We start from the raw sequence: 288,358 nt of genomic DNA on the forward strand, positions 1-288,358 counted from the left end.
TGTAATACTGCTGCGAATTTTCCTCACAATTGCTGTACATGTTGCTAGTTGTGAGAGGAGTTTTTCTAAATTAAAATTGATTAAGAATTACCTACATTACTATGAAATAGACTTCGCCAATGTCAGCGACGATTTTGCTAGCAAAAAAGCAAGAAAAATAACATTTTAGAATGTAGGAATTAAAGTTTTACTTCAAAAATAAACATAGTGTCTTAATTTATTTCCCTATGCGTCCTTTTGCCTTTTTTTTGTAGGACTTTTGGTGTGTATTGAGAAGGGTGGCAAACTCAGGGAGCGAAACTGGTTGCAAAAGCTTTAGCTATGCCACTGATTACACCTAACAATGTATGTTATTATTGAAGTAGTGTGAGGTCGATTTCTTTGAGTTTTCTGGTTAAATAACCCAGTTTCTCGGAGGAAAATCTCACTCGATTATGCTAATGATAACTCGGAATCAGGAGGAAAAGGGCCTAGACCAAGTTACTCTAGTCGACGACTAAAAGCAAACTTTTATGGGTCTTTTTTTTTTTTTTTTGACACAATGTAACACTTTCCAGAGGGCTCCACAGGCATATCTCTGGAGGAGGTAAAAAATATTTAAGCAGGATATCCAGAAAAGAATTATTAAACGGATAAAAGTGATAAATCAATGAAATAATTTGAAAGCACCAATAATATGAAATAAAATATTACATGATATAATATTATATCTTATATAAATATATATACTAGGGGGATCTTCCCCCCTGGCGCCCAAGCCCCTGAGTTCCGGGCTGGTAAGCCGGTTCTCCATTATTTTGAAACGTCCAACAAATTTTTGTCTCATGAAGGCAAACACATTGTTGGATGTGAAACGTTTCAAATTTCGACTTATCTTTTTATATATATAGAGTCGATATAAAAATCTGCTAACGCCTTTGTTTTAGCCCTATAAAACAATTGAACTGCAGGGCAGTTCAATCTCCACATGAGGCTAATTAGAGATAGCTAGCCCAACATTATCACTAACAGCATCTTTCATCCAGTGAAGAGAGGCGGCTAGCAAATGCCAGCATCTTGTGGCTTTAATTCTAACATTATACCCTATATTTATTGTCTGAGATCGTGTGAGTTCGACGGCTCATATTCTTGAGTTTGCGCCAAGAAAAACACGAGATTCCGAGGGAACAACTGCTGGCCCGTGCCAGAGATCGACTAAAGCAAGAACTGGTCGAAAGTCTTAGAAAATGTTGATTTAGTCGGCGACCAAATTCGAAACCATGTCTTTCTTCGTGCGGCCAAACACATTAAAGTACAAACGCCACTTCCACTGAGCTACACAGGCTACTACTATATTATTATTATTATTATTATTATTATTATTATTATTATAATATGCGGTCAACAACGAGCGAAGAACAAAGGACGTCGCTACTACAAATACACCACAGTTGCTCAAAGGAAAAAAGGTGAGTCATGCATCAAATGCCTGGAGGATTTATCGTCCGGCGGAAATCAAATAACCTGTACGAAATGCAGTAGGATTCTACATTTAAAATGTGCCGGCTTTTCAGAATCAACCTTGCAAAGTAAATTCGATGCAACAAGCGAAGGATGGATGGAAGTGCGTAATCTTCAGGAGGAACAAAGAAACGCACCTATGACGCAGCAGATTATACCTGAGGCAAAATCAAACGACGAACTGAGCGGACAAAAAAATACAGGTGAGTCCTATAATTTCAACTCTTTAAATATACCTAGAGACTATAAAAGCCAGTTTAGTAGATCTTGTGCAAGAACTCTTTGACAAACGTACAAATAACAAATAAATCTAACGAATATGAAGATTTGGTCAAACATAATAATTTAGCATTGATAGAAGTGTTGCAAACGGTAAAAGACATTAAAATCAGCATTAATGCACTAACTGACAGGCAACACAGTTTGATGAAAGAGACATCCGAACTCCGTCAAGAACTTGATTCTCTAAAACTACAATACGAACGTTTAAATCAGCAACAACATAAAGAAACGGTCATAACGGCCTTCCTGAAACTGCACCTACAGAAAACCTCAGAGATGTATTAAAATTAGGCCATCCGATTGATATCCCTCTACAGGTTAACGACATTCAGACCGTAAATCGGATTCCTAGGAAGAGCAAAACACAAGGCTTGCCACGACCTGCACCAGTCATAGTTCGCCTTACAAGCAAGTCCATAAGAGACAATCTCATAAAGCCAGCAGAAAGAAAAAACCAGTTGCCAAGGTCTTGAATATATTGCAAGACAATACACCAAACTTCCTATCCGAATATTTAACATCATTCAACCAGAATCTGTTATACCAAGCAAGAAAAGAAAAAACAGAAAAAAATTACCAATTTTTGTGGATCAGAGATGCCAAGATATTCTTGAGGAAGTTACACACCTCAAAGCTGATACTAATTAAAAACTCAGAAGACATAGAAAGGCTGTCACAGTGAAAAAAAAAGTATCCTAATTAGCCCAGAAAGAAGACCACAATAAAAATGAATGTGAACCATCAAGAAAGATGCAACAACACCAGAATATATCGGCAATTTCACTTTGATCAGACCTTTCGAATCATTCATTTCACCCTCAAACATCAGCATAATTCCAACACAGCAATCAAACTGATAAAAAAATATCTAACCGGTGTCATCCTCAGATAAGTTTATTACAAAGCTTCGAGGATATATCAACCGAGATCAACAGAAAGAAATATACATATATATATTACATGAAGTGCTGTAGTTACAGCGCTTAAATACACTAAAAGCAAAAAATTGTAAAAAAAAAACAAAAAAAAAAACACTAGAACGATATGTTTTGTAAATTAAAAAAAAAAGATACTATTATATATATATATATATATATATATATATTTGTGTAATTTTTAGAATTTTTAAATTTAGTAATTCCTATAATTTTATAATGTAATTGTTATATGTATGCAAGACATAATCATTAATATAATATTACTATTTAACATGAAAAAATAATGTAATAAATTATTCTTATCATTAAAAAATTATGTAAGTATTGAGTTTACATTCTATGTTTGTGAGAATTAGGAAATATAATATTTTAATTGCATATGTGTAAATACTGTGTATAATCACACTTTCTCAGACTTTGAAAAAAAAAAAAAAGTAAACTACAACATGTAATATTATTTAACTTGTGTAACTCTGAACTATATAATTGTAAATCATTACTGTGATTATTATTTTAAAAAAAGCAAAAAAGACTATGTTATCATCATTATTATTGAAATCTCATCATTGTGAAAAATATATGTAGCACTTAGTGCTGAACTTTGTAAAATAATATAATGAATGTTACTCAAGATGATAATTATATATATATATATATATATATAAATATTTGAGAGATCAATAAAAAAATATAAAAAAATTATTATTATTATTATTATTATTATTAGCAGCAGCAGCAGCTACTCCATGGCCCTTAGATTAACCGAGGGAGGCCCTAAAAATCACTCCAACATTCGTTTAGTATATACCATGCTTTGCTTTGATTTCGTTCATGGTCACGATAGTTTCTGGCAGCCTATTCCACTCATTCACCACTCTTCAAGCAAAAAATCTAGTTCTGACACCACTGCTAACTACACTCATGCTCATTTTCCACGGAAGGTCCCTAATACTGCCGCCACCAGACCTGTTCTTTCCTCTGTATTAATCTTGTAAAAACTTTTCATTAATTTGTGTCTCAATCATATCATCCCTTTTTCGCCTACTCATAAGGTCATTCCATAGACCTAATACTATCTTAGTTACTCGTCTCTAGATCATCTCCTCCTCCTTGTCATCCCCATGAAATCCATGTGACCAGGTCTACAAGCAGTGGTAGTCAGGATGGCGGGGGGGGGGTCTTACCAAGGCGCTATAATGAGGTATGATAATGTGCTTGTCAGGGTATTCGTCACTAACAACAAAATCCAAGGAACTGCTTTAGCCACTTTTGCAATATACCCTCTAAACCTTAACTCCATATCCATTAACACCTCCAAATCTATGGCTACATCAATTTCCTGGATTACAATTCCATCGATGTGATGCACAATACCTTACATTTTGCCACATTAAACGGATATCCATTACACTTTACCCAGACTGCCAGTCTATCCAAATGATCCCGTAAATTTTTAACATCATCTGTATTAACCATTGCTCTAACCAGTTTTGCATCAATGGCAAACAACTGTATAATTCCTCTCAGATCCCTTCCTTTATCGTTAATGTAAAAATTAAACGGCAATCGCCCAAGAACAAAGTCCTGCGCATGCCACTAGTCACAGGCGTTCTTCTGGAATACTCTACCCCAGAATAAACTATTCTCTGATATCTCTCCATCAACCACACTCTAATCCACCTCACCAACCATCCCCATGTGCTGGAATTTACATTAGAATTCCATGCAGTATCCTGTCAAAAGTTTTTGCAAAAATCAGGAGTATCACTGTAAACCCATTACCTTTATTCAATTCAGCTGGCACTGTATTATAAAATGTGAACACGTTACTAAGGCACGACCTCAGTAGCTTGCGTCCTATATAGTACTCAATTTCTGTCTATCCAATCCTGTATTTTGCTCATGACCAACTTCTCTCTCTCTCTCTCTCTCTCTCTCTCTCTCTATCTATCTATCTATCTATTTCTCGTTACTAAGTGAACATCTTCATTAACATTCTATCTTTTGCAGGCGTAAACTTCTGTGGCTAATTGGTTCAAAAGACATATTTCCGTGATTACACCACATTTTTTTATTATTCAGTTCTATAAAACACTGAAATAATAGTTCCCGACAAGTTTCGTAAATCGTAGGATTTACGAAAACTTGTCGGGAACTATTATTACGATTTACGTAGGTAAATAGTATAACTTAAAGTTTAAACAAGAGAATTAATAAATACAAATCATAGCCGTCTGGCTATTCATAAAACTCAAATAACAGAATGCAGATATTTACCCCCTGAAGATGTAAATCCTACGATTTACGAAACTTGTCGGGAACTATTATTTCAGTGTTTTATAGAACTGAATAATAAAAAAATGTGGTGTAATCACGGAAATATGTCTTTTGAACCAATTAGCCACAGAAGTTTACGCCTGCAAAAGATAGAATGTTAATGAACATGTTCACTTAGTAACGAGAAATAGATAGATAGATAGATAGATAGAGAGAGAGAGAGAGAGAGAGAGAGAAGTTGGTCATGAGCAAAATACAGGATTGGATAGACAGAAATTGAGTACTATATAGGACGCAAGCTACTGAGGTCGTGCCTTAGTAACGTGTTCACATTTTATAATACAGTGCCAGCTGAATTGAATAAAGGTAATGGGTTTACAGTGATACTCCTGATTTTTGCAAAAACTTTTGACAGGATACTGCATGGAATTCTAATGTAAATTCCAGCACATGGGGATGGTTGGTGAGGTGGATTAGAGTGTGGTTGATGGAGAGATATCAGAGAATAGTTTATTCTGGGGTAGAGTATTCCAGAAGAACGCCTGTGACTAGTGGCATGCGCAGGACTTTGTTCTTGGGCGATTGCCGTTTAATTTTTACATTAACGATAAAGGAAGGGATCTGAGAGGAATTATACAGTTGTTTGCCATTGATGCAAAACTGGTTAGAGCAATGGTTAATACAGATGTGGTTAAAAATTTACTATGATTTGTATTTATTAATTCTCTTGTTTAAACTTTAAGTTATACTATTTACCCCCTGAAGATGTAAATCCTACGATTTACGAAACTTGTCGGGAACTATTATTTCAGTGTTTTATAGAACTGAATAATAAAAAAATGTGGTGTAATCACGGAAATATGTCTTTTGAAACAATTAGCCACAGAAGTTTACGCCTGCAAAAGATAGAATGTTAATGAAGATGTTCACTTAGTAACGAGAAACAAGTTTCGTAAATCGTAGGATTTACATTTTCAGGGGGTAAATAGTATAACTTAAAGTTTAAACAAGAGAATTAATAAATACAAATCATAGCCGTCTGGCTATTCATAAAACTCAAATAACAGAATGCAGATATATAACGTTATTCACGTTGAACAATACTGGATGATGTCACGTGTGCTTGTTCTCGTTCATACAGTCCGAGCTCAGATTGAGGTAGATTTTTTATTAGAGCTGACCACACTTGATGGAGAATTAAACCTTGATTTTTATTGCATTGGGTTGGGTTTTTTAGCATATTAGTAGCTTCTTTAAATTTTCTTATATAACTGTTGTTTTCTATGTATGGCATCATCATTTTTTGCCAGAGTACATCGTGTCCAGTGGAAGTGGTATGGAAAGCAAGTTTTTTGTTCTCTTTTGTATTGTACGTCTTTTTGGTGTTCAGCCATTCGTATTTCTCCAGATCTTCCTGTCTGTCCTACGTAGCAAATCCCGCAAGAGCAATGGATTTTGTAGACTCCTGGTTTTTTAAGAGGATGATGAGGTGGTTTCGGTGGATGTAGGAATCTTGAGATTTTATCCATAGGAAGAAAGGCTACTTTTATGTTGTGTTTGTTCATTAATTTGGCTAACCACCTCATCATCCTCTTAAAAAACCAGGAGTCTACAAAATCCATTGCTCTTGCGGGATTTGCTACGTAGGATAGACAGGAAGATCTGGAGAAATACGAATGGCTGAATACCAAAAAGACGTACAATACAAAAGAGAACAAAAAACTTGCTTTCCATACCACTTCCACTGGACACGATGTACTCTGGCAAAAAATGATGATGTCATACATAGAAAACAACAGTTAAAGAAGAAAATTTAAAGAAGCTACTAATATGCTAAAAAACCCAACCCAATGCAATAAAAATCAAGGTTTAATTCTCCATCAAGTGTAGTCAGCTCTAATAAAAAATCTACCTCAATCTGAGCTCGGACTGTATGAACGAGAACAAGCACACGTGACATCATCCAGTATTGTTCAACGTGAATAACGTTATATATCTGCATTCTGTTATTTGAGAGAACAAAAAACGGGTCTTGCTTTCCATACCACTTCCACTGGACACGATGTACTCTGGCAAAAAACGATGATGTCATATATAGAAAACAACAGTTATATAAGAAAATTTAAAGAGGTTATTAATATGCTAAAAAACCCAACCCAATGCAATAAAAATCAAGGTTTAATTCTCCATCAAGTGTGGTCAGCTCTAATAAAAAATCTACCTCAATCTGAGCTCGGACTGTATGAACGAAAACAAGCAACGTGACATCATCCAGTATTGTTCAACGTGAATAACGTTATATATCTGCATTCTGTTATTTCAGTTTTATGAATAGCCAGACGGTTATGATTTGTATTTATTAATTCTCTTGTTTAAACTTTAAGTTATACTATTTACCCCCTGAAGATGTAAATCCTACGATTTACGAAACTTGTCGGGAACTATTATTTCAGTGTTTTATAGATAGAATGAAGAATGGTGAAATCACCGAAATATGTCTTTTGATTCTATCTTTTATTTGCAATATACCAAATATCTCTTTGGGGATTGTCTGCACTGCTAATTTCCTTTCATACTCTGCTTCTGCCTTTCTTACCGCACTGGTTACCTTTTTGGGCTGTGCTGCCTGCTGTCGTCTTTCTCCTTGAATTCCCTCCACAATTTTTTCCCTTTTTTGTGTGTAGTTCCTGCTTAATGATGGTATTCATCCATTTAACCTCCCCTTTATTGGAGCACTCAGGATTTAATCTTGTAGGGCGCCGAGCGCTCAGGATTTAACTTTTTTATGGGAGAGGGGGCTATTGAATAGACAATTTGCGAATACACACTACGCATCGCATACAACCTATGACTGAGCATCTGCAGTGATCGCTAATTCATAAGTAGTATAGAAATAGAAGACACGACACAACATAAATAAAAAAATGAATTTTAATTAGAAAAAATTTTTGGAAAATTTTTTAGTGTTTTTTCCTTTTCTTTGGGGGTGCCCGGCCCATTTCCCCCCTCTGTGTGCGCCGCTACTCCCCTTGATTTATTCTACTGACTCTAGACATGCTGTCTGCCTGCTATTACTTCCCTGAAGCACTTTCTATTCACTATCAACAATCTGCCCTTGCAGTTTCACACGGCATGGCACAGATCCATGCAATCTCCTGAGCTTGTCATATTTACTGGCCTTCTAAAAACGTTTTGTTCTCTAAAATGTTCCTCAGTATATTTTTTTTCGACTTACAACATTCGAAAGAAAATAATTTGGAGTGTCTTACAATCAAAATACTCAACACATGAACGAAGACATAATTTGTTGGTGTTCTTTTTTGTTGACCATGTTTCTAAACCATAGTTAATATTCGTATCAGATAGCTGAAGTAAAGTTTTGATTTGGATTTTCTTGATAATATGCTAGACTTCAGGTGTAAAATTCCAAAATGTCCACGTTTGGTCTTTTCATGTCTATCCTCTAATTCTTGCTATATATCACTGTAGCTGTTAATGCTGACTCCTAGAAATTAAAATTATCCACTTGTTCGGAGATTTGATTATCAACAACCAAGTTGGATTGGTCTTTGTGTCTTTTCCTAGTTTATGACAAGACACATCGGTTTACTTGCCTTGATTAAATTAGACTTAGTTTGTATAACGTCCTCACGAGTCTCTAATGAAACGTATACATCAACATAAGCCAATTAGACGTCGTTTCCATTCCCCTGTTTGTTTAGTATCTAACGACATTTTCCAATACTAGACGTGACAGAGTTGATAGGAGAGCATCTCCTTGGTGAAGTCCAGATTTTATTTCAAAACTTGATCAATGTTGCTGGAGGAAATGTACCTTGCAGAGAGTGTACGATTGCAAACTCGTATCATATTTAAATACTTCCATAGTATTTTAAAAAGTTTAATTATATCCCACAGTGGGTTTCGATGTATACTGTCATATGCGTGTTTATAGTCCACAAATATATGAGATGAAACTCTTTATCAAATTCAAAACATTTTGTTATCAATTGGCAGAGTCTGAAAATATGTTCACTTTTCTACTTTCCGCTGCAGAATTCATACCAATACCATGATGTTTGAAGCATACATAATAATTCTTTCCAGATTAGTGTATACAGTATTTTGTCACAAGTGTCCGAGAGAGAGAGAAATCTTGTAGTTACCGGTTATCATAGGGTATCCTTTCACAAAAAATCGGATTAAGTATGGCTGTCGTCCAATCAATTAGGATTTCTTCTTTTGTCATTTCTTCATTTTTTGTAAATTTATTTTCGCTGGCTGCCTTACTACATTTTAATGCTTTAATAACTTCGTTAAGAGATGACTTTTCAATTGTGGGAAATTTTCTTCTAAACTCTGTATTTCTAGTTTTCATATGGTGGTGATGATGGTGGTGATGTATTATTTAGTAGAACCTGAAAGTATTTTCTGAATTACGCAACGATTTTTTTCCTTCGATAATTTGTATATTTTGTATATAGTCAGTGTTCCAGTTTGTGGTTTATATTCTTTCTTATTTGTCCTACTTCATCTGCAGAACCATTTTGAATTATTTATATTATTTTCAATTACTTCAATTAATTTCTTTTCTCTCGAGCAATATTTCACTCGTTAAATTTCTGCAGGTTCTATAATTCTTAGGATTTTCTCAGTTATTTCTGATGGATTATGTTGCATTTTTAATCTCGATGGGCACTTTACATACATTATTGAGTTATTTGTTTTTCTCTCTGCTGTTTGTGAATGAAGAATTTCTTCTGCACAATTAATAATATTTTTGTATTTGAGTCAATTTATTATTTTTCGTATATTTCTCTTGAGTATAAGAGGGTTTGAATATTATATTTCCCGCTTTTTCTTTTCTTCATATTATCTTCTTATGTTTACATCCTCATTTTTATTATATTATATCAATTATTATTTATGTTTCTGTTAGCATTTTTGCATTGGTCATAAAGCTTTAGCCTGGTATGTGTTACTCCCATGTAATTATCAGTATTTGCATTAGCTAACTCTGTAACTGTTCAATCTGCAAAGACAGGTTTGTTCATGGATATTTCTTCTGGGATGTTTAATGCTATGAACTGTAAGCCCTGTGAAGGCAAAATTAATAATTCTAATGCCATTATTATGACTAATGCCATGCAGCCTATCTGGGCCAATTGTTGGTCTATATCTTCTTCTTTTCTATTATTATTATTATTACTATTATTACGGGCAACTCCAGGGAGTCATTAGACTCATCGAGGGAGGCCCCAAATCATATTCATCACAACTATCTGACATTCATACAGTATCTATCATACCTCGCCTTAAACTCATTCACTGTCACAGCATCCACTACAGACTCAGGGAGCGCATTCCACTCATTCACTACTCTAAAAGTAAAGAACCCAGCTCTAACACCTTTACTAACCACACTTTTGCCCAGTTTCCATGGATGTCCCCTAGTCCTCCCACAACCTTAGGGTTAAAGTCATCCTTAATTAACTTTATACAATGACCCAATATAGAGTCATGTATCTTTTCTAGTTCCTCATATAATTTTATCCGTGTTGGTCTGATGTTGATTTCAACATCAAACAAATGATCCAGAAATATATATATATATAACAGCGTTGATCATCTACATGTGTGAAAGTTTTTACACACACGGGAAAATGTTATCATGCACCATAGAGCTATTCTATAGAATTCTATAGAATTATCATGTTTGTAATTATTTGTTCCACCATAGAATACTATTCTATTATTTGTCTTAGGATTCCCCCGGCTATTTCGTTTCTTGTATAAGTACTATCTGAATATTCTAATTTACCATTGTGTCAATAGCGCACTGAAGAGATTCGGGTTTAAACAAAGTTTTTATATTCCATGAGCTAACTGAAAGTCTGTTGGTCATAAACTGTCATTGCCATTGTGGACAATCATGTTTAAAAAGTTAGTGCCTGGTTTCGTAACTCGTGTTTTTTTTTATTTTTATTTATTTATTAGGTAGTCAGCCTGTCGTAACAAACCCAAACTCGGTTATTATTATCAATGTCCATATACATGTAATTTTATTGAAAGAAAATACATTAGTAATTACAACATTATTACCAAAGACCTCCGTGGAGTCAAGGATTCATCTTAGGCGGCCATTCATCACCCATACCTGCTATCTTACCTTCTCTAAAACCCACTCACTAGATGCACTTACCACTTTTACAAGCAAAATATTCTACCTGCTCGTTAATTTGTCAGAGAAAAATGTAGCTTTTACTATTTTCTTAACTGAACAAAAATTCAACTTACACCGATTCCCCTTGACTTCACATCTTCCATACAGCAAAAATTTCCATCAACCGTTATCCTATAACACCTTTTCAAAAGTTTATAGGTTTCTCTCTCCTGTCAACTAGTGTCATCCACATACTTGTATTCACAATCTGTCCTCGTAATCTACGTCGCACAATCCTATTTTCTTCTTCGTAACACTTCTTTGCAGCATTTCCACAGCTTCTTTATCCTCGTAGAACCGACAAGACCAAACCTCTATAGTACTGAGAGTAGTCCAGGTGCGGTTTTATTAAAACCTTGAAAGAGGAAAAGAGATTTCTTTATCTTTACAACTCACTATTCTTTTTACCATCGTTATAAATGTCCTGTAAGTTTTACTATTTACAATTTTTGTTCTGTGACCTTAGAAATTCACATTTTGTGCAGGCAGGCTGTTATGAAGATTCTATAAAATATTTGTTGATTTATTTAGTGTTTCATTAGATTAATTGGTGTATCATTAGGATCGGTGGAATGAACCTGAAGCATTTGGAGAGGTCAGGGGGAGCTCTCCCCCAGAACAATCAAGGACCTCCTTACATGCCCACAGGAACGGTGGTCCAAACTTCCCATAGATCGCTATCGTAAGCTTGTGGAAAGTATGCCCTGTAGGACTGCTGCAGTCATCGCAGCGAAAGAAGGACCTGTATCTTATTAACATTAGTGTCATGTCTGTTTCTTCCTCACACTATCGTGTCTGTTGACTTTTTTGCAAGCAGTATATTTGATCATGGCATCAAAAAGAGTCTCAGTTAAGAATACAATTATTTTATCATCAGTTGGTGAGAGTGATCATATCTGACGCCTATCCCCTGAGTAGCTAATTATATAATTGTTCCCATTAGGAGAAGTTAGATGTTGAACTACAAAGCTGAAAATTATGACCAACTCAGGAAAATACCATTTTTGTCCATGGTGTTAGTTACTGAATGGGAAAGAGTTACTGAATGGGAATGTATGGAAATCTTTAAAAAAGTGAATGATGCAGACAGAACTATTGGGAGGATTATAATATATATAAAGCACAGGCGCCAGAATAGTAATGAGCATTATGCCTAAAATCTAAAATTATACGAGTAGAGGGGCAAAAAATGTGAAACCTAAATCGGTATTTAGACGCCTGTGTAGCTGAGTGGAAGTAATGTTTGCATCCTCTGTACTAGGTCGCCAGAAAATAGACTTAAGTTCATGTATAGTCAGCTACTGGAGGATCTTTTTCAAAACCATTCCTGGACCGATTCTCGAGTGAATCGATTTCTGGTAAGGGCAATCATGTGTTTTCTCCGGGAAACTAAGATTTTTGGTCCCATAAATTAAAAAAAAAAAAAAAAATCCACCGTAGAATACGCAGTATATCAGACAATAACATAACCTGCTAAGGTTAGGTACCAAGCGATAGCAGCATATGTTCACTAGTCTCTTCATCCGTTGCCACTTATAATTAGTGATAATCTTGGGCCAGCCATCTCTGATTGGTTACCTGTGGAGATTGAACTGACTACTCGGTCTCCAAAAGCTAGATAGAGTTAAAAGGCCTCACTTATTCTCTATAAAGGAATAAAAGGTTAGCTGATATTTTAAAATCGGCGTTTGAAAAGAAGTTGGTTATGCAGGATTAACGAAATATAAAAGAATTTTATCGTTATGCCACAAGTAAAACAAAGAATCAATGTAAGAGTTTGTTTACTGGATGAAGATGGTACTCTGGTGTCAGAAGCTAGTGAGATCATTGAATTAATAAATGCTTACGGCTACTTTGGTAAGATATATCAACCAGGTGTATGTAATATGGTTCCCACTGCTGCTGCTACTACTACTACATTCAATAAAGAAATAGAGGTGTATGAAAATAAGGATGAAGAGCTGGTGCATAATCTATATGAATTCAGCAATATTCACAGATAGGATATCGTCAGGTGTGCTAAAGGAGTGTTCAGGTGAATTCGCTAGGTGACATATTTGTGTGATTTCAATCTCAGCTCAGGAATGATATGACAGGGGAATGGAAAGAATGTAAGATACTTCCTAGTACAAGGGTGTTGTAAAAATGATGTGTCTAACGACTAACCTATCAGTATCTCTGGTGTGGCAGTGAAGATTTAAGAATTCGCATACAGAAATGAATCGACAGGCAAGCAATGCTATGGAAAGAACAGCATGGGTTTGCTATAGGTAAGTCATGTTTCGGCAAATTTACTCATGTGTTTTGGCAGAGTTGAAGGAAGGGAATGGATGTACCATGATACTGTTGGATTTGACTAAGGCATATAATAGAATACCACATGAAAGGCTTTTCATAAACTGGAGAATATGGGTTTGGAATATAATCTCTTGACTTGGATAAGTGGTTGGTTGGGAGAGAGAGGTATCAAAAAGTAGAATTTAGTGGGTGTGAATCTGTCAGATTTAAGGTGACAGTCATCTATCTCAGGGAGCAGTTCTTGGAATATTGTTGCATAATCTATACATTATGATATTGGGAAGAATCCGACAGGAGATGGTCCATTGTTTGCTGATGATGCCATGATAGACAGAACAATCAGGGAGGGATGCTACTGATATCCATAACTTACAGAAGATTTGAATATGCTGGAAAGTTGAACAAATGATAATGTCTTTCAGTTCAGTAATAGTAAGTGTAAAGTTATGAACCTCGGCGTGACGAGATTTCCAATCGCTGATAATCTGTTCTTTCCAAAGTTTATTTCTTCACTTAATTACTTACCCTGAATTAATAGCCATTATCATTTGCCCAAATTTCTGTTAAATTATTCTGTAAGTAGTGTATATCAGCAACTATCCCTGATTTTCCGGTTCTTCTTTGTATCATTTGCAAAAGAAATCTGAAAATCCAATATCACTAATACATAGATTGAACAATAATGGTGCAAGTATTTATCCCTAAGATAAACCGTTGGCAGTTTTAAATCAGGAAAATTCCCTTCTCTCATTCAGGTACCACTTTATGATACTTGTTCCTCATTTACCAACTTTTCCAAATTAATACTTTATATTCCGTTCCCATATTCTCCAATTTACAGATCAGCCTTCCACTGTTCAAAGAATATAAAGCGCTTGGTTTCGAATAATATTCTAGACTCTCTTCTTTTCATAACTTGTCGTGCTTCGAGTTAATCATTTATTCTTTTTATTTGTTCTAAATTTAAAGTAGAATTTCCCTAAATTTAATCTAGCATGACATGCGCTCTGATATGAATAATTAACAATATTTTCAGACATTTTAATTATTTGAATATTCAGATCTTTCTTTCAAGTGTTTAAAATTATTATTGTGTTATAGAGGGCGATCATTGTAGTATTCTTTACAATGTAATTTTGTATCTTGATGTGTTTTGTTAAGAAGTAAGTGCGTTCTGTTATGTGAAGATGTCTTCTCGTGGTAGTAGGAGAGTTGTTCAAGCTGATGATCTGTCAAATGTCGAATTTGAAACTAGTGAAGATGTCGAAGTTATTCCTACTTTCGATGCAATGGGCCTCAGGGAAGATCTTCTTCGTGGAATATATGCATTTGGTAAGTGCTTGTCGTCTTATCGAATCATGAATACTACCATTGTGTTTATGAAGATGTATTAAGCATAAATATTATGTATGCTTTTTAAATAGCTGAACCACTGCAATATCTTACTTTTGAAACGTAATTAGGGAACATTCCCTGCCATAATTTGAGATTCATTGGTATATTTTTTTTTGAATATCTATTTTTATAATAAAACAAAAACACATAATAATACACATTATTACATCTTATGTGTATGCCAGTATTTATTTCTGTTTGGTTTATAGATATAATACATGATTTCCCCTCAGTTAACTAGTTGCATTGGATATTGATATTTCCACCCTGCTGATTAATAGAATTCATAGTGTTTGGTTATTTTTGGATCAAATATTTGAGTTCTTATTTCCAGGTTTTCATGGAATTACAAGATACATTGCGGAAGGTAAAGCTTTTTACAGATCAAAGTATATGGCATATTTGAACATAGCTTCATTACTTACTTATCCAGAGTAGAATATGTTAATAAGCATGTGATAAAATACTCTGAGAATTACCATTAATTTTCTGTATATTATTAATATATTATTGATATTATTACTGTACAGTTCTGGAATTGAAGACTTGTCATGGAGAAGTTTCTGCATCCTATATTGCAGTAAATATTACTATATTAAATATGAATAAAGAGTCTTATCATGGAAATACCCTGCTTGCACTTAAGCAAAAATTATACAGAATTTATTCAAAACTTCAATATATTTTATCTAATGTTATGTGGACATTGCTAAGAAGATAGATCATTAACTACATTCAGATGAATCAGAATAATGAGTCATAAATCATATGTTTAGTTTGTGTCTCGGTTGCCACTGAAGTATACATTACACTATTAGTTCAAAGGAACAATTGTAGTAAGTTGCATAGATTAAAAAAACAAAGAAGTAACAATTATTAATGAATTAACAAAAAAAAAACAAAAAAACTTATGAACAATTAATAGTGATCACTTCCAAACTCTTGGATATTGGCATACAGTCTAATCGGTTCTTAGCATTTCATGTTTCAAGGAAATGACAATTGAATTTGAACTTGCTGGAGTGAAGAAGTTTTGTCTGGTTCCAGGCAACTCTGTGCCTAGTGTCAATAGCATGAGAAGCAAGGCCTGACTTCTCAGATTCCAAATATATAATATAGTCTTGATGTTCTTCAATTCTAATCAAGGCAGAATGGCTAGTCTCTTTAAAATAGGAAAGATGACATGAGAAGGGTACTTAATAGATACCTGATAAGGGGAAAAAATGTGATAATGTATCCTTTGTTGATGCTAGAAAGGAAGACAGTTTCCAAGCTGGTTTGAAGGAAGCATACAGGTTGAATTTACAAAGAATCATTGCTGCTTGTTCCAAGGTTCCTTTAAGGTAGAATATTGACATTCTTTTCGCATTGGTGTTGCAGTCTGGTAGAAGGATGCGAAATATAAATACTTTTTTTGAATGATAGTTTTGTTGTATCCGTTACATATTAGATTGCTTTTAATTTTATTCAGTTTATCTAACAAAAGGGGATCAGAAGAGTAGATCGTAAGAGCTCTGTTTGCAAACTTTTGGTAATATCCATATTTTGTGATGAAAGATGGGAGGATATCTGCCAGTAAAAGTTGGCCTCAGATAAACTGAAAATTCACATGACCTGTGGGATTACAATTTTCACTGTATCCGAAAAGGGTAGTTGGTTATTGGATTCATGTTCAGTAGTATTATTATATGAGCACTTCCATGCAGTCCAAAGATTCATTGCTGGAGACCCAATCGATCCATGCAATCTATCATCATTGACATCTCTCCAAGAAAAAAAATATACTCATATCCCTACTAACCATACCTTTTTAGAGAAAGATATTGGAAGTTTTTTCCACTTGGTTAGACTGTAATAAATTTAGTTTAATCCTTTATCCAAGTGTAAAGAAACAAAGTTTGTGCCTGAAGTATCTTCAGGACTGAGGCAACTCGGGGTAAAGGTGGACCAAGCTCTCATCACTCCTTGCCTTAGTATCTCCCATAATGCAAAGCGCATCTCCTTGCAGACATGTATAATGCTATGCATTATACAATGCATAGCATTATACATGTCTGCAAGGAGATGTGGTTTGCATTATGGGAGATACTAAGACAAGGAGTGATGAGCTTGGTCCACCTTTACCACGAGTTGCTTCAGTCCTGAAGGTACGTCAGGCATAAACTTTGTTTACTTACACTTGGATAAAGGATTAAACTAAATTTATTATAACCACACCTTTTATTCAACTTACAGGGGATGATCCCTTGTTCTATTCCCTCTGGCCAAGTGTTGAAACATTTTCCCTCCATCAGTCCTATAAAACTCTTTAAGCAACTTCAATGTTTTTATCATATCCCCTCTTTTTCTCCTGTCAACCAACTTCTGCAATCCACACCCCTCGATCTGTCCTCATAGGGAACATTCCACAGGCTATTCACTGTGTTAGTCACTTGCTTCTGAATCCTCTCCACCACTTCCTCATCCCAAAAATCCTAGGGGACCAGACTTGAACACAATAATCCAGATGTAGGCATATCAAGGATTTTATAAAGAGGAATAACAACTTATCTCTACATGTTAATGTGTTCTTCAATAGCCAAGTAACTTTATGGGCTACCTTAGCAACCTTATTAATATGTCCTCTATACTTTAACTCTGTCTACCACCACCCCTAATTCTCTAGCTTCTATTTCCTTTAGTACAATGCCATCAATGTGATAGTCTATTTATCCCAAAATGCATAACTTTACATTTCTTCACATTAGACTGACATCCATTATATTATGTCCATACTGACAGCCTATTTAAATTGTCTTGAAAGCTCTCCACATCATCTTGATTAATTATTACTCTACCTAATTTCTCATCAGTAGCAAACAGTTGAATATTTCCTTTCAGGTTATTTCCTATATCATTTATGTACAAATTAAACAGCAATGGTCCCAGCACTGAACCTTGAAGCACACCACTAGTTACCTGTTTTTATCTCAGTTCTGTGACTTAAATTGAAGAGCCTAGTCACAGACAATTGCCAGTTCCCTTGCACATTCTTGTAAAATCCTAGCTGATATCCCATCTAATCCCACAGCTGTATTTACTTATACCTCCATATACCACTTTTAGATATCTGTCCAGCAGCCACCCTCTTCCACTTAACCAGTGTCATGTCCATCCCCATTTGTTCTAATTTGCATAACAGTTCCATGCTGTATTCTGTCAAATGCCTTTGTGCAATCCAGTGAAATCATCATGTAGCCATTTCCTTTATCCAACTCAGCTGCTACTCTATTATAAAAAGTTAGTAAATTACTAATGCATGACTGACCCTTCACAAAGCCATGTTGACCCTCATATAGTATCATATTTTTTCAACCCATTCTTGAATTCTATTTTTGACCAATTTTTCTAGTACTTTTATCACCAAGCCTGAGATACTGATTGGTCTATAATTTGCTACTGTAGTCTTAGAACCTCTCTTATGCAAAGGAATAATTTTGCCCTCCTTCCACTCCCTTGGAAATCTACCAGAGCTGAGTCTTAAACAACTTAATCAAAGGCATTTCCAGTTCCCTTGCACATTCTCGCAAAGCCCTGGCCGATATCCTGTCTAATCCCACAGCAGTAGTTACATTGAAATTCTGCAATGCTATGCTAATACAATGTAATGTAAATATAATGCTAATACAATTCTATGTATTGTATTATATACAATGCATAGCATTATACATGTCTGCAAGGAGATGTGGTTTGCATTATGGGAGATACTAAGACAAGGAGTGATGAGCTTGGTCCACCTTTACCCCCTAAGAACCTCCAGTTCATCCACCTCTCTTCCACACATCAGTGTCTGTCACATATGTTAAAGCAGTAAGCTCACTAGGATGATATCCTTGCAGAGTGGTCACTCACTAACTATTTTATCTGCTTCTGTCTCCTTTTGACCATCATCACTCATTAAGGTTAATCTTCCATAGTTATTCTTCCTCTTACTTGCCACAAAATTAAAATAACGCTTTGGGATTTCCTTTGTCCTGCTTGGCTAGATTCTTCTCATAATCTGATTTTGCCTTCCTTGCTGTGCTAGTCACCTTTCTTGTTTGAGCCATGTACTGTTCTTGTGTTTGCTGGTAACTTTTCTCTTTATACTTCCACAGCATTTTCTTCTGCAGTTTGTGCTTAGTGATATTACTCATCCATCTAATTCCTACCTGATTTATCCTCCAGACCATGATATACAGTGTGATATTGTTCATTCAAGTATCCCTTGACTATCTCCCCCATGCACTGTGAACATCCTTCCCTTGCAGATCTTTATGCCATGGTACTTCTACAGCGATATCACTCATTCACCTAACTCCATCTGATTAACCCTACTTAACTTAGGTATACAATTTAATATTGCTTCCTCTAGATGACTTAACTATATCCCATGTACTACTAACATCTTTACCCTGCAGTGTTTATGCCATGGTGCAGAGTTAAGCTGCTTCCTAATCTTGTCATAATCACCTGCCTTGTAGTTCCACATATACCTCTTCTTGACAGAATATTCCTTGTTATACAATCCCCAAGTCAGGACCATATGGTCACTTTCACCAATCGGAGGCAATGTGGTCACCTTGTTTATGGATAGCTCTTCTGATCCTATAACTAGGTCCAATGGTCTACCATCCTCTTAGTCCCCTCCATCACAAGTTGCCTTGTGTAGGTGTATAAATTCTGTTTCCTTCTTGCCATGTGATCTTTCTTCCTTCCAGTCCATATCTCCATAGTTGAAGTCCCCTATAATAATCACTCGACCTGTATTTATTGTACTAATTTGGCAATGCATGTCGTCCAGATTATCTGTGGAACTCCCTGGCCTATAGCAACAACCAACTCTATATTTTGTCTTATTGGTTGTAATCTCATATTAGACTGCTTCAAATGGACAGCCACCCATCAGTTCATCTGCTATCATCAGTAGTACTCCTCCCCCATCTTATTTTCTCTATATTCCCTGAAACTACTAAACCCCTCATGTTTGATCCCCGAAACTTCATCTGCTGTTAGCCAAGTCTCACTAATGCCTATAACTTTTGGTGAGGTTGGACTAACCAATGCCAAAAAAACTGCTCCCTCTTGTTCCTGATATTTCTGGCATTAGTGTATAGCACCTGCAGCATCCCTTTAGGCCACTGTCCACCTTTACTTCTTGAATTGACTACCTTATTAAAATTTTTGCTTGAGAGATTAGATTCCTCACTTGTTCATTCTTACACTCACTAGCTTCCACCCTAATTGCTTATGTTTCCCTGAATTTGCGCTTCAGCATGCTCGGTGAACAAAGTTCTCTCTAGACGTCCTAACACCAAAAACATTTAGATGCAGTCCATCTGCATTATACAAATCCTTCCTGTCAAACACAGACCACAGATCCACAAATCCTACATCATTCCTTCTGCACAATCTATGTATATACTTGTTGGCTATCAACACCCTCCTCTTCCTCAGTTTGCCTCTATCATAGTGCGGTAGGAGACATCTTTACCTTCACTCTTCAGTTTTGCCTCTTCTGACAACTCCTTTACATCTTCCCTCATAGAATACTTCTTGCCTCTCAAATCCTTTTTACCAACCAAGTCAATTATTTCCTTCAGCTTACCTTTTTGCATCCAGATGGTGTGGCTGATATAGTGAATTTTTGCATTTGGGAAAATACAATTTTGTCACACTTTCATTAAGTGTGACAAAAAAGGTAAGCCGAAGGAAATAATTGACTTGGTTGGTAAAAAGGATTTGAGAGGCAAGAAGTATTCTATGAGGGAAGATGTAAAGGAGTTGTCAGAAGAGGCAAAACTGAAGAGTGAAGGTGAAGATGTCTCCTACCACACTATGATAGAGGCAAACTGAGGAAGAGGAGGGTGTTGATAGCCAACAACCTTTTTGCATCTGGGAAAATACAATTTTGTCACACTTTCATTAAGTATGAAAGTGTGACAAAATCCCTTAATCGTTCAGTTTCTGTACATAATTTTCACATTAATTTGTTTGTTTGGTGTCTTTATTATTCCTTCAAACCACCTGCTTCTTTCTGTTTTCAGCTCTCTCTAATCTCTTGCCGCTTTTGCAATTTTCAATTTCGTGTTTTTCCTATGAGGATGCCATGACACTCACTTTTGAAACACTTGATACGCTTTCTCTCCAATTTTAATTTTCTTCCATATATCCTTTAATTTTCTCAAAAAATAGTGATCTGCTCTGAACCAAATAAAATTAAAAGCAATATGATATATAATGGATATAACAAAACTATCATTAAAAAAATTTTTGATAATTATCATCCTTCTACCAGACTACAATCTGATGCGAAAAGAATTTCAATATCTTACCTTAAAGAAACCTCAGAACACATACAAGGATTCTTTCTAAATTCAATCTATAATGTTTCCTGAAAACCAGCTTAGAAACTATCTTCCTTCTTACCATCAACAAAGGATACATTACCACTTTTTTCCTATTTTGAACAGACTGGACATTCTGCTTTGATTAGAATTGAAGAACCTCAGGACTATATTATTTTTGGAATCTGACAAGTCTGACCTTGCTTCTCATGCAATTGACTCTAGGCACAGAGTTCTTTGGAACTATACAACTTCTTTATTGAATTGAATTAAATTGAATTTGAACTTGCACTCCAAGTTCAAATTCAATTTTCTTTTTCTTGAAACATGTGAAGCACTAAGAATTCATCCAGACCTGAACCAATCAGACTGTATGCCAACATCCAAGTTTTGGGAAGTGATCACTATGAATTATTCATGAGTTGTTTTTTTATTATTATTATTATTATTATTAATAATTACTTATTTTTTAATCTATATACTTATTACAATTGTTCCTTTGAACTCTAATAGTGTAATATCATACACTTCAGCTGCAACTGAGACATGAGCTAACATATGTATGATTTATGAATCATTTTGATTCTTCTTTTGTATGTAGTTAATGGTCTATCTCTCTGATGATGTCCACATAACAAATTAATGAAATATTCAGAGTTTTTGAATAAATTCTGTATAATTTTTGTTACATATGTAAACTGTGAAACTTGCTTTAATATGTCTAGTGCACATATCCCATTAAAACTATTAAACCTGCAGCACATTAGTACTGTGAATGGAGCAGGGAATTACCAGTAATCCTTCTGTTTATGAAACAGTACTTTTTGGAATTTTTAGACCTCTCAGTAAGCAGTGATATCATGCTCCATGATTAAAATCATATACCTCAACATATTGGCTGTAACAGCATTAAAGATTTATTTGTTTATATATATATATATGCTGCATCATAACATGTTGCAAAATAAATATTTTTTGATGTATGTGTTTAAATTTTTAACTTCTCTGACCTAAAATTCCTTTTGTCATTAGAAATACATTCATCTTTCTACTGACATTATAGAATTTTCAGTTCAACTTTCAAATTATATTTTAAAAAAATTATGTATGCTAATAACAAAGTATAATGAATGAATGATTTAGCCATTAATTTGGTTAGTAAAAATGTTAATTACTTTTATCACAGGTTTTGAGAAGCCATCTGCCATTCAACAGAGATCTATAAAGCCAGTAATTAAAGGGCGAGATGTAATTGCACAGTAAGTTTAGACCTCTTTGTTTTTATTGGATACAGTTTAGAAAAATAAGCTTGAAATGGTATTTTTAAAAACCACATTCTCAATCTGTACTGTAAGAACTATGTTTTCTCTAGCTATACAGTATGCATAGAACTGGATGTCTTTATCAAGCTTAGCATTGTGATTACTGAAATATGAATCTTCAAATTTCAATAATTTAATCTTGATTAAATTACTGAAATTCAAAAATATTATATGATATTAATATTAAATAAATTGTGCTATCAATTTATTAACCATGTTAATTTGAAAAGCATTGTATTAGAAACCATGTAAAGTTTGGGAATCCTGTGTATGGTATCTGATGTTAGTTATGTACATGTTTGTTTGATGCATTTTAACTTTCATTCACTGATATTGCTCTCACTGTTACTTATAATAAACCATTCTACTTAGTATTTACCAGGAGAAAAATGTGATCCTCATACACTTGTTAACTGCAGCTACTGAGATGAAAATCTGTTATCTTATAAAATCCCTTCACCAACTTATAGCTTGGTTATAACTTTTATTTTCTGCTTATGTATACCCACCTTTGCATTAGCTACATCCTTTTTATTTTGCTACTTTCTCATCATCCTGAAAACCTGGAAACCAAACATGAGCACATTGTAATCAAGTTATCCTCGTATTACTTGCTTATAAAAAAGGAACAATAACTTCCTCCTCCTTACTTGCTTGTCTTCCTCAATATTGTAGTTATGTTCTGTACATTTTGACTTCTCCTGAACTCCAACTCATTTCCAATCCAGATGTTCCTCATCTCTTCAATTTCCACCTTAAGTGGTGATTGGAAAGATAAATCTTATTAATATAATACAAAGCCTACAGTCTCCTTGAACTGGCAACAATCCATTTTCAATTTCTTGCAGAAAAGTATAGTCACAGTCACTTCTATAGCAAATTTGTTTGTTACAGTGAATTTCCTTCAGAATATCAATGTGTCTATTGGGGGTTTGGTTAGAACTTCTCAAAAGTTCTAACCAAAGCTATATATACCACATGGTATATATATCAGATATATACCACATAATTGTAGACCATCCTTTCTTTACATCATCATCAAACAAAACAGCCTGTATATCACTAATCAAATAATCCACGATAGCACTCATGTCCAAACTAATCAGTAACTCTAAAGCTTTTATTATTATTTATTTTTTATATAGCTGCCTCAATGTTATCTTGGTATTCCTGGGTCTTTTTCCCCCCCATGATTTTTACCTTAAACACTTGTTTTACTAATGATTCATCTCCATTCTGTTTACATTGTTCTGTCATTGATGCCATTTTTCCCATACAGAACTATCTTTAGTCTTTAATCCACTATTCTATTTCTATCCCAACTCAAATTTAACCTGTAAGTTAATTTTTTTTGAATGCTTGCCTACTACTTCCTGAATATATTGGCTGAATTTTCTAATTCCATATAAATTTATTCAACTGGCTTTCTATCATACTAGCCTTATTGAATGTAATATTGGATTCTTTCAGATAACAGATTAATTTGGAAGAAAATTGTTGATGGGAATTTAGCAATGATTTAAAGTTTTCATGTGGTGCTATTCTAACATCTTGTACACTCCCTGAAGGTATATGAGGGGAGGGGTCTGGAAAGTTCTGATAAATACCTAGAACAAAAACGATATCAAAGCAACTGATATGACTACAAGAAAGAACATATATGTTCTTTCTACTACTTTCTTCTACTAAAGAACATATATGTTCTTTCTTGTGGTTATATCGGTTGCTTTGATATTTTTGTTCTAGGTGTTTATCAGAACTTTCTAGACCTTCCCTCTCTCTCTCTCTCTCTCTGTATGTGTGTGTTTGTGTGTGTTGTCTGTTATCTATAGAGAGAAATGTCTATATAAGAATTAAACCATGTGTTACTCCTTGTGTATTGATACATTTTTGGAATATATTGGGGTATAGCTTCATAATGTAAATAACACAATACAAACTTTTTAAATGATTTTAGTAGAATGCCTAATTTTTATTTTGGAAGCAGTCATTCCAATTATGCCAAGATATATATACAATATCTTGCAGTGAAAAGCAATTTTTTATTTTTATTTTCAAGCAGTTTATTAGTAATAATTGAATTGACGGTTTTATTGATTGATTGCAAATGGGTGAAGATTTCAATCTGGAAAATATTAGCAGAGAAAATAATTTTTTTTTTTTTCATTATTTTGTAAAAACATCTGCCCAGTTCTCTCATTTATTAGTTATTTATGGAAATTTCATTTTTCACTCCATAAACTACTTTTCATTATAGTAGCAGTTTCCAGGTTTTTTTTTAACTTCTGGCATAGAGGGACCACGCAACAGTGTAATTCACTTGTCACATAAATTGTATGATGATAAGTTGGGCTTTATTTTGCTTTAGAATAGGTTGCAAGTCTGTGGCTTAATTATTCCATATACTTTGTACCTTTAGAGGTTTCATATTCTGATATGCTTAGAAATAACTTCAAATACCTACACCCATTGTGAATTGCTATCTAATTCGAATTGATAAATTAAAATCTTTTAATATTAATAGATTGTAACAAAGCTATGAATATGTTGAGCTTTAATTAGCAAGGCTCTTGGAATGGTCAGCTTGATTAGTACTTGAGAAAGACTGGAATATTTTTTTGACTGGAGAAGGTGTAATAGCAGAGATTTGATCACCTTGACCAAGAAATTTGAATATGGAGAAGATGAATTCTTTATAGAAAAGATCTAATAGTGCACATTAGGGCTGGCCATTCTGAGAACCTAATCTTTTGTTTAAAAGATTAGGTTCTCAGAATGTAAAACCCAGAAATTAAGCTTATATTGTTGAATATACTAATTCATTCAAGGCTGATTAAGTAATTTGGTTGATATTAAAAAAAAGATTAGTTTACAAGATATTTCTTTAATTTCATAATAATTTCTAAAAATAATAATAATTTAAGGCTGATTTATTTCAGAGCTCAATCAGGAACTGGAAAAACAGCAACCTTTTCAATTGGAGTGTTACAAACAATAGATACACAGATTAGAGAGACCCAGGTTTTAATTCTTTCCCCTACAAGAGAATTAGCTGTGCAGATACAAAAGGTAAGGCAAGAATGACAGAATTTTTTCCCCCCTCGCAAGCTGTATATTTATTGCATTTTTCCTTTGCATTCTTACCTGGAGAAGATTGTACACACTGCTAATTTTTTGGCTAAAACATGAAATGAAAAAATATGGATATAAGAATCACAAGAAGTAAACCAGGTGTTTACTTCTTTCTGAGTATCATTTGATCACTTGGCAGTTAGATAAGTTTTGAAATGATAATTATTCATTGGGAAATGTTCGTCACTGAGCTAATGCAATTCAATAATGTACATTACTATAGTTTGTCATTTCTAAAATAACTGGAACAGTTTATAGATTTCCTACCATCTATTTACAGTGATCTGCTTGTGTTTGCTCGTCTTTTGACAGAAACTCGCCACTTGCCCTTGATATGTAAGGCATTTAGAAACTTGAAACTTTAATTTATGAAAAAATAGTTTGACATAAAGGCTTCTTAAATAAGCTGTCAAAATTCTGCCAATCATGAAGTTTTTGTAATTTTAATTGTTCATTTCTGTATTATTAGTTTATTTCCTTTAGAATGTTTCAAATTTGCTATATCTTGTTTTCGAAAATCACTTGCATAAACTGAGGACTTATTGTCTGTTCATTTAAAAATGAAACCTTTCTTGCTATTTCAGGTCATTTTGGCTCTAGGTGATTATATGAATGTCCAATGTCATGCATGTATTGGAGGAACCAATTTGGGTGAAGATATCAGAAAATTAGATTATGGTCAGCATGTTGTATCAGGAACTCCAGGAAGAGTGTTTGGTGAGTATGCTATGTGAGATGCATATTATGCACACATACACAAACTGATGAAGTTATAAAGTTTGTTTTATTGTGTTCTGAATATCACTGATAAACAGTTATTTTAATATATATATATATAATATATATAATGCTCAAGTGAAATACTGTTGAAACTTTAATTTATGAAAAAAAAAATCTGTTGACAATTTAAATTTGGTTTCTAACAAACAGTGATAAGCTGCTATTCTTGCAAAACTACTTTCCATGATGTCTTTTACCATCTAATAAGTTCACCTGGCTATGTACTAATTTTGTTGACTCTTTTGCATCATGTGTTTATATGCCTTTGGTTTCATTTTGCCCTGCTTAGTAAAAAGTTTAAAGACAGATACAATAAGAATCAGAATCAAAATTTTTGGTTTAGTTTAAGAATCATTCGAATTGTGAACAGTTAAAGAAAAGTTAAAGATCTTGAGGCTAGACTGAAAATTTTGCTTGTTATAAATATTTCTTTTGAATATAAACGACTTTGTTTAGCATATGCCATCTGTTTGAGTTTCCATTTCATAATATTGTAAATTTTTGCAGACTAAGTATGTGAATCTACTCTTTCTGTTCTTGTAATTGACAATGATTCAACAGCCCCTTATTCAAGTCAGCTTTTAAATAATAGTTAAATTTTACATACCTGAATATGAAAATATTTACTTTTTAAATCTTAAGAAATAAATTTCTGCTTCTGTTAAAATTATGGAAAAATTAACATACTTAGCAAAATGAATAATATTCGTTCAAGTGGGCAACAGTACTAGTCCACAGGTTTACCATAAGGTAGGTGATCCTTATCATGGCATGTGCAATAAGGCTTAAATGTTTAATATGTTATACTATAAGTGTAACAAATTCCTACGTGGGATTGGCAAAAACCCAAACTTGAAGTAGCACTGTCTAGTAATGGGACCTAAAACTGCATTAATAAAAGATGATTATATGGCAAAGATCTTGTCTTTTAAGTGATGTGATATGGAATTGAGACAATTTTCTGAAGACTATAAACGATTGACTACTCATTTTTATTGCTGTTCATCATGTTTTTGCTTTACACTTTTGCATTTTGAAGAATAATACTGGACATTTTTTTTTTAATATATATATATATATATATATATATATAAATCTCAGTCCAGAAAGGTTGCATACTTTTAGTACAATAGTGTTGTGGATTAATAATCCAGAAACCTGGTCCTAGTATTAGATCAGAAACATTCCCAAAATATTCAGGTCTTTGATAAGTAGAATGATGATCTCATTGGATATTGAATTTCATGTTACTTAAATACATTCACAAACATTCATACCCATAATGGGATTTAGAACATATATCCTGTTGATTAGACAGGTTGAGACCCTATCCACCTGAAGAAAGATTTTTTTTTCTTCCCCACTTTGATCTCTTATGTTTGATCACTAAGATCACATTATATTGTCATGATATTTGTGTAATTTCTCTGGTAATTTTACCTGATATCCATTATTTTTTTTCTTCATTTTGATTCTCATGCTGAAAAGAACACCACCTCATATTTGTGTGCTTGTCTCATTGGGCATGTACTCGATCTCCTGTAACATGTAGTTTAGTTAGCTAAATCCTAAATTGTTAACTCACCCATCCAAGTCAAAACGTAATTTACCAACCTGGTGGTGATGTCATAAGCTGTGGTTTCAAATTTCACAGTGGTATGAATGTTTGTGAAAGTGTTAAGCCATAAGTGATTTTTGTTGCTTAGTGTGAGACTGCTACACCACTTATTTCAAGTCTTTAACTGGCTTGAAAAAATACCATGTAAGATTTCGAGAGAATGGCTTCTGAATTATTTAACTCTTAGTCCATCCAGAGTACTAATGCATTGTGTGAGATATATATTAAAAAAAAAAGAAATGAGATGTGCCATAGAATTGTATATTTGATCAGAATTACGATTTAGTTCTGCTCATTCCTTACAAGCTATGTGAGGGCTGCCTGTTAGTTGCATTTGACTTGCTATAGCAAACAAGTATGGACTATAAACATAGTTTGTTATTGTGAATAGTTGGCTATAGCAGAATACAGCCTGAAATTTTCTTTAGCTTATGCTAATTGGACTTTTTTGGTCAGGACTTTTTGGTAGTGTATTATAGATAATGAGTGACTTTGTTATTAGTGTTTGCTATATTGAATTGACAGTATGCAGCTTCTCACTTTAAAGTGACCTCTTCACTAAAGTACTATATATTTTTACCTTACATTATGATCATTTTCCAAAACTTTAATCCTATGGATTAAAGTTTTTGTAACAATTGTTTACATTAGAAAACAAGTTTATACTGTTTGCAGATACAACCAGTCTCAACCTGTGATGTTTATTAAAAAAGTATCGATTGATACTTGAGGTAGAAAAAGCCATCAAAAATTTGAAATGTGGAAATGCAGCTGGAGTGGATGATATTCAGCCAGAAATGCTTAAATGGAGGTTTAAAAATTTTGCACTAGCTACACTGCATAATTCCGGATGATTGGAGTAAAGCTTTATGATGAAGGGAATAAAGCTAAATGTGAGAATTACAGATGAATTTCTCTTAGCCTCAAAAAGAGGCTAAGAAAAATGCAGAAGAGAAACTGAGAAAGGTACAAGATAGGTTCAGGCCAAATAGAGGTTATCCTCCTTTGATCACATTTTCACTTTATAAGAAATAGTTGAGAAATCATAGGAATATTACATGTATCTCTACTTAAATTTTCTAGATCTGGAAAAGGCATATAACAAGGTGCTCGGAGAAAGCCTTTCAGAACACTCCAGTTATATGGGATTAAATGGAACATTATACAGAGCAAATGCATAGTCTGTATTTAAATTGTATGTTAGCTGTTAGAACTGACTACAGGAAGATAATCTGATGTAAAATTAGGTGTATATTGTCTCCACTCTTATTCATCATCTATATCAGTGTTTCCCAAACTTATTTTGCTTACCACCCCCTTTTCGGAAAAAAAAAAAAAAATTATTCAGCACCCCCTTTCCTGAAAACTACTTTCTGAGATCTGACCAGCTCTACCTGATACATATAAGAGAAAAATCAGATCAGCAATTCTTGAATTTTAACTGAACAAAGAGATAGATGCATAATAAACAGCAAATTTGCTTCTGTATCTAATTCAGATTTTAGTAGTTTGGAAATACGACACCTTGGGACTGAAATTTTAAAACTATTTTAAAATTATCGAAATCAACAAAAGAAACATGAATTGTACATAAGCATAGGATAAGTTGGAGCTGAAAATTTAATAACACTATTAAAATTAAGAAAACAAACATAAATTGCATATATGTAAAAATCACACATAAAATACTAAATAACAATCAGTAATGTTAAAAACCTAATGAGAAGTATGATCCTAGTGTGCTGCTACCAATTTATTGGTATTTGGCTCTATATTTGTCAGCAGCATTCTTAAATCACCGCAGTCAGCTGTTTGCAGTTGGTTTCTTTTTTTCAGTTAAAAGATTTGTTATTATACTGAACCCACATTAAATATGATGATGGAAATACAATTAAAAACTTTTTTACTACAGCCCACTATCCAGGATAAAGTATTCATTTTAGAAATTATGGACTACAAACTGTGTTATAAATAACTATTTTAATTTCCCAACATTTCGACCTTCATATTAAGATCATCATCTGGAGTATATACAAATATAAGGACAAGCTGAGTTCATTTCACACAGTAAGCTAAAGAAACAATGATTTGATCACCAGTTATTCTACTGGCATGACCTCTAGTGAAAAAATAAAGAAAGAAAATCTCAAATCTACTTTTCATAGACTAAAAGATCGACAAAACCAACGGACATATTTGAATTTCTTCACAGTGAACGCTAACCAACCAGAAGCAAGAAAGAACAGGAGCCACCATTCGCCTGCGGGTAACAGTAATGTAGTTAACCTATCCAACCACACCTTAAACAAAGATGAACTCTTGCTACTCGGCAAAGGTCTAAATTTTGCCATAGCACCCAGATCGATGAACAAATTGGATTTTATGTGTAACATTGAAAGAGGCTTAAGATTCACCTCAAATAACATAGCAGATAAAATACGCTTAGAAACCACCAACATTTTAAATATAAATCATAAGAAAAAAACAATAACAAGCAACTTAACGAAAAAAGAATTAACAGCGGTGAAATCATTAAAATCAAATCCGAACATCTTAATAACTAGAGCTGATAAAGGAAGTGCCACCGTTATTCTAAACCAAACCGCTTATTTAGAAAAAATGAATCTGCTAGTCTTGGACAATAGTACATACCAACCTTGTTCACTATGACCCAACCAATAGAATAAAAAAAAGAAAACAGAGAAACTGCTTAAATCAATTACTACATGGCCCGAAGAAAGAGTCAAAAAATTACTTCCACCATCCTTCTTTTACAGAACAAATTCCCTTTAGATATACCAGCACTCTTTGTGCATGTATTACATTCTAGTTATTTTGTATGGCAAAATGCTTTCTACCTACAAAAAGAAGGCACAGCCATGGGCTCGCCATTACCCCCCCCCCCCCCATTGCTAACTTTTATATGGAACATTTTGAGCAACATGCTCTAGATTCCTCTCCTTCAAAACCCAAAGTTTGGCTTTGATACGTTGACAATGTTTTCGCGATCTGACCCCATGGCCGCTAGACACTTTCCTTAGCCACCTAAACAAACAACACGAATGCATACAGTTCACAATTGAGATTGAAAAACAGAACACACTTCCGTTTCTAGATATACACTTGTCACGTCTTCCTTCTGGCCGTCTTTCCTTCACTGTTTACCGGAAACCGACACATACTGGCCAATATATACAAATAAACTCCTACCACCACCACCCAACACAAAAACTAGGTGTTATTAATACTCTAGAAAACAGGGCTTTGAAGATCTGCTCCAATGAACAAGTACTGAAAGATGAATTTAAAGTTATCAGTAATACTTTTTTAAAAAATGGTTACAACCAAAACACTATTAACAAAAGTCTCTACAAGATCTGAATAAAAAACAAAGATAAACCAGACTACAATGAAACTATAACCATTCCTTACATTAAAGGGACATCAGATAAAATAAACAGAATACTACAGATATACAACCTCAAAGCCGCCTTTAAACTTCCTGCAAAATTAAAAAGCTTACTCAACTCATCCAAAGACCCACTGGCCCACCCTGGAGTATACCGTACTTATTGCACCTGTAATCTACCATATATAGGGGAAACAGGAGGCACGATTCCTATCAGACAAAAGGAACATAAACAACACATTAAATATAATAACTATGGTGAAGCTGGCCTTTCTGATCATGCCCTGAACACTTTACATAGAGTTGACTGGAAAAGCACCAGTTGTTTACATCACACCAAAACATGGGTATGAACGCAAATTTAAGGAAGCCTGTGAGATTCTTATCAACCACCCCAATCTGAACAATGATGGCCTAAAAATTCCAAGCATATGGAAGGCACATATTCTACCCACAGAACCTTTATCACGTAGAGTTAACTATAAACAGGACTATAGATAATCCAGAATCCTAAATCTAATGTAACAATTGTAATGTTAAAAATAAGACATCATTGTCACTTTAAGAAAACTGTCTATAAGAAGAAATGTTTCTCTCATGTTATCCTTAAATAGAATTTAGCTTTGATGTTGTTTCTAAATAATTAATTAATTTTTTTCTAGAGGTCATGCCAGTAGAATAACCAGCGATCAAATCATTGTTTCTTTAGCTTACTTTGTGAAATGTAACTCAGTTTGTCCTTGTATATTTGTATATACACCAGATGATCTTAATATGAAGGTCGAAACGTCGGGAAATTAAAATAGTTATTTATAACATGGCTGTAAAGTCCATAATTTCTAAAATGAATGGTGATCACCATGCAACACTAAAAGAAAGGACAGGATAAAGTATGGGTATCTGCTTTTGCAACCAGAACTGCTGGTACCCGTTTTTGAATTTTAATTTCAATTCCTCATTTGTTGTTACTTCTAACAGTTCTTCTTGTAATTGTAAAGATTTATCATCATCAAATTCCTGATATATACCCTGTATGGGATAGTACTACATGAAAAATTACATCATTACTAACTTCCTATCTACAATTTTCCTCCAAATCAGTCTGTTATCTGTTAAGACTCTGACATTATTAGATCTTATATTTCTATCTTCTAAGACATTTTTTACTGTATCAATCCACCTATATCTTCATCTTCCTCTGGATCTTTTTCCTGCCAACTGGTCAGAGAACAATTGTTTTGCTAATCTTTCCTCTCCCATTCTGTTTAGGTGACCATACCACCTGAGATTAGCTCTGCTAACGCACTCCTGGATGCTGACAATGTAAAGTTCTTTTATTATATCCTCATTTTTAATATGATACTGCCATTGATGCCATCTGTTCATGCCTCTAATCTTTCTCAGGACTCATATCTACAGTCTCTAGTCTTTGGTCAAGTGTTTTACTTCTGATCCAGCTCTCAGATCCATTAGCTAAAATTGGCTTGAATATTGTCTTGTAACAGCTAATTTAGTGTTTTTTGCTAATTTCTCTCTTATTCCATATAAATTTATTCAGTTGACTTCCAACCATACCAGCTTTGTTGATTCTGTTGTCTATTTCTATATTTAATTTATTTACCATCTTCACTAAAAATGTTTTATTTGTTCTATAGGTTCTCCATTCACAATGCAGTTGATATTTTCTGCCTATTTTCATTGTCTTTGTCTTTTTAATGTTGATCTTCATACCATATCTATTACAGCAGCTTTTCACTTTAGTCAGGGAATCTTACAGACTTGTAGTATATTTATTTAGAAGTATAACATCATCTGCATAAAGCAAAGAGCTGATATTAACATCTCCAATTTTGATATCAGGTTTAATACCACTTTCCTTCATAATGTGATCCATATAGATATTGAATAACAGAGGTGATAATGTACATCCTGCCTGATACCAGATTTAACATTAAACTATCTTTCTGTACTTCCTTCAATTCTAAATGCTTACAACTTAATGATTAAGTATTGCTTGATATAATGCCCCATTGACACCATATAACCGTAGCTTTTTGAATAGCTTTTTTCTTGGCACTTTATCATATGCCTTTTCCAGATCTGCAAAACTTAAATACAGATCTTTGTTATATTCCGATGATTTTTCAATTATCTTCAAAAAGTGAAAATCTGATCCTGACAGCCTCTACTTAGCCTGAATCCAGCTTGTTCTTCACCAAGCCTCTTTTCCACAATCCTTGTCAACTGTTTCTCAAGTATACTTGCATATATCTTACCAGGAATTATATCTTACTTAGTAGGGAAATATCTCTGTAATTCTCACATTCAGTTTTATTTCCCTTTTTATATATGTATACTATGAGAGCTCTACTCCAATCATCTGGAATTTATCCCTCTGTCCAGGCCTTCTGAACTGTAAGACTTATACCTCCATATTTGAGAATTTCTGGTCGAATATCATCTATTCCTGCTGTGTTTCCATATTTCAGGCTTTTGATGGCTTTTTTCACTCCAAGTATCGATATGTATACCTAACTGCATGTCGGGTCAGTGTTTTTTACCACTGTGCTGTCATCACTGCTTGTTTCATTTAGCAATTTTTCGAAGTAATTACTCCATACTTCAAGTATATTTTTTTCTCCTGTTTTTATGTAACCTTTATCATCTCTAATTCTTTTTACAGCACTCTTTCCTCCATTCCTAAGCTTCTTCAACAACCTCCAGAATATTTTGCCACCTTCTTGATATTTATTTTCTATATTCTTGCCAAAGTCCTCCCATTACTTTTGTTTAGCTAGTTTTACACACTGTTTAGCTTTCTTACATTTGTCTCTGTATTCTGTAAGAGTAAAAGCTGACTTATTTGCCAGGAACTTTTGATATGCTTTCTTCTTTTCCTTCACTGCCTCTTTAACTTCCTCTGTCCACCATGGAGTTCTGATTTTTATATCCTTACAGACAACCTCACCACATGCCTCTCTGGCTGAATCAATCTTTTTTCTTCAGGGGTTGCCACTGAATCTCCAAGGTTTGGTTGCTGTTCTGAAACTCTTTCATTTTTTCTTCAATAATCTTTGTGTATTTTAGTCTACAGTTCACATCTGAGAGCTGCTCAACTTTTATTCTTTTCAATATTAAGTTCAATTTTATCTTACTCAAGACTAAATGGTGATCACTTCCAATTTCAGATCCTCTGTAGACTCTGGTGTCCTGCACCAGGGAGAAAACATCACTATTAACAAAAACATACTCAATGAGACTTTTCTTATTTCTTGCCTCTTCTCTCCATGTGAATTTGTGCACATTTCTATGTTGGAACATTGTGTTAGAATAACCAGTCCATGTCCTGAGCAGAAATCCAACAGATATTTGCCATTATTATTAGCTTTGCTCTTTACTCCAAATTTTCCCAAATTATATTTGTATGTCTCACAATCATTTCCTATTCTGCTATTTAGATCCTCAACAAGGACCAACTTTTCCTTTTTCATTGTGTCAGTTGCTTTTTCTAAAGCCTCAAAAAATTCCTTAACTTCTACATTAGTAGAACCTTCTTTGGGATCATAGGCACAAATAAGTCTCATTGTCCAGTTCCCCATTCTCATATTTGTCCACATCACTACTTGAGACTGCCTGCCATTCAATAAGATTAGCCTCGTATTTAGTGTTGATTACTATGGCTACCACTTTTTTTCCTTGATTGTCATTGCCTAAATATAATATTTTGCATTTATTGCTCGTAAAGATCCTACCAGTTTTTGCCTTTTTCAGTCACCCCCCATTATTATTTCACACCCCTATCGATGTGGTACTTTATCCAATTCCTTGGCTAGCTCCATTTCTTTGCCATTCAGACTTCTTATGTTGATAGTACCGATCTAGAACTCTGGTGATGTTGGGTTGAGGTGGATTTTGGGATTTTTTTCTAGTAGCTGGCTTTTCGCTGTTTACCTTGGTTTCCTGGCGAAAACAACAAGGGCTTTGTTTAACTAGGCGTGCCCCAGCCGTAATGAAATTCTGTCGTTGTACCTTCATTTTTTTATTTTGGTTTAAGCCAATAAGAATACAATTTGGTTTGTTAAATCCAGAAATGCCAATCCATCCTTGTTCGTTCAGTATTCAAGTAGATACCTAACGGGGTGCACCACAAGAAGGTTCGGATTAGACCTTAGATCAGAAGCTGTGATTTGTTCTCCACATTCTGTTAAAGGCTATGTGGAGGTCTCCTCTCAGTTATGTAGCTTTGACCCTTAAGCACTCTTTGTAAAGATTCTTCTATGCTTATACTTGAAAAAGAGTTCAAAACTCAATTGGGTATTTCATTTCAAGAATATCTTTAAATCATTGGAGAACCTCCAAGCTGACAATAGCTGAGCACATTTTCATCACATTTTTCCACTGTTGATAAATTTGTAAACTGGCTGAATTCTCCTCATCCTAAGTTTCGTTTGTACAGGACAAGTTTTTGACATAAACGCAGAAATAACAACAACTTTTGTTTTTATTAAATTCAGCTGATCTCCTTGGAGCTGTAGATTTGTTTCATTAAATTTATTAAACAAGTTGGTAGAATAAGCTATGTCACTTTTGAAATTAATCAGGTTGGCTCGTAAAGAATCATCTCTGTTTTCTAAAAACTGTAGCTTGAGTCAAAAAGTTTATAAAATTGATTCAAACAGGCACCCTTTGATAGTCAGTGAATTTCTGTATGTAGCAGCATGCGATTGAATTCTTCATTGTTTTCAATACAAAGTTGTCCAAACAATCTGTCATTCAGTGAATGACTTGATTTTGTTGACTGCTGTAATTGCATAATATAATGACCTGTTGGTGATCACTCAGGTATTTGGCAACTAAATGTTAACTGTGAATCACACAGTGTACAGTGAATACATTTGGCACTGCCTCTGAAATATGCAATAAAACCTGATTAGTACCCATGCCATCACTGGAACACCATCAGACTTGATTTTGTTGACTGCTGTAATTACATAATGTAATGACCTGTAGGTGATCACTCAGGTATTTGGCAACTAAATGTTAACTGTGAATCACACAGTGTGCAGTGAATACATTTGGCACCACCTCTGAAATATGCAATAAAACCATGATTAGTGCCCATCCCATCACTGGAGCACTATCAGTGTAGCAACTGACAAGATATTTTCAGAGGGATTTCTTTTTCTTTAAAAAAACTCTTCTAATGCATGGAATATTCATTCTCCTTTAGTGTCAGTTAGCAAATAATAATTCTTGCAAATTTTTTTCTTTTATGTATTGTACATATGCCAAAAGTAAGGCTTCATTTCCTGTAAAGTAGACTCATCATGTTGTATAGAGAGCTGGGTTGTTTTTAAATACTCGCATAATGAGCCTTCAACATCCTGGGCCATTTCATCAATTCTTCGTTGCACTGTATTATTGCTCAAAGGAATTTTTCTTGATAATATCAGAGGTTGGCTTGTGCAATACAGTGTGTAAGACCTCACTAACAGCTGGTGGGATTAGTTCTTCACCAATGTTATGTGGTTTTCCTGATTTTCCTGATGAGCAATCAGTAAGGAAATGTAAGATGCATACAACCCATTATCATCTAGTTTGTTGAAAACATACCTGCCAATGTTGGTTGTTTCAAAAATTTTTCTTTAAGTGCTTGAAAATACGAGAAATCCTTATATTTTTTATCAGCATGAGCTTTTGTCAAATGTTCTTCTAGTCTTGAAGACTTCATAGATTAATTTGAAAAAACATTTTGCAAATCAGGCACATTGGTAATGTTTTGTTTGTAGCGACTAAATAAAGCTGTATTTCAAATATTCAATATCACATTATCTACAGTTCTTCTTAGGTTCAGCCATGATATTATCTGTAAAAAAAAAAAAAAAAAAAAAGTTAAATTTACAAAATTGCTAGAATGCAATTTCTCACGTACCTAAACCAAATTATTTTTACAAGAAAAGGTATAAAAATACTCACATGAAACTTGCTGTTTTATTGGAACAACAATTTGTTTTGTGTGTGTAATCCATGTAAGTAAGGTACTAACTATGTATCGAAATGCACTAAAATTTTATATACTACATCAAATTGCTAACAGCTTGTCGCACAATTCAGAAACAATCTAAAACTGATTTCGTACATCTCACGTATTTATAGTATTATGCAGTGAACAAGTCATAACATGCACATGTTCCTGCTGATGTGTACCGGACTTGTAAAATCCCGATCACTTGAAAGTGTGCATCTTTCAACACTTTGCTTGTTAAGACCTGTCATCGGACTTTAATGTCGATCGGCTGTAACTTGCATTTTGTACGTTTCCTTGGAAAATAAAGCAACCATTACGACCTTTACTTATGTTATATCATCAAAATTTTTTATGATAAATTTTTTTCAGCACCTAATTTTTTGTCCTTTATATTTTTACTGCCCCTTTCCTTCAGTTCAGTGCCCAATGCCCCCTTTTGCCCATGAGGCCACTACTTGGATCATTCCAGCACCCTCAAGGGGATGGTACCACCCACTTTGGGAACCACTGATCTATATGGATCACATTATGAAAGAAAGTGGCATCAAACTTGATATTAGAATTGGAGATATCGAACTTTGCTTTATGCAGATGATGTACTTACTCCTAAATACATCCAGTGTGAGTCTCCAGATTTCTCTAACCAAATTTAATAATGGCTGTAATAAATTTGGCATGAAAATCAGCAATAAAAAGTACAAAACTATGAAAATAGACTGGAACATAGAAAACCTCAGCTGTATTCTTAATTGAGAACCCATAGAACAATTAAAATATTTCATCTATTTAGGCACAGTTATTAGTGAAGATAGCAAATTAAATTTGGAAATAGGCAACAGAATAGGCACAGCTGGTATGGTGTGGAGCCAGTTGAATACATTTATATGAAATATAAGAGAAATTAGCCAAAACACCAAAACTAGCAGTATACAAGACAACGTTCAAACCAGTTTTAAAAGTTATAGATCGTGCGTTGGGTTAGAAATAAAGCACTTGATCAAAGACTAGAGACACAGACATGAGGGTTCTTAGAAAATTATGGGAGTGAACCGATGGCATCAATGGCAGAATCATATTAAAAATAAAGATATTAAGAAGGAATTTAACATTGCTAGCATTCAAGAACGTGTAAGTAGAGCTAATTAATCTAAAGGTGGTATGGATTTCCTCTCCCATATCTAAACAGAAATGGGAGAGGAAAGGTTAGGAAAACATGCCTTATGCTGATAGCAAAAAAGAGACCTAGAGGAAGATCAAGGTCTAGGTGGATTGATTCATTAGAAGTGCCTTTCAAAGAAGAAAATATAGATGTTATAAATGTTAGATACAACAATATCGGAGTGCTGACAAGTAATAGACTAATTTTTAGGAAAATTGTTGATAAGAAATTAATAATGTAAACTTAATCATCTAATGCTCTTAATAGTTTTAACACCCCTTGAGGGTACATATCAGGAAATTGATGATGATGATGACGACTTAATCATAGGTTTTGTAACAGTTGTTTACGTTAGAAAACAAAGTTTATACTGTTTACAGGCACAATTTCAAACCTGTGATAATGTTCTTTTTAAAAAAGTATGGTTTGATGTGAGTGCACAAAGACTCTGAATTCATTTTGTCATCTTCAAATTACCTTCCACAGCAGTATTCCTCTACTAATGAAATCTACAGCTTTAATTAAATGTTTTGATCCAGGTGTGCAAACTTAATTTGCATGGTTGCAATGTGATATGAAAGATTCTCTATTTATGTTTGATTAAATGCTTGACAAGTTTGTGCATAAGTAGACATTCTTTTGTGAAATTTTCCTAACAATTATTTACATTTTTGCAATGACTCAATTCGAATTAAATCTAATATGCATGCCACTTTTGTGTGAGGGATTTTTTGAAGGTTAACTTTTTTGTATGGATTCCAACCACAAAAGATTGATTGGCATTATCCCTGTGAGCTAAGGATTTAAAAATTCAGGAACCATGCTCTAGAGAACAAACATGAAGCTCTTTCAAGCCATTTCAATTGTTCAATAAGCAGGGCAGGGTCCCATGCTGGTTGGTTATAATTCACCTACCTGAAAATTATCACAAACATCAATGCTTGCATTGTGATTTGAAGCCTGTCAGTTTGAGAGTGAGTATACTACACCACTCAGCCAACCAGGCTGAGTGGATATATTCATTCACTAGCAGTCTGTTCAAATAGCCAAAATTTCTCTTATAGTCTCACTGCAAAGATTGCAGTTTTCTGTTTCTCTGCCCCTCCCTTTTTTGCCAATTTCTGTACCACATAACTGTAGTTATTTCACTCTTGAAGACTTCTAAGCAGACCATGTGATTGGCATGGAGCAAAGAAGCTAGGCTTATTAACTACCACACTTCCAACTAAATTCTGAATAACAGTGCACATATCATACGCTGCTGTGTTAACCTAACTTAATATTACACTTTCTGTTCATCTTCCTTCAGGTTTAATTGTTAATTTGCAATTTAAATATCAGCTGTATCTCTATGTAGGGTTCCATTTGCACAATATAATTTTTAATGTTATGAAATCTATATGTTTTTTTTTTTAGATCAACAAATGCTTACAATAGAGTTCACTTTATTCCCATGATTTCCTAAAGTAAAACTCTGACCTTGGCAATTCCTATCAGCCTAAATTATGCTTGCTCTTCACTATTTTATAGTGCAATGTGCTCTATTTTCAAGAATGCATACACGGATCTGAATTGAGAAACTTAATAGGAAAATTCTTCTGTAATTCTCGCATTGTTTTATTTCCATTTATATAAATTGTTGCAATGTGCTCTTGTAGTCCTGAAATTCATCCTTCTGATCATGTTTTGTATTATGCAGTATAGCTACAATAACTTTTATATCTCCATATTTGGCCATTTCAGGTCATATATTCAACTACTATAACTGCCTTTCCACATTTCCTATTTCTAATAACTTTTTTTATAGCTCTGGTTGAAATGCACTCATGCTTATATTCCTCCTGGATATTTTTGTGTTACAATTATATATTACTGGCTGCATTAATTAATAGTAAAGTAATTACTCTGGGTGTCCAGAAATCTTTAACATTAGTATCTATATTACCTTTTTAATCTTTTTCTTTTATAGTAATCTCTCCTTCATTTTTGAGTTTTCCTGTTACCTTCCAAAACATTTTACTTATATGCTATTTACTTTAGATGTTGTCCATTCCAGTATCTTCATCCAAGGTTTTTAGCTGCTTTTGCATATTGCTGAACTTTTCTTGCATTCCTGTCTATGTTTCTTGGCCTTTTGCACATTTTGCTGCCTTGGATGCCTTCTATATGATTGCTTCTTTTCATTGGTTGCTTCTTACTTCCTGTGTCTTTTAGAGTTCCTAGTTTTAATCCTTACAGACAGTTTCACTTCATGCTTCCTTATATTTTATTTTTTTTCTAAGAATAATTCTCCTCTTTGAGTACTGCTCACACTTGAACATGTGAATTCTTTTCAAAAGTTTTGTGTGTTTTTCTTTTCAAGTATGCATTTTTATCATCAGTTTTCCTGATATTGTGCTCTCAAGGTGACGTTACCACATCATTAATTTTCCATTGTTATTAATTTTCTGTCAACAATTTTCTTCCAAATAAGTCTCACTTGTCAGCCCTCCAATATTATCAGTTCTTATATTTCTGTCTTCTAGGGTACTTCTAACAGCATAAATCCTATGTCTTGGTCTTCCTCTAGGTCTTTTCCTTGCCCATTCTGTTCTCTCTCTCTGTGAAGTATCTGTTCCTGTTGGAGGGGACTTCCCAGTGAAGGTGCTGGCCTTTTTTCATTCTTCCTTTATTTCTATGCTTTTCTTGCTGTATTCTTTTCTCTAATTGTCTTGAGTTATTTTATCCTATCTCCCAGAGTACCATCACTGGGATCCAAAGCCTTGCCATGTAGTGTAATTCATGGATATCTGGAGGAGGTGTGTGTGTGTGTGTGGGGAGGAATCTCAGTACCCTTGCATTACTTCTGCCTCCACTTCGGCAAGATGGCAATCCTGAGGATGGCCCAGCTAGGATCAGTCAGTTATGGGCTTGCCTGCAAGAGTCAACAGTGTTGTAGTAAGTTCCCTTCCCCATAGGCAAGGCTTTCTGTGCTGCCGGTCTGTAATTTATTAGTAATTTATTATTCCAAAATGCTTCTTTTGCCTTACTTGTTCTTGATTTTATTTCCATAACTGTTGATCCATCTTCTTAAATCATTATTCCTAAATAATTTTAAGCTTTTACATTTTGAATGAATCCTGTTGATACTCGTAAATTCGTATTTTATTGTTGTATATACTAAGCCATAATTCTGACTCGTTTTGATTAGTACTTCAACTATATTTTGTAATTATTTTTCATTTCTTAATGAACACCAAATCATTAGCAAATCTAATATTATTAAAATTCTATTGCCATTTCAATTTCTTTTTATTCTTTCATTATTATTTCACTGTATATATTGAAAAGTATATTATAAATTTCATTTATAATTTGTGTCTTCTGATTCCAATATAATTCTGTCATTCCGAGGTGTTTTGTATCCATTTGAATATCTTTTAATATTTCTATTAACTTTTTTATGGCTTACTGTGTCAAATGCATTTTTGAAAGTCTATAATGCATAGATATATGTATTTATTTCTGTTGATCTTTCAGTAACAGTGTAGTTCATATATCGCATTGTACTTTTTCATGGCATGAATCCTTTTTGTTGTTCATTTATATGGCATTTCATTATATTTTTTATTATTTTCAATAGTATTTTTGAAGCATGGGATATGATGCTAATTGTTCTGAAATCTTTATATTCTGCTGCATTATTTTTTTTTTTGGTATTGGAACAGTGTTATATGCCTGCATCTTATATATTCTGTATTGTTTCTATTAAAAATCCATTTCTTTTTTTTTCCCCTATCTCTTTAAACTGATAATTATAAACAAAAATTCAAATTGGCACAATCTAATTAAATGCTGTAGCACGTCTATACATCTTATTCTTCCAGCATGATTATTCTTTAAGTAGGTGTGTGCAATTGTAATATATTATTGTCCTAAGCTATTTTCACAGCTCACAACAAAGAATTAGCTTAGTTAAATGCTTGAAAATTTTACATACCAAATCCTTTTTAATAATACAATTATCTTTCAAAGACTGGATCATGTGACTGAGTGATGGTGAAAAGTGAGTCTGGCGTCACATTAAGTGCTACTTAATTTGTTTTTATGAATTTTATTATTTGTCTTTGATATTAAATTGTTTATGGATAATTTATATAAATTCACCCTTCATTATGAAACAAATAAAACACAAACTGAGTTGCAATGAGCTGTGTTGTAATTGGACATTTTAAACATACACTAAAGGAAAAGCATATTTCTATATAATAATTACATATGATGTATAGTGAGAATTAGAGAATGTATGGTATGGTATACTTTGTTTTGTCATCATATATATATATATATATATATATATTTTTTTTTTTTTTTTCTTTCTTTAAATAAAAAACATCACCTTTGACAATATTTATAAAGTAGATTTTTGTCAAGTAAAATTTTTTCTGACTAGTTGTATTTCTAGAATCCTGTTATAATGTTCCAGTCTTTGATCTTTTACATTACACAACTTTAATAATTAACACTTTCTCTGGGCTATCATTAAAAAAAAAAAAAAAAAAAAAAAAAAAATCAAACTACTAAAATAAATAAAAACTTGTTATGTGTAAAATTTCTTTCTTTAAGGACTTATCACAGTATCATAAATAATTTATTTTAAATTGGGTGTAATGTATATACTTTTTTTTTTCTCTGCAGACATGATTCGAAGAAGAAATCTTCGAACTCGTGCTATCAAAATGTTGGTGTTGGATGAGGCCGATGAAATGCTAAATAAAGGTTACATTTTTTTGAAATTATAATTAATGTGTTAAAACCTATTGTGTTCTGTTGTTTAACAGAACAATATGAATTTATGTTGAAATATAGTTTACATTTTTAAATGCCCCCTGTGTTTAATATTAACTTTATTTTGCTAGTTTTCGTTATTAATGGGTTAATAAATTTGTTCAGGTTTATAAATGTTACAATATATATATATATATATATATATATATATATATATATATATTGCAATAAATTTTATTTATTTATTTATTGCTGTGAAGTGATAGTTCATATTTTTTCTGTAATTTTTTAAATTTAAAATAGTGACATTATTTTGTATGCTAAATATTGCATCTATTTTTATTTGCAAACTTATACCTGTACTGAACCTGTACCTGTAACAAACTTATACCTGTACTTGTACTGAAACTGACACTCAATGGGAAAAATATTGATCAAGTGTCAAGATATAAATATCTTGATTGCTGGCTTAATGAACGGTGGGATCCAGAAATAGATATAAAGACAAGGATTGAAGTTGCACGGCAGTCCTTCATGAAAATGAGAACACTATTCTGCAATAAAGACCTAAACATGGAAGTCAGATGCCGAATGCTGAAATGCTACGTGTGGTCTATTCTGCTCTATGGAGTTGAAACATGGACATTGAAGGCGACAACCATCAAGAAAATCGAAGCCTTTGAGATGTGGCTATACAGAAGAATGCTAAAGATATCATGGACAGAAAAAATTACCAATGAAGAGGTCTTAAAATCCATTGGCAAAGCTAAACATCTTGTACAAATAATCAAGAAACGAAAAACATCATATCTTGGCCACATCATGAGAAACAGCAAATACCAACTTCTACAAACTATTTTGATAGGAAGAATTGGTGGCAAAGGAACTAGAGGAAGAAAAAGAATATCATGGTTTGACAACATCAAGACGTGGACAGGAAAGAGCAGTGCACAACTGCTCAGATTAGCACAAGAACGCAGTTTGTTCGCCAAGATGGTCGCTGACCTTCGATAGAAGATAGCACAATAATAAGAAGATACCTGTACTTTTCTGCAGGAAAGAAAATTTTTGAACATGTGTAAAAAAAGATTAGTATGCACTTTGTTTTCAGCAATCTTTCATCGTTCAAACATATATAGTTTCAAACTGCAGGTGCTTTTGTTCATATAATATACAGCAAAATTTTTGTATGTGAATAATGGTTAACACTTGAAAAAAAAGTATAGATTTATTGCTTGCAATATTTTATCCTTGCTACAAGACATCACCAGGGAGAAAACAGAAGACATTTGAATAACATTCAAAACTTTCATATAACATGTATTTATCAGTCAGGTTGCACTATATGATCCATGAGAACATACTATTAGTTTTCATAAGTGGTAGTGAGCAATAACTTCACATAGGCACTTCGACTGATTATTGTTCCATGTTTTTGTTTAGATAACTAGAGCACTAGTTACCTGAGTACCCAACAGTTCTATTCTTATTCATTTCTTTGTACAGGATACCTACACACACTAGTAGGTATATCCATCATCTTTTGCATCATCATCATCCATCCCAGCATGGTGGTGTTATTTTTTAGCTTTAGCTAATAAATCTACAACCGTCTGTTTGGACCATACTTGTCTCTATTGAACTCTGTCACATTTATGATAATTTTTAAGCTACTGGTTCCCCCCCCCCCCAGAAAATCAACAGAACTACATTCTTTCAAATTAAATCCTCAAAACTCATATTACAAAAAATCCATTGCCATTCCTTATATTCAGGATCCCTCAGAAAAAATCTCATACATTATTAAAATATATAATGTTCAGATTTCCTTTAATCCTTACCAAAAATTAGCTACCCTAATCTGTTTACCAAAAGATCCTTTCCATCTTCTAGATCATACTTTCCCATGCATGATAATAATGTATTATAAATTGACCACCAACTTATGGGTGCAACATATTAATAAAAAAAGAATTACCCTGTCATTTGGTATTCCTTCCTCTTGCAACGGCATATTTTGGTTGTACTGAAAGCCAGTATTGGTAAATGCAAATCTGAGAAACTCCAGAATCTGTCACACTCTATAATATTTGCTTTCCTCACTCTACCGAAAATCTGGGGGCAGCTGTCATTCATATAACTTTGAGCTGAACGATAATCCTTTCACCATGCTAATTGGGGGATACTAGTTAGGACATTAGGATTATGTCATATTGAATCTAGTGTGTTGCCTTTCTCCAGTTGTGCCTGTGAAAATATCTTGGTGACCGAGGTGAAATATCAGTATTAATGCAATATATACACACACAGTAGAATCTGCTTATTGTGATTACAGATAATATTATCAATCAGCTATTGTTATTAAAAAATCAGTCAGTCCTAAAACACGCCATTTAAAATGAATTGTAAATAATCATCTATTGTAATCATCAAAGTTCCAGTTATTATTATCAGAATCCTCGAATGTTTAGCCTTTTTTGCATCTCAGAATTAAGAACTTTAAGAATTAATCAGGAGAACATGGAGAACATTTGTCAAAATCTGACTTTTGTGTTAATCTTATTCTTCTGTAAATTTTAAATCTTCCAGGTAAATGTAATTGGGTATAAATACAGTCTAATTGTGATTTTTTTTGAATTTATTTTCAAGCTCTTTTACTAAAAAATGATTAATTACTAAAAGGTGTAAATATGTGAATCATTACAGGTAAGTGAATGATTAATAATTTAAATTTGTGATGTTTGTGTATCTTATAAGTTGCTGGTAAAGCAAGTTCCTGCAGGCAGTGTCAGCACGTTTGGATACTACCTGGTGTCAATATGTTAAAAATAATCTTGCCATTTGTCTTCACTAGATGTTTACCAAACAAAACTTTTAACCAATATTATTACTGGCAGATATGTTTACAGTGATTCTTTGGATAATTCCAAATGATTACAATGAAGTAGAGTCAATATGAATTGGAAAATCATAATTTCTAATTGTTTCTTGAAAGGAATTAGAAAACATTTTCTAATTGAAAAACAATTTTTTTTCTTTTAAAATGATTTAAATTCTATAGTTCCAAATAATGTTATAAATTTGGTGTAGCATACACATTCCTTCATTTTTAATATCCACACAATTATAACCGGGGTGCTTAAGGGTCAAAGCTGTATAACTGAGAGGAGACCTCCACATAGCCTTTAAAGGAATGCGGAGAACCGACCAATGCTTCTGACCTAATGTCCAATCCTCACCTTCTCGTCGTGCACCCTGTTGGGTATCTACTTTGATACTGAACGAATGAGGATGGGCTGGCAATTTGGGATTTAGCCGACCAAATTGTATTCTTATTGGTTGTACCATCATTTTTTATTTTGTTTTAACACGACAAAATTTCATGCCGGCTGGGGCATCGCCCGGTTAAACAAGGCCCCCGTTGTTTTCGCCAGGGAACCAGGGCGAACAGCGAAAAGTCAGCTACTGGAACAAATCTGAAAACAAATGATTAATTTGTTTTCAGATTAATCATTTGTTTAATGATTAATTAACTCAACATCACCAGAGTTAAAGATCGGTACTATCAACGTAAGAAGCCTGAATGGCAAAGAAATGGAGCTAGCTGAGGAATTAGATAAGTACCAGATCGACATAATAGGGGTGACTGAAACAAAAAAGACCAAAACTGGTGAGATCTTTCTGAGCAATAAATACAAAATGTTATATTCAGGCAATAACAATCAAGGAAAAGAAGGAGTAGCCATAGTATTAAACACAAAATAAGAGGCTAATCTTCTTGAATGGCAGGCAGTCTCAAGTAGAGTAATGTGGGCAAATATGAGAATGGGGAACTGGACAATGAGACTTATTTGTGCCTATGGTCCCACAGAAGGTTCTACTAAGGTAGAAGTGGAGGAATTTTTTGAGGCTTTAGAAAAAGCAACTGACACAATGAAAAAGGAAAAGTTGGTCCTTGTTGGGGATCTAAATAGTAGAGTAGGAAACTGATTGTGAGACATACAAAAATATTTTGGGAAAATTTGGAGAAAAGAGCAAAGCTAATAATAATGCAAATATCTGTTGGATTTCTGCTCAGGACATGGACTGGTTATTACTAACACCATGTTCCAACATAAAAATGTGCACAAATTCACATGGAGAGAAGAGGCTAGGAATAAGAAAAGTCTCATTGACTATGTTATTGTTGATAGTGATGTTTTCTCCCTGGTGCAGGACACCAGAGTGTACAGAGGATTTGAAATTGGAAGTGATCACTATTTAGTCTTGAGCAGGATAAAATTGAATTTCATATTGAAAAGAATAACATGTAAGAAAGTTTTAAAGTGAATAAAAGTTGAGCACTCTCAGATGTGAAACTGTAGACTAAAATATACAAAGATTATTGAAAAGAAAATGAAAGAGTTTGAGAACAGGAATCAAACCTTGGAGATTCAGTGGCAAACTCTGAAGGAAACATTGATTGATTCTGCCAGAGAGGCATGTGGTGAGGTTGTGTGCAAAGATAAAAAAATCAGAACTCCCTGGTGGACACAGGAAGTTAAAGAGGCAGTGAAGGAAAAGAAGAAAGCATATCAAAAGTTCCTGGCAAATAAGTCAGCTTTTACTCTTACAGAATACAGAGACAAATGTAAGAAAGCTAAACAGTGTGTAAAACTAGCTAAACAAAAGTAATGGGAGGACTTTGGCAAGAATATAGAAAATAAATATCAAGAAGGTGGCAAAATATTCTGGAGGTTGTTGAAGAAGCTTAGGAATGGAGGAAAGAGTGCTGTAAAAGGAATTAGAGATGATAAACGTGAAATGAAAACAGGAGAAAAAGATATCCTTGAAGTATGGAGTAATTACTTTGAAAAACTGCTAAATGAAACAAGTAGTGATGACAGCACAGTGATAAAAAACACTGACCAGGCATGCAGTCAGGAATACATATCCATACTTGAAGTAGAAAAAGCCATCAAAGGCTGAAATGTGGAAAGGCAGCAGGAGTAGATGATATTCGACCAGAAATGCTGAAGTATGGTGGTATAAGAGTCTTACAGTGGCTGCACTGCATAGTTCAGAAAGCCTGGACAGAGGGACGAATTCCCGATGATTGGAGTAGAGCTCTCATAGTACCCATATATTAAAAGGGAAATAAAACTGAATGTGAGAATTACAGACGTATTTCCCTACTGAGTGTTCCTGGCAAGATCTATGCAAGTATACTTGAGAAACGGTTGAGAAGAATTGTGGAAGAAAAGCTTGGTGAAGAACAAGCTGGATTCAGGCCAAATAGAGGCTGTCAGGATCAGATCTTCACTTTACGACAAATAGTCGAGAAAGCATGGGAATATAACAAAGATCTGTATTTAAGTTTTTTGTCGATTTGGAAAAGGCATATGACAAGGTGCCAAGAGAGAAGCTATTCAATACGCTGCAGTTATATGGTGTCAATGGGGCATTATATCAAGCAATACTTAGTCTTTATTTGAGTTGTGAGTCAGCAGTTAGAATTGAAGGAAGTACAGGAAGGTGGTTTAATGTTAAATCTGGTGTGAGACAAGGATGTACATTATCCCCTCTGTTATTCATTATCTATATGGATCACATTATGAAGGAATGTGGTATTTAACCTGATATCAAAATTGGAGATGTTAATGTCAGCTCTTTGCTTTATGCGGATGATGTTATACTTCTAAATAAATCTGCTACAAGTCTGCAAGATTCTCTGACTAAATTGAATAGCTGTTGTAATAGATATGGTATGAAGGTTCAGCAATAAAAAGACAAAGACAATGAAAATAGGCAGAATCATTGAAAATGTCAACTGTGTTGTGAATGGAGAACCGGTGGAACAAGTAAAACATTTCAGCTACTTAGGCACAATTTTTACTGAAGATGGTAAACTAAATATAGAAATAGACAACAGAATCAGCAAAGCTGGTATCGTGGGAAGTCAATTGAATAAATTTATATGGAATAAGAAAGAAATTAGTCGGAACACTAAATTAGCTGTATACAAGACTGTGTTCAAACCAATTTTAACTTATGCATCTGAGAGCTGGGTCAGAAGTAAAACACTTGACCAAAGACTAGAGACCGCAGATATGAGAGTCCTGAGAAAGATTAGAGGTGTGAACAGATGGCATCAATGGCAATATCATATTAAAAATGAGGATATTAGGAAAGAACTTGACATTGTCAGCATCCAGGAATGCGTTAGCAGAGCTAATCTCAGATGGTATGGTCACTTAAATAGAATGGGAGAGGAAAGATTAGCAAAACAAGTGTTCTCTGCCAGGTTGGCAGGAAAACGACCCAGAGGAAGACCAAGATATAGGTGGATTGATACGGTACAAAGTGCCTTAGACGATAGAAATATAAGATCTGATAATGTTGGAGTCTTGACAAGTAACAGACTGATTTGGAGGAAAATTGTAGATAGGAAGTTAGTGATGATGTAATTTTTTCATGTAGTACTGTCATATCCTGTACACCCCTTGAGGGTACATGGCAGGAATTTGATGATGATGATGATGATAATGTTGGAGTCTTGACAAGTAACAGACTGATTTGGAGGAAAATTGTAGATAGGAAGTTAATAATGATGTAATTTTTTCATGTAGTACTGTCATATCCTGTACACCCCTTGTGGGTATATGGCAGGAATTTGATGATGATGATGATGATGATGACAATTATAACCAATTTTGTATTTGAATGTCACATTATTCCTTTAGTTCTTTATAGTGATGTTTTCATATATTTGAAATGAGATCTGATGTTAACTAGTTTGAGTTAAATGTTCAACTTTCTCACTTAAGGATATGTCATGTTTAATTAGTGCTTTTACCAGAACAGTAATCAATTGGAGTACAAGTTATTTCTTGTACAAATTAAACCAAAATGTTAGTTAATACTAATAATGATGAACTGAATGCTTTTGAAAGTTTTTTTTTTCAGTTATTTAAATAATTACTAATTTATTTCCTACTCTAATATATGTTTACAGAAATCATATTTATTTAAGCCCTAAGAAAGCTTAAATAAATAACAAATGTTACATAATTTCAGTGGCTCAAATTTCAAAAATTCATAATACTCAGATGACCATGCTATTTGATCCCACAGTGTTTTAAATGAAAATTTAGAAAATGTCTTAGAATTATTCTTCTTAGAGTTTCTATGGATTACATTAAAAAAAAAAAAAAAAAAAAAAAGAGATTAACCAGCTCTTTCATGTATACACTTGAAACAGCTGGTTAATCATAATTTGGCATTTTGTTTCCTATTTTCATTGAAACCCAAATGAATGCTAAATTTCTCCTTGAGATACTGAACACCAAAATCAAACTGCTAGTGTATTTTTACGTGTGCAACTCAAAGACACTACCTAGAAAGAAAAATTACGTACAAGGAAGGTCAAGAATTAGACAAGAAGAAATGTAAAGAAGCATATGTATTACTCAACTGTAATAAAAACAAGAGAATTCACGAGTTCATGAGTTCTTGGAGGTAGTACGTAGTAATAGTAATAATACAGGTTGCTTAGTGTCCAGTCCTCTCTCATGGTATGTTCCATTACTAGGAATCTGCTTGAATAATGAACAAATGAAAATGGGCCTGGAAAATTGTACTCTGTAACAGCAAATAAAATATGATAGTACAATATGATCAAATGTCATATCAGCTGATATCAACCAGTAAACAAGTCTCCTATTGTTTTCATTGGAGTATCTAGGGTAAAGGTGATTATTCAGCTTTCTGGAATTATCTGAAATGCAACAAATCTGAAGAAAAGCACTATGTCAATGTTCAACATTAACTAGTGTTACTAAGAAAAAAGGCAAAAATAGGTAAGAGACTTCTAAAAAATAACTAACAGATATTATACTCAGTCAACTGTGATCATCATCATCATCATCAAATTCCTGCCATATACCCACAAGGGGTGTACAGGATATGACAGTACTACATGAAAAAATTACATCATTACTAACTTCCTATGTACAATTTTCCTCCAAATCAGTCTGTTACTTGTCAAGACTCCAACATTATCAGATCTTATATTTCTATCGTCTAAGGCACTTTGTACCGTATCAATCCACCTATATCTTGGTCTTCCTCTGGGTCGTTTTGCTGCCAAACTGGCAGAGAACACTTCTTTTGCTAATCTTCCATCACCCATTCTGTTTAAGTGACCATACCACCTGAGATTAGCTCTGCTAATGCATTCCTGGATGCTGACAATGTCAAGTTCTTTCCTAATATCCTCATTTTTAATATGATATTGCCATTGATGCCATCTGTTCACGCCTCTAATCTTTCTCAGGACTCTCATATCTACGGTCTCTAGTCTTTGGTCAAGTGTTTTACTTCTGACCCAGCTCTCAGATCCATAATTTAAAACTGGTTTGAACACTGTCTTGTATACAGCTAATTTAGTCAACTGTGATCAAGGAAAGGAAATAATAGCAAAATTCAGTGCTAAATGCTATAAACTTCTTGATTTGGAGGCAAGTTTCAAGTAAAGTGTTGTGGACAAATTTCAAAATGGAAAAACTTAACAATGATGCTTATGTGCACAGTCCCAGGAAAAGTTCTGGAATTATCTGAAACTCAACAATATTGAAGAAATGAAGGAATTTTGCAAGTCATTTCAGAGGTCAGCCTGATAAAGAAAAGGAAAAGCTTCTAAGATAAGGGGAAGATAAATTACTTCCCCTTATCTTAGCTCAGTGGTAGTACGTAGCTTTTTTTCTTGTCAACTGCATTATTTTGGAAAGTTGGACCATTCCATTGAGATCAGAATTCAAGAACACCAAGATTATATCACATATATGGAATCAGATTAATCTGGCCTCACTACAATGTAAATGACACTAGCCATAGAGTTCAGAATCAAACCCTGATACTCAAATGAAATTTAATGATTTTAAGAAACATTGAACATACTGAAAAATAAAAATCTAGTCTTTTAATTATAGCTTCGAGAATAAATGAGATTAAATTTCCATCAACCAAGAGAATAGGCAGGTTTCAGAACATCATTCTCAACTTTAGATCATCTTCGTGCCTTAAATAATGGGGGATAAAAGCCTAAATACAATACACTAATTTCCTTGGCTTTGATAGATTATGTAAAATGCAAAAGCTTTGAAAAATAGGAATAAATATCTAATATATTAAGTCATATATATGAGAGAAGGGATTGGCAATAATAAGTATAGATGAAAAACGAGAAATAAATTAAAAAAAAAAAGGAGGGTCAGACAAGGAAACTCCAATTCGCCATTTTGGTGAATTAGAATCTCCAATATTTGCAACAATTCTTGAATATGCTGTGAGAAAACTGAACTAGCAGAAAAGAAGATTACTCAAGTATTCTCCATTTTCAGTTTTATACTAAGAGCAGCATCACCAAAAAAGAATTGTCAGATTATAGAATTAAATGAAGTAAGCCTAGATGAGCCTACAAATTAATATGGACAAATAAAAAATAATGTATGGTTGAAACACATTACATGGCAGACCAATTGAAATAACTTAACAATTGAGGTCATATAAATATCTAAGACAAATCATGACAGGTAATCATAAATATACTAATAGAATTGGAAAGTTTTTCACTAATGTAAACATATATTTAAAAGAAAAAATCACCAGCAATGTGTACTCCAAATGATATACGATAGTTTTACTACCATATATCATTTCTGTGCTGAAAGACAGTTGCAGACTGAAAACAGCACATCACAATATGCAAAGAGCAATTCTGGGAATAATGTGATTACATAAAACAATAAGTGGATAAGGAAACAAAGGTAATGGATATTGCTACAATAATACAAGAGAAATGGTGCTGGATATGATGTGAAGAATATCTGACAAATAGACACTGAAATTAGGTATCAAACTCCATGTCAGCAGGATGACACGATGATGAGATGCAAGATGCATAAGATCACTGAAATAGAAGAAATATGGAGAAGCATTTGTCCAGCAGTGGACTGATAAAAGCTGTTGGTGAAGACGAATGATGCAGTCAGAATTTTAGTTGAATCTTTCAGTGTAATTCACCTGATATATGAAGTAGTGGTATAATCAACTTAAAGAAACTATCAGTGTTCATAAATGCAAGTCTACAGGAACCCTGAGAACTCTGGATGCCTATTTTCTTAATAAGTAGGTAGGTAGAAAAGAGCCAATTTTCTGAGCCCTCATACTCTTTATGGTGGTACAATCACACCAGGCAATGAAATTCACTTTCTACCTAAAGATCACAAACATTTGAATTGGTGGTATTGAAATTCACAGCTTATTGGATAGTGGACATGGTATCTACTCAGTCAGCATGGGTCACCAAAATCAAACTGACTGACTCAGTCAGTTGAATCTGCTCCTTATATGACATGGAGCAGATTCAACTTGCTCCTTGTCACATGGCAAGGAGCAAGTTGCCAGTTGGATACATGAATTGCCTTTGAAGCTCATATTGAATTTTTTTTTATTCCAAATAAAAAAAAAATGTAATTTTTTTTTTTTAAGAATAATTCTTTGTTAGTTGAAAGGGAGATGGTAAATCCCATTTTATTTTATAGCCGGGTACGAAACTCGGGTCGAAATCCATCGACATCCATAGAGTTTCAATGTTGAAAAAACTATCGGCAGAACTAAGTGTAAATGATCACTTGGGTAGTACAACACCAGGGCAACTCCATGCAAAGGTGGAGCAAGTTCCATCACAACTTTAATATTCTCTCATAATGTAAAACCCAGCTCCATAAAACCCAGATGGATTTACCATCTCCCTTTCAATTAACAAATTCGCCGGTAAAATAGCCTTTCAGCTTATTATCTTAGTAATTTTTTGTTAGCTTTATATTGCTAAAAACATTAGTTTTTTTTACGCTGTACGTGAATTTTAAAAAACGTGTAATCCTGAGAAGGGTAAATGTGTTTTATTTACTTATTTCTTTAGGTTTTAAAGAACAGATTTATGATGTATATAGATATCTTCCTCCATGTACTCAAGTATGTCTAATATCTGCAACTTTACCACATGAAATCCTTGAAATGACAAGCAAATTTATGACAGATCCTATTCGAATTTTAGTCAAACGGTTTGTAGCATATTATTATATTAGTTTTAATATTAGTATGTGTTTTAAATACTATACAGGTGTAAACTTTTGGATTGTAAAATGAGAATATACCAGGTAATTATAAGTTGAAAAACTTATCTCCAAAGCTACAACAGGGATAGTAAATGTTGAAATGCTATTTAGCAGAAACAGATAAGTTTTATTTTAATTGTATAAGTGACAATGATTCTATTCAAAATGCATTTATAAAAATGGAAAGGCACTGGCACCTAACTTGATGGATGGAAGAATGACATAGTCAATGAGGCTTTTCTTATTTCTTTCATCTTCTCTCTAGATGAACTTGTGCATATCTTTGCTGGAACATGGCATTAGTAATGACTAGTCTGTATCCTGAGCAGAAATCCATCTGATACTTACTGCTATTATTAACTTTGCCCTTTCCTCCAAATTTTCCTAAAATGTTCTTGTATGCATGGTGGGATTCATTTCCTACTCTAATGTTTAGATCTTGAACAAGGACAACTATTTCCATTATCTTTGTCGCTGCCTTGCTCTCATTACTCGAAAAAGTCCTAGACTTCCTTAGGAGAACCTTCTGTGGGACCAAATAAGTTTCATTGTCCATTTCTCTATTTTGAAGTTTGCTTGTATAACTACTTGAAATTGTCTTCCAATTAAGAAGTCTATATTCACATTTGGTGTTGAATGCTATTGTTGCTCCTTCCTTTCTTTTTGTTATTGCCCAAATATAGCATCATATTCCCATCATCTGAAAATTAATACAAAAATCCAAGTAATTTATGTTTATATTTTTTAATTTTTTCTATTACTGATTCCTGGTTTAATTCTTTCACAATTTCTTCATTTCTTTCATGATCAAATAGAGTATACTTTGCAGTTTTTCTCATAAACTTCATTTCAGCTGTTATTAATCTTTGTTTGTCTTTTTGTTTTATTGTCCAGATTTCACTTCCATATGTAGAGTAGTATTGTATACTTTTAGTCTGGTTTGTTTTTGAACTAGGTTAGATTTAAATATAGAGTTAATTACACCTGTTATTTTTAAATATTTTGCAATTTTTAGGTTTATGTTCTTTTCATTTTCATATGTAATCATACATCCTAGGTAGTTAAATGAATTCACATGTTGCCATCTTATAATATATAATATTTGACTTATATGCTTTTGTTTGTTTGGTCATTATAAAAATACTTTACGTGTATTTTATCTTTCTATGTTCCCTGTTCTAGAAGAGAATATTGAGAAAAGGGTAAGAATATATATATATATATATATATATATATATATATATGACAGAATGATCATTGACTCGGTTAACATACATAGTTTTATGAAAAATATTGAATGACTAGAACCGAGATTTAATTAAAAAGGTTTTAATATAAACACACTACTAGTTTCGGCCTGTAACAGCCTTCTTCAGGTGACATTATAAAAGAAAAAACACTAAACATTGAGGGTTAAAAGACTATGAACATCATAGACAGTCTTTATACATAATTAGCATTATGTATAAATTAACATAATATACATAATACAACTACAACGTTTTAATGCTAATTATGTATAAAGACTGTCTATGATGTTCATAGTCTTTTAACCCTCAATGTTTAGTGTTTTTTCTTTTATAATGTCACCTGAAGAAGGCTGTTACAGGCCGAAACTAGTAGTGTGTTTATATTAAAACCTTTTTAATTAAATCTCGGTTCTAGTCATTCAATATTTTTCATAAAAATATATACACACACACACACACACACACACACACACATATATACAGCCACTGAATTAGAAACTTTATGCAGATGTACGTAAACATCACTTATGCAGCATATGTGCAGAATACTTGGTCACACACCATGTGTTCTAGGCAACTGTTTAAGAATGCTGCTGGGAAGTAATCATCAGTAGTGTTGATCACAACAGGAAAGACAAAGGATCTTTCGTGGTTCGGTGAAGGGCTTATTGTGAGTGCCCATTTGGCTGGTACCACGATTTTGAAAACAGCAAAGCTGACTGGTTAAGTGTAAAAATAATCCACATTGCTTGTCTAAGTGGCAAGATGTTGTGGTCCCAAGACAGTCTATCATGAATGAGATTGCCATCATCTAAGAAATCTTGTACAGGCAAACAGAATTTGTGCAACAGTTGACTGAAGCATTTAATGAATGCTGTTCCTGACCCATATCTCACCCAATTCCATATCACTATGCACGTGGAATTGAAGGGGATCGGTACTGACAGTTGCTAAAGGAGATTCAACATGGAACGAAAGTTTCTCATTCAATGGCTGGTATGTGTATATTTCAGCCCAAAGTATCATTCACAATATTTGTTGTTGCTATACATTAATATTTTCAATAAATTTTTCATTTAAAATACAATACCAGCATTCTTTTATGTAAACTATTTTATATTCCACTTATCTCAAATTATTATGTTTAAAAAATGACTCAGAATATTTCTTTTATGTAAATTGTATTGTTTTTTTAACTAGTGATGAATTGACATTAGAAGGTATCAAGCAGTTCTTTGTTGCTGTAGAAAGAGAAGAATGGAAGTTTGACACATTATGTGATCTGTATGACACTCTGACAATAACACAAGCTGTCATCTTTTGTAATACCAAAAGAAAGGTAATGTGAATTATTTAAATTGTGTTAGTAAATAAACATAAGTTTCTGATTAAAGTATCTTCTTTCACTACGTGTTATTCCCGCTTCCTATGCAGGGTCTGCATGTTACTTAGATGCGACTTCTTGTTAGTACCATCCCAACTGACCTCTCGCTTAGCTTGCCACTGGGGGGGGGGATATATTTTTGACTGTAGTAGCACGTGTTTACGGGGCCGGTTTGCCTGCTTGTGGGATGAAAAATGCTAGATAAACTCGCAGAAAAAACCCTACTGCCTGTAACCCAAGACCCGCTAACTTGGCTATGGCTGAGGAAGATCCTCAAATTCCTCACGTCTTCGACGGGAATCGAACCTGGGACACTCCTTCCCCAGTCATATGGTTGCGAAGCGCAAAGCCACCAGGCTAACTGCTCGGACTGATTAAAGAAGGTATACATTTCTAAAATTAAAAAATAAATTTGTTTTTTGCTTATTGATATTTTTTTTCATGTTTTATGTTTAAAGGTATATTGCTGAGCATGTGCTTTTTTTAAATACATGATGCATTTTTTAAACACTGATCAAATGCTATCTAATTTGTCAGTTTTGTTGAATTTGAAAATATTCATTTTTATTCTGACAGCTTCAGGGTTATGCAGATAATAGTACTTGGTATAATTTGCATAATTAAAGTTAGCAGAGACAAAAACATCAGATGAATCTGACAGAATGAATTCTGATAACACAACACCTCACTATATGTAATAATAATTGAACAATGTAATGCATGTTGCACAGAAAAAAAAAACATATTAATTAAAAATAAAGCAACAAAAAAACCATTTTCTTTAGTAATAGTTTATTTGAGAAAAAACTTACATTCCTTCATGTTATGGGTCAGGGGTGCTTAAGGGTCAAAGCTGTATAACTGAGAGGAGACCGCCACATAGCCTTTAAAGGAATGCGGAGAACCGACCAGGGCTTCTGACCTAATGTCCAATCCTCACCTTCTCGTGGTGCACCCTGTTGGGTATCTACTTTGATACTGAACGAACGAGGATGGGCTGGCAATTTGGGATTTAGCCGACCAAATTGTATTCTTATTGGTTAAACCAAAATAAAAAATGATGGTACAACATGACAAAATTTCATGCCGGCTGGGGCGTCGCCCGGTTAAACAAGGCCCCCGTTGTTTTCGCCAGGGAACCAGGGTGAACAGCGAAAAGTCAGCTACTGGAACAAATCTGAAAACAAACCCCAACTCAACATCACCAGAGTTAAAGATCGGTACTATCAACGTAAGAAGCCTGAATGGCAAAGAAATGGAGCTAGCTGAGGAATTAGATAAGTACCAGATCGACATAATAGGGGTGACTGAAACAAAAAAGACCAAAACTGGTGAGATCTTTCTGAGCAATAAATACAAAATGTTATATTCAGGCAATAACAATCAAGGAAAAGAAGGAGTAGCCATAGTATTCAACACAAAATACGAGGCTAATCTTCTTGAATGGCAGTCCGTCTCAAGTAGAGTAATGTGGGCAAATATGAGAATGGGGAACTGGACAATGAGACTTATTTGTGCCTATGGTCCCACAGAAGGTTCTACTAAGGTAGAAGTGGAGGAATTTTTTGACGCTTTAGGAAAAGCAACTGACACAATGAAAAAGGAAAAGTTGGTCCTTGTTGGGGATCTAAATAGTAGAGTAGGAAATGATTGTGAGACATACAAAAATATTTTGGGAAAATTTGGAGAAAAGAGCAAGGCTAATAATAATGGCAAATATCTGTTGGATTTCTGCTCAGGACATGGACTGGTTATTACTAACACCATGTTCCAACATAAAAATGTGCACAAATTCACATGGAGAGAAGAGGCTAGGAATAAGAAAAGTCTCATTGACTATGTTATTGTTGATAGTGATGTTTTCTCCCTGGTGCAGGACACCAGAGTGTACAGAGGATTTGAAATTGGAAGTGATCACTATTTAGTCTTGAGCAGGATAAAATTGAATTTCATATTGAAAAGAATAACATGTAAGAAAGTTTTAAAGCGAATAAAAGTTGAGCAGCTCTCAGATGTAAACTGTAGACTAAAATACAGAAATATTATTGAAAAGAAAATGAAAGAGTTTGAGAACAGGAATCAAACCTTGGAGATTCAGTGGCAAACTCTGAAGGAAACATTGATTGATTCTGCCAGAGAGGCATGTGGTGAGGTTGTGTGCAAAGATAAAAAAATCAGAACTCCCTGGTGGACACAGGAAGTTAAAGAGGCAGTGAAGGAAAAGAAGAAAGCATATCAAAAGTTCCTGGCAAATAAGTCAGCTTTGTCTCTTACAGAATACAGAGACAAATGTAAGAAAGCTAAACAGTGTGTAAAACTAGCTAAACAAAAGTCATGGGAGGACTTTGGCAAGAATATAGAAAATAAATATCAAGAAGGTGGCAAAATATTCTGGAGGTTGTTGAAGAAGCTTAGGAATGGAGGAAAGAGTGCTGTAAAAGGAATTAGAGATGATAAAGGTGATATGAAAACAGGAGAAAAAGATATCCTTGAAGTATGGAGTAATTACTTTGAAAAACTGCTAAATGAAACAAGCAGTGATGACAGCACAGTGATAAAAAACACTGACCAGGCATGCAGTCAGGAATACATATCCATACTTGAAGTAGAAAAAGCCATCAAAGGCTTGAAATGTGGAAAGGCAGCAGGAGTAGATGGTATTCGACCAGAAATGCTGAAGTATGGTGGTATAAGAGTCTTACAGTGGCTGCACTGCATAGTTCAGAAAGCCTGGACAGAGGGACGAATTCCCGATGATTGGAGTAGAGCTCTCATAGTACCCATATATAAAAAAGGAAATAAAACTGAATGTGAGAATTACAGAGGTATTTCCCTACTGAGTGTTCCTGGCAAGATCTATGCAAGTATACTTGAGAAACGGTTGAGAAGAATTGTGGAAGAAAAGCTTGGTGAAGAACAAGCTGGATTCAGGCCAAATAGAGGCTGTCAGGATCAGATCTTCACTTTACGACAAATAGTCGAGAAAGCATGGGAATATAACAAAGATCTGTATTTAAGTTTTGTCGATTTGGAAAAGGCATATGACAAGGTGCCAAGAGAGAAGCTATTCAATACGCTGCAGTTATATGGTGTCAATGGGGCATTATATCAAGCAATACGTAGTCTTTATTTGAGTTGTGAGTCAGCAGTTAGAATTGAAGGAAGTACAGGAAGATGGTTTAATGTTAAATCTGGTGTGAGACAAGGATGTACATTATCCCCTCTGTTATTCATTATGTATATGGATCACATTATGAAGGAATGTGGTATTAAACCTGATATCAAAATTGGAGATGTTAATGTCAGCTCTTTGCTTTATGCGGATGATGTTATACTTCTAAATAAATCCGCTACAAGTCTGCAAGATTCTCTGACTAAATTGAATAGCTGTTGTAATAGATATGGTATGAAGGTCAGCAATAAAAAGACAAAGACAATGAAAATAGGCAGAATCATTGAAAATGTCAACTGTGTTGTGAATGGAGAACCTGTGGAACAAGTAAAACATTTCAGCTACTTAGGCACAATTTTTACTGAAGATGGTAAACTAAATATAGAAATAGACAACAGAATCAGCAAAGCTGGTATCGCGGGAAGTCAATTGAATAAATTCATATGGAATAAGAAAGAAATTAGTCGGAACACTAAATTAGCTGTATACAAGACAGTGTTCAAACCAATTTTAACTTATGGATCTGAGAGCTGGGTCAGAAGTAAAACACTTGACCAAAGACTAGAGACCGCAGATATGAGAGTCCTGAGAAAGATTAGAGGCGTGAACAGATGGCATCAATGGCAATATCATATTAAAAATGAGGATATTAGGAAAGAACTTGACATTGTCAGCATCCAGGAATGCGTTAGCAGAGCTAATCTCAGATGGTATGGTCACTTAAATAGAATGGGAGAGGAAAGATTAGCAAAACAAGTGTTCTCTGCCAGTTTGGCAGGAAAACGACCCAGAGGAAGACCAAGATATAGGTGGATTGATACGGTACAAAGTGCCTTAGACGATAGAAATATAAGATCTGATAATGTTGGAGTCTTGACAAGTAACAGACTGATTTGGAGGAAAATTGTAGATAGGAAGTTAGTAATGATGTAATTTTTTCATGTAGTACTGTCATATCCTGTACACCCCTTGAGGGTACATGGCAGGAATTTGATGATGATGATGTTATAGTGATGGGTGCATTCATTGGTGAACAACTCACTTTTTGTTTCTGTGGTTTGTATTCTTCATAAACTTTAATTCTTAATTGACAAATGGTGTATGGCTTGTATATTTTTTGAAAACTTAATGGAATAAACGGTTTTCAAAAAATTACATAAGTAATTAGAATTCAATCGATTCTCAAAATTTCAAACCCTGTCAATAAATAGCATTAAAAATTTACAGTAAACAAGTTAAATAAGAAAAAAAGTGATTTTTCCTTCACTTTTAAATCAATTTTTAAATTAGTTAATACAGGAGTAGACCATTAAGTCTATCCCTATATTAACTATTTTAAAAATTGTAAATCTAATAAATCTGTATTTACTAGTTAAATTAAAGGAAATATTATCTTAGATTGGCTCTGCTTGCACATTCTTCATTTCTGTCATTTCCCTGCCTCCCCATTCAATTTTCTTAGGATTCTCAAACCAAAAACCTGCAATTTCTTTTTCGATCAACTCACATTTCTTAGATCCATAATTTAAAATTGGTTTCAATACTGTCTTATATTTTGCTAGTTTAGTGTCTTGGCTAATCTCTCTTATAATAAAACTAGTATTATTTGTTATCTGTTTCTCTATTTAATTTGCTATTTTTAGTAAAAACTATACCTAAATAACTGAAATTATTTTATTGGATTTATTAGTTGGTTCTCCACCATACTAGTTTTATTTGTTATCTGTTTCCCTATTTAATTTGCTATTTTTAGTAAAAACTATACCTAAATAACTGAAATTATTTTATTAGATTTATTAGTTTTCAATTTTTGTCATTTTATTGGTGATTTTCATACCAGATTTATTAGTTTATTTATTCCTAAAAAAACTTACTGGATTTATTTTAGAGTTTATATAATCTTCATAAAGAACTGAGTTCACTATATTGATATAAGGTTTAATTCCTTCACTATAATGTAATCCGTATATATAATGAATAATAATGGAGATAGAGATACCCTTGATTTTAAATCTTTTTTTTTTTTATTTTTTTGCAGCTGCTTAAATTCTAATGATACATATCTTTAGTATAAGTATAGACTATATGTGGGGGGGGGCTGGAAAGTTCTGATAAACATCATATAGAACAAAAACGATATTAAAGCAACTGAGTAGCAGAGTTATGAAGGTAACTTATGTCCTTAGATTGTTATATCCTCATGTGTTCTTTCTTATGGTTGTATTAGTTGCTTTAATGTCATTTTTGTTCTAGGTGTTTATCCTAATCCCCCCCCCTCACACACACTCACCCATATTGTTCTGTATAATGTCCCACATTTAAATCATATAATTCTAACATTTTTGTGAAGAGTTTTTTTTTGGCATCGTATCATCATATGCCTTTTCTAGATCTCTACAGAACTTAAATACAAATCTTTTTCTTATTCTCATGATTCCTTGGCTTTTTCTTACATTAAAAATCTAGCTCTGACAACCTCTATTTGGCCTGAACTCAGCTTATACCTTCCCAAGCTTCTCCACAATTTTCTTAGCTCCTTGTCAAGTATCCTTATATGTATCTTAAATGGAATGATCAGTGAATAAATTAATAATCATGTAATTCTCACATTGTTTTATTTTCTAATTTTATAGATGGGTGCTGTGAGCTCTTCTCCAATCATCTGGAATTTCCAATCACTTTGTCATCAGGCCTTCTGAATTAATCAGTGTAGCCATTATAAAACTTTTATGATTCCATATTTGGGCATTTCTGTGGAATATCATTTACAGTGTCTTTCCACATTTCAGATTTTTCATGGCTTTTTCTACCTTAAATATTGACATGTGCTGCTCCTCCTGATTGCATTCCTTTTGAATATATTCCTACCTTAAATGCAGTATCTGATAAATAACACTTATTTGGAAGAAAATTGTTGATAAGAAGTTAGTAATAATTTAAACTTAAATATGGAGTACACCCATAGTATGTGCAACCCCACCCCCCCATTGAGGTGGATACATATCAAATCTATATGTACTCTGGATAAAATTTTAATCTGATATTGGCATGTATACCATTGAGGTATATACCAATATCAGATGATGATGGATTCTGATGTGATGTTTCTAAAGAACTTGCATTTCTAATCTGTTGCTAACATTTTTAAATAGAGTTGAATCTTAATTCACCCCCCCCCCTCAAGAATAGAGACCAGTAAAAGTTACTTAGATATTAAGGCAGGAAAAATAAATAGTTACTACCATAAATTTGTATAATTAAAAAAGAAAATATGATTGTGGTATATATTTATATACAGTAGGATTTATAGAATTTATAAACATTGTTCATGGGCTGGTAAGCACTTGTGAATGTTTAAAAGTTTCCTCAATAAATATAAATTACATTGAAAAAATCAGTTAAATTTAAGTACAAAAGCTGAGATTTATGATATATTTAATTCTTTAGGTGGATTGGTTAACAGAAAAAATGAAAGAAGCCAACTTCACTGTATCATCTATGCATGGTGATATGCCACAGAAAGAAAGGGATGCTATAATGAAAGAGTTTAGATCAGGACAGAGGTGAGCAGATTTTCTCATTTTTCATTAACCTTGAAGTAGTAATGACATATACAGCATATTATTATTAGATATTCATCAGTGTTATGAAAAGTTATCTAAACAAATTTATTGTATTTATTTATTTTTGCTGATCGTACGTGAGAAATACAACCCATAAGCACATCAGTGCTGTGGGTAGGGTATAGGTGTGGGTCGGGGAAAAGTTTTTTTTTTTTTTTTTTATGAAGAGCTGGAGCTCTTAGGACATCTGAGCACATGGTTTATCAAATGAATATATGATAAATGGAATGTAGTGTCATTGCCAAAGTTGTGAATAGGATTAGTGGTATATTCAAGAGTATGTCATTTATTTATAGGAGAAAGAGAGTAGAGCCTTGAAGCACTCCTGATTTGATGGTGAAGCTTGAAGAGAAGGAGCCATTCATCTTCACATGCAGTGAATGACCAGACAAAAAGCTGGCTAACGAGTATGTTACAGAGGATGGCAATTTGTTTAGCAGGACTCGATGCCTGGTTGCACTCAGAATTGTCAAGATATATACAGGGTTGTTCAAAATTCCACATACAAACTTTGAGGGGAGGTAGAGAACATCAAAATCAACCATATTCACATGGAAAGCATGACCGGAAATGCCACCGGAAGGTACTGACAGGGACACAAAAGATACAGAAATAATACAAGGCAGTAAGTAGTGTAAAAAACTTTATTAGGCATAACTGAACAGTTCAATAGTAGTTGGATACATAATATGGTAAATGAGGTGCATGTCTGCTATCTCCGCATTCTTAAAACGACGCATGTTCTTTGTACGACGTCGAAAGCTTGAATGAGGAAGCCACAATTGCTCACCTGGAGCACTGGTGAACAGTGCCACCTATCACTTTCGGGTGCATTTCTGGTCATGCTTTTCTCTGTGAATATGGTTGATTTTGATGTTCTCTACCTCCCCCTCAAAGTTTGTACGTGGAATTTTGAACCACCCTGTATATGTAGCATGGCTTTGCATGATGCAGTAAATGAATGTAAATCTTTCTGTTTTGCAAAGGACACAAGGATTTTCCTTTGTACTAGAGGAAAAGTACCTCATCATCATCATCATCAAATTCCTGACATGTATCCTTAAGGGGTGCATATCATTCCTGTACAGGATATGATAGTACTACATGAAAAATTTACATCATTACTAACTTCCTATCTACACTTTTCCTCCAAATCAGTCTGTTCCTTGTCAAGACTCCAACATTATCACGATCTTATATTTCTATCGTCTAAGGCACTTTGTACCGTATTAATCCACCTATATCGTGCTCTTCCTCTGGGTCGTTTTCCTGGCAGAGAACACTTGTTTTGCTAATCTTTCCTCGCCCATTCTGTTCAAGTGACCATACCATCTGAGATTATTGAGTCCCGAAGATACTTTCAGGTGCAAACTTTGTTTGCTCACACTTGGATAAAGGATTAAACTAAATTTATTATAGTCTAAAAATATACTTTCAACATCTTTCTCTAAATCCAGAGTAATTTAATAAAAAGGTGGCACACCGTTTGGCAACTCCTATAGGTGGAGATGACCTTGCTAATGCTTCTGCCTGGTATATCCACTTGGGCCTGGCTCCCACTGAGGAGACCTCAATACAGGTCGAAACTAGTCTGGGTAGTGGCCCTTACCTTAATGCATAACATTATACATATCCGCAAGGAGATGTGTTTTGCATTATGGGAGATACTGAGATAGGTGAGATAGGAGAGATGTTAGCTTGTGCTCCACCTTTGCAACGAGTTGCCTGGTGTTATACTTACCTCAGTCCTGAAGATACTTTCAGGGGCAAACTTTGTTTGCTCACACTTGGATAAAGGATTAAACTAAATTTATTATCATCTGAGATTAGCTCTGTTAATGCATTCCTGGATGCTGACAATTTCTTTCCTAATATCCTCGTTTTTAATATGATATTGCCATTGATGCCATCTGTTCATGCCTCTAATCTTTCTCAGGACTCTCATATCTGCGGTCTCTAGTCTTTGGTCAAGTGTTTTACTTCTGACCCAGCTCTCAGATCCATAAGTTAAAACTGGTTTGAACACTGTCTTGTATACAGCTAATTTAGTGTTCAAACTAATTTCTCTCTTATTCCATATGAATTTATTCATTTGACTTCCTACCATACCAGCTTTGTTGATTCTGTTGTCTATTTCCATATTTAATTTACCATCTTCACTAAAAATCGTGCCTAAGTAGCTGAAATGTTTTACTTGTTCCAGAGGTTCCCCATTCAAAACACAGTTGTCGTTTTCAATGAGTCTACCTATTTTCATTGTCTTTGTCTTTTTATTGCTGACCTTCATACCATATCTATTACAACAATTATTCAATTTAGTCAGGGAATCTTCCAAACTTGTAGCAGATTTATTTTGAAGTATAACATCGTCTGCATAAAGCAAAGAGCTGACATTAACATCTCCAATTCTGATATCATGTTTAATACCACTTTCCTTCATAATGTGATCCATATAGATAATGAATAACAGAGGGGATAATGTACATCCTTGTCTCACACCAGATTTAACATTAAACCATCTTCCTGTACTTCCTTCAATTCTAACTGCTGATTTGCATCTCAAATAAAGACTAAGTATTGCATGATATAATGCCCCATTGACACCATATAACTGTAGTGTATTGAATAGTTTCTCTCTTGGCACCTTGTCGTATGCCTTTTTCCTGCACCAGGGAAAAAACATTTTCCCTGGTGCAGGAAAATAAGACTTTTCTTATTCCTTGCCTCTTCTTTCCATTTGAATTTGTGCACATTTTTATATTGGAACATTGACATGGACTGGTTATTAGTAATAACCAGTCCATGTCATGAGCAGAAATCCAACAGGTATTTGCAATTATTATTATCTTTGTGCTTTTCTCCAAATTTTCCCAAAACATTTTTGTATATCTGACAATCACTTCCTACTCTGCTATTTAGATCCCCAACAAGGACCAACTTTTCTTTTTCATTGTGTCAGTAGCTTTCTCTAGAGCCTCAAAAAATTCCTCCACTTTTACCTTATAAAGCCTTCTGTGGGACCATAGCACAAATAAGTCTCATTGTCCAGTTTCCCATTCTGATATTTGCCCACATCATTCTACTTGAGACTGCCTACCATTCAAGAAGATTAGCCTCGTATTTTGTGTTGAATACTATGAGTATCCCTTATTTTCCTTGATTGTCATTGCCTGAATATAACATTTTGTATTTATTGTTCAGAAAGATCTCACCAGTTTTTGTCTTTTTTTTGTTTCAGTCACCTCTATTATGTCAATCTGGTACTTATCTAATTCCTCAGCTAGCTCGATTTCTTTGCCATTCAGACTTCTTATTTTGATAGTACTGATCATCTTAACTCTGGTGATGTTGAGTTGGGGTTTGTTTTCAGATTTGTTCCAGTAGCTGACTTTTCGCTGTTCGCCCTAGTTCCCTGGTGAAAACAACGGGAGCCTTGTTTAACCGGGCAACGCCCCAGCCGGCATTAAATTTTGTCATGTTGTACTATCATTTTGTTTATTGGTTTAGTATATTGGAAAACTACCTCTGAGGATATATTTTGGCTTCCTGTTGAAATTGTCTTGGATTATTTACAAAAGAAGTTTCATGAGTTCTTCCCAGCAAAGAAGAAATCAGTGTTGAGTGTCTTTAACTGGAAAATGACAGCGAGTTGCCGCAATTAAACACAAACTTGTTTCCATAACCTCACATTTGCTTCCTACACTTTTACCCCATGACTAGTGCAGTCGAACAGTGCTGAAAAAAATCATAGATCAAACCCTAGAATAGTAAGTTCATGTATGCAGAAAGTTTTGTTATTAGAATTTTCCCCTAAAATTTATCCATATATTATCTGTTCCAAATATGTTTATAAATTTATTTTATTATTTTGTTTTATATAAAGTGAATATTTTGTCTGCATTTCATATTGGTTGTGGGGAGTAGTGTTGAATAAAAGTAGAAAGGAAGAGGAGAGACTGACACTTTACTGAAAAGTGCTCAGAAAGTGTTGATGCTTTTGGAATTTTAAGTATGCTTCATGTTAATATGTTTGAGATTAGATGATGGAATCTTACTATTCTAATGGAACTTTTAATATCCAATAAACATTCACTACTGATCTACCCAACCTTCCATGGTGTAGTTTGGTAGTGAATGCAAAAATGCAGTTTCCTGTATGTTTTCATAGGTTGTTTTATATTTCTGAATTTTATATGGAATTTGTTGCATTGATTACTTAATTTGGCTAAAGATAACATTTCGAAACTTATAGCAGATTTATTTAAGAGAATAATGGCATATGCTTAGAGTAAGAACCATGCTTAATATTTCCTTTGATATCAGATCTGATATCACTTCTTGATATAGTACAAATATATAAATGATTATGTGGACTTTGTCTTGTGGATGGCATTTTTGCTGATTGCACTCTTTAGATAAGTTTAATTCCATTTGTATCTTCATTAAGTTGACTATTAAATTAAGAAGCAAACTGTCTTTTTTTCCATTTCCAGTAGACTGAAAATTCAACCTTTGATTTTTCAGTCTACTGGAAATATACTTTTATGAATTAGTGTATTCGATCACAGGAGACAGGCGTTTTTGAAATTCTTATTCACTCTAGCTCATTCCTTCTGTTCCATAGAGTCTAGTCTGTCAAATGAAATGACAACATAAAACTGCCATGATTAGTAATGTATGTAACGAGGTTAATAGTGGATAAATTTTTGATAAATATCAGTTGTCATCTAGGCCTCACTCAGATGTTAGAATTGCTACACTCCATCTTAAATTAAGGATATATGGACAGATAGCACAAGAACTTCACAAATATTCATGCACTACTAGTTTAAAAATATACTCTTTCTGCCTACCAACAAGCATAAATTCTTCTCTATTCCTACCTGCTTACCATATATGCCTTGCTCTTCTCATCTTTCCTGTTTAAGTCAAACTGACTGATAAGTTGAAGTCCAAATTAAATAATATGAAGATTACATCAAATGCTTAGAATCTGATAAATCTGGCTTTGCATTCCATTTCACTGACACTAGTCATAGAGTTCACCAGAACCAAATAAAGAGACTGAACAAAAGTCAATTCAGATTAATATATAAATGGTAAATTATCATTAGATAACATGCCAATGAGAGATACTGAGGAGTGTCTCCAGAATCTTTCATGAATGATATTGCAATGTACATAATCTTATCATTGGATATTTAAGGCATCTAATTTAGATTAGTGGTGTTTGAACTGTTATAGTGTATCATCATATACCAGCATATGTCATCTTTTGAATGTGGTTTACCATTTCTTAATATACTTATCTGATAATGACTTGTAACAAATGGCAACTTGTATGTAGAAAAATGTTTTGGAATAGTTATTTGTTTACAATTTTTTTTTCCCTCCCCAGTCGGGTGTTGATAACTACTGATGTTTGGGCCAGAGGTATCGATGTTCAGCAAGTGTCCTTAGTTATAAACTATGATCTTCCAAATAACAGAGAACTTTATATTCATAGGTAAGTGTATTTGTTTTGCATAATCTTTTTTTTCTTTCTTTAGTGATGTAAATAATGTCTTTTTAAAATAAATGCTTTTTCGTGCAAGTTGGTTGAAAAAAATTCATTTTGTCTTATTTTCCTTTAACAGCAGCAGTTTTGCATTTTCTGTTTACTGAATAAACATTCCATTACTTGGCCGCCTCTCACACTGTTTGACACATCCTATGTTGAAGTACTTAATAGGTGAAGTGGCTGAACTTCATTTATTATGGAATGCTCTGTTTACATGATGGTTTCATAACCAAGTACAGTTAACTCTTACTATAGTGAACTTGTTGGGACCACAGGAATGGGTTGATATGGTGGACTTTTTGCTATATATGGAATTTCTTAAGCATAGCATTTTACATATAGGTCTGTGTTCAAACTTTTTTGGTAGTTACTTATAGTGAGCAAGTTTTTATAGTGCTATTTACTATAGTCAGTCAACTGTAGATTTGTCAGGACTGACTTGACTGGAAATGATCACCAACAACATGCATACACTAACAACATATGCTGATGAGTGTAGATTTTTCAACCAAAAAAACGAATGTGAAATAATAACTGACACTGGGTTTAATAAGTCATAATAATATCATCATCATATTCATGATATATACCCTCAAGGAGTGTACAGGATATGATAGTACTACATGAAAAATTACATCATTACTAACTTTCTATCTACAATTTTCCTCCAAATCAGTCTGTTATCTGTCAAGACTTCAACATTATCAGATCTTGTATTTCTATCTTCTAAGACACATTTTACTGTATCAATCCATGTATATCTTCGTCTTCCTCTGGATCTTTTTCCTGCCAACTGGGCCGAGAACACTTTTGTTTTAAGCAACCATACCACCTCAGATTAGCTCTGCTAACACATTCCTGGATGTTGACAATGTCAAGTTCTTTCCTAAAATCCTCGATTTTACTATGATATTGCCATTGATACCATCTGTTCATGCCCCTAATCTTTCTTAGGACTCTCATATCTGCAATCTCTAGTCTTTGGTCAAGTGTTTTACTTCTGATCCAGCTCTCAGATCAATAAGTTAAAATTGGATCCTTTGAATACTGTCTTTATATGGCTAATTTCTCTCTTATTCCATATTAATTTATTCAGTTGACTTCCTACCATACCAACTTTGTTGATTCTGTTGTCTATTTCCATATTTAATTTACCATCTTCACTAAAAATAGTGCCTAGGTAGCTAAAATGTTTTACTTGTTCTATAGGTTCTCCATTTACAATACAGTTGATATTTTCAATGTCTCGAGAGAGAGAGAGAGCTGAGATTAACATCTCCAATTTTGATATCAGGTTTAATACCACTTTCCTTCATAATGTGATCCATATAGATAATGAATAACAGAGGGGATAATGTACATCCTTGACTGACACCAGATTTAACATTAAATCATCTTCCTGTACTTCTTCAATTCTGACTGCTGACTTACAACTCAATTGTTGTAATTGACCACCATATAACTGTAGCGTTTCGAATAGCTTCTTTTGGCACCTTGTCATATGCCATTTCTAGATATACAAAATTAAATACAGATTTTTTTGTTATATTCCCATGATTTCTCAACTATCTATCGTAAAGTGAAAATCTGAACCTGACAGCCTCAATTTGGCCTGAATCTAGCTTGTTCTTCACCAAGCTTCTTTTCCGCAACCTTCTCAACCATTTCTCAGGTATACTTGTGTATATATCTTACTGGAACAACCAGTAGAGAAATAATTCTGTAATTCTCACATTCAGTTTTTTTCCCCTTTTTTTATATGGGCTATGAGAGCTCTACTCCAATCATCGGGAATTCGTCCCTCTGTCCCAGCATTCTTAACTATGCATTGGAGCTACTGTAAGACTTTTATACTCTCGTCGAATATCATCTTACTCCTGCTGCCTTTCCAAATTTCAGGCTTTTGATCACTTTTTCATAAGAATCATAACATAAGAATATAGAAAATAAATATCAAGAAGGTGGGAATATATTCTGGAGGTTGTTGAAGAAGCTCAGAAATGGAGGAAAGAGTGCTGTAAAAGGAACTAGAGATGATAAAGGTGACATGAAAACAGGAGAAAAAGATATCCTTGAAATATGGAATAATTACTTCAAAAAATTGCTAAATGAAACAAGCAGTGATAGCACAGTGGTAAAAAACATTCAACAGACATACAGTCAGGAATATATATCCATACTTGAAGTAGAAAAAGCCACCAAAAGCCTGAAATATGGAAATGCAGCAGGAGTAGATGATATTCGACCAGAAATGCTCAAGTTTGGAGGTATAAGAGTCTTGCACTGGCTGCACTGCATAGTTCAGAAAGCCTGGACAGAGGGACAAATTCCCGATGATTGGAGTAGAGCTCTCATAGTACCCATATATAAAAAGGGAAATAAAACTGAATGTGAGAATTACAGAGGTATTTCCCTACTGAGTGTTCCTGGCAAGATCTATGCAAGTATACTTGAGAAACGGTTGAGAAGAATTGTGGAAGAAAAGCTTGGCGAAGAACAAGCTGGATTCAGGCCAAATAGAGGCTGTCAGGATCAGATCTTCACTTTACGACAAATATTCGAGAAAGCATGGAAACATAACAGAGATCTGTATTTAAGTTTTGTCGATTTGGAAAAGCCATATGACAAGGTGCCAAGAGAGAAGCTATTCAATATGCTACAGTTATATGGTGTCAATGGGGCATTATATCAAGCAATACCTAGTCTTTATTTGAGTTGTAAGTCAGCAGTTAGAATTGAAGGAAGTACAGGAAGATGGTTTAATGTTAAATCTGGTGTGAGACAAGGATGTACATTATCCCCTCTGTTATTCACTATCCATATGGATCACATTATGAAGGAAAGTGGTATTAAACATGATATCAAAATTGGAGATGTTAATGTCAGCTCTTTGCTTTATGCGGATGATGTTATACTTCTAAATAAATCTGCTACAAGTCTGCAAGATTCTCTGACTAAATTGAATAGCTGTTGTAATAGATATGGTATGAAGGTCAGCAATAAAAAGACAAAGACAATGAAAATAGGCAGAATCATTGAAAATGTCAACTGTGTTGTGAATGGAGAACCTGTGGAACAAGTAAAACATTTCAGCTACTTAGGCATGATTTTTACTGAAGATGGTAAATTAAATATAGAAATAGACAACAGAATGAGCAAAGCTGGTATGGTAGGAAGTCAAATGAATAAATTCATATGGAATAAGGGAGAAATTAGTTGAAACACTAAATTAGCTGTATACAAGACAGTGTTCAAACCAGTTTTAACTTATGGATCTGAAAGCTGGGTCAGAAGTAAAACTTGACCAAAGACTAGAGACCACAGATATGAGAGTCCTGAGAAAGATTAAAGGCATGATCAGATGGCATCAATGGCAATATCATATTTAAAACGAGGATATTAAGAAAGAACTTGACATTGTCAACATCCAGGAATGCGTTAGCAGAGCTAATCTCAGGTGGTATGGTCACTTAAACAGAATGGGCGAAGAAAGATTAGCAAAACAAGTGTTCTCTGCCAGGTTGGCAGCAAAACGATCCAGAGGAAGACCAAGATATAGGTGGATTGATACGGTAAAAGTGCCTTAGATGATAGAAATATAAGATCTGATAATGTTGGCGTCTTGACAAGTAACAGACTGATTTGGAGGAAAATTATAGATAGGAAGTTAGTAATGATGTAATTTTTTTCATGGAGTACTATCATATCCTGACACATGGCAGGAATTTGATGATGATGATCACTTTTTCTACTTCAAGTATGAATATATATTCCCGACTGCATGCCTGATCAGTGTTTTTTACCACTGTGCTGTAATCACTGCTTGTTTCATTTAGTATAAGTAATTACTCCATACTTCAAGGCTATATTTTTCTCCTGTTTTTATGTCACCTTTATCATCTCTAATTCATTTTACAGCACTCTTTCCTATATTTCTGAGCTTCTTCAACAACCTCCAGAATATCTTGCCACCTTCTTGATATTTATTTTCTATATTCTTACCAAAGTCCTCCCATGACTTTCGTTTAGCTAGTTGTACACAGTGCTTAGCATTTTTGCATTTGTCTCTGTATTCTGTAAGAGTAAAAGCTGACTTATTTGACAGGAACTTTTGATATGCTTTCTTCTTTTCCTTCACTGCCTCTTTAACTTCCTGTGTTCCTCCAGGGAGTTCTGATTTTTTTATATTTGCAGACAACCTCACCACATGCCTCTCTGGCAGAATCAATATGTTTTCTTCAGAGTTTGCCACTGAATCTCCAAGGTTTGATTCCAGTTCTCAAACTCTTTCATTTTTTCTTCAATAATCTGTGTGTATTTTAGTCTACAGTTCACATCTGAGAGCTGCTCAACTTTTATTCACTTTAAAACTTTCTTACATGTTATTCTTTTCAATATGAAACTCAATTTTATCTTGCTCAAGACTAAATGTTGATTACTTCAAATCCTCTATATACTGGTGTCCTGCACCAGAGAGAAAACATCACTATCAACAATAACATAGTCAATGAGACTTTTCTTATTCCTTGCCTCTTCTATCCATTTGAATTGTGCACATTTTTATGTTGGAACATGGTGTTAGTAATAGCCAGTCTAGGTCCTGAGCAGAAATCCAACAGGTATTTGCCATTATTATTAGCTTTGCTCTCTCTCCTCAAATTTTCTCAATATATTTTTGTATGTCTGACAATCGTTTCCTACTCTGCTATTTAGATCCCCAACAAAGACCAACTTTTTCATTGTGTCAGTTGCTTTCTCTAAAACGTTAAAAAATTCCTCACTTCTACCTTAGTAGAACCTTCTGCAGGACCATAAGCACAAATGAGTCTCATTGTCTAGTTTCCCATTCTCATATTTGCCCACATCACTCTATTTGAGGCTGCCTGCCATTCAAGAAGATTAGCCTCATATTTAGTGTTGAATACTATGGCTACTACTTCTTTTCCTTGATTGTCATTGCCTGAATATAACATTTTGTATTTTTTGTTAAGAAAGATCTTGCCAGTTTTTGCCTTTTTTTGTTTCAGTCACCCCTATTATGTTGATTTGGTATTTATCCAATTCCTAAGCTAGCTCCATTTCTTTGCCATTCAGGCTTCTTATGTTGATAGTACTGATCTTGAACTCTGGTGATATTGAGTTGGGGTTGGTTTTAGGATTTGTTTCAGTATCTGACTTTTCGCTGTTTGCCCTAGTTCCCTGGATGGGGGCTTTGTTTATCTGGGTGACTCCTCAGCTGGCATAAAATTCTATCATGTTGTTGAATACAACTAGTTCAGCTAAATCCCAGATTGCCAGCCCATTCTCGTTCGTTCAGTATCCAGGTTGATACCTAACAGACCTAATGTCCAATCCTCACCAAGGGAAGATGAGGATTGGACTTAAGGTCAGAAGCCCTGATCGGTTCTTTACATTCCTTTTAAAGGCTGTGTGGAGGTCTACTCTCAGTTATATAGCTTTGACCCTTTAAGCACACCTCGTAATAATATCGATATAATATAGTAGTCGTAATAATATAGATATTTAAACTGACTAGTTTCACCACATATGCTAGTGGCTTCTTCTGGGTTAGAAAGAACAAAAAAATACAATAAGCAGTAAACATGAACCATTACATAACTAAAAATTAATATGTAGGAACTGTCAAAAGTAAAAAAAAAAAAAAAAAATCTGGAGCATGGAAGCTGACACTGGTCAGTCATTGTTCTGTAGTATGCATGATAGTTGGCAGAAAAATTAGCCTGTCATGTGAAAACATCTAATAAGTGACTTCCTAGATATCACATAAAAAATTTTTTTAAAAATCATTCCTTGATTTCTCTTGAGTGCTTTGAGTGAATAACCATCATAGCCTTTTTGATGTTGCAGGCATTGAAGTGGCCTTCCATGTAAGGCATAGAGATCTTTGAATATTCTCGGGAGTAAAGAACACTATTCTATACTCCTGCTCTATTTGCTACAGAGCCTCAGTTTACATCGCTATGTTAATAGACTTTCTCTCAAAATTGCCAATCTCATGACATAAGAGTGGCTTTCAAGCTCATTGTGACTATATGAACTCTGTTCCGTTCAACTAAGGACCACAAAACCCTTTCAATAAACATCTGGGAGTTTACAATAGTATTCTTTATACCATTTTCTTAGAATATCCATTGCTCAGGAGAAGAGAATGTAATTCTTCTTTTAGTGTTTTTTCCTTTACTGTAATAGAGATCACTCTCTTTCAGCATATGTATGATACCTAATTTTTGCAATATATCGTGCAATGAGGAGAAATGTAGGTAACAACCTGTATAAGTAGGCTTATAGTATATGCTAAGAGAGACCTGTTTTTTTCGAAATTTAAACATTTAGGAAAGGTAATTTTCCTTCATTTTCAAGTTCCAAAGTGAAATTAATTTTATAATGGAAGGAGTTAATTGATGAAAGAAAATCGTGTAACTCAGCCAGATTATAAATATCATCAACATATCTCCACCAGAGTGATGGTCTTGGATTTGTAGATAGCAAGAAATTTTTTTCAGTTTTTCATGAATAAGTCAGCACATGGGAGAGATAGAGAACTTCCCATTGCAAGACCAGATAGTTTTCGTAGATTTTCCTTGAGTTGAGACATTGTCTCAATATCTGGGAGATGTCAGAAGTGAACAAATCATCTATAAGTGCCATAACTTTGTCTACACGTTTGTGAAGAAAGATACGATATCTGGAATAGCTAGAATGTCCACAGGTAAGATAGAAAATTTTTTTTCTAGTTTTTCTACAAAGTGTTGAGAATGTTTGATGAAGGAGTCTGTATATCTGATGTTCTCTTTTAAAAATTACCCAGATATTTTGATAACAAATAAGTAGGTGAGCTAACACCACTTAAGATAGGCCGAAGAGAAATATTAGTCTTGTGAACCTTGAGTGGGCATAATTAAGAGCATGCAAGGGTTTCCATGTAAATGCATTTTGTCTAATTTTTTTTTTTCCCTTAATAATTGGAATAATCCCATCCAATTCACAAAAAAGTGTAAACATAACGTATATTCATACCATGGGCATGCTAAGAAGGTTACATGATCCAGTCCCTCTCTGATCTGTGTTTAGGTATATCTCACAAAATGCATAGACCTATTAGATTTGTTTATATATAAATTTATTTATTTATAGATATATTGAATAGAAGCTATAATATATAAAATATTAAAAATTTATAAAATAATTCAAATGTTGTAATGTTGGATGTTATTTAATGACATTTAGCATCTATATTCTCTACTGAAATTTGTTAAGTACCTTCAGTTTTGGTTTTAGTTAAACCATCTTTAGTGACATTAAAACACCCATCATCATCCTGACATGATGCGATAGTATACTACATGAAAAACTTACATCACAACTAGCTTCCTATCTACAATTTTTCTCCAAATCAATCAGTTACCTGTTAAGACTTCAACATTATCAGATCTTATATTTTGTCTTCTAAGGCACTTTTTACTGTTTCAATCCACCTATATATCTTAGTCTTCCTCTGGGTCTTTTTCCTGCCAACCTGGCAGAAAACACTTGTTTTGTTAATCTTTCCTCTCCCATTCTGTTTAAGTGACCCTACCACCTGAGATTAGCTCTACTAACAATGTCAAGTTCTTTCCTAATATCCTCATTTTTAATATGATATTGCCATTAATGCCATCTGTTCATGCCTCTAATCTTACTTACGGCTCTCCTACCTGCAGTCCCTAGTCTTTGGACAAGTGTTTTATTTCTGAACCAGCTCTCAGATCCATAAGTTAAAATTGGCTTGAACACTGTCTAGTACAGCTAATTTAGTGTTTTGACTAATTTCTCATATACCATATAAATTTATTCATTTGACTTCCTACCATAACAGCTTTGTTAATTCTGTTTGTCTATTTCATATTTAATTTACCATTTTGCCTAAGTAGTAGAAATCTTTTACTTGTCCTATAGCAGGGGTGTCAACTAATGTTTGCATAAGATCTACATTTTATAATTATCATAATATTAATTGGTTATAATGCTTAAAAGAATATTGCAGTTTTTTAACCACACTGATTAAAATTAACATTTCAGTTTGAACTTCCTGATGAACCAGCATTACTTATTCTACACTACAACAAGTTCACAATTTTTGAGTAATTTGGTGTGTAATTAGTCAATGCACTTGTCAAACATGACTCCAAATGCTCGAATGTTAATGTGGTATGATATTTTGAATTAATAATGTTCATTTATGAAAATGCCGATTCACAACACTTATACCTATTTTCATTATTTCTTTATCTTGTTATTGCTGACCTTACCATATCTATTACAACAGTTATTCAATTTAGTTAGAGAATCTTGCTGACTTGTAGCAGATTTATTTAGAAGTATAACGTTGTCTGCATAAAGCAAACAGCTGAGATTAACATCTCCAATTTTGATATCAGATTTAATACCACTTTCCTTCATAATGTGATCCATATAGATAATGAATAACAGAGGGGATAATGTACATCCTTGTCTGACACCAGATTTAAGATTAAACCATCTTCCTGTACTTCCTTCAATTCTGACTGTTGACTTACAACTCAAATAAAGACTAAGTATTGCTTGGTATAATGTCCCATTGACAACATTCAGCTATAGCGTTTTGAATAGCTTCTCTCTTGGCACCTTGTCATATGCCTTTTCCAGATCTTTGTTATATTCCCATTATTTCTCAAATATCTGTCGTAAAGTGAAAATCTGATTCTGACAGTCTCTATTTGGCTTGGTGAAGAGAAGCATGTTCTTCACCAAGCTTCTCTTCCACAATCCTTCTCAACTGTTTTTCAAGTATACTTGCATATATCTTACCAGGAACACTCAGTAGAGAAATACCTCTGTAATTCTCACATTCAGTTTTATTTCCCTTTTTATATATGGGTGCTATGAGAGCTCTACTCCAATCATCTGGAATTTGTAGCTCTATCCAGGCCTTCTGAACTGTATCAAGTTCCATGTAACTGTAATCTTTTGTGTATCAAGTTCCATGTAACTGTAATCTTTCCTATTTTGGACAAACTGGATGCTCTATAAAAAAAAAAAGAATTCATCATCATCATCAAATTCCTGCCATCTACTCTCCAGGTGTGTACAGGATATGATAGTACTACATGAAAAAAAATTTACATCATTACTAACTTCCTATCTACAATTTTCCTCCAAATCAGTCTGTTACTTGTCAAAACTCCAACATTATCAGATCTTATATTTCTATCATCTAAGGCACTTTGTACCGTATCAATCCACCTATATCTTGGTCTTCCTCTGGGTCGTTTTGCTGCCAAACTGGCAGAGAACACTTCTTTTGCTAATCTTCCATCACCCATTCTGTTTAAGTGACCATACCACCTGAGATTAGCTCTGCTAATGCATTCCTGGATGCTGACAATGTCAAGTTCTTTCCTAATATCCTCATTTTTAATATGATATTGCCATTGATGCCATCTGTTCACGCCTCTAATCTTTCTCAGGACTCTCATATCTGCGGTCTCTAGTCTTTGGTCAAGTGTTTTACTTCTGACCCAGCTCTCAGATCCATAAGTGAAAATTGGTTTGAACACAGTCTTGTATACAGCTAATTTAGTGTTCCGACTAATTTCTTTCTTATTCCATATGAATTTATTCAATTGACTTCCCACGATACCAGCTTTGCTGATTCTGTTGTCTATTTCTATATTTAGTTTACCATCTTCAGTAAAAATTGTGCCTAAGTAGCTGAAATGTTTTACTTGTTCCACAGGTTCTCCATTCACAACACAGTTGACATTTTCAATGATTCTGCCTATTTTCATTGTCTTTGTCTTTTTTATTGCTGATCTTCATACCATATCTATTACAACAGCTATTCAATTTAGTCAGAGAATCTTGTAGCGGATTTATTTAGAAGTACAACATCATCCGCATAAAGCAAAGAGCTGACATTAACATCTCCAATTTTGATATCATGTTTAATACCACTTTCCTTCATAACGTGATCCATATAGATAATGAATAACAGAGGGGGATAATGTACATCCTTGTCTCACACCAGATTTAACATTAAACCATCTTCCTGTACTTCCTTCAATTCTAACTGCTGACTTACTCAAATAAAGACTAAATATAATGCTCCATTGACACCATATAACTGTAGCGTATTGAATAGCTTCTCTCTCTCGGCACCTTGTCATATGACTTTTCGAAATCGACAAAACTTAAATACAGATCTTTGTTATATTCCCATGCTTTCTCGACTATTTGTCGTAAAGTGAAGACCTGATCCTGACAGCCTCTATTTGGCCTGAATCCAGCTTGTTCTTCACCAAGCTTTTCTTCCACAATTCTTCTCAACCGTTTCTCAAGTATACTTGCATAGATCTTGCCAGGAACATTCAGTAGGAAAATGCCTCTGTAATTCTCACATTCCGTTTTATTTCTCTTTGTATGTATGGGTACTATGAGAGCTCTATTCCAATCATCTGGAATTTGTACCTCTATCCAGACTTTCTGAACTACATAGTGCAGCCACTCTAAGACTCTTATGCTTCAGCATTTCTGGTCAAATATCATCTACTCCAGCTGCCTTTCCACATTTCAAGCCTTTGATTGCTTTTTCTACTTCAAGTATGGATATGTATTCCTGCCTGCATGCTTGGTCAGTGTTTTTTACCACTGTGCTGTCATCACTGCTTGTTTCATTTAGCAGTTTTTCAAAGTAATTATTCCATACTTCAAGGATATCTTTTTCTCCCATTTTCATGTCACCTTTATCATCTCTAACTCCTTTTACAGCACTCTTTCCTCCATTCCTACGCTTCTTCAACAACCTCCGAATATTTTGCCACCTTCTTAATATTTATTTTCTATATTCTTGCCAAAGACCTCCCATGACTTTTGTTTAGCTAGTTTTACACACTGTTTAGCATTCTTGCATTTGTCTCTATATTCTCTAAGAGCACAAGCTGACTTATTTGACAGGAACTTTTGATATGCTTTCTTCTTTTCCTTCACTGCTTCTTTAACTTCCTGTGTCCACCAGGGAGTTCTGATTTTTTTTATCCTTGCAGACAACTTCACCACATGCCTCTCTAGCTGAATCAATCAGGGCTTTTTTCAAGGCTTGCCACTGAATCTTCAAGGTTTGATTCCTGTTCTCAAACTCTTTCATTTTTTCTTCAATAATCTTTGTGTATTTTAGTGTACAGTTCACATCTGAGAGCTGCTCAACTTTTATTCGCTTTAAAACTTTCTTACATGTTATTCTTTTCAATATGAAATTCAATTTTATCCTGCTCAAGCCTAAATAGTGATCACTTCCAATTTCAAATCCTCTGTACACTCTGGTGTCCTGCACCAGGGAGAAAACATCACTATCAACAAAAACATAGTCAATGAGACTTTTCTTATTCCTTGCCTCTTCTCTCCATGTGAATTTGTGCACATTTTTATGTTGGAACATGGTGTTAGTAATAACCAGTCCATTTCCTGAGCAGAAATCCAACAGATATTTGCCATTATTATTAGCTTTGCTCTTTTCTCCAAATTTTCTCAAAATATTTTTGTATGTCTCACAATCATTTCCTACTCTGCCATTTAGATCCCCAACGAGGACCAACTTTTTCATTGTGTCAGTTGCTTTTTCTAAAACCTCAAAAAATTCCTCCACTTCTACCTTAGTAGAACCTTCTGTGGGACCATAGGCACAAATGTCTCATTGTCCAGTTCCCCATTCTCATATTTACCCACATTACTCTACTTGAGACCGACTGCCATTCAAGAAGATTAGACTCATATTTTGTGTTGAATACTATGGCTACTACTACTTTTCCTTGATTGTCATTGCCTGAATATAACATTTTGTATTTATTGCTCAGAAAAATCTCACCAGTTTTTGTCTTTTTTGTTTCAGTTACCCCTATTATGTTGATCTGGTACTTATCTAATTCCTCAGCTAGCTCCATTTCTTTGCCATTCAGGCTTCTTATGTTGATAGTAGTGATCTTTAACTCTGGTGATGTTGAGTTGGAGTTTGTTTTCAGATTTGTTCCAGATTTCAGATTTGAAAAAAAGAATTCGAAAGTATCAATCATCTATTCAACACAACAAACCCGAGAAATCTGGATTAGCTCAGCACAGAATAGAAACTAGCCACAACATCCTCTGGTCCAAGACTCTCTTCCTACACAGATGTCGCTATGAATTTGAACTTTTATTTAAAGAAAGTGTGGAACCCTTACTTCAATGTCCTAACTGGAATCGTAATGACTGTATATTTGTTTCAAAAGTTTGGGAAAGTTTAATCATGATAACACTTTTTTTTTTCTTGTATTAGTCTAATGTTATTTCATCATCATCATCATCATACGTATCAAGGATTTAGGCCTAGTATGGCCTGTTCTGGCCTTATAAGTCATTGTTTAAGAGGATGTCCTGGTTTTCTTTTTCCTAATGGCTTCTGCTTTAATGCTTGTTTTGGTAATCTTTCTGTTTTCATTCTTTGAACGTGTCCCATCCATCTATGTTTATATTTTTTAATTTTTTCAATTACTGGTTCTTGGTTTAATTCTTTCATAATATCTTCGTTTCTTTTGTGATCAAATAGGGTATACTTTGCAGTTTTTCTCATAAACTTCATTTCTACTGTTGTTAATCTTTGTTTGTCTTTTTGTTTTATTGTCCAGATTTCGCTTCCATTAAGACCAGTAGGGCTAATGTATTGTATACTTTTAGCCTGGTTTGTTTTTGAACTAGGTTTGGTTTAAATATAGAGTTAATTACTCCTGTTATTTTTAAATATTTTGCAATTTTTATGTTTATATCTTTTTCATTTTCATAAGTGATCATACATCCTAGGTAGTTTAATGAATTCACCTGTTCTAAGATCTTGTTATCTAATACTATTTTAATTCTTGCTGGATCTTGTCCTTTATAGGCCATAGTTTTTGATTTTTCCGTTGATATTATCATACCATAATCTTTGGATATCTCATTTAGATTTAAAATAGCTTTCTGTAAGTTATCTTCAGAATTTGTAATTATTATTTGGTCATCTGCAAAGAGGAGAGTGTTTAAGTTAACTGTAGGTGAAAGTTTAATTCCTTGATGTAAATTTTTACTCCATTTTATTATTATTTCATTTAAGTAGGTATTAAAAAGAGTTGCTGAGACGGGACATCCCTGTCGGACCCCTTGGTTTATCTCTCTTGTATATGATAGCTCATGATTTAATCTTATTTGTATTTGATTATTTTCATATATACTTGTGACAGCTTTTAGGATATTATTTGGTATTTGTCTTTCTTTTAATATGTTAAATAATGTTTCTTTTAACTTTGTCAAATGCTTTTTCAAAGTCAATAAATGCAATATGTGTTTCTAAATTATATTCTCTTCTTTTCTCTATTATTAATTTTAGGCAGAAGGCTTGGTCTATACACGATCGTCCTTTTCTAAATCCATTTTGTACCTCCAGAATAAAGTTTTCGGAATATTTCATTAGCTTGTTATTTAAGATTCTGCTCTATATTTTGTAACAGGAATTTAGTATACTGATACCTCTATAGTTTTTAGGGTCATCTCTATTACCTTTCTTAAAGATAGGAATCACAATTGTTTTTTCCATTCTATTGGGGGGATACCAGTTGAGTAAATTTTATTTAAAAATAAGAGTCTTCCTTTGAATCTTGTTCCTGCGTATTTATATAGTTCTGAACCTAGCTTATCATCTCCAGGTGATTTTCCATTTCTTGTTTCTTTCAGGCTGATTTCTAATTCTTCTTCAGTTATTTCCTTTTCATTTTCGTTAATTGTTTGCCAGTTTTTTAAAATATTTGTCTCTCTACAGTTCTGTGTAGTAATTTAGAAATTCTTCTAATTTCAATTCAGTGTTTAATTTTATGTTTTCTTTGGTATCTGCATTTAGGTGTTTCAAAATCTTATATACATTGGGTCTTTTTTTATATAAATCATGTTCTAAATTAGAAACAAATTTATTCCATGATTCTCTGTCTTTTTCTGACTTCTCATTTAGCCATGGCTCTTATTCTTTTATATTCTATTTCATCTTCTAATCTTTTACTGCTTAACTATTTGTGATAGGCTTCTTTTTTCTTTTTGATTATTTCTTTGATTGTATCATCCCAGATCTTCAGTTTTTTCTTTTATTGAATTTTTTGGTCTTTCCTAAGCTTTCATTTGCTGCTGCATTTAGTATCGTTTTTATATTAAGCCATTCTATTTCTATTTCTTCATTTTGTTTTATTTTATCTAGATACTGGTTAATTCTTTTTTCATATAGCCATTGTACATTTGTGTCATTCAATAGTCTAGTTTTATAAACAAATGTTTCAATTTTTCTTTCTGTTCTTGTTTCTTGTAGCCATTTAGGTGGTAATCTTAATTTTATTTTAACAAGGAAGTGGTCACTGCTTATTTCATATCCTCTGTGAACTCTAACATCTAGTGAAAATTTTGATTCCTTTTCATTTAATATGAAGTAATCTAATATTGATTTCCATCCTCTTGCTGCCCAAGTATATTTATGTATGTCTTTATGTTTATAGAAGGAATTCATTATTTTTAGGTTATTATAAACTAAAAAGTCAATCAATTTTTTACCATTTCTGTTTAGAGTGTGTTCTCCATGTATTCCTATATTATTATTAATTTTCATGTTTCCAATTCTTGCATTTAAGTCTCCTGCTAAAATTATGTAATCATTTTTATTTATTTTATTATATATGTTTTGTAGCTGATTATAAAAATCAATATTATCCTGTTCTCTTCCTTCTTCTGGGGCATATAAACCAATTATTGTTAAATAGCCTCTATCTATTTTTATTCTAGCTTCTATTATTCTTTCATTCCATAATTTATAATGTTTTAACTGTTTTGAAAGGGCGTTATGAATCCAAGTCATGACTCCTGCTTGTGCTCTTTGGTCTCTGTTGACTCCACTGTATATCACATTAAAATTTTCAGTTCTCATAGTTCTTTTTTGTTTCAGTGATTACTGCTATTTTAAAATTTCTTTCATTTAATAACTGGTCTAATTCTATTTCTTTATATGCTATTCCTCTTACATTCCAGTTTGCTATGTGTATTATATTTTGTCGTTTCCATTTTCGTTTTTCCTTTTCCATTCCAGGGTCGTTTCCCATAGATTCAATCCGATTATCTTTTTCTGTCAGCTTACAAGTATGGTTATGTTCTCCATGTCAGGGGACTAGCCTGACGATGGAATAGTTCAGTGGTAGGGCTGCTACCTTAAGGCTTCTGAACTCGCCTTCTTCTGAATTTAAACCCATAGGAGGAATAGGGTATATTGAAGGGGAAAGGGTAGATTATAGAAGAAATATAGTAAGGTTTATAGAGAGGACATAGTTGTAAGGCCAGAAATGAAAAGACCCCATGGCCCTCGAGTACTCTAATAGCACAAGGGTCATAAAGTAAGAAGAGTTGGCTGATAAGGCCTTATAGGAAAGATTAAAGTAAGTGGGTCTTCCTCAAAGTAGAAGAAGGAGAGGATAGATCCAGCTAGGGGTCCATGGGAGTGCCGCTTCCCTTACAATCAAGATGATTGCCCCTTATGGCCCTGTTGGTCCACGAGTCCTTATTCAGTATATTCGGACCACCCCACCACATATATATATATATATATATATACACACACACACACACACACGCATGGTGGGCTCCCCTATCCGCCACCCAGGGGACGTGCTCTCTAGGGGTTACAGGGTCCCCTGAGAGTCTAATGTTATTTAAGATTATTAAATGCATTTTTGAATTAATATCTTTAATTTAATCATGACTCTGATAAAAAAATGTTTACTCTTTTAATACTTAGCGATATGTCATCACGTGGCTCGTTCTATTTGTGAATGATCAATTGTTCGTATTCCACCTTGTTTTTTAAAACTATTCCTATGTAGCCACTGAAGATGGTCCGTAATATTCAGACTGAAATATTTGGCAAATGAAATAATATTCTTGTGTAAATGTGTATATATTTTATAATACTTGAGCATTTCTGGTGAAATATCATCTACTCCTGCTGCCTTTCCATATTTCAGGCTTTTGATGGCTTTTTCTACTTCAAGTATGGATACGTATTCCTGACTGCTGTTATATGTTATCCATATTTTAAGGATATCGTTTTCTCCTGTTTTCATGTGACCTTTATCATCTCTAATTCCTTTCACAGCACTCTTTCCTCCATTTTTGAGCTTCTTGAGACTTTCTTGCCACCTTCTTAATATTATTTTCAATGTCCTTGCCAAAGTCTTTTGTTTAGCTAGTTTTACACTGTGTTTAGCTTTCTTACATTTGTCTCTGTATTTTCTAAGAGCAGAAGCTGACTTATTTGGCAGGAACTTTTGATATGCTTCCTCTTTTCCTTCTGCTTCCTTAAATTCCTGTGTCCACCAAGGAGTTCTGATTTTTCTACTCTTGCCGACAACCTTACCACAGGCCTCTGTCTGAATCAATCAATGTTTTCTTCAGGATTTGCCACTGAATCTGCAAGGTTTGATTCCTGTTCTCAAACCCTTTCATTTTTTCTTCAATTTTAACTTGATTAAGACCAAATGGTCACTTTCAATTTCAAATCCTCTTCATATTCTAGTGCCCTGCACCAGTGAGTAAACATCACTATCAACAATAACATAGTCAATGAGAATTTTCTTATTCCTTGCCTCTTCTCGCCATTTGAATTTGTGCACATTTTTATGTTGGAAAATGGTGTTAGTAATAACTAGTCCATGTCCTAAGCAGAAATCCAACAGGTATTTGCTATTATTATTAGCTCTGCTCTATTTAAAATTAACACTTCAGAATGATTATTGACATGACATTAAATATTTCAAGTACTTAAACCCAAAAAATACTCTAGGTTATTTGCCACAATAATAATATTGCTATACAGGAATGCTGTTAAAAATTCACCTTTTACATCTGTCTGTCTGTCTCTAAATGTTTTCTTCCATATACTTGTATTTAGTGCTTTGTATGTAATGTGATTTAGTAATAACTAATTTAAAATACTACATCAGTTTTTTTAAAATTTATTTTGTAGAATTGGTCGATCAGGTCGGTTTGGTAGAAAAGGAGTTGCAATTAACTTTGTGAAGAATGATGATATTAGAATTCTCAGAGATATTGAACAGTATTACAGTACTCAAATTGATGAAATGCCAATGAATGGTAAGCTTGAAATTTTGCTGATGTTGAGTAATGAGGAATTATTTCTAACTCGTTACAAGTGGTTCTATTCAAGTTGTCATTTAAGCTGTTTTTATGTTTCTGTGATAATAATCATGTTGAGCACATAGTTCACACAGCCTCTCCCACTCCCAATCATAAGACTATCTTAAAGCCTATGCTGATCTGCTAACTAGAGCTTTCTGTATAATTTTTTCTTCCCTTCATGCACCTACTTTAATTTCCATTTTTTTTTTTAAATTATTTATTTTTCTCTAAATTTTTGCAACCAATTTCACCACATGCTTCCTTGGCTGAATCAGTCATTGTTTTTGCCAGATTTTTCCATGGTGTGTTTATGATTAAATTCTTGTTTGCAAATACTTTCGTTTTTCCCCAATTATACAAGTGATCTTTAAATGAGCAAAACTGCAGCTAACCGACCACTAACACACTGTATCAGGTTTGTGCTGTTTTTCATAATAAAAATGAAACAACTGCAGAAATTTTCATAAAATGTTTTATTCATTAAAATAAGCACTTTCACAATCTACAACTTTCCCAATGAGATACAAGTTTGTAAATTCCACTTTTGCAAAACATTTTGTCTTTAGAAGTAATAAACCTAGCAACCTCCGCTTAAGAGTGTTTTATTGTGGAACTGTATTTCGCATGGGATTGTCTAGTGCCAAAAAAAAAAAGGTGATAATCACTTGGAGAAATGTCAGGACAATATGGTGGATGTGGGTGTATTTCCATCCTAAAGCACAAATCTCCTCATGGGTAAGTTTTACAGTATGACTTTTTGCATTGTACTGTAAGAATAGCACGTTCTTCTGATTAATAGGCCTGGCTGTTTCTGAAGTAATGCATCCTTGCACACTCTTAAGTTGCATCGAGTAAATCTCAGCTTTAATTGTTTGGCCTGCAGTGAGAAACTAGTAGTGGACTATACCATTTCTAGTACACCATACAAAGCAGTCTTCTAGGGATAAAGTGGTGCCTTTGAAGTGTGCAGTACTAGATCATTTGGTGACAACCGGTGGTAACTTTGCTTCTTGTTAGAGTACAAGGTTCATTTTCATCACAAGTGCAAGTAATCCAAAAATGGCTCATTTTTATGACATGAAAGAAGTGAAAAAAAATGATAGCCTTTGAAGTTTATTATTATCAGTAATGGAGAGTGTTCCTGCACATGGTGCATCAAGTGATTCATCACCAGAAACAAATTTTTTAAACCATTTCTGTTCAGTATGTTCTGCTACTGCATACAAATGCCACCCACACATATCTTATGGGATGCTTCTGAAGCTTTCGAACCGAGTTTAAATTCTTAAAGCAAACAAGCATGAATTACACCAGTTTTAATTGACATTTTAAAAGGGTTCAAAGTCAGAAAAAAGTTCAGTCATATAAAAAAAATTGCGCTTCAAACCACTACAGAATAAAACAATCATTGCTGTGAACTCTATCGAAAACTGCACAAACTATTTTGGTTACCTGATAATTGTACCTTCTGTTATCTGATCAGCAAATTGCTCTTCCACTATGGTTGGATAACTGACTGATTACTGTATTTATATATTTGGGTTTACACTTCACATCTGAGGTATGAACCGAAATTTGATCTTTTCAATGTGGTACACATTTTTATCCTGCTTACCATTAGGTGGTGGTCGCATACAGTTCGAAATGATCTGATCACTCTTGTATACTGGACTGATCTCAGAAAATGAACATTTAACATAAAAACTTTCTTATTTTGCCTATTTTATTTTTCTGTGAATCTATATGCATTTTTATGTTTGGAACATTGGTGTTAGCAATGACTATATCATGATAGATTACTTCTGGATTTTAATGAATATAAATCTGACAGCTACTTATTATCTTATTATTAAATTTGTGCTTTTCTCCAGATTTTCACAAAAGTTTCTTTATTTCTAGGCTTCACTTCCTGCTTTGTTGCCTTCTCTAATAAGAACTGATTTTTCTTTGTCAGCTGCTTGGTCTAGTGGCCCAAAATTCTTCTTCTGTAATAGAACTACAGATTCAAATAAGTCATCAAGTTTCAATTTTGAATTTGTACACATGACAGTTGAAACTCATTAAGATGCTTATTTTAATGGTTAATGATGAATACTGTAGTCATTCTGTACTTGGTGAGAAGTTTACATTCTTGTTTTTGTCCATATATGAGCTAGTGATGAAGGTGTTTCATATACAAACGTTTGTTAGAATAAAATATGGATGAAAACAAATTAAGGATTCATTATATGTTTTGTTTTGTAACACAAATCAAACATATAGTGAATATTATAATGGAGTTAATCTGAGATTGGAACCCTGCAGTCCTAGTATTCTGAAAATGATCAGGCTACCAAAAGTTGGCCTTGTGTAGTGTCAAATTCAGTTTGGCAATTAAATTTATATGGAGTTATAAATGTATAACTTATATATGTTTCAAAAACATTGAAATACATATAATAAATGGATTAATGTTTTGTTCCTTGGAAATTTTGTAATTTTTGGCTTGATGTGAAACCACCATGTATTCTGAATATTTAAAAATGTGTTTTTGGCTTTGTGGATATTACTCATCATCATCATCAAATTCCTGCCATGTACCCTCAAGGGGTGTACAAGATGTGACAGTACTACATGAAAAAATTACATCATTACTAACTTCCTAGCTACAATTTTCCTCCAAATCAGTCTGTTATTTGTCAAGACTCCAACATTATCAGATCTTATATTTCTATCGTCTAAGGCACTTTGTACCGTATCAATCCACCTATATCTTGGTCTTCCTCTGGGTCGTTTTCCTGCCAACCTGGCAGAGAACACTTGTTTTGCTAATCTTTCCTCTCCCATTCTATTTAAGTGACCATACCATCTGAGATTAGCTCTGCTAACGCATTCCTGGATGCTGACAATGTCAAGTTCTTTCCTAATATCCTCATTTTTAATATGATATTGCCATTGATGCCATCTGTTCACGCCTCTAATCTTTCTCAGGACTCTCATATCTGCGGTCTCTAGTCTTTGGTCAAGTGTTTTACTTCTGACCCAGCTCTCAGATCCATAAGTGAAAATTGGTTTGAACACAGTCTTGTATACAGCTAATTTAGTGTTCCGACTAATTTCTTTCTTATTCCATATGAATTTATTCAATTGACTTCCCACGATACCAGCTTTGCTGATTCTGTTGTCTATTTCTATATTTAGTTTACCATCTTCAGTAAAAATTGTGCCTAAGTAGCTGAAATGTTTTACTTGTTCCACAGGTTCTCCATTCACAACACAGTTGACATTTTCAATGATTCTGCCTATTTTCATTGTCTTTGTCTTTTTATTGCTGACCTTCATACCATATCTATTACAACAGCTATTCAATTTAGTCAGAGAATCTTGCAGACTTGTAGCAGATTTATTTAGAAGTATAACATCATCCGCATAAAGCAAAGAGCTGACATTAACATCTCCAATTTTGATATCAGGTTTAATACCACATTCCTTCATAATGTGATCCATATAGATAATGAATAACAGAGGGGATAATGTACATCCTTGTCTCACACCAGATTTAACATTAAACCATCTTCCTGTACTTCCTTCAATTCTAACTGCTGACTCACAACTCAAATAAAGACTAAGTATTGCTTGATATAATGCCCCATTGACACCATATAACTGCAGCGTATTGAATAGCTTCTCTCTTGGCACCTTGTCATATGCCTTTTCCAAATCGACAAAACTTAAATACAGATCTTTGTTATATTCCCATGCTTTCTCAACTATTTGTCGTAAAGTGAAGATCTGATCCTGACAGCCTCTATTTGGCCTGAATCCAGCTTGTTCTTCACCAAGCTTTTCTTCCACAATTCTTCTCAACCGTTTCTCAAGTATACTTGCATAGATCTTGCCAGGAACACTCAGTAGGGAAATACCTCTGTAATTCTCACATTCAGTTTTATTTCCCTTTTTATATATGGGTACTATGAGAGCTCTACTCCAATCATCGGGAATTCGTCCCTCTGTCCAGGCTTTCTGAACTATGCAGTGCAGCCACTGTAAGACTCTTATACCACCATACTTCAGCATTTCTGGTCGAATATCATCTACTCCTGCTGCCTTTCCACATTTCAAGCCTTCGATGGCTTTTTCTACTTCAAGTATGGATATGTATTCTTGACTGCATGCCTGGTCAGTGTTTTTTATCACTATGCTGTCATTACTGCTTGTTTCATTTAGCAGTTTTTCAAAGTAATTACTCCATACTTCAAGGATATCTTTTTCTCCTGTTTTCATTTCACCTTTATCATCTCTAATTCCTTTTACAGCACTCTTTCCTCCATTTCTAAGCTTCTTCAACAACCTCCAGAATATTTTGCCACCTTCTTGATATTTATTTTCTATATTCTTGCCAAAGTCCTCCCATGACTTTTGTTTAGCTAGTTTTACACACTGTTTAGCTTTCTTACATTTGTCTCTGTATTCTGTAAGAGTAAAAGCTGACTTATTTGCCAGGAACTTTTGATATGCTTTCTTCTTTTTCTTCACTGCCTTTTTAACTTCCTGTGTCCACCAGGGAGTTCTGATTTTTTTATCCTTGCACACAACCTCACCACATGCCTCTCTGGCAGAATCAATCAATGTTTCCTTCAGAGTTTGCCACTGAATCTCCAAGGTTTGATTCCTGTTCTCAAACTCTTTCATTTTCTTTTCAATAATATTTCTGTATTTTAGTCTACAGTTCACATCTGAGAGCTGCTCAACTTTTATTCGCTTTAAAACTTTCTTACATGTTATTCTTTTCAATATGAAATTCAATTTTATCCTGCTCAAGACTAAATAGTGATCACTTCCAATTTCAAATCCTCTGTACACTCTGGTGTCCTGCACCAGGGAGAAAACATCACTATCAACAATAACATAGTCAATGAGACTTTTCTTATTCCTAGCCTCTTCTCTCCATGTGAATTTGTGCACATTTTTATGTTGGAACATGGTGTTAGTAATAACCAGTCCATGTCCTGAGCAGAAATCCAACAGATATTTGCTATTATTATTAGCTTTGCTCTTTTCTCCAAATTTTCCCAAAATATTTTTGTATGTCTCACAATCAATTCCTACTCTACTATTTAGATCCCCAACAAGGACCAACTTTTCCTTTTTCATTGTGTCAGTTGCTTTTTCTAAAGCCTCAAAAAATTCCTCCACTTCTACCTTAGTAGAACCTTCTGTGGGACCATAGGCACAAATAAGTCTCATTGTCCAGTTCCCCATTCTCATATTTGCCCACATTACTCTACTTGAGACTGCCTGCCATTCAAGAAGATTAGCCTCGTATTTTGTGTTGAATACTATGGCTACTCCTTCTTTTCCTTGATTGTCATTGCCTGAATATAACATTTTGTATTTATTGCTCAGAAAGATCTCGCCAGTTTTGGTCTTTTTTGTTTCAGTCACCCCTATTATGTCGATCTGGTACTTATCTAATTCCTCAGCTAGCTCCATTTCTTTGCCATTCAGGCTTCTTACATTGATAGTACCGATCTTTAACTCTGGTGATGTTGAGTTGGGGTTTGTTTTCAGATTTGTTCCAGTAGCTGACTTTTTGCTGTTCGCCCTGGTTCCCTGGCAAAAACAACGGGGGCCTTGTTTAACCGGGCGACGCCCCAGCCGGCATGAAATTTTGTCATGTTGTACCATCATTTTTTATTTTGGTTTAACCAATAAGAATACAATTTGGTCGGCTAAATCCCAAATTGTCAGCCCATCCTCGTTCGTTCAGTATCAAAGTAGATACCCAACAGGGTGCACCACGAGAAGGTGAGGATTGGACATTAGGTCAGAAGCCCTGGTCGGTTCTCCGCATTCCTTTAAAGGCTATGTGGAGGTCTCCTCTCAGTTATACAGCTTTGACCCTTAAGCACCCCGTGGATATTACTGATGAATGAAAATAACAGATATTTGTTGGTTCAGAGAGAATACATGCAGGATGTATCATAAGTATAGTTTGATTAATTATTCAGGATATTAACAGTTAAAATTCTACTTTAAGTAGCATAGAGTAGTTTTCTGGTTTAAAGCAGTCATGGAAGACAGGTATTTTTTTATGTTCAAATAAATGTGGTTGATATGATAGATTTTTTTATGCACTATAAATGGAAAAATGAGGTAGTGAAAATGATTATTTGTTCATAGGTTAATGATAAACTTTGTCAGTGTGATTTCTTGATCTGATAAGCATATAATATGACATGATAAGTTTAGAATATGTTATTTATTTCTATCATGGTCTTTACTAAAAGCTTGCTTTTTAGATAATGAAAAGTACATCAAAACTGACTTATATTGCATGTAGTGCACGCAATGGTGCAATAAATAAGTCACTTTTGATTAATTCATATTAATCACACAGAATATCTTGCTTTATTCAAAACATAACCATCTATGTATTATTATGCATCAAAATATATGAGGGACTGAACATAATGCTTTGGTCTTTGATAAAAGAATATCAAGTGAAAGTTTCTTATGGCATCTGATTAAAATCTGAGGTGACTTCTGCTAAATTAATATATAAGTGTAACCAAAGTTTACAAGTCAAGTATCATTATGACTAGGCTACTTATACACATCTACGAATAATTGTCTGGACACTTTAGCAATTTACAGTTGATACCAGCAGGCAAGCTCTAATATCGGGTATGTTCACCTTTGGCTTTGATCACCTCCTGCACCTTTTGAGGGAGATTTTCCACCAATGTGCGGCAGACATCAGATGGAATTTGTTTCCATCCCTCCATCAAAGCAGCACTGAGTTCAGTGACAGATCAAGGATGAGCTGTTCTAGACCTCAATTGCCTCTCAAATTTGTCCCACAGGTATTCAATGGGGTCTATACAGGCCAGGTTTTACACCAAATCTCTTCATGCTATTCCATAAAAGCTGCAGCTTTGTGGCATGCAGCATTGTTGTCTTAATAGTAACATGGGTCCGTTCCATAAAAACTCCACAGTGCAGGCAGCACCTGATTATCCAGAATACCAAGGTACTGACAAAAACAAAGATCTGTACTAAAGTCTTCTACATCTGGAAAAGGCATATGACAAGGTGCCAATAGAGAAGCTATTCAAAATGCTGCATTTGTATGGTGTCAATGGGGCATTATATCAAACAATACTTAGTCTTTATTTGAGTTGTAAGTCAGCAGTTAGAATTGAAGGAAGTGCAGGAAGATGATTTAATGTAAAATCTGATGTCAGACAAGGATGTACGTTATCCCCTCTGTTATTCATTATCTGTATGGATCACATCATTAAACCTGATATCAAAATTGCAGATGTTAATCTCAGCTCTTTGCTTTATGCGAACGATTTATACTTCCAAATAAATCCACTACAAGTCTGCAAGATTCCCTGACTAAATTGAATAGCTGTTGTAATAGATATGGTATGAAGGTCAGCAATAAATAGACAAAGAGAATGAAAATAGGCAGAATCATTGAAAATGTTAACTGTGTTGTGAATGGAGAACCTGTGGAACAAGTAAAACATTTCAGGTACTTAGGCACGATTTTTAGTGAAGATGGTTGGGATTTAGCCGACCAAATTGTATTCATATTGGTTAAACCAAAATATAAAATGATGGTATGACATGACAAAATTTCATGCCGGCTGGGGCGTCGCCCAGTTAAACAAGGCCGCCATTGTTTTCGCCAGGGAACCAGGGTGAACAGCGAAAAGTCAGCTACTGGAACAAATCTGAAAACAAACCCCAACTCAACATCATCAGAGTTAAAGATTGGTACTATCAACATAAGAAGCCTGAATGGCAAAGAAATGGAGCTAGCTGACGAATTAGATAAGTACCAGATCGACATAATAAGGATGACTGAAACAAAAAAGACAAAAATTGGTGATCTTTCTGAGCAATAAATACAAAATGTTATATTCAGGCAATGACAATCAAGGAAAAGGAGGAGTAGCCATAATATTCAACACAAAATACGAGGCTAATCTTGAATCGCACTCAGTCTCAAATAGAGTAATGTGGGTAAATATGAGAATGGGGAACTGGACAATGAGACTTGTTTGTGCCTATGGTCCCACAGAAGGTTCTACTAAGGTAGAAGTGGAGGAATTTTTTGAGGCTTTAGAAAAAGCAACTGACACAATGAAAAAGGAAAAGTTGGTCCTGTTGTGGATCTAAATAGCAGAGTAGGAAATGATTGTGAGACATACAAATATGTTTTGGGAAAATTTGGAGAAAAGAGCAAAGCTATAATAATGGCAAATATCTGTTGGATTTCTGCTCAGGAAATGGACTGGTTATTACTAACACACCATGTTTCAACATAAAAATGTGCACAAATTCACATCGAAAGAAAAGGCATGGAATAAGAAAAGTCTCATTGACTATGTTATTGTTGATAGTGATGTTTTCTCCCTTTCGCAGGACACCAGAGTGTACAGAGGATTTGAAATTGGAAGTGATCACAATTTAGGCTTGAGCAGGATAAAATTGAATTTCATATTGAAAAGAATAACATGTAAGAAAGTTTTAAAGCGAATAAAAGTTGAGCAGCTCTCAGATGTGAACTGTACACTAAAATACACAAAGATTATCGAAGAAAAAATGAAAGTTTAAGAACAGGAATCAAACCTTGGAGATTCAGTGGCAAACTCTGAAGAAAACATTGATTGATTCTGCCAGAGAGGCATATGGTAAGGTTGTCTGCAAGGATAAAAAAAAATCAAAACTCCATGGTGGACACAGGAAGTTAAAGAGGCAGTGAAGAAAAAGAAGAAAGCATATCAAAAGTTCCTGTTAAATAAGTCAGCTTGTGCTCTTAGAGAATACAGAGACAAATGCAAGAATGCTAAACACTGTGTAAAACTAGATAAACAAAAGTCATGGGAGGACTTTGGTAATAATATAGAAAATAAATATCAAGAAGGTAGCAAAATATTCTGGAGGTTGTTGAAGAAGCTTAGGAATGGAGGAAAGAGTGCCGTAAAGGGAGTTAGAGATGATAAAGGTGACATGAAAACGGGAGAAAAAGATATAATTGATGTATGGAGTAATTACTTTGAAAAACTGCTAAATGAAACAAGTGGTGATGATAGCATAGTGGTAAAAAACACTGACCATGCATGCAGTCAGGAATACATATCCATACTTGAAGTAGAAAAAGCCATCAAAGGCTTGAAATGTGGAAAGGCAGCAGGGGTAGATGATATTCGATCAGAAATGCTGAAGTATGGTGGTATAAGAGTCTTACAGTGGCTGCACTGCATAGTTCAGAAACACTGGACAGAAGGACGAATTCCCAATGATTCGAGTAGAGCTCTCATTGTGCCTATATATACAAAGGGAAATAAAACTGAATGTGAAAATTACAGCGGTATTTCCCTACTGAGTGTTCCTGGCAGATCTATGCAAGTATACTTGAGAAACGGTTGAGAAGAATTGTGGAAGAGAAGCTTGCTGAAGAACATGCTGGATTCAGGCCAAATAGAGGTTGTCACGATGAAATCTTCACTTTAAGACAAATAGTCGAACAAGCATTGGAATATAACAGAGATTTGTATTTAAGTTTTGTCTATTTGGAAAAGGCATATGACAAGGTGCCAAGAGAGAGAGAAGCTATTCGATACGCTACAGTTATATGGTGTCAATGGAGCATTATATTTTGTCTTTATTTGAGTAAGTCAGCAGTTAGAATTGAAGGAAGTACAGGAAGATGGTTTAATGTTAAATCTGGTGTGAGACAACGATGTACATTATCCCCCTCTGTTATTCATTATCTATATGGATCACGTTATGAAGGAAAGTGGTATTAAACATGATATACAAATTGGAGATGTTAATGTCATCTCTTTGCTTTATGCGGATGATGTTATACTTCTAAATAAATCTGCTACAAGTCTGCAAGATTCTCTGACTATATTGAATAATTGTTGTAATAGATATGGTATGAAGGTCAGCAATAAAAAGTCAAAGACAATGAAAATAGGCAGAATCATTGAAAATGTCAACTGTGTTGTGATTGTCGAACCTGTGGAACAAGTGAAACATTTCAGCTACTTAGGCACGATTTTTTATGAAGATGGTAAATTAAATATAGAAATAGACAACAGAATCAGCAAAGCTGGTATGGTAGGAAGTCGATTGAATAAATTCACATGGAATAAGAGAGAAATTAGTTGAAACACTAAATTTGCTGTATACAAGACAGTGTTCAAACCGGTTTTAAATTATGGATCTGAGAGCTGGGTCAGAAGGAAAACTCTTGACCAAAGACTAGAGACTGCAGATATGAGAAAGATTATAGGCATGAACAGATGGCATCAATGGCAATATCATATTAAAAACGAGGATATTAGGAAAGAACTTAACATTGTCAACATCCAGGAATGCGTTAGCAGAGCTAATCTCAGGTGGTATGGTCACTTAAACAGAATTGGCGAAGAAAGATTAGCAAAACAAGTGTTCTCTCCAGGTTGGCTGCAGAATGACCCAGAGGAAGACCAAGATATAGGTGAATTGATACGGTACAAAGTGCCTTAGACGATAGAAATATAAGATCTGATAATATTGAAGTTTACAAGTAACAGACTGATTTGGAGTAACATTGTATATAGGAAGTTAGTAATGAAATAATTTTTTTCATGTAATAGTATCATATCCTGTATACCCCTTGAAGGTACATGGCAGGAATTTGATGATGATGATGACAACAGAATCAACAAAGCTGTTATGGTAGGAAGTCAATTGAATAAATTCATATGGAATAAGAGAGAAATTAGTCAGAACACTAAATTGTCTGTATACAAGACAGTGTTCAAACCAGTTTTAACTTATGGATCTGAGAGCTGTGTCAGAAGTAAAACACTTGACCGAAAACTAGAGACTGCAGATATGAGAATCCTGAGAAAGATTATAGGCATGAACAGATGGCTTCAATGGCAATATCATATTAAAAATGAGGATATTAGGAAAGAACTTGACATTGTCAACATCCAGGAAAGCATTAGCAGAGCTAATCTCAGGTGGTATGGTCACTTAAACAGAATGGGCGAGGAAAGATTAGCAAAACAAGTGTTCTCTGCCAGGTTGGTAAGAAAACGATCCAGAGGAAGACCAAGATATAGGTGGATTGATACGGTACAATGTGCCTTAGACGATGGAAACATAAGATCTGATAATGATGATATTGGAGTCTTGACAAGTAATAGACTGATTTGGAGGAAAATTGTAGATAGGAAGTTAGTAATGATGTAAATTTTTAATGTAGTACTATCATATCCTGTACACCCCTTGAGGGTACATGTCAGCAATTTGATGATGAGATGAGTGTTCTTTGGCAGGAAAAAGACCCAGAGGAAGACCAAGATATAGGTGGATTGATATGGTACAATGTGCCTTAGACAATAGAAATATAAGATCTGATAATGTTGGAGTCTTGACAGGTAACTGATTGATTTGGAGGAAAATTGTAGTAGGAAGTAAGTAATGATTTGGATTTTTCATGTAATATCCTGTACTTGAGGGTACATGGCAGGAATTTGATTATGATGATCAAGGTACTGAGCTGCCCTAGCTGAATGCATCCTACACCATTACTCCTTCACCACCAAACTTTACTGTGGGCACAATACACTGTGATAACAAGCATTCACCAGGCTGCCTCCATATCACAACCTGCCATCAGACTGGAATCAGGTGAACCTTGATTCATCGCTCCAGAGTACTGTTTTCCACTGGTCATTGGTCCAGTTTGCATGCTCTTTGCAGCAGGCCAGACGAGCCAATTTGTTCGTTGTTATGATGTTCAGCTTGTGTAGATGCCACTGCTCTTCTGTGGAAATCCAGTAAGTGGAGTTCTTTTCGTACAGTATTAGTGCTCACCATGGTGTTTCTGGAACTCATCATGGATGGTCTATCCCGATTGTAGCTGGTTTTTGCTTTCCACCTTCCTGTCCCTGTCAATCATTTTTGATGGCCACCCTGGGTGTTTTCTTGCAATAATGATGCCAGAACATCTCCATTTGTTGATCACATCACCAACCATTGATTTTGGATGCTCCAGTTGAGCTGCAATGGCACATATGGACATGCAACCAATGTGACAGCCCACTATGACAATACATCTCTCGAAGTCACTGAATTCACATCATGTTTCCATACCATCTGTATTCAACTGCTCCAATGAAATACTGCTTCCTACTATCTGTACAATGGTTTTTTATGTTATTAACAAACCTGGAATGTTCCACAACTTCAATTACAGGGGTGTCCAGACAGTTATTGGTAGATAGTGTATACAGGGGCTGTTGACTTCAATAATGCATAGCATTATGTGCATCTGAAAGGAAGTGTGCTTTGCAATTTAAATGAAGTTCAGCATCTAAAAAGTAACCTTGTCATGAAGATACTTCACTCCTGAAAATTGTTTGCTTACACTTTGATAAGGGATTAGGCAAGAATATTTTCTTGTCAAGTATAATTTACTTTGTAACCAAGTGAAATCTACAATTATTATTTGTGTTTTGTTTTGAAGGAATGTTTTATAGGGCTTTGTTATATCATAGCATTTTCTAGTTTTATGATAAAAATAGAATGCTAACATTAAAATCAAATACTACCAACAAGCTGACCCTAGTTTTTCAATATTCTTTTTTACTCCCATCCATGAATATTACCTTGTGTATAATCACAGCTGTAATCATTGTTATAGTGCAATATGATCTTTGCTGTCCTTGCACCATAAACTAACCAACCCAATCATGAAAGGTTATAACCTATAGTACATTAGTACTAATGATTTTTTAAAATTTTATTTATTAATATTTTTTACATAATGCAGAAAGCAGGGACATTGACGTTTTTCAGGCTTCCAGTAAGTGGGACAGTGGGCTCACACTGTGTTGAAGTTCATCTCTTATCTAAATACAATCACAGGCATCCATACCTGGCAGGGACTGAACCTGTTGGTTGGAGAGCAAGTATGTTAATCACTCAGCCAGTCAGCCTTACAAGTGTGGCAAGAATGATTGATGTGGAGTTATTATTTATTTTACTATTATATGTGTGTGTGTGTGTGTTACTAACAGTAACACAATTCTTTTGTTATGTTTTTAGATCAAGGAATTATTTTTTTTGTAAATATGAACTCCAGAACACATAATACACTGATGTATAGGACTTGATTGTTTTGAATTTTGGCCAAAGCAGAATGGCTTTGAGGCTGGTATGTTATATTATATTGTAATATATTTTTGAAGTCTTCATGAACTATCCTTTGAAATTGTTGCTTAATACTTTGACACAAGGTAATGTATAATAAGTGAAGACTGTGCGTCGGCCTGGTTGGCTGAGTGGTTAGCATATCCACTCTCCAGCTTGTGGGTTCGAATCTCACCAAGGACATGGATGTTTGTGATGGTCCTACTAACCAATTACCATGTGTACTGATGTGACCTGTGTCCTGTTACAGTATAACCCTTGATGTCTTTGTGCCACAAAAAATGAAAAATTGAATGAAGGTTGTGCTGTGATGCAGATTTGGGGGGAAGCAGTACCATTTTAGACATTACAACAGGCTGCTCAATGGCTGTCTGCAAGTACAGTACATTCTTGAAATCAGCATAAAGGGCTCTTTAAATGTTGTGGGGCTGTCCTATCCCAAAATAGCTTCTTGGGTTTGGGGGAAAGAGACGGACATTGAAGTTGAGCTACCAGAAGGAACTGTATGAAGTTTAATGGTTTTAGTTTTCACTGTTTTGGAGATTATTTGAATTCAACCAACCAAATGGATGACATTTAGACAAAAAAAAAAAAAGAGAGAGAGAGAAATTAATAATACATATTATGGAATATTGATGCATTTATATTTTTTGATATATTATTTAATCATATCTTCTGAATTTTTTTGCAGTGGCTGACCTCATTTGAACTGTTAGAAGATCTGGGAATTTTCTCAGTGTGCTGTTATCTCATGTTGTATGTAATAAATGTTTTTATTTATAAACCAGGCCCTTTTTTTTTTTTTTTGAGTAGTTTTTTGAATTACTTATTCACATTGTAATGCACACATCATGGTAATAAATCAGATAAATGCCATGTAATATTGGCAACCACTTTTATTTAAAATGGCTGCAGATACCATTCTATTATCTTGATACCAGAAGAAGAATTTACAAAGTAACTATTTGTAGATTTTTAATCTACCAATATCACAGATGTTTATCATGCTTAGGTAGTGGCTGCAACATTCACCACTTAGGCAGTTGCTATGTGTATCTTAAACCCAAGGTAAAAAAACTTTCTACATCTTTCTCTCATCCAGAGATTTTTATTAATAAGGTCGAGCACCTTTTGGCTACTTGTATATGAGATATATGTGACTTCTGCATTACTTCAACCTTCATATATCTCCCAGGTCTTGCTCCCACTGATGAGACTTCAATAAAGGTCAAAACCGGTCTGGGTAGTGACCCTTCTCATTATGCATAGCATAGCATTAGACACGTCTAAAAGGGGTGTGTGTGGGGGGTTATCATGTTTATCATGCTTAGGTAGTGGCTGCAACATTCACCACTTAGGCAGTTATGCGTATCCTTAATGTATAATAAACCCAAGGTAAAAAAACTTTCTACATCTTTCTCTCATCCAGAGATTTTTATTAATAAGGTCGAGCACCTTTTGGCTACTTGTATATGAGACATATCTAACTTCTGCATTACTTCAACCTTCATATCTCTCCCGGGTCTGGCTCCTACTGATGAGACTTCAATAAAGGTCAAAACCGGTCTGGGTAGTGACCCTTCTTATTATGCATAGCATAGCATTAGACACGTCTAAAAGGGGGGGGGGGGTGCTTTGCATTATGAGATACATAGTTAAGGCAAGATATATAAAGTCATTAGCTTCTATATACAAGTAGCTCAGGCGTGAATATATTTCATGCACAAAACATTGTTTTGCTTCCTAACAAAAAAGATTAAAACCAAGTATATAATTTCTTGGTATCTTTAACATATAATAAACCCAAGGTAAAAATTTTTTCTACATATATATATCAATAAATCTGTTCCATTAATCTTTGGGAAAGGCAAAGTGAGAGACTGTTCCAATTCTGCATAGCACTGTCCATGAACCTAAAATAGGCATGAGGCAGAAACTGATGCCTGTGCAAGAGGAATTGAAGTGGATATTTGAGTGAGAGATCATCATTAATTAGCCAGATTGCCCTCTTTTGGATGGAATTGAGCAATCTTAGAATTTTGGTGCACCATCCCAAATATGGTAGCAATATTCCTGGTTGGGTGAATTTGGGAAATATAGGGTTAGCAACTATGAAAATATGTAGTGTCTTGTGCAAAAAAGTACACAGAATTTTTTTTGACAGCTACAGAAGCGACAGTTGAAATGTGGTTGTGCCAGGAAAGATTGAAGATGCAGATCAGTCCAAGAAGAGAAATCTCATTATGTTTGGATATCTCAGTATTATTATTGAAGGTAAGGGGGAGGGATGCGAGCTCTTTTTTGCAAGAAATCAGACAGGACTGAGTTTTGGCGACATTGAAGTTTTCGAGTTCAGGTTAAGATCATTCTCAAGATCCGCCACTGGTTGTGGTGGATCTTGAGAATTCTAATACTTCATCACTACAAGGTTTATCAAATGAAAATCAGCAAAGCTATTGGATAGGATTGGGAGTCTGTGAGAGTAGATTGTTTATATACAAGAGGAAGAGAGTGGGTGAATGAACAGAACCTTTAGGTACTCCTGCATTGGTGGGGAAATTTGAGGAGAGGAAACCATCCACCATGACATGTAGTGAGTGACCAGTGAGAAAGTTGGCAATCCAGTTGCAGAGTGTTGAAGGTAGACCATAGGGTGGCAGTTTATTAAGTGCCAAACCCAATCATGTGCCTTTGAAATGTTGAGGGCAACCACATGAGTTTCTCCAAATTTTTCCATGGCTGAGTCCAGATGTTGTTGTGAAATCAAGATTAGCTGTAGATTGCAAGCTGATTAGTTGGTAGGTCTCTGGGTGGTTCAAGAGTTTAGATAGAACAGAAGTGAGAGCAATTGGATGGTAGTTCATTGATTGACTATTATCACCTTTGGGATGGCTAGATGTAAACCTGTTTCCATGTTGTAGGATAGATGCTAGTTGAAGAGGCAATAGAGGATGGGTGTTAGTTCTGGAGCACATTTTTTTAACAAAATAGATGGGATACCATCAGGACCAGATGCCTTGTTTGTGTTCAAGTTATTAAGGATTTTTCATATTTCTTTTGGGCAGAAGACTGGGTTACTTGGAGTGAGTCATTCTTAGTGAAGTGGAGGAATCTTTTTCAGGTCATCAGTGCAGGAATTGGAAGAGAAGAGTGATTCCAGTAAGCTGGCCTTTTTTTTTTAGGTGAGATAACTGCAGTATCATCTGGAAGTGAGAACGGTAGATACCTGGGTGAGTAGAAGTTGCACCCAGTGGCCTTGGCAAGAGACCAGGAGGAACAACTGCCATTTGCAGGAGGTGAGTTTGCAGCATTTAACCCTTTCAAAGTTGCAGAGTGAGCAGCTGAAGTTTTGGTCTTCAGCCATTTGTGGTAAACAGATTTTTTTCTTTTATAGTGTTTGCACACGTTTTTTGAGAACCGAGGTTTGAGTAGCAGCTGAGAATTTGGAGTGGAATAAGGGTTCTAAGCCTGCATTCCTGTGCAGATGATTTCTGTTATTCAGTTTCAGCAGATGTTTGGATCAGGAGGAATAGGTCATGGAGGTTTTTCTGTGGCAAAAGAGACTTGTATGAGTTTGTGATCCGAGGTATCAAGAGCACAGTATACTTGGAAGGGGAGCTTGTTAGGAAGAGGTCAAATTGGAGGGGATTGTCAGGTATTCTTGTAGGAAGATTGATCTTTAATAGGTCATTGCTGATGGCAGGCACCCTCAGCATCCCTGCCTGCTTGATTGGTGAAACTCAAAGATGACCTCACTATTTTGGTGTTTCAACTGCAGAAGTCAAGCTTTAGAGAGAGAGGATAGTAAGAGGTCAGAGTTGGAAGATTGCTAGAGAAAGCATACTGTTATTACATCACACCTCCAAAAGTCCAAAGACTCATCAAGGGAGAGCACATACTCTACAACTCTCCGTTTCTGCCACTCAGTCCACACTATAGCAAACTGCATCATCTACACCAGCACCATCTATTGCACCACCACCACTAGTATTTTCACAGACAATCACAAACATTCATGCTCACGCTAGGATTGGAAACCCCCAACCTTTTGACTGGAGAGCAGATACGCTAACCAGGCCGGCAAAGGGCAGATCCATTTGGTAAGGAAATTTTGAGATAGACCAGATCAAACGGGATCTCCGGCATGTTTTTCAGTTTTGATGAATGCACAAGTGCTGCCCTTGTGGCAGAAAGAACTGTGTAATGTTTAACTTTTTTGTAGAAGAATTTTTTTGATCTTCAGTAAAATCACATTTCTTTGTGTTGTGATCCATTGTATTTAGTGAGGTGTGACAGACTTGCAAACATACTTCCCACACAGAGGGAACTTGAGCTCCTATCCATATGTGGCCTCAACAGTTCCCTGTGCAGATACAATATTTGATTTACCTCCATTCATGAACTGGAAAATCATGGTGGCAGGATTTGACACTAGCTGATTGGGAACCCTCCAGATTTGTTACTGACTGGTTTCGGTCCCATGTACTAACCAATAGCCAGCATGCAGAACTGTTTTATTGCTGTCCCCTCGAATGGGTGAGGGTAAAGATTTCAGGGGCTGTTTGAGAATTGTTAGATTGTTTGGGAATAGTTCAAGATTTTCTAGATTACATAGCAAGGTAATTGTTAGCTTTTTAAATGGGCCTTCTGAGTTAATGTAGACACTTCATGTTAAATAAAAATCTCATTGAATAACTATATGAAACATTTTTACCAGTACTTGCAATCATTGATAACTCAGCTAATGCTACATGCCTATTGCCATAAAAATTAAGCAATTATCACTGAAATTTGAAATAGGGATTTTCTTAAATTACTATTATTTTTTATGCTCATAGTCTTCATTTCTTAAATTCAATAATTCATCTATAGATAGAATGAGTATATTTGAAATCCTTCATACGAAATATACAATCTTCTAAGACACTTTTTACTGTATCAATCCACCTATATCTTGACCATGTGGAAAGGCTTATGTGTTTATCGTACATGCAAGTCAAAGAGATTGTTCCTGGAATCAACAGAAGCTTTAAAACATACTCCAAACCCTCAACAAGTATGGCTGTATAAATCTACCAAAGATTTGGGAGGCAGTAATCCTAAGACCAAATTAATCCCTGATCTCTCTGTCTCTTTTTTTTTTTTTTTCCTTAAACTTAGATGGCACTTAATTAAGACATTAGTCTTTGTGTAGCACACTACATTTGCTTATACTAGTCAAACTTTTCCAACATTCCTGGATACTGACAATGTGAAGTTCTTTCCTAATATCCTCGTTTTTAATATGGTATTGCCATTGATGCCATATCTATTCATGCCCTAATCTTACAACTCTCATATCTGCAGTCTCTAGTCTTTCATCAAGTATTTTATTTCTAAACCAGCTCTCAGATTCATAAGTTAAAATTGTCTTGAACACTGTATAGTATACAGCTAATTTAGTGTTTTGGCTAATTTCTCTCATTCCATATAAATTTATTCAGTTGACTTCCAACCATACCAGCTTTGTTGATTCTGTTGTCTATTTCCATATTTAATTTACCATCTTCACTAAAAATCGTTTGGTAGCCGAAATGTTTTACTTGTTCTATAGGTTCTCCATTCACAATGCAGTTGATATTTTCAATGTTTCTCATATTTTCATTGTCTTTGTCTTTTTAATGCTGACCTTCATACCATATCTATTACAAGTTATTCAATTTAGTCAGGAATCTTGCAGACTTGTAGCGAATTTATTTAGAAGTATAACATCATCTGCATATCAATAATAAACTGCACATCTAATATCAAAAGCAAAGAGCTGAGATTAACATCTCCAATTTTGATATCAGGTTTAATACCACTTTCCTTCATAATGTGATCCATATAGATAATGAATAACAGAGGGGGATAATGTACATTCTTGCTGACACCAGATTTAGCATTAAACCACCTTCCTGTACTTCCTTCAATTCTAACTGCTTATTTATAATTCAAATAAAGACTCTATTGTATTAAGCAATTTACTATTATATTATATTATTATATTAAGCAATAAGTATTGCTTAATATAATGCCCCATTGACACCATATAACTTCAGCATTTTGAATATCTTCTCTCTTGGCAACTTGTCATATGCCTTTTCCAGATCTGCAAAACTCAAATACATATCTTTTGTTATATTCCCATGATTTCTCAACTTATCTAGCATAAAGTGAAAATATGATCCTGACAACCTCTATATGGCCTGAATCCAGCTTGTTCTTCACCATGCTTCTCTTCCACAATCCTTCTCAACCGTTTCTCAAGTATACTTGCATAGGTCTTGCCAGGAACACTCAGTAGGGAAATACCTCTGTAATTCTCACATTCAGTTTTATTTCCCTTTTTATATATGAGTACTATGAGAGCTCTACTCCAATCATTGGGAATTCATACCTCCGTCCAGGCTTTCTGAACTATTCAGTACCACTGTAAGACTCTTATACCACCATACTTGGGCATTTCTGGTCGAATATCATCTACTCCTGCTGCATTTCCATATTTCAGGCTTTTGATGGCTTTTTCTACTTCAAGTATGGATATATATTCCTGACTGTATGCCTGTTGAATGTTTTTTACCACTGTGCTATCACTGCTTGTTTCATTTAGCAATTTTTTGAAGTAATTATTCCATATTTCAAGGATATCTTTTTCTCCTGTTTTCATGTCACCTTTATCATCTCTAGTTCCTTCTACAGCACTCTTTCCTCCATTTCTGAGCTTCTTCAACAACCTCCAGAATATCTTGCCACCTTCTTGATATTTATTTTCTATGTTCTTACCAAAGTCCTCTCATGACTTTTGTTTAGCTAGTTTTACACAGTGTTTAGCTTTCTTACATTTGTCTCTGTATTCTCTATGATTGTCATACCTCTATATACAAAAATATTTTGGGAAAATTTGGAGAAAAGAGCAAAGCTAATAATAATGGCAAATACCTGTTGGATTTCTGCTCAGGACATGGACTAGTTATTATTAATACCATGTTCCAACATAAAAATGTGCACAAATTCACATAGAGAGAAGAGGCAAGGAATAAGAAAAGTCTCATTGACTATGTTATTGTTGATAGTAATGTGTTTTCCCTGGTGCAAGACACCAGTGTACAGAGGATTTGAAATTGGAAGTGATCACCATTTAGTCTTGAGTAGAATAAAATTGAATTACATATTGAAAAGAATAACATGTAAGAAAGTTTTAAAGCGAATAAAAGTTGAGCAGCTCTCAGATGTGAACTGTAGACTAAAATACACAAATATGATTGAAGAAAAAATCAAAGAGTTTGAGAACAGCAACCAAACCTTGGAGATTCAGTGGCAACCCCTGAAGAAAACAGATTGATTCAGCCAGAGAGGCATGTGGTGAGGTTATCTGTAAGGATAGAAAAACCAGAACTCCATTGTGGACGGAGGAAGTTAAAGAGGCAATGAAAGAAAAGAAGAAAGCATATCAAAAGTTACTGGCAAACAGTCAGCTAAGAGCACAAGCTCTTAGCTGACTGTTTTCCCTGGTGTCTTGCACCAGGGAAAACACATTACTATCAACAATAACATAGTCAGTGAGACTTTTCTTATTCCTTGCCTCTTCTCTCTATGTGAATTTGTGCACATTTTTATGTTGGAACATGGTATTAATAATAACCAGTCCATGTCCTGAGCAGAAATCCAACAGGCATTTGCCATTATTATTAGCTTTGCTCTTTTCTCCAAATTTTCCCAAAATATTTTTGTATGTCTGACAATCATTTCCTACTCTGCTATTTAGATCCACAACAAGGACCAACTTTTCCTTTTTCATTGTGTCAGTTGCTTTCTCTAAAGCCTTAAAAAATTCCTCCACTTCTACCTTAGTAGAATGTTCTGTGGGACCATAAGCACAAATAAGTCTCATTGTCTAGTTCCCCATTATCATATTGCCCACATCACTCTACTTGAGACTACCTGCTATTCAAGAATATTAGCCTCGTATTTTGTGTTGAATGTTATGGCTACTCCTTCTTTTCCTTGATTGTCATTGCCTGAATATAACATTTTGTATTTATTGCTCAGAAAGATATCACCAATTTTTGCCTTTTTTTGTTTCAGTCATCTCTATTATGTTGATCTGGTACTTGTCCAATTCCTCAGCTAGCTCAATTTCTTTGCCATTCAGACTTCTTATGTTGATAGTAGTGATCTTGAACTCTGGTGATATTGATTTTTTAAAATTTAACTAGTAAAATTTTGGTCATTCTTAAATGGCATGATAATATTTGCATATTCGCACCATGTTAGTAGAATTTTAATGATAAAGTTCATTTTCACTTTTTCAAACTCATAGGGACCACAAGAATAGTTACATTGGATGGTTTGCTGTAGTGAATTTCTTTTAGTACAGAACTGTATCTCTGGCATTTTGTTGAGGACTTTTCAATAGCTTCATCTTAGGATTTTTGCTCACCTCATACCTAGGGATTCTGGTAGCCCTGCATTATTAACTCTGACACAGACTGGAAAATGTTACTGCAGTTTTCAGACTGAAGCTGTTGGCTGAACTGAACATTTATTTACAGCTCTTGGGATTGTCATCCATTGTTTTAAGAGTAATTGCTGATATTTGACTACAATTAATTTAACTACTTTGGTCACACTGATTCTACAAAATCGATTTCTTCAGGAATAGTTTGTTATAATGGATAGTTTTTTATAGTGAATTTCTTAAGCATCACATGTGTGATGCTTTTGTTGGACCTTTAGTTTATTATAATGGTATTTGATGTTGAGAAAGTTGTATTAGTATCTCAGCTGCAGACATTGGATGTCTGTGGCTCAGTCAGTTATTAAGCGCACCTAATGTGTGTGAGATTTCAAGTGGCATCTTCATTGTTGATTTGGAACGTGTGTGCAATGAATGAGTAAATGAATTTTTTAATATGCTCTAATTAGGTTTGTCATCAGCATCAGATCGTGAAAATTTTGTGTTGGCTTATTAGTCAGGTGCTACACTAGGTTGCCTGAACCATGACTGATTTTTACCAGTATTAAAGTCAATATGTCAACTACTTATGTTGATGTGTTTATCAGTCTATGAGACATGGCAAAAAAAAAAACTTATACATATTATTGTTGACACTAAATTATTTTCTCTGAATCAGTTCTGTGGGGGGAAAAAAGTCAACTTTTTTCCAATTAGTCTGAATGGTGAGAGTAAAAACATTTGAAATCAATATAAAAACTCGTAAAATAAAATCTAAGATCTAAAATTTAATAAAAGTTAACACACATTTAACTACACGAATGGGTTTTCTGAATTCTGGTTGACTCTTTACTGGTTGGTGGATGGAGCCATTGATGTCATATTATGCAGCAGCAACAGAAAACATTTATATTGTTTTTTTAATATAAATTATAAGAGTACATTACAATTTTACTTCAATTTACGAAGATTCACTTTATGAACAGTGGGCTGGATACCTAATCCCTTCAAATCTTACGTCTTACATGTGTTTTATTTCAATAGCTGGTTACTTTGTGTTATGCCTGAGCATTCTTTCAATATAAAAATTTTATGATGCCTGCATATCCTTTCCTCTTATTGAGTACTGTTATAACAAAATCAATCATAATCAACAGTGTGTAACAACCAGCATGTCATATGAGAAGATGAGTGCATTTTTTCAGGTCATAGTCATCAAATTCCTGATATGTTACACTCCAGAAGTGTACAGAATATTGTGATAGTACTACATGAAACGTTTATATTGTTACTTTCTATTGGCATTTTCCTCCAAATATTATTTGCAAGGACTCCAATATTGTTGGATCTTAATATTTTTGCCTTCTAAGGCAGAGGTAGGCAAACTTTTATGGGCAGGGAAGGGTAATAAATATTTTATGCTTTGCAGGGCAAGAGGTAAAATTGAGAATGTCATGAACAATTCCTCTATTTACGAAGATTCAAATTAACAAACATTTCAAAATCAATGGCAAAAAAATCCAAAACTTGGACAACAAAAGCATAAAATGCAGCATGTTCCAACTTTTGCGATTGTCTTTTGTTTTATATTCTCTAGCATTGTGGGTAGAGATTACAAAACTGTTTGTTTACGTTTTGGTCCACCGTGAACGACTTAAGGACTTCTAAAAATGAGTTTCATTAATAATAACATTTTTAATTTGTTTAAATACTATCTATTGAGCAAATTTGACAAAAAAAAAAAAACAGCAGAAAATCACCTGCCATTGAAGAAAAAAAGTGGAAGTGGTGTAAAGCATTTAAGTTAACACCTTCAACAGTTTTTAACAATAGTAAAATACAGAGAAGATAAAGCATTCACATGTAGGAATTGTTAATGCAAAAGCCTCAAGAACATCTTATTCAAAGAGTGAAATAATGAAAAATTATTAGTACTGTGGATTGATGATATGAATCAAAACATCATTCCTGTAACTCAAACAGTAATCATAGACAAGGCAAAGTCCTTGTTTAATGAATTAAAGAAGCTGGAAAAGTCATTTGTACTGATGGAACTAACTCATTTAAATAAGAGTACATTACAATTTTACTTCAATTTACGAAGATTCACTTTATGAACAGTGGGCTGGATACCTAATCCCTTCAAAATGAGACATTCCTGTATTTATATATAAGATAGAAAACAGATTTTTTTTTTCCCTTTATTAGCAAAATACAATATAATTATGTGCACGCTGATTTCAAGGAAATTAGAAGTATGTCATTCTTTATGAGACATTTGTTCAAAGTTACTATTCCAAAGCATCAAAATTGACTGCAAATACTCATCAGAAAAGGCTGATCTACAACAAGATTTTACATATTTCATCTTAGAAAAGTCTTTTCTGAGCTGCAGAATTTGAATATAAACAAATAGCTATCAATAATCACCAATGTAAACTCGTGATATGTGCTACTCAAAACACTGAAGTTAGCATTGTGATTATGAGCAGTATTGGTGGCAGATGCAGTGACAAGAGTGCAAAATATGGTTACTGCTGCGATTACATGTGGCATGGAAGTGGCCATAGATAATACCGAAACGAATGGACACGGCTGAGGCCCGTTAATGCTACTCTGTGGATACCAAAATTACATATCTTCCCAATGGCATGTTTTCTCTCTGTTTACAGAAACTTACCCACACTTGTAAACATCCACAAACTTCCTCACTTTCCCTTCTTAACATCAAGACATCATAAAAACCCTTGTTAATAGAGCCTTCCATATCTCTTCTAACCAGGCATCCCTCACAACTGAACTCCTTTATTCACTGTACATTGTCTCCAATAGCTATAATGCCAAAAAGATTTAAATCATTTATACAAGTATTAGAGCGGTATTATTAGTTGCATAATACACTAAACTTGAGCAAATCAGACTAGTCTTACAAACACCTATTTGGTGGCTTCCTCAGGGTTTTTTAGGAAAAAAAAACTATCATATGACTAGCTGGGTTAGCTCACCATACTTCGACTACAAATGACTACGTGCTCTTGACTGGGATACATCCACCATGTCTTATTTAGAAGAAAAGGATTCTATGGCAGTAATTTGCTTACATGGTTTCATTAACAGAAACTAAGGGTGTTTGGAAATCACTAATCAGATTTTTTGACACATACACTTTAGCTTCTCCAATAATTACAAACTTTACAGAGAGCTGACCATCCACACATCATTGTAGTCTATATGTTTACATTGAATTGTATTTTTCTAACGATTTAATTCGTATTTTATAACATCAACTTGTTTCTTCATTTCTGTCATAAAAATCCCTGATGAAAATAAAGTTAAAATTAAAAAGGTAACGATTATAAATAATTAAATTCACTTTCGAAAGAGAATCAGCTTCCTGTTTATAGTAAGTATATTTCTGTGTGTATGAATTGTAAAACTAGAAGAGATCGCCCCTTTCCTCAAGAAATAAGTACAGTGCAAAATAATATGCAAATCAGTGGTGCACTCAGAGGGGGCCAAGGGGAAGTCCCCTCTGAGTGTACCCCCCCCCAAAAAAAAAAAAAAAGAAAAAGGGAAAAAAAAAACACTAGAAAATTTTCTAAAAATCTTTTCCTAATTAAAATTCATTTTTTTTGTTATTTATGTTGTGTCGTGTCTTCTATTTCTATACTAATGAATTAGCGATCATTGCAGATGCTTGGGTTACAGGTCGTATGTCATGCGTAGTGTGTATTCCCAAACCGTCTACGCAGCTCCCCTCCCAATATTAAATTCTGAGTGCGCTACTGATGGACATGCTACTGATGCGAATTATATCAGTTAAATAAAATAATACTGAAAAAAAAAATAATAAAAGGCGTTAGCTAATTTAATTATACATATAATTAAATTACACAAGTCAAGTGACGTTTGTGATGCAGTTATGTATAAAACATAGACTATCGAAATGTATCGAAAATTAAAACATAGTCAAAATTTTGTTTTAAATTTTAATCATCTTTTGGGGAAAAAAAACAGTGAAGTATGGTCATATAGATAACGTTCTCTGTGGCATTAACAATATGCTATAGCATCAACAGTTCTCTTCCGGTCAGATTGCTGCCCGTCAGGACAGCTAAAAATATATTTATTTCTTAGTAATATTTACAAATGATTAATGCTATGAAAAGAGAAAGTTTTCTGATCATACTTTGCAAACTTTTTATTTGTATTTAAGTGTGAAACGAGACGGATTAAATGATGCGATGGCCTGTTCTTCGGTAAGCACAGTTTATTTTTAAATGAAAAATAAGCTGCATTTGATATATTTTATTCAGTAATAAGCACGTTAGGAATATTCGTAAGCTACATTTATGAATGTTTATATTATATCTAATTACATTATTGTATTTTAGTCTATTTTAACCCAATATGGCGCAAAAAACAACAATACAAAAAAAAAAGGTACTGAAGTTCGACACCCGTTTACTCCGTAACATATATCATTGCAGTTAATTCAGTATTTTTTTTTTTTTTTGCGCCATACTGTAGTTTGCTTTTATTCTAGATTTAAAACAAACGGTGCATTATCAGTGGCGTAGCTTCTATCTCAAAAATAAACCTTTTTATTTGAAGAGTGTATCAAGTACCGAAGGAATCAAGTAATTTGATGTAATTTTGAAACAACTCTCCGAACTGACATTATTTTTAATAATGGTGGTGGTATTGTTACTGCTGTTATGGTAGTGCTGGAAATTTAAAGATAATTTATATAATCTCGACCATTAAAACAATAGTGTCAAGTAGCCGTTTATAAATCGCAGCTTATTGCCTTCATCAGTACTTGATTCATGTTTTTACACATAAAGATAGAAATAAGTTATCGCTGATGACTTTAAGCAATACGAGACAGTTTTTAAATTAAGGGGATATTAAATCCCACATTATTTCAAAGCCGAATAAGAAACTCAAAGATTGAAATCAAAGAGTTTCATGCCGATATAGCAAACTATAAAAGTGTCGGCGGATTGTACCGTACGCTAAAGCACATGGTTCAAACTAGGGCAACTCGTAGCAAAGGTGGTTAAAGTTCTGATCACTATTCTTAGTATTTCCCATAATGTAAAACACATCTCCTAGGAGATGTATGATGTTATACATTATGGCGGAAGGTCACTACCCAGACCGGTTTCGACCTTGATTGAGGTCTCATCAGTGAGTAGGTAGATCGAGATTATAGCGAAGAGAACGTTTATATATATATATTGCGATACGAGTTGTCAAAAAAGGTGCACCAATAAATTACTAAAATAAAAAAAGAGCCAAAAGGCTTCATTTCGGCGATGTAAAATTATTTAAATTAAGGGAATATTAAATCCCACATTATTTCAAAGCCGAATGTTTCAAATTGGGTCGGTATTGGCCGAACGATGAACATGTAGAGGTGTCCGTGAATGTAGCGATCTCCTTTGTTCGGTGGAGGACCGAGCTTAGTCTAATTGACTGTCCTAGAAAATAATGTATAATAATCAGTTGAACGACATGACACTGAATGTCCTAGTTATGTCATTCAACTCGATTTCCCCTTTCCCTTTTCTTCGCTTGTAATGCAGCATAAATAACATAAGGAATAACAGTGTTCTACTTGTTGAAATGGGCCGAAGGTTGTAGAGGTGTATGCGGAGGAGGAGAATTAAAAATTGCTTTTGGACAGTTTATAATGGTTCTTGCAATAATAGCGCTTTTTTTTTTTTTTTGTGGGGCGTGACTCCTTTGTTAGGCTCTCGATTCCCATTTGCAAAGTTTCAGGCCTCTGTGCAATCACTATTCATGGGAATTATGTGGTCCAAAATTATAGTAATGCAGATTTTTATAGCATTAACTTTTGTTGGAAAAATTATTTTTTTTAAAAGCGGAAGATATTATTTTCGGTTCAAATTTGATGCTGTTATATTATTTCGATACTTATCTATAGTATTTTAATCCTTATTTACTTATATACGCCGTCTCGACTACTTACGTAGAGAAGATGGTAGGTTGCGGTGAGTAGCGTACCCCTCCCGTGTTTGGTCTTGAACTCAATGGAGGTCTCATGTAATCTATCTATTCTATATATATATATATATAAAAAGATAAGCCGAAATTTGAAACGTTTTTTTGTCTTACCAGCCCGGAATTCGGGGAGTTGGGCGCCGTAGGTACCAGGGGTCGGAGGCCCCCTTAGTAATAATATAAATTGACAAGGGGTGGGGGATGTATCAATAATTTCTTGTTTAGAAAAATTCTGTTCTGCATAAATGAACTGAAAGCAAACCTAATTCATTTATGCAGGATGGATTCCCCCCCCCCCACACACACACAATGCCAATAGGATTATCTGCTAAGTTTAGTTTGATTTCATCTTAATTTGTCACCACCACCAGTTTTATTTTTGTTATGTTAATATCGAAACCTTTTTTCCTGCTTTCTTTGTCAAGGTTATTTCGCATTTCCTGAGCTTCTTTATGTCATCTGCAAAACATGTGATTGAGATGTTTCCATGATATTAATTCCATAGTTTTTTCTTGAGAAATTACTAAAGACTGCTAATGTAGCAGAAAACAATTTAGGTAATATACACGTAGGATATTCTTGCCTCACTCCTCTCTCAATATACTAAATTCCTTTCCGTATAAACCGGTATAAAATTATGTTTTCATTTTATACCGGTTGTTGAGTTCTGATATGCAGTTGTTAATAATCGGATGTACTTTGCTGGGATTGTTGTTTTCTGCTGTTTATTATTCCTAGTTGATATAAAGAATCAAAGCTTTAAAAAAAAAAAAAACCTGCAATTACTAAATATGCTGGATGATGATATTCATTTACTTTTGGCTATTAATGTGAATATGATTATTGTAGAGGATCTTGCTGTGGTTCATATGCCTGTGCATCATCCAAAATTTTGTAATTCTATATAATGGATATAAACGTTTTGTACGACTGTGATAGTCGACCTGTAGTTGTTGATATAATCTACGCTGTCATTTTTATGTAATAAGATAATCAATGATTTATTCCATTTGAGTGGAACTTTTTTTCTGTGATAAAAATATCATTGAGCATGTCCATTATTATTATTTCAAAGCCGTATGTTTCAAATTGGGTCGGTATTGGCCGAACGATGAACATGTAGAGGTGTCCGCGAATATAGCGATCTCCTTTGTTCGGTGGAGGACCGAGCTTAGTCCAATTGACTGTCCTAGAAAATAAGGTATAATAATCAGTTGAATGACATGACACTGAATGTCCTAGTTATGTCATTCAACTCGATTTCCCCTTTCCCTCAACTTTCCCTTTTCTTCGCTTGTAATGCAGCATAAATAACGTAAGGAATAACAGTGTTCTACTTGTTGAAATGGGCCGGTGCCTGTACAATAATTATTATTATTGTACGGGCACCTTCATAGAGTGTGAAGATCCATTGTAGGATACCCAAACTTCCACATAATCTGTCATACCACTCCTTGAACTCATTAATAGAAAAAGTGCTAACAACTGATTCTGGCAACCCATTCCATTCATTCAAAAATCTAGTCCATACACCCCAACTATCCACACTTTTACTCAACTTCCAGGCATAACCCCTTGTTCCTCCCCCTCTAGCCAATGCTCACCTTTGAATCCTCTCCACCACTTCTTCCTCATCCCAAGAAACTCAGGAGACCAGGATCTTGTGTTCTGCTCAGTGGCGGCTTGTGGCTTGAAATCGTGGGGGTGCTGCAACTTTCGAAATATACATACTGTGAATACAGTGTATACGTGGTTGGATAAAATATCAAAATTATGGTAAAAATTAATTTATTATCGATAAAATTATACAGTTTGGTATAATTCAAAATTACTTAAAAATAAAATATATTCTTGTTTTATTATTATTATTCCTGACACCTCCAAGGAGTTTGAATACTCATCGCGGGAGGACACCTATTGTAACAACTCTCCCTTTCCACCACTAACATCGAACCTCTACTACCAATCATCCACATCAGCGCCATCCAATGCCCACCACCACAGATAGTATTTTTTCTCTGTAAATTGCGTGTGTTCTGAAGGCCTAATGTGTCTGTATGCGGGATGAAAAACCCGAGTTTTCGGGAGAAAAAACCCTGCTATCTCCGTATGAGATCGGCTAACTCATAACTTGTTTTGTTTCATGAAAAAATGTTGTTTATTATCGATAAAATTATACAGTTTAGTATAATTCAAAATTACTTAAAAATTACTATAACAAATGTTTTGTCTTTAATTGTAATGTCCAAATATTTAAAGAGACAGAGTAAACATGATAAGCACTATGAACACTACTACTGGCGTAAACTGCATATAAACAACAGTGGAACTGCGCGACGGACAGTGTTGCATTAGTCTAATGCCCACATCTCACTATGACATGCATATGCTTGCACTCGTAGCAATATGGCACTGTGGAAAACACAGTGCCACTAACGTCCTTCGCCTTCTAAGTGCTACAAGATCGATTTTTTTTTTTTTTTTACAAAATAAGATAATTGTATAAGATTGTTGATAAAATTAAATATTACAAGCAAATATAAATAAATTAATAAATATATTTATATATCGAGAAAAATTTGGAATTCTGCAGTGCCTATGCACTAGCCTGCCTCCGGTTCTGCTAATATGCCATCTTCTCCAGGACTTTCATTATTCTTTGCTGAGGGGTACTTTCCATAATTCTTCTATTACGATTGGATCTGTATCTGCATAACTTAAGTTTCATAGATGATCTGTATCTGTTTCCCTGCCTGTATAAGTCCCTATAAAAATCACAGCACGTTTATATTATTTTTCCCCTGTGTTATCTTATATTGTACTGCACTATTACTTGCTTATATTCTGTGTTGTAATGCATTTTTCACATGCAATCCTCATTTGATCATGTTTAGAAAGTCTGTGTAGCCCAGTGGGAGTGACGTTTGCATCCTTTGCGCTAGACCACCCAAAGTCGGCAACTAAACTTGAACTGAAGTTCAAGTTTAGTTGCCGGCTAGAGGAACTTTTTCTAAGCCTTTCTTCGGCCTGCTTCAGAATTAGCGGATCTCTACACGGACAAGCTGATTTTTTTCTCCCAGAAACTCTGGTTTTTCGTCCTGAAAATATAAGAAAATCTACCGTCAAATCCACACTAATTCAGTCAATTAATATATAATGTTAGGATTATGGACCATGATATGGAAGCATATATTTGGCAGTCCCTTCATCGGTTGAGCTTAAAATTAGTGATAATCTCGTGCCAGCCATCTCTGATTGGCTACCAGTGGAGATTGAAATGCCCATTTAGTCTCCAAAAGAGAGACATGACTGAAACGGCCTTTCGCCTACTACTCCCTGTAAAGAAATAAAAGATGTTAGCTGATTTTTTATAAATAAATATATATATATAAACCTGGCTCCCACTGATGAGACCTCAATAAAGGTCAAAACCAGTCTGGGTAGTGTCCCCCTTTGCCTAAGACTTGCACTACTTGTATAAGCCTGGCTCCCGCTGATGAGACCTCAATAAAGGTCAAAACCAGTCTGAGTAGTGTCCCCCTTTGCCTAAGACTTGCACTACTTGCAGGTGCAAACTTGATTTACTTGTCTGTTTGCTTACTTGGGAAATGAATTGTTGTTGTTGTCTTGTCCTTTGAAGAGCCTTAGATGTTTCCGTGTGCTCCTTGTACTGCTTTGGCTATGTCGATGATTTTGTTTGTATAGAGCTGTTGTTCAGGGTTAGGATCTATTTCTTGCAAGGCTGCTGTAATTGCTGGACAGGTAAAGATGTGAGTGGGTGTCAGTTCAGTATTGGGGCAGTTGTTGCAGTTTCTATATGTTTCTCATATCACATGTATTGATCTTCATTCCTCTATAATGTCCTATTTGTAGTCTTGCTATAGTGGTGGAGGTCTTTCTGTCAGCACTGATTTCGGGAATTTGATGTATCACTCATTTCAGTGGAATTAATTTAGCTTTTGCTAGTGCATTGGCATGAGCAAGAGTTATCACGTGAGTTTCTTAGTTGCGTTCTCTGGCCTCTTTTGCTAATTTATCAGCTGCTTCATTGTAATCAATGCCTACATGAGTAGGAATCCATTGTAAAATGCAACTTTTTCCTAAACACTTTAGTTGATTTAAGAGTTTATGAATGCCTTGTGTGAGCTTGGTATTGGCATTTTTGATTGCCTCCATAGCTGATCCTGAGTCATCACTGTAAATTATAATTCCTTCAGATTGTTGATATGATGATAGTTTTAAATAGACTTCTAGTGCTTTATTTATTGCATAGAGTTCGCTGGTAAAATTGGAAGCGATTCTCTCATATCCAACTTTTATTGAAAGTTTTTTACCTTTCGGGAGTAGAAGGAGAACACCAGCGCCTCCATTAATCATATTGGTGTCTGACGATCCATCGGTATAACAAGTAACCTGTTTGGAGGATGAAAGAAAGTTGATAGTATTTAAGCCTTTTTCTTTTTGTTCTTTTTTTGTACAGAGTTTGGCAAGGTTTCGATTTATGGAGGTATCTGAAAGTAAAGGACTGGAAATAGAGGTTCTTTATTAATTATATGAAGAGCCAAAGGCTTCAATTCGGCGACCTAAACTTTAAGTTTCTTATTCGGCTATGAAACAATATGAGATGTAATATCCCTTACCTTAAATAGAGGTTCTTTGTTTATGTGGGCATTTAGCTGATCAAGACCTATTTCTTTCCTGATAGTGTCATCATATTGTAAAGTTCATGATCTGTGAAGTCTGCATTTTTGGTTCCAATGTTCATAAGTTTTTAGGGAGATATGATCGCTTTGGAAGCTTCCGATATTATTTATGAATTTTATGGTGGCAAATTTTCGTCTGTTTTCCAGCAGGTCAAGCCCACATTCTTGTTGGGCTCTGATATTGTTGGTGGATGAGACTGCACCAATGATAATCTTGGATGCTTTTGCTTGTATTTTGTCTAATTTTTTCTTTTCCGATAAGGCCGAAGGTGACCAGATAGGTGTTGCATATTCCATTATTGGCCTTATTAGTATAGTGTAAGTAGTTTTGAGGATTTCTGGCTTTGCGCCCCAATTTGTTCCACAAAGCCTTTTCAGTATATTTAATTTTTTTAGAACTCTGTTGGAAGTGTTAGAGATGTGTTGTGCAAAACGTAATTCCTGATCAAGCGTAATACCAAGGTATTTTGGATTTGTGACTTTTTCAATTAGCTTGTTGTTGTTGTTCATGACTTTGGGATTGTAGGAATGCTATTTTTCCTGTCTGTACTAAAGGTGCTTAGTTTTGTTTTGTCGAGGTTGATTTTGAGTTTAAGTTCATCTGACCATTTTTCTAATCCTCTCATGGATTTGTTTAGAATCTGCTCTGATTCTTTGATTTTAGCACTAGTGTGCCAGATGGCTATATTATCTGCATAGCAAGTTACTTTTGTGTCTTCTGTAAGGTAGGGATGAATGTTATTGACATATAGAAGGAAACGTAAGGGACTAAGTACCGAGCCCTGGGGAACACCAACCCAGATTCTCTGCTCTTTTGATATTGCTGCAGTGATTCTGACTTTGATCTTTCTTCCTCTAATGAAATCAGCAATCTAGACTAAAGCGTTTCCTCTAATTCCAATGTCATGTACTGTTTGTATTAATTTTTTGATCCAAACACGATCGAAAGCAGCAGTCATATCAAGGAATATGGCAGTTGTCTTTTTTTTTTTGTTGTTGGGTTTTCCTGAAATGAGTCTATTATTGTTTGGCAGAAGTGGAATAATTGATCTTTTGTCGAATGACGGGTTCTATAGGCAGTTTGGTAGTAGTTGATTTTCATATTTTTTGTCAGCCAGTGCATAAGCCAGGAGTGTATGATTCTTTCAGTAATTTTACAAAGTATGCTAGTTAATGCGATAGGTTTATAACTTTGACATTCTGCAGCATTTCTGTCAGGTTTCAGGATGGATACAATAACTGATTTTTTCCATTCTTTTGGAAGTTTGCCTGTTCGCCAAGAGGTATTGAGAATGTCCAGAAGCTGTTCTTTGGCATTTTTGCCAAGGTGTTTGACCATATGATCAAAGATAAGATCATTACCAGGAGATTTATTAAGTGCAGTTTTCTCGATTGATGAATTTAGTTCACTTAATGTACATTCTTCGTAGAAGATGTCATTAGTTTGGTATATTCTTGCTTGTTTTAGTATTTTACTTGTGAGTTTATTGAGGGTCTTGTCCTCTCTCTGTTATACTGAAGTTTGGCGTTGTTTGAATAGGTTTTTGCCAGTGTGTTTGCAATTTCTTGATCTGTAATAGCTTCTTTCCCAGCATTTATGACGAAGTTTGTTTTCTGTTGGTTCTCTTTTTTGATATTGTTGTCTAGGATTCTAATAATGTTCCAGTGTTGGCTGTCTTTTCTTGGATCCAGGTTACTGTAAAGCTCCGTCCATTTCTCTTGTTTGAACTTCCAAATTTCCTGCTCTGTTTTATGTGTCATGTCCATTAATTTCTTTCTGTATTCATCAGTTTTATTAATTCTGAATTGTTCGCTGATATTGTCTCTTTCTGTAATCATTGCATCAATATTGTGATCTTTCCAGTATGGTATCCAGGTATTTTCCCGCTTGCCTCTTGGTATTGTTGCTTTGGCAGCTTTACTGATGTGTAAAGTAAGGATTTGTAATTTTGTCTCGAGGTTTCCAGAGCCAGGTTCATCTCGACAGAGGCTCTCCAAGGTTTGAGTTAACCTTGTGCAGTCAACTTTTCTGAAGTTCCATGTCATTTTGATTTGCTGTTCTTGATCAATCTTGAAGTTTAGTGTTGTTATTATGGGTCTGTGTGCACTGATGGCATTTCCCAAAATTTTCCATTGTGCACTTGATGCAATGCTATAATTAATAGCTGCGATGTCAATAGCAGATTCAGTTCCCGTAGTTTTATAGAGATAGGTGCTCTGTCCATTGTTAATTGTTGTCAGTTCCAAATCTGTAAAGAGGTCTTCCAATTATTGACCTTTATGGTCTTAATCGGGTGATCCCCACGTTGGGCTTTTTGCATTTAGGTCACCGAGTATAATGGTTGCATCAGTTGGAGATTCGCTTTGCTTTTCAGTGATGTCTGTATCAATATTTGTATTATCAGGATGGTAGACGTTTGTGATTGAAATAGAATGGTTTGGTAGATGTATTTCAACAGCTTGAGCTTCTGTCGAACTATTATTATTTAAATATTGATTTAGGGTGATTTCTTTGAATTTGATTTCTGGTGTCTTCAAAAGGATAGCAAGCCTGCCACTTGCTCTTTCCTCTCTATCCTTCCTACGAACTGTGTATCCTTTGATGCTGAAGTTGAGATTTTTGTTTCGTTTTGTTTCTCGTAGACAAGCTATATGGATATTGTTTTTGTAAAGCATGTATTTAAGTTCATCCATTTTTCTCTGAGTACCGTTGATATTGAGTTGCAAAATTTTAATATGAATCCTCGTAGCATATTTATCATCAGGAGCCCTAACTGCAGCCCAGACGCGTCTGCTGCTCCGGACGCAGTAGCATTGGTTGATATCTTTTTATGACTCTTCATTAGAAAATGAATGCCGTTGCCACGTTAGTCACCTTGAAATCGGACCATAAGAAATTTGGTCGAGCGCTTCAGGGGGGGGGGGGGAGTAGGTGTGGTCGGACTTTCCCCCTCCCGGGAAATGGATTAAAACCAGGTTTAAAATAGCTTGGTATCTTTAACACACACACACACACACACATATATATATATATATATATATATATATATATATATATATATATATATATATATATATATATATATATATATATATGAACTGTTCTTAAATTATATTTTTTGATGTTTTTATATTGTCTGTGCTAATTCTGTGTCTCCTTAATTTTTGCTTTTTTTTTAGACCAAGCGTCCAAAAGTAGGTTTTTCTGTAATTATTCTATTTGTTGATATGATTTTCGTAACTTTTTAATAACTTCTATTATTGTTCAAGCTATTTCTTCCATTCTGTCCAATAAGTCTGAATCATTCATATTTCTTTCCTTCCATTATGTCCTCAAAGTTTACTTTATGAGTTATTATAGCGTCACTTTCTATTGCGTTTATTTCGTTACTAATTTCATTGCTTTCTCTGTATTTAATTTTATTCTTGCTTTCATTAGCCTATGATCACCATCATAGATAAACTAGTTGACAACAGATACATATAACATTTCTACGTTGTTTATATAAATGTAACCAATTTTGTTAAAAACTTCTCCATTTGGTGATCTCCATATACATTTTCGTTTACTTCGCTTTTTAAGAATAATCCCTGGTTCTCTGCAAAGTCAATAATTCTTTTTTGCCTCTCATTACTTTGGTCCACATCTTGCACACCTAAAGTACTCCCACCTTATTGTTTCTTATCAACTTTACAGTTAAATTCTCCCATAACAATTTCCAATGATAATTACTATCTCTAGGAGTGATGGAGATATCCTCACAGAAATTGTCAATTTCTTCATCAGAATGACCAGAGGTAGGTTCATATATTTGTGTTATACTTAAACCACTTGTATGTTTTTAATCTATCCGTTGTAATCATCTGGGAGACTGGTTTAAATTCAAAAATTCAATTATTTTTCCATCTTTTATGGGCCATCATTCCAAGTTTCAGTGATTGTTTCTTCTGTTCTTGTTATAGAGTGTCCAACTATATCCCAGTTTACTTTCTCCAGTACCTTACACAGCTCTTCGTTTTTTCCTCCTTTCCGTTTTTTCCTCCTTTCAAAGTTCTGTCATTAGAAATACAAAATTTTGATTTCGTTTTCATGCTATTATTCTCAGATGCATTATCCATAAAAGACCTCCCATTTGTTTTTGAGTGAATTCATAGCCCGAGAAGTAGATATTCAAGATAACGTGCTTTCGTGTCGGCCTTACTGCTACGAACTTCAATTCTCGTATTCTTTAAGTTGGGGGGGTTGGGGATATTTGGACAGTCCTTCCACTCTGACCACGCATCTTGGGATTCAGCGCAATAGGTAAGGCTGGAAGAGATGGCAGACTCGCACTGCTAGAAAAAAGAAAAGTAAAATAGAAAAGATTTATGCTAAAAACTGGCAAATACATTAACTCGGTTTTTCTAAATGTTCAAATAATTTAACTCATTAAACGATGAATATCACTGAATTTGAAGATCTCAATATCACTTTTTTTCTTTTTCACAGGATTCAGGGAACAATATTTCTGCATCATTCAAGAAACACTTTATGATACATCATGGGCACGGAGATGGCCATTCATCTTTTTCTCCCCCCAAGAATCAGTGTTCGTGTCTTCAGCAAGGTGCTGAATGCAGATGTAGTAGCACTAGGGATGGCAAACCTAGGCTCGTTGTGCGACTAGAACCTTGGGCAGGATACAAGTCTATTATACTTGGCCTTTTATTGCTGATATTAGTAATTTGGATCTTAATATACTTTCCCCTTTTCCAGAACTTACTTATATAATATCTTGCAATGAATGCAAAAGGTCACATCGAAATGATTTGCGATTTTTTAAAAGAAAACTACACATCATTACGATTTAAAAAAAACAACAACAGAAAGCTTCAAATTTCAGCAGACGAAGAAAAACAGTATATGTTTCAAAATCTAAAGGAAACGATCTCCAAGGGGAAAAAAATCAAATTTTTTCTCTGCTCTTGTTTGAATTGATATCAGTTATCGGTCAAGTTTATTTACTATTCATTTTAAGTATACATATGTTTGCCTGTTCTATAATGAGAAACATTTGATATGATAATAGAAATACAGTTATATAGTTTCATAGTCATAAATGTATCGAAACTTTATCTGAAGTGTAAAATGTTCTAATGTATTGATTAAATGCTTTTTTTTTATGGAATTTTTACTCAGTCTTGTTCTAAATTTCTTTTCGGACATTCATGGCAAATAATGCAAGAAATAAAGGTGATTTTATGATGTTTACTTTAGTACAGTATTCGGACTGATAATAGAGCAAATAATACTATTACTCGTATATGAAGAACTTAGGGAGTACTGTATATACAGTATATATATTTTTAAAATATTTAATTTCAAATAAAATGGAACACACACTTTATGAACAACATTGCTGCTTACCTGGCTCACTAGGAATACACTGAACTTCAGGTATAGTAAGAAATGGAAACGGCTCCCTACCGATTTTCAAAAAATAAGTTAGTACTGTCTACTTTCTGTAGGGTATTAAAATCCATTGAAGGATGCGGACAAAAGCAAAATAAAAAAAAAGAATAGAACAGTATATAAAACAGTGTTAAGGAATTAAATATTATGAATTTAATTTAGTGCTAAAATTAAATATACAATCTGATGTTCTCCCTCTCTCTCTTTGTTATTTCTTCTCTCTAGTTTCCATCCATCCTTAGGCTCTGTTACTTCTAAAGTGACACTAAAGAAATACAAAAAAAAAGAGAATGCCTCATTAAATAGTTCGTGAGGTGGCACATGAGTGCAAGTACGTAGATATCAACTTGATCCTTCTCATTTTCAGAATTACTTGTTAGCAACTTTGTTTTCAAAATGTCTGATATTTTGCTACTAAGTGTAAGTTAGGGATATTTTTTTCAGCATCCAAATCTAGGTACTATCCTCGATACCTGCAAAAATTTTCACTAACAGTACCCATTACTAGCTATTTTCTGGCCCTGGGAATACAACTATTTACGTCGCAGCTAGATTTAATTTTAAACTTCTGGATTATAAAGGACAAATAATACATATGTTAAACGAGATCACCATAAGAAAAGAAAAATTAAATTTTTTTTTAAATGTTTTATACGTTTTTTTTTGCCGATTTTATACGTGAAAAACTTGGATTTCTTTTACAGAAACTAAAGATTTTCATTTAGCAAAACCGATAAAAGTGATAAACATAATATACTAGTCTCAAAGCTTTAGTTGCTAGGATCATAATTAAAAATAAAAGAAGAAAGAAAAGAAAGAAAGAAAGAAATAAAAAGAATAAAGTCTGATTCTCCTCTTTTGCTGATGAATGCCTGAATTCCACATCTGTATACCCAGTAGCTATAATTAACAAATACCGCTCATAAATAACATGATCGGTCATGAAATACAAGTGAAAATGAGTTTCTGATTATTCTCAGTCCTACTTTTATAATAGAAGCTTATAGCTGTTTGGTACCACATGGTATACGTATCAGAAGTTTCATCAAAACATTATATTTCATTTTCAGTTAGAATAAGGCAAAGCACATTTATCATGAGGGCGTGACTTGTAGGATTTTTCTTCCCGAAAGCTGGAGTTTTTAACCTTGCAATTCAATTAAAATCGACCATCAGTATTTCGCACAATAATATATAGTATTAGAGTTAGGAACTATAGGACGGTAATAGTAGTCTGCCATACTCTAATTTCTGGATGTTAAGATCATTGATAATCTGAATTCGGTTATCAGTTCGTCTAAGAGTGAAGACAGACTGACAATAAGTTACACTTACCTAAATCAAAAAATAATCAACTAACGCCTTTTTATTCCCTAATAGGAATTAGGCGAGGCCTTTATACCCTATTTAGCTTTTGGAGACTGAGTGGGCAGTTCAATCTCCACCGGTAGCCAAGCAGAGATAGCTGGCCCATGTCTATCACTAATTATAGCAGCCACCGATGAAGAGGCTGGCAAACAAGTGCTGCCATCTCTTGGTACCTAACCCTAACAAGATATGTCTCTGTTTGAAATAATGTGGGTACTACGGTCGATTTTCTTGAGTTTACAGGACGAAAAACCCGAGTTTCCGGGAGGAAAAACCCGCTTGCCCATGACAGAGATCGACTAACTCGGGAACCGGTTGAAGATAGGCTTATAAAACGTTCCTCCAGTCAGCGACTAGACTAGAACCTAGGTCTAACTTCAAGCAGCCAAGCGCAGAGGACGCAAGCGCCACTAACCTAAAATAATTCAAATATTATAATCACTGAATTTAATTTAAGGTGGCATGTTAGGGTTTCTTTTTATCTTCTTTCTTTCTTTCTTTCTTTCTTTCTTTTTTTCACTGTGTTAAAATTTTTGACACATCATTTTTTATTATTATGTGTCATTTTATTATTATTATTATTATTTTATATTCCAGTGGGCATTTTATATACACTTCAATGTGCCAATTATCTACAGTTATCTACAATTATCTACAGATACCAAGCAATTTTATAAACTTGGTTTTAATCCTTTTTTTTTAATTTTTTTTCAAGTAAGCCAAGTTTGCTCCTGAAGTATTTTCAGATCTGAGGCAACTCGTGATAAAGGTGGAATAAGCTCTGATCACTTGCCTTAGTATCTCCCATAATGCAAAGCACATCTCCTTGCAGACATGTGCATAGCATTATACATGCAAAAAAACATGCAAAAATGTCTGCAAGGAGATGCAAAGCACAAGGAGATATGCTTTGGATTATGGGAGATACTGAGGCAACTTGTGATAAAGATGGATTAAGCTCTGATCACTTCCCTTAGTATCCCCCATAATGCAAAGCACATCCCCCTTGCAGACATGTGCATAGCATTATAAATGCAAAAAAAAAACATGCAAAAATGTCCGCAAGGAGATGCAAAGCACATATCCTTGCAGAAATGTATGATGCTAAGCACATGTCCACAAGGAGATGTGCTTTGCATTATGGGAGATACTAAGGCAAGTGATTAGAGCTTATTCCACCTTTCCACAAGTTGCCTCAGACCTAAAAATACTTCAGGAGCAAACTTGGCTTACTTGGAAAAAAAAGGATTAAAACCAAGTTTATAAAATTGCTTGGTATCTTTAACGTATAGTATGTTGTGTTGTGCTTTTTTACTCAAGGTAAAAAAGCTTTTCTACACGCACGCACACACACACACACACATATATATTTAAATAACAATCTTATGTATATGATTAACCGGTTTTTTGGTTCTCTGCAGTCAGGCAGAAAGGTTACATGCTCATTCTTTGTTGAGGCATATGACAGAAGAATAGCAGTTGTTATAAGGTGAATTACATTTTTTCACGCCAGTAACAGTTATTTTGATATGATACTGTATAACAATTGTTATAGGACAATAGTATATATTTAGATGAAAGTAACAGAAGATCATTATTCACACTGTTAAGCCCAAAATAACTTTCTCCCCCCCTTTCTTTGGGGGGAGAGGGAAGATATCACTTCTATGTTGGAAAGTGGACTATGATGCAGTCGCCCTGCTCGGTCAGGAGTTGATTCAGTGGATTCCAGTCTTGGTGGAAAAGATCTAAGGTGTTGTTCTGCCAGTGGTAGTGATGCTCGTGTAGGATCCGGCTTCTCACCTTTTGTTTGAAGGCTGCAAAGAGATGATCAACAGTCTCTTTCAGTGAAGTTGTTGTTCTTTCTGGATTTTAGTTCGAAGATAGAAGCTGTATATTACCACTTTCGCACTGATAAAGAGATCTCTTTATCACTGCGATAAAGAGATATTATCGCAGTGATAAAGAGGTTAAAACTGCTGTTTCCCAAGACAAACGGATTAATTGGGTGTTGACTGGGCATTCTAAGTAGATATGCCAGACTGTTCCTGATTGGCAGCAGAACAGACAGTTATCCGAAGCATCCGGGTTAAATTTTCGTATACAGTAGGAGTGGGTAGTGCAATTTGCCACATTCTCCACTAAATATCTGCGTCGGGTTTGGCGGCTCTTATGGGATATGGTAAGTCCCAATGAAATAGTGTTTGGTGGGATGATGCAGGATTTTCCAATGAAGCACTTTTCGACTGTTGTGTTAGAGTAATGTAGATAGATAGATAGATAGATAGATATCCGCTTATGACTTTCATTCCCCATAGGAGAATATATGGTCCTTTATCCGTGTTTATCTTTAGGACACGAAGGGCACTCAGTCTTCACCAAAGCCAATCAGACATTGCTGACTCAGAGACTCACTGCCCCACTATTTCAAACAATAATATATTGAGTTAGGTGAGGGACAACGAGATGGCAGCATTTGTCTGCCTTTTTTTCTTACTAGAAGTAACAAATATTGATTCTAGTAATATTTATTACTATAAATATTACTAGAAGTCAGTTTTCTGTTTTATTATAAGTAATCTTTAAATAAACAAAAAAGCATTGTATCATAATCGTTAAAGGAATTTTTTCTTTTCAATTTTGTATGCTAGTTTACATGATTTTCGTGTATAATGAAGCTAAAATAATCAGTTGTATTCAATATTTGTCTAATAAGGTATCATGATTATATTTTAAATTCTAATTATAAATACCCAATGATAAGTTAATTATTTGGATAATATCTTCCAACTGTGGTAAAGCATATTTAATTATACTTGTTCTGTGAGATAAATGTAAATACGCATAAGAGGATTATATGAATAATTATGGAAACTCATATGGATTATATGAATAATTATGCAAATAATTATTCATATAATTTCACCATTTTGGCGGGTAAAGAGGTTATTTGCATCCTGAACTGAATTTCAATACAAGACTTTTCACCCAAAGGGCATTCTAGTTTCATCTACTGATCCATGCAAGCTACTCTGAAGGTAGATAATGAATTCAACATCATCATCATCCAATTATTGATATGTACCTTGAAAGGTTGTACAGGATATTGTAATAGTATCATAAAAATATTACATCATTATTAAATTCCAATCGATAATTTACATCCAAATTAATCAGTCATCAGTTAGGATTTTAATATTGCAGTTCTCATATATCGATCTCCTAAGATGCTTCTTACTTATACTTTTTCCTGTCATCTTGGCAAAAACCATTTACTTTGCTAATCTTTTGTTTCTCATTCTGCTTAAAGGACCATACTACCTAAGAGTAGAAGTGCTTGCATATTCCTAAATGCTTACGGTGTCAAGTTCATTCCAGGGGCGAATTCTCCATGCTTGCGGCGCAAGCTCATTATTTGAGAAAGAAGTAATATTTATTTGTTAATAAATGCACAAGCATTCCATTTAGTCTTTTATTTTTGTAGACAGAAGACGTCTTGCGAGGCAATAATTGAACTTTGCGTTGTGTATCGAAGACCGATGCTTGCTCATCTAGTCAAAGCTACCTTGGCTTGCTCGGTTTTGTGAGCTTCTGGGTCCTCGCTACAGCACTGTCATTTCATGCATGCACATAGCCATTTCCGCTCCCGTCACGTCATCTTAAACACAGGCCATACGCAATGAAAGTAGCTCTAGCCAGTGAGCTTCAGCCAGCCTTTACAAGTGTGTGTGTTGCTTGGGAAAATTAAGTTACAACCAACTTTTTATGACGATGTTATCGACCAGTTCATAAAGAAGAACCGTAGGGAAGAATTTGTATTCAAGTAGCTAAATTGAAAAATATAGAATATCATTTGTAAAATAAATGTTGTATTTGTATGATTAAATGTACATAAATATCTAAATATATAGTTTTAAATGGTCAGTAATTCATTATTCCGCTAATCAGACTTCAATCACACCTCTCACTCCCTAGATGATATCAAGAGCAAGCGTGAATTTCAAGACTAGCTCTTGGTTCATTCCTAACATGAACTTGATATTACTTTTCTCACTTTTAATATAACTCTGCCATTTTTTGCCTACACAGGCAAAAATGAAATCAGTGGGCTCTTTTTACTTTAGCTATTAATGACAGATTAGCAAATTATAATTATTATTATTATTTGATACCTCCAGGGAGTCCAAAGACTCACTGAGGGAGGGCACCTACTCTACAACTCTTCGTCTCCACCACTCAACTTCATCCACCAACTGCATCATCTACACCAACGCCATCTACTGTCCACCACCATCACTAGTATTTGCACAGACACAGTGGCGTAGCTAGGGGGATGCGGAGGAGGAGGTTCTCCCCGGGCGGCATTTTGAACTTTTGCAGTTAATTCTAAAATACAGTGTAGAGAATTCATTTCCATATATTGTAATACTACTGCGAATTTTCCTCACAATTGCTGTAAGTGTTGCTAGTTGTGAAAGGAGTTTTTCTAAATAAAATTGATTAAGAATTACCTACATTACTATGAAATAGACTTCGCTAATGTAATCGACGATTTTGTTAACAGAAAAGCAAGAAAACAACATTTTAGAATGTTGAAATTAAAGTTTTACTTCAAAAATAAACATAGTGTTTTAATTTATTTCCCTATACGTCGTTTTGACTTTTTGTAGAATTTTTGGTGTGTATTGAGAGGAGGGACAAACTCAGGGATCGCTCTGGGTGGGAACAGCTCTAGCTACGCCACTGCACAGACAATCAGAAACATCCATGCCCACGGCGGGATTCGAACCCACAGCCTTTTGGTTGGAGAGCGGATACGCAGCATTTTTGCCCAAATGCTTTTAATGCATTTGGGCAAAAATGTTTAGTAGGCAATTCTCGTCATCTCATAACCCTAAAGTGTAACCAATAGTAATATATGAAATTCTGAGCTGAACGATTAAAAGCCGTTTACAGATAAAACGAACATACTTGCCTTTGTAGAAGATCGGAAAACTTGAGAATTGGCTAAAAAAGAATCACAAAACGTTTCTGCGATAGGTGCCTAGTTATAACATATACGGTCTTTATCAGGAAATCTAGCATTATGGAATCAGTTGTTGGAACAAGTCTGCACAAGAATATAAAATAATAGCCTGTGTATCTCACTGGATGTGACTTTTGCATACCATGGTGCTTGGCTGCACGAAGGAGGAATTGATTTCGAGGCTAGTAGTGGACTAAAGGAAATTTTTCTAAGCCTTTTTTCAACCGGTTCCCTAGTTAGTCGATCTCTGGCATGGACAAGCTGGTTTTTTCTCTCGGAAACTTGGGTTTTTCGTCCCTTAAACTCAAGAAAATCGACCGTAGACCCCATACTATTTCACACATTAAATATATTGTGTTAGGATTAGGGACTACGAGATGGCGGCACTTGTTGAGCCATTCTCTTCACTGCGTGAAGCTTAATTAGTGATAGCCTTGGGCTACTATCTCCGATTGGCTACCAGTGGAGATTGAACTACCCGCTCAGTCTCCAAAAGTTAGATAGGGCTGAAACGGCCTCGCCTATTCCCTATACAGGAATAAAAAATCGTTAGCTGATTTTATTTTCTGAATTTTTTTTCTCAAATTCTCATATAAACTCTAGATATCACCGATGCCTTCGTAGTTCTGTGGAATTGGAGTGTGCCACCCACGGCAGCGATCGCCCGAAGAAAGAGAGGTGTAAGTTCTATTTTAGTCACCAACTAAGGAACTTTTGGCATGCCCTTTTTCGACAGGTTCCCGAGTTAGTCGATCTCTGCAACGGGTAAGTGGGTTTTCACCCAGGAAACTCAATAAAATCGACAGTAGAACCCACAATGTTTTCAGACAGTAAACATAGTGTTAAGATTAGTGACCAGGAGATGGCGGCACTTTTCAGCCGCCTCTCTTTACCAGATATCATTTATAATTATTGATAGTCTTGGGCCCAATATTTCTGATTGGATACTGATAAAGATAAGGCTCTAAATAGAAGATATGCTTACTTGCCACCATTTTGAATCTAGGGTCGCCCACAGTAGCATTCGTTCGAGCTCTTGATTTTTTTCGACTTTATAGCGAAATGGGAGGCTGTTATGCTCCAAATTGTATGTATGTATATATATATGTGTATATATATATGTGTGTGTGTGTGTGTGTGTGTGTGTGTGTGTGTGTGTGTAAACATAAATAAGTTATAAATTATAATTGACCTGCTTGCTTTTTAAAAGTTCATATTGGAATATAAGAAAAATCTTATGAACTTGCATACAGTACATATATTGGAAATACTGTTATTCTATTACACAGATCCGTACTTTCCGCCATTTTGGAGCTATCTTGGCGGTTAGAGCTCGTATCATTTATCAGTAAATAGAAGTGGCTGTATTACGTTCATAAGCATCATTTTTCGTCAATTCGTAAAGAAAAGCCTTCCCATGTCCTTTATTATTGGTTGTGCTGCTTTATATGAATTAGCGATTTTGATAAAATACTGATATTAATTTTAGAAATTCTGCATTGTCTAAATCCGTACTTTAAAATACTGAACTGAAAGTCCTGGGATTCCATGGAGGTGTCATGTAATAATATTAATAATAAAATAAAACAAAACTAGACATATGACTTGTAATTATCTTTGAAACAATGATAATTTATAAATAATTTATATTTACATATATACATACATACGGGGGGGGGATCTGTGTAATAGAATAACAGTATTTCCAATATATGTACTGTATGCAAGTTCATAAGATTTTTTTTATATTTCAATATGAACTTTTAAAAACCAAGCAGGTCAATGATAATTTATAACTTATTTATGTTTACATATATATATATACAGTATATATATATATATATTATATATTTTTTTCGACTTTATAGCGAAATGGGAGGCTGTTCTGCTCCAAATTGTATGTATGTATATATATATGTGTATATATATATATATATATATATGTGTGTGTGTGTGTGTGTGTGTAAACATAAATAAGTTATAAATTATAATTGACCTGCTTGCTTTTTAAAAGTTCATATTGGAATATAAGAAAAATCTTATGAACTTGCATACAGTACATATATTGGAAATACTGTTATTCTATTACACAGATCCCCCCATATATATATATATATATATATATATATATATATATATATACATACAATTTGTAGCAGAACAACCTCTCATTTCGCTATAAAGTCGAAAAAATCAAGAGCTCGAACGAATGCGACTGTGGGTGACCCCAGATCCAAAATGGCGGCAAGTAAGGGTTCCTTCTATTTAGAGCCTTAGATGAAGACTGAACTCACCTCCCCCCTCAGTTTCCAAAAGTTAGATAGTGCTAAAACGACTTCGCCTACTCCCTCTATGGAAATAAAAGCTTTAGCTGAGTTTGATTTTGTAACCCTCGAAATCTATACATGAAGCTAAATGGCCTCGCCTACTCCCGTATACGGGAATAAAAAAGGCTTTAGCTGAGTTTGATTTTGTAACCCTCGAAATCTATACATGAAGCTAAATGGCCTCGCCTACTCCCGTATACGGGAATAAAAAAGGCGTTAGCTGATTTTGATTTTTTTTCACAGTATTCTATCCTCCATCTATAAGCATTTTTAATAGCCACTAGAATGTTTTGTCACTTTTCTGATAATTGTTTTCCTTGTTCTTACCATATCTTCCCATGACTTATTTTAATTAGTTTTCACATTTTACATTCTTGTCAGTATTCTTTCAGAGCACATGCAGGCTTACAACGAATTTAATAATAATGATAATATCATTATTATGCACGTAATTCAACTGATTCAAAAGACTCATCCTTGATGACCCACGCTAACATTTATACACACGATAACTATTATTATTATCTGAGACCTCCAGGGAGTCAAGGCCTCGTCTAGGGAGGCTGTAAATTACCCAACCCAGCCTTCATACCTACCCTTGAATTCATTCACACTAGATGTACTCACTACCCGTAAGGGCAAATTATTACACTCACTCACTCACTGCTCTCTGGGAGAAAATATATATAGCTCTTACCCCTTTCTTGACTGCGAATAAATTTAACTTCTATGGATGTCTCCGTGTTCTCTCCCCATCTTCCATATAACGAAAAATTTCATCAGTTGAAATGCTATAACACCCATTCAAAAGTTTATAGACCTCTATCATATCACCCCTCTTTCTCCTGTTAACCAGAGTTTGTAATCCACATACTTGCAATCTGTCCTCATAATCTAAATCCCATAATCCGGATATAATCTTTATAACTCTTCTTTGCACTCTTTCCACAGCTTCTTTATCACCTTGGAACCCGGGAGACCAAATCTGTGCACAGTCATCCAAGTGTGCTCTTATCAAAGCCTTATAAAGAGGCAAAATTACTTCCTTATCCTTACATACCAAGGTTCGCTTCAACATAGCAACTATCCTCTGAGTTGTATTTGCAACTTTTGCTATGTGACCTTTGAACTTTAAATTCTTATCCACCAATACACCAAGATCCCTTGCCTCTTCGGTTTCTTGTAGCATAAGCCCACTAATATAATATGCCGCTGGAACTCGAATCACGCCAAAGTGCATAACTTTACACTTACTAACATTAAACTGACAGCCATTTTCGTTTGCCCAGATTTCCAGTCTATTCAAATCATGTTGTAATAGCTGAATATCAGTAGCATCCCTGATTGCACTGCCTATCTTCACATCAGCAAACAATTGCAAATCTGATGATACACCATGCTTGATATCATTAATGTATAAATTGAACAATAATGGCCCAAGGACTGAACCCTGAGGTACACCACTGGTTACCTTAAATCTGGCAGATTCACACCCACTGTATACCACTTTTTGATATCTGTCTGACAACCATCCCCTGATCCAAGTCAATAGATTATGTTCCAATCCCATATACTCCAGTTTCCACAACAGCCTATCGTGTGGTATCCTATCAAATGCTTTGGAAAAATCCAACATTAGCATAGTGTTTATTCCCTTTATCCAAGTCGGCCGCAAAATTGCTATAAAATATGAGCAAATTGCAAATTCCAAACCCATTCTATACAGAGTATAGAATGGCTGTCTACCCAACTTCTCTAAAATCTTTACTACCACACCAGAGATACTAACAGGTCGGTAGTTAGACACGCCAGTTTTTCCACCACCCTTGTGCAATAGAACTATCATACATTCCTTCCATTCCTGTGCTGAGACTCAAGTTATACAAATGTGTGAAAGGCCTAGCCAATTCAGCTGAAACCTTCCTTTAACAAACGGGCAGATATTCCATCTGTCCCTATTGACAAATTCTTATCCAGGTTATGCAAGAGCTCTTCAAACTCATTTTCATGAACCTCTAACTCTTCATCCAACGTAGCAGTAGCACCATGCTACATACACTTGATTGATATATCTTAGCAAAGTGAGCACTGCTTAACTGAAAATCGCCTTCGCTTTCAACACTAGTGTATCATCTGCATTAAATAAAGTTATTTTTCCACATTCATTCTTTCTTTTGCTTGCGACATAACAATGAAATTCTTTTCGATTGCCTTTATTCATAATCCGTTTTAGCTTTTCTCACAATACTCATTTCTGGCCTGAGATTTATATATTTCATAACTCCTCTCACTCGTATTCTCACGATATTCTTTCCACATCATGTTCTTCTTGTGGATCTCTAGCTTGATAAGTTTGCACATCCATTTCACTCCCAACCTATTTATTCTTCGAACGCTAGGGATACATTCAGATACTGCCTCATTCAAGTACTTTTTCAAAGATTCCCATGCATTACTGACATTTTTTCCATACACTAACTGATGCCATAGGACGAAAGGTAGTATTCTTCTAAGTTGATCATAATTTCCAGCTTTGTAATTCAGCATGTAGCCTGATTTAATCGGAGCTTCAATACAAGTAGATGCTTCCTAAGAAAGAACAGCATGATCACTGTCACCAATTGGTGGTAAAATAGCCATAGTTTTGACAGAGATCCCTTTTGATGTTATGAGCAAATCCAACACTCTTTGACCTCGAGTTCCTTCTTTCACATGCTGCTTGAGAAAGTTATCTCGCAACAATTCAATAAATTCCTGTTCTTTCTGAATCATAACTCCCCTTAAACTCATTCAGTGTCATTCCATCACAACTAATTCTGGTAATCCATTCCATTCACACACTACTCTCAAAGCAAAAAATCTAGTCCGAAAATTCTTACTACCTACAATCTTACACAACTTCTAGGAGACTTCTAGTTATTTCTCAATTCATCATGTACTGAAAACTTTCCTTTATATCAATCTTATAGAATGCTCTGAATAACTTATAAGTTACTATCTTGCTCTCTTCTTTCATTCCCGCCAACCAAACTTTGCAACCCACACAACTTATCTTCATAAGTACAAGTCCACAGATGTGTCACTAGATTGGTCACTCATTTCTGAATACTCTCCAGAACCTTCCACACCAATAAACCCTGGTTACCAAATCTGTACTTAATAGATAGCATGGGGCCGAAACATAGTATTTTATTATTATTATTATTATTATTATTATTATTATTATTATTATTTCGTCTTTATAAGACTATGGAGATTGAACTGCCCACTCAGTCTCCAAAAGTTAGATAGGGCTAAATGGCCTCGCCTACTCCCGTATATACGGGAATAAAAAGGCGTTAGCTGATTTTTTAAAAAAAGAGCCTATGTAGCTCAGTGGATGTGGCGTTTGCACACCATCGCGCTAGGCCGCACGAAGGAAGTCTTGGTTTCGAGTCTAGTCGGCGACTAGAGGAAATTTTTCTAAGCCTTTTTTCGACCGGTTCCCGAGTTAGTCGATCTCTGGCACGGGCAAGCAGGTTTTTCCTCCCGGAAACTCGGGTTTTTCGTCCTGTAAACTCAAGAAAATCGACCGTAGAACCCACATTATTTCAGACATTAAAATATATTGTGTTAGGGCTAGAGACCACGAGATGGCGGCACATTTGAGCCGTCTCTCTTCACTGCGTACCGCTTAATTAGTGATAGCCTTGGGCCATCTGTCTCTGATTGGGTACCAGTGGAGATTGAACTGCCCACTCAGTCTCCAAAAGTTAGATAGGGCTAAATGGCCTCGCCTACTCCCGTATATACGGGAATAAAAAGGCGTTAGCTGATTTTTTTTTTTTTTTTTTTTTTATAAGACTATGTAGTCCTATAAAGACGAACAACTTTCAATCTTTACATATTAGTGTGTTTTTCAATGTCTTTTGAGTAATTTTGAGTTTCTTGCCAACTTATGCAATATGCCCTCTGAACTTTAACTCTCTGTTCACCATTACTCCTCCCCTAAGCCCCTACCTTCATCAATTTCCAACAATCCAATACCATCAGAGTGATACAGTATGTGTCCTTTCAAATACGAACTGCATAATCTTACATTTTTCAACATTAAATTGACAATCATTATTCTTTGCTAACAATGCCAATTTATTTAAATCATCCTAAGGACAATTATATCATCTTTATATACTTTTTTCCTAGTTTTGCATCCAAACAACTGATTCAACTGATTCCTCCCTTAAATCTTTCCCTATAAGATTAGTATAAAAATGAAAGAGTACTGCTCCTTGTACAGAACTCTGAGGCATTCCAATGGACACAATCATTCTCCTAGATTCCACTTCCACCATATACTTCTCTCTGCTGTCACTATCTCTCAGCATCTATGCTATTAATGCTGCCAGCTTCACATCCATTCTCATTCGCTCCAACTTTTGTAACAGTTTTCAATGTAATATTCTCTTAAATGCCTTTGCAAAGTCCAACAGTATCATTTTGTAGCTTTTCCTTAACTAATTCTATGACATATATTATAAATTGCGAGTAAATTTCTAAGGCAGGACCGACCATTTACAAATCCATACTTCCCACATCGAGTATCATATTGCTCTTTACCTACTGCTTGATTATACCTTTAAAGAACTATTCCAGTACTTTAACTATCACTCTTGAGATATTAATTGCTTGGTAATTTTCAACTCCAGTCTTGAAGTCACCTTCGCGCAATGGAACTTGCCTTCTATCTTTCCCCTAGTTCAACTGTCTTGGAACTTTGTCATAGCTGTGTCATAGCCTGTGCCATATCACCAGGGCCGCTCCTAGGAATTTTGTCGCCTCGTGCAATAGCATATTTTGCCACCCCTTCCCCCTTATTTTTCGTATAGTTTATGCCAATTTTGCCGCCCAGAAAAACTTGTTGTCCCGTGCAAATGCACGTCTTACACCGTCGGCCCTGCGTATCACACAGGAAGATATGTTGTCTACTCCTACTGTTGTATTCGCATTGATATTTTTAATATACTGAGCTTCTCCTGTTCATTGACATTAATTCTGACACCATTCTCTGTCATATCCATTTGGACCATCTGGACATAAAATGCCCATCCTGATGATATACATCTGCAAACTGAGCAACTCAATTATTTCTTTCGCTTCTTTCACTTTTCTACCATCAGTACTGATTGTAGTCATCCTTCTTCTTCTTCCTTATTTCCTAATGACAAAATTCTTTTTGATCTTGTCATTAGGAAATAAGATCATACCATTCATCTTTCTTTCTTGCACTTTGTACCTCATGAGTATGATGATGACCTGTTTCTTTAAATTCCCCTCAAAATATTTTCATTTCTTGCTTTATATCTCTACTCATCCATTTAACCACACTTACTTTATGCTCCTGACTTTCGGTATTCAATCTCATACTCTTCCCAATTAAAGACCTAGCTAATTTTTAACTATCTCTTGAATTTTGTAAATTTACCATGGAGTTCTCTATCTTGGCAACAAGGCCACCGCCTGGTTGTCTCACTAAATCAATGAATGTTTAATTGAGTCTCTCGTTAAATCTCCAGGGTTTGGTTCTTGTGTTCAGTTTTTCTTCATATTTTCTTGAAAAATGTTGGTATTTGAGTTTACACCACACCTCAGAAAGTTTCCCACAATCGATTCGCTTTAAAATTACAATTTTCGTTTGAGTATACCATTCATTGCGCTTAAATCCAAATTACGATAACTTCTGATTTCATATCCTCCATATAGTCTTGTGTTCTAAACCATGGTGATGGCATTATCAACGGTGCATAGTCAATGAGACTTTTCTTATTTATTGTGACTTTTCCATGTAAATTTGAGTACATCTTTATGTTGGAATATGGTATTAGTGATAACTAGTCCATTGTCTTGAACAGAAATTTGGCAGTTACTAATCATTATTAATAGTTTTGCTCTTTCCCCCATTTCTTTTCCAAACAATTCTGTGTCTGGTATTCATTCCTGCTTACCTGTTAAGATCTCTAACAAGTATTAACTTTATTTTAACATTGTGTGAGTAACCTTCTCTAATGATTCGAATCCCCCTACCCGTTCTTTCTTAGGTAAATTTTCTGTTGAACCAAGTACACACAAAACGGCGTGATTGTCAATTTCCTGATTCTATTTGCCTCATCACTTTACTTATATACAGCCTGCCCTTCAAGATGATTATCCTCGTATTTAGTGTTAAATATTACAGTTACTCCTATTCCCTCATCAGCCTTCCTCTACATAATATTTTGTATTTATTGCTGAGAAGATTCTCACTTTTTTGAATTTTTTTTTTGGTTTCTGTAAGACGTATTATGTTGATCTATAGTGGCGAATTCTCCATGCTTGCTGCACAAGCTCATTAATTGAGAAAGAAGCAGTGGCGGATTAAGGATAGTTGGGAACCCCCAAAAATATAATAATAAAAAAATGAGTGTGTGTTGCTCAGTGGATGTGGCGTTCGCACATCATGGCGCTTGGCCGCACGAAGGAAGACTTGATTTCGAGTCTAGTCGGCGACTAGAGGAAATTTTTCTAAGCCTGTTTTTTTTTCACCCGTTCTTGAGTTAGTCGATCTCCGGCACGGGCAAGCGGGTTTTTTCTCCCGGAAACTCGGGTTTTTCGTCTAGTAAATTCAAGAAAATCGACCGTAGAACCCACATTATTTCAGACATTAAATACGAGAGTAAGAGACCACGAGTTGGCGGCACTAGTTCAGCCGTCACTCTTCACTGCGTGCCGCTTAATTAGTGATAGCCTTGGGACGGCTAACTCTGATTGAGTACCAGTGGAGATTGAACTGCCCACTCAATCTCCAAAAGTTAGATAGGGATAAAAAACGGCCTCGCCTACTCCCTATATATACGGGAATAAAAAGGCATTAGCTGATTTTTTTTAAAAAATAATAAAATTTAGGTGGCAAATAAATGAAATTTTGTACTTTTGAATTTTTTGAATTTCTGGATTTTTCTGCCTGTTAAAGGGTTAAAAAGGATGATAAATAATAAAATTTTTTTATTTATTTATTTTTTACATTTTTTAATCATTTTTTTTTTACAATTTTACAAAGTTTTTTTTTATTCACGCTACACTCAAATAAAAAAAAAAAAAAAAAAAAAATCAGCTAACGCCTTTTTATTCCCGTATATACGGGAGTAGGCGAGGCCATTTAGCCCTATCTAACTTTTGGAGACTGAGTGGGCAGTTCAATCTCCACTGGTACCCAATCAGAGACAGATGGCCCAAGGCTATCACTAATTAAGCGATACGCAGTGAAGAGAGGCGGCTCAAATGTGCCGCCATCTCGTGGTCTCTAACCCTAACACAATATATTTAATGTCTGAAATAATGTGGGTTCTACGGTCGATTTTCTTGAATTTACAGGACGAAAAACCCGAGTTTCCGGGAGGAAAAACCTGCTTGCCCGTGCCAGAGATCGACTAACTCGGGAACCGGTCGAAAAAAGGCTTAGAAAAATTTCCTCTAGTCACCGACTAGACTCGAAACCAAGACTTCCTTCGTGCGGCCTAGCGCGGTGAAAATACGAAAAGACACACTAAAAAGTTATTTTTAAAACAAACACCTCACTCTTACTCGATTCAATAACAAATGAAGTTAAGGAGCAACCAGGCGAAACTTTCTATCTCGGCAATGCAATCAGTTTTTGTCACCTAGAAGCTGTCAACAGCGCCATGCACCGACATTGGTAACGCGGTTTAATTTAAAGCGTAGATAGCGCGCACTGTTCAAAATACGAAATACGAAGCTTGTCAACTAGCGCCGACATTGATATTGCGGCATTATTTAAAACGTAGATAGTGTGCGCTGTTCAAAATACGCATTAAAACGTAATAATTGTTTTTAAAAAAATATTCGCTTAAAATAATCAAGATTTTATTATGTTTACTGAAAACATTAATCTATTTTAAAACACTGTAGGAAAATGTCTTGGCTTGGGGCCCCCAATATAGAGGCCCCTAGGCACGTGCCTCATTGCCTTAATGGGTAATCCGCCACTGGAGAGAAGTACTATTTATTTGATAATAAATGCATGCATTTAAATGCATATAATGCTTGCACATCTAGTGAAAGCTGCCCTTGTCTTGCTTGGTTGTAGAAGGTTACAGGTCCTCGCAGCAGCACTGTGATTTTGCGCGCGCATAGCCATTTCACGTCGTCTCACTCTGTTGCTTAAAATACAGGCCATATGCAGTCAACTCTAGCCAGTGAGCTTCAGCAGTCTTTACAAGTGTGTGTGTGTTTCTTGGGAAAATTAAGTTACAACCAACTTTTTATGACGATGTTATTGACTAGTTCATAAAGATGAACCGTAGGGTAGAATTTGTATTCAAGTAGCTAAATTGAAAAATATAGAATATCATTTGTAAAATAAATGTTATTTGTATGATTAAATGTACATAAATTTCTAAATATATAGTTTTAAATGGTCAGTGCATTCATTATTCCGATAATCATATTTCAATCACACTTCCCACTCCCTGAATGATAACAAGAGCAAGCATGAATTTCAAGACCAGCATTCGCCCCTGTTGATCTGATATTAATCCAGGTATTCTAATAGTTCTATTTCTGCTCCACTAATGTTTGTTATATTGATATCGTCAATCTTGAAATATATTACAATGGTATTAAAATAGTGCAGAATATTATTAATGATTGATCTCGATGAAAGCAATTGATATTGATATAATTTATATTGGTATTTAATTTCGTTTCGAGAAACATCGAAAATAAAACGCAATGTTTCAAAACAGGACACATACACACAAAAATAAATAAATAAATAAAACCAGCTAACGCCTTTTATTCATGTATAGGGAGTAGGTGAGGCCGTTTTAGTCCTATCTAACTTTTTGGAGACTGAGGGGACAGTCCAATCTCCACCAGTATCCAATTACAGATAGCTAGCCCAAGGCTATCACTAATTATACATGACGTTGGTGAAAAGAGGCGACTGACAAGTGCCGCCAAATCGTGGTCCCTAATCCGAGCACTGTGTTCCGAACATTGTTTACCCAAAATAGTGTCGGTTCTGCGGTCGATTTACTTGACGAAAAACCCGAGTTTTCGGGAAAAAAAAAAACAAGTTTGCCAGTTCCAGAGATCGACTAACTCGGGAACTGGTTGAGAAAGGGTTTAGTAAAAGTACTTCTCTTCAGCGACTAGAATCGAACTTAAGACGCTCTCTCTTGCGCGATTTAGCGCCATTGAATAGAAATACAGTCATACCCCAACTTACGTGAATCCAGAGTTATGCGGTTTCTTATATGTACGTATTCCCTTCCCGCTTCACGCCTCACCACTAGTCGTATCTTTCCGGCGCCGGCCGCATTCGCCAGTGTCGCACATGCTGTGAACAAGCACTGACGTGTTTCGCGCGATCTCCATTCAAGCACGATTTTTATAATCTACAATCCTTGCGATTGTTTAAGATTATGTTCTTGATAAAAAATTTTATCGCATAAAAAATAATAATGTCGTACAAAAGAAGCAAGTCCGGTTTTTCTACAGCTAGCAAGAAAAGAAAAACATTGACTTTGGAAACGAAACTCAACATTATTAAGGATTTTGAAGGCGGAATGAAAATTTGTGAGCTAACAAAGAAGTTCGATCTACAGGAATCCATAGTAAGAACAATCATAAAAGATAAAGAAAGAATTCTCGCTGCTCTGAAAAATGCCCAATCATTGAATTCAAGCATAATTCGTAAACGTCATGCGATTGTTGGTGAGATGGAAATGATGCTTAAATTATGGTGTAATAATCAAGTGAGAGTGAAAAATTATCCAGTTGATCAAACAACAATATGTAGCCAAGCCAAGATGGTTTTTGAGAGGCTAAAAGTAGAAACTGGAGAAGCGGTCAAAGAAGAATATTTCGTGGCCAGTAATGGCTGGTTCAACCGATTTAAAAATCGCTGTAACTGGCACAGCATCGTGAAGAGGCGGCAAGCGGTGTCAGTTGTTATTCATATTATAGCTTCTTAATATAAATATTAGACAGTTGCTCTCACAAATACTTAATTCTTTCTCCCTCCCCCCTTTCCGAAGAGTTCTATGTCCATAATGAAACTCCTTGGTGCTCTTCAGTGGCTTGACTACAATTTTCATCCTCCTCAATAGTTATTCGTGAATCCATTGTAAGCATTTGATGGATATACCCAGTCAATTTAGATGGGTACTCTAAGCTCTCTTAAATCTCGTTCACACCCTCCCCTGGGTTTACTAAGCATTTACTCTACGAATACTCTAAAAACTTTGAACGGTGTGTCCACCACTAATACGAGATAGTACACCCATACTACACTAAAACTCTGTGTGTGTGTGTGTGTGCGCGCGCGTGCAGCTGCATTTGTAATCTACTTATCGTGTGCAAATATGGAAAATAGAGTTCAACAATCCTTTGATGTTTTTAGATAGATGGCTCTTGTTGAATCTTTCATCCAAGTGTAAGCTAGGTTACATGTATATGAGACTGATGAGTTCATTTATTTATACTCTATATGCGTAATTAGAGTGATGAAAGATAACTAATCGAAAACAAATAAACTAGCCAAATGTGTTCGAATAACATTTTAGAGAACAAAAGTGAACTGAACGTGACAAAAGGATGCTGAGTTGTCATGTTACCATAATAATGTGTTTTCATTTAGCAGTCCTTACATTGTCATTTGATGTAGTCATCAGCCTCTATACATACAAGTAGCCTAGTGGTGGGCACTTTAGGAACAAACTTTGCTTACAATAGGATGAAGGATTAAACAAGGATATAATTTCTTGGCAAGCTTAATTTAATTTGTAGAAAAGTTAAAAAAAAATTCTATATAGATGTCTCTGTTGTCAAATCATTGCGAGAGATGGTCTGACGGAAATGTTTATATTGATATTCGTTAATCGTGTTTGAAACAGCTGTAGTCTAATTGAAAGTAGTTTATGCAAGATGAGTGGTGCAAAGCAAATGGTAATTGGACTGCACAGACTGAAAAACTTGAATACTGTTGTTCCTCAAGTGTTCAAGTTAGTACCTAAATTACCCTTTAAAGTTAAGCATGAGCCTCGTAAGATGCGCAATCCGGAAGGGCCTTTGGGCCGGTTGAAAATGTTGAGAAAAACGGTAACAGATCTATTTAAATATGAAAGAATTGAATTGAATCATAGTAGAGCATCAGAAGCTCGTGGATATGCAGAAAGAGTAAGGAAATGCAAAAATTTAGTCTGATTTGGTGTATCTGACAATGAGTAGTATTTCTCTTTCAGGGTATATATGTGTGTATATATTTATAAATTGTTATTGCCATCTAAACATCAATAAAACTCGTTAAAGTTAAAACATCATGAAAACATAAAACATTGATTTTATGTCCTAATGATGTGTTTGAGAGATTTGAAAGCTTCGAATTTTACTTCCCAGTATTTATTTTATTTTAAAGACAACTTTATGTATCCGTTTTTACTTCCCCATTCATTTTTGTTTTAGTGAATAAAAAAGGTGCACTTGATTATGCTACCATATTTTGTGTTCAAGCAACTTTTTTTAAATGTTAAATTGAAGAAAATTTCAAAGTACCTCTGTGTCATATTTTCTAAATTCTTCCCAGAATCCAGAAATTCTTCCTTGAAAAAAAAAAAAAAATGCATTTAAGGATAATTCATAAGCAATTCCTAGCACAAGTATTAATCAGCATGAAGGCAGGAGCTGGAGTAGGATCATGTGAGGCAATGCATTGAAAGCCATCCAGTGTGTGAAACAGCTCAATATAAAACAAAATATGTCATTTAGATTACCTGGGATGTGGAAAGAGTTCCTCACCCTAGATATGATGGGCATTATGTGAATAACAGTTAAGATGGGCTCCTTCACAATGTGTTGGGACTTTATTGAGATGCTTGGTTCATAATAAAACTAGTTGATAATAATCAAGTACAACCATTAATATATGAGATTATTTTGATTAAATTTTCATTAATACTGATCTTTCCAATAATAATACATTATTATTATTGGTGTCTTCTGGTGTCAAAGACTCAGTGTAGCAAGATAACTAAGAGAAAGGAGCAAATCTGATTGATGCAATATCTGTCATGCTCTCCCATTAACTTTGATTCTATTTGGCCTGACTCTTTTTGGAAAAGTGCAGAGTATGTGTAATTTTCTAAAGAAAATCATGCCATAGATAGTAGATGATATGATTACATCTTTTTTCATTTTCTGAAATGATTGTTGAAATCAAAGGGGGGGTTGTGGCAGTCCCTTTTTAATGGCATGAGACAGGAGTACAAGTGAAACTCAAGTTTTTCATCCCACAAAATAGAGGCAAATTGGTCATGATAACACACAATTTACAGAGAAAATATACTGTTGTTGGTGGTGGTGGTGGGCAGTAGTTTGTGTTGTCTGTTGATGGTAGTAGTGTTGTGTGTAGTAGGGAAGATGAGTGGAGTGGAGTGCCCTCCTGCAATGAGCCCGTGGAGGTGTTGCATAACAATAATAATAATATTATTAATATTACTTCACTGTGTCTCTGATTATGTTGTAAATAACACCTTGAAGAATTACATTATTGAAGTGATAGTAGGAAGAAGAAAAAGAAACCATCTAAACTGCTGATATCCTAGCAGAGAAAGCATCAAATCTTCAAGAAATCACCACATAGCTAGATCATATTATTAAAAATATGGCTTAATTATAAGAACCTAAATATTAGGAACACAAAAAATATCTGTGCTTCTGATTCAGAAAGAAACTCTGTTGTGGAAGCTAAAAAATCCCTACTTAGGAGTAATTCTGTAGAAGTTGATCAGTTCAGATACTCAATATTCATAATAAAGTTGGAAAAATCAAGACAGAATATCAGAACAAAAATTGTGAAAGCAATGAAATTTCTCCAAAAACTAAAGCTGTTATGGACAGATAATAGACTTATGATCACAAACAGATGTTATCTTAATAGCAAAGTTCATAATTCAGTACTCCTCTGTGGAAGTGAAATGTATACCTTTATTAAAGATGATGAAAAAAGAAGTTGCTTCCACTTGAAATGAGGTGCTAGATATCTCTTAAAAGTACCATACACTGATATATATATATATGAATATCAGAGTCAGAAATGACACAAAGAATCAGTTCATCTGAATTTCAGTTAATCTCCTCCGCTTTCCAAATACCCTTGATTTTTTTAAACTAGTTCTTCTTTCAGATATACTCTATAGAGGTTACTTCTCCTCTTACCAACTCAGACTAATCTTGTGCAAGTTTCCACTCTTACAGAATGCCCCTCCTCTGAACACATCCAACTTTGTGTCCTCTGGCACCACAAAGGTACAAAATGGGATGATCTCTGGAACTACTACTTTCTTTCCCATGGCATGACTATTGCTTCCACTCTTCTGACTCAGACACATGTACTGAGTGAGTCACAGAAATCATGCACACTGGTATGAAAGCATTCATCCCATCCAAAATATCACAGATTTGTTCATTTGGGTTTCTCGGGAACCAGAAGGTGGTAGAGAAGATTTAGACGTGAGTGACTAAGCTGGTGACAAGTCTGTGGATTTCTCCCTATGAGGATAGGTTGAAGGTTTGTGGGTTACAAAGTTTAGTTGATAGGCAGAAAAGAGGGGACATGATAGAAACTTAAAAAAAAAAAAAAAAATCAGCTAATGCCTTTTTATTCCCGTATACGGGGAGTAGGCGAGGCCCTTTAGCCCTGTCTAACTTTTTGGAGACTGAGTGGGCAGTTCAATCTCCACTGGTACCAATCAGAGATAGATGGCCCAAGGCTATCACTAATTAAGCGGTACACAGTGAAGAGAGACGGCTCAAATGTGCCGCCATCTCGTGGTCTCTAACCCTAACACAATATATTTAATGTCTGAAATAATGTGGGTTCTACGGTCGATTTTCTTGAGTTTACAGGACGAAAAACCCGAGTTTCTGGGAGGAAAAACCCGCTTGCCCGTGCCAGAGATCGACTAACTTGGGAACTGGCGAAAAAAGGCTTAGAAAAATTTCCTCTAGTCACCGACTAGACTCGAAACCATGTCTTCCTTCGTGCGGCCAAGTGCCGTGGTGTGAAAACGCCACATCCACTGAGCTACACAGGCTTATGATAGAAACTTTGAAGATATTAAAGGAGATTATAAAATTGATGCAAAGGAAAATTTTTAATATATGAAAAGTAGTCAGAACTAAGAGCCATCCATGGAAGTTGTGTAAGAGTGTAGTTAGTAAGGGTATGCAGACCAGATTTTTTACATGAAGAGTGGTGAATGAGTGGAATGGATTGTCAGAATTAATTGAGTTCCTAGGCAGTGAATGAGTTTAAGGAGAGGTATGAGAGGTTTTGTGTGTATAATAGTTAGTTTGGCTCTCCCACGATACATCTTCGGACTCCATGGAGATATCATATAATAATAATAATAAACTTTCCATCCACTTTCCAAGCTTTGGTTCAACAGAAGATGTATGAAAGCAGTTGAAGAAATGAATGCATCTTATCACAGGTGGCTTGCATCAAGAAACCAAACTTCATACTCATCCTATGTGGAAGTACAATAAATGTAAATCAGCTATCAGCAAATCCAAATCTAACTTCATAAAAGCCAATAACAGAAAACTTCTCTCTTGTCCAAATGGTAGATGTGCCTTCTGGTTCCTCACAAAAGCCATTGGATGCAATGCCTGCTTACCTGTGCTCCCACCTCTCACCCATCTAGATGGCACCACTATTACAGCACCCAAAGAAAAAGCTAACCTCCTAGCATTGCTCTTTACCCTCACTTCTGCATAGGCAACAAAGGAAAATTGCCTCCTTTCATACCAGCAACTGAGCACTGTATATCCCCCTGTGGCCTTTTGGCAGAAAAAACATAAGAAGAATATTAAACAACCTGAACATTAAAAAGTTGTCTGTTCCTGATGGCATCTCTCCTATTGTACTCAAATGACTTTAAAAAGTGCTGATGGTGGGGTGGTAATTGAAGCAAACCAGATAGGTTTGCTTCAGTTACTGCGTGAGCATTTTGTAAAGGTATACCATCTAGGTGGCAGTGTTGCAATGTCAGATGTGACACTGACTGATGGGAGAATAGAGGTTGAAGAAATGGAGGTGCTTAGAATATTGCAGAACTTCAGTGCAAACATGGCCATGGGATTAGATGTCATATCAGCATGAGTATTATGAGAATGTTGCAGGGAATTATCATTTCCTCTAACAAGATGTTTAATTGAAGCCTCATTACTGGAAGGTGTCTGTGTGTGGAAAGATGGGAAAATAGTTCCACTTCATAAAAGAGGCTCCAGAGATAGAAGTAGCGAATCATAGGCCTGTCAGCATCTCAGGAATAGTAATAACAAATTATTAGCTAATGCCTTTTATTCCCTTATAGGGAGTAGGCGAGGCCTTTTAACCCTATCTGACTTTTGGAGGTTGAGTAGGCAGTTCAGTCTCCACTGATGGTCAATCAGAGATAGCTGGTCTATGACCATCACTAATTATAAATGGCAACCAGTGAAGAGATATGCAAACAAGTGCTGCCATCTCTTAGTGCCTAACCCTAACAGGATGTGTTACTGTCTGAAATAATGTGGGTTCTGCAGTCCATTTTCCTGAGTTTATGGTATGAAAAACCAGTTTCCTGGATAAAGAAAAAAAAGCGCTTGCCCATGCCAGAGATTGACTAACTTGGGAACTGGTTGAAGAAAGGCTTAGAAAAAGTTCCTCCAGTTGGCAACTAGAGTTGAACTTAAAGCAGTGGCGAATTCTCCATGCTTGCTGCGCAAGCTCATTAATTGATAAAGAAGTACTAGTTATCTGTTAATAAATGCATGCATTTATAAGCATTCCATTTAGGCTTTTATTTTTGTAAACAGAAGACTTCTTAAGCTTGCACGGCAATAATTGAGCTTTGCGTTGTGTATTGCAGGCCGATACTTGCTCGTCTAGTCAAAGCTACCTTGGCTTGCTCAGTTGTAGGAGCTTACAGGTCCTTGCAGCAGCACTGTGATTTCATGCGCATGCATAGCCATTTTACATTGTCTCACTCTGTTGCTTAAAATACAGGCCATATGCAGTCAATGTAGCTCTAGCCAGTGAGCTTCAGCAGTCTTTACAAGTGTGTGTGTGTTTCTTGGGACAATTAAGTTACAACCAACTTTTTATGATGATGTTATTGACCAGTTCATAAAGATGAACCATAGGGTAGAATTTGTATTCAAGTAGCTAAATTGAAATATATAGAATATCATTTGTAAAATAAATGTTGTATTTGTACCATTAAATGTACATAAATTTCTAAATATATAGTTTTAAATGGTCAGTACAGGTAACCCTCGTATAACGCGGTACTTATACAACGCGATCTACAAATTGTAGTAACCCTTTAGTAAAGATAACCCTTTATCTTTTCATATATTTTTCATCGTGCGACTTAAAAATGAAATTTTATCTTCGTTAAATTTGTGTCTGCCCGTATCGTGCAGGTAGTTATAAGTAGCGAATTTATATTAGGGGAAGCACCCTTTAACATGCATGTACGTCAATTGTATACCGTATAAAGTGTTTATTGTTGAAAATTGTCTTCGTTTTCTGCCAAGAAAGCACATTGAAAATCATAAGTGTTATCTCAAGCTGAGCACTTTATTTTCTGGTGAGTTACATACATAATTAATATGTAATGCTTTTTTTATGTAAAAAAATTATTTTTATAGTAAGCCACAAATTGCATTGAAAGGGAAAAAATGAATATTGAAAAGAAAATTTCTCTCGAAAGAAAAAATTACAATCATGGATCAGTTGAAAAGGACTTTGAATTTAAATGAATCAACAATTCAAACAATGAACGTAAAATCCGAGAAAGTGTTGATTGCTGTGTCAACGGTAAGTGCAAAGCTCGTTGCTCACGTACACAATTTTCTAAGAGAAAAATGAAGAAATTCCTGATGATTTGGAAAGAAGATGCACTCAAAAGAAAATTCCTTTGGATGGAAATCTTATTAAACAAAAAACTCTCAAAGTTTATAAACATTTATTATGCAGACCAGGTGTTCAATGCTGATGAATCTGGGTTATATTGGAAAAAAATGCCAAAACGCACCTATATTTTGAAAAATCAGCTCCTGGATTCAAAATTTTCCAAAGACAGAATTACTCTACTGTTTTGTAGTAATGCATCAAGTGATTACATGACAAAACTAATGTTTATTAACCGATCCTCAAATTCTCGTGCTATGAAAGATTAAAATATGCACTTATTTTTATTTTGCCTGAAACATTTATGCATTACTTGCCATGAAGCTTAATTACAATTTGTAATTTTTGTACTCTGTATTTGTGTCATAGTTTATGTTTTCTTAACTTATATGAATTATCTGAATTAAATAAAAATATTTTTTTGTTGGATATATCGTTGTTTATATAATTTTTTTTTTTTTTAAAAACCGATTTTGGAACATAACCCTACTTTTTGTATGTGATCTGAGTCTTGCATAATGCGATTTATATAATGCATCATTTCTATGGAACCTAACATCCGCGTTATACGAGGGTTATCTGTAATTCATTATTCCGATAATCAGATTTCAATCACACCTCTCACTCCCTGAATGATAACAAGAGCAAGTGTGAATATCACTCCCTGAATGATAACAAGAGCAAGCGTGAATTTCAAGACCAGCATTTGCCCCTGACTTAAAGTCTATCTTCAGGCGGCCTAGACCAGAGGATGCAAGCACCACTTCCACTGATTTGTGGTTAAGGTATTGGAGAAATTGGTGAAAGACAGAATTCAGGACTGGGTGGATAGGAATATGATACTTTATAAGGGAAAACATGTTTTGTGAAGACTAGGTATTGCCTTAGTAATTTGCTTACTTTTTTTTTTATAATAAAGTGACAGTGGAGTTGGATAAGAGAAATGGATACTCATTGATGCTGTTGGACTTTGAAAAGGCATTTGATAGGATTTCTAATAGAACCCTGTTGCATAAATTGGAGCAAATGGGGATGGATATAGATCTGGTGGTTTGGTTCAGAGGTTGGCCAGTGGACAGATATTAGAGTGCTTTATGGAAGAGTTGAGTCCAGGAGAAGGCAGGTGACCAGTGATATACCTCACGGCTCAGTACTTGGTCCCTTCTTGTTTAATTCAGTTGTTTGCTGATGATGCAAAACTGAGAAGAGTGATAGTAAATGAAAGTGATGTAGAGATTCTGCAGGATGACTTAAATAGACTAGCAGTATGGGCAAAGGTTTGCCCATATTGCTGCCAAATGACTGCCAGTTTAATGTGGCCAAGTGTAAGGTAATACAATTTGGAAAAAGCGATCACAAGCTGTGTACTATATTGATGGAACTGAACTACAGGAAACAGATGAGCTAGGGACTTAAGGTTGACTGCAGACAGGAAATTGAAGTTAAGAGGGCATATTGTAAATGTAGTCAAAACAGCACATCAGGTTATGTGGTTGTTGAAGAGCATACTGACAAGCAGGGATAAAGTGAGGTTATTGTTCCTCTTTATAAAGCTTTAATATGGGCACAACTGGACTATTGCATATTGATCTGGTCATTCATCTGAACTCTATGGGGATGAAAAGTGATAGAAAGGTTCCAGAGGCAAGTGACCAAGTAGGACTATAGAATGCTCCCTATGAGAATATAATAAATTTAGTTTAATCCTTTATCCAAGCCCGGCACGAGGCAGGAGCAGAATGGGTGAATGCCACAGGCAGAAAACTTACAGAGTTTGTTACAATTATACTGGAAGCAGAAAAAATTAAAAATAAAAAAAAATTAAATTGGATATATCATATATTTAAAAAAATATTAAATTTATATATACATATTTATAAAGATAATTATATTTTATTCTAATTATATAAGCTCCAAATAATTATTTTTATTTTGATAATCCCTGGGACAGAAACATTTAGATCCAATTTCATTGGGAAATTGGATCTAAATTGAGAAAAGACGAGCAGAACGAGAAGTTATTCGAGCTCAGCAAGAAAATTAATTGCGGAAATTTTTGAAATTATCAGAAACAAGAGTCAGTGAAAGCGACGTTCCTGTGGAGTCCCCCACTGACAATGAGTCTGAAAATTCTAATTTGTGTTTAGATGATAATCAGGCTCTTGAGATACATCCAATAGCTTCAACTCCAAATACAAATACCTCAACACTAAATTATGAGCTTTTTGACGATCCAGCTTTATGGCCAAACTTGTCCAATTCATTAATTGATATATTAATAAAATGAGGCTAATCTTCTTGAATGGCAGTCAGTCTCAAGTAGAGTAATGTGGGCAAATATGAGAATGGGGAACTGGACAATGAGACTTATTTGTGCCTATGGTCCCACAGAAGGTTCTACTAAGGTAGAAGTGGAGGAATTTTTTGAGGCTTTAGAAAAAGCAACTGACACAATGAAAAAGGAAAAGTTGGTCCTTGTTGGGGATCTAAATAGTAGAGTAGGAAATGATTGTGAGACATACAAAAATATTTTGGGAAAATTTGGAGAAAAGAGCAAAGCTAATAATAATGGCAAATATCTGTTGGATTTCTGCTCAGGACATGGACTGGTTATTACTAACACCATGTTCCAACATAAAAATGTGCACAAATTCACATGGAGAGAAGAGGCTAGGAATAAGAAAAGTCTCATTGACTAAAGTTCCTGGCAAATAAGTCAGCTTTTACTCTTACAGAATACAGAGACAAATGTAAGAAAGCTAAACAGTGTGTAAAACTAGCTAAACAAAAGTCATGGGAGGACTTTGGCAAGAATATAGAAAATAAATATCAAGAAGGTGGCAAAATATTCTGGAGGTTGTTGAAGAAGCTTAGGAATGGAGGAAAGAGTGCTGTAAAAGGAATTAGAGATGATAAAGGTGAAATGAAAACAGGAGAAAAAGATATCCTTGAAGTATGGAGTAATTACTTTGAAAAACTGCTAAATGAAACAAGCAGTGATGACAGCACAGTGATAAAAAACACTGACCAGGCATGCAGTCAGGAATACATATCCATACTTGAAGTAGAAAAAGCCGTCAAATGCTTGAAATGTGGAAAGGCAGCAGGAGTAGATGATATTCGACCAGAAATGCTGAAGTATGGTGGTATAAGAGTCTTACAGTGGCTGCACTGCATAGTTCAGAAAGCCTGGACAGAGGGACGAATTCCCGATGATTGGAGTAGAGCTCTCATAGTACCCATATATAAAAAGGGAAATAAAACTGAATGTGAGAATTACAGAGGTATTTCCCTACTGAGTGTTCCTGGCAAGATCTATGCAAGTATACTTGAGAAACGGTTGAGAAGAATTGTGGAAGAAAAGCTTGAAGATCAAGCTGGATTCAGGCCAAATAGAGGCTGTCAGGATCAGATCTTCACTTTACGACAAATAGTTGAGAAAGCATGGGAATATAACAAAGATCTGTATTTAAGTTTTGTCGATTTGGAAAAGGCATATGACAAGGTGCCAAGAGAGAAGCTATTCAATACGCTGCAGTTATATGGTGTCAATGGGGCATTATATCAAGCAATACGTAGTCTTTATTTGAGTTGTGAGTCAGCAGTTAGAATTGAAGGAAGTACAGGAAGATGGTTTAATGTTAAATCTGGTGTGAGACAAAGATGTACATTATCCCCTCTGTTATTCATTATGTATATGGATCACATTATGAAGGAATGTGGTATTAAACCTGATATCAAAATTGGAGATGTTAATGTCAGCTCTTTGCTTTATGCGGATGATGTTATACTTCTAAATAAATCCGCTACAAATCTGCAAGATTCTCTGACTAAATTGAATAGCTGTTGTAATAGATATGGTATGAAGGTCAGCAATAAAAAGACAAAGACAATGAAAATAGGCAGAATCATTGAAAATGTCAACTGTGTTGTGAATGGAGAACCTGTGGAACAAGTAAAACATTTCAGCTACTTAGGCACAATTTTTACTGAAGATGGTAAACTAAATATAGAAATAGACAACAGAATCAGCAAAGCTGGTATCGTGGGAAGTCAATTGAATAAATTCATATGGAATAAGAAAGAAATTAGTCGGAACACTAAATTAGCTGTATATAAGACTGTGTTCAAACCAATTTTAACTTATGGATCTGAGAGCTGGGTCAGAAGTAAAACACTTGACCAAAGACTAGAGACTGCAGATATGAGAGTCTTGAGAAAGATTAGAGGCGTGAATAGATGGCATCAATGGCAATATCATATTAAAAATGAGGATATTAGGAAAGAACTTGGCACTGTCAGTATCCAGGAATGCGTTAGCAGAGCTAATCTCAGATGGTATGGTCACTTAAATAGAATGGGAGAGGAAAGATTAGCAAAACAAGTGTTCTCTGCCAGGTTGGCAGGAAAACGACCCAGAGGAAGACCAAGATATAGGTGGATTGATACAGTACAAAGTGCCTTAGACGATAGAAATATAAGATCTGATAATGTTGGAGTCTTGACAAGTAACAGACTGATTTGGAGGAAAATTGTAGATAGGAAGTTAGTAATGATGTAGTTTTTTCATGTAGTACTGTCATATCCTGTACACCCCTTGAGGGTACATGGCAGGAATTTGATGATGATGATGATGATAAAATGAGGTCCTCCTGCTGAATCAAAAGAGACTTTTTTCACGCGATGAACATAATAGAAGTTTTCATGTATCACATTATAATAGGATTTTGAGTAATGGAGAAACCATTAAAAGATCTTGGTTAATTTACTGAAGTTCAAAAAATGTATTATTTTTGTTTCTGCTGCAAATTATTTTCTAATATTCAAACTATGAACTTAATTTCAGAAGGGAATACGATTGGAAACATATGTCCCGAGTTCTTCAGCGCAACTAAAAATCTCAAGAACATCTTAATAATTTTGAAAAATGGATTGATTTGGAAAAGCGTTTAAAAAATGAAACTACAATTGATCAACATCAGCTAAAATTACTCAAACAAGAACACTGGATGCATGTTTTAAAACGCATAATATCGGTTATTAAATTTCTTGCAAAAGAAAACATAGCATTCAGAGGAAGTTCATATACTTTATATACAAATAATAATGGAAAATTTTTGAAACTGATTGAATTATTCGCCGAATTTGATAGCTTATTACAAAAACATGTAGAATGCATAAAAAACAATGAAATTCACGTTCATTATTTAGGGAAATGTATACAAAATGAAATCATTAATATATTGAGTAATGAAATTTTTAAAAAAATTGTATCTAAAATAATGAATGCTAAGTATTTTTCAATAATTGTTGATTGCACTACTGATATTTCACAGCAGGAGCCAATGTCCTTAATTGTAAGATATGTTTCTATAAAAGAAAAAAATGAAGAAACCCAAGGTATTATACAAATAGAGGAAAGATTTCAAGATTTTATTAAAATTAATAATACAACAGGAAGTGGTATGGCTGAAGTAATTTTAAAATTATTACAAGAAAAAAACTTAAATATTCAAAATACCATGGTCAGGGTTTTTAACCACGTCAAATATGAAGGGGAAGAATGAGGGGTACAAGCACTTTTAAGGAACAAAAATCCTAGAGCATTTTTGTTCCGTGTTGTACGCATTCCTTGAACTTCGCATTGAGCGACGCAGCATGCTGCAATGTAGATATGGTTTTATTTTTTGACATTATTCAGTCAATCTGTAATTTCTTTTCTTCATCGAGTCATCGATGGGAAGTTCTAAACCGCATCCAAAATTTTACTTTAAAACCTTTATGCACGACAAGATGGGAAAGTCACGTTGAAGCTGTAAAAGCAATACGAAATCAAGTAAAAGAAATATATGAAGCTTTAATTTTCATCACAGAAGATGGCAGCTTAATTGGACAACAAGGCATTAAAACAAAATTGGAAGCTAGTTCATTAGCAAAAAAAATTAATTCTTTCAAGTTTATATTTGGCACATTTGTTTGGTATGACATTCTAAGTGAAGTCCATGCATCTAGCAAACAATCGCAAAATATCTCTTGCAATATTATGGAAGCCTTGAAATCATTAAATGTCACTAAAAAATTCTTGACGTCATACAGAAGCGAAAATAATTTTTTGAAAGTTAAGCACCAAGCCCATAACTTTTGCTCTAAATATTGGGTTAAATGCTGATTTCCCAACTAACGACAGCACACGAACTCGACATGTAAAAACTCAATTTGATCATGTCCTGAACGAATCAATTTCTGATTTTGAGCGATATTTTCAAATGAATTATTTTAATGTAATTCTTGATTCAGCAATAACATCAATTACTGAGAGATTTGAACAGCTAAATAAATATAAATGAATTTTTGGGTTTATCTCTAACATTTGTAAATTAAAATTTGATAATGATACAGTAAAAAAAGCTTGTTTCGACTTAGAAATTGTTCTGTCTGATGGTAATCAAAAAGATATTCCAGCAATAGATTTATTAGATGAATAAAAAATATTGTCTCGAAGTATATCAAATAATTATTCTCCCAAAGAAGTATTAAATTATATTTGTGCAAATAACTGCATAAGTCTTTTTCGTAATGTGTACACATCACTACGAATTCTTTTAACAATCCCAACTACTGTTGCAAGTGCAGAGTGCAGTTTTTCTTAATTAAGACTTATTAAAAATTATTTGAGGTCCACAATGTCACAAGAGAGATTAGATGGCTTAGCCATTTTATCTATTGAAAGTGACATAGCTGAGACATTAGATCTAGAAGTAGTAGTAAAGTCTTTTGCCAAAAATAAGGCTAGAAACGTTTCTTTTTTTTTAAAATGATTAAAATTGTTAATTCTTAATTTCGATTTTTTCACATTTGTTTTGTCATATTTAATGTGATTTATGTAATACTTACAAATTGTGTTAAAATTATGTACTCATTATATAATAAACACAAAAATATTTTATTTATTTATTATTATTTTTAATTATTCGCTATATATATAAAATTTTTATATATACACATACAATTTTGACGAAAGGGCAGGAAAAAAAATCTTGCCCACACTCAAAATTTTGCTTGGGCCGGCGCTGCCTTTATCCAAGTGTAAGCAAACAAAGTTCGTGCCTGAAATTATCTTCAGGACTGAGGTAAGGTGGTGCAACTCATAGCAAAGGTGGACCAAGCTCTCATCACTCCTTATCTCAGTATCTCCCATAATGCAAAGCACATTTCCTTGCGGACATGTATTGTGGACATGTAAATGTTTTGTGCTTTGCATTATGGGAGATACTGAGACAAGGAGTGATGAGAGCTTGGTCCACCTTTGCTACCAGTTGACAAGGGATGTACCACCTTACCTCAGTCCTGAAGATATTTTCAGGTGCAAACTTTGTTTGCTTACACTTCAGTAAAGGATTAAATTAAATTTATTATAGTCTAACCAAGTGCAAAATAAACTTCCAACACCTATGAGGATAGATTGAAGGTCTATGGCCTTTAAAAACCAGTATGTGGTAAAGAGGAGACATTATAGAAGCATATAAGTTGCTAAAGGGATTTTATAGGATTGACACTAAAAACTTTTTTCCCACTAAATAGCAGGTAGGGAGAAAACAAGGGGAAATTATTTGACCTTGGTTAGCAAGGTATAGGACTAGATTTTTTGCTTGTAGGTGAATGGGTGGAATTGCATTGCCAGAGGTCGTTATGAGTGTTTTGTCAGTGAATGAGTTTAAGGAGAGGTACGATAGGTATTGTGTGTATAATGGATCTCTCATGATGAGTCATCTGATTCCATGGAGATACCTGTATAATAATAATATAAAAAAATCTCTTGCATAAACAACTCTGTAATTGCATAACATGAGTCATCATCTTTCTGCTAAAGCAGGTATATTTTTGTAGTTCATATTCTATTTAATAACAAAAATTAATTAGCTAACAAAAACATTTAAGTTTGTAGCCTTTAGGATAGGTTTAAAAGGGGTCATCTTCTTATACATGATGCTTATCTTTTTTTTTTTTTGAAATAATTTCCAGAAATCCAAAATGATTAAATATCTGAGGGTCTTTAAATTAATATATGATTGGAAGTAGCCCAATTGCTTGACTTTGTTTGTAAAATTTTTATGACAGTTCCTTTATGTAAATTTAACTTATAGCACACCAGCAGAGTTTCTAAATTGAACTAATCCTTAGTTCATCTGGAAACCTTTCTATGGTGACCAAACATGAAACTTTTTTTACAAGCCAGTACATGCCAAATAGTCGTGATGGTTTCACATTGAGCATTAGTTAGTGTATGATGACACACTGGCTGTGAGGCCCATATGAGCAGTTACAGCACCATCTTATGGGACCAATATATGAAGCTTTTTTTTTGTTGTAATTTATTTTTGTCTGTACATTACATGTGTTCTCTGGCTAATTTGCCTAGTTGAAGAAGGAAAAAACCCTTCTACTTTTGTATGAGATCAGGTAACTCACCTTCAGTTGAAAAGCCCTGCTAAAGATTCTTCCCTTCCTAGACAGGATTCGAACCCAGCTCTTTCCAAGATCATTATTGAAACCAACGAAGCTACAGAAGCTTTTACACTGGCATTAAAAATGTTTCACCACCTAAAGACTATAATAAATTTAGTTTAATCCTTTATCCAAGTGTGAGCAAACAAAGTTTGCGCCTGAAAGTATCTTCAGGACTGGGGTAAGGTGGTACAACACCAGGGCAACTCGTTGCAAAGGTGGAGCAAGGTACCAACACTCCTGTCTCAGTATCTCCTATAATGCAAAACACATCTCCTTGCAGATATGTCTAATGTTATGCATTAAGGGAAGGGCCACTACCCAGACTAGTTTCGACCTTTATTGAGGTCTCTTCAGTGGGAGCCAGGCCCAAGTTGAGACACCAGGCAGAAGCTTTAGCAGGTCATCTCTACCTATAGGAGTTGCCAAATGGTGTGCCGCCCTTTTTTAATAAATTACTTTGGATTTAGAGAAAGATGTTGAAAGTTTATTTTTCACTTGGTTAGAGTATAATAAATTTAGTTTAATCCTTTATCCAAGTGTGAGCAAACAAAGTTTGCGCCTGAAAGGACTGGGGTAAGGTGGTGTTGTACCACCTTACCCCAGTCCTGAAGATACAAGAAGTAGAGGAACTAGAAACCAAATAGCAAACATGAGATGGATTATGAAAAGAACAAGAGAATTTTAGAAGGAAGTATTCATCTGTTTTATTGATAATAAGAAAGATTTTGATTGCGTGGATGACAACAGACTGTAGATTGGAATGAGATCAATGGAAACCTGAACATCTAATTCTCTTGATAAGAGAGCTGCATGACAACCAAGAAGCTTCAGTAAAAACTGTCTTTGGAGAAACAGACAGTGTTCGAGTGGAAAAAGGAGTGCAGCAGGATTGTATACTGTCAACCTACCTTTTTAATATTTATAGTGAATGTATTATAAGAATGGCTGATTTACACAAAGATCCAGCTGGAATTAAGATTGGTGGCATAAAAATAACTTAAGATATGCAGATGATACAACCCTCATAGCAGAAACTAAAGAAAATCTGGAGTGATTGATTCTGTTGGTTAAGATGGAAAGTAACAAAGCTGGGCTTAATTTTAACATCAGCAATACAAAAGTGATGGCTTCTGGCAATTTAAGTGAATTGTCCAGAATCAGAAATGATGGTAAATGCGAAGATGAAATTAAAAGGATAGTCACGGGAAAAAAGTGATGGTAAACCTGACAAAAATTATGAAAGACAGAGGTGAGTAAGGCCACAAAGTTAGAATTGTCAAATCAGTGGTACTTTCAGTAGTGATGTATAGATGTGAAAGCTGAATTATTAAGAAGAAAGACAGAAAGCAAATTGATTCATTTGATTATGGATGTGGAGGAGACTTTAGAATCCCATGGACTGCAAGAATGACCGATAGAAGGTTTTAGGAAATATAAAGACAGAATGCTCCTTGAGGCAATGATCGCTAAACAGAAGTTTATGTACTTTGGTCATATTATGCAAGCTGATGAATCATTGGAAAAGGCAGTTATGTTGGGGAAGATTGAGGAAATGAGAAGAGGAAGACCACAAAAGATTTGGATGGACAGCATAAAAGAACTTACCAACTTGAACTTACAATTACTTAAAGGATGTGGAGAGCCTTTGTTCACAGGATCACCAAGAGTCAAAAATGACTGAATGTACATAACAACAACAAACTGTATCCTGAAAGGTAATAGTTATGTTGATATTAGTACAGGCAAACCTCTACTTATGAACTTTCAAGGTACACACAATTTGTACTTATGAAAACCACATGGGCTAATAAATTGGGACAATCTTGTAATCACAGGATTCCATTTAACAAAAATGGAATCCTGTGCTTATAAACATTTTACAATGGCCAAAGTCTACAATACATTGATAAGTTTAACAACTTACGAACACATTATGCTTGTAAGTTGGGGTTCCAGTAATTTTGATATCTGCAAATTTTTTAAAGTGATATTCATTATTTTACCATTATTTTGCTTTATTTTTTCATTACTTTGTAGTAAGAGTTACTAACCATCCAACTGTTTGTCAGCTTAACATGACATGACTTCACTTGACCAATCATATACAAATTGCATCATTACTCTAGGCAGTGCTGCATATCAGTTATGATGTCAGTGTTAACAGTTTACCTAAGTAAGCATGACAAAGGATTGTTATTAATATAATATTTTTGTCTTATTTAATCTAGTTAAATTTATTAAATATACAAATCATCTTTCCTAGTTAATTGCAGAAGCTACTAGATATGGAGACTGCCACAGACCAACAATGGAATTAGCAGATTTCTGGTTGGAGGTGAGTTAATTTTGTTTATATAACAGTTATGGGTGGTGGGGGGGGGGTAGAAAGAGAGGTGTTTTTAATTTTTGCTTGTAATTCAGCATATTTAGAAACTGAAATAATTTACTCGTAATATGAGAGATAATATGCTATGATTATAATGCTATTAACAAATCTTACATTTTATGTGGTTTCACTTTTAGTTACATTTTGCAGTATTGTGTCACTAATACTGTCATATTAATAATATAATAGAACTGCTGTAGAGCAGTTCTATTATATTATTAATATGACATTAATATGGCTAGATTGATTTTGCTGAAATTGATATTCAAGACTGATGTCAAAACTACAGTTCCAGGGAAGATTCATGAAGGCGGTAACTGGCCTTTGGAATGTGGGGTATGAAGACAGACTGAGGGAATGCAATTTCAATATCAATTTGCAAAGCCTCATGAGTAGGCAGAGGAGGGGGGGGGTATGATCGAGACAAGTTGGCCAAGGGTTATTACCAGGTTAATCTGGAAGAAATTTTTCATACAGTGTGAGTGGGGAGAGGGTAGAACAAGAGGCATCTCTGGAAAGTATATAAGAAGGGTGTGAGAAGAGGAGTGAGGAGCAGGTTCATTCTTTGCACAAAGATTGGTTGATGAGTGGAATGCATTGCCAGAGAGTATGGTGAATGCAGACGTGTTCAATGTATGGTTTGATGAGTACTGTGTATGATGGGATGTACCTCCTGTGATGGTCCTTTTGACTCCACAGGTGTGTGAGGGAGGTCTGGCATTAATAACTGTTTGACCAATTCAGTTTTTCTTCTAAATAAATAGGGTTAAGTACTTGAGTTATGCAAATTACATGCTGAACCCCAAAACAATTAGAAATATCTAAACTGTTATTTGCAAGTGTAGTAAATTTTTTAACTTAATTGCCATTGAAAAATGTGTATTGTATATCATGTTGTTCTTGTACAGTGAAGAAGGAACAGATTACTTCCAAATTACTTAACCTCAGATTAATCTTCAGTAAGCACACTGTTAGAAAAGTAGCCTCTATAATTTCATGATCAGATTCACTGATCATGAAATGGTAGAAGCTTGAAATGGTCAAAAATCATTACAGAGCAAAGATATATTTCATTTCTCTTTAATACTAAATTTCTTCCGGCATGCAGCATTGGTGATATTTTTAGCACATTTTGAACATAATGTAAAGATGGTGCTGGAGAAGAATTTTGAGAGTCACCTGGATGGACAAGAGGTCTAATGAAAGTATAATAAGTCAACTAAAAATCAAGAGACAGCTATGTCACATTGTACATGAAAGAATTCTTAAATATTTCAGACACATTTAAAGATATAAAAATGACAACCTGGCAAAGCCTGTCAACCAGGACAAAGTGGAAGGACAAGGAAAAAGAGGATGGCCAAGATCAAGATGGTCGAACCAGATTAAAAAGCTCACTGGGCTTACTTTGTAGTTTGCCACTGCTGCAACAAAAGACAGAAAGAAATGGAGAGATATTGTGACTAGGGTAATGAGTCCTCAGATATGAGGAGACCGAGCAATGAAATGAAATGTGGTATGATATGAAAACAGTTTTATTTATATATATATATATATATATGTATGTCAGTGTATATCACCATCGCTCCAGATATACAACTTATATCTACTGGCCAGAAAAAAGTTTACTCACCCAAGGTAATGGTCTGCTTTATATAAATGTTGTTACTGTGGTTATAGCCTTTTGGCTCTTTAGGGGAAGCTATATATATATATAGCTTCCCCTAATATACACACCACCATCTAGGGAAATGACTATGAGCAAGGTGGTTTCCCCGTTTCCTTCTTTGCTCTACTATATCCTATGACTGTAGCCCGTTTGTTCACGGGGCTGGTTTGCCTGCTTGCGGGATGAAAAACCCCAGATAAACTGGTGGAATTAACCCTGCTGTCCATGCCCAAGACTGGCTAACTTGGCTATGGCTGAGAAAGATCCTTAAGCTCCTCACGTCGTCAACAGGAATTGAACCTAGGACACTCCTTCCCCAGGTATATGGTTGCGAAGTGCATAGCCACTAGGCTAACTGCATGGACAAATATTGTTATATGTGATGTTAAAAAAAGGGGAAAAAATGTTGTGTTGGCAAAAAGAATAACGCATTCTTTAATTCTCACTGTACATTACACACTTAATTATTATATAGAAATAGGCTTTCTTTCTTTTAAACATAGTTTATCACAACTCAGTTTGTGTTTTCTTTCATTTATTGTTCATAATTGAAGTGAATTTATATAAATTATCCATGAACAATAAAACATGGAAGTCAAATAACAAAATTCACGAAAAGGCAAGTGGATTTCTGGAGTCCTGTATATGACAATATTTAGAGTTAAGAGAAAAAAAAAAAAAAAAACTAAAAAAAGAAAGATCATGTTATATGCCAATCTGAACCTTTGAATTTGGTCAAAGAAAACATCATCAAGCAATCATCTAACTCCTGCAGCTGTTTCTTTTGTATTATTGTTAATCGGAGTATTAATATACTGATATATTTTAGTATATTTTTATATAACTATTTGTATTGAATAAATGTATTCATTAGAGTAAGTACATAGTTTTTTCATTTAAATTCTGAAACCTTACTGGCATGATTATCACATAAATCACAATATATGAAACCAAAATACTGGTATAAACGTACAATTTCACCAATTGTCTCATATACTAGACGGCATCGTTCCTTAATAAAGAAAATACCTACCTGCTGTGATTTCTATACTTATGTTATATAAAGCAAAAGTAATGTGTAAGGAGCTGTCACTGGTAAATATAAAATTCATCTTATATGGTGAGTATAGCACAAAATAAACATTTACAAAGGAAATTTTGAGGGATCATCTTATACACTCAGTCACCTTGTACACTGGCATATGTGGCAATTGATTATGCTGCATATGAAGCAAGAGAGAAATCAATCCAAAATTCCATGATTTCAATAAATGGACCAAGCCAATTTCATTCAAATTAATTTTATTATGTGGATCTTAGAACAGGTCTAGAACAAAACAGTTGATCAAAGATTAAAGACTTGATGTGGTAGTTGTACAAAAAATTAGGAGAGTAAACAGATGGTACCAGTGAGAACCATATTAAAAATTAAGATATATGGGAACCTGACATTATTAAGAATTGTAATAAGCAGAGCTAATCTAAAATTATCTGATTCCTTAAACAGAATGGTTGATTATCAAAACAAATGTTTTAAGCAAAAATGGCAGGAAAAAGACCAAGATGCAGTTGGATGCTTTAGAATAGAAAAGTAAAAGCTGATCGGATTGATGAGATGATAAATAATAGACCAGGCTTAATAAATAATTGTTAATAGGAAACAATTACATTTGAATCCTCATAATATCTTATTTATTCTTTTGTGCACATGCACTAGTATAAGATGATGAAAAAATATATTGGACTCTTATAAATTCTATAAAAGATTATCATGTGATTATATTATATTTATTTTGTGATTACAAAATAGGCATAATAATCATTACTTGTAAAGTTATACAAAACTTAGGACTATTGATGAATATTATTTATTGGGTCTCATTTTTTCTGGTTTCTCTCATTTGATAAATAGGTGTTTAAATGATTAAATAAAAATTTATATCATACTGTGCAATGTTCGCTTAGTTTACGTTCCCTTCCTTTTTTGAAGGTTCTCTATTTGTTTTTCTTGTTTTCAGGAGAAACAGCTAATTCATAAACTGTTTAAAGTACTAGTTCCACGTTTCAAAAATTATTATGGATATACAGATCTCTATATGGTTCCTCCAAGAGTAGAATGGTGTACAGTACCAAGAAAAGATGTCTATAAGAGTCGTGCTGTTTTAGAGTTAAGGGGTAAGTGCTGTAATGTTATTTTTACTTTCTTTTTTCCCATGAAATTTTATTTTAATGATTAATCTAGCATTCCACTTAAAAAAATTTTGTGCACATAATCTTTTATATTACATTTCTTTCATAAAATATAAATCCATATTTTATGAAATACCATGATTTCAATCCAAAATACCATGATTTCAATAAGTGGACCAAGCCAATTTCGTTCAAATTAATTTTATTATGCGAATCCCAGAAGTATCAAGTTACTTCTGGGATATTCAGAAGTAACTTGATAATGACATTCACCTCTGTGTCTTCAAATTTCTTCAAAACCTCTGACATGTTTTCTTATATATATCCTAAAAGAAAAAAGAACAAATTATTACAATTTGATGAAACATGGAGGTTAAAGGGTTTTAAGATATGTTTTTTCTTATAGTTATATCAGTTGCTTTAATATTATTTTTGTTTTTAGGTGTTTATCAAAACTTTTCAGCTGCCCCCCCATTGTACATACATAGCAAGAGAATAAAATACAGACTAAAGAAACCAATAAATCATGTGTGCCAGACTAAGCTGGTCTGTCTACCTTTAACAAAATTTTTGATTAAATGAAGTACAATATACAACCCCCCCCCCACACACACACAACAATTGTTTGTTGAACCCACTGCTTTTTGAGTAATGAGTTGTTGCTTCTGCACTGTTCCATTCATATAGCCAGTGGTGTAGCTAGAGCTTTTTCTGCCCCTCTCAATACACACCAAAAATACTACAAAAGTCAAACTGATGTATAGGGAAATAAATTAAATTCTATGTTTATTTTTGAGGTAAAACTTTAATTTCAACATTCTAAAATGTTATTTTTCTTGCTTTTCTGTTAGCAAAATCGACGATGACATTGTTGAAGTCTATTTCATAGTAATATAGGTAATTCTTAATCATTTTATTTAGAAAAACTCCTCTCACAATTAGCAACACTTACATCAATTGTGAGGAAAAATTCGCTGTAGTATTACAATAGTTGGAACTGAGTTCTCAAGACTGTATTTTAGAATTAACTGCAAAAGTTCAAAAATGTTCAAAGTGCTGCCCGAGGCAGACCATCCTCCTCCACACCCCTCTAGCTACACCTCTGCATATAGCAAAGCTGTAAATAAACCTAGGAAAAGAGTGACTATTTTCAAATCTCCACAGGAATGCCAAGAATTTATAATTTTGGTAACTTCAGGTCTTTTGCATATATATATATATATATATATATATATATATATACAGGGTGTTCGGGATAAATTTGACATATTTATAATTAATTATATTTTTCCGTAAGTTACATGTATTAACACACACTTCTCTTCATTTAAAAGTTTGGACCCTTCTTCATTCATATACAAGATGTCAGAAAGGATGGATAGCTGGAACCCACCTGAATCATGGAAGAGAATAACTTGTATCATGATGATTCGTGCCCGCCATCAAAATAAGGATATTACAACTGCTGCCCAATGCTCCTGAATACAGTAAAAACAATCGGGCATGAACTAGAGACTTGCAATGGTGACTACGAGGATGTAGCAAGAAGAAAGATCCCTAGCAGACGATATGATTGCGTTCGTACAGCAGAATTCCTCGCAAATCTGCAGGAACAGGTGTTGAAGAACCCTGGCATTGGAATTCGGACTTTGTTCGTGGAGTTGCTAACTGTAGTCAAGCCCTGGATAACAAGGGTAGCCAATGGTAGGCCGTATGTATGGCAGCAGGATTCGGCCCCATGCCACACCTCTGGGAAAAGTCAAAAATGGTTGTCTGAAAATTTCTACGACTTCACCAGTCCAAATGTTTGGCCTCCAAACTCCCCAGACCTTAACCCCATGGATTATTTTGTATGGGGCGCAGTTGAAAAAGACACCAATCGCACTTCCAGTAATACAAAAGCCCAGTTAATGGATAAAATTAAAACAGTTTTTGCGGCCCTTCCCAGGGAGACTGTAGCATCAGCTTGTTCGAGGTTCCGAAGCAGAATTGAAGCTGTGATCGATGCTAATGGTGGTTATTTTGAGTAAATCTTGTTGATAGTATTGTAATTAACTCTGCCTGTAATGTTTTTTTGTCAATTCATTAAATTTAATAGATACAAAGAAGATTTTCTTTTTCCTTACGAAACTGTCAAATTTATCCCGAACACCCTGTATATATATATATATATATATATAAAATGAGGTTCCATCTTGTGGACATGTTCATAGTTCATCAGTCTCTCAGTTAAAAAAAATTTTTTTTTTCTTCTTGTAACTGTTAATTTATTAAGATGTTGATGTTCCTTGAACAGCTATTGATAGATTTGGGTAATTATACCATATATTTAGAATACAGTAATGCATAGCATATTTGTTAAACAGTAATAAACAATTTAATAAATAGTTTTCAGACTCTCTTCATAACACAGAACAGCAAATGGCATTTCATGAAAACTCATGAAATACTATGACAGTCCTCCAGAAGTCTTAATTCCATGCATTCCATGTGATTGGTTAGTCAACCAATAGTATGCTAGTACTGTTGATGTTAATGAGTTCAGAAAGGAGAAACTTATTCACTTTTGATTTGAAAATTTGTGTATTCCTTGGATAACATATAAGAGGGGAGACTGTTTCATGATACAGCAGTTGAAGAAATGAAGGAGGAGGAATTGAAAGTTGTTCTGTGAGTTTGAACTGTGAAGGAATGGGTGTTGAGTGGCACTATATGCATTTCAGCGAATTTAATAGAGTGGAGGAATTATAGATGCTAGTTCATATGAACAATTGCCATGGAAATATTTGAGTCAAATATATTGTATTGAGTTGTTGTATTGAGTCAAGTATTTTAAGGAGATCTTGGGATACCACTTCAAATGTTAGACCGATACTCTTGCTTTGGCAAAGACCAGAATGCTTGGCTGCCATTTGAACACAATACAAGCTTTCTGCTTTTGGTTGTTTTGAAATCAGTTTTGAATGTGCATATATTTTTCTTGTAACTGTTAATTTATTAAGATGTTGATGTTCCAAACTAGCAGCGTTCTTGGAGCATAAAAAGCCCTTATAACTGACCATAAGGTATTAACAGTATGAATGTGGACTGAGAATTCACTGTTCACTGTGAATTTCTATTTCACCTTGATATTCTCACCTTCCATTGCCAATTTCTACATAGAGAGTTTTGAAATACATGCCCTTGACACAGCTTCTCTAAAGATATATTAATCATATGTTCTCTTTTTGGCCTCATGGCCTAGGCACATTAAACATATTCCAGTACCACCTCAACAGTTAGCACCCTAGAATCAGATTTAATTTGCCATAGAAAAGAAAATAACAATGAGTTTGGCCTTTCTAGACAATTTAATAACACATTTTCCTAATGACAAACTTTCTTTTATAGAAAACATGCACGCATATGCATGGCAAATATATTCAGAAGCAATTTAACACTGTTGTCTTGGTATTACATTACTTGAAAGGCACTAACTTTGCATTGCCTTTTATTGGTGGTTTTGATTAAAGTTTTCACTTTGTTGATACCTCATTTGACTTATTGGTTTAAAATGGCTACCATGTTTTCCTTTTGATGCCGATTGTTTATTGATAAAAAATATATAAATTTCAAGCACTATAGTGTTAAAACTTAAAAACAGCACAACTCCTAATCAGAATAAGTAGTAAAAAGTAATATGAATAAAATAAGTAATACAGACAGGATTTGTATGTATGAGAGATAAGAATAAAAATCTGTTAATTCTTGAACACTGTTGTAGTCTTAGAGGAAGGATTTTTATGTTTCTCTTATCCACCAAAGGGTTTTTGTGAACATAAATACATTCATACAATGGGTGGTGCCAAGAATTTTTTTTTTCCTGTTTTTATTAATTTTAAGTATATAGGGTGTCCCAAAAGTCACCATACATAAGGAAATTGGGAAATTGTAGCTAAATGTACCTTTATTTACAAAATATTTAAAATTTGACAGTGGCATTCTTTTAGGGTATCTGAAAGTATAAAAAATATTAAAAAAAATAAATATTAAAAATATAAAATACAATATGAGTTTGTTAATTTTTCCTATGTATGGTGACTTTTGGGACACCCTGTAGTTTGTATTTGTTTTTTACGTTGTCTGGATACTCTGCTCTATAAACCAAATAAGCAGGGTAGTGATCTCACGTGAGGTGATGACATTCATCTTCTACCTAAAGACAATCACAAGCATCCATGCCCATGTGGGATCCAATAGCCTGTTGACTAGAGATTGAATAAGCTAACCACCTGGCCAACTAGGCTAGTAGGTGGAACAGGAGTAGATGGAATAAGAAAAAAAAAAGGGGGGGGGGAATTGCTTCAGTAGGTTTTGAAGTGGGGCAATGAATGGATTTTCTGCAACAATAGCTGCTTATCTGAGAAGAAAGTGGATCAGTAATGATACCAGGTCAACCTATGAGAATACCTATAGAATAGGCATAAGGCAGGAACAGAATTTCTAAGAAAGTGAGTGGGGTGAAAGTTGTTTGTAATAATGGCTGAAGTGACTGTAGTTATGTGGTCTAGCTAGGAATAGGAGTAGCAGAAACCATATTGCTCGTTATTAATTAGCTGGTAGATCTCTAGTTTAAGAGGTTGCTATTGATTGATCTTTTCCATTGTTTTTGAGGGAACACTGGAGCGATAGTTTGATGGCAGACTTTTAATATTATTTTGGAAGGGTCTTGAATTATAGGTTTTTTTTCATGCTTTGGAGTGAATACTGGATGAGTTAAGATGATATAGAATCGATATTAGTTCTAGAGTACAAGAACTAATGCCAAAGAAGTCTTTGGTTGATGTTATGAAGGGCAAGCGTGTGTGTGGGGGGGGGGGGGGGGGCATGGAAGAGCAGAAGTTGTGGCCGGCCCTAGCAAGAGATCAGAATTTCCAACTACTATTCAGTCGACCATTTTTGCATTTGGCTCTTTCAAAATCAGATTTGAAATGTCGGTGGTCAGAGTTTTGGTCTTCATCAATTGTTATAAGTCTTTTTTTGCTGTGGACTTTTTTGGTAGACTTGTTGATGAACAAACCAAGGTGTGGATAGCTGTTGGAGATTTTGAATTTGATATGGGATGAAGGTCTTCATTCCAGTTAAAATCATTTCTATTATTTGATCAGAGCAGAAACAGTAAATTACTGAAGATAACATAGAAGTTGCGGAGATTATCCATTTGCCACTATTGTGTGGCAAATGGATAATCTCTGTAATTTCTATATCTCTATAATTTCTATACCATTTCAGAAGCACATAAGAGTGCTTCTGAAATGGTATAGAAATTAATATATATCCTTTACTAAACTGATGTTTAACTAAGCACTTGTCAAAGCCTTGAACACTATCATCAGAACCATTTTAGTTACACTGAACATACAGTAAAAATCTACCATTAATTAAAAGTCTGCATGAATTATAAAATGCAACTAATCAGAAATTAATAATATTCAATATTAATAATATTATTAGTAAGATGAAGTGTACCAATGACACTAATCAGTCATATCACCTGAACTATTTCTAATGAAGAACTATTCCTGTTGGTTGCAGGGATAATTGACTAATATGAGTTGTATATGGGAGTGCATGTCCTGAAAAGGGAAGGTGACAAATGGAGGAACTACAGAGTTCTGTCCTAGGATCACTGTTGTTTAATTTCTATATCAATGATATGGTTCAGGTTGTGAGACGAGATATTCAATTATTTTCTAACAATGCTAAATTAGGAAGAGCAATGTCTACAAGTTCTGACATGATGTCATATGAAAATTTGAATTAGTTGGTGCTTTGGACTGAAGAATGGGGATATCACTGTAGTATTGCTAAGTGTAAAGTCATGCCATTTTGACCAAAGAAGATGAGGTTTACCATATTGGAGGAACTTTGATCTTGGAAGAGGAGGAGGAGGAGGCGGCAAGGGATCTCGGGATCTTGGTGGATAGGGAACCAAAGTTCAGCTGGATACATAGCAAAAGTTGTAAATGATAACCAGAAAATTACTATCATGCGAAAGAACTTTGGCAAGTATGAATAAGGAGGTGATAGTTCCACTGTATAACGCACTAATCAGGTTACCTGGTTATATGGACAATAAGGAAATATTATAGAGAGAATGCAGAAGCAAATACTCTAAAAATGTTTCAGGTCTTCTCTGGAATGTTGAATATGAGGACAGGTTAAAGCAATATGGTCTGCAGAGCTTGGTGGATATGATTGAGATATAAGTTGGTGAGAGGAACCTGTCAAATTCCTCTGCAGAAGAACTTGCAAAGGAATTATTGCATGAAATAATAGGTAATGGGGAGAATGAGAGCTCATACTTGGAAACTACAAAGATCACATCAGTAAGGAAGTGAAGAAAAGGAGATTTTTTGCATGGGATGTGGTGAATGAGTACAATACATTACTAGAGTAGTTGGAGGCTCTAACGCTAAAACAAGATAGGATAGTTACTGTGGTCTGTGAGTGTTTAACCTCCTGCAAATGAGCCTTTGGACTTCATTGGAGGCTTGGAAATTAATAGCATTCATTTAAATTTAATTTAACTAAATTTAAATTTAGTTTGAATAGTAGTAGAATTCATCTCACACATCACTAATGTACTATAGGTTTTATATTAAATATTTAAAAAGTAAATAAATAAAATAAAAATGTAATGGTATACGAATTGTGTTAAAATAAAAAAAAGACAGAACTTTTTAAACAACATGCCAACTGACACAGGGAGTGCACTTCTGCAGCTACTGAGTGCACCTAGCAACAGGTTTTGACAACAAACTGCCATTTGCCCTGTTCTGCTATGAGCATTAGTCGTTGAGTTACATCCATTAAAGTGAGCACGTGCACAAGCTGTTTGTTGGATTAGTGACAAAGTAACAATGAAAGAAATTGAAGAACAACGTGTGTGTGTGTGTGTGTGTGTGTGTGTGTGTGTGTGTGTGTGTGTGTGTGTGTGTGTGTGTGTGTGTGAAATTTTGCTGCAGACTTGGTAAAAATTGAGACGTGGGTTTATGGCTATGATGTTGAAACCAAGATGCACTCATCACAGCAGGTAGGGAAAGTGGGGTGGAGGTCTCCTTGACCAAAAAAAAAGCATGGATGAGTTGTTCAGAGATCAAGGTTGATGTTGGTTGTATTTTTTTTATTGGAAAGGCATTATCCATTGTGAATTTGTACCATGTGGTCAGATGGTAAACAAAGAGTTGTACTAGGAAGTTTTAGTGCATTTGAGGGATGCTGTGTGCAGGGGAGGCCTGAATTGTGGGAAAACCAGACTTGGATATTGCATCACAACAATGTGCCTGCTCACACATCGTTCCTCATCTGCAGTTATATGGCAAGACATCCGTTGTACCTCATCCATCCTATTCTCCAGACATAGCCGCCAGCAGACTTTTTTCCTGTTTCCCAAACTTAAAATCACTTTGAAAGGACGTTGTTTCCAAACTATAGAGGAGATTAAGGAAAATGTGATAAGAGAACTGCACACCATCACAGAAAGCGCCTTCTAGAAAGCCTTCCAACAATGGAAGAAATATTGGGAACAGTGTATCACCAGTAGATCAGACTATTTCGAAGGGGACAATGCTTAAAATGTTGTAAAATGAGCAATAAATCTTTATAGAAAAAGTTCAGTCTTTTTTTGAATACATGCCTTGTATTTTTTCTTAATTAACTATCTGCTATATTTATCTTAATTCTTTAAGGTGCAGCATACGACTTTCATCAAAAGTTTCTTAAGCAAATTTAATCTTTTTTCATTAGGTAATCCATTTCCAGCTATGCCAGGCAAAACACCACCCAATGAGAAATTTCTTACCAATGTTCTTTTGCAGGCAGCAAAGAAAGACAGAAGTGTCCAGTGACATTTTATTTAAAATTATAACTGGTAATTGCTGCAGATATTTGGTATCACCAGTAATGAAAAAAAAAAAATTAGGAAATGGATGAACTAGTCTGTTCAGTATAGGTAACAACTGTGTATATAAGAAATGTAATATACAGAATACTGTTGTGAGAAGTGACTGAAGAAATCATTGAATTTAAAAATAACTGTCAAGTTCTAATAAAATAATTTTTCATTTTTATGGAATCAGGTTTTTGTTCCTCCTTTCAGCAGTAAGAATGGAAAATGTCCTTGTTTAAACTAGTCCTAAAATGTCAAATCATTAATTCCTAATTAATATATAAATGGAATTATATGTTACTGAATTGCATATTAAAAATTTAATAATGCAGCAGATAATCACTTTAGCTACTGATCCATTGTCCTAACAGTCACCTTATTATACACTCCAATAGCAGATATCCTTTTGAATGTTCAATAAACAGAAATGAACATATAAGATATGTGAATACATCAGCTTATCATTATTTTCTGCAACATTTTGCACTGCTTGGGCACTTCTGCCTGAATCAATCACCTACATCTTGGTCTTGCTCTGTGTCTCTTTCCTACCATCTTGGCATCAAACACCTGTTTTGCTAATTTTTCCTCACCCATTCTATTTAAGTGGCCATACCACCGTAGATTAGCTCTGCTTACACACTCTTGAATGCTAATAGTATCAAGTTTTTTCCTAATATCTTCATTTTTGATATGATTCTGTCATTGATGTCATCGGTTCACTCCTCTAATTTTTCTCAGAATCCTGATATATGTGGTCTCTAGTCTTTGATCAAGGGGTTCTTAAGGGTCAAAGCTGTATAACTGAGAGGAGACCTCCACATAGCCTTTAAAGAAATGCGGACAACCAACCAGGGCTTCTGACCCAATGTCCAATCCTCACCTTCTCGTGGTGCACCCTGTTGGGTATCTACCTGGATACTGAATGAACGATGATGGGCTGGCAATTTGGGATTTAGCCAACCAAATTGTATTCTTATTGGTTAAACCAAAATAAAAAATGATGGTACAACATGACAAAATTTCATGCCTTGTGGGGCATCACACGGTTAAACAAGGCCCCAGTTGTTTTCACCAGGGAAAACAGCGAAAAGTCAGTTACTGGAACAAATCTGGAAAAAAAACCCAACTCAACATCACCAGAGTTAAAGATCGGTACTATCCATATAAGAAGCCTGAATGGAAAAGAAATGAAGCTAGCTGAGGAATTAGATAAGTACCAGATCGACATAATAGAGGTGACTGAAACAAAAAAGACAAAAATGGGTTAGATCTTTCCGAGCAATAAATACAAAATGTTATATTCAGACAATGACAATCAAGGAAAAGGAGGAGTAGCCATAATATTCAACACAAAATACGAGGCTAATCTTTAATGGCAGTCGGTCTCAAATAGAGTAATGTGGGCAAATATGAGAATGGGAAACTGGACAATGAGACTTGTTTGTGCCTATGGTCCCACAAAAGGTTCTACTAAGGTAGAAGTGGAGGAATTTTTTGAGGCTTTAGAAAAAGCAACCGACACAATGAAAAAGGAAAAGTTGGTCCTTGTTGAGGATCTAAATAGCAGAGTAGAAAATGATTGTCAGACATACAAAAATATTTTGGGAAAATTTGGAGAAAAGAGCAAAGCTAATAATAATGGCAAATACCTGTTGGATTTCTGCTCAGGACATGGACTGGTTATTACTAATACCATGTTCCAACATAAAAATGTGCACAAATTCACATGGAGAGAAGAGGCAAGGAATAAGAAAAGTCTCATCGACTATGTTATTGTTGATAGTGATGTTTTCTCCCTGGTGCATGACACCAGTATGTACAGAGGATTTGAAATTGGTAGTGATCACTATTTAGTTTTGAGCAGGATAAAATTGAATTTCATATTGAAAAGAAAGCGAATAAAAGTTGAGCAGCTCTCAGATGTGAACTGTAGACAAATACACAAAGATTATTGAAGAAAAAATGAAAGAGTTTGAGAACAGGAATCAAATCTTGGAGATTCAGTGGCAAGCCTTGAAGAAAACCCTGATTGATTCAGCCAGAGAGGCATGTGCTGGTTTTCTGCAAGGATAGAAAAATCAGGACTAGATAGTGGACACAGGAAGTTAAGGAGGCAGTGAAGGAAAAGAAGAAAGCATATCAAAAGTTCCTGGCAAATAAGTCAGCTTTTGCTCTTAGTGAATACAGAGACAAATGTAAGAAGGCAAAACATTGTGTAAAACTAGCTAAACAAAAGTCATGGGAGGACTTTGGCAAGAACATAGAAAAAAAATATCAAGAAGGTAGTAAGATATTCTGGAGGTTGTTGAAGAAGCTTAGAAATGGAAGAAAGAGTGCTGTAAAAAGAGTTAGAGATGATAAACCTGAGAAAAAAAGATATCCTTGAAGTATGGAGTAATTACTTCGAAAAATTGCTAAATGAAACAAGCAGTAATGACAGCACAGTGGTTAAAAACACTGACCAGGCATGCAGGCAGGAATACATATCCATACTTGAAGTAGAAAAAGCCATCAAAGGCTTGAAATGTGAAAAGCAGCAGGAATAGATGATATTCAGCCAGAAATGCTGAAGTATGGTGGTATAAAAGTCTTGCACCACCATACTTCAGCATTTCTGAACTATGCACTGCATAGTTCAGAAACATGATTGGAGATGTTAATGTCAGCTCTTTGCTTTATGCGGACGATTTTATACTTCTGAAGAAATCTGCTACAAGATTCTCTAACTAAATTGAATAACTGTTGTAATAGGTATGGTATGATGGTCAGCAATAAAAAGACAGTGAAAATAGGCAGAATCATTGAAAATGTCAACTGTGTTTGAATGGAGAACATGTGGAACAAGTAAAGCATTTCAGCTACTTAGGCTCGATTTTTAGTGAAGATGGTAAATTAAATAAAGTAATAGACAACAGAATCAACCAAGCTGGTATGGTAGGAAGTCAATTGAATAAATTCATATGGAATAAGAGAGAAATCAGTCGGAACACTAAATTAGCTGTATACAAGACGATGTTCAAACCAGTTTTAACTTATGGATCTGAGAGCTGGGTCAGAAGTAAAACACTTGACCAAAGACTAGAGACTGCAGATATGAGAGTCCTGAGAAAGATTAATGGCGTGAACAGATGGCATCAATGGCAATATCATATTAGAAACGAGGATATTAGGAAAGAACTTGACATTGTCAGCATCCAGGAATGCGTTAGCAGAGCTAATCTCAGATGGTATGGTCACTTAAATAGAATGGGAGAGGAAAGATTAGCAAAACAAGTGTTCTCTGCCAGGTTGGCAGGAAAACGACCCAGAGGAAGACCAAGATATAGGTGGATTGATATGGTACAGTGTGCCTTAGACGATAGAAATATAAGATCTGATAATGATAATATTGGAGTCTTGACAAATAATAGACTGATTTGGAGGAAAATTGTAGATAGGAAGTTAGTAATGATGTAAATTTTTCATGTAGTACTATCATATCCTGTACACCACTTGAGGGTACATGTCAGGAATTTGATGATGATAATGATGAGTCTTTGATCAAGTGCTTTATTTCTAATCCAACTCTCAGATCCATAATATTAAAACTGATTTGAACACTGTTTTTATATACTACTAGTTTGGTGTTTTGGCTAATTTCTCTCTTATTCCACATAAATTTATTCTGCTGGCTACTCACCGTACCAGCTTTGTTTATACTGTTGTCTATTTCCAGATTTAACCTGCCATCTTTACTAAAAACTGTGCCTTAATAGCTGAAGTATTTTACTTGTTCTTCAGCTATTCGGAATACATCTGAAGTTTTCTATGTTCCAGCTTATTTTCATAGTTTTAGTCTTTTCCTTTGCTGATTTTCATGTCAAATTTGTTATAGTTATTATTCAATTTAGTTAGAGAGTCCTCGCGACACTAGATATGTTTAGGAGTACATCACCTGCATAAAGCAAAGAGCTGTTTAACATGTCCAATTCTAATATGAGGCCTAATATTACTTTCAATCGAATTATTTCGGTTTTGTGACCATGTTTTTATTAAAAAAGACTGTTTTTTAAAAACTAAACAAGTACTAAAAAACAAACCCAATGAATTTCGTTAATCGTCAGACTAACATCTTCAAGGGTTAAGATAACTAACAGTTTAAAACACAAACTATAAGAAATTACGAAAAAAAACAAGTTCATTTGTTGGAATTATGAACATCAAAAAAATTCATTAAAAAACCGATTAACAGATCTATACAATCATTAATGCATGTTAGCTTGAAACAATGCTATTTGATGCCGCATTCTGTAGTTCATGCTCACTCTTTTGAGGTCTGAACTGGGTAAATTTTTGATAAACGCTGACCAAACTTGATTTAAAATCAAACCTTGATTTTTGTTGCCTTTCGTAAGAATTTTGATCATATTTGCTGCCTCTTTGAATTTTCTTGTGAAACAGGTTTTATCAATGTAGGACATGTTTGTTCTTTCCCAGAGTACATCATGACCAGTAGAAGTTGTGTGAAATGCCAAACCAGACTTATGTTCTCTCTTTTTTTGTATGTCCTTTTGATGTTCGCTCATGCAGATTTCTCCCGATCTCCCTGTCTGGCCTACATAGCAGATTCCACAGGAACAGTGAATACTGTAAACTCCTAGTTTTTTCATTGGGTGATGTGGAGGTTTCGGAGGATGAAGAGATTTTGATATCTTTTCAAGTGGTAGGAAAGTCACTTTTATGTTGTACTTGTAGAGAAGTTTGGCTAATTTATCTGTGACATTCTTGATATAAGGAAGGGTGACTGCATTCTTGAAGTCTTGTCTGCATGAACGAACATCAAAAGGACGTACAAAAAAAAAGAGAGAACATAAGTCTGGTTTGGCATTTCACACAACTTCTACTGGTCATGATGTACTCTGGGACAGAACGAACATGTCCTACATTGATAAAAACTGTTTCACAAGAAAATTCAAAGAGGCAGCAAATATGATAAAAATTCCTATGCAATGCAACAAAATCAAGGTTTGATTTTAAATCAAGTTTGGTCAGCATTTATCAGAAATTTACCCAGTTCAGACCTCGGACAGAGTGAGTGAACCACAGAACGTGACATCATATAGCACTGGTTCCAGCTAACACGTATTAACGGTTGTATGGATCTGTTATTCGGTTTTTTAACGAACTTTTTTGATGTTCATAATACCATCAAATGAACTTGGTTTTTTTTTTGTAATTTCTTATAGTTTGTGCTTTAAACTGTTGGTTATCTTTACCCCTGAAGATGTTAGTCTGATGACTAATGAAACTTGTCAGGTTTGTTTTTTAGTACTTGTTTAGTTTTTAAAAAACAGTCTTTTTTTAATAAAAATGTGGTCACAAAACCGAAATAATTCGATTGAACTACTTAACCACAGAAACCTCCGCATGATTACTAATATCACTTTCTTTCATAATATAATCCATTAGATGACGAATAAGAGTGTAGCTAATGTGCATCCTTGTCTTACCCCTGATTTTACATCAAATCATTAAATATATGTATTAAATATATACTATGTATCACTCTGTATAATGTTCCATTAACCCTATATAATTGTAGTGTTTTGAAAAGCTTTTCTTTAGGCACCCTTGTTGTATTCCTTTTCCAGATCTGCAAAAAATTTTAAAGGAGGTAGAGGAGATGAGAGATCTGGGAGTTCTTGTGAACAAGGACCTGAAATTCAGGGGCCACATTGCACAAGTTGTGAAGATGTCATGTTGGATAATGGTAATGATGTTGAGAACCCTGACATGCAGAAATAAAGAAGTTATGATGCCATTGTATAAGGTCTTGCTCAGGCTTTATATAAATTAATGTACACAGATTCAGTCACCAGGTTTTCATGGTGACAAGAATATGTTAGAAAGGGTCCTGAGAAGATTCACAAAGATGGTCAGTGGTCTTTGGAATGTGGAGTTCATCATGTTGGAGGTTTAATGGAATATTTTCAGCACTGGGAAAGAATTAAGACTAATTTTAATGCTTCCAATATTTCAATATTAAATTTCAATTCCAATATTAAATATTTTAAATTTCTGCATGTCAGGGTTCTCAACATCACTACCATTATCTGACATCTTCAGAGATTGCAAATAACTTTTGTAACAACACATTCAAATACTATATAATACTAAGTGAAATACGTGGGTGACTCTTAAGTTTTATCTAGGTGGTGCAACCTCTATGGGTGTTCCTAGGCGGCCTAGGATGTAACTTGAGATCTCTGAAAATTGTTTCCTAAATTTTGGGAAGCTTTATGCAACGATGTTTATTTAAATTCAGTTGATTTCAGAGTGCCACTGCAGATTCTAAAAACAGTCATTGTTTTTTGAATTTACTATGGTGGAGCATGGTGGTTTTCTCCAGGAGATCCTGTGGGTTGTATCCAACACACGGAATGTGGAGTATGAGGACAGGTTAAGAGAATGTAAATTGCAAAGCCTTGTGAGTAGGAGAATGGTGGGGGATATGAATGAGACATATAAACTAGTCGGGTTTTTATCAGGTTGACATGGAAGAGATTTTTTATAGAATGGGAACTGGAGGTAGAACAAGAGGCTATTTCTCTAAACTTTACGGAGAGTGTGAGCAGAGGAGTGAGGAACAGGTTCTTTGCATGGAGAGAAGTTGGTGAGTGGAATGCATTGCCTGAGTGTTGTGAATGTAGACACAAGGCACAGTTGGATGAGCATTGTGTGCGATAGTGTGTACCTCCCAAGATGAGTCTCTGACTCCATGGAGGTCAGATAATAATAATAATAATATCCTTGTCATTTTCTCAACTTCTTTTCCACAATCTTTCTCAACCTCTTTTTTTTTAAGTATGCTTGCATAAATCTTACCTGTAATACTTAGTAGAGAAATTCCTCTATAATTCTCACATTCGGCTTTACTCCTGATTTTAGATGGGCACTATAAGAGCTCTACTCCAATCATTGGGAAATCGACCTTCTGTTCAGGCACTCTGAATTATGGAATGTAGTCACTTCAAAACTTTTTTGCCTAAATACTTAAGAATTTCTTTTTGAATATCATCTACTTCAGCTGCCCCCTTTTCACATTTCAAATTTTTGGCATCTTTTTCTACCCGAGTATTGATATGTATCCCTCTTTGTATTCCTATTGAAAATTTTCTAGTATGGTTCTGTCTCTGTTTGGTTTGTGTAATAGTCTTTCAAAATAACTACTCCAGATATCTAGGGTATTCTTACCTTCAGTTTTTCATGTCACCTTTATCATCTTTGATTCCTTTTACAGTACTCTTTCCTCCATTTCTAAGCTTCTTCAATAGTCTCCAGAACATTTTGCCACCTTCTTGATATTTATTTTCCATACTCTTACCAAAGTCTCCCCATGACTTTTGTTTAGCTACTTTTACACATAGCTTAGCTCTCTTACATTTTTCTCTCTATTCTTTTAGGGCATCTTCCAAATTATTTGCTAGGAACTTTGCTAGTTTGCAGACAACTTCACCACATACCTTCCTTACTGAATCAATCAATACGACCACCGCCACCACCATACCAACTACAGGACCTTGACCTGTAGTTGGTATGGTGGTGGCGATGGTTATGGAGGAAACAGAAGATCACGGTCCCGTCTCACCACGAAGACGTTATTCTCATAGTCCTCGTCATAGTATCAGCAGAACTCCTCCTCATGTTAGAAGATGACGATACAATGTGAAATGGGCCTCCTCTAATGGATCCAGTTTTCTCACACAAGACACAACTACTCTCTACTTAAACCTCAGATACAGCTACATTTATGTTGTGAGAACATGCAGCCTTGTCATACTTGTTGCAGCAGGATGATAATTGTCCCTGGCTTGATTATGAAAAGTTACTTTTGCTTTATTTTTTTTAAAAAAAAAGAAAAGACTTAGAAAGAGGTTGTGCCTTTTATGTAATGAACTTTTATATGTTAAGATTTTCATCATTTGTTTCTGGAAATTGTGATTGCACTTTTCACTTACCAGTTTAATGTAGCCATAAGCATAAATAAATAAATAAAATCCTTCAATGTCTTCTTCAGAGTTTGCCACTGAGATCAAGGGTTTGAATGTTGTTTTCAAACTGCTTCAGATTTTCTTCAGTAATGTTTGTACAGGTGAGTTTACAATTTACCTGTAAAGGCTGCTCAACTTTAATTCTTTTTAAAACTTTCTTACATAGTGTTCTTTCAATGTGATGTTGATGTCCATTTTTATTCTGCTTAGTACTAATAATGGTAATTTCCAGTTTTGAATCCTCTGTACACTCTTGTATCTTGAACCAGCATTATATCACTATCAACATTGACATAGTCAATGAGGCTTTTCTTATTTCTTGTGTCTTCTCTCCATGTGAATTTGTGTACATCTTTATGTTGAAACATGGTGTTAGTAATGGCTGGTCCATGTCTTGAGCCGAAGTCCAGTAAATACTTACTAAGCTTTGCCATTTTCTCCAAGTTTTAATGTTCCTATATGCCTGGTGGGATTCATTTCCTTCTCTGCTGTTCAGATCTCTAACGAGGACCATTTTTTCCATTTTCTTTATGTCAGCTGCCTGCTCTAATGACTCAAAAAAATTCCTCCACTTCTTCCTTAGAACCTTCTGTTGGATCATAGGCATAAATAAGTTTCATTGTCCATTTCACCATTTTGAAGTTTGCCCACATAATGCTACTTGAAACTTCCTTTCAATCAAGAAGTTTTTCATGTTTGCTATTGAATGCTTCATTACACCTTGCTTTCCTTGATTGTTATTGCTCGAATATAATACCGTACTTATTATTTAGTAACATCTCACCTGTTTTTGTCTTTTTTGTCTCAGTAATACCAATTATGTCCACATGGTACTTTTCCAATTCTTCTGCAAGTTCAATTTCCTTCCATTAATATGCCATATATTAATGGTTCCTATCTTCATTTCTTCTGATGTTAGGTTTATTCTTCTTCTAAATGTTGAGTGGGAGCTTTTTCCAGTAGCTTACTTTTCACTGTTCACTCTGTCCCCTAACAAAAACAGTGGGGAGGGGGGCTTGTTTAACCGGGCAATGCCCTAGCCAGCATAAAATCTAATTGTGTGTACCATCATATGCATTTGTGGTTTAGCCAATTAAAAGTACAATTTGGTTGGCTAAGTCCCAAATTGCCAGCTCATAGTAGATACCTACTAACGGGGTACACCACGTGAAGGTGAGGAATGGCCATTAGGTCAGAAATCCCAGTCAGTTTTTCTGCATTTCTGTATACACGATGTTTCCATTCGTATTTTATCAGCCAGAATGGTGGGGAGGGATCGTAAACCTCTCTCGATATGATACACGATATCAAGTTTGTTCACTGACCTCGGAGCAATGGCGTAGTTCAAACCTTTCTTTAGCAGTGAGAGTTCACCTTCGGTGAGTTCTCACTGCTAAAGAAATTCGATTGGTTGCTCCATACGGAGCAACCAATCGCCGGCAAACAATGTTAGGAGCCACCAACCACCATCGGATCAGTGTGCAGTTATCAACCTATCAAACCACGTTCTCACCGAAGGTGAACTCTCACTGCTAAAGAAAGGTTTGAACTACGCCATTGCTCCGAGGTCAGTGAACAAACTTGATATCGTGTATCATATCGAGAGAGGTTTACGATCCCTCCCCACCATTCTGGCTGATAAAATACGAATGGAAACATCGTGTATACTAAATTCTAACAAAAAACTAAACACCAACATAAACAAAACTGAAAATCTAGCCCTTAAATCCTTAAAAAATAACCAGGATATTATAATAACGAAAGCCGATAAAGGCAATTCCACCGTCCTGTTAGACCGTACGACATACATAGAAAAAATGAACCATTTAATATCGGACCATAACACCTACCAAAAGGTTAACTACAACCCCACAAAACGTAACAAAAAGAAAACAACTGAATTAATCAAATCCGTCCACACATGGCCCGAAGAAACGACAAAAAAATTAATACCTCAGTATGCCCGTGCGCCCAGAATTTATGGCCTGCCAAAAATACACAAATCTGGCACACCACTTCGCCCAATCGTTGAAGGAATTGACAGCCCAAATTATCACTTAGCAAAAAAAATTAGCTGCCACACTCAAGGAATTGGTAGGTCAGTCCCCTTCCTATATAAAAAATACACAACATTTCATCAGTAAAATCAAAAACATTACACTCACCGACCAAGATTTATTAGTCAGCTTTGACATAGCTTCCCTTTTTACCAATGTCCCAATCAATGACACGATCTTGCTCCTACAGAACATATTTCCACATGACATCACGGCCCTTTTTGCCCACGTACTCCGCTCCGGATATTTCGTATGGCAAAACAATTTTTACCTTCAAAAAGAAGGTACAGCCATGGGCTCACCACTTTCTCCCCCAATAGCTAACTTTTATATGGAAGACTTTGAGCAACGGGCTCTAGAGACAGCATGTCTAAAGCCCAAAATCTGGCTCAGATACGTCGACGATATTTTCGCTATTTGGCCCCACGGCCACGAAGCTCTAAATACATTCCTTAGCCACCTAAACAAACAACACAAACGTATCCAATTCACCATTGAAATAAACGGCTCTCTTCCTTTCCTAGACACACTTGTCACACGTCTTCCCTCCGGCTGTCTCTCCTTCTCAGTTTACCACAAACCTACACACACAGGCCAATACATACACAAAAATTCTTACCACCACCCAACACAAAAATTAGGTGTCATAAGCACCCTTAAACACAGAGCCCTAACTATCTGTTCAAATGAACAGGCTCTAAACCAAGAATACAAAATCATCAACCAAACAGTTATCAAAAATGGTTACAATAAAAAAACTATTCACAAGATCCTCCATAAAGACACCAGTAAGAACAAAAAAGATTTCAAGAATGCTATTGCCATTCCATATGTTAGAGGCATTTCTGAAAAAATAGACAGAACACTTCGCAAATACAACATTAAAACCACCTTTAAACCCCCAAATAAGCTAAGACACCTACTCAGTACCTCTAAAGATCCTCTTCCACACCTAGCACACCCAGGGGTATACAAAATACACTGCACATGTAACATACCATACATAGGGGAAACAGGGCGAACTATCCCAATCAGACAAGACGAACACAAACGACACATTAAATACCTCCACTTCGGTAAAACAGGCCTTTCTGACCATGCACTCCAAACATACCATAGAATTGACTGGAAAAATACCAAGTCCCTACACCGCACCAAAACCTGGTTTGAGAGAAAATTTAAAGAGTCTTGTGAAATGCTCAAAGACAACCCAAATCTCAACAAAAATGATGGCCTCACCATTTCAAGAATGTGGAGGACCGATCTACAACCTGTATAACATCCTAAACTAGCATTAGAAAAATTCCCACTACAAGAAGACAACCTGGTGACTTGGTGAAGTGTTTAGAACATTCAATAGCAACTGAAAGAAATCATTTTGTAACTATCCAGAATATTAATACATGAGGACTCTAACAGTTTATTGTAGTTGCATTTATCTATTTATAATATGTATATATATATTTTTTTTTTTTTTTTTAATTTTTTTTTTTATTGTTATTTTTATTTTTATTTTATTTATTTAACTTTTTTTTTTTTTTTTTTTTTATTCATTTGTTTTTCTTTTCTATCACTAGAGGTCAGGCTAGAAAAAAGATTTATTAACTGCGTAGATTTAGTTTACTAGTATAGAAAGCATGAGCATGTAGCTTGGTTCTGCATACAATTGTATTCTTCCGATGATGACCTCAATATAGAGGTCGAAACGTCAAGTTTATTTTATTTGTAATCAATAAAATAATCTGTTTAACACGTGTGTTTTTGAGTCCCTAAATCTACAAATATGAGTGCTGATCACCGTGTAACCCTAAAAGAAAGAAATATCTACCAAGATGCTAATATTGTTACATTTTATGTTTTGATATTCTAAGGCTCTTCCAACTGCACCAATCCAAATACATCTTGATCTTCCTCTGGATCTTTTTCTTGCCATCTTGACATCAAACACATGCTTTGCTAATCTTTCCTCTCCCATTCTGTTTAAGTGACCATACTAGCTGACATTGGCTCTGCTTACACATTCCTGAATGCTGGCAATATCACTTTCTATTATTCACTCACCTATTTGTGATTTCTATTATTTGATCAACTGTTTTACTTCTAATCCAGCTGTCAGATTCATTAGTTAAAACTGGCAGGAATGCTCTTTAATATGGCTAATTTTGTTTGAATGACTTCTCTCTTATTCCATATTTGACTCACTACCATACTTGACTCACTACCATACCTCTCCTTTCTCACCTGTCCATTAGGACCAGTTGGGTCACCTAATGAGGGGTTTATGATGAATTAAAGCAGCCGACTCGTCACTCCTCTGCTGCATCCCCTTAAGGGCAAGTATTTATAGCTGTAGATCCATATGTGTTCATGGGGGTGATTACAGAGAATAGGGATATAGTTGAAGTATTCTGTGAGCCATTTATCACTGTATTTCATCCTCTTGAAAGCATAATGAGAAGCTAGAGCATAAAAGACATGGCAGAGGAATGACTGATGGTGAATGAGCAGGAGGTATATGAGGAGTTAAGTAAACTTGATGTTAATAAGGCAGTAGGACTTGAATATATATTGCTCCCTGACTTGAAGAAATGCTCTAGGGAATTAATAGCACCTTTGGGATTTAAACATGTGTAGCACACCTGTTTAACATGAATCATGCAATAGGGTGAATCCCATAGAGATCAAAGGCAGTGAAAATTGTTTCACTTCACAAGTGGTGGGGGGGGATAAAACAGGCTACAAATTATAGGCCAATTTATGTGTCTGGAGTTTTTGTTAAGCTGTTAGAGAAGTTGGTGAGAACTAGCATTCAGAAATGGGTTGATAATAGCAGTATTCTTTATCAAAATCAACATGGATGACAGGGAACCATAACTTATTACAAAGATGACAAATTCTCTGGATAAAGGAGATGCATATGCAGTAGTTTACTTGGATTTTTCAAAAGCCTTTTGATAAACTTTTGGTAGTGAGTGGCACAGTTAGTTTAATGTTGCAACATCTTGAAATTTGGTAGGCAATGTTGTCATGCACTATATATTTAATTGGAGTAATTTTGAAGGAGGTGGAAGTGATGAATCTGAGTGATGGTGGACACAGACTTGAACTTTAGAGGTCACATTGTTAAGATTGTAAGAACATCACAATGGATTAGGGCAGTAATGAGTAGGAAATTGACATGCAGAAGCAAAGAGGTTATGGTTCTCTTCTATAAGGCTTTGATCAGGCCACATATGGCTGTATACAGATTTGGTCATCTGGTTTTCAGGAGGATGAGAATGCATTGGCAAGAGTCCAAAGAAGTTTTACTAAGTTTGTGTGTTTGTGTTAGGATATATTAGAAAACAGTAATTAAGGAGAATGCTATATTTTGTTGGTATATTAGAATTACTAAATGGTGTCAATATGTGAACCAATATTAAAGTGCTATATGAGAATGGCAAATATAAGGTAGAGAAAGAACAGGTGTGGATAGCTTTCATTACTGGAAAAGGAATTATTAATAATTTACATTTGTGATGTTATATGTGTGTCCTGTAAACATAATTAATATAATTATGATAATATAGAATGGAATAAAGCAATAGCATCTGGGAACAAAGAGAATGAATTTCGAAAGGCATACATATAACCTTACATGTTATGTAACAAAGGGTTAGAGAGGGTCATTGATCTTGGATTTGATTATCTCATAAGACCATGATATTGTAAATGGGGTGGCAAATCTTCCTTCAGTTGGTGAAAGTGACCATGAAGTAATTAATTGGATGATGCACAGCCTTATAAGGACTTCTGTGAGAAAGGGATATATGTGGAACTATGAGGCTGGTGATTATGACAAGCTAAAGACATTGCTTTCTGCTATATTATGGAATGAGGAATTGGATGGAAAGGAATGCTGCTTTGGGCCTGCACAGGCTATCTGGCAGAGGTAGTCTTGAATGCATATCAAATGTCAGAAATAAGAAAGGTGTGAAATCAATGAATAGCTGAAGCCCATAGTTTGGATGAAGGCATTATAAGGGCAGTGCAAGATAAATAGTAATCTATAATAAATTTAGTTTAATCCTTTATCATGTAAGTGTAAGCAAACAAAGTTTGCACCTGAAATATCTTCAGGATACTTCAGGTGTGCTTTGCATTATGGGAGATACTAAAACAAGGAGTGATGAGAGCTTGGTCCACTTTTACCACGAGTTGCCTCAGTCCTGAAGATACTTCAGGTGCAAACTTTGTTTGCTTACACTTGGATAAGGGATTCAACTAAATTTATTATAGTGAAAAAAACTTCCAACATCTTTCTCTAAATCCAGAGTAATTTAATAATAAGGTGAGACACATTTTGGCAACTCATATAGGTAAATATGACTTTTCCATTGCTTCCACCTTGGTATCACCTCTGGGTCTGGCTCCCACTGACGAGACTTCAATAAAGGTCGAAACCGGTCTGGGTAGTGGCCCTTCCCTTAATGCATAGCATTATACATGTCTGTAAGGAGATGTGCTTTGCATTATGAGAGATACTAAGACGAGGAGTGATGAGAGCTTGGTCCACCTTTACCGCGAGTTGCCTCAAGATACTTCAGACGTAAACTTTGTTTGCTTACACTTGGATAAAGGATTAAACCAAATTTATCATAGTCTAACCGAGCGGAAAAAACTTCCAACATGAATAGTAATCAGTTGCATGAGGAAAACAAAGAGCAGGCGAGAATGGTGTGTCACTTGGTAAGGGTAGCAAAAGTACACTATATGAACAGTACACTGCTTGGAAAGAAATCAGTGGACACCATAGTGTCTGTTGACTTCTTTTGCTGCAATGACTGCAGCAATCCTATGGAGCATACTTTTCACAGGCATATGATAATTATCAATAGTAATTTTGGACCTTTTTTCCTGTATGCACATAATGAGATCATCATGGACTGTTGTGGGGTGGATGTCCCTATCTCACTCGACGCCCTCAATCATCGTGTAGATGTTCAATAGGGTTGAGATTATGGCTTTGTGGAGGCCAGTCAAGTATGGTGACATTCATTTCACAAACCATACAGTTATAGCAGCAGTCTTTAAGACAGTGTGCAAAGATAGTGTTTCGTTCCTCAGAAATCCCACTAAGTAGGAAGCATTGCATCATCCAGAAGTTCAGATACCTCTCGAAGCTCAATGTTTATGCCACCACAAACAGGTTTGAGTCCACACCAGGAAAAAAATAGAACCATACCATCACACCGCCACCTCCGAATTTCATAGTTGGGATTATGCACTCTGGTCAGAGACTTTCACTGGGCATTCATCACACCTGTCCATCTGCTTAGCAGAGGGTATAGCGTGATTGGTCGCTCCATAACAGCTTTCTGTGCTTCCTCATCCCACTGCTTATGCTCTTTCCATTAGTAGTAGTAATAGTTTGAGGAGAGATTGAAAGTATGAGGAGTGCAAAGTTCAGTAAACAAGAGAAAGAGGATATGATACATGTATAGATGTAATATTCTTAAAGGGTGTTTTACGATATGTGTTGTTAAACATTTTCATTATGTTAAAGGCGGGTACAGGAGAAGAGAGATATCCATGTAAATTAAGTTTATCTGTGGTTAAGAAAAAGGAAAAGCTTTGATTTACTCACTTAGAACTTTGAGTGTTTGCCTCTTAAAGTGAGAGTGTACTTGTACCTATTGTAAATGAATTTGAGAAGGTATGACAGTTGGTGTGGGTGATGTATCGCCTCGACTAATGAGCCCTTCACTCCCTAACCATGTCTAATAATAAGAATGTAGTTTAGAAATAGCAATTCAAAATCAGAACGTGACTAAATTCTGGGATGATTAATACATCCTACATGTATGCAGTTCAAATTAGTTCATTACATACGAGTTTTAGTATTTATCTTTAAGGAATTCTGAAAAGGATAATATTGTATAAATTTTTATTTTTTTCGAAGAATTCTGTTTCTCCGAGAAGCTCCATTTTTCAAAAGACCAAGCGTCTCAACATAATGAAGATGGGGATAATCCACATACTCTGATCTTTGGATGTCTGTTGTTTGTCGTTTCTGTTGAAATAGAAAATAATGGAGCAAATGGAATCTCACAACTCCGGGATGTTCTAGGAAAAGAATTTTATCTTGAATGGAAATAATGATAGCAAACATGTTATGAACATTACCGTCAACAGGGTGTAGCATAGAGGCAGCCTGCATCATGGTGCTGCTTAATAAGGATGCTGTTCAGCCATATTGCAGTAGGCACTGTCGCTACGCTAACAATTCCTGTTAGTGTGGAAAGCAGTTTTTCCAAGCTTAAACTGATTAAAAATTTGCGAACAGCAATAACCCAAGAAAAATTGGTTGGTCTAGGAACTATATCGATAGAAGCGGACATAGCTTATAATTTAAATTTAGAAGAGCTTTTATAAACAGTTTGATTGTACAATATCCACATATTGCAAACATTTAATTAATTGTATTATGTAATCGTTTTGTATTAATGTTTCTCTTGTAATAAAAACAAAATGGCAATTGGAGATTTTCTTATATTTTTGCCTTATAATCCATCAGTGGCGATATTTAATTGTTTGCCTCAGGGCAGCATCTAATCTGGCGATGGCCCTGGTTGTGAACATAGCATAAAAGTCGCTATCTCCCCCTCTGAACATATCTCAAGTCTCCTTTGACGTCAAACTCTCCTAATTCATTACTGAAAAACTTGGAATATACAAGTTCACGTGGAATTTGCTGAGGGACAAAGTAAATACGCCGGAGACATTGCATATCAAAGCACTTCAAGGACAGAGAGGGGGAAATATACAAATAAGGACTAGATAAACCAGAGTAGCCCATTTCCAAACAGAAATGGGCTACTCTGGTTAAATTTCTTACATCAGTATCTTTCAAAATTTCATCGGAATTGGAGTCATCAGAAGCATTCAAAATTCATCATTCAAATGTTAAAAAAATCATCACTAAGACAAGAAACTATATCGGTTTTTGTCACTTTCATCAAAAGCAGATCTCAGATGCTGAATTGCTTCCGCTCAGCATTGTTAGTCTTTTTCAAATAATCTGTAGTTGTTTCCGCAAATTTGCATTATTATCTCATTTATTATTTTTGATTTTTTTTATTTCGCTTTCGAGATGAAACGTATATAATGTACACGACATTAGTAGAGGTTTAAACCTAATCTAATGGCTCGACAATCTCAATGTTAAATTTATACAGAATTAAGTGATTAACAAAGCAAACAAAAGTAATTCATTATGAGTTAATTATATAGAATGTGTGTATGTATGCAAGGGCGCACGTGTGTGTGTGTTTATTTTTCAACATGACCTCCCTTAATAAAAGTTTCGTATCACAGAAATAACGCGCGCAAGCATGCAATTTATCTGTAGTGACACTGCTCAACAAGCAGTATCAGATTCACTTACGTGCAGTGACAAGTGCAAACGAATATTGGCGAGTCTATCTGGAACTGACCGAACGTGATAATTCCGACATGCATTAGATCGCAGTGCATTTGTTTCATAATCTAAAGCGTTAATCGAACAATTCCAATTATTAACTATTCAACCAATGTTGAAACATAAGCTATAACCTTTAATATGTATTGCATTTATATAATGTAAGCATTGTTATTATTTATAAACAAAATTTAATTTTTTTCGTTTTTTTTTCTTGAAGGTGCTGCAGTGTAGCAGTGCTTATGTACAAGCCACTGCTGGTTAAAACGCTCCAAGCATTGTCCAGAGATTTTCGAGTGCGTTTTTGACCTGCTGCGAGCGAGCATGGCACCCAACTTGCACAAAGCTTTTTCATTTGCAATTCTTCATGCAAAATATATCCTACACGTTCGTTTGAAATGCCTAGTCTCAGCAATTTCTCGCATTTTGATTCGTCGGTCATCCAATACTATATCGTGCACTGATCAATGATTTCTGGTGTTGTTACACCTTTTGCACGTCCTTCACGTGGATCATCTTCAAGATTGGTATGGCCACATTTAAACTTGGTAGCCCATTTCTTAATTGTCGAAAACTAAGGAGAAGAGTGTCCATAAACTTTTATGAACTTCGAATGAATTTCTTTTGGCGTTAAACCTTTTACAAAGAATTTTATAACCGCACAATACTCAATTTTATCCATTTCAAGGGATACAGACAAAACTTTGGCTTTTGACAGCTGTATAAGAAAATTACTTGATAGAATGACTTGCAATTTCACATGTATATATATATATATTAAATTTTAGCAGGCAAAATTGAATTTCTTATTGAAAATGTCTTTATATGTAAAATTTTGACTACAATGTCCGTTTGAAGAACCTCGAGAAAACATTCATTGATTCAGGCCACAAAGGCGTGTAATGAAGTACATAATAAAAATATACTTCATTACACACCATCCACTAATTTCCATAGTGGACCTGAAAGTTAAAGAAGCAACTGGGAAAAGAAGGCAGCTTATTGAAAGTTTCTAGGCTACTGAATCAGTGTGTACTTCAGAAAAATCCCTAACGCCTTTTATTCCCTTATTTAGAGAGAAGGCAAGGCCTTTATACCCTATCTAGCTTTTCGAGACTGAGTGGGCAGTTCATTCTCCACCGGTAGCCAATCAGAGATAGCTTGCCCATGTCTATCACTAATTATAGCAGCCACCGATGAAGAGGCTGGCAAACAAGTGCTACCATCTCTTGGCACCTAATCCTAAGAAGATATGTTACTGGCTGAAATCATGTAGGTACTACGGTCGATTTTGTTGAGTTTACGGGATGAAAAACCCGAGTCTCCGGGGGGGGGGGGAACCCTCTTGCCTGTGCCAGAGATCGACTAATTCGGGAATCGGTCGAAGAAAGGCTTAGAAAAAGTTCCTCCAGTCGGCGTCTAGACTTGAACTTAAGTCTGACTTCAAGCGACCAAGCACAGAGGACGCAAGCGCCTCTTCCACTGAGCTACACAGGCCTTTAAAAAAATATTATTATAACGGTGTCTCCATGGGGTCAAAAGACTCATTGCAGGAGACCCCACATCGACACACTAACCATTATTTACACAGTACCTATCATACTTCTTAAATTCATTCACAAAGCATCCACAATCAACTCTAGCAAGGCATTCCACCCCTTCACAACCCTCTATGTAAAATAATCTAATCCTAACACCTTTGTTAATCACACTCTTACATTATCTCCAGGGATGGGCCATTGTTCTCTCCCTGCACTGTTCTTAAAAATGTCATCAGTATCAATCCTGTAAAATCCCTTTAATAATTTATATAATCTAATCCTAACACCTTTGTTAATCACACTCTTACATTATCTCCAGGGATGGGCTATTGTTCTCTCCCTGCACTGGTCTTAAAAATGTCATCAGTATCAATCCTGTAAAATCCCTTTAATAATTTATATGCTTCTATCATATCTCCTCTCCTATGTCTATCAGCTAGTTTTTGAATCCCACAGATCTTCAATATATCCTCGTAGGGAACATCCTACAGACCTGCAACAATCTTTGTAACTCGCTTCTGAATCCTCTCCACCACATCTTTATCACCAAGAAATCCAGATGACCAGATCTGTGCACAATAGTCCAAATGCGGTCTTATAATATGTAAGATTTACATCTTACATATTAAATAAAGATGTTTTCATAGTGGAAACATGGTGGAAAAAATTGTTGAAGAGCAACTTGGAGAGAGAATTTGTTCCTTCCTCCAAATAATATGCAATATATATAATATGTAAGATATAAATGAAACATTATGTAGGGATCACTTTGATAAGAAAATTGAAGATAAATATCAGGAAGGTTGCAACATGTTCTAGAGGATATTGAGAACTCTTACAAACTGTAATTAACTTGAATTATTGTTATATGAAACAAAAAGTGGCAGAACTGTTGTAGAAAATATTCATGTGGAATGTAGTCAACAATGCGTTTCAATGCTTTTATAGAAAAAAAATATCCTGAAATGTGAAAAGGCAGCTACAGTAAACGATATCCAACAAAAAATGTGTATCATATTAAGAGATTAAAGTTTATACTTAAATAAAATGAAATAAAAATCCATTAATGCCTTTTCTTCCCATATAGAAAGTAGCAAGGCCATTTTAGCCCTTTATAACTTTTAGAGACTAAGGGGATAGTTCAATCTCCACTAGTGGCCAATCACATATAGCCAGTCCAGCACACTAATTATACACTGCATCCGGTGACTAGAGAGGAAGAGGATGACAAGTGCATTTTCTTGTAGTCCATAATCCTAACACTATATTAGTTGTTTGATATAGTGTGGGTTCTACAGTCGATTTTCTTGAACGGGTCGAAAAATCGTGTTTCCAGAGGAAACTTTCTGCTCGATTTGTGCCAGAGATCCATAAAGTTTGGAGTATCGAAGAAAGCCTTAGAGAAACTTTCTCTAGTAGCCATTAAAGTCGAACTAGGTCTCTTTTGGGTGGGCTATTGCTGCAGAGTCATATGCCACCTCCACTGAGCTACACATTATATGACTTATTTAGTGCGTATAGTGCACTGCATTCAGAAGGCCCTCCCAAAACTAGAATTGCTCTCAGCGAAGTTGGTCGATTAGTAGAACCTCTGCTTTTAATCTCTCGCAGAAACTTAATCAAGTCTGAGCGCGGTTAGTAGTTGGAGTGGGACAATCGTTCGATAGTGTTGGCACACTCTCCCTCGATGAGTCTTTGGACTCCCTGGAGGTGTCACATAATAATAATAATAATAATAATAATAATTTCCCATATTTAAAAGCTGGAAAGTGAATATGAGTATTATAGGTGAATTCCTTTACTCCACTCGTGTCAAGGTTTATTCATGCATATATGAGAAAAGGTTAGGAAAAAATTGTTGAAGAGCGACTTGGAGAGAGAGAATTTGTTCCTTCTTCCAAATAGAGTGTTTCTTATGATAACCTAACTAGTTCAGGAATCATGAATCATCAAAGGTTTATGATAAAGTGAAGAAGAAAACTGTTCGAATCGCTATAATTTTATTGTGTGAATGGTGGCACTATATCGACTACTTAGTCTATGGAGTTGTAAGTCAACATTAAAAATTATTAGATATGATGATTGTTTGATGTAAAATCACGTTGGAGACAAGAATGTACATCACCTCTACTGTAATCCATTTCATTCCATTATCTATTAGATGTTGAAAAAAAAAGCCAGTTGGATTATATCAGAACTGGAGATATTCAGTTCGGCCTGGTAATTAATCTATGCCAATGACGTTACTCTTAAACAAATCCGATACAACTCTGCAGGATTCCTAAACTAAATTAAGTAACTGCTCTAAGAAATTTGGAAGAAAAAGCAGGAATAACAAAAGTTAAAGATTATGAAAATAGTCGGTAATGTGGAAGAATATCAGCTGCATCCTGAATGGGGAAACCACATGGCAAATAATACATGTATCTATGTATTTACTTTGACCTAATGAGATTAAAGGTTGTGTCACATCAATGAAACGTCTTTTGCGCTGTAAGAAATTGACGAGGCAAGGAATAGACGAGTGCTAATGGCCAGGAAGTTGATATTCAAGTAATATATAGAGAAAGCAAAATATCAGAACGAATTGCTTAGATGGTAGAGAAACCTTTGATGCATTACATTATTGCTGGTATAGGTATTCTTTCATTCTCTGTTCAGATTTGTTATTTATTTCGTTAGGATGAGGAAGTAACGCAGGAGATTCAGAAGCGAGTTATAAAGATTATAACAGTTTTGTGGAATAGGCACTGATTAGCGATAGGTTAAAACATGTTGGCTTTAAATTTAGAATGATAGATAGAAACCGGCTTATAAACAGGGCACATGGAGAAAATTTTCAGTGTTGCAAAAGGGTAGAGAAAGTAGTCTGGTTCGTGGAAATAGAATAACTGTGTGGTCACAAAGGATGAGAGGACTCGATCCTTTGTTTTTCTTTTATTTTTTTGTTTGAAGAGTAGTAAACGAATGAAATATTCAGAACTTGAAAATTATTTGGTTGCCAGTGACTTTAAGAATAGTTTTGAAAGTCATTCCGTGGGTTACTGTGTACTTCCTCACATGCAGAGAACCCCAGTACTTCATCGAGATGCCTTTAGAAATTGGGCGAGTCATCTCCCTATTTAGCCATCACTAAATGGGTACATGTCATAATAGTACTCTAGTATTCTGACATACTGCTGCTGATGGTGTTACTACCATCGCTACTACTACTACTGCTGCTAATCATGATGATGATAATAATAATAATAATATGTTATTCATATAATGATAATAATCATATACTAATAACCTGGCCCTCCAGGTTGCGAGATTTGCGTAAGACTAGTTACTGTACCAAGTAAAAATTTCTATAATTCAGACTGGAACTGGAAAATTCATCGGACCGAAACAATCGAAAACGACAAAGAAAGAAAAAAGGTATACGGTTAGGAATCTCTTTAAAGTAGCCACTTGGAAAGTGCGGAATTAGAATTGGTAAAACAACTAAAATCTAAACATATTAAGATAGCCGTGATAAGTCGGCCTGGATGGCCGAGTGGTTAACGTATCTGCTCTCCAGCCAAAAGGGCGCGGGTTCGAATCCCCCGTGGGAATGGATGTTTGTGATTGTCTGTGAAAATACTAGTGGTGGAGGAGGACGAAACAGCCAAAAATATACCCCGACGATTAAAAGGAAAACCTTGGATAAATGAAAAAATATTAAAGTGGATGGAACAAAGAAAAAAATTAACGAACAAACCTGAATATAAAAGTATAAATAAAGAAATAAAAAAGAATGCAGGAAAGCCAAAGAGGAATGGATTAAGAATAAATGTACTGACCTAGAAAACCTTCAGAGAAAACACAGAAGCAGAGAAATGACAGGCAGGACAAATACAGTAAATTACGCAAGTCTCAAGAGACATTAGAGATGATTAGAGACCATATTCTAATGGATAAAAAAAAGAAATACTTACGAATTAAGCAAAATAAGCCAACAAAATACAATTATTTTAAAATTTTCACAAAAGAAACCAAAAGTCATGGCATTTAAAGGTCAGGATCATGTTAGATCAAAAATAGTTGCAGAAAATAAAACAGAACAGATTGACACAGTTTAATTATTTAGGCTGCATTATAACATATCTAAAAGGTAAAGATATAGATGGAAAAATAAATAAATTTCAGAAAATCTGGAACAGTTAAAAAGACACTGAATAATAATAATAATAATAATAATAATAATAAAAATAAGACACTAGAAACTCAGCTAAAATTTTATAAAATAATGGCCACCACTACTCTGTGATATGGTTCAGAAACATGGACAGTTAAAAAGAAAGATGAAAGTAAAATTAAAGCTGCAGAGATGAGATTTTTAAGAACAATTAAAGGATGCACAGAATTGGACCATATAAGAAATGAAGCCGTTAGAAAAGAACTGGATATTTATAACATAAATGAAAAGATCAAGGAATAGAGAGAGAAATAGAATATCTAGGATGGAAAGATATCGTGTACCAAAAGAGGTGGATAGATATACACCAAAGGGAGAGGAGAGGAGAGAGAGAGAGAGAGAGAGAGAAGAAGATTGATAGACCAGTGAAGTCGGAACAGGCAAATACTTAATCCTTGATAAGGAGAAGAAGACCTATTATTCATGGTTAAAACATTTCTACATACTTAAATATAAAGTGCCAATAGGCTTCATTTCGGCGATATAAACATTATTTAAATTAAGGGGATATTAAATCCCACATTGTTTTAAAACCGAATAAGAAACTCAAAGATCAGAGAGTTTCATGCCGAATATAGTAAACTATAAAAGTATCGGCGATTACTAGCGTGAGCTAATGCAACAAGTCCTAGTACCTAGTACAATCGCGGACAACTCGCAGCAAAGGTGGTAAAGTTCTGATCGCTATTCTTGGTATTTTCCATAATGTAAAAACACATTTCCTAGGAAATGTATGCTGTTATTACATTATGTTGGGAGGCTTAGAAATAGTACGTGTTCTGTGTCGTTTTTTCTGAGATGTGGTATTAAATAGCTGAGTTTCTGACTGAAATAATTAGACTATTGGAACGTAACTCCAGTGTCTTTTTTTTTTTTTTTTTGCCAGTGTAGCAGTATTAGGCTGACCATACATATCATTTTTTTTCATATTTCCTGGCTGTCCCATCATTTTAATAAAAATGTCAATTTTGTCCCGTTTAAAATTGACATTTTTAAATGTTAATTTTAAACACCATACAATACTTTAATATTGGTCAATCATAAATTATTATTCATAACCTATAATCGTATATCAGTATCATGAATACCAGCACTTTGTACTACCATGGAGTCGTATAAAAGCGCCTCCGTAGCGCAATTGGAATGACAACGGTACGTTGCGCCCTTCGATTGGAATAGGCCTAAGTTCGATTCTCGTCGCGACAGGAGGAATCTTTATCTGGACGATTTCAATGGAAGGTGAGTTAGCCGATCTCATACGGAGGTAGCAGGGTTTTTCTCCTGAAAACTGGTTTTTCATCCCGCATACAGACAAATCGGCCCTTCAGAACACACGCAATTTACAGACAAGAAAAATACTAGTTGCGGTAGTGGTGCAGGTGAGCGGTAGATGACGTTGATTGAGATGATTCGTAGTAGAGGTTCGGTGTAATGGTTGAAACAGTTGCAGATGTCCTCTTGCGATGAGTCGTTGGACTCCTTGGAGGTGTCACGAATAATAATAATAATAATATCGATATCCGCAGTGATTCAGAGAGAATAAAAAAATACATGTTGGCAACAATGTGCGTTTCAGACGTGGCGTATGTTCTGCTGTAGCGTTAGTTTTTGTTTGGTCTGTATGCTAACCGCGGACTTTGTTATTCAATCACGGTGGTTTAAATTTCATATTTTTTAAATTATAGGCGTTAGCTGATTTTTTTATTTATTTTTTTAAATCTTATTTTTTAAAGCTGTTAAGTCTATCCTTACAATGTCAAAGATGGAATAAAAGTGGTATGCCAACATTGTAATGTCCATTTTTAGGGACATTACAATTACATTTATAGAACATTACATTTATAGGGGGTAGGCAAGGCCGTTTAAGCCCTATCTAACTTTTGGAGACTGAGTGGGCAGTTCAATCTCCACTGGTAGCCAATCAGTCATAGCTGGCCCAAGGCTATCACCAATTAATTGGCACACAGTGAAGAAGACCGCTAATAAGTGCCACCATCTAGTGGTTCCTAAACCTAATACAATATTTTTAATATCTAAATATATTGTGGGTTCGACGGCCGATATTCTTGAGTTTCCAGGAGAAAAAATCTGCTTGCCCGTGCCAGAGATCTCCTAACTCGAGAATCGGTCGAAAAAAGACTTAGAAAGTGTTCCTCCAGTCGACGACCGATATTCTTGAGTTTCCAGGAGAAAAAATCTGCTTGCCCAAGCCAGAGATCGCCTAACTCGAGAATCGGTCGAAAAAAGGCTTAGAAAGTGTTCCTCCAGTCGACGACTAGACCGGAACTTTAAAATTTTTCTTCATGCTGGCAAGCATCGTAGAGTTCAAAAGCCACTTCTACTGAGCTACATGGGCTCCTTGTTTGTCGACATTGATAAATAAAATTTATGAACCATAATTTTCTTCACCAAATCAGAAGCAAGAATTACCAATGTTTTATCACCATACATATTGGGTGAAGTAATAGAGGATTTGAATAAAACAAAAAGCATTACAGTCAGTTTAGATGCATCAAACAAAATAAAAGACATCAAACTTTTTCCAATCGTTGTGTGGTACTTTTTGCCAAATTGTGGTGTTCAAGACAAAATTGTAGACTTTATTTCCTTACCCTAAAACATCCAACATACAGTGTGCTATGTTGAAGGAAATGTGACAAATTTCCCTTACAAAACAAAATTGTTGCTTTGTGTGCAGATAACACCACACCAATTTTGGTGGTTGCAAAAGACTTGGCAAAAAGAATGTTTTACGTAATAAAACTGGAAAAAAAAAATTCAGCTCGCCTACTCCCTATAAGTAGGCTGACCATAGGTACCTTTTTGAATGGGACAGTACCGTTTTTTTCATATTTCCTGACCGTCCTGTCGTTTTAATAAAAATGCCAATTTTGTCCCGTTTTTAATAACAACTATAAATATACTTTAATATTAGTCAATCATAAATTATTATTCATAACCTATAATCGTATATCAATATCATGGATACCAGTAATTTGTATAACCATAGAGTCACATTGTTCGATACTAAATATCGATATCTGCAGTGATTTACATCTGTGTATTCAGAGAAAATAAAAACTACATGATGGGAACACTTGTGCGTCTCAGGCGCAGCTCCTGTCTGCTGTAGCGTTAATTTTTGTTTTGCCTGTATGCTAACCGGTGGCTTTGTTATTCAATGCCGGTGGTTTAAATTTCATATTTTTTAAAAGTTTTAAGTCTTATTTTTTAAGCTGTAAGTCCATCCTTGTAATGTCAAAGAGGCGAAACTGCAGTTCTAATGACGATCTCCAGAAAGAATTAAAATTTATTAAACTGGACAAGCAGAATGGAAAGAAATACATGACGGCCTGAACGAGGAACTCACCACACTAACAGAAACTCGTGTATTCGATCAGTGGACCCTCATAAAATCCATAATTGTGAGGCAGTTGGATACATGGAATAAAGAAAACATTCCTGTATCTGATAGATGGGTACAGATATTTTCAGAAATAAGCAAAAAACGATTAGACTTTCAAAACTTTTGTAATATTGTAAAGTTTATTATTTGTCTTCCAGGAAGTACAGCACCTGTCGAGAGAATATTTTCTCTCATGAACAGTATGTAGTTAATGGAGAAATCTAGATTCAGTGTTGAGACAATGAGGGCTATGTTAATTGTAAGACAAAATTGTGTCATGGAGTGTGAGAAGTTTTATGATTAGGTGTTGAAAGACTGAAATTTACTGCATAAGATCACTTCATCAGAGTAATCACTTCATCACTTCATAAGATCACTTCATTCATGGTACGATCGTGATGAAATACAGTCCTCTTCTACGTCTACCTACATTTTGCATGGGTTCTGTTACTGAAGAATAATGGTGAGCTCAATATGTTTATGTAATAACACTTTTTTTATCGTCTTACTTTTTTATGAATACAGAATATTACATAAACCCCGTCCTGTTTTTGTGTCAAGGAAATATGGTCAGGCTACCTATAAGGGAATAAAAGGCGTTGGCTGATTTTTTAAACTTTTTTTTTTTTATCGTCTTACTTTTTCGTGAATGCATAATATCACATAACCCCCGTCCCGTTTTTCCATCCGAATGTCCCGTTTTTGTCTGAAGGAAATATGGTCAGCCTAAGCAGTATGGTACAATAAACATTGCTATTATACAAGACTAAATAGCTGCTACTACTGTTACTGTCATTACTACTACTACTACTAATAATAATACTAACAGTAATAATCTATTATTCACGGTTAATACATTTCTGCATAGGACTGCTTATTTAATTTTTTTTTCTTTTCTTTTTTTAATATTTGAGAAACTTTTCTCTTATGGGAAGCACATGGTGGCGAATTGTTGTGTTTACACTGTATTGCTGTAATTCTTTTCTACGTAAATGTGGGTTTCAAATATTTGTTTCATGCTAAGATTTTTCATTAACTAGTAATTTAGGTGAGTGTGCACTTTAATGTTTATTATGTATATGCGTATAATTAGTTGGCGCATAATTATTTATGCTTTACTTCATATTGATTTCTTTAGCATTTGTAAAGGTCGCAGTTGATATCTGCATCCTCTACGGTTTGGTTCCTATATAGAAACATAGAAACACGTGGTTTTTGGATACTGAATGAATACTTATACTCTTAGTTGGCGGAAAGCATAAACTGCCTGTGTTGCCAACCTTCGAGACGTGTCGACCGGCCAGCGAAATGGATATGTAAAGCTATATTTCCCTCGATGAGTCTCTAGACTCCCTGGAGGTGTCATATAATAATAATTTCCTCTGCCCATGAAATTACCCACATAAAAAAAAATAATGATGATGATAATAAAAAGATCACACAACAGTATCATTTTTCGTCCATTCAGTTATAATGGAAAGAACTAGTTATTTCTATTACAATTTCAATTATTTCCACTGGTGCACAGGCCCAGGGCCCAGGAGAAGAGGGTCTGAAATGGGGTATCAAAAAGAATAATTGGTATTATATTTTCATTTTCAAATTTTAAAATTGCCGCCTTGGGGCCTGGTTCCGTAACGTTTTTATTAAAGTTAAAAATTAACTGATCTATTTCTATCGGTTTTTTTTTTTCAAAAAAAAAGGGGGGGGAGCAAAACTAAAATCTTTCACAGAGCCCACAAAAAGCTAGTTACAGCGCTAGTTGCTTGAATCAGTGCCTCCCCCCCACCTCCATGTATCAAGAAGTGTTTTTGTGGTCTGAAGGTGCCGGGTTGAAATTCGGTATTAGGTATCAAATGAACTGGAGACTTAATTTATCAGGACACAAACTCATTCATCTCACTGCCTGCATTTGCATATAGAAAAAAAAAGCAATGCATTGGTAGTATTAATGTCCTTTATCCTATATGTTATCCAGTTTATACCCTTCTTCTCTGTGCTATACTATACCACCTCATATCATCCAAGATACAGTCCTTTGATGAAGCAATTATGCTACCTTCTTTCCTGTCAGCTGTATTTTTTCTGCTTGAACAATCCTCACTCTATGTTAAAATGACTGTCTTCCAAATTTTGCATAAATTAATGCAGCCATACTTGTTGAGGTTAGTGGAATGGCTCCTTATTGTTGCTGACTTTAAAATTGATCCATCCAACTTGTAATGACTTCTGTATAGCACATTACTTTTCTTCCATCAAATCCTCTGTGAAAGAGTGTCCAAAGTGTGGTGTTCTGGTCCTCACTTTCCTTAATGATGGTAGTAAATATATCTTTTGGTGTTCCCAAAGAAATGTTAACAGATCTTCTCTGCCCATGGTAGATCAAATTACACTCACAGGAGACTTCATAAATCCATGGATGCGATAATGGATGGAGTTTATCCTTTAATAAATGGATGATGGGTGGCTAGTTTGAAATGTAGTTTAAATGTGTTGAGGAGGTTACATTTATTTAGCATTTCAGCTTTCTTTTGAGATGTATTTTGGATATTGAGGTATAGGAATAGTATCATGATCAATATCAGGAATAGTTTAATGTTTGGGGGAACATGTAGTATTTTATCTATTTTATAGAGGTTGTAGCCAGTTAATAAATAAACAATGTGCAATGAAGGTAGTTGATTTCTGTGGTAAGAGCTGTATCAGTAGCACAAATAGATCTGGCTCTATGTTTATAAATTAAGATGCCAATAAATTGTTTTCTTTACTTGGTTTCATCCTTTATCCAAGTGTAAGCAAACAAAGTTTGCACGTGAAGTCACTACATGACTGGGCTACTTGTATATAGAGGTAATGATTCACATCAAATGCCTTGGTATCTCATAATGCAATTAGGGACCTACTTTACTGCAGATGGAAAGCAAGATCTTCTTCTTCTTCTTTCACTACGCGTTATTCCCACTTCCTATGCAGGGTCCGCATGTTACTTAGATGGGACTTCTTGTTAGTACCACTCCCAACTGACCTGTCGCCTAGCCTGCCGCTGGGGGGGGATATATTTTTGACTGTAGAAGTGTATGTTCACGGGCCGGTTTGTCGGCTTGCAGGCTAAGCCTGAGGAAGACCCCGAAGCTCCTCATGGGAATCGAATCCGGGACACTCCCTCCCCAGGCACACAGCTGCGAAGCGCAAAGCCACTAGGCTAACCGATATTCAATTGGATATTCAAGAAGAGAGTAAGGCAACAGATAATGGTCTTTGAAATGTGGTGCTATGAAAATCCCATGGACAGAACATGCGACAAATACAGATGTCCTACAGAGAATGAGCACACAGAGATCTTTATTACAGGAAATGATCCAGAGAAAGATGAGATTGGCAGGGCATGTACTGAGAGGTTCGGCAGGACAAAGGATACTAACAGTTTTAGAAGGAAAAATTATGGGAAAAGGATCAAGAGGTAAAAAACGAAGGACATGGCTTGAAGATATATTTGGTTTTACCCTTTATCCAAGTGTAAGCATACAAAGTTTGCACCTGATGTACTTTCAGGACTGGGACAACTCGTCGTAAAGGTGGTATAAGTTCTCATCACTTGCCTTAGTATTCGCAAGGAGATGTGCTTTGTCACATCTCCTTGCGGATACATCACATCTCTTAATGCATAGCATTATACATGTCTGCAAGGAGATGTACTTTGCATTATGGGAATGCAAAGCACATCTCCTTGCGGATATGTATAATGCTATGCATTAAGGGAAGGGCCACTACACAGACCGGTTTTGACCTTTATTGAGGTCTCATCAGTGGGAGCTAGATCCAGAGGTGGTGATACTAAGGTGGAAGTAATGGAGAAGTCATATTTATGTATACGAGTTGCTAAAGGGTGTCACACCCTATTATTAAAATTCTCTGGATTAGAGATAAGTTTATGGAAGTTTTTTCTGGCTATGCTACTAATTATATATTTGATTTTATCCTTTATCCAAGTGTAAGCAAACAAAGTTTGCTCCTGGCCTTAGTATTACATAGTGCATGCACATATCCTTATGATATGTTTGTATCTGCTCCTACTGATGAGACATCAATAAATGTCAAAACTGGTCTTCCCATAATGCAAATTATATGTCTGTAAGGATATGTGCTTTGCATTATGGGATTATTATTATTATTATTCCAAGACCTCATGGAGTCAGAGACTCATGTGGGAGGTCCTTTTATCACACACACACACACACATCTCATCATACCATGTCTTAAACACACTCAAACTCCTTGCAGACACCACACTCTCAGGCAAGGCATTCCAATCATTCACAACTCTGCACAAAAAAAATCTCCCTACTCACACCCTCTTTATACAGTTTCCAGGGATGACCTCTGGTTCTCCCTGATCTCCCACTATTCTCTGTAAAACTTCTCCAGCATTAATCCTATAACAACCCCTTACCAACTTGTAGGTCTCTATCATATCTCCCCTCTTCCTCCTGTCCACCAGACTCTGCAATTTACATCTTCTCAATCTTTCCTCATACTCAATATTGCAGAGGTCAGAAACTACCTTAGTCGGTCTCCTTTAGACCCTTTCCAACATCTCTTCATCCTTCTGAAAAACCCAGTGACCAAATCTGGGCACAATAGTCCATGTGTGGCCTAATCAAAGCCTTATACAATGGAACAAGAATCTCCCCACTTATACACATCAGTGTCATCCGCATCATTCCCAGAAGCCTTTGTGTTGTCTTCACAATTTTGGCGATGTGTCCCCTAAATTTTAGATCCTTATCCACTATCACCCTCAGATCTCTTATTTCCTCTACCTCCAACAATATATCCTCACCAAGCATAAATTCTGCATCCCAGCTTTGTTTTCCAAATTTTAAAACCTTACATTTTGAAACATTGAACTCACATCCCCCATTCCCGTGCCCAATCACTCAATTTATTCAAGTCTTCTATTAAGGCCACAACATCTTCACTGCTCTTTATGGTTCGTCCCAACTTTGCATCATCTGCAAACAACTGAATATCTCCATCCAAATCTTTGCCAATATCATTAATATACAAGTTAAACAGTAATGGCCCTAAAACAGACCTCTGAGGCACTCCACTAGTGACTTTACTTTTCCTGGTTATCACCCCCCCCCCATACACAACTTGTTGATACCTATCAGATAGCCAGTCTCCAATCCAATGCACTAATCTGATATCCAACCCCATCTGCTCTAGTTTGACTGTCAACTTATCATGAGGTACTCTATCAAAAGCCTTTGCGTAATCCAAGTATATTACTGTATCCTTCTCCTCTATCCAAGGAAGCAGTCACTTTATTGTAACAAGTAAGTAGATTACTAAAACATGACCTCCCTTTAGCAAATCCATGCTGTCCATCAAAGATAATACCATTGTTGTCAACCCAACTCTGGATCCTAGTTCTCACAAGCTTCTCTAACAACTTAACCACAACACCTGACACACAGATAGGCCTATAGTTTGATGTTTGAGTTTGATCACCTCCTTTATGAAGTGGCACAATCTTGCCCTCCTTTCACTCCTTAGGAACTTGACCAAGTGCAAGACTCGTATTAAAAAAATATGTCAAGGCAGGTGTCAACTCCCTGGCACATTCCTTCAGAATATGCAGTGATATATTATCAAGTCCCACAGCCTTATTTACATCTAGTTTACTCAACTCCCCAAACATCTCTTGTCAGTCTCTCCTCCCCATCATCATCAACTGCTCTCAATCTCTCCATGAAGTCACATTCACAAGATTGAAAGATCTTTATGAACTGCTCATTAAGTATCTCCATCACCCATTCTGCAACAGCTGTCTTTATGCCATTTTCTCCAATCAATGTCATCCTTTTATAATAATTTCTTTTGCTGGCTACATATCGAAAGAACTCTCTATGATTCTTTTTGGCTTCATTAGCTAACTGCTGTTCATACCTCTCTTTAGTTACTCTCACCAACCAAGTCACTCTCCTTGCCTGGTCTTTGTAGACCTCATGAAATTGGTTATTTCCACTTCTCTTATGCTGCCTCCACAATGCTCTTTTTCTCTGTATCACATGCTTAATCTCTTTATTCATCCATCTCAATATACTAAGGCATTTGATGTGAAATCAGTAGCCTCTTTATACAAATAGCCTAGTCGTGAAGTGACTTCACGCATAAACTTTGTTTGCCACTTGGATAAAGGATGAAACCAAAATATAATTTTTTGACATCTTTAATTTATAGTATAACCAAGTGAAAAAAAACTTTCGAGCCTTATATTAATGTTTTAGGGATGCCATGTTGTTGGATGGTAATGATGATGTGATTTTTTTATGTATTTTTAGTATGTGTTGTTGGCTTTCTGTATATTTGAAAGATGCATGATTAGCATGTCTGACCTGAACCAGATGGAATTTTTTCCCCCCCACCAGTGGATTAAGTTTTTTTAAAATATTTAATATTATGTATATTTTTTATTTTATTTATTTTTTACATAATGTAAAAACCATGCTGTTGTGGCTTGAAAAGTTCCATGTCGGTCTTATGTCTTCAATAACCTGGTAGTAAAATTCATTGCCCACCTAATGACATTCACAGATGTCCTTAGCCACAGTGAGTTTCAGACTTGCATTCATAACTACTTGGCCAACTGGGCTGGTATGAAGTGGAATGCAAAATTAGTAGTAGTGGAACTTACTAATGCTTTAAAGGAAGAGTAGAGTAGGGTACAGTACAACAAAATTTCTTCCAGAAATTAGCATAAACTTTTCCTTGTTGAATAGTCAAATTTATGATTATAGCCAAAGGTAGGATAACTTTTTAATTTCTCTGAATAAAGCCTTGTGTTGTAGAAAGTTTTTTACCTTGGGCTTATTATACCAAAAAATTTTATACTTGGTTTTAATCCTTTTCCCAAGGAAGCAAAAACAATGTTTTGCACGTGAATTATATTCATGTCTGAGCTACTTGTATATAGAGGCTAATGACTTCTTATCATTTGCCTTAGTACATGCCCGAAATGGGGTGTGCTTTGCATTATGGAATACATACTAAGGCAAGTGATAAGATTACCAAATAGCAGTTTCAAGAAATTTCAGTAGCACGTCCAATTAACCTTTTGGTTTTTCCATAACATCCCACAAAAAATAGGATAATTTGTTCACTTGTTTTCATTATATTGTTTCCTAGAATTAACTGCTGGTCAACCTTGCCAAAAAAATAAAAAATAAAATAAAAAGAATAATAAAAATAAATTCTGTATAGGAAGTAATTATTGTTTGATAATCTCAATTTTTCTAAAACTAAATGCTTAAACCACTTCAGTTGGCTGCATATATTTAGTAAATATTAGCTAAAAAAGTCCATACAAACCAAATAGCAGTTTCAAGAAATCAGTAGCACCCTTCTTGCAACCCCCTCCCTTACCATGAGTGCTTCATTGCACGTTACTAGAGGGGGGGGGGAAGAAATTGTATTTGCATTTTATTATAACATATATTGTATTGGTATCCTTGGCATATGCAATGCATTAAAATATAAACTTCCTCTATACTCAAAAAATAATATTTATGCTATAAGTTACTTAAATTCTGTTAGTTTGGAAATAACGTGCATTTTGCTGAACTTAAAAGTAGAACCTGTTGTATAATGAAAGCATTACAACATCCATCTGATGACTCAAATGAAAGTTTTTTTTATTATTGGGGGAAAGAAGAGATGAAATGACCAGCTGGTTTATTTTATTAATTAAATGGCTGTTTTGTTTTTCTGGATCCCTCATAAGTGACTAGTCCAAGCAACATATAAAATCACATATACCAAGCAAAGCATATTGATTGCTTTTTTGTAATGTAGACAGCCCGTTTGTTTAGAAACTGCTATAACAGTAGAAATCTGCACATATAACTTGCAAGAAATGACTCCCTCTATGCATTTGGAAAAATCTCTGTTTTGCAGTTTATTTCCATGGGATTTTCTAACTAAGCAATTTATAATATATAATGCACTTATATGTATCAGTATAAATCATATTTATCAATCTCTAAAATATTTAATTTCAGGTATAGTTCAATAATGAAGATCACGCTGCCACTTCTGAAGCGAAACATGAAACGCTTATTTGATATACAATGGAAAAAAAAGAGCAAAAAGAAAATCGTTGATGACATGCCAAAAATTTTATCCCCAGGTATAGAAATACATGATGCAATGCTTCTAGCCGATTCTTATGGAAAAGAAACACCATCTGAACCGTAAGAATTATTTTTGCCGTTCCTTGCTTATATAATTTAGCATGCAAAAATTATTTCAACAATTTGTCTATACTTTTTTTAAAATCATATTATAGATTGTTTATTGTTATATGGCAAACTTCAAGGATTCACTGTGGAAAGTCCACTGAACTTGCACATCTATCCAGTGGCATATTTAGGTATAGGCCGTGTAGGCCCGGGCCTAGAGTGGCAAATTTTGAGGGGCAGCAGAAATTTCCAGGCTCTCATTTTTGTAATTATAAGATGTTCCTTATTATTATTATTACTTGTCACCTCCAGGGAGTCCAAAGACTCATCGAGGGAGGGCATCCACTCTACAACTCTGCTTCCACCACTCACAATCCACCAACTGACCGCAACTACACCAACAGCATCTACTGCTGACCAGCACCACCACTAGTATTTCCACAGACAATCACAAACATCCATGCCCATGGTGGGATTCGAACCCGCAGCCTCTTGACTGGAGAGTGGACACGCTAACCACTCAGCCAGCCGAACTGGCGAGTGGTTAGTGTGGTTATATGCCGCATCTACTCACAAGTAGAGAAATATTTTTCTTTTCCTCTGTGTAAGTTTAGTCTGCAAGCATATTGGCATGTGATTCTGCATAACTATACAGACTGAGACACGTGCACAGAAAGCTACTGTTATTGTTGTTGGTAATTTGACCCAAAGGAAATAGGGATCGTGGTCGGGAGAGATTGATGCTAATTAATTTTGTGTCGGTATTATTCTTACTAACTGTAACAACTTTTCCTTCTTTATTATTTCGAATTCAAATTAAGATTGCTAATTGTTGCCCTTCCTTCAACTCTTTAGTTCGGTATCCTAATATCTTTGTGGCAGTTACGACGTGCTAAATCCGAAATTATTTTTAGAGTTTTCAGTGCCCTTGTCATATGTTGTCATCAGAGTGGAGGTAGTAATACTGTTTTATTGTTTTGCTTTTAAAAACTTATAAATTGTGTAAATCATTTCGATACTTCATGCATGTTTTAAATTACTATTTAAATTTTAAAACAGTGACGGTTGAAAGCAACTTAGTGAATATAAGAAGAGGAGAAAAGAAAAGGAAGCAAAAATTAACGAAGTAGTATCAAAGACAAGAAAACTGGACAGTTTTTTTTTACGTCGGTATTGTTGTGTCCCAATTTATGATTATTATGCTTTCAACTATCCTTACATGCGAAACTCTACTTGTCTTTATCCAAATCTTATCTATATACGAGATCTCACCCAAATACAAAACAAATATTCGAGCTTCTTCTCCCCTTAGTGTCCCTAAATATTTATTTTATACTGCGCCTTTCAGGACATTTAGTTTAAGATATGAAATTCAAAAACAAGGAGCAATTACCAAAATATGTCCGAGTGTGAAACTAATATGCAATTATGACCTTTATCTCGTAACTTAACAAAATCCCCCCCCCCCCCATGTGATTAGGTTCGTACATTGTTACAAGTGGTGCATTGAGCGGCAATCTCAGACAACTGTATTTTCATTGAACAAAAGTTTATTGAACTCTTAAACATGGTACAATTCATTCTTTATCAAATAATACTCAATTCAATACTAAGAATATATAATTCACATTAACACTAGCTAAACACAAGTATTAGGCTAAGATCCTATATGGGAATTGTGATCATACCGCCATAACAGATTCTATACAAACAAACAAACATATATAGTCATAGAACTAGTTGACCCTTTATTTAACCCCTTACTAGTCTGATCATGCTATAATTCTGTACTTTCTAGGACATATATAATCAGTTACTCTAATTTTCTTACTAAAACAATATGGATCAAAATTATCCTTTTGCTGAGCTAATACACACTTATGACCTTGAAAACTCTCTTAAATGAAATACAATGTACATGCATAAATCTCTAGGCACATGAATACTTATTAATTAATAGTTCTTCTTCTAGTTCCCATCTGCCATATGGCCGCGGAAGGGTAGCTATATGCTACCATTCTAGGGAGAGATGATTATGAGCAAGGTGGTTTCCCGTTGCCTTCCTTGCCGTAAGTATTTATGACTGTAACCTGTGTGTTCACGGGGCCGGTTTGCCTGCTTGCGGGATGAAAAACCCCAGATAAACTGGCGGAAAAAACCCTGCTGCCCACGCCCAAGACCGGCTAACTTGGCTATGGCTGAGGAAGATCCTTAAGCTCCTCACGTCGTAGACGGGAATCGAACCCAGGACACTCCTTCCCCGGGCATATGGTTGCGAAGCGCAAAGCCACTAGGCTAACCGAACAAGCTTATTCTCATTCTAGTCTGACATGTACTAAAGTCCTAATATAATTCTCATTAATCCCTTCAATTGTTCTGGTATTGTACAATGATTACAATTACATATGATTTGAATTGACTTGAGATTCTTACAGTACCTTTTTACTTGGGTCTTCTACACTGGTTTCTACCTTTTTCCGATTGTGCCTTCCTAGGACGAACTCTTCTATAACTTATTACTCCTAAGTTCCTTTGACATTAAGATGGGCTTTCACGATCTTTACTTTACATGCTTCAATCAAGGACATACATAGGATCATCTATTCTATGGCTGTGAAATTCACCACGTGGGCATTGACTTCTATATGGATTTCTTCTTCTCATTACTATCACTGGACGATGAAACACACTGACATTATCTTCCTTCTTTTAACTAAACAGCATCCCTCATTTCTTACAATAGGAACACGGAATCGAAATCCCACACGCTTTGTTTCCTTATTGTGTCGGACGGAGAAAACTCCTTACCCGTCACTCAGGAAAACCGTGTGAGACCTATACGAAGACTTGTGAAGAAAACTCTCAGGAAAAAAAGCCTCGGGGGGGGGGGTGTTCCTAACCCTTTTATACGATGACCCTAGCGGCACCTTCTTCAGCTTCCCCCCTTTACATTGATTTCACTGACCAGTTAGAGTGGCGTTTTTCTGCCAAAACATCCTGTGGTCCATGTGCATGCAACTGACACATGATGAAGCCTCAATTCGGGAATTATGCCCTTGAGCTTTAGTTTTTTTTTTTTTTTTGTTTAAGCTAACCTCTATGTCATCTATACTAGATTAATCCCCTTACAAAATTTTCTAAGAATTAACTTGAATCTTTAATCTCTTATTTCAAGTGTAAAACTTAGCCTCTCGCATACAAAATCCTACGACTAATCTTCTTTGCTTTACTTAACCTTATTTTATCATATCGCAACTGCAATAAATTTACCCCCCCCCCTTTAAAAAATTTTTTTTTCTGTAGTTCAACAAACAATTTCAGCTATATTTTAAGTGGATGCAAGCATAATTTTCTTTCTTTTAAATTTGTGTATTCGTTACTTTCAAAGGCTCTTAATGATATCTGCTTAGGAACAAGCTTGCTTACTTAATTATTTATTCAGGGTTTTTATTTCTTCTCTTGTTACATCATGATAACTGAAATTTTCACATTCTTAAGTTATCAGGGTGTAACAGTATCTGCTAATAGTAATTGTGATTTGGAAAAAGAACAAGAAGTAGTCGAGGAGATGGAAATTGAATCTGTTTCAAATGACGTGCCTACAACAAATCCCAACAATTTGGCAGCACAGGTGATAGTGAGTAATGACCCAACTGACGGATTCTAAATTACATAACACACGAGTATATTGCAGTTAACGGGTTTCCACAAAATTTAGAGTGATCTTTCAAAATCACAAAGAGCTTATCCTGACAAAGCAAGATATGTTTCTAAGAAACTCATTGAGAGGAATCTGATTAATGGCCAAAAAAAAATAATAAGAGATTTCTTGTTTACTCTCTTAGTACTGGAAAGATCTTCTGTGTGCCTTGTCACCTTTTTGGTGGAGGTGGAGGGGGGGAGGCTGCTGACAGTAGTCACTTTGTCGGTGGATTTAATGACTGGAAAAGCAGAAGCACTAGTGAGTCATCACGAGATAGCAACTACTCATATGAACTGTCTGATAGCTCTGAAACAAAGAGCAAATCTTGCAGCAAGAATTGACTTACAAATAACTTAGCAACTGGAAGAAGAAATTAAGTACTGCAAGGCGGTGTTAAATTGAGTAGTTGCAGTTGTAAAAACATTGGCAAGTAGAAGACTTGCTTTGAGGGGAAAGGGTGACATTTTTGGTTCTGTGCATAATGGAAATGTAACGATGTGTCTAGATTTAATTAGTGGCACATTGCCAAAAGCGGGAAAAAAGTTTATCCAGTTTATCAGTTGATCAGCTGTCCTTCATTGTGCGATATGTGACTTCACTAAACGAACTTGGAATTGATGTAACAAATTCCCGAGGGCAGGCATATGATAATTCTAGTAATATGATAATTCCATGTCAGGCAAGTACACAGGACTGCAAGCAAAAATTCTTGAAATAAATCCATTGGCAGAATTCACACCATGTGCTGGACATTCTCTGTCTAATTGGTACTTGCACTGCCAAATACTGTCGGTACTCTTCTGCATTTTTGATGTCCTTCAGAAACTGTATGTATTTTTCACATTTTCAACACATCAGTGGAGTGTTCTAAGAAAGCACCTGGAAACTTCTGCAAAATAATCAAACGTCTTTCTCCTACTCGTTGGTCAGCTCGTGATGATGCCTGTCGGAGTCTTCGTGAGGGAATGAAGGAAATAATTTCCACTTTGTCCGAAATTGGAAATGACACCACCCAGAAGAAAGTTACGCGACGTGGAGCGAATGGGATTCTATGACAACTTCAGTCACTGGAGGTTGGGATCATGACCTGCCTATGTGTGACATTCTTGCAAGAAATTACAAAGTGTAAACATTTATATAGGAACTGTGTGTGAACTGTGTACCGGTCCCTCAAAGAATATTTCAAAGAACTAGAGTTACTCTGTGAATCCTATGAAGAACAGGGCAAGAAACTTAGTGGAGTTGACTTGTATGAGGAAGAGAAAAAGAGGAAGAAAAAAGCCCACCAGGTGTTTTGATGACAGCGCAGATGAAAGTAACAAAAATGAAGACGAGTACAATCCATCAGTCGGTTTCAAAACTAATACTTATGACACAATTTTGCACAGTCTCTCATTTGAAAGGAATCGAATAAAAATGTCGTATGAAAACCTCTCGAAGGAATTCTGATTTCTCACAACAATGCATATGATATGGAAAAGTAAGTCATAAAAGGGACAAAAAAAACTTCAAGAACACTTTTTGACTGATATTGAATCTGAATTTGTAAACGAATGTCTGCACTTCAGAGACCACCTGAAATGAAGTGGTCTAGAAATAAATACATTCCTACAACTTTCATAGAAAATTCCACAGGAAGGCTTACAGTGTGTGTATATATATATATATATAACAATCTGGACACTGCTGTTACGATTTTTCTGTGTAAGATGGCAACAAATTGCTCAGCTGAACGATCGTTTTCTGCCCTCAGAAGGTTTGAGGACTACCATAGAACAACTATGACAGAAGAAAGGCTCAGCAACTTGGCAGTTCTACAAATTGAGAGCGATGTTACAAGGGCACTGGACTATGGGGACATGATAAATACCTTCGCCGAGCGAGCGGCAAGACGTAGAATATTCTAGGACATTTTGAGTGAGTCATAATATATTTATATACAGGGTGTTCGGGATAAATTTGACAGTTTCGTAAGGAAAAAGAAAATCTTCTTTGTATCTATTAAATTTAATGAATTGACAAAAAAACATTACAGGCAGAGTTAATTACAATACTATCAACAAGATTTACTCAAAATAACCACCATTAGCATCGATCACAGCTTCAATTCTGCTTCGGAACCTCGAACAAGCTGATGCTACAGTCTCCCTGGGAAGGGCCGCAAAAACTGTTTTAATTTTATCCATTAACTGGGCTTTTGTATTACTGGAAGTGCGATTGGTGTCTTTTTCAACTGCGCCCCATACAAAATAATCCATGGGGTTAAGGTCTGGGGAGTTTGGAGGCCAAACATTTGGACTGGTGAAGTCGTAGAAATTTTCAGACAACCATTTTTGACTTTTCCCAGAGGTGTGGCAAGGGGCCGAATCCTGCTGCCATACATACGGCCTACCATTGGCTACCCTTGTTATCCAGGGCTTGACTACAGTTAGCAACTCCACGAACAAAGCCCGAATTCCAATGCCAGGGTTCTTCAACACCTGTTCCTGCAGATTTGCGAGGAATTCTGCTGTACGAACGCAATCAGATCGTCTGCTAGGGATCTTTCTTCTTGCTACATCCTCGTAGTCACCATTGCAAGTCTCTAGTTCATGCCTGATTGTTTTTACTGTATTCAGGGAGCATTGGGCAGCAGTCGTAATATCCTTATTTTGATGGCGGGCACGAATCATCATGATACAAGTTATTCTCTTCCATGATTCAGGTGGGTTCCAGCTATCCATCCTTTCTGACATCTTGTATATGAATGAAGAAGGGTCCAAACTTTTAAATGAAGAGAAGTGTGTGTTAATACATGTAACTTACGGAAAAATATAATTAATTATAAATATGTCAAATTTATCCCGAACACCCTGTATATATATATATATATGTTAAAAATACCAAGCAATTTTAAACCTGGTTTTACTCCATTTCCCAAGTAAGCAAACAAACAAACAAGTCAAGTTTGCACCTGCAAGTGATGCAAGTCTAATTGATCCTACAGGTAGTGCAAGACCAAGGCAACTCGTGGTAAAGGTGGCATAAGCTCTGATCACTAATTATAATATTTACCCTTAATGCCAAAACACATCTCCAAAAAGGGGATGTATGATGTTTTGTATTAAAGGCACGGGGGCCACTACCCAGACCGGTTTCGACCTTTATTGAGGTAGAATGGGAGTTCATATCTCATCATCATTGGCCTCTTTAGAGTCAAAAAGTTGTGCTGAGAGCCAGCTTTGATAGTAAGAGAGGAATAGAAAAGATAGAGTTGATAGTAGTAGTAGTTAAAAGAGGCCTCAGTCGATCTGCTTGGCCACACTCAAGAGTCATCACCAAGCAGATCTCCGACATTTCCTCCCTCCATCCATTCTTTTCAGCGTTCGATGGCCAGTCATCTCTTCAGATGTCTGACCGGCGAAAGGAGTGAAAAATAAATGAAAGAGGACGCTTAAAAAAGAAAAACTGAGACAGGACACAAGAAGTTACATATCACTAATAGCAAAGACAAACCGGAAAAAAAACACCTGAGTGAAATGAAAGACCAATTTAAACAATTCGGCCTGGGTGATGCAGCCCACAAGGAGCTGCACCGCCTCGGTGTAAGCCTTCGCAGCCCAGGTTCTCAGGATACCCTCTCCTGTGTGGACAAAATTTAAACGGAAACAAAACTTAAAGGAAAATTTTTTTCCCCTCCCTCCCCTCCTCTCGGGCAGATCGATAAGAGGCCTCTGTGCAGTGCTAGTCCCACGTCGTCTTCTGCATCGATAAGACCAATGATCTTTTCAGGAGTGATTTCATCTATATTATCGACAAACACGTCGTTCCATTCAGCACTGACGACTCTTGGCCCGTTTTGTCCTGTGAGTATCAGTTGAATGTCTCCGAATGTTTCTATTGCTTTTCGTAGTCTCACCTCCTCCTCGGGGAAATCTTTTAAGAGATGCAATATAGGTGCATTGGCCTTTGCGTGAGGGAACTTTGGGGGTTCTGAAGTTGACTTTATTTTTCCAACTTCAGCTGGTTTTGGTTTTTTTATATTTACTTCTTCAGGGCTGGCTGGCCTCTTTTGTGTGCTTTCTGCATTGTTGATTTCCATGTCTACTGCCTCCGTGTCCTCATCTATTGTGACTGCAGTGATAGTTCCTTTTTGTTGGTGCTGCTGGTTATTTTCGGTTGCTACATTTGTAGTGGCGGTTTGCTCGGTGGCTGGTTCTTTCTGCTTTTTGTCTTTCCTGGTTGTAGGTTTCTCTATTGGTGTATTCGGCAGTGTTTCAGACGTGGCGGCATGATTCTTTCTTGTTGTTCCCTCATGTGCGGCCTTCAGGGTAGGGAACTCATTCGGTTCTGCGCCAATGACATTTTTGGCTGTTGCTTCCGTGTTGGGCATAATACTGCCTCCCAATTTTTTGGCCAGGTTTCTGTCCGGACAGGTGTCCACCTTATGGCCGTTAGTGCCGCATTTTAGGCATGCTGACTGGCACTGTGCTACTGTATGGCCCGCTGTTAGGCAGTTCTTGCATATTAACTTCGGGCACTGGGCTCCTAGTTGAGTGAGGGCGGCGCATCTAAAGCATTGCCTCTTTACTCCCCGGTAACTCACCATTACCCTGTCCGATCCTATCTTGATGAAATTCGGAATTTCTGCCTTCATCATGATGGAAAAGGTGACTTCACCAGATTTCCATTGTGGGATCTCAGCGTCCGTGCCAATTTCGATATCCCGAACAGCTCCCCATTTCGAGAATACTTTAGTTATGATGTCATTGTCTTCTTCTAAGTATTCAAGCGGAAAACGATCTATTCTTACTCTTTTGACAAAGCTTCCTACCACAAAAGGTCGAAAAATTTTTGCCTCGCACTCGACTCCTTTCAGAAGTTTTTCTCTAGTTGCAGCGTCTTTGCATACAACTTGAAACCTTCCCCTCCCATAAGGGGTGAAACCGGAAATATTGTCTGCCCCGACGCAGTCAATAATAGCCCTCGCAAACGTCCTCTGGTGAATACCAGTATCTATTTCGAACCCGAGGGTTCTTACCCTTGGTAAAACCGAAGACATTATTTAACGAAAGAAAGGAAGAAGACTTTCCAAGGATAGTCTATTCCTATAAAATAGCGGAATGCCGTGTATAGGCCTAAAAAAAAAAACACAAAAAGAACAAAGGAATCTTACCAAGGCAGGACTTCAATCGGAGCTCTCTTTTCGGTTCTCCAAACTGTTGCTGGAATCCGCTGTAACAGGTTTGAAGAAGGACTGGAACATGGAGCTTTCTCTCAGGGCTGCTGAAAATAGGTCTCATCAGTGGGAGCTAGGCTAGAAATACCAAGGTTTTAGTAATACAGAGCTTATAAGTATTTTACCAGAACAAGTTACCATAAGGTGTTTTAACCTTATTAAATAAAAATCTCAGGAGGAGATATAAATGTAGAAAGTATTTTTACCTTGGGTATAGTAAATGTTAAAAATACCAAGCAATTTTAAACCTGGTTTTACTCCATTTCCCAAGTAAGCAAACAAACAAACAAGTCAAGTTTACGCCTGCAAGTGATGCAAGTCTAGCTGATCCTACAGGTAGTGCAAGACCAAGGCAACTCGTGGTAAAGGTGGCATAAGCTCTGATCACTAATCTTAATATTTACCCTTAATGCCAAAACACATCTCCAAAAAGGGGATGTATGATGTTTTGTATTAAAGGCTTCGACCTTTATTGACCTAGCTCCCACTGATGAGACCTCAATAAAGGTCGAAACCGGTCTGGGTAGTGGCCTCCGTGCCTCGAGTTGCCATGGTCTTGCACTATCTGTAGGATCAGCTAGACTTGCATCACTTGCAGGCACAAACTTGACTTGTTTGTTTGTTTGCTTACTTGGGAAATGGAGTAAAACTAGATTTAAAATTGCTTGGTATTTTTAACATTTACTATACCCAAGGTAAAAATACTTTCTACACACACACACACACACACACACACACACACACACACACACACACACACACACACACATATATATATATCCCCTTTTTGGAGATGTGTTTTGGCATTAAGGGTAAATATTAAGATTAGTGATCAAAGCTTATGCCACCTTTACCGCGAGTTGCCTTGGTCTTGCACTACCTGTAGGCTCAGCTAGACTTGCATCACTTGCAGGCGCAAACTTGACTTGTTTGTTTGTTTGCTTACTTGGGAAATGGAGTAAAACTAGATTTAAAATTGCTTGGTATTTTTAACATTTACTATACCCAAGGTAAAAATACTTTCTACACACACACACACACACACACACACACATATATATATATATATATATCCCCTTTTTGGAGATGTGTTTTGGCATTAAGGGTAAATATTAAGATTAGTGATCAGAGCTTATGCCACCTTTACCGCGAGTTGCCTTGGTCTTGCACTACCTGTAGGCTCAGCTAGACTTGCATCACTTGCAGGCACAAACTTGACTTGTTTGTTTGTTTGCTTACTTGGGAAATGGAGTAAAACCAGGTTTAAAATTGCTTGGTATTATTAACATTTACTATACCCTAGGTAAAAATACTTTCTACACACACACACACACACATATATATATTATGAATTTACGATATGAATAGGTTATGCATGCATGTAAATCAACATGTTCATTAAATATGAGGGGCAGTACTTTCTGCGGGCCTAGGGGGGGGGAAATACGTCACTGCATCTATCATATGTTATTGTTATTTTCTCAGGCATCTCCATGGTGTCAAAAGTCTCATTGTGGGAGGGCCATACTAATCATTGTTCGCACAGTTCTTGAACTCATTCACCAAAAAAACATTCTAGCAACCCACTTATCCACCACCTTCGAGCCAAAATCTAGCTCTAACACCCCTGTTAGTGACACACTTACACAATATCCATGTGTCACCCCTTGTTCTCTCACATGATACCATGTATTGAGAAAAGTCTTCTCTGTCAATCCTATAAAACCTTTTAATAAGTTGTATATTTGTATTATAACCCCCCCCCCCATGCTACCTAATTCATACTTATGTCATGCAACTAATCTAAGCTAGTTTCTCAGCTTGTCTCATCATCTATTCTCTATTTCTATTTTTATCCTTTTTAACTGAATATTCTGCATATCTAGCAGTCTTCCAATCAACAATATATTATTACTCTTTCCATTTGGAAGCAGTTTGGCCACCCTTGTTACAGAGAAGCTCTGTGATTCCGTCAGATTTTGTCACTCCTCCTCCCCCAAAACGTAAACCACCACTCCAGAGATGCTAACTGGATCTGTGTGTTGAGGCTTAAGTGCTGTGAAGAATTCATGTTGGAGGTTTAATGGAATATTATGAACACTGAGAAAGGATTAAAACTAATTTTAATGCTTCCAGTATTTTGTCTCAGTCACAGAGACATCTTCATGGATTACAAAACTCTTTTTGTAACAACACATACAAATACAATACAATGATAAGTAAAACAAGTGAGTGAAACTAAAGTCCTATCTAGGTGGTGTGCTCTCTATGGGTGTTTGTAGATGGCCTAGGATGTAAAGAGGGATCTCTGATAATTAATGTTTTCCAAATTTTGGGGAGTTTTATGCAACCGTATTTGCTGTTTTCCAAAATTTGGGAAACATTAATTATCAGAGATCCCTCTTTACATCCTAGGCCACCGCAAATGCCCATAGTGGGGGCGCACCACCATATAATATTCCATTAAACCTCCAACATGAATTCTTCACAGCACTTAAGCCTCAACATGTATTCTGATCAATATTCAAGAAAGAAAGACTGTTATTTGAATCTGCATCTGCACTCAGGAATCAATCTAATTTAAACAAATATGGTTGCATAAAACTTCCCAAAATTTGGGAAACATTAATTATTGGAGAACCCTCTTTACATCCTAGGCCACCTGCAAATGCCCATAGAGGGTGCACCACCTAGATAGGACTTAAGTTTCACTCACTTGTTTTACTTATCATTGTATTGTATTTGTGTGTTGTTACAAAAAGTTTTTGTAATCCCTGAAGATGTCTCTGTGAATGAGATGAAATATTGGAAGCATTAAAATCAGTTTTAATCCTTTCTCAGTGCTCATAATATTCCATTAAACCTCCAACATGAATAGATGTTGGAGGTTTAATGGAATATTAAACTGGCTAACTGGCCTGTAATTTGCTGCTTCTATCTTGCAGCCATGTTTATGTAATGGAACTATCTTATCCTCTTTCATCTTCTTTGGAACCTTGCCAGATTTGAGACTCAGATTAAATAATTTTGTCAGAGGCACTGCCGCTATTATTTTCATAACACGTACTATCCATTCCCGCTGCTGTATTTACATTGCTATTTTTCAAGTTGTTTAGTATCTCTTGTTCATTTACCTCACTTCTCACATCAGTCTATCACATTAGAAAGTGCAGAACCTGGATGATATATCTTGCAAAGTGATCACTTAGTAATTCAACTATTTCTTCTACTTCTGTCACTGTCCTACCATCAGCAATGAGTAAAGTATCCTTCCCTAATTTTTTTTCTCTTACTACATAGCAAAAAAACTCTGCATTTATTTTAGGTTTCTTAACTAATTTTCTCCTAATTTGATTTTGCCTTCCCTACTATACTAGTCACCATTCTTGCCTGTGCTTTGTATTGCTCAAGAGCATGCTGATCACTGTTTTGCTTTTATATTCCTTCCACAATTTTTTTTTTTTTTTTTGCAGCTCCTATTTTATATTGTAACTCATCCATATAATCCCTACTTGATTTATTCCCCTGGCTCTGGATATGCAGTCTGATACTGCCTTTCTCAAATCTCTACCACTTCCCATGCACTACTGACATTCATTCCTTGCATCTTCTTATGCCATGGCATTGATCCTAGCTACCACCTAAGTTTGTCATAATTGTCAACTTTGTAGTTCCACATAAACAAACCCTTTCTTGACTGAGAATTCCACATGTTCAGCAATCTTCCAGAGGTAGATCTTCTGATTCTATCACCAGATGCAACACTCTCAAACTTCTGTCCCATCCATCATGTGCTGTTTCAGGTAAATATCCCTTAGTAACTGTATAATTTCTATTTCCATCTTACCATGTACCCTTTGTTCCTTCCAGTCTATAAACCCCGTAGTGCTAGTCTCCCATGCACTCATGCTGTTGTACTGATGCATGGATGGCATCCATATCTTCCTCTAAACCCCAAGGTGTACAGCAGCAGCAACCAGCAATATATTTTGTCATATTGGTCTCTATCTCACACCAGACAGCCTCACATGAACCATCTCCCTTACATCTACAATCCTTCTTAACTTCTATTTTTGTTGGTTAAAGCTCTTTATGTATCATTAATAATACCTCTGCTTCTGTCCTATTCCCCTCTGTTTTCTGTGAAAATACAATATCCCTTACATTTTATCCCTGTGACTACATCATTCTCTCAGTGAGGTCTCACTGTGCTAATAATTTTTGGCTAAGTCAAGCTGATTAATGCTCCAAACTCCTCTCCTTTATTTCTAATACTTCAGGCATTTGTGTACATGCATTTCACCATCCCCTTGGGTCCATAGTCACCCTTGCATAATATCATTACCAGCCCGTTTGGATTTGGAATCTGGAAAACAAACTGCACCCATCTGTTTCTGATAATTTCTGCACTCGCACACATTTATTTCAGGGAGTGGCTATTTCAACATGGTCAATCGTGCACTTGCACTCATTTGTCATCACAGAGGTCATCAGATACATGTTTGGTTGCCCCCCTCCCCCAAATGCAGTTTATAAACTGCACACCATTCAATCTTTGCATCAACTCATTAGCAGTTGTGGCCCTTTCTATTTCATTTACACTTAATTTTCACTTCTTTCAAATCATTTTCTGCCTGCCAAAACAATTAACTCTTTCACTTCTCTGTTCTGCAAATTAACAGCTTCACTAACATCTTTGATTTTTGCACCTGGGAAACAAGCTTTCATCAGTTTCTCATTAAATACACCTTTTATCATTGAATCCTCATACCATGCTTTCTCTTTACTCCTAGTATCTTGCACTTTTATACTTTTCCCATTCACCTTTTCTTTAATTCTCCCTCTTGCTGTACCAATCATTTCTCTAGTTGCTTGAGCTCATGTTAACTCCTGTGAAGGAGTCCATGTAAGTACTTGACTTATGATTTTGAAACCGGACATACCGAATTGGATTTTGCACTCATGGTATGCATGTATATCATATGCATGTATATGAGAGAGCTGTGTTTATAAATTTCATATGAAAATCAGCAATAAAATTAAAATAGGGAACATTAGAAATATCACTTACGTCCTGAATGGAGTGTGCCTATATAGAATAAATATAACATTTCAGTTATTTAGGCACAGTTTTTAGTGAAGATAAACAACAAATTACACAATAAGCACAAGTACCTTTTAAAGATTTTAGTGAAGATGGTGAATTGTCTGCACGGTTAGCCTAGTGGCTATGCATTTCACAACCATATGCCTGGGGAAGGAGTGTCCTAGGTTTGATTCCTGTCTACGACGTGTGGTGCTTAAGGATCTTTCTCAGCCATAGCCAAGTTAGCCTGTCTTGGGCATGGACAGCAGGATTCCCCCCCTCCCCAGTTTATCTGGGTTTTTCATCCCGCAAGCAGGCAAACCGTCTGTGAACACACACTGCTTACAGTCAAAAAATACCCCCCCCCCCCAGCGGCAGGCCCGGCAACAGGCCGGTTGGGAGTTGGACTAACAAAAAGTCACATCAAAATGTAACAAGCGGACCCTACATTGGAAGCGGGATAAACACGTAGAGGAAGAAGTGAAGATGGTGAATTAAATATATAAATATACAAGAGAGTAAGCATACTGCTATGGTGGGGGGGGGACAACTGAATAAATTTATATGGATAAGAAAAAAATTAGCTATATTTCTTGTTCAAATATTGATTTGAACAAGAAACTGTTCAAATCAATATTAAATTTTGGATCTAAGAGCCGAATTGGAATTAAAAAGAAAGACTACAGACTAAAGATACCAAGCAATTTTTATAAGCTAGGTTTTTAATCCTTTTTCCCAAGTAAGCAAGCTTGACAGACAAATAAGTCAAGTTTGTGCCTGAACATAGTTCAGGTCTGAGGCAACTCGTAGTAAAGGTGGAGTAAGCTCCGATCATGTTCCTTAGTAAAAAAAAAAAAACTTTCTACAAAAGACTACAGATGCTAGAGTTATGAAAGAAAATTACCAGAATAGAATCATGATTCTACTGTTGTTGCACATTAGGAATTTAACATTGTAGCATTCAGGAACGTGTGAGCAGAGCTAATCTAAAGCGGTATGGTCAGTTATATAAAATATAGAATGGAGAGGAAGGGTTAGCAAAATCAGTGTCTTTTGACAGAAAAAAGACCTGGATGGAAACCAAGATATAGGCTACGGGGGGGGTTTGATAAATAAGAAGTGCCTTAAAAGACTGAAATATGACATCTGACAATATTGAACTTCTGATAGATAATACTAATTTTGAGGGAAATTGTTAATAAAAAGTTGGTAATGTGAACTTTTTGTGTATACTATCATAATATCCTATACCACCCCTCTTGACGGTGCATATCAGGAATTTGATGGTGATGATAAAGGTTATAAGAAACTTTCTTTTTGGATATTTTGTCTTCTTTAAATATTTGACTTTCACTTGATGAAGTTTAAGCTGGACTGGTTAATTGAGTGGATAGTACCTTTTCTCGCAGGCCAATAAGCTCTGTGATCGATCCCACTGTGCCATCGGTGTGTGTGGATGTCTTCAGGTTGTGGATTAAATTTATCACATGATGACAGACGCATCCTATTTATCAGAGGTTGGGATTAGGTTGAAAGAAAAACGAAGTTCCATGTTGATTTCTAGAGTAGGGTTTCGAAATCTTATACTTAGCCCACCCATGATAATAATGAATCATAAATTTACAGCCTTTCATGGATGAGAGTCATATAAAAAAAAAGTAAATGAAAATGGACTCAAATTATATATTACTTATTATATTAATTATATTATTCGAACTATAAGGATTGCTTTGTTCCTATTTATATACACACATATATAAACAGGGACAAAGTAATCCTTTTTAATTAAATTACCAGTTTGCCATTTACAGTATATAGTACAGTAAAACCTCACTATAATGGATGAATTCAGGCGAGGGGGGTGTTCGTTAAATCCAAAAGTCCGTTTATATAATAAAGGAAATTTTCCAAATGTAGGGCTATAAAATACATATGTACATAAACCATTCATTGCAAGTATGAACACTACTGGACGTGGCTTAGTGCACGTCGGAACATTGGCCAGCACACATTAAAACTGCTGCAGAAAGGCATTAAAACACAGCAAAAGAACCAATTACAGCACGATCGGTGTGTTCAAGTGCTAATCATTCGCCGAACATGTTTTATGAGCGATGACTCATTTATGTTGGCTAAATTACCAGTGTTTTTCTAACATATGATGGCCTATTTGCCAAAATTTGTTAAAAATAAAAGGAAATTAATAACAACAACAAAAAAAAAAAAAAAAACTGTTAATTTAATTATAAGCAAATCTTGGTTAAAAGCGTTTGAAAATTAACGGTGTTAATTTTCACATGACATATGGACCCGAAATTTTGTCCGTTAAATCCAAAATCTGTTAAATCAAGGTCCGTGAAATCGAGGGTTTACTGTATTTATTGTTTTCACTTTTTTTAATGACATTTTTATGACTTCCTACCCATGAATAGATTGTAAATATATAGCACATTAGTGACATTCATGTGGGAGGGGACAGAAGGAACTAAGGGTTAGGTAATGTGAAACTCTGCTACAGACTAAACATGTATTTTTTACAAGCCACTTCATTCCTCCAAGAAATGCTAGTCCCAAATTAGCCTTGCTTTTTGAAACTACTTACTTAATGTTCTTCAGTTCTTTGCTCAGTATACTTTATACTGATATAAAGTAACAATAAAGTATTGTTAAAAATCTGGAATTTCATCTGCCTTTCATTAAATAACATTCATTTAATATACAAGTCAGTATGCAACTAGGAATTGAATTTTTTTCAGAACCAAATTACCTGAACCCTACTGTGAAGATCCTTATACATTTACAACTTCAGAAAATCCAGATTGGAAAGATAGACAGGCACATTGCTTTAATCGATATACTAAAATTGTGGAAGGTAAGACATTTTTGCATGTTTATTAGTAGCATTTTGAGTTAAATTTTTGATGATTTTACTCAGTACTGAAATATTCATTGATAGATCTATGTGCAGAAACCAGATGTGACAAATTTTCCTTATGCAGTGGAACTTTTATTTCCTAAACCTTACCTGTTAATGATGTTCTTATTATACTGTCAGTTTTCTGGGTAACTTTTACAATGTGTGCTCAGAATTTTATTTCCTTTCTATCCATCAACACTGCCAGATTCCTCCTTTCCCTACCTGCTGAAGCAGAATTCCTCTAATACAGTATATCTCATTCTTTTGAAAAGTTGGAACAAGATACCATGAAATATTTCCATAATAAAACCAATAACGTAATAAAAAAACCATGATGAACTGGTCTGAAGAAACAAAAAAATGCCTTGAATCTAGACATCCTCTTGTTCCTAGAACATATGGAGTCCCTAATCTGCATCAACACTTGCGACCAATTGTTGATGCAGATAGGGGCTATACTCTCTAACTTTTATCTAAACATCTAGCAAATTTATTGAAACCTTACATCTGGCAAGCACATTATTATATAAAAAATGCCATACACTTCATAGAAAAAAAGACATCATATTAGCTCCTACTGATTTAATTGCAAGCCTGGCACTAGTAAATTTTTTTACCAACATTCCAAAAATAGAAACCATCGAGTTACTTCGACATCTTCCCACCAGACACAGTGGACCTTTTTAAACACTGTATCAATAGTACTATTTTCAAATTTGAAGATGTTTTTGTACAGAAAGGAGAACTAACAATGGACTCTCCCCCTTTCTTCTATGTTAGCTGATCTATTCATGGATTGATTTGAAAAAATAGCCCTCCAACATCCAGGAACACAACCAAAAATTTAGCAAAGATATGTTGATGATATTTTTATCATCTGCCTGGTACTATTAGACAATTTAGAAGATTTTGTTACCTTCCTGAACAATATTCATCCTCTGATTAAATTCACAGTTGAATTAGAAAGAAATAAATCTTTACCATTTTGGATACGCTAGTTGAGATATCAGAACAAAACACACTCAACTCCTCAGTCTAAAGGCAACTAACTTACACAGGAGTTAAGTGTGTTTGTGAAGATGATTAGAGAGACCTAGCTTCTCTAATCACCTTCACCACAGCATCCAACACACAAACTAGCCTCTAGTTTGACATCACTGACTGAATTCCTCTTTATGACATGGCACTATTTTTCTTTTCCTTTGCTCTTCTGGGACTTTTCTTGTTGCTAGTCTCTTGCTGAACAAACAGGATAAGGACACTAACAGCTCCTTTTCACATTCTCTTAGTTTATGTGCCAATATATCTTCTAGCCTAATAGCCTTATTTGTATCAAGTTTACTTAAAATTTCACACTTCACTTTCCTGAACCACTTGTATCCCTTCTTGTTTCCCATCGTTAATCATCACTGCTGTCAGTCCCCCAACTTAAAATATGCTGACAACATTGTGCCATCTCCAGCAACTAAAGTCAGTTTCCATATTCATCCTTTTTTTTCTTCTAGCCACACAACTGTAGCTCAGATTTCATTTTGCTGCCTCAGCCAGTCTCCTTTAATTTGCCAATTTCTCCTTCTGCACTACACTCACTGCCTTCCTAGCCCTGTGTCTTATATGCCTTATGTCACTGAGGGATATCCTGCATTTTTTTATACCCCCTCTCTAACATCATATCATCTTCATTCTCTGCAGTTCTTGCATAATTTCATGATTTGTCCATTTTACCTCACTCTGTTTATCCTCCTAACCCAAAGAATACAAGCTTATGTTGTCACATCAGCATTAATTGATCTCAAACAGTTCCAGGCAATCAGAATTACTTATAGTTTGGTTTAATTAAAATTACAACTGAAATAACAAGGATACGAGGCTATGTGTTATGTCTGTTAATTATATTTATTCTTTTGATGGGTTTGCATGTTTTGCAGGATGAAATATTTGGAGCAACATTCATATTATGCATTTTCAAACAAAAAAATAAAACATATATTTATTTAAACTGAATATTAATAAGTTCTTCTCTGTCTGTCTCTCTCTCTCTCTCTCTCCTGATATTTTCCACTTATTCAGTATTTTGTGCACTATGTGCTGAATAATCTTATGTGTTGGAAATGACTAAAAAAAGGAGGAAATTAGTAAATCATAATCTACCAATGGTCTGTTATCATAGACTATATTTTCAAAGTTCACTATTTTGACACATAAAGAGTAATTTATAAACATAATGACAATTTACAGATATATGGCATGACTAATGGTCCACAGGTACTCTGCACACTATGGTTATGTAGTGGTTGGATTGTTCAAATGAGTTAAACATGCATTTTGTTAAAGTATACATTTGTGATTTATATATAAATAATGTCTAATGTTTATGATCAGTTATTAGTGTATATGGCTCACATTTAAATAAATTATTTTTCTGTTAGGATCAAAACAGATCCAGAATCTAACAAAAACAGTTACTTATCAAGGTCTTCCTTCTTGCTTTGAAAATCTTTTGGATAAAACTTTAATTAAAGACCAGGATACTCTTGCTGAAAGAGCTGTTTGCCAGTCACTTTTGTGGGATGGTTATCAAGGGTTATTGCCTAAGAGAGTTGATATTCTGCAACCAGGTAGAATATTTCCAAGAGAATATGGCTTGACTATTAAACGAAAAGTGTAATTATCTTATTTTAATTTTTTTAATCCATTTTTTTAATATTAGAATTGACTTTCATTATAGCAAACTTATGGATCAAAGAAAGTTGGCTGTAGTGGAAGGTTTGCCATAGTGAATTTGTTTTAGTAATATTATGGGCTTTAAGTTGATATTGAATTCACTGTAATGTTGTTTCCTTGAATGCTTACTTAACTAGTCTTTTGGTGATGATAATCTAGCATGGGTAGTCTTTATTGATAAAAACCATTATTATTTCTGGTGCCTTCCTGTTTAATGCTATCCTGTTCAATGCTATTATGTTATAGCACATTTTTTTCCCCCAAATACCTGGCTAATTTCTCCAAAACTTGCCTCCTTTAAGCAATAACACTAGATACTAGATAATGGTATATAATTCCTTGCATTCTCTGGCTTCAAGCAGTAATACTGAATGTACCAACTCCCTTAGTGATTTGATGTGTTTGGTACAAAATACATGCATTCAGTTATTAAATACATGTAGTAGCATTTGCATTGGTTAAAAAATAATTTCTTCTTTTTTTGAACCATAATATCTAGAAAAAATAGTGAAAGTGAAACTCAAAGATGCAAAGAAAAAGCATTCTCCTGTATATATATTAAAATTGCAAGTGTGGTTAGAAGCAGGCAAACCTGATAGCAACATCTTAGACTTAACAACATCTACTATAAGAATAGTATGAAAATTGCAGACAAAATAACATCTCCTGCAACTATGAACTCAAAATTTTCAGCAACAAAGGCAAACTATTCAAAAAGCCACATTCTTGAGGAAATGAAAAAGAAGGAATTTTATTTAGATAGATGATCAAGCAGCTCAGCAGAGCAAGTTCTTAAATTAATAATAATGGAAAAAGCAAGGAACATTTTTACATATATTCAAGTAGAATTAGGAAAAATGTCAGAAGCAGAAGCTGGTTTGATAGATTTAAAAAAATATAGTAAATACATCACTGGAGAAACAGCAAGTTCATATGCAAAGACAGCATAAGAATTTCCTGCAACTCTTGAAAGCCATCATTGAGTAAGATGGTGTTATCCTCCAGAACATTTTTTAATGTGGATGAAATGGGCCTTTTCTGGAAAAGGATGCCTTCCCATACTTTTATCTCTCGCAAAGAAACTCTTGCATCTGGCTTCAAGAATGGAAAAGATTGATTCTCTTTGCTAGTGTTGCAGGTGACTTCAAGTTAAGGATGATGTTTGTATATTGTTCTAACACCATCGACAATAAAAGGAATTTTAAAATCAATGATTTAGGAATCAAAACAAAAAAGCTTGGATCATGATAGACATTATTAAAAATTGGTTGATCTCATTTTTGTCAATCTTCAAAGTGCTATTGTGAAAACTGCAAAATAGGGCCCAAAGTTTATTATTGCTTGATAATGCTCCAAGCCACCCTGATAATTTTTACAAACTTAAAACCTGTTTTCCTCTTTAAGTGGTTTTTCAAATTTTAAGCTATGCTATCTCTGCCTTGTATTCCAGCAACTCATAGAGAAAAAGATGGCAAATATAAACAGTACATTAGGCAATTTTGGAGAGACTGTAACATTATGAATGCCATAGATAACATCAAAATAGCCTGGAATGAAGTGACTGAAAAATGCATGAATGGAGAATGGGAAGAAGATATGGTCTGAAATATGCAAAAACTTCGTTCAGAAAGAATCAATCATTAGTAACGTTGTTGACTGGACTAAAGAAGTAGGACTAGAAGATGTTAATAAAGAGGATGTTGAGGAATTGCTACTGTTTCATGGTGAGGGTCTTAAGCAGTGATGATCTTTGAGAATTGGAAGAGCAAGGCATTAGGCAGAATCTGTAACCTCTGATTCTGAAGATGATGTACAAAGAGAACATAGCCCAGCCTTTCTTAGTGAAAGTATCACAGCAATCACACAAATTATAGATCAATTCTTAGAAAATGACCCAGATTATGAGCACAGCTCTAAAGCTAGGCAGGTTTTATGGAACTAATATCTTGCTGCTAAGAGCTCCTTCATGACTGGAAAAAGGAAACTGACAGGTGACCCTTCATTGTTACATCTTCAAGATGATGCTGAAGCTTTCAGAAAACACTCAGCCTGGCCCTTCAACTGTAAAATGTAAAACTATAAATACAGTGTATAATTTTATGTACGATAATGTTGTTGAATAAAAGAGATACTGTTCTATTAATATTTGTCTTTTCATCTTTCGCTATTTACGTAAAGTTAAAATGACCCCATTTAGCACTTTAAATTTTGAAAACGTGCTGAGCATTAACTGAAGTCTTAGTGACTTCCAGTTAATGTTCAACAAATATAATACTGATGATTTTTTTGATACCCCCCCATTTCAAGTCCCCTTCATCTTGGGCCCTGTACCTTTACACCCATTGCACCTACCTAGCTTTGGCACTGGTAGTAACAAAATGTAAAGCTAGAATGATGCTCGCTTACTTTGTACAGGCAGTTTTAAATATGAAAGTTCAGAGGCCTGTTACCCTCATTCAAATCTGATTGATGTCTGTTCATCCTAAAAGTTTTGAGATTTTCTTTTTATACAGATATTGAAAATGATTATTTATTTGATAGATTTATAAAGGTATGGTAAATGACATGAAATTGATGTTACAGTTAACCAGGTGTTGTATTTATCTTATGTTCAGTCTCTTTGACAGAATATAAGGTCAACACACTGAAGATGTTCTGCTGATTTCAGTTGATTCCAAAATATTTGTTGCTGATATCAATAAACTACTGTGTCCAATTTCTTTTCTACTCCAGTGACAAACGAAAATTGCCAAGTCAGCACAAGAGTTAATATTTGTTCTTATGTCTTCTATTATGCCTTCATAATTTTTCTTAATTATGTCATACAGTTTAGATGTAGTTCTGAATATTTCCTATAAAAATTTTTCTTCTGAAAAGAGAATTTTCTTGTTTTTATGATCTCTTGGTTATAATACTGAATTTGCCCGTAATACTAAATGACTACTTTGTAGTTGAGTTCAGGCAGTAGTATGATGAAAGGTGGTGCTCCTGTTGTGGAGTGGTAAAAGACTTGCTGCTGCTTGAGTTTTGGTTTGGTTGGATTACAAAAAAAAATATATGTATATATATATATATATATATTTTTTTTTTTTTTTTTTTTTTTTTGCTCTTCCCAAACAAAGGCAATTAACCATTTACACCTATAAAATAAAGGTTTCATTATTTCATAGGCTATCTTGTATTATTTTAATATAGTTATAAGTTAATATTTAGTTGTTGTTTTTATAGTGCATAAAATACAAAAAATGTCTTTTATGGTTAGAAATGTGTTATTTGTTTCTCCTAACATGTATCAGAACCTCAACTCTTCTACAGATTTTGACCAATTTTAGTGTGTATGTGTTTTTGTTCATGTGGAAGGAAGAATGTACCTGCTTGTGTGCCTTTGGCTTTTTGTAGTACAAAAGCTTAAACTGTTGGAATTTTGTTGAAATTTATGTGTGGAAATATTTCTTAATTAGAGGTGCCTGCTTTTAATATGTTATTTGAGATGCTTCTCTTCAGCTCATATTAATAAATAACTATTGAAAGTTCTGTATGCTAGTGGGCATTTCTGCCATGTTTTTTATTCATGTGATGGTACATATACATATAATTTGATATAAAAGAAGAAAGTAATTCTAGTCACCAAATAGAGGAACCGTTTTAGTCCGTTTTCACCCAGTTCCCATGTCAATACAGGCATATTGACATGGGAACAGGCATATTCACACTGTTTTGCACAATCATGCCAGTTAGAGTTAGGAACATAAAGATAGAAGCATTGCTGTACTCTCATCACCCATAAGTGTGTTGATCATTAGTGGAGGAGATGAAGGATTTGGGGGTAGTGATGGATAGGGACTTGAAATTTCATGACATTTTACTAAAATTGTGAGGACAACACAGTGGATTATGGGAATGATGCAGAGAACACTGATGTATAGAAGTAAGGATGTTTTGATTCCATTGTACAATACTTTGATCAGGCCACATGGATTACTGTGCACAGATTTGGTTGCCAGGTTTTCAAAAGGATGATGAGATGTTGAAGAGGGTCCAGAGACTGTTGACTAAATTGGTTTCTGATCTCTGGAATGTGGAATATTTGGGACAAATTGAGAGAATGCTAATTACAGAGCCTATTGAATAGAAGGAAGAGGGGGGGGGAGACATGATCGAGACGTACAAGTTGGTAAGGGATAATTACCACATTAGCATAGATAATAAGATTTTTCATAGAATATCTGAAGACAGTGGGAGAACAAGAGGCTATCCCTGGAAGCTGTATAAGGTGGGTGTGAGCTAGTGGGATTAGGAGTAGATTTTTTGCATGGACAGTGATGGGTGATTGGAGTGCATTGCCTGAGAGTATGGGTGAGTGCAGGGACAGTGAATGCATTTAAGTCGAGGTATGATTAGCTTTGCATGTGAGAGTAGGATCTCCCGCAATGAGTCTCTTGACTCCATGGAGGTCTGTTGATAATAATATTAATATACCACTGATGACAAAGGATGGAGACTGCTACTCACCTATTTCTGAAAATTAAGGCTAAAAGTGTTCTGCTTATGCCCTTTGGATACCAATAAGGCATTTGAGAATTTTATTTATATTTCTTATTTATTGAAAAAGTATTCTAATACTGAACTTATTCAAAGCTTTCCTACAACACTGATGACCTCATATCCTTAGTTGATGTGATAATTCCAAACAACAATATAATACACTGATTGTGTGAGATTTTCCACTGTAATTTGCAAGAAAGTATAATGAAAGTCAACTTTCATTATAACATTGCATTCACACCCTTCTCTATATTGTATTATCTTTGCTGTAGTATGGCATAGGAAATCTAGCCACATGCTAGAAAATGCATTCTTCATGATGCTTTTAGCAGGATATATATCGTTGGTATTTAGCATTCTTTAATATGATAGCAGTGATAAACTAAAACATGTTGAAAGTTTTTGAAAGTTTATTTTTCACTTGGTTAGAGTATAATAAATTTAGTTTAATCCTTTATCCAAGTGTGGGCAAACAAAGTTTGCGCCTGAAAGTATCTTCAGGACTGGGGTAAGGTGGTACAACACCAGGGCAACTCATTGCAAAGGTGGAGCAAGCTACCAACACTCCTGTCTCGGTATCTCCTATAATGCAAAACACATCTCCTTGTGGTAGCTTGCTCCACCTAGCTCCGAGTTGCCCTGGTGTTGTACCACCTTACCCCAGTCCTGAAGATACTTTCAGGCACAAACTTTGTTTGCCCACACTTGGATAAAGGATTAAACTAAATTTATTATACTCTAACCAAGTGAAAAATAAACTTTCAACATCTGTCTCTAAATCCAGAGTAATTTATTAAAAAAGGGTGGCACACCATTTGGCAACTCCTATAGGTGGAGATGACCTGCGAATGCTTCTGCCTGGTATCTCAGCTTGGGCCTGGCCCCCACTGAAGAGACCTCAATAAAGGTCAAAACTAGTCTGGGTAGTGGCCCTTCCCTTAATGCATAACATTAGACATATCCGCAAGGAGATGTGTTTTGCATTATAGGAGATACCGAGACAGGAGTGTCGGTAGCTTGCTCCACCTTTGCAATGAGTTGCCCTGGTGTTGTACCACCTTACCCCAGTCCTGAAGATACTTTCAGGTGCAAACTTGGTTTGCCCACACTTGGATAAAGGATTAAACTAAATTTATTATAAAATGACTAAAACACTTTTTATGTACTCAATCAAATATATTTACTTCTCTACATTATTAAAGCAAGAGCATTTGAGCATTTTGCAGCAGCAGCTGTAGCAAGAGGTGAGTACATCAGAATCCTGAGAAGTGGTGTTACTTTTGCCTTTGTGCTGTTTAAAATGGTTGCATGTCATGAGTATTGAGAGGTGCATGCAAAATGAGTAATGTTTGCATGCATGGCTATTGCTATTCTGTAATTATAACTCATTTGCCAAGACAATGAGCTTTGTAGTCATGAAGATGTTCATTCCATGTTGTGATAAAGTCTTGCTGTGCATTCCTTTACCTGTTCCCTTTTGTCTGTTGAAGAGACATTAACAGCCCATGTTAATGGGTCATCACCCGCATTTGTCTTGATTGATTGGAAGGAAAAAAACAATTTCTTCCAATTAGTCAGAGTACAAAAGTTGAGAATAATAAAAGTACTCATCTGAGTTTGCATTTCTTGTTCCCTGAATAATTATTCATCCTGCATTCCCAGCTCACTGAAGTTTCAAGGATACTAGCATGGTGTGATATTTAGGTATGTGACATCAGTCTCTGAGTGAACTTAGGCCTGTCTCCTCCTTTTAAATTCTTAATGTGATGCATCAGGCATGGAATGTATTGCATGTTTCATTAATGAGTTGTCATTATTGCTGCGCACACATAGCTCATTAATGAAGTGTGTGTGTGTGTGTGTGTGTGTGTGTATGCAGCAATCCAGTTATAGCATTAAACTACTAAGTCATTAATGCTGTAATTCTTGTAGATAGCCTTATACATTGGTAACACATGACTATTAAATTATTTCAGGAATTTACAACGTATACTGGAATATTAATTAAAAGAAACTTTAATAAATACTTCCTATATTTCGTCAATGTCACATCGCCATCTTCATGGTAACATAAACTATGACACGTGCACGCAGACACTGCAAAGAGCAATTGAGGTAGAAGAGAGAAAACTAGCGTTGTTCCTAGAGTCCTAAAGGTTCCTCCCTAGTGGGCTATATCAGGTTGTTTTGGCTGTTGGGCTGAAGTTCTCAAGAATGCAAGCTTTCCAAATTTTTTTAAAAAACTTTCCAAATTCAGGTTTGGATAGTTTTTTAGAGCTGAGGCTGATTCCATGAACAATCTTTCTTATTTAAATTTGCTGTGGTGTAATAATGTGGCTTTCCTCCAGCGTATTCTGTGCCGGGTATCCAGAGCATGGTCAGCAAGTCCAGAGTGGCTGTATTGGTGAAACTGGATGTAGTCTTTGTGTTCTGATATCCGTATACCAGGTCCCTTGCAGCTGTAAACGACATCAGTCTCTGGTTTTAATATTTTTTGGAGACTGTGGCCATTGGCTAAGAAAATTTAAGGATGTGGTTTAGTTCAGTAGTTAGGGCATTGTGTTCTGAACAGATTCATTTTGCCCTGTTATATAGTGTTTTTATAACCCCATATTGTTGTGAGGGGGGGGGGATTGCTGGTGAATGTATCTGCCTGTATGGGTAGGTTTTCTGTAAACAGAAAAAGCCAAGGATCCATCAGGCTGGTGAGTGATTGGAGTGTCTAAGAAAGGGAGACTGTGGTTTTTCTCCTTTTTCCAAGGTGAACTGGATTCTGGGGTGTTGGTTGTTTAAGTGTGTTAAGGAGCGGAGTGTATCTGAGCCATGTGGCCAAATAGTGAACACATCATGAACGTAGCGTAGCCAAACAGTGGGTTTTTGTGGGGATGAATTTAAGGCTTTCTCTTCAAAAGTCTCCATAAAGAAGTTGGCCTGGGGTGGGGAGAGTGGTGAACCCATGGCTGTCCCCTCTATCTGTTTGTAGAATTTTTCTTGCCAAACGAAATAGCCTGAGTTCATTGTGAACTGAACATCATTTGACCTTCTTAAAACAGGATAATAAGGTAATCCCAAATTATGTGAAATTAAAGCACCTTTTCTCTTCATAGAAAGCTCTCTGCATTTATAACCGCACTAGCTTTGCCCTACTATGTGAACAAATTACTGTTATGCGTGTTCTCCTGGCTGACATAAACAAAGCTATTCGGGCACTAGAGGAGCTTTCCACCACACTGAACCAGGACCTTTGGACGATTCTCTATGACGTCTTGTCTGCTTCGGCAGAGAAAGAATTTGAAAAGATATGAAGTCGGCACATCAAAAAATTTGAAAACTTGAAAAAGAACTCTATCCGAACCTCAACAACCACTGAACACTGTAATCAACCTGTCTTCCATTACTTTGAAGCCTGAGGCACTCAATGCACTGGCACATGGCCACAATTTCACCATAACTCCTAAGAAAATACCAGACGAAGAAATAATGATTCAGATAGAACGTGGTATCTGCAGCCTTCCAAACCATATCTCCAACAATATCAGACTGGATGTAGCCGGTGTTCTCACCAAAGCAAGACCACCAAAAACCAATTTATCCAAAGGAGAATATAAAGCTCTTCAAGAAATGAAGAAAAACAAAGAAATAGTAATCACCAAAGTGGATAAGGGAAATGCCACTGTGATTCTCAGCCAAACTGACTATACAGGTAAGCTTAATGCTTTATTGTTAGATCGGGGCTACCGACCTATCTCCCTATTGAATATGATCCCAGTAGCTCCCAAATTAGAACACTCCAAAGGCTCCTTAAGAACGTCACTTCTTGCCCGTTGGAGTTACTAACAAACTGAAACCTTTTAACTCTAGACCCCCCCCCCCCCTAAATATATGGACTTTCAAAAATACATCAATAAAATGTGGCATTACGTCCCATAGTGGATGGCATTGATTCCTCCACATTGAAATTAGTCAAACGTTTAGTCAAAGCGTTCACACACTATACTGGCAACACACCATCACACATAAAAAACTCAGAAAACTTCAAAGCCAGTATAGAAAACCTCTCAGTCCAACACACTGATGTAATGGTCAGTTTTGATGTCTCCTCTCTATTCATAAATGTCCCACTGAAAGAAACCTAAGAACTCATCGAAGCCAAATTTCCTCCCAATATCTCAGTCCTATTTCAGTTTACAATGAACTTAGGCTATTTCATTTGGCAAGGAAAATTCTACAAACAGTTAGAGGGGAGCCATGGGTTCACCACTCTCTCCACCCCTTGGGAGAGTGGTGAACCCATGTTGTAAACTGTCCATATAGAATTGATATGTAATTGCATATCTAAGAGTTTTTAGAATTAATGATAGGAACTCTCACTTGAACCTGGCCAACTTCTTTATGGAAACTTTGAAGAGGAAGCCTTAAGCTCAGCCCCACAAAAATCCACTGTTTGGCTATGCTATGTTCATGATGTGTTTGCTATTTGGCCACATGGCTCAGATACACTCCTTAACACACTTAAACAACTAGCACCCCAGAATCCAGTTTACCTTGGAAAAAGGAGAAAAACAACAGTCTTCCTTTCTTAGACAATCTAATCACTCACCAGCCTGATGGATCCTTGGCTTTTTCTGTTTACACAAAACCTACTCATAAAGGCAGATACATTCACCAGCAATCCCCCCCCCCCCACAACAATATGGGGTTATAAAAACACTATATAACAGGGCAAAATTAATCTGTTCAGATGACAATGCCCTAACTACTGAACTAAACCACATCCTTAACACTTTCTTAGCCAATGGCTACAACCCCAAAAAAATCCAAAAATGTTTAAACCAGTTAACCACTATCCCCCCCCCCTCTTTCATAACAAAAATTACACTAAATCCATCACCATTCCCTATATACTGGGCACCTCTGAAAAGTTAGCCAAAATCTTAAAAAAATATGACCTGATTTCTTGTTACAAACCATATAAGAAATTGGCATCCCCCATCTGCTCCACCAAAGACCAGCCACTTCCCTAGACCTATGCAGAGTATACTAGATCGCCTACAGCTGTAAACTGTCCTACTTTGGCCAAAAAGGCAAGACAGCAAATGTCAGGATATCGGAACACAAAGACTACATCCGGTTTCACCAATTCAGCCACTCTGGGTTGCTGACCATGCTCTGGATACCCGCCACAGAATACGCTGGAAGAAAGCCACGTTATTATACCGCAGCTAATTTAAATACGAAAGATTGTTCATGGAATCAGCCTGAGCTCTAAAACTTTCCAAACCTCAACAAATTTGGGTGCATGAGACTGCCCCAAATTTGGGAAGTTTGCATCTTGAAAACTTCAGCCCAACATCCAAAACAACCTAATATAGCTCACTAGGGGCGGAAACCTTTAGGACTCTAGGAACAATGCTAGTTTTCTCTCTTCTGCCTCAATTGCTCTTTGTAGTGTCTGTGTGCACGTGTCATAGTTTATGTTCCCATGAAGATGGCAATGTGACATTGCCGAAATATAGGAAGTATTTATTAAAGTTTCTTTTAATTAATATTCCAGTATACGTTGTAAATTCCTGAAATAATTTAATAGTCATTAATGCTGTAACTGCTTTCTAGTCTTATTATTATAGAAGTGATATGTGTCTCTTAGTAATTGCATATCTATGAGTTTTTAGAATTAATGATAGGAATTCTCACTTGAATAAATTAAAAATTTACAAATGAAATGTTTGATGTCATAACATGTTACAACACCAAAGTAGTACTGCTGAGGAATTGTTAGTTTCAGTCCAAAATTAAAACTCAAGGAACTTCATACTATAAGTAATTGTGTCATTTCAATTTACTAAATTGCATTTTAAGTCTAGTTTTTCTTATTCATTATATATTATGTTGAAAGTTTGTCCACTTGGTTATACTATAAAGTAAAGATGCCAAAAAGTTGTATTCTTGGTTTTATCCCTTGTCCAAGTGTGTATGTAAGCAAACAAATTGCTCACGAAGTAATTTCATCACTGGGCAACTTCTATATAGAGGCTAATGACTTCACATCACTTGCTTTAGTATTAAGATTAATAGTATTAGGATGACAAAAGATTAAACCAAGAATATAATTTCTTGGCATCTTTAATTTATAATACAACAAAGTGGAAAAACTTTCAACATCTGTTTCTAATCCAGAGTATTTTAGTAATAAGGCGTGACACCTTTTAGCTACTTGTGTATGGAAATATGACTTCTTCATTACTTCAACCTTGGTATCACTTTTGGATCTGGCTCCCACTGATGAGACCTCAATAAAGATCAAGTCTGGGTAGTGACTCTTCCTATAATGCATAGCATTATACATGTCTGTAAGGATATGTGCTTTGCATTATCTGGGATACTAAGGCAAGTGATGCGAAGTCGTTATTTTCATGAAGTTACTTCACATGCAAACTTTGTTTGCTTACACTTGGACAAAGGATTAAACCAAGAATATAATTTCTTAGCATCTTTATTTTATTATTGTATTTTATTGTACAATTATTTATCTGTCATATTTTATATAATGAAAAAGTTGAACAGAAATGTAAGATTTGATTTGCATTTTTGACTCTAGAACTAATCTTCTCCATAAGTTAATATGGCTTTGTCAAGTGGTTGGAAGTCAGTATGAAGATTCATTGAAGAGGTCTGTTACAATAAGAGCAAGTTGCAGAGTATCTGTAGAAAGAGGTATTTATATTATGAAATGTACATAAAGTAAAAACAAAACAAGAATTTATGAACTTAAACAGTTACAAATTAGTGTTGAATAATATGCCATATATGTACGGGTGTCCAAAAGCTAAGGATGAACTACATTTTTATCTGTATATGAAAAAAAATTTCATGACTGCAGCCAAATGTGGACACAGATATATTGCCAGCTTACTAATAAATTATATTACACAAAAAATGTGTTATAGATTTTGTACAAATTAAATTGCAATATGCTTTTGACAAAAGTTACAAATTTCTTAAGGAGATAGTTAAGGAATTAATGTGCAGTGCTTAACAGGAAACAATGCAGAAAGTCATTTCAGTATGTTATATGTCCACTCTGGACTACGATGCAGCTCTCACAACGTCGTATCATGCTTAGTACTAAATGATTCGGGAGTCCTTGAGGCAAACTGGCCCACTCCTCCTTCAAGACAAGGATAAGGCCTTGTTTGTTTTCTGAAGGGGAATTTTTCAAGCAACCATGCATCTTCCTATTGTGTCCCAAACATGTTCTATGGGGTTGAGATCTGGGGAGCATGCTGGCCACTTGATTAAATTAATATCTTGGTCTCCAGAAGTATCTTCATTGTTTGTGTATGATGTGGTGTGGCATTGTCATCCATAAAAATGAATTCTTCATCTACAGCACCACAGAACAATTCAACATGACGTTGTTCAATTGCAATATCATTCACCAGTCATAGTCACTTTTTCCAGTATATGTAGCTCAGTGCATCCATTAAGCATAATGCCTTTCCTCCTCATACTACAAACTCAGCACCACTGTATCTATCCCTTTCAAGAACATTCTCACGACAGTAAGCAGCACCACTTATGTGGATCAAGAGATGCAGACTACAGGTCTTTGGGCATTTAGGCCTACTTGTCACAATTTATTGAGCTATCTGTATACCTTTGCTCGAATGGAGCCAACTTGCAAGCTGACCTGCCATGGTGCGTGTATTATGTTTTGCTATTATAATCCAAAATCTGTCTTCATGCTCCATGGCAGAGTAAGGGCAACCTCTTAGCTAATGTCTGGAGTACATTCCATTGGTTTGAAACACTACCCAGAGCCTGGATGCAACACTATGTGAGATCCCAAACCCTCTGCCAATATTAGTAATTCTGTAACATTCTAATGTCATCTGTATATCTGCATTGATTTATTTATTAGAGTGTCTTTAGTAACTACTGGCAGTGACTGGATAATGTATTCCAGAGCTAAGTTAAAAAGTATTCTTGCTAGACTATTTGTTGTTTTAATCCTTGAGTTATTGAAAGGGATTTGTTAAATCATTTAGTATCTTAAGCTGTGCTTCTGAGTTTTCCATTGTTAATCATAGAAGACTTACTGGCTTTGTAATTAAAAGAAACACATGTATTAACCACAGTGAAAATTATTTAATTGTAAATATTTCATCCTAAGTATCTTAGGACATCATCAGTACAATAGTTTAAAACAATAATAGGAATAACATACAGTTAGGGCGCATGATTACAGTAGAATCTCATTAAACATGCGTAACGTGTTACAAAAAAAAAAAATTAATTATTTAACACAATTTTGTATGACAATTTCCCATACTTTAGGAATAGTAAAAATGTCGTTGCAGTTTAAGTTTGGTCTGTGTAGTAGGGTTTCAGAACTTTCTTTGTATAAACGTTCATGTTTATATAAAGATCTATGTAAAAATTTAGACTTTTCTCAATGGATCCTATGGTTTGGATTTTCAATTCTGTGTTGAGAGAGGCCAGATTTTTGCGGTTTAAAAAGACGAACGTGGTCTCGATGTTCCGAGATGCATTTCTGAACAGACCTCCCTGTCTGTCCAAAGTAAGACAAGTTGCATGAGCGTGGAATTTCATAAATGCCAGGCAACATCAAAGGTGAGAGTTTGTCCTTAGGAGAAGGTTACAAGTTGTAAATTTGGTTGATAGGTTTGTAAGAAGTGGCAAAATTGTATTTCTTCATAATTTTAGAAAGACGTTCGGATGCAATGAAAGGCATCTTTAACGTAAGGTATGGCCTCCTAGAATTTATGGCTTACCTAAGCTACACAAAACTAATGTTCCACTTAGACCTGTTGTAGACTGTATCAGCAGTCCAACTTACAAGTTATCAAGATTCTTATCTAACCTTGCCCTCACATAGGCCACTCAGTCTCTTCAATCAAAAATTCCACTGAGTTTCACACAAAAATTAAAGACATTCAACTATCAAAAACTGACTTGTTAATCAGCTTCGACATTGCCTCCCTCTTCACAAACATTCCCCATAAAGAAACAATAGAATTACTAACTCAAAAATTTCCATCTGATATAGTTGAATTGTTCAAGTTTGTTATTGCATCAGGTTACTTCACCTTGTAAGGTGAAATTTACAAGCAAGAAGAAGGAACAGCAATGGGATTTCCTTTATCACCAAACCTAGCAAACTTGTTTCTAGAACACCTTGAAGAAAAAATAATCACTTTTGAACCCAAACCAAAAATTTGGTTACGATATGTCAACGACTTATTTGCAGTCTGAGATCATCCCGAACATGAATTACAACTGTTTCTATATAAAATTAACCTTCCTCATCATCGCATCAACTTTACATTAGAAAAAGAATCTCCACAGGGTATCTCCTTTTTGGATTTACACATCCAAAGAAAAGAAGACAGTTCCATCACCACGTCTGTCTTTCACAAGCCTACATTCTCAGGTCGCTACATTTACAATTCTTCCGCTCATCATTCATCTCAGAAATCTGGCATTACTAAATCACTAGTTTCCAGAGCACACAAATTCTGCTCCTCTGAAGAATCTTTAAACCAGGAATTAGAAGTAATCAAAAATACAGCCATCCTAAATGGATATAATCCGAAAACAACTCAAAAAATCATCAGTCACTTCTCCATACATCAAACCAGACAGAAAGAAATCCATAGGATTCCCATACCTTATGTCAAAGGCATCTTTGACGTAAGGTATTGCCTTACGTCAAAGATGCCTTTCATTGCATCCGAACGTCTTTCTAAAATTATGAAGAAATACAATTTTGACACCTCTTACAAACCTATCAACCAAATTTACAACTTGTTACCTTCTCCTAAGGACAAACTCTTACCTTTGTTGCCTGGTGTTTATGAAATTCCATGCTCATGCAAATTGTCTTACTTTGGACAGACAGGGAGGTCTGTTCAGAAATGCATCTCGGAACATCGAGACCACGTTCGTCTTTTTAAACCGCAAAAATCTGGCCTCTCTCAACACAGAATTGAAAATCCAAACCATAGGATCCATTGAGAAAAGTCTAAATTTTTACATAGATCTTTATATAAACATGAACGTTTATACAAAGAAAGTTCTGAAACCCTACTACACAGACCAAACTTAAACTGTAACGAAGTTCTTACTATTCCTAAAGTATGGGAAATTGTTATACAAAATTGTGTTAAATAATTAATTTTTTTTTTTTTTTTTTTTTTTTTTTTTTTTTTGTAAGACGTTATGCACATTTAATGAGATTCTGTTGTAATCATGTGCCCTAACTGTATGTTATTCCTATTATTGTTTTAAACTACTGTACTGATGATGTCCTAAGATACTTGGATGAAATATTTACTATTAAATAATTTTCACTGTGGTTAATACGCGTGTTTCTTTTAATTATGATCGCACCACAGTTTTCGTTATTTAAAAAAGTTTTATTACTAGCTTTGTATTCCAAAGTGTATCATAATCTCAATTTTTCTCTATTAATGTTGTCATATGCTCATTGGAAATCAACAAACTCTTTAAGAATATTTATGTAAAATTTCCCAAATTTCTATAATAATTGTTTCTATATGTATCTGATTGATTGTAGATTTGCTGAAACCTGCTTGAAATAATATGTAGATTTACCTTCCCTGAAACCTGCTTGATAAATACCAGTTATCTTCTCCATAATTGGATTTAATCTGTTCTTCATAATAAAAGTAAACATGGGAGTTTTCCCAGAAATAATATCCATAAAAGTCAACATTGTATGTTGTACATAATAGAAAAATACTTCTGTAATTTCCAAAAATGTTTGTTGTTGTTTTTATATGTTGGGCAGGTGAGAATGCTTTCTTCATTCTTTTGGTATATGCAGTTTGTTCTATATAGTTAAAATAAATGCATATATTTTGGCTTTCTAGTTTCTTTCCTCTGCTTTCAGCAACTCTGCAGGAATTTTATATATTCTTGGAGATTTATTGTCCCTGAACGAATATACTATATTCCAAAGCTCTCGTCTTGATGGTAGTTTAGAGATTCATCTTTTATAGTAGTAGAAGTTGAAAACACAATTCCTCCAAAAGCTTAGAATATTGCTGTTATATTTGAAGTGGTTAGCCAATAACCTCTGTAAAAATTCTTGATGCTATCGAAAAAGAGGATGGCTTCCTAATCAGTGTTGTCCCTCTTACAGATTCATTTGCATCTTCTTAGAAATGGTTTATTTCTGCTTTGCACCTTTTCTGAATACTTCTTTGGACATTTTTCTACAAAACTGCCCCTCCCAATTTCTGTTAAGCCTAACAATGACACAAGATACCAATGCCCATTTACAGTTCAACTGCTAACCTACTGAATCTGCTTTTCTCTATTTGAAATTGTGTTTGGCTAATAAAATGTGTGATAGAGACAGCCCAAAAGGTGATATTTTTTAATAAATGGCAGAAGGACAGTGGATCATTGTTGGAAGTTGATTTTTCTCATGGCAGGTGAATTGACAATGAATGCTATCATAGCAGTTTCTTCTTAGCTCACTACACTCGTATCTCAGTAATAAACTAAGAGTTTCACTTTCTTACTTTTCTTTTTTGCTTCGTAATTCATTCATAATATCTCTCATACTATATTTATCACTACTTAAATCATTTGTGCCTAAAAAGTACTACTGCCATCTCTTTTACTTTTCTTGGTCTGTATTGCATTTGTCACATCTTTTATTTTAGCTCCTGGGAATCTCAATGTAGTGACTTCATTGCTAAGTGCAAATTATTATTGAATCACTGTATCATTTTCTTATTTTTTCGTACATTTTAATTGACTTATCCCTTATTAATAATCATTCATTGATAACTTATAAAGTTGTGCATTTTCTGCCACTTATTGTTCTCCTTAATTTTCTTGTCTTAGTTTGTGTAAACATTCCTCTACTTTCTTTAATGCCCTCATCTAATAATTCCTTTTAATCTGGAAATTTCATATGTCAATTTTTCTTCATTTGCATCATTAATATGAAGAGTTATATTTCTGGATTATTTGTTATTGTTATCCTTAGCTTTCAATTCTGCTCTGTTGTCCTGCCTTGTTTTTGATGCTATTTTTTAAAAACTATATTAATTTAACAATGTCTTCAAATATGTGAGCGAGTGTGCTAAATATCATAATATCAGCAGTAAAAATTACAATAATATAGTAAAAAATATACTAACTTATATAACATAAAAACACTGAATAACCCTTTCTTACAAGAGCTACAAATAATGTGTGCATTCATAATGTTGCTTTTTATCATCTAATGCCTACAATATCCCTTGCTTCATTTCTTAGTTTTTTCTGTAGCCTCTGGAATATTTTATTAACTTTGTGATATTTATCTTTTATAATCTTGTACAAAAAAGAAGTCACAGGTGAGTGACTTCTTTGCTACCTAAAAGGCATTCAGTGTGCACTTTTTGGCAAAGGGTTGAGTCTTGAGGTAGGGTAGTTTTTCATGGACTGAATTTCATTTCATGATTATAATGATGAACCCAGAGGTTTTGTCCCTATCATGATTTTGTGAAAAAAAGTTTCCTTTTTTTGGTGTTGTTGAATCAATTACTAGCAGACTTCCAATATCACCTATTTCATTGCTCTAGTCTACTGATGCAGTGCCCAATCTGTTCACACCTTATAGTCTCCCAATTCTGTAATGATTTGCTTATATTCTGCTCTGCCAGATTTTCAGTGCTAGCGACCTGTGACTTATTTGCAAATTTTTTATTTATTTATTTTTGAAAATAAGTGTCATCTGTTCATGCCTGTAATCTTTCTCAGGAATCTCATATCTGCGGTTTCTAGTCTTTGGTCAAGTATTTTACTTCTGACCAAGCTCTCAGATCCATAAGTTAAAACTGGTTTGAGCACTGTGTTGTGTACAGCAAATTTATTGTTCCGACTAATTTCTCTCTTATTCCATATGAATTTATTCAATTGACTTCCTACCATACCAGCTTTGTTGATTCTGTTGTATATTTCTATATTTAGTTTACCATCTTCACTAAAAATCGTGCCTAAGTAGATGAAATGTTTTATTTGTTCCACAGGTTCGCCATTCACAACACAGTTAACATTTTCAATGATTCTGCCTATTTTCATTGTCTTTGTATTTTTATTGCTGACCTTCATACCATATCTATTACAACAGTTATTCAATTTAGTCAGAGAATCTTCCAGACTTGTAGCGCATTTATTTAGAAGTATAACATCATCTGCATAAAGCAAAGAGCTGACATTAACATCTCCAATTCTGATATCATGTTTAATACCACTTTCCTTCATAATGTGATCCATATAGATAATGAATAACAGAGGAGATAATGTACATCCTTGTCTCACACCTGATTTAACATTAAACCATCTTCCTGTACTTCCTTCAATTCTAACTGCTGACTTACAACTCAAATAAAGACTAAGTATTGCTTGATATAATGCCCCATTGACACCATATAACTGTAGCATATTGAATAGCTTCTCTCTTGGCACCTTGTCATATGCCTTTTACAAATCGATAATACTTAAATACAGATCTTTGTTTATATTCCCACGATTTCTCCACTATTTGTCGTAAAGTGAAGATCTAATCCTGACAGCCTCTATTTGACCTGAACCAGCTTGTTCTTCACCAAGCTTTTCTTCCACAATTCTTCTTGACCGTTTCTCAAGTATACTGGCATATATCTTACCAGGAACACTCAGTAGGGAGATACCTCTGTAATTCTCACATTCAGTTTTATTTCCCTTTTTATATATGAGTACTATGAGAGCTCTACTCCAATCATCGAGAATTGAATACCACCATACTTCAGCATTTCTGGTCGAATTTCATCTACTCCTGCTGCCTCTCCACATTTCAAGCCTTTGATGGCTTTTTCTACTTCAAGTATGGATATGTATTCCTGAATGCATGCCTGGTCAGTGTTTTTTTTACCACTGTGTCATCACTGTTTGTTTCATTTAGCAGTTTTTCAAAGTAATTACTCCATACTTCATGGATACCTTTTCCTCCCGTTCTCATGTCACCTTTATCATCTCTAACTCCTTTTATAGCACTCTTTCCTCCATTCCTAAGCTTCTTCAACAACCGCCATAATATTTTGCCACCTTCTTGATATTTATTTTCTATGTTCTAGCCAAAGTCCTCTCATGATTTTTGTTTAGCTAGTTTTACACAATGTTTCGCTTTTTTACATTTGTCTGTGTATTCTCTAAGCGCACAAGCTGACTTATTTGCCAGGAACTTTTGATATGCTTTCTTCTTTTCCTTCACTGTCTCTTTAACTTCCTATATCCACCATGGAGTTCTGATTTTTCTATCCTTACAGACAACCTCACCACATGCCTCTCTGGCTGAATCAATCAGGGTTTTCTTGAAGGCTTGCTGCTGAATCTCCAAGGTTTGATTCCTGTTCTCAAACTCTTTCATTTTCTTTTCAATAATCTTTCTGTATTTTAGTCTACAGGTCACATCTAAGAGCTGTTCAACTTTTATTCGCTTTAAAACTTTCTTACATGTTATTCTTATGAAATTCAATTTTATCCTGCTCAAGTCTAAATAGTGATCACTTCCAATTTCAAATCCTCTGTACACTCTGGTGTCATGCACCAGGGAGAAAACATCACTATCAACAATAACATAGTCAATGAGACTTTTCTTATTCCTAGCCTCTTCTCTCCATGTGAATTTGTGCATATTTTTATGTTGGAACATGGTGTTAGTAATAACCAGTCCATGTCCTGAGCAGAAATCCAACAGATATTTACCATTATTATTAGCTTTGCTCTTTTATCCAAATTTTCCCAAAATATTTTTGTATGTCTGACAATCATTTCCTACTCTGCTATTTAGATCCCCAACAAGGACCAACTTTTCCTTTTTCATTGTGTCAGTTGCTTTTTCTAAAGCTTCAAAAAATTTCTCCACTTCTGCCTTAGTAGAACCTTCTGTGGGACCATAGGCACAAATGAGTCTCATTGTCCAGTTCCCCATTCTCATATTTGCCCACATTACTCTATTTGAGACTGAGTGCGATTCAAGATTAGCCTCGTATTTTGTGTTGAATATTATGGCTACTCCTCCTTTTCCTCGATTGTCATTGCTTTAATATAACATTTTGTATTTATTGCTCAGAAAAATCTCACCAATTTTTGTCTTTTTTGTTTCAGTCACCTCTATTATGTCGATCTGGTACTTATCTAATTCCTCAGCTAGCTCCACTTCTTTGCCATTAACTCTTCTTATATTGATAGTACCGATCTTTAACTCTCCGATATCGGGAGGGTAATCTTCATAAAGAATTGACTGTGTCGGTTAATGAGATATTGGTGAATAAAGAAATTATGTCAAAACTGACTAATATTTCAGAATCTGTAATTTTTATATCCTTGATTTTTTCAAGAAAATCTCTTGCAAAAGTATTATCACGTTCCTTAAGGACTCTCACTGTTCATTCCAGATCCTATATAAAAAACTCAACAGATTTTCTTGAAAAAATCAAGGATATAAAAATTACAGATTCTGAAATATTAGTCAGTTTTGACATCATTTCTCTGTTCACCAATATCCCATTAACCGGCACAGTCATTTCTTTATATGAAGATAACCCTCCAGATATTGCAAGTATATTCGAATATGTCATCCACTCAGGTTATTTCAATTGGAAAAACAAAATCTGCAAACAAATTGAAGGTACTGCTATGGGTAGCCCTCTGTCTCTACCTCTGGCAAACTACTGTTTGAAACAATTCGAAGATACTATGTTCTCATCCATTCATCCTTGACCATCTCTTTGGTACCGCTACGTCAATGATGTTTTTGCTGTTTGGCCACACACACTGAAGATGAACTTTCCACCTTTCTACAATGGATAAATAACATTCACCCATGCATCCAATTCACAATGGAAAAAGAAAACTCTGGTACTTTACCATTTTTGGACATCCTCCTTACTAGAACGTCTTCTGGTACCTTATCTACAAGCGTCTTTCGAAAACCCACTTTTACTGGCAGATATATTCACAAAAAGTCTGCACACCACAGGTCTCAAAAATTTGGCAAATCTCTAATTCATAGAGCACATAAAGTTTTCTCTTCCCCAATAATCTTACAACAAGAACTTTCCATCATTCAAAAGTTAATGGAATCAAATGATTACAACTCCAATGAAATCCAACAGATACTTGACTCTTATGTTCCAACACCTACAGTTTCTTCAACAGTCCGCAGTGTTCCTATTCTGTACATTCCAGGAATATCAGAACCTATAGGTAGAATTCTGAAAAGTATCATTTGATTCCAACGTATATTTCTGTCAACAAAATTTCTTCTTTATTACCTTCTACAAAGGATAAACTGTTATACTTCTGAATAAATCCACTATAAGTTTGCAAGATTCCCTGACTAAATTGAATAACTGTTGTAATAGATATGGTATGAACATTAGCAATAAAAAGACAAAGACAATGAAAATAGGCAGAATCGTTGAAAATGTTAACTGCATTGTGAACAGAGAACCTGTGGAAGAAGTAAAACATTTCAACTTCTTAGGCATGACTTTTAGTGAAGATGGTAAATTAAATATCGAAATAGACAACAGAATCAACAAAGCTGGTATGGTATGGTAGGAAGTCAATTGAATAAATTCATATGGAATAAGAGAGAAATTAGTCGGAACACTAAATTATCTGTATAAGACAGTGTTCAAACTAGTTTTAACTTATGGATCTGAGAGTTGGGTCAGAAGTAAAACACTTGACCAAAGACTAGAGACCACAGATATCAGAGTCCTGAGAAAGATTAGGGGCGTGAACAGATGGCATCGATGGCAATATCATATTAAAAACAAGTATATTAGGAATGAACTTTACATTGTCAGCATCCAGGGATGTGTTAGCAGAGCTAATCTCAGGTGTTATGGTCACTTAAACAGAATGCAAAACAAGTGTTCTCTGCCAGGTTGGCAGGAAAAAGACGCAGAGGAAGACCAAGATATATAGGTGGATTGATACTGTACAAAGTGCCTTAGAAGATAGAAATATAAGATCTGATAATGTTGGAGTCTTGACAATTAATAGACTGATTTGGAGGAAAATTGTAGATAGTAATTTAGTAATGATGTAAATTTTTCATGTAGTACTATCATATCCTGTGCAACCCGTGAGGGTACATGGCAGGAATTTGATGATGATGATGATAAAAAAAACATTCGGAGCAACTCATTATGCAACAAACACCTTTAATAAGTAAGCATTGACATGAAATTTACTTACTTTTTTTTCTTTCTTTAACTTGGTTTAAAAATTCCAGAATACTCTGAAAAAAAATCAGAAACATGTGTGTCTAGTTATATGGGTTTAGATTCAGACACATATCTCTGTATATTGAAAACTCATTGATTATTTAGTCCATTACATCATGTTCTATAGAAATATATATTTATGAAAAATTTCCCTTGTTTTTTGAATTAATTTTGTTGGTTTTGCTTAGGATCAGATTTGGTGCTGTATTCACTCCCTAGTGATATTTTGATAGCTGCTGAAGAATCGTTGCCTTGTTTTGCCACAAAGCAAGAGGTTGAAAGCACCAGAGAAATGGAATTACCTGATATATACCCTGTAAAGCCTACTATAGATTTAGAAACAACAAATATTTATGAAGATGATGATTACCTAAGTGAGTATTGTATACTTTCATATTAATTATATTTTGATAATATTAAATCTGCACAATAATTTTTTCAATGTACTTCATCTTATAAGGACATCATCAGGGAGAGACAAGATCAGCTGACAGCATTGGACACATGAATCACATGCATGCTCTTTTTTTTTGGTCAATGCACTGTTTGTGTTGAAAAGAAAAGGAGTGGGTATCTTTAGTAATTCAAATGCAAGATTACGTAATTTATTTATTATTATCAAAAAAAAAAATTATGATTAGTTAATTACAGTCACAGTTATTTTCCAAAACTTTAGGATTGACATGAAGTCAGAGCAACAGACTCGGATTATGTTGTAAAGTTTTGCTAGTTTCAAGAGGCAGATAATCACATTTAAATCTACTAGAGTGAAGAATCCCGATTTGATTCCAAAGAACTCTGTGTCTTTGAATGAAAAAAAAAACAAAAAAAAACCTAGTTTACATAACAGACTTGTGTTTCTTGATGTATGGAGTAATTACTTTAAAAGATTGCTAAATGAAACAAGCAGTAATAGCATGATGGTAGAAAACACTCAACAGGAATATATGTCTATATTTGAAATAGAAAAAGCTATCACAAACCTGAAATGTAGAAAGGCAAATGGAGTAGAATTAATTCAATCAGAAATGTTAAAATATGGAAGTATAAAAGTTTTGCAGTGGCAACACTGTATAATTCAGAAAAACCTGTCATAGGATTGAGTTCCAGATGATTGAAGTAGAGTGCTCATAGTATCCGTCTGTAAATAAGGGAATAAAGCATAAAGCTGAATGTGAGAATTACAGAGGAACTTCTGTATACTGGGTGTTTTTGGTAAGATTTATGCAAGTATTCTTGAGAAATGGCTAAGAAAAATTGTGAAGCTTGGAGAAGAACAAGTGGATTCAGGCCAAACAAAGATTGTCAGGAACAGATTTTCACTTTAAGGCAAATAGTTGAGAAATCATGGGAGATCTCTATTTAAGTTTTGTAGATTTGGAAAAGGCATATGACAAGGCGCCAAGAGGAAACATGCTCAAAACACTCCAATTATATGATGTAAATGGGACATTGCATCAAGCAATATATAGTCTCTATCATCTTCATCATCATCAAATTCCTGCCATGTACCCTCAAGGGGTGTACAGGATATGATAGTACTACATGCAAAAATTACATCATTACTAACTTCCTATGTGCAATTTTCCTCCAAATCAGTCTGTTACTTGTCAAGACTAAAACATTATCATATCTTATATTTCTATCGTCTAAGGCACTTTGTACCGTATCAATCCACCTATATCTTGATCTTCCTCGGGGTCGTTTTCCTGCCAACCTGGCAGAGAACACTTGTTTTGCTAATCTTTCCTTTCCCATTCTATTTAAGTGACCATACCACCTGAGATTATCTCTGCTAATGCATTCCTGGATGCTGACAATGTCAAGTTCTTTACTAATATCCTTATTTTTAATATGATATTGCCATTGATGCCATCTGTTCACACCTCTAATCTTTCTCAGGACTCTCATATCTGCGGTCTCTAGTCTTTGGTCAAGTGTTTTACTTCTGACCCAGCTCTCAGATCCATAAGTTAAAACTGGTTTGAACAGTGTCTTACAGCTAATTTAGTGTTCCGACTAATTTCTCTCTTATTCCATATGAATTTATTCAATTGACTTCCCACCATACCAGCTTTGTTGATTCTGTTGTCTATTTCTATTTTTAATTTACCATCTTCAGTAAAAATTGTGCCTAAGTAGCTGAAATGTTTTACTTGTTCCACAGGTTCTCCATTCACAACACAGTTGACATTTTCAATGATTCTGCCTATTTTCATTGTCTTTGTCTTTTTATTGTTGACCTTCATACCATATCTATTACAACAGCTATTCAATTTAGTCAGAGAATCTTGCAGACTTGTAGCGGATTTATTTAGAAGTATAACATCATCCACATAAAGCAAAGAGCTGACATTAACATCTCCAATTTTGATATCAGATTTAATACCACTTTCCTTCATAATGTGATCCATATAGATAATAAATAACAGAGGGGATAATGTACATCCTTGTCTCACACCAGATTTAACATTAAACCATCTTCCTGTACTTCCTTCAATTCTAACTGCTGACTTACAACTCAAATAAAGACTAAGTATCGCTTGATATAATGCCCCGTTGCACCATATAACTGCAGCGTATTGAATAGCTTCTCTCTTGGCACCTTGTCATATGCCTTTTCCAAATCGACAAAACTTAAATATAGATCTTTGTTATGTTCCCATGCTTTCTCGACTATTTGTCGTAAAGTGAAGATCTGATCCTGACAGCCTCTATTTGGCCTGAATCCAGCTTGTTCTTCACCAAGCTTTTCTTCCACAATTCTTCTCAACCATTTCTGAAGTATACTTGCATAGATCTTGCCAGGAACACTCAGTAGGGAAATACCTCTGTAATTCTCACATTCAGTTTTATTTCCCTTTTTATATATGGGTACTATGAGAGCTCTACTCCAATCATCGGGAATTCGTCCCTCTGTCCAGGCTTTCTGAACTATGCAGTGCAGCCACTGTATGACTTTTATACCACCATACTTCAGCATTTCTTGTCGAATATCATCTACTCCTGCTGCCTTTCCACATTTCAAGCCTTTGATGGCTTTTTCTACTTCAAATATGGATATGTATTCCTGACTGCATGCCTGGTCAGTGTTTTTTATCACTGTGCTGTCATCACTGCTTATTTCACTTAGCAGTTTTTCAAAGTAATTACTCCATACTTCAAGGATATCTTTTCTTCTGTTTTCATGTCACCTTTATCATCTCTAACTCCTTTTACAGCACTCTTTCCTCCATTCCTAAGCTTCTTCAACACCCTCCAGAATATTTCGCCACCTTCTTGATATTTATTTTCTATATTCTTGCCAAAGTCCTCCCATTACTTTTGTTTAGCTAGTTTTACACACTGTTTAGCTTTCTTACATTTGTCTCTGTATTCTGTAAGAGTAAAAGCTGACTTATTTGCCAGGAACTTTTGATATGCTTTCTTCTTTTCCTTCACTGCCTCTTTAACTTTCTGTGTCCACCAGGGAGTTGTGATTTTTTTATCTTTGCACACAACCTCACCACATGCCTCTCTGGCAGAATCAATCAATGTTTTCTTCAGAGTTTGCCACTGAATCTCCAAGGTTTGATTCCTGTTCTCAAACTCTTTCATTTTCTTTTCAATAATCTTTCTGTATTTTAGTTTACAGTTCACATCTGAGAGCTGCTCAACTTTTATTCGCTTTAAAACTTTCTTACATGTTACATGTTTTCAATATGAAATTCAATTTTATCCTGCTCAAGTCTAAATAGTGATCACTTCCAATTTCAAATCCTCTGTACACTCTGGTGTCATGCACCAGGAGAAAACATCACTATCAACAATAACATAGTCAATGAGACTTTTCTTATTCCTAGCCTCTTCTCTCCATGTGAATTTGTGCATATTTTTATGTTGGAACATGGTGTTAGTAATAACCAGTCCATGTCCTGAGCAGAAATCCAACAGATATTTACCATTATTATTAGCTTTGCTCTTTTATCCAAATTTTCCCAAAATATTTTTGTATGTCTGACAATCATTTCCTACTCTGCTATTTAGATCCCCAACAAGGACCAACTTTTCCTTTTTCATTGTGTCAGTTGCTTTTTCTAGAGCGTCAAAAAATTCCTCCACTTCTACCTTAGTAGAACCTTCTGTGGGACCATAGGCACAAATAAGTCTCATTGTCCAGTTCCCCATTCTCATATTTGTCCACATTAATCTACTTGAGACTAACTGCCATTCAAGAAAATTAGCCTCGTATTTTGTGTTGAATACTATGGCTACTCCTTCTTTTCCTTGATTGTCATTGCCTGAATATAACATTTTGTATTTATTGCTCAGAAAGATCTCACCAGTTTTGGTCTTTTTTGTTTCAGTCACCCCTATTATGTCGATCTGGTACTTATCTAATTCCTCAGTTAGCTCCATTTCTTTGCCATTCAGGCTTCTTACGTTGATAGTACTGATCTTTAACTCTGGTGATGTTGAGTTGGGGTTTGTTTTCAGATTTGTTCCAGTAGCTGACTTTTCGCTGTTCGCCCTGGTTCCCTGGCTAAATCCCAAATTGCCAGCCCATCCTCTTTCGTTCAGTATCAAAGTAGATACCCACCAGGGTGCACCACGAGATGGTGAGGATTGGACATTAGGTCAGAAGCCCTGGTCGGTTCTCCGCATTCCTTTAAAGGCTATGTGGAGGTCTCCTTTCAGTTATACAGCTTTGACCATTAAGCACCCCTATAGTCTCTATTTCAGTTGTAAATCAGCAGTTAGAATTGAAGGAAGATGATTTGAATATGGGAAGATGATTTGATGTGAAGTTTGATGTCAGGTGTGTGACAAGGATGTACGTTATTTCCACTGTTTTTAAGGTTTCACTGGCCTGACAGGCTCAAGCTACTTAGTATTTGAAGATATTTTGCTCTCTCTCTCTTAAGGTTTCTGCTTGGTCGCTGAGGAGAAGCCACCAGTTCGAAACAGCTATCAGGCCTGTGAAACCTTAAAAATGGACTAAATTAGAAAGCGAATATATGGATGCCTGGGCAGCGTGCATGTTTTTTAAAGTGGTGCGTGCTATGGCAACTCATAAATGCTGGTGGGCGTATTCCCATAAGCTCTGTGGTCTACTTATTTGTATAAAACTTTCATAGTTTCTACATTCGTCATTGAAATAATGCTGAATCTAATATCCATTTGATTTTTATAAATTTTGCATCGCTGAACTGAAGCCTTTTGGCTCTTTATTTTAGTAAATACTTTTACACACTCACTGAGAGTTCGCTTACGAAAAATACACCTCTCCGATGTTTCAAGTTCCTTAGTATTGGAAGAGAGATTTTGCTCTCTTAAGGTTTCTGCCTGGTCTCTGAGGAGAACCCACCAGTTCGAAACAGTTGTCAGGCACATGAAACCTTAAAAATGGACCAAATTAGAAAGCAAATATACGGATGCCTGGTCAGTGTGCGTGTTTTTCAAAGTGGTCCATGCTAGGGCGACTCGTAAATGCTGGTGGCCGTATTCCCATAAGCTGTCTAGTCAACTCATTTGTATGAAACGTATAGTTTCTACATTCGGCTTTGAAATAATGCTGGATCTAATATCCACTTGATTTTTATAAATTAAAGATCTGTGTTTGCTAGACAATGAAATAATGGTTACCTTTGATGTAGTTTCTCTATCTTCAAGAAAATCTTCAATTTTTGCAAGCTCATTCCCCCCGAGGGCATGTAACTTATTTAAATTCACCATTACATCAGGCTGTTTTCCATTCCAGAATAAGTTGTACAAGCAGATTGAAGGAACAGTCATGTTCAGTTCTATCTCACTAGCTTTGGCTGATGAGTACCATTTTTCTTCAGCCTTATACCCTTCATTTCATGGATGATATCTTTGCAGTTTGGTTCCACTCAGTAATACTTATGCATAAAATATTTCATGATAAACTTCATGCACTCCTCTATCAAATTCATTATTAAATGTGCATCCAATAACAGTATTCCCTTTCTGGATACATTAATGATCAATATTTTTTAAGGCAGTATTCAGTTTTCTGTTTATTTATGAAACATTCCTTTGCTAGCAGACACAAACATTCATCTTCACACCATTATACATCACAGATAACTGGTATTATCAAAACTCTTATAAACAGAGCTCATGCAATCTGTTCTTCTGATTCCCTGCTGTCGGGAGAATTAAATAAAATAAAAATTAATTTGACTACTAATGGATATGATGAAACCACTGTCCAGAAAATTATAGATATTATTATCTCTCAACCTGACTATAATCTGATATAAAAGGAGTTCCCACATACCCTGTCTTAAAGGAACATTGGAACAAATGGCACTGGTTTTTCTCAATTATAATCCATATACTATCTTCAAACTAGCTCAGAAATTGTTCTCTTTTCTAGCTTACACTAAAGATTAAATTACTGCCTGGTGTATCAAGTACTCTGTTCATGTCAGCTTTGTTATTTTGGAGAGAAGGGCCATTCTACTGAGATTAGCATCCAAGAACATCAGGACTACATCAAATTCATAGAATCTGAATTTGAAAAGTCTAGCCTTGCTTTTCATACCATTGACATTAGATCTATGATCTCTAATAATCCTATGATTCTAATAATCTAATAATCTAATAATCCTATGATCTCTAATAATGTATTTTCTGTTAACCCATCTGAGACGCAAGCAAGCACATGCTGCATGGATAGTTAAGGTTACCAGTCAAGGTTCTGTTTTAAGTAACAGGTTGGTTTATGTTGATATTAAGGCTGTCTGTTTTAATACAAATATTAAAACAGATGTGGGAACTTTTTTTTTTGTTTTAGTTGTGGTTATCAACTGTGGTTCTGTTAGAAATGATGGGTTGAGCTTGGATAACTCTTAATGATATTGGGGTGAAAAGTGGAAGCATTTTTTTTCCTTGTTTATTTTGCATATAATTTTTTTCTGGTTTGTTATTTTATGAGAGAATTTTTTTTCTAATATCTGCAGAGTGAATTTTTTATGTTATCTTTAATGGTAAGCGGGGTTTACCATGAAAAATATTCTTTCATGGTTATGCTTTATTTATTTAATGATATTTAACTCTTATCTTAATTAAAGAGTAGCAGTAGCCTCTCTGTGGATATGATCTAGTAGAGCAAGTTGCCAGCTGTCAGGAAGTCCCTTAGTTTGCTATCTGGCTTGGTTTCATGAACTATTTATTGGCTGTGAAACTGCTGTATTGCTCTGCTCTCCAATCGGGAATTCTGCCAAACAGTACACATTTAGTATGCTCTTGAAGAACATTACCAACACTACATGTAAGAAAAGGAGTGGGAGTCCCCTTTTCTGTGCCATCCAGAAGAGGCCAGTCACAACTGTATGTCACAATCAAGTAGTATGTTAGACAAACAAGATCCTGCTATGGGCATGGATTGTAAATGTCTTTAGTTGGGAGATGAATTAGGTGGAAGATGAATTTCATCATTGTAAATGTCTTTAGACAGGTGATGAAAGTCATCGCTTTTTATTTTATTTTATGACATGTTATTCATAAAATACATTATTAAAAAATAATATTAATAGCAACTTTATTTTACTTGATTAGAGAGTGAATTTTAATTAGCAAATTTCTTGTTAAGTATAGTTTAATGATAATGATCTTAGCTCACCCATGTGATTGATGTACTGTAGGCTTACCTTTTGTGGTTGTAATTCATATTAAAAAATAATTATAATAATAATAATAGAAAGAGATAATTAAGCTTTATGAGAATAATAGCATACTTGAAAAAAGGCTAAGAAAAATATTGAAAAGAAAATTGGAAAAGAATAAGCTAGGTTTTTAGAAGTTGCCAAGAATTTTCAGATATTTATTTTACAACAAATAGTTGAGAAATCATGGAAGTATTAGTTGTATATTTAAGTTTTATTGATCTTAAAATAGAGAGAAAAAATGTTTTAAACACTAAATATAATGGAACATTATACACAGCAATAACTTATACTTAAATTGAAGGATATATAGTAAGATGATCTGCTGGTAAATCAGGTTTAAGGTATGATTGCACATGTAACTCCCAGAGGTATGCAGAAGGTCTTTGGAGGAGGGGGGTTTACTGGACATATTTGTTAAATTTTGATCACTCGTGGCATATATTGACTGACCTCTACTAGGACCATATTTGGTTCATGACACAGTCACATTCCAATGACATGGTTCAGACTGTTTGCATTACAAGTTTAAATTCAAAATAGTTCAAACCACATGGTCAGAACTCTCTGCTAAATTTCGTTCATCTTAAACTTTTTTATTATTGAAAATATAAATTTCACAATTTTTGTTTCTACTATATTCATATTAATTTGGATAACTAAAAATGTATTCAATAATTAAAAAAATTATTTCACATGTTTGAAATTTATTGTAACACAAATGTTAAAAAAATACATTTATAATTATTCATGTTTGAATGGAATATTATTATAAAATCTCCCAAATGCCTCTTGAGTGAGAGATGATATGTTAATAGTACTAATATTTTAAAAGCGATACAAGGTACTGAAAGTTTGGGAAACACTGATCGGTATGGGCTGTATCATTGAGAAAAGCTTTTTTAACAAAGATGCAAATTTAAATATAGATAAATATCAGTAGAATGGGAAACTAAATTTACACCAAAACAAGAGAGAGAGAGAGAAATCACCCAAAATTTCATGTTAGCATATATGTGCATGCATGTGCCTATATGTATGTGTGTACAGTTTATATAATAGTGTTCAAGACCAATTTTAATATATGAATCCTGAGAGTTGGATTAGATATAACTGATTACACACTGGAGACCAGAGATATGAGCGTTTCAAGGAAAATTAGAAGAGTGAATGAACAGACAGAACCATGTTAAAAATTACGATATCAGAGGATTTGACATTAATTTTCAACAGTGTGTAAGTAAAACTCGTTTAAAATGGTTATCTCTTAAACAGAATGGGAGATGAATTAAAAGAACAAGTGTTGGAGGCAAAAATAGCAGGAAAAATACTTAGAGGACAACTAAGATATAAGTGGGTTGATGCAGTTATAAAAGTGCTTAGAGATCGAAATGTAAGAACTGATCAGAGGTATGAAAAATAGACTAGATTATTATAATTAAGAGACACTTCCAAGGAGTCAGAGGCTCATTGACAGAGGCCACATATGTGGGTGGTCTGCAAAGTTCTCGGCCTCGACAATAATTGGCAACACTATCAGCAAGATTTTTTTTCTCTAAGTTGGTACATCTGCCATAAGCATGAAATTACAAGTCATTCTATCAAGTAGTTTGTTTTATACAGCTGTCTGAAACAAAAGTGTTGTCTGCATATCCCTTGAAATGGATAAAATTGAGTGCGACAATTAAGAAATGGGCTGCTGAGTTTAAACGTGGCTGTTGAAGATGATCCACGTGAAGGACGTCCAAAAAGTGTAACAACACCAGACATCATTGATCAGTGCACGATATGGTTTTGGATGACCGATGAGTCAAAGTGCGTGAAATTGCTGAAACTATAGGCATTTCAAAAAAACTTGTAGGATATATTTTGCATGAAGAATTGCAAATGAAAAAGCTTTGCACAAGATTGGTACCATGTTCACTCACAAATCTGAAAACACACTCACACTCCACCAGAGTTAAAGATCGGTACTGTCAACATAAGGAGCCTGAATGGCAAAGAAATGGATCTAGCTGAGGAATTAGATAAGTACCAGATCGACATAATAGGGGTGACTGAAACAAAAAAGACAAAAACTGGTGAGATCTTTCTGGGCAAAAAATACAAAATGTTATATTCAGGCAATGGCAGGCAGTCTCAAGTAGAGTGATGTGGGCAAATATCAGAATGGGGAACTGGACAATGAGACTTATTTGTGCCTATGGTCCCACAGAAGGTTCTATTAATGTAGAAATGGAGGAATGTTTTGAGGCTTTAGAGAAAGCAACTGACACAAAGACACAACTGAAAAAGTAAAAGTTGGTCCTTATTGGATATCTAAATAGCAGAGTAGGAAATGATTGGCAGACATACAAAAATATTTTAGGAAAATTTGGAGAAAAAGAGCAAAGCTAATAATAATGGCAAATACCTGTTGGATTTCTGCTTATGACATGGACTGGTTATTACTAACACTATGTTCCAACATAAAAATGTGCACAAATTCACATAGAGAAAAGAGGCAAGGAATAAGAAAATCCTCATTGACTATGTTATTGTTGATAGTGATGTTTTCTCCCTGGTGCACGACACCAGTATGTACAGAGGATCTGAAATTGGAAGGGATCACTATTTAGTGATCACTTCCAATTTCCGCTGACTAAATTGAATAACTGTTGTAATAGATATGGTGTGAAGGTCAGCAATAAAAAGACAAAGACAATGAAAATAGGCAGAGTCGTTGAAAATGTCAACTGCATTGTGAACGGAGAACCTGTGGAACAGATGAAACATTTCAGCTACTTAGGCACGATTTTTACTGAAGATGGTAAATTAAATATGGAAATAGACAACAGAATCAACAAAACTGATATGGTAGGAAGTCAATTGAATAAATTCATATGTAATAAGAGAGAAATTAGTCAGAACATTAAATTAACTGTATATAAGACAGTGTTCAAATTAGTTTTAACTTATGGATCTGAGAGCTGGGTCAGAAGTAAAACACTTGACCAAAGACTGGAGACCACAGATATGAGAGTACTGAGAAAGAATAGAGGCATGAACAGATGGCATCAATGGCAATATCATATTAAAAACGAGGATATTAGGAAAGAACTTGACATTGTTAGCATCCAGGAATGCGTTAGCACAGCTAATCTCTGGTGGTATGGTCATAAACAGAATGGGCGAGGAAAGATTAGCAAAACAAGTGTTCTCTGCCAGGTTGGCAGGAAAACGACCGAGAGGAAGACCAAGATATAGCTGGATTGATTTGGTACAAAGTGCCTTAGAAGATTGAAATATAAGATCTGATAATGTTGGAGTCTTAACAAGTAACAGACTGATTTGGAAGAAAATTGTAGATAGGAAGTTAATAATGATGTAAATTTTTCATGTAGTACTATCATATCCTGTACACCTCTTGAGGGTACATGGCAGGATTTTGATGATGATGATCCCTAGCATCATCAGTTTCTTCTAGCCTAATCCCACCAATATAATACGATATTGGATATCTAATCACGCCAAAGTGAATGACTTTACATTTACTGACATTGAACTCGCACCCATTTTCCCATGTCTAGAACCAGCCTATTCAAATCATTCTTCGTGTACTGCATATCAGCAGCATTCCTGATTACCCTACCTATCTTTGCATCATCAGCAAATAGCTGTATGTCACTTGTCAAATCTTTCTCAATATCATTAATGTAGAGATTGAATAACAGTGGACCAACGCTGATCCTTGTGGTACGCCAGTAGTTACCTTAAATCTTGCAGACTCGCATCTCCCGTATATCACTTTTTGATATTGTCAGTCAGCCATCCTCTTATCTATGCTAATATTTATAACCCAAACCCATTTCCTCCAATTTATGCAGCAGTGTGCTATGCTGTATTCTGTCAAAAGCCTTAGCAAAATCCAAAAGTATCATAGTGTATGCATTCCCCTTGACTCATTCAATGGTAACATTGTTATAGAATGTGAGCAAGTTGCTAAAACATGACCTTCTTTTAGTAAACCCATGTTGTTCTTTGTAAAGTAGAGATTCACTCAGCTCTTTTCTGAATGCGAGCCATAACTAATTTCTCCAAAATCTTCACTGCCACTCCTGAGATAATAATTGGTCGATAATTGGATACATCATTCTTTGCACCACTCTTGTGCAATTGGATTACTGTACATTTCTTCCATTCCTACGGAATCTTCCCTGTTCTGAGACTCATATTAAACAGCCTGGTCAAAGGAATTCCCAGTTCAGTTGAACACTCTTTTATCACATGCTTATCCCATTAGTCCCTATTGCTGAATTCTTATCAATTTGTGCAACAGTCGAACACCTCGTCCTCATACACCTGCGTTTCTTCATCTAGTGAAGAGATAACAGTGAACTCAATGTTGAATACACCAGGTTGATAGCGTTTAACAAAATGGACACTCATTAGTTGAACAACCTCTTCTGCATCTGTAACCCTCACGCCATCTGCATTTAGAAGAATTATTCTTTCATATTCATTCTTTCTTTTATTTGCAGCATATCGATAGAATTCTTGTGGGTTGTCTTTAGCACACAAAGCCAGTTTCTTTTATTACTCGGACTTTGCTTTCTGTACAACAGTTGTGACTCTTCTAGCCTGCTGCTTATAACGTTCATGACGTATGTCATCTTTATGCACACAGTATTCCTTCCACATCATCCTTTTCTTACGAATCTCTTGCTTGATAAGATTGTACATCCATATGACTCCTACTCTATTTATTCTTTGAACTCTTGGGACACATTCTGATATCGCATCATTCAAGTGTGGTTTAATTGCTTCCCATGCACTGTCGACATTCTTTCCATCCAGCAACCGATCCCATTCCACTGAACTCAGTATACTACTCAGTTGGTCATAATTTCCTGCTTTTTAGTTCAATATGTAACCTTTTCTGAATGGACCATTCCTAAACTTAGTCACTTCCCAAGTGAGTACTGTATGATCACTGTCACCAACCAGAGGCAGAATAGTTACATCTTTAACTGAAACGCCCCCTGACACTATAATCAAATCTAACACTCGTTGTCCTCGACTTCCTTCTGTCACATGCTGCTCGAGGAAGTTGTCTCGCAACAGCTCAATAAATGCATTTTCATTCTTCTCATTATTAAAAAAAAGTTGATAGAAACTAGTCATGAAATATTGTATCAGGCTTCCATTATTCCTTCAATAATATATTGAGATTATATACATAATATAATCTCAAGATAAAGCATATAATTATATTCTTTCTCCATATCTTGAGATGTTATTGAGAAAATAAATGCTAATCATTGCTCCTTGAAATAGCTTCTGATTCCAAGTTGAAGCTGAATTGGCTCATTTTTTTATTACTGCTTGCTGATTGGAGAGCATATCTGCTTCCCAACCTCCAGGTTTTGGATTTGAATCCTGCTATGACATCAATCTTTATATGCATTTTCAATTAGTAGGTAGTTTTAATCACATGCTGTGAGACCACCATCCTGCTTATTGGAGAGTCAGTTGCTCTAAAAGTTCTATATTTTTGTCTCTAGTATAATTCCCAAGATTATCTAACCATTGGCCCAGTCACTTTACCATTGTACTATAGGTTTACAGATATTCAGGTGGGATTATCATGCAAAAATAAAATGGTCTTCATTAATTGTAGTTTACATCATTAGTGTTACTGATATTAGACTGCTAACTTAGGTCAACTTGTTCTTTTAATTACAGATTTTGCTTTGGACTCCACACAGAAGTATATACATACCATTTTTATTGCACATGAAAAAGTATATTACTGGACTGCAGAAGATAAATTAGCAAGGGCACTTGCTTGTTGTTTTTCATTTGCTGTTTTTCAAGCGAGGAAATTGTTTGGAGTAAGTTATTTTTTATTAAATCAGTTAATTTGTTTTTTGCCATCTGTTTCACCTAAAAGGGAAGATTGTTTATAAGGTTGAGTGATTCTTAAAGGTTGTTTAAAGATTGATGACTGAGAGGACACCCCCACATAACTTGTAAGGAATACAGAAATCTGGGTAAAGATTGGAAACTGGATCAGTGCTAATGACCCAGTATCTGATCTTCACCTGGTTGTTGGCCTGTCATGGTAAGTGAATGTTATTCTTTCATGGTTAGTGAGGATTACTCTTTTCAGAGTTACTCTGTATTTAACACTCATGTTAAATAAAGAGTAGTAGTAGCCTCTCTCTATGGGTATGATCTGGCAGAGCAAGTTGCATCTGGTCATAGTGGCCTGCAATTTGGGAACGTAGCTGACAAAATTATTTTCAGTATTGACTTAAACCACAAACAAAACGTAATGGTACATCGTTATGAAATGGTACACCACCTGACTTTATCCATTTAAACAAGGCTCTTGCCGTTTTCATAAAGGAGCCAGGGTAAACAGTGAAAAGTCAGCTACCAGAAGAAACTCAGACTTAGGAGAATTTAAGGCAGCTACTAATGTAAGAATCATTTACAGAAAACTAGTGGAACAAGTAGAAGAATTAGACAAGTATGATCTATGAAAAATTTAGCGTTACTGTGACAAAGAACTTAAAGCAGAAGATACAAGTAATAACTATGAGATGTTGTGCTCTTTTAGAGATACTTATGCCATAGACTTACTATCAATTACTTACACAAAAACACAAGGAATATGTAATACTATTTATTTAAATAAAGCCAAATATGAAATTAAATAACTTCTCAGAAAGGACTACACATCTGTTTGGCTTCTACAAGCCTAACTTAATTAAACAGCAAAATGTCGAGTACCAATTCCATATATTTCAGGTGTCTCAGAACAGATTTCCAGAATTCTAAAGAAATACAATTTAGTCGTTACTTTTATACCTATCAATAAATTATCAAGTTTTTCCCTCTTCACAAGATAAATGCTCCCCTCTGTCTCTACCTGGTGTATACCAAGTTCCTTTTGACTGCCATCTATCCTACTTTGGACAAACTGGATGCTCAGTAGAAAACAATGCAAGAACATCGATCTTATATTTGCTACAGGAAATCTGATTGATCTAACTTATGGGAGAGACACAGACTACAATATTCTTTGGTCTGAAACTCGCTTACTTTATAATTGTCAGTACAAATTTGAACGTTTGTTTAAAGAGAGTGGTGAAGCCTTGCTTCACCACCCAAACTTGAATTGGAATGACTGCCTATCTTTATCTAAAATCTGGGACAGTCTTATCAGAATAATACATCATTTTTTTTTCTAGTTATTGATGGTTACCTTATGTTTCCTCAGTTATGCCATTATGCTTGTATGTATAACATGTGGCTCTTTCTGTTTTAAATCAATTCTTTGCTTGCTTTCTACAATGTAGAAAGAAACAATGGTCATTGCCACTATCTTGGGTGGCGAGGATCATTGCTACCAAAGATAGCCTGTAATTTTCAGACCAAAATATTTGGCTTTATCTAAATAAATTAGTATTACTTATTCCTTGTGTTTTTGTGTAAATAATTAATAGTGTGAGATGTTATATGTGGGCCATAGTGATCAAGGACAGAAACAAGGCTGTAGTATTCATTACTAAACATGAACTCTTGAATGGTAGATAATTTCAGGTGTAGTGATTTGGATAGATTTCAAAATTAGGAATTTGATGGACTTAGTGTCTACGTTCACACAAAAGGTTCTGCTAAGGAAGAAGTAGAGGAATTTTTTTAGTCATTAGCGAACACAGTTGACGTAAGGGAAAAGCTGGTTAGAGGTCTGAACAGCAGAGCAGTAAATTAATACCAGACATATAGAAATGTTTATGTTTTGAGAAAAATGTAAGAAAAGATAAAGGCTAATAACAATAATGAGTATCTGCTAGATTTCTGTTCAGGACATTGACTAGTCATTGCTAACACAATATTTCAACAGAAAGATGTATATAAATGCACATATAAGAGAAAGCATGCAAGAAATAGTTTTATTCATTATGTTATTGTGGATGGATATCTTTTCACCAGTTCATATTATAAGTGCACATTCACAGGGAGTTTTAAGCAAGACAGAAATGAGTATCATATTGAAAAAAAAAAAAATGCATGAAAGCTTGTTTTTTTTCCTTCTTTAAAGGGTAAAGTAGAGCAATTTTAAAGAGGGGTAAATTGTAGACTGAAGTATATTAGATAAATAATACTGGAGAAAAAAAAAAGAGTTTCAAAACAAGAACCAAACCTTAGAGATCCCGTAGCAAAATCTGAAGAAAACATTGAAGTACATAGTGAAGTTGCCTGCAAGGAATAAAAAAAACAACAACTGAACCTCTTCATGGCTTCTAGAAGTCAGCAAGTAAAGAAAACATTAGAGAATACAGAGAAAAATGTAAGTTAAAGATATAAGTAACTTCCTAATTTCATATGAATACTCAGGAAAGAATATAGAAGATAAACATAATGAAGTTGCAAAATGTAACGTTATGCACTTTGGGTTGAAAAGGTTGCATATGGTGTCATGTTGATGGTATTGGTTTGCAGGAAATTGATGGGACTAGGGACTTGGGGATAATGGTGGACAAAGAGTTCAGAGGGCATATTGCAAAACAAAAATTGGTAAAATAGCTCAACAAATTACTGGGATATTGAAAAACACACTAACAAGTAAAGATAAGTAAATTCTGGAAAGACTTAATGGGATTATATTGATCAAGTGCAATATAATAAACAAATATGTTATACCAACTAGTTTCACCAACTAAGGCTGTTGGCATCTTCAGGGTACATAACTGATGTAAGACACTAAAAAGTAAAAAACTGTTAAAAACTATAATCAACCGATTCCAATTATATTAAACAAAGAACAGAGCGCGTACAATACATGCATAGAGCATGGATGATATCACTTGTTATTTAGGAACATTCAATAGTTGGCACTATAATTCAGTTCTGGCGAGTTGAAGGATCTGATAAGGGTCTTCCAGATCACGGGCAAGATTAGTCCTTGGTTCCTGTTAAGGTTTTGTATACAGTGGGCAACTGTTTTGGCCTCCTTAAAAATTCGGGAGCGGAAGTCCTCCTCCATGTAAGGAATTGTGCTTCTATCCCACTCTATGGTATGGTTCGTTCTTCAGAAATGAAAAGCTAACCCCGATTTTTCTTCTCTGTTATTATTATTGACGTCACCTATGTGTTCTTTTTGCCTAATTTCAAGGCTCCTTGAAGTTTTGGCCAATGTAATTCAAGCTGCACGAGCAGGGTATGTTATAAACTCCAGCATATTTGGAGAAAGGATGGCTATCTTTTGGAGATCTTAAGAATTGTCTAATCGTTTCTGTGGGTTTAAAGGCCACTCTTATTTTATGTGGTCTAAGGAGTCTAGCAATCTTATTGGAAACTGTCCCTAAGTATGGAATGACGATGGTAGAAATATAACGTATATCATCTTGTTGTCTTTGTCAGGGTTCAGAGAAAAGTATCTTGTGGACGAGTCTTCGAGGAAATCCATTCATGGTAAGGTTGGTGGATATCAGGGATAGTTCTTCCTGGAGGTCTTGTTGATCTGTTGTAAGGAGAGAGGCACGGTTCTTCAACATGTGTACAATACTAAGTTTCTGAGAAATCTGGTGGTAGGAAGTGAAATGTAAATAACATCCTGTATTTGTAGGTTTGCAGTAAACTGAGAGGTTGATACCACCATTCGGAATGCCACCACGTTTCTTATCAGATCCTTCAACTCGCCAGAACTGAATTATAGTGCCAACTATAGAACGTTCCTAAATAACAAGTGATATCATGCATGCTCTATGCATGTATTCTATGCACTCTGTTCTTTGTTTAATATAATTGGAATCGGTTGATTATAGTTTGTAACAGTTTTTTACTTTTTAGTGCCTTACATCAGTTATGTACCCTGAAGATGCCAACAGCCTTAGTTGGTGAAACTAGTTGGTATAACATATTTGTTTATTATATGCACTTGATCAATATAATTCCATTAAAAGTCTTTCCAGAGCTTTTTGGTCAAGAAAATTAAACGTTTTTTAACACAGATAAGGAAGTTATTATCCCTCTTTATAAGGCTTTAATTTGGCCATATCTTGACTACTGCACACAGATTTGGTCACCTGGGTTTCTTGGGGACCAGGAGGTGGTCGAAAAGATTCAGAGATGAGTGACCAAGATGGTGACAGGTCTGTGGAAAGGTTGAAGGTATGTGGGTTACAAAGTTTAGTTGAGTAGAAAAGGGGGAACATGATAGAACCTTTTAATATATTAAAGGCTTTTTATAAAATTGATGCGAATGGAATTTTTCAATATATGACAAATAGTTAGAGAACTAGGGGCCATCTGTGGAAGTTGTGTAAGAGTGTGGTTAGTAGGGGTGTTCTACCAGATTTTTTGCATGGAGAGTGGTGAGTGAGTGGAATGGATTGCCAGAATTGTTTGTGAGTTCCCTGACGGTGAATGGATTCAAGGAGAGGTATGATAAGATTTGTGTGTATGATGGTTGATTTAGGTCTCCTGTGATGAGTCTCCAGACTCCATGGAGATGCCATAACATAATAATAATATTATTATTATTATTCTTTATATTATATAATATAATAACCTCAAGATCAAGAATATTATATAATATTCGTGAGGTTATTGGGGGGGGGGAACCACTTAGAATTGGAGGAAAGAGTACTATAAAGGAATTCATGAGAGGTGATAAAAGTGACATGAAAACTGAAGATAAGGATATGCTGGATGTCTGGAGTAATGAATTTGAAAAATTATTAAATAAGATAAGCAGTGACAATTAATTTTTCAAAGTAATTATTCCAGACAACAATAGACAGCACTCAGAGGCACATATCAAATCTTGAGGCAGAAAACCACATCAGAAATCTGATAAATGGAAAGCAGATTGAATAAATGACATTTGACCAGAAATGCTCAAATATGGAAGTTATCAAAGTTTTATACAATGGATGGTTTAAATGACATAATTCAGAAGTACAATTACCACAATTATACCATAGATATTGCAATTTGAATCGATCTTCCTTCTTTTTATAGTATTTATAAGATTCACTTTTTTTTCTCTCAGGGAAACTTAGTGTAAAGTTGTTGTTTTTTTATAATTACATAACTATTATTTATCATCTTTTGAACTTTAAGTATATATTCAATTAATCCTTTAGTTTATTTTTTTACATTTTGTAATTTTTTTCACATCTAGTACTGTATATTGCTAAATGCCTGATATTTCTGTTTTAGCCAACTGTTCAAAATCTTCCTTATCCCATTAGAGTGCAATGTGTATATCTTGATCCTAAGACATTTGGGTTTGTAGCATATCAGCTGAACACCGTAGATGTAAATGGATTAGAAGGACTGAAAAATCAAGCCTGGTTAGATGGACCATATGATCTTTACGAAGAATGTTCTGATGAAGTAGGAATGGTTGGTTACAATTCAAAAGTATTTTCAAGGATGTTATCTTTTTATCTGAATGGATTAGATATGGATAAAGGGAATGGTATTAGAGCTATTCAGTAATCATTAAACATCTAATTTAAATTATGTAGCTATGTATAGTAAATGATTTTATTGTGTTTGAGAAGATGAATTCCATGGTAGTTTGCAAATTCATTTCACGCTATGCACTTTAAATAAATTAATGACTAAAAATGATTTTATACATCCATTACTTCATATACCAGTAATTCATGATGCTGTTTATTGGTAGATTCTTCTATATGCATCTTCATATCTTTTAGATAACAGAGGCAATAGTGAATTTAAGTTCAGGATTCATGTTACTGTGGCATCTAATAAAGCTGAGATTATGTGTTTGGTTAAAAGAAGCATCACTTGTAGGATATATATATATATATATATTTATTTTCAACAGTTTGTAACCATAGTAACAACACTATTGAAAAATCTCAATCAGAGCCCCATTATACACACAATGCCATTCTAAAATAAATTCACTCATAACGGTGACCTTATTTCTTTCATAACACCAATGATGGATTAAGTGAGGGTCTTTTCAGTGGTTTATTATAGTGAGTGAGTTCAGTTCACTATAACTGTTTGCTAAATTTAGTGACGATTGACAGTGTTAGTCTCTGATTAGAAAACTATTAAATTATGGCTCATAACTTTGGGCATCTATATTTTTAACAGATAATACCAATAGAATACAGCCTACTGAGAAGCATTACTGAATGCATGGAGGAATTGTGTCATGATAGTGATAAAATTAACAGAAAATGGAGAAGAAATGTTAATTGAACTTTATAAATTAGTTTGAGGGAATATAGTAGCTTTCAGTTAGTTTGAAGTTTAGGAGATTACCAATCAAATTATATAATGTTTATATTAAGTTTACTTTTCCCTCCAATATTTTGTTAATTCAGAAAAGCAGACAAAACAGAGATTACAGGACCAGAAGAGGCTTAGACCCCTGCATTATCCTGTGCAATTTGACTTCAGACCTAGTACACTAGTATTAGTCTTGTGAATAAGCTGTGGTCAGATAATCCAGAAACCCAACTCTTAAACCATACGTGAGACCAAGATATTTTTTTCAAGTTGCTTCAAGCATCTGATAAGCTGGATAGTGGTCTTACACTGTGAAATTCAACCACCTTCTTAAAGACATTCATAAATATCCATGCCAGTGGTGGGATTTGAACATAGAGCCTGTTTGAAGGCATACTTTTCTTATGCATCTCTTCATTTCTGATTTCCCAAATTTGTGGGAAAACAAATTCCCACAAATAGTAAACTGGTAGCTTTATACACGAATAAAATCTTTCTCTCACACGAGAGAGAGAGAGAGAGAGAGAAAAACAGTAGACACTCAGATTCATGATACTAAGTTGATGTTCATGTAACATTTATAAAAATGAGCAGTTCATCATGGTTAAGATCTTTAGAAATGTGTAAATAAAAAATCAGGAATGCAGTATGATGAGAAAATAAAAAAATTCACTATTTCTTAAATCCATACGTGTCTCAAGGGGCTTGGATTTGATCATCTCATCAGATGATGTGCTTATAAATGGTGTGTCAAATCTTGGTGAGAGTGACCATAAGTTGATCATCTTGTAATGGCCAACCACATGAGGATTTCTGTGAGAAAGGGTTATGTGTGGAACAGTAAGGCTGGTGATGGAAAACTCAGGAAACAGTTTGCAGCAATATCATGGAATGAGAAATGTGATGGAAGGGAGATCAGTGTATGCTTTGGCTGTATGCAAGAACCATCTGGTTGAGGCAATCTCAGAATGTCTTCCAAAGGTCAGGAGATTAAATGGGCTGGGTGTGAAATGAATCAATGAAGAGATAAGATATGCAATCTGGAAGAAAGTATTGTGGAAGCAGCATAAGATAAGTGATGATAACCAATTGCATGAAGAGCAGGCAAGGGAGGTGACTTACTTGTTGAGGTAGCAAAAGAGCAGTACAATAAATGGTTAGCTCAGGAGGCTAAAAAGAATCCCAGAATGTTCTTTTGATAGTAGAAGAAACAATGATTATGGAAAGAAAGATGATATTGATTGGTATTGATTGGTGAAAATGGTAGAATGATAACTACTACAGAGTATATAGTTGAGGTGTTCAATTAGCATTTCATAAAGATATTTCATTCGTTTGAATGTAACATCATGCGGATGAAACTTGGTGTTAATAATGTTGTAAAGCTTGATGACAGATACCACATGTTTTGAGAGAATGTTCCAGCTTCACATTATAGGTGTTAGAGAGAAGTTAGTCAGGACCAAAGTTCAGAATTCAGTTAAACAGCAGCATTCTTTGATGGTCAGCATGAGTTTACTAAAGGAAGATCGTGTTTTAGTAATCTGCTTGCTTATTATAATGAGATGACCAATGCATTGGATAAAGGTGATGCATACACAGTGTTATATTTAGAGTTTGCAAAGGCCTTTGAGAAATTGCCACATGGCAAACTGGTAATTAAACTGGAAAGGATGGGGTTGGATAGTAGTTGAGTGCATTGGATCGGAGATTAACTGTCTGCTAGGTATCAGCAAGATGTGTATGGAAATGTGACATCCCAGAAGAGGAAAATTACTAGTGGTGTGCCCCAAAGGTCTGTTTTGGGACCATTGCTGTTTAACTTGCATGGAAGGATTTGAATGGTTATATGTAGTTGTCTTCAGCTGATGCAAATATGTGGAGAACTATGAGGAGTAGAGCAGATATCATGGCTTGCAAGAGGACTTGAATGTGTTGGGTAAATGGACACATGAGTGGGGTTACCGTTCAATGTTGTGAAGTGTAATGTTTTAAAATTTGGGAAGCAAAGATGAGATGCAGAGTATACAGTTGTTGGGATATCTTGGAGGAAGTGGTGGAGATGAGGGAACTGGGAGTGATTGTGGACAAGAACCTAAAATTTCAGGGATGTATTGCTAGAATTGTGAGGACAGTGCAACAGATTATGGCAATAATGCTGAGTACACTGACATGTGGAAATAAGGATGTTATCGCTCCATTTATAAGGCTTTGATCAGGCCACATATGGATTACTGTGCACAGATTTGGTCACTTAGTTTTCAAAAAGGATGAAGAGATATTCAGAGTGGTTCAGTGACGATTGACTAAGGTGGTTTCTGGCCTTGGGAATGTTAAATATGAAGATTCACAATCATTATCCTCTCCTACTATCCACCAATCTGTGTAAATTGCAGAGACTGGTGAATAGGAGGAACTACTATTAATAGTACAGCAGTTTTCAGTCCCTAAGCAAGTAATTGGGACTATTACTTAAAGGATATGTTTTTAATATTTTTATTCAATGCATGTTGCTGGTGGATGATTTTCATTGTCTATCTATCTAGATGCATCATCCTCTGTGATACTACTGCAGAACACTCATATAAGCATACCATTATAAAACCATCTGCTACAAGAATAAATAACATAAAAGTATACTTGAATTAAAATAAAATGATTTATAACGCTTGATACGCTCACAGTACTATTAGTATTTAAGTTTGCTTGTAAGAATTTGTCATAATAGGTTCTTAATAGTTATTTGTCAGTTATAGCAAGATTGCATAGTAATTTACTACTTATGACCGCATAGTAATTTATTGTGAAATGGACAACTTATATAAATGAGTCTTTGTTTTGCTAGACTTTAAGTCATCCCATGACATTTCATAAGCTGTTAAGTTAATATTGAATTCTCACTGCAGGAGCAGATGTCCTTACAGTCTGAAAAATACTCTTATATTGTTGGAAAGACAACAACTGGCAACTGTAAGTATATGTAAATGAAGAATATTCATAAAAACTTTTCAACTGGATTATTGGATCTCCAAATGCATGATTTTTCATTGCCTCTTTCCTATGTCTCTTTTTGTGAAAGGAAAAAAAAAGGGGGAGAAACGAAGCGATTTTTTTTTTTTTTTTTTGTTGTTGTTGTTGTTGTCGTTACCTCATCTTATTTTAGCCAGAACCATGCTGCATGCATTAGATAAAAAAAAAAAAAAAAAAAGAAATGAAATTTCTTTTTTTTTTTTTTTTTTTTTCCCAAAAGCATGTGCGATGTAGTGGAAGGAGCTGGACGTCGTGACGAAAACCCACGTGACTGCGTTGGCGGGCATCGTGATATACGAGAAATGCCGGGAAGAGCATGAAAACAAAAAGGTCAAGCAACCCCCACTCGAGGCTTTTTGGTTCCTGTTTCCTGACCTCTCGGACGTTGGTCCAGTCCGCACCTATGGAGAAGTTCCTGGCTGGCCGTGGAAGGTATGAGTCGTCTGCCGCAGCGTAAGGAATAGAGCTGGCTATTTCCTTGGACTGAGATAGCTATGCTATATCAAGCGACAGAAAAACCAAGTAGATGCCGTCCGTTCTGGCTAAGCTCCTGAGCCATGTCGCCCTTAAATCTTTCCCCTTTTTAAACAAACAAAATCTTTGGCCGTTCTTAAGTTTAATCACGTGTAGGATACTTAATGATTAGGGCTTTGTCCCAGAATGAGACGTGGCCATTAAACATATCTTCTGAGACAGTCCACCTGATAAGCATTGACAAATTTATTTTTTTAACTGCGCCAGCCAATACCGAGGATAGATGAGACTTATCCAAGATGGCTCTCTCAGAGTGATACACAGTAATAACTAAACTACAGTAAAAATCTAACTTCCCTTCACTATATTCTTACGTGCAGTCGTGGTCTGCTTTGTTAAATTATACACGTGGGTTCTTCCCGCTAATTTCGATAATAATTTTATGAGTGGCTGTTTGAATTTATATACTAAACCAGATCAGGCAGGTATAAAGAAACATATTTATTAATTATGATACATGAAAGTCTTATTTCTAGGTAATCTGAAACAAATTTTTGTAAGATCTCTGGTTCATTACTACTAGTGAAATACATGAACAAATTAGCTTGCACCACTTCTATAAGTAACCTAACATCATCTCATCACAAGTTATTACACATTCTACACTCACGTGGTCACCAGTTATATCACTTAACACAACACAATTAATTTATACAAATTAAATACAGCCCTTCTAGGCAGACAGTTCTCAAACAAAGATAGGTCTATGCCAAGTTGGAGAGACAGTTCCTAAAGTTCGTTATAATGAGTCCACTACACAAAATGTTCTTTGAAAAACACACAATTCCCTAGCCATGAATATATAATACAAGAGTCTACGTTACCATCTCTGAAATGATACTCGTTCCTTTCTTCTGCCTTGTCTGGTCATCAAGGCTTCTTCTCAGTCTGCTGCTCATCAGGTCACCTTCGACAACTATATGCCCAGGTTCTCAGCTATCCCAGTCCAAGGAAATAGCCAGCCCTATTCCTTATGCTGTGGCAGACGACTCATACCTTCCACGGCCAGCCAGGAACTTCTCCGTAGGTGCTGACTGGACCAACGTCCGAGAGGTCAGGAAACAGGAACCAAAAAAAGCCTCGAATGGGGTTGCTTGACCTTTTTGTTTTCATGCTCTTCCCGGCGTTTCTCGTATATCGCGATGCCCGCCAACGCAGTCACGTGGGTTTTCGTCACGGCGTCCAGCTCCTTCCACTACATCGCACATGCTTTTGGCATGTTTTCTTAGAAAGCACTCTAATTTCTCTTTCTCATAATTTCTCCCCTCCGGCATACGTAACACTGGACGGTAAAAAGGTGACCCTTGGACTCTGGCTTACAGATATTGGTATCTTATGACACATAAAGTGGGGGTTCTTAAATTAATTCAATACATTAAATAATTTCTCTATCAGATCCTTTTACATAACAAGTTAGGTCTTACAATTTTCTTTCGTTTGTTATATAATTTCTTATTCCTATCTTAGTGTTATATACATATCTATACATTTCCAGTTTATAGCCAATATACCACATTTTCTGCCTATTTTCAAAGAAAGTTGTTCCTGAATAAATAAAAATGATAATTCTTTTTCTTGGTTTATTCAGGACACAACATAGGTCCCTCCCATTTAAGAAAAAATTTTACATCTGTAAAATTCTTTTACAGCTTTCTTCTTCCTGTTTATGTAAATCATTCCCCTTAAGATTTGTTTTTCTATCACCCACTTTATGTTTGAATAAGGTATGCTTAGTAGCTTTCTTAGCTTCCTTATTCTCGTGATCCGTGTGATCATGAATTCTTTGCTCCCTTTTCCTTTTTTCATGTCTGGCACCTCGTTTTCATTTGAGGGAGTTTGTTGAGGTGCGTTCCTCATCCTTATGGTTATCTGCCCTAGTCTTCATGCTTCTTTCATTCTCATATTCGGAAGCGACTCTTCGATCAGTGAGTACTAACTTGCCTATTTGATTAATGGTGTCAGGATCCTTTGAACAGGCAGCCTCAACTGATATAGTTGTGTTGCATGCAACAGGTTCAGAGCCTTTCTCTGAGAGTCTTCTTTTACTTGCTCTCCGGGATCCTCACTTTACTTGAGCACTTCTTGCACTTACATTTTGTGATTCTTCCTTACTCGGTTTTCTCACATTTCTCTTTCTTTCCATAAAGCTCATTTCCCCTCTACTGTAAAAAGTCATCCTGACATATTTCTCCAGAACCTTCTTCTCCCCCAGACACCTCCAGACTTCTTGCCTTGGCACTCTATGTACAAAACAATACCAGCCACTTTGAAGCAACTTGTGCCTCAATATATTCTCATTAGCTATTGACAAATAAATAACCAGCTATCACTTAAATTAATTCTATACATTAAATAATTTCTCTATCAGACCCTTATACATAACAGGTTAGGTCTTACCAATTTTATTTATTCAGGAACAACTCTCTTTGAAAATAGGCAGAGAATGTGGTGTATTGGCTATAAACTGGAAATGTATAGATATGTATATAACACTAAGACAGGAGTAATAAATTATATAACAAATGAAAGAAAATTGTAAGACCTAACCTGTTATGTATAAGGGTCTGATAGAGAAATTATTTAATGTATTGAATTAATTTAAGAACCCCACTTTATGTGTCATAAGATAGCAAAATCTGTAAGCCAGAGGCCAAAGGTCACCTTTTTGACCATCCATTGTTACGTGTGCCGGGGTTCATTGCAGTTCATTGCTACAGTAAAGTAGTCTCTGATAGTAGGCAGCAGGTCTAAAATTTTCTGGTACACTTGTACATTAACAACCTTTTGTGAAATGCAAGTGACCAACACCATGGTACGACATGCAGCTTCAGATCATCTGACTGGCTGAGAATTTGACTGTTGACACCAGACAGTCAGGGTTGAATTTTTCCTCTGATCGCCTCCGAACTGTCTGCTGTCGGCATCCTGCAGGTTAAACTTTTTCTCATCGGTAAAAAAATTACTCTTTTCGACTGATCAGGAGTATATTTGGTATGCACTTTGCACCAATTTAACCGTGCCAATCTCATTTTTTTTTTTTTTTTGGTTAACAAGGGCCTCCTTTTGGGACACTTTGCCCTGTTGAAAGGACAGGACGCTTGGCCCTTCTCCTGACAGTTACAGAACTTTCCAGAACTCATGTTTGTTCTTCCTGTTTCAGTTCTCCGGACGACACACGGTGATTTTTGAGACAGAGTCACTTTTGAACTCGATTTTGGTATGGTGTAGACAATGACTTTCTTCCTTTCAGCAGATCTGGTTTCCTTCACTTTTGACAGCAGCCGATTGTAGATTGACTATAGGACACCCTTTTAGTTATTTTACGAAATATTCGGAATAGTCTTTTCTATTCAAAGCTTCAATACACTTTTTCTGCAAGATGTTAACCGCACTTAACTAGCCATCGCGATCTCAGCAAGAAAATGCGAAAATTAGTTCTTGCTGTCTATTTAATAAAAAATTCTGATGCAATGGCAGCAACTATTACGTTATACAGTGACCTGTGTGAATGATGCAAGACAATGAAATGTCTAATGATAAACCAAGGAAAATGACAATTTAACTACTAAAAATTATATTTATTGAAGGTGATGCAGCTTCTATGTGTATTTGCTATTTCTTGAGAGTTCTGCAGCAGATTCTCTACCAGCGAACAGGCAAACAGCATTCTAAAATCCTTTTAAAATTGAATGGCCGCATTTTACAGTAAGCGGAATACTAAGTGAGATGCTTTCTATTCATCGCACTTTAATGTGACGCTATATGCAATCAAATGTGTCCATTCTATATTTATAACCTCATCTAATAAAAGCATTTTTGATGTCAGTGAAAATTACATGCAGACTATTTTACTGCAATTTATTCTCATGAACTGTTTATCAAACTGTTCTTTCTGTCTTGCAGATAGATGTGCATTCGGCAATATTGTTCGAGAAGCACGAAGTAAACCGATTGGCAACATACTGTTAGGCTCTGATAAGCTTGATATAGATAAAGGTTCTAATACAGAGGTGAATTGTTCTCTTAATTGAACCTCGTTATCTAGATTGGACCATTTAATATACAATTCCTGGTTTTCGCGAGTGACTTGTATTTTTAGAATCATGAAAAAGGAGTTCTGAAGGCAAAATTTCCTTCTAGATAGAGAAGTTAAATGGATTATATGTGCACAAATAGTGTGTATATATATATATATATATGTGTGTGTGTGTGTGTATATATATATATATTGGAAAGACATGGTTACGAATTACTGCTACAATTCTTGATGTGCACACACAATAGAGGGATGGGAAATCAAGTTCTGCTAGTTGAGGGCGCTTGCTGGGGGGGGGGGGGGGGTGAGTAGGAAACAAAAGAGCAGATCAGCTAGCTGTGAACAAACAGAAACTAGTTATCAAAAATTACTCAAAATGTGCTATAAAAACTTTTTCAGAAATAAGAAAAAAAAAAACGTAAATCTAATATAAATTAATAATTTACGTGGAAGCTACATTAATATATGCATTGTTTGCAGTGAAGCATGTAGGAAATAAATTATCTCCTGCTAATGTTACTATTGAGAGGAGAATGCAATCCCCCCCCCACACACACACACTATAATCTTATATATCTGTCCACCTGGAACTAACATTATCCGTTCCAGGTTGCACAAAGTTGTGTGCAATGTAATGTGACAAGACAAACAGCATTATCAAAATTACTTTGTATGCAGTGATGGTGCCAGACATTCTAATGCACCTAGCATGGAAACTGCCAACCTGCTTGGGTGTTCATGCACGACTTGAACTGCCAAGAATGGTCCAACAACTAGAAAATCTCCATCTGGAAACAGTTTGCTGGTGAGTGGTCTATGAAGAGTTAAAAGAATCGTGAGGTCAGACAGTGAAGGACGAACAATAATGGGCCAGGACTTCATTGTATAGCAGTAATATTCGATGGTGCATGTACTGCAAAACATGATAGAAATTTAGGATTGAGGAACAGAAAGCAAAATTTACTCCATTATTGAGTTCCAGTTTTGGCAGCGAAAATTAAGCAGCTACAGCAGAGAAAGAACATCGGAAAGAAAGGGTCATCTTTGTCTCTCGGTTCCAGTTGTTTAATGCTGGTTGCTTGGCATGATCATGGCAACATAAATCAATGAGTGTATCATGCTATGTGGTATTGCCTTGCTGTAATAGTATGTAAAATGTTTCTTGTGTATATAAAGTATTTAAAATGGCCTTCCTCGGCTCGACATTATGTTAATTTAGTCGAAGTTTTTTTTTTCTTCCCTTCAACAATAGAATGAAAATATAGAATGTTTTAGGTTGATAACTTAATGAATCTTAAAGTCTATGAAATTGCTGCAAGCCCAACACCTCACGGTCTAGTGCCCTAATCTTAAATTTCATACTTCATATTCACAATTTATCGTCTAGTACCAAGATTGATTTTGAGCAACATAATGCGTTGCTCAAAGAAGATTCCTGGAGTATTAGGATGACCACACTTTCTTGGACTACTCAGTCAATTGATCTTCCCACTAGATTAATGCATCATCTGTGGGAAATGGTGGAACAAATGGTTTGTGAATGTAGTCGTGCTTGCATTGCCAGAATCCATATAGAATGCTTCCAGCACCTTGGGGAATCTATGCTCTGAAGAGTGGGAGATGTTCTGAGGACCAAAAGTGGGCACTCACTATGTACATATATTTTAATAAACTTTCTTGTAGATAAACTTATACGTTGCTGATACATAACTGTCAATTTTTAGGAAAAGATAATGTATACTATTTTATTAATTAAAAAGTTGAATTAATATTTCCTATATTTTGGTAATGTTGTCCACTGTCTCCATCTCTGGCCAACTTCTTTATGGAAACCTTTGAAGAAAAAGCTTTAAACTCGGTCCCACTTAAACCTACCTGTTTGGCTACGCTATGTAGATATGTTCGCTATTTGGCTGCATGGCTTTTACACACTCGAGAACTTCTTAACATACTTAAACAATCAACACCCCAGCATCCGTTTACTTGGAAAAAGAAAACAATAACAATCTCCCTTTCCTAGACACTGATTACATGCCAGCTTGATGGATCCCTGGCTTTCTCTGTTTACAGAAAACCTACACATACAGATAGATACATTAGCCAGCAATTACACCCCTCCGAACAATATGGGATTCTAAAACCCTATATAACATAACAGGGCAAAATGAATCAGTTCAGATAACAGTGCCCTTACTACTGAACTTAGCATATTCATAATGCCTTTGTAGCCAATGGCTACAATCTGTATAAAATCCCAAAAATATTAAAACCAATTAACCTCAACCCCCCTCAATAACAGGGACTACTCTATCACCATTCCTTATATTCGGGGTACTTCTGAAAAGCTAACAAAAATCCTAAAAAAATATGACTTTGCAACTTGTTATAAATCATATAGAAAATTGGCATCTCTTATCTGCTTCCTCAAGGAACAGCCACTTCCCTTAGACCTACCTGGAGTATACCAGGTCCCTTGTAGTTGCAAACTGTCTTACTACGGCCAAACAGGCGCGACAGCTAATATCATAATATCTGAACATAAGGATTATATTCTTTACCACCAATACGGCCACTTAGGACTTGCTGACCATGCTTTGGACTCCTGTCACAAAATATGCTGGAAGAAAGCCACCTTACTACACCGCAGCAAGTATAAATATGAGAGATTCCTGGAATCAGCCTCACTTCTAAAAAAAATCTCCAAATCTCAACAAATTTGGATGCATGAGACTGCCCCAAATATAGGAAGCTTGCATTCTTAGAACATCAGCCCAACAGCCAAGACTACTACCCAATTTAACTCACTAGGTGGCAACTTTTAGGACCTAGGACTGACTTCAGTTGTCTTCAGCCATATTTTTTCAGTATTGGTGCCTGCGTGCACATAATTTTTATGTTCCCTGAAGATGGTAATGTAACATTAGCAAAACATAGGAAGTATTAAAGTTTTTTAATTAATATAATAGTATATGTTATCTTTCCCTAAAAATTGAGTTATATACCTCTTTCTCTTCTTGAAGGAAAATTGGTAAGTACAGTATATGATTACTTGTCCGACGAAAGAACAACATCCCAAAATTATAGTTTCTCATTTTGGCATGTTTTGTTACGTGCTTAAGTTTTGTCACTGTTATCAGTATACCGGTGAATATTTTAAAATGATCTCCCGAATTTGTGATAAAATTAACACGTGTTTCATGCAGTTTGGATACTAGGATGCAAAAAGTGAATTTTTTAAAATATATTTGACTTTATTTTATTTAAAGATCCCAGAAGACTTTTTTTTACATCTGGTTTCTTAGTTATTGAATTTTTGGTAACGTTAGTGTGGTATTTCTCTGGAAAATTGGGGTTTTAACCCCGAGTTTAGTGGGTTTATAACTGCCTTACCAACTCCTTTTGGGAAAAAGGTGTTGCAGGATTTATTTACTTTTATTTTTTGTAATTTACATTTAACTATTTTTTTCTATAAAATTATATATTTGTTTGAAATCGGAAATTTAATTTAATCATATAATGGCACAAGAATGAAAGTAAGTAGCTTAAGGATATTTTTCTTTGACATGCTGTTCAAATACTACTATTACTATTGATAATAATAATTTAGAACGGTAGAGTTCACCGATATTTAAAAATCGCAAACAAAGTAACCACGTTTCGTCTGATAGGCAATATGAGTAACTTTCATGACGAAACATGTAGATTAAAATAAGAGCAGGCTGAATATAGCAAGACTTTTTATTGTAACAGGCTACAATTTTAATATTACTGATGATAATCATACAATATTATTTCTCAAGATTTCATTCGCAAGCAGTCTTGTTACAATAAATGTAAAATTCATGAAAGTTTTTTCTTTGAATTCGTTTTGTAAAAGAAACATGTTTTGTAGCTCTAACTGTATGAACATCAAAACAGAAGTTGATAATAACATCATAACGAAGAACTCTGACCTCTTCTCAAATGGAGTTCCACAAATGGTATACAATGACTTTGTTGTATTGATGACGCTCTTTTCTTCGGGGAGGCAATCGAAGTTAAAAAGGGGATCTATTAACTCTTTTACGCAGAAATGCGCCCTTCTATTGTCTGCAATAAAGGATCGTAATTAATTGGAACAACAACATGGATATACAAATACTGTATTTAGAATGCGGAATGTTGCCTTCAAAACAACAGAAAAAGTTCCAGTCAGTTTTTATTCTTGTCAGTTTGCAGTTACGCATAATTGTAAGAGTGTTTAAACCTATATGTAAGTGCCCTGAAGAAGCCAACAGATAAGTGTGGCGAAACTAGTTGGTCCAGTTAATTAATAAAATTGATCAACACTTGATCGGTTAACCAAATATTATTATTTACTAATTTATGATCAAGAAAACAACCTTCATGATGAATAGAGTCAATGGTGATACGAAAATCAAGGTACGCCGTTTTGAAATCCTAAAATGTAAAAAGGCAAGGTTACTAAACCATCTCACTTTTTTAAAACGTTGCCGTGGTAACTGCATAATTCCTAAGTTTTTACATCTTAAACCTCTTTTCAATACTAGACAAGCTAAAAATATTTATTTCAAGACATCGATGCTCCTCATTCGTGAAAGGTTACATCACACAAGATTTGTGCTTAGTCAAATTGACTCACAATGTTATGAACTGTTCATGGATCTATCCAGCTCTTTAGAACAGAAAAAGTTTTCTGTTATTGGCTTTCGATTAATTTGATATTCAAATAATCGTACCCCAAACAAGACATTTTCGTCGTAAACATATGATCACTGTTATAAATGGTTCTTAAAAACTTTGGTTTTTTCGAAGCAAGAGCTTTTCTGTTTTCTAATTTTCTTTCTGCACAATTAAAGAATTAATCACAATGACTGAACTGGACTTACCAAAAGGAACGGTATGCTTCTTGAACTGGTCTCTTTGCAATCACCTTTCGTTTAATGAATCCCAACAGAACGAACATTCTCTGGTTTTCCAAATAAAACCATGTGAACAGTGTCTGTTCACATGGTTTTATTGTTCACATGGACGAAAAACCCAAATTTCCGATTGAAAGAAAAAAAAAACCATCACCTCCATGAGACCGGCTAATTCACCTTTAGTCTAAGCAGATCATATAAAAGTCCTTCACGTCACTGACGGGAATCGAACCCAGGTATTTCCGACCAAAGGACTTCGTTATACCGACTGAGCTATGGAGGCTCTAACAGTGTCACTGAAGCATATTGTAGAAAAAGTTGTCAATCCTGATTTTGACTTGTAAGCCTTAGGAACCCTAATGAGAGAATTGGAAAGCAAGATTTTTTTATATATTTAATCATTTCTCATGAAATCCTCCACAATAAATAATATTACATGCAAGTAAGCTATGGAGTTTTTTTTTAATGACAAATTCATGAAGCTGAGAGTAACAGGGTGGTGATACAATCAAATTCTAGCCTTCTGTGTGCCTTCTTCTAGCCTTCTATCTGATACCAAGAGGACAATCCTCAGATTTATTGTTTATTTCTATCTAATGTTCATGTAAATACCGACTGTAGCTGTGCTGTTATTTTAGAGTATACTGCTTGTAAAGAAGTAAAAAAAAATTCAAAATTGGACAAGATACCAGTGTTCTAATATCTAATATACTCTTTACAGATGAGAGTCGTTTTAGTCTTTCCTCCGATTCTAGACAAAAACTTGATCTGGAATGAAAATGGTCGGCTTACCATCATAATATGTTGAAGAGGGTTAGATACGGCCATGCTGAGTTCATGTTGTGGTGAAGCATTATGCTTACTGGACGCAACGAGCTACAAGTGTTGGAAAAAGGGACTATGACTGGTTGAACGATATTGCACCGAAGATCTTCAATGTCATGTTCGATTGTTTCGTGGTGCTGTAGGCGAAGAATTCATTTTTTTTATGGATGACAATGTCACACCACATACACGAGCAGTGAAGATACTTCTGGAGACCAAGGATAATAATCGAATTGAGTGGCTAGCACACTCCCCAGATCTCAACCCCATAGAACATGTTTGGAAAACAATAGGGAAAGACATTGGAAAGCAATGTCTTACACTTGCTTTCTCCCCCAAGGTTTTCTGTAAGCACCATATATATTAATTTCTTAACTACGTCCTTAGGAAATTTGTAACTTTTGCCAAAAATGTATTGCAATTTAATTTGTATGAAATTTTTAGCAAATTTTAGTATAATATATAATTTATTACTATGCTGGCAATAAATTTATGTCTTCGTTTAGCTGTATTCATGAAATGTTTTCATATACAGGTAAAAATGTTCTGCCTTAGCATTTGGACACCAGAGTATTATGAAATTGTAAATCGTAAATTCGACTATGAATATTAGAGCCTGTGTTCAGTGGATGTGGCGTTTGCACACCACGGCGATTGACCGCATGAAGGAAGACTTCTTCGTTTCGAATCTAGTCAGCGACTAGAAGAAAATTTTCTAAGCCTTTTTTTGACCGGTTCCCGAGTTAGTCGATCTCTGACACGGGAAAGCTGGTTTTTTTCTCCTGGAAACTCGAGTTTTTCGTCCCATAAATTCAAGAAAATCGACCGTAGAACCGACATTACTTTAGACATTAAATACGAGTATTAGGGTTAGGGACCACAAGATGGCGGCACTTGTTAAGCCGTCTCTCTTCACTGCGTGCTGCTTAATTAGTGATAGCCTTGGGCCAGCTATCTCTGATTGGGTGCCAGTGAAGATTGAACTGCCCACTCAGTCTCCAAAAGCTAGATAGGGCTAAACGGCCTCGCCTACTCCCTATATATACGGAATAAAAAGGCGTTAGCTGATTTTTTTATTAGTATTCATTCAATTCATTTGTAGAAGTCGCATATTAATGACCTGAGTTTGAGCTTCCGCTACCTAGCTCTATGGGTTTTGACGATGCTCTTTAGTTGGAATGTGATGCGTTTGAATACTGTCTAGGTTGTAAAGAATCTTTATCATGGATTTTCAATTGAAGGTGAGTTAGCCACTCTCATATGGAAGTGGAAAGTTTTTCTTCCCACCTCCATATTCTTCATTCTGCAACCAGGCAAAAGCCTGATAAATGCAAACTGGATAGGAGAATACACACAATTTGCAGACAAATTACATTACAATCAATACTTTTATATTGGTTTCATAAGATGGTGCTGCTGCCTGTATGAGCTTCAAGGCCTTTGTTTCAGCTACACTAACTGGAGGTTCGTACTCGTTACAGGCAGTGTAGTCTGTAAGGAGTATGAATTTTACTTTTAACATTTTTAGTACATACACCCACCATTCATCCAGAAAAAGAATTCCATTCGATCCAAGAAGCCTGCTTTTCAAGATTTTCTCACAAAACTCTTATAGAGCTAGTGATAATTTCCTGTTACCTCACCCTATAATATGATACTAATACAAATTTTCTCGCTACTTAAAAATAAAATTACTGAAATAAGACCGTCCTTTAAGAAACTATGCTGCTCTCTGGAAAGATTCCTATTCTCGTCATTTTAGTTTTGTATTCAGTTCCTAATCGTATAGGTTCGAATTCCATCGAAATCGACTGTTTGTGAATGTTTTTAGGTAATAGAGGAATTTTATCTCTCGGTGGGAGTGTGAGACCACCACCACCTTGGTCTCACACACAACCCATCTTCTCCACTACTTAATCTTCCATTTACACACAGCCGTGCTATCCACCAACTAAATTTAACTCTATCTACCACCCACTGATAGTATTTTGTTATACCTGTATGTAAAACGAAAAACCAGTTTCTATGAAAATTTTACCTCTGTATGAAATTGGTTAACTCACCTTCAATCGAAAAGTCCCATATAACAATTCTCATCACGATGAGAACCGAATTCGAGTCTTTTTCAAATCGAAGAGAGCAATGCCCATCGTTTTTCCACCTGCATTACTTTCTACCCTGATGCCCATGAAATAAATAATAGCCTTGGGCTCAGCTCTCAGTGACTTGTCTGGAAAATATCGGCAAGCGAGTTAGGATTTTATTTATTTTACCCAGCATAAAATACTCTATGATTTGTAATACATCTTCTAATGTCATTAATGTGCAATATCAAGTAACAACAGTTTGAATTCTCTTTGCTTAGCTTTCTCTGATAATCCTGTTTTCGTATGCTAATTTCTTCTTTCTACAGCAGTTCTCTCTCTCGCTTGACCTATGACATACGAGAGTATGTCATAGGTCAACCGACTTTGGCGCTGAGCAACCGGCTTCTGTCCATTGTTTTGACTGCTTTTGGATTCTGGTGTGTAATGGCGAATCAAGTATCATCCACAGTAATAAACTGACCCACAAAACCAGTCTTATTCTTGTTAAAATGCTCCATGCACTGTTTAGATATTTTCATGCGAGTGCGTTTTTGATCTGCTCTGAGTAAGCGCGGCACCTATCTTGCGCAAAACATTTTCGTTTGCAATTCTCCATTCAAAATATATCCTACACGTTCTTTTGAAACGCCTATAGTCTAAGCAATTTCACGCACTTTGACTCGCCGGTCATCCAATACGATATTGTGCACTTGATCAATGATTTCTGGTGGTGTTACACTTTTTGGAAGTCCTTCACGTGGATCATCTTCAAGGCTGGTACGGCCACGTTTAAACTCGGCAGCCATTTCTTAATTGTCGAAAACGAAGGAGAAGAGTGTCCATAAACTTTTATGAACTTCAAGTGAATTCCTTTTGGCATTAAAACTTTTTTTACAAAGAATTTTACCGCACAAAACTCAATTTTATCCATTTCAAGGGATACAGACAACACTTTCGCTTCAGACAGCTGTATAAAACAAACTACTTGATAGAATGACTTGGAATTTCACATAAATGCTTATGACAGATGTACCAACTTGGAAAAAAAATCTTGCCGATAGTGTTCTATCTATGGTCGAAGCGGAGAACGTTTCAGACCACCCTCGTATACTGCTACAATGATGCGCACACTCTCCTCTGTATTCTTCCAAATGCCTTTACTCTTCCACTGAACTTTGAAAACAAAGTTTTAATTTTGCACCTCGACTCAGTTTATCAATTCCCTTTCAAAAAACAGACTGGAAATCTATCATGGCATGACAGGTCTCCATTTCATCTCATACTTCAACAGATCTCTTTTCTTCAGTAAATTTGCAATCTGTCTGACCAATTCCCATGTCAAAAATCATGTGATCACTCTCACAATTACATGGCAACATGGAGATTTTTATCATCTTAAGAACGGTTATTATTAAATCCGACACGCACCCGTGTTTTCTCCATCAAGTGTGATGTTAAGTAATGATTCCAGAAACCATTTAAGGATTAAAATCTCTCTAATTCCAAGAGAAGATATCAAATATAACATTTGTTTCTTCCTTCCAATCAATTCTGTCTTAGTTAGTCACCTGTTATTATCAGCTAACTGTTATTCATTTCTGATTCATTTTCACTTCCCTTCAGATGTATTATTTATTTCAATATTATAACTCTAAAACTCTCATCAGTGCTGCTTCTTGTTCTTTTATTAGAATGAAACTTTTGCGAAATCATCAGTAGTGTCTCATTTTTTTCTCGTAAAAATAATGCTACATTTTTTAAATTCAATCCTACACACAAGATATCACATCCTATGACAGGCGTGTTGTATGTAAGTGAATTAAATAGAAAGAAGAAATCTGTTCATCTATTTTTTGAACAGTTAGTGATTACAGTCTTTGGTGAAGACCCTTCCAAAGAACAGATGGAGAGAATGGAAGAGGGGATGATAAATTGGTTTTTGTATCTTGTAATTAAATTATGCTGCTTCTGTGTGTTTTAGATGCTAAGAGGAAAGCAGAGGAATGATGATGACCATTCAATGGAGCGGCATCTATATCTATTAATGTCTCTGAGGATGTGGATTGAATAAGTTCGTGTGTGCAAGGAATTATTTCTTAAGATCTTTCCACACCCCTCTTGATTAAGTAATTTTTGGGACATCGTTGAACACAACCCCAAATTTGAGACCGTATTTTAACGTTGGACAGATTAGCAATTTCTAATAGTGTTAGGTATCTTTAATGAAAGAGAGCAACACGTTCTTTAAGGCTTAAAATGCTACTTAAAAGTCTTCATTGAGTATTATATCACTCCTCAGAAGTAGAGGAATATTTAACACACGGGTTATGGAAAATCTCGAAGCTTGGAGCATTTGAACGCTACAGGATTTGTCAAATGAGATAGAGGAATGGATATATTATATGAACAAAACTATGGATATGATTTGGGTATCCGGAGAGTTCATCGAAAAGGCAATTCATCGAATGAATAATTTATCGAACGACAATTCGTCGAAAATGCAATTCGTAGAAAAAACAATTCACCGAAAATTTTAAATTTAAAAAAAAAAATGTGATAAAAGTAACCATTTAGAACAAATACTGAACACTTCAGAGTGAGAAAGCAATGCTACTTTAATAGGGAATAATTATAGAACAATATGATTTCTTATTGTCTTTCTTGTCCGATAACTGTTTCATGTCTGTTCATGGGACTGATTTGCCTGTTTCCGGGAGGAAAATCCCAGCCTATGCAGGCTCCATCATTCTTATTGTTACTAGTAGTAATATGCGACTTCAATACAGCAATTATTATGGGAGGAATAAAAGTTTCAAATAGCGAATTCGCTATTTGAAACTTTTACAAGAAAATGTCGAACCGTTCCAGTTTTCAGTTCAGCTATATTCGGGGAAACAAAGAAATAACGTGTCCAAATTATGTGTTACAATAACTGTGACAGCGGAATTAGTAGAAGTTGTCGGTACCAGAAGCTGTCTGCAGGGTTCAATTTTTGTTCTAAATGTATCACTTTTATCATAACATTTTCGAAAAAAAAGTTTCGAAATGATATTAGCAATTCCGCTTTGTCTGGATCAATTTTATCAATTTTAATGAAATTTTAGTTAAAATTTTTGATGAATTGCATTTTCGACGAATTGTCTTTCGATTTACTGTTTTTTCGATGAATTTTCATGGAACCATGATTTTAAGTTAATGACCGACATTCATTCATGCAGAGGAGAAAGAAGATGGGCAAAAATACAGATTCCTGCAATTATTCCAACATTGGTAAAATTCTGAAGAGAGGAAACCATCCACCACGACACAGTGAACGATCAGCGAACAAAG

The 288,358-nt window shown here is 35.2% G+C and overlaps 3 protein-coding genes across 6 annotated transcripts; all 3 read left to right on the forward strand.

Annotated features, from left to right (window-relative positions):
* Positions 1–14,633: 14,633 nt before the first annotated feature.
* On the forward strand, positions 14,634–124,492 carry LOC150097393 (eukaryotic initiation factor 4A-III). 2 transcript variants are annotated; one of them, XM_090407501.1, is made up of 12 exons: positions 14,634–14,850; positions 22,465–22,537; positions 25,540–25,669; positions 26,317–26,449; positions 43,404–43,484; positions 54,457–54,598; positions 57,103–57,241; positions 63,906–64,021; positions 69,480–69,587; positions 86,731–86,858; positions 100,807–100,871; positions 123,814–124,492. In XM_090407501.1, the coding sequence occupies exons 1-11, from the start codon at positions 14,706–14,708 to the stop codon at positions 100,821–100,823; spliced, it is 1,212 nt and encodes a 403-aa protein (XP_090263627.1). In that variant the 5' UTR covers positions 14,634–14,705; the 3' UTR covers positions 100,824–100,871; positions 123,814–124,492. The 2 variants fall into 2 exon arrangements, with proteins under 2 accessions (XP_090263627.1, XP_090263626.1); XM_090407500.1 differs by lacking the exon at positions 123,814–124,492 and having other exon boundaries at positions 14,635–14,850; positions 100,807–100,899.
* Positions 124,493–144,227: 19,735 nt separating this feature from the next.
* Positions 144,228–173,362, forward strand: mRpL17 (mitochondrial ribosomal protein L17). Of its 2 annotated transcripts, none has more exons than XM_090407374.1 (4): positions 144,228–144,536; positions 161,265–161,336; positions 165,075–165,231; positions 173,035–173,362. In XM_090407374.1, the coding sequence occupies exons 1-4, from the start codon at positions 144,453–144,455 to the stop codon at positions 173,133–173,135; spliced, it is 414 nt and encodes a 137-aa protein (XP_090263500.1). In that variant the 5' UTR covers positions 144,228–144,452; the 3' UTR covers positions 173,136–173,362. The 2 variants fall into 2 exon arrangements, with proteins under 2 accessions (XP_090263500.1, XP_090263499.1); XM_090407373.1 differs by having other exon boundaries at positions 144,278–144,711.
* A 26,923-nt stretch (positions 173,363–200,285) lies between these two features.
* Positions 200,286–268,958, forward strand: mRpL37 (mitochondrial ribosomal protein L37). Of its 2 annotated transcripts, none has more exons than XM_090407350.1 (8): positions 200,286–200,354; positions 207,955–208,146; positions 224,898–225,013; positions 227,488–227,722; positions 238,926–239,041; positions 249,840–250,025; positions 263,049–263,197; positions 268,542–268,958. In XM_090407350.1, the coding sequence occupies exons 2-8, from the start codon at positions 207,968–207,970 to the stop codon at positions 268,821–268,823; spliced, it is 1,263 nt and encodes a 420-aa protein (XP_090263476.1). In that variant the 5' UTR covers positions 200,286–200,354; positions 207,955–207,967; the 3' UTR covers positions 268,824–268,958. The 2 variants fall into 2 exon arrangements, with proteins under 2 accessions (XP_090263476.1, XP_090263475.1); XM_090407349.1 differs by lacking the exon at positions 200,286–200,354 and adding an exon at positions 200,817–200,939.
* The last annotated feature ends 19,400 nt before the right edge of the window (positions 268,959–288,358 follow it).

The sequence above is a fragment of the Typopeltis vanoorti genome, chromosome 17 (assembly GCF_054136105.1).
Source record: "Typopeltis vanoorti isolate ZY-2024b chromosome 17, IOZ_Tvanoo_1.0, whole genome shotgun sequence".
Lineage (NCBI taxonomy): Eukaryota > Metazoa > Arthropoda > Arachnida > Uropygi > Thelyphonidae > Typopeltis > Typopeltis vanoorti.

What these genes read in the sequence shown, in the direction of transcription:
- LOC150097393 (XM_090407501.1), top strand. Translation starts at nt 14,706, where the DNA reads ATGTCTTCTCGTGGTAGTAGGAGAGTTGTTCAAGCTGATGATCTGTCA. An exon ending in GGGCGAGATGTAATTGCACA is followed by an intron (nt 22,538 to 25,539) that starts GTAAGTTTAGAC and finishes GATTTATTTCAG; the next exon opens with AGCTCAATCAGGAACTGGAA. An exon ending in AACTCCAGGAAGAGTGTTTG is followed by an intron (nt 26,450 to 43,403) that starts GTGAGTATGCTA and finishes TTTTCTCTGCAG; the next exon opens with ACATGATTCGAAGAAGAAAT.
- mRpL37 (XM_090407350.1), top strand. Translation starts at nt 207,968, where the DNA reads ATGAAGATCACGCTGCCACTTCTGAAGCGAAACATGAAACGCTTATTT. An exon ending in AAAGAAACACCATCTGAACC is followed by an intron (nt 208,147 to 224,897) that starts GTAAGAATTATT and finishes AATTTTTTTCAG; the next exon opens with AACCAAATTACCTGAACCCT. An exon ending in ATATACTAAAATTGTGGAAG is followed by an intron (nt 225,014 to 227,487) that starts GTAAGACATTTT and finishes TTTTTCTGTTAG; the next exon opens with GATCAAAACAGATCCAGAAT.
- mRpL17 (XM_090407373.1), top strand. Translation starts at nt 144,460, where the DNA reads ATGAGTGGTGCAAAGCAAATGGTAATTGGACTGCACAGACTGAAAAAC. An exon ending in CTCGTGGATATGCAGAAAGA is followed by an intron (nt 144,712 to 161,264) that starts GTAAGGAAATGC and finishes CATCTTTCCTAG; the next exon opens with TTAATTGCAGAAGCTACTAG. An exon ending in TAGCAGATTTCTGGTTGGAG is followed by an intron (nt 161,337 to 165,074) that starts GTGAGTTAATTT and finishes TCTTGTTTTCAG; the next exon opens with GAGAAACAGCTAATTCATAA.